At 41.2% G+C, this 288,358-nt stretch overlaps 6 protein-coding genes and 1 long non-coding RNA gene across 24 annotated transcripts; 3 read left to right on the plus strand and 4 right to left on the minus strand.

Moving 5' to 3' along the window:
• The first annotated feature begins 13,533 nt into the window (after positions 1-13,533).
• Positions 13,534-75,173, plus strand: KIAA0319 (KIAA0319 ortholog). 10 transcript variants are annotated; one of them, XM_075083878.1, is made up of 21 exons: positions 13,534-13,728; positions 28,271-28,433; positions 37,761-38,533; positions 46,912-47,095; positions 49,325-49,423; positions 50,076-50,173; positions 50,555-50,642; positions 51,225-51,317; positions 51,926-52,058; positions 53,935-54,163; positions 56,008-56,131; positions 57,520-57,652; positions 58,538-58,686; positions 60,242-60,393; positions 61,583-61,721; positions 62,993-63,152; positions 64,462-64,604; positions 65,950-66,072; positions 67,491-67,581; positions 69,643-69,734; positions 70,540-75,173. In XM_075083878.1, exons 2-21 carry the CDS (start codon positions 28,385-28,387, stop codon positions 70,716-70,718), a joined length of 3,231 nt encoding a protein of 1,076 aa, XP_074939979.1. In that variant the 5' UTR covers positions 13,534-13,728; positions 28,271-28,384; the 3' UTR covers positions 70,719-75,173. The 10 variants fall into 10 exon arrangements, with proteins under 10 accessions (XP_074939979.1, XP_074939978.1, XP_074939980.1 ...); XM_075083877.1 differs by having other exon boundaries at positions 13,534-13,714; XM_075083879.1 differs by having other exon boundaries at positions 13,534-13,714; positions 69,646-69,734.
• Positions 75,174-77,284: 2,111 nt separating this feature from the next.
• Positions 77,285-88,399, minus strand: ALDH5A1 (aldehyde dehydrogenase 5 family member A1). Its single transcript, XM_075083895.1, has 10 exons — positions 88,026-88,399; positions 87,713-87,796; positions 86,499-86,669; positions 86,095-86,211; positions 85,606-85,749; positions 84,253-84,396; positions 82,590-82,748; positions 81,121-81,290; positions 80,314-80,372; positions 77,285-80,153 (listed from the first exon to the last, which is right to left on the minus strand). The coding sequence occupies exons 1-10, from the start codon at positions 88,329-88,331 to the stop codon at positions 79,948-79,950; spliced, it is 1,560 nt and encodes a 519-aa protein (XP_074939996.1). The 5' UTR covers positions 88,332-88,399; the 3' UTR covers positions 77,285-79,947.
• A 74-nt stretch (positions 88,400-88,473) lies between these two features.
• Positions 88,474-126,020, plus strand: GPLD1 (glycosylphosphatidylinositol specific phospholipase D1). Of its 7 annotated transcripts, none has more exons than XM_075083888.1 (25): positions 89,968-90,123; positions 92,913-92,968; positions 93,917-93,995; positions 97,437-97,534; positions 98,686-98,796; positions 99,047-99,095; positions 99,598-99,652; positions 100,628-100,735; positions 101,505-101,547; positions 101,631-101,770; positions 102,726-102,791; positions 103,341-103,464; positions 103,992-104,131; positions 105,323-105,509; positions 106,542-106,652; positions 107,587-107,661; positions 108,046-108,202; positions 110,147-110,288; positions 110,868-110,967; positions 111,062-111,155; positions 111,758-111,934; positions 112,243-112,403; positions 112,660-112,686; positions 112,779-112,829; positions 114,037-126,020. In XM_075083888.1, the coding sequence occupies exons 1-25, from the start codon at positions 90,027-90,029 to the stop codon at positions 114,112-114,114; spliced, it is 2,526 nt and encodes an 841-aa protein (XP_074939989.1). In that variant the 5' UTR covers positions 89,968-90,026; the 3' UTR covers positions 114,115-126,020. The 7 variants fall into 7 exon arrangements, with proteins under 7 accessions (XP_074939993.1, XP_074939989.1, XP_074939990.1 ...); XM_075083889.1 differs by having other exon boundaries at positions 103,344-103,464; XM_075083891.1 differs by having other exon boundaries at positions 101,520-101,547; positions 103,344-103,464.
• Positions 115,996-128,852, minus strand: MRS2 (magnesium transporter MRS2). 2 transcript variants are annotated; one of them, XM_075083898.1, is made up of 11 exons: positions 128,556-128,851; positions 128,141-128,214; positions 126,620-126,656; positions 125,907-126,019; positions 125,270-125,443; positions 124,461-124,591; positions 123,648-123,764; positions 120,784-120,936; positions 119,554-119,671; positions 118,634-118,747; positions 115,996-117,522 (listed from the first exon to the last, which is right to left on the minus strand). In XM_075083898.1, exons 1-11 carry the CDS (start codon positions 128,785-128,787, stop codon positions 117,412-117,414), a joined length of 1,374 nt encoding a protein of 457 aa, XP_074939999.1. In that variant the 5' UTR covers positions 128,788-128,851; the 3' UTR covers positions 115,996-117,411. The 2 variants fall into 2 exon arrangements, with proteins under 2 accessions (XP_074939999.1, XP_074940000.1); XM_075083899.1 differs by lacking the exon at positions 123,648-123,764 and having other exon boundaries at positions 128,556-128,852.
• Positions 128,853-131,340: 2,488 nt separating this feature from the next.
• Positions 131,341-136,460, minus strand: LOC142052965 (uncharacterized). Of its 2 annotated transcripts, none has more exons than XR_012659040.1 (3): positions 136,067-136,460; positions 135,402-135,513; positions 131,341-131,597 (listed from the first exon to the last, which is right to left on the minus strand). It is a non-coding gene; the product is annotated as an uncharacterized LOC142052965 (long non-coding RNA). The 2 variants fall into 2 exon arrangements; XR_012659041.1 differs by lacking the exon at positions 131,341-131,597 and adding an exon at positions 133,695-134,479.
• A 63-nt stretch (positions 136,461-136,523) lies between these two features.
• DCDC2 (doublecortin domain containing 2) lies at positions 136,524-210,236 on the plus strand. The gene is made up of 11 exons (XM_075083897.1): positions 136,524-137,645; positions 142,347-142,398; positions 162,222-162,298; positions 162,418-162,549; positions 166,643-166,789; positions 167,929-167,983; positions 170,436-170,637; positions 193,125-193,225; positions 205,503-205,838; positions 206,798-206,830; positions 207,110-210,236. The coding sequence occupies exons 1-11, from the start codon at positions 137,353-137,355 to the stop codon at positions 207,215-207,217; spliced, it is 1,536 nt and encodes a 511-aa protein (XP_074939998.1). The 5' UTR covers positions 136,524-137,352; the 3' UTR covers positions 207,218-210,236.
• An 11,057-nt stretch (positions 210,237-221,293) lies between these two features.
• Positions 221,294-229,303, minus strand: NRSN1 (neurensin 1). The gene is made up of 3 exons (XM_075083900.1): positions 229,219-229,303; positions 223,885-224,082; positions 221,294-222,848 (listed from the first exon to the last, which is right to left on the minus strand). The coding sequence occupies exons 2-3, from the start codon at positions 224,071-224,073 to the stop codon at positions 222,450-222,452; spliced, it is 588 nt and encodes a 195-aa protein (XP_074940001.1). The 5' UTR covers positions 224,074-224,082; positions 229,219-229,303; the 3' UTR covers positions 221,294-222,449.
• Positions 229,304-288,358: the final 59,055 nt, after the last annotated feature.

The raw sequence follows: 288,358 nt of genomic DNA on the forward strand, positions 1-288,358 counted from the left end.
GCTTTGAAATATAACTGTTTCTCCTCTACTATAGTTTTCAGGACATTCCCAAAAAGTTTATTACTGAGCTTGTTACTAAAAGCTGGGAAGTTGCAGGAAAGGAATGCTTCCCACTCTTTTTTTTCCCCCAAAGCTGATGACTGATGAATACAGGTTACTGATTCAAACTATGCTATTTTCCTCACATACTGTGTCTGAATCTCTGTATCTTTGGATCCTTAAGGAATACTTGAGTAAATCACACAAAAATTAGAGACATTGATTAGGATGAGATAACTAATTTTCAATGTTCGTTTAGTTAATAACTAGTGTTTTGATCCTGATTTTCAAATAAATTACTAGGTTGCACATAGCGCTCAAATCATTTGGACAAGTTAATGTATTCTATGCACTGTGCAAATTATTTGTTTGAATTATCTCTTTATAGCCAATTAAGGGAGGAAGGGAGGATCTTTGTCAAATATACAGAAAGGCAGAATAATGAATAACTTTGAAGGAATAGTGAAGAACATTCTTCTAACCCCATTAGCATCAATGTTAAATCCCTTGGGTTTAGTCATGCAGATATTTTCACCAGTGCTTCAGAGTGTTCTGCTTGACAGTCACAACTGTGACCACACAAACACAGCAAACCACAGGAATTTTATGCATATACACCTTTCTAACGGATTCACTGGCTTTACCTGCTCACTGTGCCACAGCTGGATCGCTCAGTAGTAGCTGGTGCTACTTCAGCTACTTTTAATTTTTTTTGTTACACTGTGTTAGCATTTTTACAGTCTCATTACATACACAGACAGGTTCAGACCGAGCATGAAGCCCTTTACATAGGCACCGCAGGCAGGCACACGAATGGCCAATACTTATGTGCAGTATTCATTTATCCCAGGTTTCCTAGTCATTCATGGCCTCTTGTTTCTCTGTCTTGAATTGGTCAGTGTCCTTAATCCAGAATAAGTCCACTGGACACTGGACACAAATAAATCAAACTCTTTGTTCTCAAATAAGGTATTTGATATGGTCCAGCCTCCTGCAGTTCAGAGATGCCACTGGAAAGACAGTGAAAAAGTCCATGAAAGTACAGAAAATTAACTCACCAGAAAAAGTGGCTGCTAAACACCATGTCACTGAAATTTTTTTCCAAAGATTTACAGCTAGCTGCATTTGGGGGCAGGGTAATTGGAGCAGGTGAAGGCAGAGGGTAGTCAGGTTCATCTACAAAATTTCATTCAGAAGTATGGAAGACCAGAGTCTTAGGAATGCTTGACCCATTTTTAAATATTCTTAAACAGTAAATTAGCTCTGAACGAGCTCAAGAAAGAACAGCTCAAATGTTCAAAGTTTGCCAATATCAAAGTCTTACCGTGGAGAGTGATTGCCAGCTTTAAAAATAAGTGTTTCCGCCTACCTGTACTGATACAAAAGCTACAGAAGAGAAAAAAAGTCAGTAAATCCATAGCTGCTTCTCCAATGTATTCAAAAACTCTTTTCAGATTTTTTTGAAACTATAAGTAAAATCTAGCAGTTGTTTTAGATTTTTTGCTTTTCTAGAAGATAATATTTAGGTTTTATTGTATTTTTATATAATTTAAGTTGTATTTAATGCCGTGGAGTACTAAATTAGAAAATCTTTCAAACCATTTCTAAAGTAATATTAGTGTTGGATGTTTCATAAAATAACCATTGGTGCAATTTATTATCATATACCTAAATTAAAGACGGCTCCAAGAAAGGACAGGTGAAGTAGCTTATATTTTCCACAAGTTACAAGGTCACATACAAACCATTACTGCAGAGCAGCTCTTTATAGTCGCACTTTTCTATGAGTAGTTTGGTTATGTACTATACTCTGACTCACATCAGCCTCAGTAAATATCTCCTAAATAGCTTAGCAGCTCAGATTTCAATCTTTCATGATGTGGTAATTCTATTAGACATCCGTCCTGGCATTATTTCTTCTGTTCCCTTCAGTACTGACATATTTTGTTTCTCTAGCCAGTCAATCCCATTTTCAGGAGCCATCTTTTTGTATGGCTAAGCTTTTGGAGTTTTCAAATTTCACTGTAAGTTCCTAGTACGAAACAGTAGCCTAAAAAAGCTCACCTTCATCCTAACAATAATTAAACTGTTATTTGTCTGCTGTGTTAGACAAACTAGCCATATTTCTCTATTTCACTTTTCACAGTTCTTTCACCTTGCTAGTGACCTTCACTGCTGCTTTCCAAAATGTCTCCCATTTCATTAAACCTCTTTTTAGCAGTTAATTTGACTTTACATCGCTCAGTATCCGACTTCTTGTTGTTAAAGCCTCTGTCTGTAATTACCTTTCTATCCATTGACTTAAAGCAGCTTTGTCTGTACCCCAAATCAGTGCTGGTGACTTTTCCTGCAGCAAGCTTAATGACATGATGTATAATTGTCATCAATTCCAACACGTTCTCCTCTCCCTGCAATTACTTTCCAGGGTTCTCTCAGTGAATAGCTGCCATCAGCATTCTTTCCATTTTCCTGATTTAAAAAGAAATAAATAAATTTGTCAGATACCCTCTCTGGGCTGCTTCCCAACACTCCGGGGTGAGCCTGGGGCAGTGGGCTAGCATGAATACACCTGTTGCCCTTACACTTCCCATTTGGATGCAATAGCTGGCCACCATGAGGCAAAGGCAGTTTTATGTATATTAACCTTCAGCTGCAAGTTTAATTATCTCACTGCAGTAACCTTAGTTCCCTCTGCTTTGTCCCTGCCACGTTCCCCCACCAGGCTCCGCAGTAAGGACTCCAGACCCATACAAAAGATGCAGAATGAGAATTAAAAGTGAAGAAAGAAAGGATCAAGCCTCCTGCACTGCATCTTAGTTTCTTCTCAAAGGAAGCTGTGTTGTTCCTAGATAAAAGTATCCTGTAAAAACTAAGTTAAATGTCTTTTCTTAACGGGACTTCACTGACTTGCTTCCCGTAGCAGTTCCCCGAGTACGGCTGGAGCCAGCTGCAGTTTTCCACTGCAGCTGTAGAGAGCAGTCGAGACCAGACGGATCAGAGGATTTTCAGCTTTCTTCTTTCAGACTGTCTTCCTCCATTTCTCAGGCAAAAGTCTTGATCTGAGAATAAAACTCAAAACAGCAACAGATACCATTTTCAGTATGAAAGTACTTTATATGATTTGACTACTCTTAGTCCTTCAGAAGCTTGTTTCTTGCATGGCACGGGAGAATAAAACCAAATCCAGGCCAGATTAGAATTCAGTAATTCCCTGAATGGCATCTAAACCAAATACTGACTACAGAATATCCTCACGGTGCAAGGATGCTTTATTCCTTCAGAGATATGCTTCTGGAGAACGTTTGCTACAGCATTTGTATGATGCTGATCTATGTGGGGAGGTACAGGAATGTACACACAGTGAAGTGGCAATATAAGCCTTTGCGCAGGAATGCACAAACGCTCTGCTCTAAGTGGATACACATGCAGAACAACAGAATTCAGTTATTTGAGCTAAGTGTGATCAGAAAAGAAAAGGCTACAGAGAAGAGGGATCTCACTTTTCTTTATCGCGTTTTGTATGTAGCTTTTTGCTTCATGTTTTGTAATGATACGCCATAACTCATTCCAAAAGACTGATTTCAAGCTAGTGTTTCCCGTGTCACGTAGGTAGGTTAGATTATCCAATTACCCATGAACATTGTTTTGGTCTCCATGGTTACTCAGGTGATTCTGGCATTTTTCTTCCACGCCATTGGTTGCCAAGGATACAAGTTGTTATAAAACACAGCAGCTACAAGTCAAGATTGCAGGCGTATAGTCCTTCTGCCTCCAGCAGTTATACATAATAAATCCTGCTTGACACAGCATTCGAATCTGGAAGGCACTCTCAGTGTTGTTTGACTTAACCAAGCTAATAAGTCTGTTATAGAAGGAGAGGGTGCTCACCAAAGCTATCAAACATAAAATGTATATGGCATAACTACATCGCCTGAAATAAAGCACTTGAGTACCTTCTGGCAAAGATAGGAATATCCTGATCCTAACTATATTATCTCAAATATAATTCCAACCCAGACCAATGGAAACTGAATCAGAACAGAATGTTTTCTACATTTAAGGCCAATATTACCTTACCAACAGAGATAATCTCCTGCACTGTTTTTAGTCACTTCTTCATATTATTAACAACATATTATCAACATTAACATTTTCATGCATAAAATGTATGCAATAATTGGAAAAAATAGAAATGGCTTTCATTTCTGAAACATACACTACCCTTCTGAAGTTGGATAAAGTTAATGGACAGTCTTACCATCTGCTTAGGAACTTAATATAAGAATAATTTCCCGAGACCCAGAGTTTGCCTTTTAAAATATTATACTGCAATTTTAAATGGTTGACCATTCTTACACTAAGACATTACAGAATCTGCAAGGGGAGTCTGATTATCTGCCAAACAAGAAAGGTTGTTTGGGTTTCTTTTTCATACGATTAGGTATTTATTTATCTTCTGTCAAATTGCCTACTTTCCTTCTTTTAAACAGATTTTACTGACTTACCTTAAAATCTGCAGTTTTGGTTTGTTAGCTGATTAAGAATGCCTCATGAAGAGATCTGCAAATTTATAATCATCATACTTTATTTAGGACCAAATTCAATTCAATTAACTGTAGTTGGGGAATGACTTCTTAAACTACCGGTGTTATAAACCTAAGGCATTAAAATTATGTCTGGAATTAATTAGGAAGTTGCAAGTGTGAAAGTTTATGTGAAAGTTTGTCCCCAAAACACCCTGAACCTAGCAGAAAATATTGTAGTAACACTGTCAAAAGTGTTGATATAAAGTATAGAGCTAAATCTTTGCTAAGCCTAAAAGGCTTCTCCTGAACATAAAAATAAAATCTGGATGTTCAGCTCCAATATTAGGGAGCTTTTGAGTCCAGGATTTTGATGTGATCGTTATTCAAGAGCTGGCTGAAACCACCTTTCTAGAAGCGTTGCACTCTAATCCATGAAATATGCTTCTGTGCATCAGGAAATAACTGCATAGACAATACTGCCGATCTAGTAACGGAGAGAATGTACTGCAAAATTTCAGAAACACTGACGAAAATTGTATAAAGCAAGAATATGCTGCACAGTGCATGGTGTGGGTGTTTAGGAAATCAGACTTTTCTGATGCCTCTTCTGAGCCACTTCTTTGAAAATTCAACCTCCCTATGCTTTCTAGTAGCTACCAAGCTGTGGGAGTTTGAAGCTTTAGAGCTTTGTATCTTCTTGCTAACAGATGGTATGGAAACTAAGAGCTAACACAGGTTCAAAAGGAACTTGGATACTCATGGGCTAGAAATACACAGACACAGAAATACCACAATCAGCTTGCAAACACCGAGACAAATATGGCTAGATGCTGGGCAGATGTTAAAGCTATCATGTATATTTTTTTCCTAGTCTACTTTTGGCAATGATGTGGGACAGGGTACCGCACTGGATGAACCTTTGGTTTGACTGTGCTTCTGCGAGAAGTATTTGACACGTACTTTTAACAAGCAGCTCTGCAACATAAAAGAGAGTAAGAATGAGTGTTACATAAAAGATTCTGCTCAAGATAAAATTACACTGTGAGATATAAAAACACTTGAAGCTCGGCCTGGATAATTGCAAATAGCCTGGATTTTCTGTTCCGGGCCCTCCATCACTCCCTATAACTATAAACAATACAGTGGTATGGTTATAAAAATGGACTGTGATAACACCATTTCTTTTTTTCAGAAACCTCTATCTGCTTTAATACACCTATTCCAGTCAGCTATTCCTTTTTGGAAGGGTGGCCTCACAGGGCCATTTCTGGTTGAGTACCTTCCCCAGCATGGACCGGAGGTCACGGAGCCAGGTGAAAAAACAGAAAGGCAGCAGGGCCAGCCATTTTATTCTAATTAAATGTGTGTAAACTATGCCAATGTGTTTAACTCCTGTTTCCACAGCGGACTTGTTTTTAAAGACCAATTAATACTATGGGAATCAACTATTACAGGCAACAGCGACAAATTTTCAAAACATAAGGAAAAGACTGCTGCAGGGACCAGGAGGGAAAGAGTCCCCGTCCCAGCTCCTGCAGTCACTGCACACCCCTTCAGCTGCCTTGGGGCCTGAACGCCTGCCCCGGGGGGTGCTAGCCTGGCCTTGCTGAGCAATGCATTGGGGCAGTCAGTTGGGGCAGGGGGGCTCATCGTGCTCATGCAATAGACTGCCCATGCCCGTCGGCTATGGGGCTGCATGCCTCTCTGCTGCAGTAGGTGATGGCGTGAGTACAAACATGAGATTGTCAAGAACATCCGGATTGAGGAGAGGGTTAGTCAGTGTGAAGGAATCCTTCCTCTTACACCAGGAGCCCTACTTACCTCCTGGCCTCAACAAGCTGCCCAAGCGTAAAGAAAAGCCACATCTAAACACAGCTCTTCATTATTTTTGGCTTCTTGAAGGGCAACCATGAAATGACAATTGCAATAATATTGCCATAATATTTCAAAGGAACTGTTCTCAACATGCCCAAAAAGCTTCTCAGCAGTAACACTCACTTTAGAAACATCAGTGTGAAGTCTCATGAAAGCTAAGCCAGAAAACTCAGCACTAGAATTATTCAGTTATGTTCCCAAATAACTAAAAGCTGATAAAAACCAAAGATACATACTGCTTTTTACGAAACAGCTCTGAAACATACCAGCAGGAGAAAGAGTACTTGGGGTGGGTTTTTTCTTTTCATTTCGAGAAGTTTTTTTTGTTTGCTTAGACTCTCAGCGAAATTATGATGATAGAGAAAAGTGGAGTTTAACCTCCCTCACGGTTTCCCACGTTGTCTTTTATATGTGTCTCTTATACTCCTTTGGCCTATGTGCATTTTTATAAGGAATGTATCTGATGTTAAATTAAATTATTCCCCCCAGTTTAAGTGACTGGGAACATTTCGGTGCTAAGTGAATTAAACTGAACCTGGTGGAAAGAACATTTTCTTGTACTAATATACAAGTCTAATACTAACCCTAGCTTGTGCAGATATGAGAACTGAGACTGTGATTTAAATGGTAACAGTGGTATGAAATTTGGGAGTCTAATATCAAGTCATTAGCGCCGTCTGATGCAAAAAGACAGTCCAGTTACGAGTCATAATGTCAGTTCATATTTACTGGCATTTTTAAGGAGTTACTTCTGTACCGGTTGACTTCAGACTGCAAGAGAGGTTATCTCTCTGTATCAGTAACTTTGCTGAGCAAGTCTTCCCTGTCCTTCTGCAGCTGGCTGTGAGCAACCATGCTGGCACAAGCCACTCAGCCAGCACAAGCAAATACTGTGCTCACACTTTTTGATTTGCTGCATGCTCTTCTCTTCCTCGCTAAGAGGAAAGAAATGTCATGAGGTTTGCTTTTACCACTTACATTGCCTTCCCTTCCCCAGTAGTTGCAGCCAAAGGATGCATGGGGAAGGTGAAGACAGACGGAAATTTAACATTCCCAAGGATCCTGGAGAAAGGGAAAGAATAATAAACTTGTGCTTTGTCAAAGAAACACCAGTTTATGTGGCCTCCTGCATCATGGCTACTTCTGTTTATGTGGCACCTTCTGAACTATTTTGAAAGATATGAAAAAGGCTAATGGCTGATGTTGTAGGATAGGTTTTTAATTTGGGTAAGAAAGAAAAGAAAAAATAGGGTTCATACCTGTGTGTGACTTATCACAATGCCTAAACTGCAGATCCATCTCTAGCATTGTCTAAGTGATTCCTCTTCTGATCAGCAATGTTTTTAACCTTTGAAATAGTGAGTGGGGACATAATACTTTTATTAGGAACAAGCAAAGTCATAACAATTTGTAAGGGCCAGTTCATTTTTATAATTATAAAACAGGCAAGGAAAAGACTATATTCAGTGTAATTAGTGGTTAATCATTCGTCCAGAATTAGGAAATCATGCGTACAGCTTTTAAAATTCTTCTTGAAATCCAGTAAAAGAAACAGTATTTTAAAAAAATTAAGAGGGCATAAATGCTAAATGTTTTACTGTTGAGTGCTAAGCAAGCACAAATCTTTAATTAAATACACTTTAAACCACTTAGTAAGTATCCAAATTGCTGACTGTCAAAAGTCAGAGCCCTTATATCAATTTGCCTCTTGCACTGATGTAAAAGGTAAAATAGCTGCTGAATATGGCAACTAAAGCTTGTAAGAAAACATCATAAATATTCAAAGGGATAGAAACAGCAAAGTAAAACCAAGCAAAACACTTCTGGGGCTACAACTTACAATTTGTTTTCTTTTCCTGATTCAGTGATATGATAATATGGCATCTATACATCCCAAGGAAAAACATGGGAATGTAAGAAAATGCAGCAATTCTTTCCTATTGATAATCAATTACAACAATGGACCTTGAGGAAATCCTGTACTGTCAGAAGCATTATTTTATTACTACCTTGATTTCAGATATCAAGAGAAGCAATTTCTTCTGAGGACCCAGGCAAAGCTTTAAACACTTCTATATCAAAATAGCTTTAAATTACTAAAAGAGAAGAGATATACATAGAACAAAATAAGGAAATGTTAAACGTCTGTAGAGGTAAATAATAAATACATGGATTAAAAAAAAAAGAGGCAAAATCACAGTAACAGCAGAAAATCATGTTATCATGATTAACAGTATACACCTAAAGAGCATTTATGCTCTTAACTATAGGGAGTAATCTGAAACCGTGACTAATAAAAATTTGTTTTACAAAGAGAAGGTACATGTAAGATTAAAGCTATAAATATCACATAACATATAAAGGTTTGGAAGTCAATTTGATACAAAGAGGACATATCCAAAACTACTAGATCACAATACAAACATGATTACCAGTATTATGGCAACACCTGCAAAAACATAACTATTGTTATGGTTGGTGTACAAAGTAAAAGTCCTTGCCCTGTAGATCTTAACTGAGAAGTTAAAACACTACGGAGTGGAAACAGTCAACAACGAGAGAATAAGGATGATCATAATTACACAGAAACAGCTGCGAGTTTTGATGAGTAAGTGGCATGATTTTCAGCTCTATCAGGTCCATGGGATTTGAAAATCTCCATAAAGGTCATGTTATCACTTCTTTGTATTTTGGTGTGTTTTTACCCAGTGGCAGGCAATCCAATACAAAATCCTACAGAAGACACAGTGCATGCAGGTGCTGTCTTGAAACACCTACTGCAGGTAAACCCCAAGCAGGGGTTACAGAGTGACTCCACTTAACTTCATTAGGGCAAAGGTTTCCAGGTTTTGTGTTCACTAAGAGTACAAAAAAGACTAATTAATAAAGATTCATAAACAGCATCTTTTTATTTCTTGGATACGAGGCATATTGTGGAAAAACAGCTCAGAGAAAACCGTACCCCAGCGACAGAGAAGCCATCAGTGCAATGCTGCCATTTCAATAACAGCTGAGAAAACAGGAGGATTAAATGGGAGATGCAGTAGGCAGAAACGTTGCTAAATTACAAGTGAAATTAAAGTAATAGTGTATCTGCAACAACCCACACTAAAATCACTAGTGTATCATTATTTATGGATTCATGCATACATGACAAGAAATGGACCTACTACCATAAAGAAATATTGTAAAACTACAGTTTTGATTAAGGGTAAAAGTATACATCTGCCTCAATTAAAGATATCATACTTCAATGAAAGAAAGAAGGAAAGGATTATACCACGTCGCTCTAACCTTTTGCACTCTTACTAGATTTCCTGATACTGTCACTGGTGGGACAGAGAAGCTAATAAAAACCTACTTAGACATCATTTGTCGAGGCAGAAGCTTTACCTGGACTGGCAGTAGAAATAACATATAAGGACAACTGACAATATGGCCAAGAAGGGTAACTCACCCAATTGTGGCTTTCAAAAATTCTCACAATTATTGAAGAATCAGAAAAAAATCTCAGATTCCTTGAAGGTGAATATGACATCTTTTTTAGCGTTGGTAGACACTCCCTTGAACTGAAACAGATCAAGTTTTTTTACCTATTTAAGATGGGAGGTGGGGAAAGGCTATTTTTGGAACAGCACAATACAATCTAACAAAGGTGAAGTATTGGTAACCTAAGCAGCATATCTACTACCTCTTTCTTTTGGAATAGATGTCACATGGAAAACTTCAAAGCAGCTGGTTTAGCAAACAAGGCGAAAGGGGAAGGAGTGACTGGGAGGGCTTTGCCAGCCCCTTTCACATGCTGCAGTAATGTTATGCCTCAGGCCAGGGTTTCCCTGCCACTGCCATGGCACCAAGCTGCTCAGAAGGCCATTTGGTGGTGATGGGCAGTGCGTGTCAGAGGCAGGCTCCAAAATGCCCCTGGATATCTGGCAGTGAGTTAGTTGTCCAGAGTGATGACAGCTTCACAAGGCTTTTGTCTGATCAAATGAATGCACTTACTGTGGGAAGACAGCTGGAGGTAACCAGATCAACATTTACCTAGAAGGCTGCATTTTATATTTTTCATGATTTTCAGATAGCATTACAGCACGCTGAGCCTATTATTTCATGAGGGTTAAGCCTATTAGTTCATCAGTGATATGAAAGGCAAGAATTGGCTCAGCAAGAAAATGCCATCTTCACCTCAGTCACCTGCAGGAAACCTGCTTTCTCAGTCTGTTCCGCCATTTCAGAGCGTTCCTGGTGTTTGCAGACTGTGGATAGGCACCAGGTGCTCCTGCTGGGTTTCTTGAATGGGAGTGGTTTGCTCTGATGCCCTTGCATTTGCACAGGACTTAGCTGTGTCTTGTTCATTCAATGGAGGAGACAATCGGTGTGCACAAAAGTCAAGGGCACTGGATCAGCTACTGCGCAGAGAAAGCAAACAGAGGGCCAGCTACTGCTCTCATCCTTTTCCCCCTGCTTTCACCAAGATGGCGGGAGGTACCTCCTGACAGGACATGCAGAGGACTTGTCTCCCTAAGCCTGTGCTGTGCAAAGGAGCCTTTTGCACAGATCATTGAAAAAGCGCTAGCATTGAGTATACAAGTGAATAATCTTTCCTGCAGAAGAAATTAAAAAAAATGTGCCACTGTATCTGGTGCTTTTATGGTCACTAAAATTAGGATCACACAGCCATGCGAAGCATTGGAGGACAATCCTCTTCCCCCAGTGGGTCGGTAAATCAGCCTTCAGTGCTGGCAGGAAGGCTGCAAGGCATGAGAAATGGGGCTGCCTCACAAAGGAAAGACAGCCAGGCTTCCTTTCTCTGCACACACTTTCTCTTCCAAGTCAAGTAGCCTTGGTCAACATTGGAAAAAATCCAGCAGTTTTCTCCTTGATCCTTTTGTGTTGCTATTAGAATAATTCTTAGGAAATTGCACGATCCTTTTCACTTCAAATAAGCAGATTTCAGTCTCCAAAAGCTGGCTGAAATGGCCAACACATGGGAATAACAGAAAGTGAGGAATCAAAATTGAAAAAAGAAAGAATTAAAAAATGTCAACAGACAATTCCTTTAGGCTCCTTCATATATACTCACAAGCAATCTACTATTACAGTTCAGAAATTTAATTCTGTGCTTTAGAGAGCAAGCGCATGAGTTATGAGCTCCTCATACCAAGGAAGATTAGAGTAGCTTCAGGAAATGTCATAGAGACTATTGTTAAAAACAGTTGGTAAGGTGGGAAATGGAAGAGGAGGTAAACACAGTTGTATGCTCAAGAGATTACATTTTTACACCTTTAGAGTACTTTTGTTTCGATCACCTTGTAGCACCTGCAAAATATCATTTACCCCAACTCAAGCGTTAGCAATTCATTAAAGACTAAACAGAACTTGGCAATACACTAGCATCACTAGCAGGTGGAACAGAGAATTTGGGACCTTGACAGGCTGGTGCAAATCAGCATGAAACCTTTGAAATTAAAGTTTGAAATTTGCAGCCCTTTGTGTTCTATTTCACTTAAAAATGAAATTGCTTGCTTAAAATGTTGCTGAGATGGACAAACTTAAAACCACTTCTCTATGGCACATGGACTTTGGTGTCAAGTAGAAAAATGCCTCTTTCGAAATGGAAATAGGCCAATTATTTTGCAGTGCAATTGTAAAAATCAAAGAAACCAAAAAAACATTTCTGCATGCTCTGACTGCAAACATGCCAGAGTCTCTCAGCAGAAAATGTGAATGAGGCAAGAAATAGGATAGAGCAAAATGAAAGACACAGAAACAGAATACTTTATTGAAAAGCTGTGTTGAATAAGCTGTAGGTACTCTTACAGAGGCTTCAGAGATACTTGTCATTAGGATGAGGGGCTTTGCCAGCTCAGCAGCACCAGGTCCCTGGCCCAATGTTTTTCAGAAAATTGGAAAGGTAATAATCAGAAGTAAGGCAGAAAAAGGACACGTAGACCGGGAGGCTTGCCCCAGCACAGCTCGTGCCAGACAGGTGCTGGCCTCCTGCTGTAGTCCCTGTGCAGCCAGTCACTCCAGAAAGTCCCTGCCGGGAGCGAGTGCCCCCAGAACGTTACACGTGGACACAGAGCAGTCAAAAGCCATGCAGGTGGCAAAGGTCTGGAGACCTTCATGCAGCATGATGATACAAAGGTGGTGGGATCCCACCTTCAAGGATATTTCACAGGCCAAGAGGAATACTGCAGTTGCCTTTTGAGCACAGCTGTGCAAAGCTGCATGGCACTGAGGGTTTGTCCACCTTCTCAGGAAAAGCTTGTTGGTTCAACACCTTAAGAACTCTGCTGAAGATCTTAGAATCGTAGAATCATTGAGGTTGGAAAAGACCTCTAAAATCATCAAGTCCAACTGTCAACCCAACACCACCATGCCTCTTAAACCATGTCTATATGGTTTTTGAATGCCTCCACCACTGCTCTGGGCAGCCTGTTCCGGGGCCTGACAACTCTTTCAGTACAGCATTTTTTCCTAATATCCAACCTAAACCTCCCCTGACGCAGCTTGAGGCCATTTCCTCTCATCCTATCACTAGTAACTTGTGAGAAGAGACCAACGCCCACATCTGTAAGACCTGGGAGCCTTTTGCTACTTTATCTCCACAAGCAGCACCGAGGTAGAGTCAACGGAAAGGTAAACCCCTGCGGAAGGTAACCCGGCTCCTCTGCAGCTGGACCCCGCTGCCTAGGGCGGCAGTGGCCGGCGGGGCGGACGGCAACGGGAGCGTGACCGATGCACCAGGGTCGCCACTTCGTGCTCGCAGCCCTGCCGGGGGGCGGCGACATTTGCTGCCCCCCGCGCCCGGCCTCTCTCCCGCGCCCCCTCCTCAAGATGGAGGCGCGGCGCCTCCTCGCCTCGCGTGCCGCTGGGAAGCGCCCCGCGCTCCCTCTTGGGATGGAGTCGGACGAACCCCGGCGTCCCCGCCTGGGGGCCGCTTCCCACCCCTCTTCTCCCTTCCCAGAGGGTCGCTAGCAGTGCCCGCAGGTGCGGCTCCGTTTCGCCGCGGGGCGGTGCGTCTTGGGGAGGGGGTGTCTCCGGGCAGTGATGCTGCGCGGACGGCGGCGGCCGCCTCCGGGCGGTGGGCGGAGGGACGGTGCCTGCTACTGAGTCAGCAGTGGTGAGGAAGCGGGCGGCACCCCGCCGCCCGGCCCGGCCCCGCCGAGCGGCCCCGGCTCCCCAGCAGCGCCCCGGCTCCCGGCGCCGAGCGCCGGCGGGAGAAAGGGGCCGTGGGGGCCTCGCCGGCTCCTGCCCTCTGCCACCGCCAGGTAGGCTTGCCGAGGTGCGGCCGCAGGTGCCGGCGCGGGTGGGGAAGGGGTGGAAAAGGGAGCCGGCGCTGCCCAGCTCCCCGCTTGGGGGCCGGTGACTGACTGCCCCAGCCGAGCGCCAGGCAGCTGTCCCCGGCGAGGCGCCGGGGTCCGCGGGGAGGCGCCGCCCGGAGCCGCCCCGCAGGCGGGAGCGCTCCCGGCGTGAGGGGCTCCCGGGGAAGGAGCGCTCCGGCGCGGCTGGGAGCGTCGTGCTGAAACGCTAACGGGACAGCGGTGGCGGTGAGCCTGCCTTCGGGGGGTTCTTCCCTCCATCCCCCCCTCCCTCCATCCCCCGTCTGTGTGGGGCAAAACGGGTGTTGTCTGCGTGTGCAACCTGTTAGGCCGGGAGCGTGGGGAGAAACAGCACTGGGCTGCCTTGGGGGAATGTGTATATGTTTTGGTATTTAATTTGCAGATAAATTTATTTTTATATATTTATTATAAATATTTATATATTTATATATAAAATGTATACATTTATGCGTGAAGAATCAAACAGTTTTGATGGGATGTTTCCTAAGTGTGCATGTGTATTTAACTATACCTGATCTGAACTCAGAAATCAGGCAGCTCTGTGCTGTCCTCTTGGCATGCCCTCTTGGATATTTATATATCCGAAGAATGTAATAATATTACTTTTGCCAGGTTGTCAGAAGACTGGAGAGCAAAGTGTATGTTTGTTACAGCCTAAATATGTATTTAGCACCATACTCACCAGTCACATATAATATGTAGTGTGTGAAATGCTTTGTCAGATTGCATTCTGAGCAGTAGAGCAGAGCTTAGCAGAAAATACAATGTGTGACTTTCATATCGCAGCAGTTTTGGGCGCTATACAAAAACAGAAGACAGTTCTACCTTTCCCCTGATCCCCTTCAGGAGCATATCACAGATAACCTATGAATAGTCAGATAGTTGAGGGAACAAAATGAAGCACAAACTGTTTTGTCCTCTGCTCCTCCCTATCTGTTTTTGCTGTAGCGATACTCTCGTGTTCCTCCTGCTGAGTGCATGACAAGATAGTGGAGTTGATATAGGACATACTGGCATTTAAATTCTTTGGGGTAGGCTTTGTATCTGCCTTTGCCTTTACAATATTTTTTTAGTAGGAGACTGAACCTCAGCCATGCAACTCTAATAGATGTTTGTTTTGTTTAATTATCCACTCCTCGTGTTTGGCAAGGTTGACTGTTGCAGTTGATATTTCACAATTAGGTATTGTCTTGAGCCAAATCTGAATGGTTAAAAACCTGGTGCAATACAAAGTTAAGAGGTGATACTGTCCATACTCATTTTGGTAGCTGATATGGTGCGGGTTGAGCTGCTCAGCATGTTACACATCAAATTGTGCGTGTGAACGGTGCAGGTAAGGTGAGAGTGTATGTGCGCAAGCTTCGTGGACCGATGCTTTTTCCTGAAGCCACAAGGCAATGGACAATGTAGCGTAGCCTGGATTTTTACATTATTGAAGGTAACTGGAGTTATGGTTGTGGTCTGTGGAGGAGGCTGTGTTCTGGGGATGCTTGCCCAGTTTAGTCTTTCCCCACGTTTTCTTTCAGGGGAGTACTGTGATGGAGGGATAGAGGTGCACTTCTGTAACACTTCTGAGATCTTCAAGTTCCACAGAAAACACATGGAAGTATGAATCTGTTACATCATCACGAGTTGCCCATCAGTGAGCTGCAATTCTATCAATTCTAATGAGCTGCATGGAGCGAAGAAGCTTTTGTGACCTGGAGATGCTGTAGTTTAGTTCAGCTTTGCGTACAGCTGACCTCTCACCGTGTTGGTTTTGGATGCTGTCTGAGCAGGCTGCTGATTTCAATGGTGTGAAGATGGGGGAGTTTTCATGGGCAGGTTCTGAACCTGCTAGTAAAATATCCATCAGGAATGCTTTAAAACAGTTGATTCCCTCCCCTCCCCATGTGCACAGACATGGTGTCTTTTCAGGTAGACCCCTTCAGACCCTTTCCAGCTGTACCTTCTGTGATGTTGAATAAAGTAGGCTTGCTGTGGGCTTCTTCACATATTGGTTGTATGGATTTGCTTCTAGATCTTTCATTTAAGAAAGCATATGGTGATGCTTTATGTTTGCTAGTTTTGATAGTGGCCTAAATGTATATCCTTAATAGGAAATTGGCAGTTAAAGGAGGAATTGTTATTCAGTACTGTATATCCAAGCATTCTCCAGTTTCAGTGCTGTAGAGGAAACAGAACCACTGTAATGGCTATTGTACCCATGGGGAGAAATTCTTCCTACTTGCAGGCAGTTAGCTTTCAATTTCTGTCACAAAGTGTCTTTGTGTACAAATTTATAATCTAATTTAACTGCAGATATAGTTGCTTTTCCATTTAAGTACCTAATCTCTTTCTGAATGGTGCCAGGGTATTTTTCAGGGTGGTGGGACTTTGTACTGAGCAGATAGGAATTCAGTCAGTCCAGTTGGAGGCAATATGAATGTGGTTAGCCTGACGCCAGTTTTCAGCTAGTTAACCTTGATGAAGGAAGGGGCAGTTTAGTGGTTGTTTCCTGTCCTTGATATATCTGTCCTCTGTACAGTTTAACTCTTGCATGTTACAAGGAGTTCCGCTGGTTAAATATAGATGGATTTTAAATAAAATGTGCTCAGTCATCCAAGGGGGGCTCCAGAGGTTTGTATTTTAGGGGAGTGTGTGTGTACACGTGTGCTTTATCTGCTTATAATAAGCAAATAGTTTTCTGAACAGCAGAGTTAATGAAGATTTCTGTGAATTTGTGTCTTGAGGTCAAACAAAGATTTTTCCATTGTCTTTGCATGTGTGTCTACATTTTTTTCCACGTAGTCCCCATTTTCCACAGACTGCACTAATGGTGTGATGTGTGGGCTACCATTTTCAGTTACGGAAATTGGATTCTGTATTTTTTGGGGGTGGGCGTGTAGAAGTTCGAATTGCAGTTTTGCCTTTGCTGTCTTGGCTGTTTTTACAGAAGCGATAGGAACTTAATTAACTGCTGGTAATCTGTTCTTCCCTGATTGAAATCAGTAAGTGACTTAAAGGGTGTTGTAAGTAAAGAAAGGGATCTATTTACATAGTGGTCAGGTAAGCTTTTTTTCTGCAGGAGACCAGGCTAATAATGGAAGCAAAACTTGGCATGGTGATGTGGGTGAAAAGACTTCCCCCCTGCTGCCCCCACCCCCTTCTTAGCCAAGAAAATCTACTCATTTCTCTGCTTTTATATCAGCACACAAGACTTCAAGTTGAGAAATGGATGTATAGCATCCAACTGCATTAAGAGTCTCTTCTTGAAGGTGATAAATAGCAAGACAGAAATGGAGAGAGTCTTTACGTACTTTGCTTGCAAGATTTTGGCTTTTCTGGCTACCTACTGTCGTACCCACACCATCTTATGCAAGCTTTTTTCCTGCAGTGCCTGTGACTGTATCTCAGGCAGTGCCTGGGTGTTCAATACTCTAATCTCAAAATGGTCAATTAGCTTTGTTGACATTAGTACTTACATTGCTTGAGCTAGTCTCTGACAATCAATCTGTGAACAGCCCTTGAAGGCTACAATAAATTAGTTGCACTTATGTAATTTCTAAGTCTGGTTTTATAACACCATAGTCTTTTAATACAAAAATATTACCTAAAATCTTAGCACATCTATTTGACTTCAAGTGGCAGACTGTTGTTTCTTCTACTCTATGGTCTGCCATTAATTAATAACGGTAATATCAATCACCTGAAGACCATAAAACAGAAAGCTTGCTTTTCAGTCAAGTGTGTTCCAGAGAACTTTTGCAGTAAAACTTAAATTTTAATGTTGTAGTTTTGCATCATCTTCCTCCACAATGTATGCATTGTGGGTACTGTTACTGCTATAATGTCAAAGTAAAATCTAGTAGTTGATTTAATTGCAAGAATTCAAATTGCACTGGACAATAAATAACATAAAAGCCTTTGCTGCCCTTTCTGTAGCAGGTATTGCTTTGCCTAAAGTTGTAAACTTCTGTTGTTTCAAGACAACCTCACATTTTATGTGGCAGCTGGCCTCAACGTTTTGGAGATAGCGAGTGTCTGCAGTTTCTTTTGAACTGTGAACATGTCTATTTTCAGCACTCCTGAGATCAGTGTCCAGGCTTCCTGCATATTTACAAACTTGGGACCTCTGGATGTTCAAATATTAGCTTTGATGCTTAGGTAGAGATCAAGTTACAAGAAGAGTTTATTTTTTTTTAAGTATTATTTATTAAATAGCAGTATTAACAATTGCAAGGGTTCAAGTATCATAAAGATGGTCTCCCAAATCCTGACACTGACTTGAGTGGGGTCATTACTTTGTCCCATTAAGAAAAAGAAGAAAAAACCACAAAACGAGTACTTAAGTCTTGACAGTCTGTGAAAGACTGGATCTTACGGGTTCAAATTGTAGGGCTTTCTCTGTACCAACGAGAGAATGTTTTTTCCTACTGATGGTTGAGACTTTTTCAAGAATTACTATAGTTCAGGAAATGGTACTTAAGGAAAAATTGTCAAAATACTAAGAACTGCAGTACAACAATGATGATTTGAATCCATTAATAGTTCCTTTTTATTTTTGAGGGCTTGTAGTTTAAGTGGAGAAAAAAATACTCTTTCAACCCAGTGTTACAGCAAAGCTTTTGTTGTAGTGTTAGTATAGTCATCTTTGACCTTGAACAAGTGCACAATAAACAAGTGCACAGAACACAAGAATTTGTGATCCAGCTTTAGCTATGTATCTTTCTTCTAACTCTCCTTAGAACTTACTCAAGTTTCTCCAGAAGTATCAGCCCTCACCTGCAAGTTATACTTCTGCTGCAAAAGGATGTCTTTGTATCTAGTCGGAGCCTGCTGTTCGGTGCAGCCTGCTGTGTTTATTGCTTTCTGTCATGACACTCGAACTAGGGAGTGGATTGAGACCACACAACTTTGTCACACAGGCCTTCAGTCAGCTGTCAGACAGTAACAACTTAGCTCTGCAAGCTTGAAACAGATTCGTACCACCTTTTCTGCGTGTGTATGTCTCCTTTTTCCAGGCATTCTGCTAAATCTCTCTTTTCCATCCAAAGGTCAAAACTGGTATTATGTACACCCATTGGATAGTTCATTTCTGTGGTCTGTTTTCCTGTTGTAAAAATAGTTAAATACTGGAAGAGGGTAGGTAGAGAAATTCTGAAATACCCTTCATGGGATGCTTAGGACAGGTTAGATAAAAATGCAGAGGAGGATGTACGGATGATTTGTCTTGCCTCTAGGCCGTGGAAAGGACAAGATACCTTCAAGCTCTCCCTTTCCAGGTCTCACATCATTTTCACTGCAGGCTACATATTTTGTGATAGCAGAGAGAATTGTAAGTGAGGCCATGTTCTTGTGAAAATGGAAAACATACGGAAACCAGAGTATGTTGTCCAATAGGTTGCCTCTCTTCTGAGGGGAGATATTTTAATATCTCTGGCCTGTCAGCGGCACATGCAGGGCTCTCGGATGTCTAACGATCTCACTCTATGGAACTAACTCTTACTGAGGTTAGTGTTTGATTAGCGGGTACCCCCTCCCTGCTGGTTGGACTGACCTGAGGGCTATACAAATGTCTGTATTGCAAACTAAGTGGTAACAAACCTGAGTTATTCTGACCTTTTTCCACTTACTGTTGTATGCCGTAATATGATGTAAATCCTGACACTAATAATAATTTTTTAATTTCTCAGCAGAGCAGTTCCACCATTCATTGGTTTTCTTTAAATTTATTTTTTCTTCCCTGCAAATAATTCTTGACACCATATACCTCTGTTAAGTGTCCTTTAGGATTTCCACTGTTTGCTCTCACCACAGCAGTTGTAATAAAGGCTACTTAAATCTGGTAGAATAAAATTACTCCTTCCATGAAGCACTGGTGTTTTGTTTTTATTTATCCAGTTGGTGTCACTTAGCTGTTGAGAGAGCTGTGGTTGCCAGTGGATCCAGTGGAGCATGTAGTCCATCCAGTATAACACACTTTGTTTTATCACCATTAACTTGCTGTTCGTGCCCTGAATTTGACTGAGGAAATTGATTTAGAGTTGAGACTTAATGCCAATATAATGTCAGCCTTCAACAAGACCTGTGGGAGCCCCTCTGAATAAAGTAGAGATGTTAGCAATTATAGCTATATCCTGTAGCTGCAATAACTTTCCATCAGTAGTCATGGTTTTGTTTTCAAGTATAAGTACCTATTGTTAGAAAATTGTGTGAGAGGGGAAGGTGACTTTGCACAGGTCATAAGCATTGATGACTGTGATATCTTCCACATCAGCCAAAGGGCTTGAAAATCATCCCCTTTATTTAGATGCATAACCCGTGGCTGTTTCGGTGTGTGTTCATACAGTACCTGTTAACATTAGGACATGTGCAGGTACTAGGAATTCTGAGTTTTGCCCTGTGTTATTAGGAACAAATGCTGCTGTTGTGAAGTTCTAATTTTCTTTCTTCTGCAGTATTAATACAATGTTAATACTCAGCTATTAACTAACTGGCTCAGGTATTAATGCAGGTACAATAGCTGATGAAATAACTAATTTGAATTCTTCATGAGTGGTAGATTTCCTGAAGGATTGTCTTGTATTATGTTTAATAGAAATGATGTGGGGGGGGGGGGGGGGGGGATATATGTATATAGACGCTTTCATTAAGCGTAGAACCACCAAATCAGTAATGTGTTAATTTACTTAGCCATCCTGCTTTTTATAAGAGATGTTATCCATTCAAAAATAGGGGTTTTGCTTTATCTGTGGCTTGAGTTTCAGGTGCTGTTTCAGTATTTGTTTTGGCATGTTGCCTAGCTGTGCTAATGACCAGAAGGGCAACGAGGTGAGAAACCCCTACTTGCCTTTACTATCAACACTAGTGTGGCTGGGCCTGGCAATCAGGGCCCTTGCTCTGCTGGAGGTTTCAGGGGGCTGGCGTTGCTCTCTGGACGCTTTCGCGACACTACTTTTTCCTGTCTCTGATTTTGTTTGCATGGAGGGATTCTGCTACACCTTTTGTAGGGCACCAGTGTACTCCCTTATGCTGTATTTGCTGTTCTGCAGCTCTAGGATTTGAGCGTATTCCCAGATACAGGTGATTCAGTCTGTACATATTCTTACTGTTATAGCCCTGGCCTAATTATGCGTAGGAGGTGGCAATACAGTTCTGCTTGGCTGACTCCTTTCTCTCTCTAAGGGAGAAAATTACTTGAATCTGCATTAAAGTCCAGGTGAACCAAAATGCAGAGTGAGATTTGGGGTGGAGGAGAGAGGGACAATACAGGCAATTCTTTTTCCTTACAAAGCTGTTATACCTCATGTATTACCTACCAAAAGATGTTGTAGTCCTGATCAGCAAGTGCATATATTTCAAAGATCATAAAGTTGAAATGCTTGTATTGAGGGATCAGTTCAGTATTCCGCCTTTTCCTGTTGGCTAGGGCACTGCCAAAAGCTGCCAGCTGGAACATCGCTTTCAGAGGAAGGCAATGTATGTATAATGCATATATTTTTTTTACCATACCTGCCTATACACTTCTCAAGGCTGTCGTACCTTGTCTAGCTAAGGGTGCAAGTCAGACTTGAACTAAGAGCTAAGAAATTCCAAAGTCATTACCAGCAGTACTGTCTGCTTGCATTGTTACAAAAATAACAGCTTTGCGATATCAGTGAAGGAGAGGTTCAGCTAGAAAATTAGTCTTGTGGCCTTAGTTGTTTTTAACTTCTGGAATCTCATGGCTGGCTGCCGCCTTAAATTTTAATGTGTCTTGTGTTTCTGTGATGAAACTTGCACGTGTGGGGATCAGTACAATATCATGGGGGAGATAAGAGGAGCATTGCATGCATACACTGCAGCAGTGTTTACTGTCTTAACTGTTTAAGAAAGCATTCAGTTTCTGGTAGTTATGTTCTCATCTGTGAATCAAGCGGTGCGCTGGATTGTGATCACGTCTGCTTTGTGTCTGAGCTTGATCCTAATATTAGGAAATGCAAGCTAGTTTTGCGGTGAATGCAAGATCTTTTATTATGTGGAAATGCAACATCAGTAGATGTCTAGCCACAAAGAAGCACAGGAGGACAGTGCTGCTTCTGTGCATCTACTGTATCCTCACATGCTAAGTCCCTTAAGGATTCAATGAAGATTGTGCATGTAGTCCAAAGTCTGGCATTTTATATCCTTGGTAACTCGTATTTTCTTAATATAAATTAAAAAAACAACCCTCAACTGTTTGCTACAGGTACTTTTGTTTCTGAACTCAGGACAAGTAATGCTGCAAAAATCTGGATCGTTTGCGTGGTCTCTCAGTGTTTTTCTTAGTGTTGCTAGAATTAATCATGTGGACTCCTCGGTCAACTCTTCTGTAGGATATGGAAGCTGCTACTTGTCTCCTTTTAGTGGCAGAGAGATAGTAAAGTTGTCCTTGCAGAAGAAAAAGGCTTATATAATAAACAAAATTATTTTTCTGCCTTCTGATTGGAGTTAATTCTGACCTCGTGATGTTCTGATACAGAGCCTCATGCATTTTTCCTTAGGCTAAAGTACTGAAAGTCTCTTTTTAGGCATCTGGTCCATTTGGCTGCTTCTGGGAATGAGTGAAGGTTACAGCAAATGCACAATATCTCAGAAACCTTGAGTTTCAGTAATAAGCTATTCTGCAAATCACAATTTTTGGTGGCTAACAACTTTTCCAAATCTAGACAGATTTCCATAGGAACAGGAGAGGCTCTGTGTGAAATTATTGTCTTACCATAGTATCCCCTCCCCCTCAGTCTGCTGAGGTTTTTGGAGTATATGTATTAATAAGTTAGTATGGACAACCTAATAAATATTTCCATGTTCCTCTGTTCTCATTCTCAGAAGCAACAGAAACATTCCAAAAACTGTTGAAAGGTGAAGATTATACAAAACTGCATGTTCTGTACGGCTCTCTGGTTTAGTTTGAGTGTTCTGAAATAAAATACTAAATAAAAATAGTAACTTTGAGTAATGTGTTAGAATAAATGTGCAGATGATCGGCATGGGCAGTGTATGCCAGTGGGTTCAGCCGGAAAGGCTTAAGAAATCATCTCTTTTCAACTGGAGATCACTGCCTGAATAGCTCAGAGCCAGGGTAGATTCACCAAGGGAAGGTCATGCCTGACCAACCTCTTAGTTATGTTATTATAGAATTCTGGCTTGGTAGATGAGGGGAAGACAGTGGATACTGCCTACCTTGACTTCAGTAAGGTTTTTGACACTGTCTCCCATAATGTCCGTGTAGAGAAACTGTTGAAGTACGGGTGGGATAAGCAGACAGTGAGGTGGACTGAAAACTGGCTGAATGGCTGTGCCCAGAGTGAGATGGTCAGTGGCACAGTCTAGTTGGAGGCCAGTAGCTAGAGGTGTACCCCAGGGGTCAGTACTGGGTCCAGTCCTGTTTAATATCTTCATTAATAATCTGGATGATGGGGCAGAGTGTACCCTCAGCAAGTTAGCTGGTGACAAAACTGGGAGGAGTGGTAGATAGGCCAGAGGGTCGTGCTGCCATCCAGAAGGACCTTGACAGGCTGGAGAAAAGTGCTGACAGGAACCTTATGAAATTCAGCAAGTGGAAGTGTCTGTGGGGAAGAACAGCTTCAGGAAGACCACCCAGTTGTAAAGCAGACTGGCACAAAAGGACCTTGGGGTCCTGGTAAAGACCAAGTTGACCAAGAGCCAGCACTGTGCCCTTGCTGGAAGGAAGGCGAATGGTATCCTGAGCTGCATTAGGAGGAGCATTGCTTACCTGGTCAAGGGAGGTGATCCTTCCCCTCTACTCAGCACTGGTGAGGCTGCACCTTGGGTACTGTGCCCAGTTCTGGGCTCCTCAGTACAGGATAGATACAGAGCTATGAGAGAGTCTGCTGGGGATGGTAAGGCATTGGAGCATCTCTCCTATGAGGAAAAGTGGCTTGGAGTGGACTCTTCAGTGTTTACAAATACCTGGAGGGAAGGTGTAAAGAAGGTCGAGCCACATGGTGCCCAGTGACAGGCCAGCGGGCAACAGGCACAAACTGAAACACAGGAGGTTGCCTCTGAACATCAGGAAATGCCTTCCCACTGTGAGGGTGACCAAGTACTAGCACAGGTTGCCCAGAGATGTTGTAGAGTTTCCATCCTTGGAGATGCTTGGATCTGTCTGGACATGGTCCTTGGCAGCCTGCTCCAGGTCTACCCCACCTGCTGAAGCAGGGCAACGAGGTGACCTCCCGAAGTCCTTTCCAACCTCATTCTGTGGATTGACTGTGTGAGTCTGCATAGTTTGTTTCAGTGCAAACTGAATCAATTTCATTTGTATCACCTCTACAGTGAAATAAAGAGACAATGCTCTGGGTTGTGGGGCCTTCAGGACTGACTCAAACACTTTTTCCCTCCTATGCTGAAGTGCTCAGTTCTAGTCAGTTGCTGACAATACTGTACCCTGACACTGCCTAGGGCTCAGCCATTTCAGTGGCTGTATTCAAAGCAGGACATTTGGAATGACTTGGCTTTAAAAAAAAGCACTTTGGTGCTTGGTGTCATCAGCAAACTTGCTGAGGGTGCTTGATCCCACTGTCCATGTCATCAACAAAGATATTAAACAGCAAGTGTCCCAATATCAGTCCCTTAGGAACACCACACATCACTGATCTCCCCTTGGAGATTGAGCAATGGACTGCAAGTCTTTGAATGTGACCATCCAGGCAATTCATTATATACCAAGTGGTCCATCTGTCAAATCTGTGCCTTTCCAATTTAGAGACAAGGATGTCATGCGGGACAGTGTCAAATGCTTTGCACAGGTCCAGGTAGATGATGTCAGTTGCTCTTCCCTTATCCACCAACGCTGTAGTGCTGTTGTAGAAGGCCACCAGATTTATCAGGCACAATTTGCCCTTAGTGAAGCCATGTTGGCTGTCACCCATGGCCTACTTATTTTCCATGTGCCTTGACATAGTTTCCAGGAGGATCTGCTCCACGATCTTGCCAGGCACAGAGGTGAGACTGACTGCCCTGTAGTTCTGTCTTCTTTTTTTCCCTTTTTAAAAATGGGGGTTATGTTTCCCCTTTTCTGGTCAGTGGGAACTTGACCGGACTGCCACGACTTACCAAATATGGTGGATAGTGGCTTAGCAACTTCATCTGCCAGTTCCCTCGGGACCTGCAGATGCATCTCATCAGGTCCCATGGACTCATGCACATTCAGGTTGCTCAGATGGTCTTGAACCTGATCTTCACCTACTGTGGGCAGTTCTTCATTCTCACAGTCCCTGCCTTTGCCTTCTGCAACTTGGGCAGTGGGGCTTGAGCACTTGCTCATGAAGACTGAGGCAAAAAAGTCATTGAATACTTTAGCCTTCTCCGTATCCCAGGTAACCAGATCTGTTTCCTTCCAGAGAGGGCCCACATTTTCCCTAGTCTTGCTTTTACCACCAACATACCTACAGAAGCTTTTCTTGTTGCCCTTAACATCCCTGGCCAGATTTAATTCCATTTGGGCTTTAGCTTTCCTAACCTGACCCCTGGCTGCTCAGATGATTTCTCTGTATTCCTCCCAGACTACCTGTGCTTGCTTCCACTCTGTAGGCTTCTTTTCTGTGTCTGAGCTTGTCCAGGAGCTCCTTGTTCATCCATTCAGGCCTCCTGGAATTTTTGCCTGACTTTCTCTTTGTTGGCATGCATTGTTCCTGAGCTTGGAGGAGGAGATCCTTGAATATTAACCAGCTTTCTGGGGCACCTCTTCCCTCCAGGGCTTTGTCCCACGGTATTCTACCAAGCAAATCCCTGAAGAGTCCAAAGTCTGCTTTCCTGAAGTCCAGGGTGGTGAGCTTGCTGTGTGCCCTCCTTGGTGCCCTAAGGATCTTGAACTCCACCATTTCATGGTCACTGCAGCCAAGGTTGCCCTTGAGTTTCATGTTCCCCACCAGCCCCTCCTTGTTTGTGAGTACAAGGTCCAGCACGGTATCCCTCCTCGTTGGCTCCTTTATCACTTGGAGAAGGAAGTTATTGTCAATGCATACAAGGAACCTCTTGAATTGCTTATGCCCTGCTGTGTTGTCCCTCCAACAGATATCGGGGTGGTTGAAGTCCCCATGAGGAGCAGGGCTTGTGAACGTGAGGCTGCTCTTATCTGTCTATAGAGGGCTTCATCCACTGAGCCTTCCTGCTTGGGTGTCCTGTAGTAGACCCCTACTATAACGTCACCTGCCCCTGCCCTCCCTTTAATCCTGACACATAAGCTCTTGGTCGGCTCCTCATCCAACCCCAGGCAGAGCTCCTTGCACTCCAGCTGGTCATTGGCATACAGGGTGACACCCCCGCCTTGTCTCCCCTCCCCATCCTTCCTAAAGAGCCTGTATCCTTCCATTCCAACACTCCAGTCATAGGAGCCATCCCACCACATCTCCATGATGCCAATAAGATTGTAGCCCTGCAGGCATGTGCATGTGTCTAACTCCTCTTGTTTATTCCCCATACTGTGGGTGTTTGCATAGAGGCATTTAAGCTACCTCCACCCTATGCCTGACCAGATGAAGCTGATTTACTGGCCAGAGTAGCTGGAATTCCTTTGTGCTGCTCTTCAGGTGCTTTTGTTGATATTGGATAGAACAAAGGTCACAAAAGTCAAGTTGTATTTTAAATCAAGTATCAGACTTTTGGAAAGTTAATAATAGTCTTTCCTGCATTTGCTTGTACTTGGAACTTGTTTTGAAATCTAATTTATTATTTTCTTTCTTTTTTTTTCTTGCTTTAGTGATGTTCTGTGGTCATTTTGCTTATGTCTTGAGCAGAGTTGGCATTTGTACCATAGACTTGAGGAGAGGTTGTGAGAGTCCAGTACTCTCTGACCAGGTTCTTGTAGATATTCTGTGTGCGGAGGGTATAATGTTTAATATCAGATGTATTTACTTGGAGATATTTGATGTGATACGGGATTTCTGATTTAGTGGACCAATGCAAAATACACTGAAATCACAATGCAAATGTACGTTACACTTGGCAAAACATAACAATGGCAGCATACAGTTCAATCGCAATACCAGTGTGATTCCTGTTACTGGTCTCTGTAATAAACTCACCATTGTAATCCTGGGCATCCTCTGTCGCTGGGTAGAAACATGTGGGTTGAAGTCTGGTTGCCCTCTTCAAAATTTTGTTAGTTGTTCAGTTCTTAACACTCTGTGTTGGGCTGAACTACATATTCGCTTCCCCCATGCTGGTCTGGCTAGCTCAGGGAGACATTCTTTAATGAACTAAATGGGAGAAACATTTACACCCTCAGTTGATCCACTCAGCTGTTGTTAGGTGTTAACACCTTTGACCTAAAACAAAGGCTAGCCTCTGGTCCCCTTTGTGTTGAGATAAAATGAATGCACGGCTTGCTTTGCAAAAGCTGTGGTTAGTCACACCCGACCTGAGCTCCCTAGGCACATTGCCCATGCCCATCTCCTCCCAGCCTTCTTCCATTGGAGGGGTTTATTGGTCAGTCACAGAAGCGTAAGTTGTAGACGGTGATCCTGTGCTTTACAGCCATGCCGACTATAAAAGACCCTTTCTCAGAGAGCAGAAGTACAGCTGCTGAGCTGCTAGGGTTTCTACTCTAGCTCAGTCAGCCATAGCAAGTGTGGCATGTCTAAGTAATTTCCTTCTTCCCTTTGCAGGGGAAAAAAGCAAGATGTTCTTTCATAATATAAAATTATGTGTGGTAAGGAACCTGCCAAGAGCAGCCAGTTAACAGCATTTCTATCATATGTAGATATAGGCAGATGAGATGTGAAAGTCATTACGTTAACCAAGTCACGTAATGAACGTCAAAGGGAATTGACTGGGATACTCTGCCTTGAGAAGAGCTATTCTCAAAAAAAAAGCACTGCCTGTGTTTTCATTTACAGAACTGGTTTTTGGTCAAGCATCAATTTAGGATCTTTTATGTAGGGGGGAGTTGTGAGTTTGGCTAAATTAACTCTTTTCCTTGCATGAGTAATGTTGCTTTCAACTATCTGTTCCTTAGTAGACCTATTTGTTGCTTAGGATGCCTTATTTGGAGAATTTGGTGTCCTGGCAAGGAATGTCACCCTAGAAGTTCTGGAGGAGTGTCTGCTTGCATTACCTTTATAGTTGGGAGAGAATAGCTTGAGGGCTGCCTCAAGAGCTGACTTAACACCACATGGATTTTTGCACAGGCAATACTGTCTGTGATTCCTCAGTTAAGGATACCTGCTAGTTTCTGTTTAAAGTCAGAGCAAAAACAGGGTCTGGATAACCGCAGAGAGGATATTTGTGTGTTTTGAGATACAGCAATCCAAGCAAGCACATATTTTGGGACACTTCTGCATCTCCAGAGAATGAGATTTCCAGGTAGGTAAACAGTTCTATATCTGATCTACTGTGTCATCTCTCAAGAAGTCAGGAGGCAATAATAAAGCCTGCATTTAACCTGTGTATTGGTTTTTGCTGTGACATTTTAAGTAATGCTCACATCTGACCTATTTTTTCCTGTGCTCTCTGTTGCAGTGCTTCATGGCCACAGCAGGGTTACTAAAGAATATTGGAGGAAACCAACGTTAAGACATATAATTTCCACACAGTTTCTTGGAAAAGCAGTTGTTGCTGCCTTCCTGGTGCAGCATGGCATTTGGACTTGGTGTTCTCTGCCTGTTACTATGGGCAATAACAGGTAGGAGTTTACTTCTTGTGTGTCTGAGTCACACGGAACGAGTGAAACAAATGCTCCTGGAGTGTGTGTGCAGGTGTGAATGAAATGTATAAGGCAAGAGTGGGGGAAACTTGTGACTCCTCAGTGCAAAAAGTTCTTGTAAGGTACAGCTTCATAACCGGCAGTTGATTGCAATGGAGGAAGGCAGTTGTGAGTAGCTGTTCGGAGCCAATTTCAATAGGGCTGTTTCAGGGGAGATGCATGGGGCAGGAGAGGGTAGTGGGAGAGCACAGAGAGTTGTTCTCTTTCTCTGCAGGACAGCATTTAAGAATGACACATTGCTTGTGTTCTAAGCTACCTTTTTTTCTTCTGAAGTATCATAGGTTGGTCGATTTACGAGAAGCATAAATGCTTTTGTGAATAAATGCACCTCATCTGCTCTACAGACATACGTTTCCTTTCAAAGACTGCAGGAAAGTCCTCTAAGTTTCTGCTTCAGCCACAGAGATAGGTAAATTATTTCCATAATCAGACAGATGAAGAATGATAGTAATTCTTAATACTGCCTCTGTGTCATAGGGAGACTTAATCTGGTGCAGGCAGTTTGACATGGCAACTACAATATAGGCAGACATGGGGTTTATTTCTTTAAAAGCCAGTGTTTGAATTCTGTGTGTGGGGATAGTGGCAGTATCTATATTAGCAGGAATTGAGAAAATAATACTCAGTTATCTGGCTTTCATCTCCTGTAGTGTATACAGGATTGGATGTTTGATGAGGGAGAGCCTTGCTCATGTGCTAAGGCTTAAACTGACTACTGAATTTGGAAATGTTGGGTGAGGGAGACAGGCGTTAACTACAGCTGTGCTCATAGCTGGTTTGAAGAAGTCCTCAAGATCACTCTGAGGATCTCAGTGCCAAGCTTTTTGAGGAGAACATGGAGCTGAGGTTTTCGTTGCTGTTATAAACAATAAGTATGCCTTTTGTAAATAAACAAAATGCTCTCCTGTGAGATGCTGAGTACCTGCTGCAGGAGCCATGCCAGTATCTTCAGAAAAAAGCCACAGCAACTTCAATAGAGGGCAATAATGTGTGGTAAATACTGAATGTTGGCTGTAGAGAATGACAGTTTGACGCTTTTGATGATGCTGTTAACTGTTAGCTGGCTAGAATATCCTCCATGTGCATATAGAAAGTCTTGTTTTCATTCTGGAGTTGGAATTTTGCTGCATTCTCTTGATTTATCTGAGAACAAGACCATTGCACTTGGAGTGCTGGCAATATTCCAAGCCTCTCCCTGTATCTCTGGTACCAGCATGCAGTGTTTAGGGGCTAGTATCACATATTATTTTAGTAAAAATTTTAGTATTTATTTCCATCTTGATAATTTGCAGTATTTTCCATCCAATTAATATTAACTCTAACTAAACTGGAAGGTACTTGCTGATTTCCAGGATGTATTTGCTGCAGGACATCAGTGAATGCACACCTTTGTTAAGTCAAAAGGACTTCTTTTTTGTGCAAGCTTTAAGGTGAATTGACTCAGGGTCGGGAAGTTTAGATTAGATGTTCATTCTGCAGTTTTTCTCTGCTCATGAGCTTGTGCTTCTAAAGGCTAGTTTTTCTCTTAAAAAAAAAAATTTTGTTACCACTTGTTTTAACTTATGATAATGAGAAGGCTGACTTAATACAAGTAAGGCTTGACATTGCATCATTGCGGAAGTAGAGAAATGGACTCATTAGTGAATATCTTCAGAAGAATATTGAAGAATATGCTCTGGTTTGCAAAAGAAATTGAAGTGGGATACTCTTTCCTCTTTAGTTCACATTTGGTTTTTTTTATTTTGTGCTTGGTGCCTTTTGGCTAATAATGTTTGACTGCTTTTCATGAATGTGGTGGGTTGACCTTGGCTGGCCACTAGGTGCCCAGTAAGTTGCTCTGTCACTTCCCCTTCTCAGCCAGCTAGGAGAGGAAAATATGATTAAAAGCTCGTGGGTCGAGATCAGGGCAGGGAGATCGCATACCAGTTACAGTCAAGAGCAAACCAGACTTGACATAGGGAAGTTAATTTATTGCCAATTAATCAGAGTAATTAATGAGAAGTCAGACCAAATCTAAAGCACCTTCCCCCCACCTCTCCCTTCTTCCCAGGCTCAGCTTCACTCCCAATTCTTCTAACTCCTTCCCCTAAGTGGCTCACGGGAATGGGGAATGAGGGCTGCAATCTGTTCATAATGCTTCGTCTCTGCTGCTCCTTCCTCTTCACACTCTTCCCCTGCTCCAGCGTGGGGTCACTCCTGCAGGATACAGTCCTTCACAAACTTCTCCAGTGTCATCCTTCCCATGGGCTGCAGTTCTTCAAGAACTGCTCCAGTATGGGTCCTTTCCGTGGGGTGCAGTCCTTTAGGAACAGAACGCTCCAGCATGGATCTCCTGTGGGGTCACAAGTCCTGCAAGAAAACATGCTTCTGCATGGTCTCCTCTCTATAGGTCCACAGGAGCATCCGCCAGTGTGGGCTCTCCATGGGCTGCAACTTCTTTCAGGGCTCATCTGCCTGCTCTGATGTGGGATCCTCCAGGCTGCAGGTGGATATCTGCTGCACCTTTAACTTCCATGGACTGCAGGGGCATGGCCTGCCTCACCATGGTCTTCACCACAGGCTGTGGGGGAATCTCTGCTCTGGTGCCTGGAGCACCTCCTCCCCCTCCTTCTTCACTGACCTTGGTGTCTGCAGAGTTGTTTCTTTCAAATGTTCTCACTCCTCTCCTGGCTGCTGCTGTTGCGCAGTGATTTTTACTGTTTCTTAAATATGTTATCATAGAGATGCTACCAGTGTCACTGATTGGCTTAGCCTTGGCCAGCAGCAGGTTCCTCTTGGAACTGGCTCTGTCTGACATGGGGGCTGCTTCTGGTATCTTCTCACAGAAGCCACACCTGCAGTCCATTTCTCCCCATGCCACAACTACCAAAACCTTGCCACCTAAACCCAATACAATGAAAAACAAAGCTGGGAGAGTAGGCAGATCACCTAATGGATACAGACACCTACCACTGGCTAATGTTTGTGCCTCTCAGGAGGCTTGAGCTGGATGTGGCAATAGGTAGTGTGTACCATGTATACCATGTACCATGCCTCTCTCACTCAGCATCTCATGCAATTTGGATGATTCAGTTCCCAAACCTGTGGATGCAGCTCCTAATTTCTCCACATAGGCATTCCTTATAGTGCGAGTCTCATTTCCCTGGCTTTTATCCATTCATTGATGAAGTCAGCTTATATTAAAATAGATTTAAATTATTTGGCCATTAATAAAAATCAGTAGTTTTAATGCTAATGCATCCAAAAATGATTTTTTTTTCCTACGAGAGAGAGAAGGCATTGCTTTCCACGACAGAAATAACAGTTCACTTTGCAACTGGGAATCCAACACATTGGAATCAATTCAGTCTAGCTCTTATCTTGAGCAGGCATATTCTAATCTGGCACTTGAGGCAGACCTTGCAAATACTGCTATTGAAATGCATTTCTGCAAGTCTAACAGCATTCTCATGGCTGACTCTCAGTTTTCACATACTGTGTGTTCATATGGGGTGCTTTGTTCTGAGATCAGCCACTCCAAGAAAAATGCAAAGACGGATTGGCAGGTAGCTGCAGTCACAGGTGTTGTGCAGTCTAGTCTCCTGTTTTTAACTCCATGCAGCCCGGCCATAGATTACATGACCTCCCAGAGTCTTTGCTACACATCACCAGTATTCCTGTCTACTCTAGGGGCGAGTGTTTCTAAATACATTACAAGCCATCAATTTTCAACACATTTCATAAAGCTCCTCTTGGACTTTGAAGAATAAGATGAATACCCTTTTCTTCCCATGTATCTAACACATGAAACACAGGCCAGGAGCGTCAAAGGACACTTTAAACCTTTGAAATTACAGGGGGACCACTAGCTTGGGGTTGCAGTGCATTCTTTCTTGTACTGCCGTGGCTAGATGTTCTAGTAATGTGTTCTGGTTCACACAGATCTTTCCAGAGAGACAAGACGGTGTAGTGCCTGATTCTGATCTCTGAGATTATAGTGAGTTATGCAGTATGCTGGGTTAGTTCACACTCTTCATGTCTCTGTTGGAAATGGTCTGGTGTTTCCTTGTGGAGGGATGTAATGGCTGCACCCATGCATCTACCTTTCTGGTCTCCAACTGCAAATATCCAGTATCATTCATGGGACAGACGAGCCATCTGTTGAGTATATAGTGTGCTTAGATGCTCATGTGTAAATTAAGGGGAGAATGGGCTGTGGGTTGGATGAATCGTTTTGACAGGTTAGATCTGGTCTGTGGTTTGGGCACATTTGGCTTGTGAACATAACCACAGCCTGGTTTAAAAAAAAAAGGGCTGGGGAGAAGTGTTCTTTAGGTGTGGAGGTTTTGTTGGGGTTTTTTTTGTTATGATTTGGGTTTTTTTCCCCTCTTTAAATAGCGATTAGTTGATTTATCGGTGACAAACAGGGATGGTAACAATTCATGAAATGAAAACAATACTTGGAGAGGACCATCAGGCTCATTGAACTGATGAGGGAGCTTTGACAGACCCTGGACCTGAGAAGTGAATGATAAACATCATGAAGGCTTCTGTAATGGCCACAAAAGCTTTGCAGCTCATTGTAGATGTAACTAGAATACTATTGGCTTTAGCTTTGTGTTGAGGATTTGCTTTTATGTAGCTGAGCATTTTTTGTCTTATTTGTTCTCCTCCTCCCTTTGCAGTGCTTAATCTGCAGTCAGCATCCTTACTGAGGCCCAAAAGAACTCTTTGGCATCCCAGATGTATTGCCATTGAAAGACCTGTGAGATTTCAGCAAAAGGGAGGGGAAACATCGGATAATCTTAAAGCAGCCTGTAGAAAAAGAATGAAAACACATTCATGGTGTACAGAGGTGTTAGCTGTCGCAAGAGGAACTGATGCAGTGACATTTCGGATGTCGATGAAGTTCTTGGTAATACGGCTTTTCTGGTTTCCAGGGCAGTACTTTCTATAGGCCCTTATTAAAGCTGCTGGAGTATAGGCATTTTTCAGTATTTATGGTCTAAAGCGTGCTTTTTAGGGGTTTATAACTCTGCTGTGGAAATTGGCTCTAGCTTGAAAATTGGAATTCAGGTTCTCCTCTTAGGTGTCTGCAATTGGGGGGGGGGGGGGGGGGAAGCTTTTTTTATTTTGTTTCCAGAACCTTATAAAAATTGTTTCAATGTGTTATTATGGTGGTAGGAAACACAAAACTTATTTCTTACTGATACAGCATCTTTCCTCTCAAAATTCACTGAAATGAGGTAAAAGTTACTTGGATAGATTAAAAAAAAAAAAATCATTAACCCTAGAAATAGAATGGAACTAGTTTGTTGCTTAGAGAGTGGAGGGAGCAGATGTCAAGCAGAGACAGCCCTACTCTTTCTGTAGGAAACTCCATGCTCATTTAGTTCAGAGGCTTTCAGGCTGTGAGAATAGTGTGCCACGTGAGCCCTCAGTGCTGTGCTCCCAGCAAGAAGGTTAACGGGAGGTGACTGGTCATATCTGATTTTTCTTGGTGCAAGGTCTGAATCTGAGCTCTTCTCATCTATTGCCTGTTCCCTCTTGCCCCTTCTTTCTGCTTCTTCTTGTGCTGCTTGCTGCTATGGAAAACAAATAGACCAGCCCACAAGTGGATGGTTGTGTCATTGCAGGGTTTCATATTTGGGTAATTAGCCATGAAGAACCCAGTGTTATGCTGTCACAATTTGCTGCTTACTTACTAAAGAATATTTGCCGCCCAGTCATTCATGTGCTCATGGCTGTGTGTAAGCCTGCCACAGAAGGGGCAGAGCATCTGTTAGGTTTTGGAGTTAGTCTCGCTGTCCAGTTGAGGAAAGGTCTGCAGAAAGGTCTATGATGGAAGAACGGCTGTGTTCCTCTGGGCTCTTGGCATTAGTGGACTCATGCACCAAGATGTGAAAGAGTGGTAGCGTGCAGCTCAAAGGGTGTGGATGTTTCCTCACTAAAGGAAGGAATCTCTTTAAAATGAAGCTATATTCCACAGTATGACTGCTTGTTAGGGTTTTGGGGAGGGGTGGGTATGGGGTTTTTTTTAGGGTAACCTGCTTGCCTGACTAGGTCTCTGGATATGTCAGTGTTGTCCTACTGTTGACGTAACAAGGTACAGCTAAAAGGAAGGGGAACACTTGGCTTGCAGAACTTTTAGGCTATTGGTGGCCCAGGTACCAGAGGGCTCGTAATAAAGGGAAGCAGTCTTTCTGTTGATAACCTGAATGAGTACTTCTGAAACAATAAACAGAATTGCATTATGCTATTTTTTTTTTGCCATTACTGGTCAGAATAGAACAGTACATTAATCTCTCGGTTCAGTTAACTAAAGGAAAACAGCTGTGCTATGACCTCAGACAGCAGGTAATGATGTAGCAGGCACAAATGTTACTATGTGACCTTTCATTTGGCATACTTTTAGAAAATTTTCCGTAAATAAAAGACCTCAATATCCCTTACTTGAGCCTGTTGCAGACTGGAGGGTGGATGGGATTAAGGGGAATATGAAATGAGAGATCAGTTTAAGTTCACTCTAAGTAGATCTTACATGTTTTCCATCTGAAGACTATGGGCACACACCTAGTGTCAGGCTGAAACAGCCTGCTAAATTAGTCCATTCTTGCCCACCTACTGCTAGAATTTAACTTGGCTGAAGCAAGAGATGAAACGGATTACTTTGATATTTGGATTACATTGTTAGATTTAATTTAGAGTTGGCAGGGAAATAATTTTCCCATTGTACAGAAATTCTAAGCGTAACATTTTTCCCATCCCCTATTGGGATGAAACCAAGGCCTTCTGACATTTGAAAGTGGGGGTAACTAAGGTCTGTGGCTAGGATCCTTGCTTGGGAGATTGAGGTTCAAAGTCGTGTTATTTTAGGAATATGCTGGACTTGATTCTCTCTATTGCTAATGAAACACCATTAATTTCATGGGGAGGTTGACTCTGGAGTGTGATAGTTGATGTATCAAACTGAAAGTGGCAGAGTGAGATTTGAAGCTTTGACATCAGGCTGAGTGAGGACTTGAAGTCTGGCCTCAGGTTACAGTTTTGGACTATCCAATTGTGTAAGTCTGTCTTCGAGACAAGAGTTATTGGTCATTCTTTTCTGAACAAACAAATAATGAAACTTTTTAATTTCTTCTAACAGGCTGGTCACGTTCTCCTTCAGGGATGAGGTAAAGAAGGGAAGGGATGAAAACTGCCCTCAAAGGAGTTTTTTGACCCACCTTAATAGTGCTGTTCCTGAAGTATTGTAATGAGTTGTTACTGACCTAATATTGCACATCCACACAGATTCATGTTTTCTGTTTCACCCTATTAAAGGCCAGTTTCTCATCTCCCTGCTGACTTACAGGACTAACTAAATTGATATGGATTGAAAAAGGACAGAATGGTTAAATTGGCTGACTCCTAAACTTCATTTTGACCCAGAGCTATGCTGGCTCCCCTGTCCTAATTTGTGCAGGCAACTTAAAGGAAAGACTTATAATGACTATTGAGAGACTCTCCCAGGGTCTTACGTTATTGTATGTAAAGGAAATATTTATATGCAATGTGAAAGAGAAAAATGCACAAATCCTGGGTATCTCCTGGGTACAGATAAAGATACTTAATATCTGGGCTATGTTAGAAGAGGATAGGTTGTTTTAAACTCATATGCCCCTGGATAGATTTTTTCACTGAAAGTGTAAAGTAGAAGAGTAAACAGTATCCCAGCTCTGTGTGAAGGAGGAGCTGGAGGCAGAAGAAAGGTACTTGAAGCTGTTAATCCTTTTTGCCAGCTTCCCATTCAGCTATACCTATTTGCAAGTCATTGATCTTTTTAAAAAATTGGTTTTGTTTCATGTTTTTCCTTACCGCAAATAGCCAGCTCTGCAAAACTGTCATAAAGTGTTGTATTCTCTATCCCTCAGTGTGTGGTGCAATTTTTTTGTTTGTTTTGGGAGTTCTACATTTTTTACATTCATCCCAGGCAGTATGATGCCCCACAGGTGTTTTAGTAGCTGTATTCAGATCATGTATTGTGAAGGAGTGTGCTGCAGTTCAGCCCAGAAGAAGTGGTAGGAACTGTAGTGCAGTGGCTGGACACACTGCATGCATAGGAGAATCTCTTTTGTCTCCAATGCTCTAGGTCATGGTCAGACCTAACCCCTATTGCCAGCCTATTCCTACTGGATTTAATTTTTCCTGCCTATGTGCTCAACAGATTTGATCTGGAATCCATTAGTCAAGCTGCCTTTTATTTTTTCTCCTGCCATATACTATTGTGAATAATGAGATAGCTGCTGCCAGAGCTCAACTGTTAATGATATGCAAAGGAGGCAGAGTCAACTTTGTCTTCCATTACTTTGTGAGCTCCCAGGGGTGACATCTTGTTTTCATTGGTTGAGTTAGCAAGTCTAGTTGAAAACCAATGTAAGAAAATTGTCCTGGTTTTACTCAACTGTTTTTTGAAGCATGATCAGATATTTTCAGGTTGCATTTTGGAGAGAGGAATTGTGAAGAGCAGTTACAACTAGAAAAAAAAACACCTGGAACATATGTTAAAAATTGACTGAGATATACTGTATGTTGATTCATGCTTGATTTGAACACTTCACGCTGTTTGTGATGTCCTGTGAAAATAATTCTGATGTCATACATCATTACATCTTCACTGCAAAGGAAGGAAAGATGCTCCCTGCTGGGGCAAGTTTTTGGGATTTCACATGAACTAGTGGCTAAAGCAGCAAAAGTTTGAGAATTTGTTCTGGCTTTTATATTAAGCCCAGCAATTATGTTGGTGTGAAGGTCAAGTGAGATGGCAAGTATTTCTCCTGTGTAGATTTTTGCTGCCTTCTCCCTCAAATGAAACAATAGCATGTTACAGCATCTTGTTTGAGTTCCGTTTCAAAACATGTTTTGCTCACTATGCTATGGGGGTGATGGAGGTACCCCATGATATTTTTTTTGTGTTCCGTGCTCTGTTCTTATTTTAAGTATTGACAACTCACTTTCATCTCTATATATTAATAGCAAGGGAGTAAGAGGTACTTCGCAAATAATATCGAGATCCTACACTGAAAAACCCTCCACAGGACAAATACTATTGCAAAGGGGCGTGCTGAAAAAAAGGTAGTGGTGATGTTAATGAAAGGAAATGAGCTTATTTAAGCAGGGTACCGCCTGTCTTTATCTTGTCTCCTGTGATAAGCCATTTTTGGTCACAGTAAACTATATTATGGATTGGTTGTAGTGTTGTGCCTTATGTTGGTGGTGTTGTTTCAGGTTCCATTTGTGAGCACTGCAGAGAAGGAGCCACGTACTCAGGTGCAGTAATATCTCCCAACTTAGAAACCACTAAAATTATGCGAGTTCCTCATGCTATGTCAGTGTCTGACTGCATCGCAGCATGTTGTGACCTCTCTGGTTGTGACTTGTCCTGGATGTTTGAACGACGCTGTTACATCGTGAACTGCCAACACAAAGAGAATTGTGAACCTAAAAAAATTGAAACTGTAAAGTCATATCTTACTTTTGTGCTCAGGCCTGCTCAGAGGCCAGCCTCGCTGCTAGGATTTGGGCAAGTGATCCCAAGCATGGTCCACTCTGTGGGACTCCAGAATGAGCCGTCTGAGGAAGTGAGTAGCCTGAAGGAGCTGTCTCTGCTTGGTAAAGATCCCAGCCTTGAGGAGATACCTGAGTACATTGATGATTATAAAGAGTTGGAGCAGGACCCCTTTCAGGTGAGCATCAAACATGAGCAGAAGGAGAGCACGGATTATGCTGACTGGGGTGTGATGGTGGCAGGTGAAAACGGCTTCAACTCTTCTGTGGGTGATGATGGAGGTAACCAGGAAGACTTTGCGGAAAAGAAAGGGGAGGCTAGGAAGGTGGAAAGCCTTCTGAATAAAAACAGCTCTGAACTGAACTCTGTCACTGAACACTCCACAGAGAGGTTGTCATCTCTCCTGGAGATTACACCATTCCCTGGAAAGACATTTGAAAGTGAAGCAGCTGTTCAACTTCTTGCGCAACCTGACGATGCTTTGCAAAAAGAGGTATGTTTGCCCCTCAGGAAGCAGGCAGAGTATGTTGAGGCCACTTAGACATTGTTTTGTTTTTCAAATCAAATCAGGTTATTGCTTTGTAATGTAACCCTAATGCGTGAATGACTTACAGTCCTGTTACAGTGTAGAAAAGGCTGAAGGGGAGAGGGTTATCTTAATAGGCAGATTAATTGCTAAAGGACTCTTTTTTTTTTATCAGATGATAAGGAGCAGAGCTCCTTTTGGGACACAGTGGGGTTTCCTTGGAAGTGTACAGATGAGCAGGCTTGGACCTGGTGTAATAGTGTTACAGTATTCTTCCCTTCTTGACCCTTGGTGACTCATTAAAAGAAGTTAGCTGAGCAATACTATTGGACCCTCTAGTATCCAAAGGCCGAGACCAGTAAATATAAGTTCCCCCTTCAATAAAATTAAGCCTGTTTTATGGGTTTCATGTTACTAATGCACAGTGGTGTTACAGATGTAATGGTGCTGAGTAAATACCTTTTATAGTGCTTTTAAAACAAAAAGAGAGGCAAGGTAGGTAAGGAGGAACAGTGGTGGTTTTGGACCACAATGTACAGCAGGATAAAGCAGATAAGGTGTTTTTGTTCTCAGAATCCTTTTCTTGAGTCTGGCAAATAAGTTGAATACTTAAAACCTACTTTAGATGTTTAAGATGCACCTGTTTTCTATTTATGGAAATCGGTTTGATCAGTTGGGACTAAAGAGGCTCTGGTTCCTTAAGAACAGGGTGGAATCAGCTGGAAGGTTGAAACAGGCTGTAAAGTTAACATTTACTGGGTTTGATACACACCCCTGCTAGAGGGAAGAGGAAACTAAGCAATGTTAGCTGGATTGCTCTAAGTTCCACCAGATTTTGTAACAAGCAACTGCCTGTCTCTTGATGTAAAAGTGATAATTTATTGCCATTACTGTAGGGAAGAAAAATGCATGTAAATAAGAAAGTTGCATGAAATCTGTGACAACTGAGATTCTTGGAGGGGATGACTGAAATGGCAACAGTATGTGTGGAGAACAGCAAGCCTTAAGATATAGTCTATCTTGGATATCATTGCAGCCTAGAGTTGTGGCAGTTTCTGGGCTCTGCTTTGAGATCTTCTAGATATTCTGAGAACTTCTGGGATTCTTGGTGGGCCTCTGGGTGTGCTGTGAGCAAAACGAGTGGTTGCTGCAGCTGGGAGAGGACAGCTAGCAGAAGCTGGGGCTTCTGGCAGCTTCTTATAAGCTCTGTCAGCTGATTCTTGATCAAAGGATGCTTTGGTCTTTTGCCCTAGCCAGCTCAAGATCATGGAGGGTGACACACCCTTTCAGCAGGTGCTAGGGAGCCTAGGAGCTCTGCCTAGAGATGCAACAAGCTACTCAAGAGTTTATATGGGTCAGGGCTGGCAGGACAGCTGTTGTGGGCAATATTAGGGTGCACGTCTACTCCAGACTGTCTGGTCAGGAAGAAGTAGATCAAGCCTTCGGGCAACTGGGATGAGCTTCATATTCACAGCCTCTGGTCCTCATGGGGTATTGAAGCCACCCCAATACCTACTGAGAGGGCAAGAGAGCAGGGCACGAGCAATGTGGGAGGTTTCTGGACTGTGTTGGTAACTAATGCGGAGATGTGATTGTGGAGCTGACAAGGAGAGAGACTCTGCTTGACCTCACCCTTGCAGGCAAAGAGAGATTGGTCAGGGATGTGGCCGTGCGGTGGTGTTCAGGCTCCTGAAACAAGCGGGAATAAGTCAAAAAGCAGGGTCACAACCATGGGCTTCAGGAGAGCAGCCTGTGTGGGATCTACTTGGAAGAATCCCAAGGAAGACTTGTCCTGGAGATAAGTGGGGACTATGAGAGCAGGTTGCCTTTCAAGTATCACCTCCTCCAGGCTCAGGATAGCCAGTGGCTTTTATGGTTGACCAAGTTGGTCTGGAGCGTATTGGCACAAGTAAGAAGAGATTAGAAGTTGTCTCCGTGCGTATGGAAGGACGTTTGATAACAGATAAAGTGCTGTTGCAAGTTGAAAATGGGGTACTGCTTCTGCAAGCAGAGTTGATGACAGAAGACTTGTTTTAAAAAGTATCTACCATGCAGACCTTGAAATGAGCATAAATTAACACAGGAGTTTAGGCGAGGTGGGTAGATACTATTTGTTTTTTTCTATTAGTATGCAAAAAGTATATATAAATGTACCTATGAAAAGTATGATACCAAAGCATACTGTCCCTGGTGATAAAATTTAGATTGACATTCTGCATTAGAGTTGTAGTTAGTTCTAACAAAGGGCAATAGCTGAGCTGCTCGTACAAAGCTAAAATTAAGGAAACTCAGCCACTGCTGTACTAAGCTCATCTCCCATTTTTCCTTTGTCTGCTAGGGGAAGCTAACAAGCATCTTTTAGTTACTGCCTGTGCTGTGTGCTGGAAATTAAGCCATGAAAAGAACCTGCAGTAGCTCCATGCACGACCTTGTTTTTGCACTTTGGGCGTGCAGTAAGACTTGAAGCTTGCCTTCACTGTGTTTTGCTGGCAAACGGAGACCATGTTAACACTGTGCTAAGCTTTAGCCAATTATCAGGATCTCTGCGGCTGAACTGCTTATGCTTTGTGTCTTAGAGAAGCCATACAACTTTGAGTTCACCTAAAGTGTGTGGCAGACGGAACTGGGCAAATTTGTTCCCAATCTCTAAGGGATCATGTGAATACAGCTTTCTGAAAGTTGAGATTTCTCATCTTGGCAGTGGTGAAGATATATATGGCCAAGCCTACTTTGTAAATCTCTAGTTTGATTTTTGCCACCCCAGCCAGAATAGAAAGATTTTGCTTTCTCTTAATTGCCTGCCTGTGTAGATGGGAGTTTATAGTAAAGTGAAATGGAGGGAAACCTCTTTCTCACAGGGACACAGAGGAGGCATCCCTGTGTGGTCTTTGTTATGCTAACATGTTAGCACAGCCACTGAAATGCCTGTGGAAAGGCTGAGGAGTGAGTTTGTTTCTTTCAGTGTGGAAGGGATAAAGCTCCAAAACTGGGTCAGTCTTTAGACCCAGCTGGTAGTGATGTTAAAGAGCTGATAAGTTAGAAGGTGATCTGGCAATGCTGCTAGCAGGGCTGTAGAGGGTTGATGGGCCAGCATTGAAAGCCGTTCATGAAATGTATTGTGAAATTACTGTAAAGGCTCTCCATTAATGTAGAGAAAGGTTAAGAATCTGAAGAAGCAGAAGGTTTTGAGAAACTGCCAAAGCCTATGTGGCCTTTGTTTCTCAAGTGGAAATCCTTTGAATTTAGACATTTGTAGAGAAATGAAGGTGATGAGCGGTTCTGGCAAACACCTTTCCCTGGCCTTCTCCAGGTTCAGCTTCAGTCCAGTCATGTCTCCTCTCCCCTTCCAAGTCTCCACTTCACCTCTTTTCACTGCACATTTTGCTCAGTCCCTTTGAGGTGACAGGCAGCACAGGAGGTTGGGGTCAGTGCATGGCTGTTTTCTTTTTGTCACTTGTTGCCTCTTACTCTCTTCTGCCTCTGTTCCTTCCTTCTTACTTGTTTCCTCTGCTCCAGTGTGGGCTTCTCTATGGGCCTCAGTCCCCTGGAAGGTGGCATGAAGTGCTTCCTTCCAAGAGGGTGTCTCCAGCCCTGTACCCAGTAATGACCCCTTCCACATATTCTCTCTCTTGTCTCCTGTTGTGCATCCCCCCCCACCTCTTCCTGTGTCTCCTGCCCCAGTGCCTATTGCCCTTTCTTAACCATGTTTAAGTGGTTGCAGTGCTGGCAAACAGTGGCTTGTTTCCATCCACTGCCAAAGTGTCTGGGACCACAGGGGTGACCCCTGCAGCCAGTCCCCTGCCACCCAAACCTGGCCAGTTATGCCTAATACAAAATTCCAGCTTGACTTCAAGTTTTTCTGGTTTGGGAATGGCACTCATGACTCTAGTGAAAAAGATGCTGCCTCTGATAAAATCTGGTGATAGAGACACATCAGAAGGAAATCCTTTCTCCAGCAAGCAGACATTTTAATCAAATCTCATATGGATTGTTCAGGCACATACTTGTGTTTCTTTCTGAAAAAAATATTTCTTTGGAAACCAAATTTTGTTATTAAGAAAATCCTAGGTTTTTATACCGGATTAAAAATGCTGAGATGTCTCCAAATAGTTTTCTCACTGGTATATGATCCAAACTGCCTTTCAAACTGTGCCATTTTGTATAGGTAATTAAGATGTGAAGGTCTTAAAACAATTTTTGCTAATAAATTTAATGAAATACCCTCTGCTTATTGCATGTTATACAATATTTTCCTGTCCTCTCCTTAATTCTGCCACAGCAATTCTATAGCTCTGTTCCTAGGTCTGCGCTGACGTACTCTCTTCTGCAGCTTCCAGACAAAGCTGTTTTGACGAGGAAAACAGAGCAGGGTGGCAAAAATGCAGTTCCCTCCCTTCACAGTAGTCACCAGGATGCAGTGTCCTCGGGTGCTGTGCTCTTTGTTCAAGGACCTGGAGAAAGATTTTAAACTGAGACCAACCAAACACAGGCCTCCAGAGTATGTGCCCCAGAAGCATCCGTGTTATGAATGCAGTCAGGTGTAAGGGGTTTCTGTATGTGACTTGGGATAGAGCATATGGGGTTTGTCAGTTGAGTAACCTGGCTTTTGGGTTTACATCAGAGTTCAGAGTGATCTTATGGTCTGTCACCTTCTAGCAGCTCAATAACATGAATACGTACAGAAATCTGTACAAAGTAAATGCTGTCAAGCTGCCAAAACAGAAATCTGCAGTGCTGCCCATCCTTGAAGTAAGATACCTGGGAAGTACTAATTGTCTCTTTAAAATTTCCAGTTAACATCTGAAAAACCTCATCTTGCTTAACAGGTATTAGTCAGATTCCAGTTACTGCAATACTGATGATGCAATGTTTCAAACATCTATTGAACAGGTTAGGCCTGACTTGATTCTTGAGTTTATTGCATTTACAGGAATAATGGTGCAGTCAAAATGCATAAAACTCTACCTGAGAAAGCTTAAGATGGCTGCCAGAATATATGTGATAAAAAGCCTTTTAATATCTGATTGGTACAGCTTCTGAATTGATACATAAGATTAAGAATGAAGTGGGATATCAGAGATGTTCATATCTCATTTTGGCTTGGTTTCAATTTTGAGGCCTGCAAATACTGAACAGTACTGTTTGGTTAAAAACGCATTGACTTGATCCCTAGGGGGTTGTATAAGATCCTGAAAGATGTTTTGATATTTAGATTTACTTACCAAAAATGTTTATTTCTTTCTTGAAGTCTGCACTTTGTGTCATACAGTATGATGGTTTGCTTTTGCAGCTCCCCTACTACACAATTAGTAGAGGTCATACTTCCTTGAAATAATTAGACAGATAACTGAATGCAGAGGAGGCGGGAGAAGCAGATCAGCGAAAGAGCAGAGTTGTACTGCTGATAGAGCCATAGCTTCCATAAGCTTTTCCAGACAAATAAGAAAGAGCAAATGGTACTGCAGTTCTGTAGTAAACTTATGTGCAGAGGGACATGGAGGAAACACTGCTGGGGAAGCAGTTGTATAAAACACAATGCTAGCAGCCCTTGACTCAGAGTCCTGATCAATTGTTTTCAGAAATACTTGGAGAAGATGATTCCTTGAGGGGGAAAAGGTGGGTTACCTGGAGGATCAGGATGGAACAAGGCAACATGGTTGGGCTTGTCCTTCCCATTAATAGGGAGAAAACAAAGCACCCAGTCTGTGGGGTCAGCCAGGGACCAAAAGTGGGGAAGGATCCCCCCCAACATGATGCTGTTGCCTCCACTGTAACTTTGAACTTCCCCATGGAACTGCACGACTAGTTTTTTTCCTTTGGATTATGGGGGTGCTCTTGTTCTGTGTTGGAATTCTCAAGACATTTGTGTTCAAGTGAAACCCCCAGAACTGAAGGACATGGGCCCTCACAGTTGGTGTATTTATTTTGTAACTAGGAGTAGCGGCTGTAGAGGTGGGTAAAAGCAACAAAAATCCCACATAGCCCATACCAACAGAACTGCCTACCCTACTCACTCCCAGAAAGAGTTGTCTTTTCTTTCCTTTTTCCTTTCAGCTTCCAAGCTGGAACTTTGGTTAATCTTGCCCTCCACATCTACTCCAGCATATCTCTCATTTTCTGCCTGAGAGCTCAATTTCTTATATTGCCCCTGCCCCAACTATCTGCTGCCTGCTAGCATTCTTAGTTTAAGCTATCTTTTTGGCTGTGACACCACTTCCAACATGACAGTGCCACAGGGCACCTTTTTTGACTGCAGAGTCTCGCCTAGGCACCATTGCAGAAGAGAGTGTCCTAGGAAAGGTATGTTTGAGGTGACTTTGTCCCCATGTCCTACAAAGCCAGGATGGCTGCTTCTCAGCTGATAGATTGGCAAAGGGCCAGGAGAGGAGGAAAGCCAGAGGAAGCTCAGAAAAGTAGATTTCCTTCAAATTTGGAAGGCAAAGAAACACTTTAGTTTGCCAAAGTGTGGTAAAGATGATCTTTTTGGAAGATGTGGGATGGAGTGAGTATGTAAAGAAGAGCTGTCTGGAAGAAAGGCCTTTCGATAGGGTATGAGGCAGGACAGGCGTGATGGTGTCCCTGTGTATGATAATGTTGTCAAGGGTAAGATTCCTGCCACCAGTCCAGTATTGGCATGCTGAAGGCACTACCTTAGGGGAGCTGCAGTCACTGATCCTGCTGTCAGGGTCCCTACTGCTCAGAAAGATTTTCTCTCTGTCTGCATATTGGGCAGAGTTGGAGGTGTGGCCACAAACAAGCTTGCATTGTCTGTGTTATGGACCCATCTGGAGGTGCAGCTTTTGCTGTGGTCCTCGGCATCCTCACAGAGTAGGCAGCCAGACCCAACATTGCTGTCAGTGTCCCAGCTGCACAGGGATCTTTTCTCTCTGCCCTGGTTGGAGGCAGAGATGGAGTTGCAGATGACTTGCATGCTCTCTGTTTCCTCGTAGGCTGGGAAGCAACAGTCCCTGGCATTACTTTCACATTCCCAGCTGCACAGGGAGCTTTTCCTCCTGTCCCCATCCAAGGCAGAGCTGCTCTGATTTCCTAGGGAGGCAGCAGACTGAAGAGTGAAAGTGGAGCACTTGAAATACAAAGAGAAGCTGTGAGCTGGGACTGTTCAGCCTTGAGCAGAGAGGGTTTGCAAGGGATCTTAACAATGTATAATGTATAATATAACTGTGGCAGAAGTGAAGAAGAAGGAGCCAGGCTCTTTTCAGTGCTGTCGAGTGACAGGACACGAGGCAATGGACACAATCTGAAACACAAGGAATTATATTTAAACACTAAAAACCATCTTCTTTCTTCCTATTAGGATGGTCAAGCACTGGAAAAAGTTTTCCAGAGAGGTTGTGGATTATCTGTCCTTAGAGATATTCAAAGCCTGACTGGACATGGTCCTGAGCAGCCTGCTGTAGCTGACCCTGCTCTGAGGATGGGGGTTGGACGAGGCTGTCTCGAGGTCCCTTCCTCCTTCAGCCATTCTGTGATATGAGTATGCATTTTACCAACCTCTATAATCCTATTCTTCAGTTAATAGTTTATGTACAAATAATAGCAGTATGTCATGCCTTCATGTGACCCACACGGTAGCCATAATTGGCAAAATGCTTTTCTCTAAATGTTAGGTCAGAAATAAGTCTTGAGAATGTAAGGAAAAACTATTGGCCTGTTGAGACTAATGTGTTGCTGAAAGGTGATGGGGCCTGAGAGAGAGAGGGGCAAGGTGATGGGGAAGGCTTACACAGTGCTGAGTTATTCCTGCAAAATGTCCTTTGCTGCAGTTCTGATTTATTAACAAGGTGGGGCAGCGAGAATAACACTACTGCTCGGTGACTGAAGTAGAGACCTCTAGGGCATTTTGTTAGCGGTGAGGAAAAAAGCCGTGAGCAAGCTCTGGTCTGAGCAGATGTGGTAAGAGGCAAGGATTCTGTTATGTTTATGTGTGTATGGCATGAAGACAATAATACTCACCACACAGACTTTCTGTCATTGGCTTTTAGAGGTTTAAGACTATATTTAGGCCTGTCCTACTGTTCTTTATGACTTCGAGAACTGATAGTCTTAGTTGTATTCCACGTTGCCTCATTTTGATGACCATAGCCTACACTGTTCTGCATCTGAAACTTGGAAAATGATTAGCATTTCTTACAAAGCCTGACAGGGAAAACCCAAACCAACCAGTCTTCCTTTGATAGATATTATGTGTATGAATAAAACCTCCTAGTAACGTAAATCAGTAGGCTCAACTTACATGCTAATAAGAAAACCAGCGTACCTCTAAATCTAGAAATGTGAAAAATGGCTCACTTACGACAACTCTTTCCCTATGATAAATTTTTCAGGCTGCTACACCTTCCCTTTCTTCAGACAAACTGGATTTCTCCCCAGGTGTGTCAGAGAAAACCCAGACTCCCACAGTGGCCCCAGTGAATGTCACTGAAGGTGGGATCATGCTACTTCCCACTAATACTGTGCCATCTGAGCCCATGCAGCAATTCACACCACCTGCTACTCCTGCTAAATCAGGTAATGTTTCATCATAGCTGGAGATCTGCAGGCTACCTGCAGGTTGGACAGTGGGCGGGTATGGCTTTCCTACTGGCGGGCTTCCAGCCTGTTGTTAGTTATGACGTTGCTCCTTATCTAAATGTAACATCATCCCACTTTAAGCCTGTAACACTGCAAACTCCAGACCCCTTAGCCAGTTACTTCTGAGGCAAAACTCTGACTGAGCCCGTCATTAATGGGGAACTATAACTCAAGGAATACAGCAAAGTAAAAAGCAGAGATTAAGAGCCTTTTTAAAATGGGTTAATTTTTATACTTGGTGAGAAATATCCGAGGCTTTCTGGAGTTTCAGAATAGTCTCTTCTAGCCATACTGTTTTTGTGTGACGCTTCATAACATTGCTCCCTCTCAGAAACTCTTCAGTAGGGTTCCTGCTAGATTTAGTTGTCAGATACGCAGCAACATAGGTGGGAACTGAGGAAGCTCAGCCCTTAACAGGGGAAAGGCCCAGCCCTTAGCAGGGGAGAACATGACCTCCTCATCCTGGAGAAAAAAAAACAGTTTTGCTCTAATTTCAAAGCTGTGAGCAAGCTTATCGGACTTCCAGATGCAGAGCAAAAGTTTTTATTTTGAAAAGAATATGTTTAACCGCTATGTGCTCTGTAGTTGTGTTAAATTCTGTGCGTATGTTAGAGCATCTGCTTTCTCTTGCTGGGTTTCCTGCCTCCCCGTGCACCCTGACAAAGGGTTAGAAGGGCCACAAGAAGCAGAGAAGCACAGATGTGTGTTCTTCTGCACTCCTGGTGTGTTGAGGGATATGGAGAGCTAAGCCCTTTGCTTCCTGGTAGAACAAGTCTGTTTTGGGACATTCTTGGCACCCTTTGCCAAACTGCAGCCTGCCAGCCAGGATAACGGTAGGAGGTAACAGGAAGAGATGAGCTACAAGAGATCCCTCTCCAAGGCAATGGATCATCATTACCATTGAGTGTTGACTAGGCAGCTCCTCCTCCTCCTTCACAGGAGGAGGTTGAAGAGGACTCAAAAAGGAGCTTGGAAGAAGAAGCTGAAGGGAAGGTTGTGATGAATCTCACTGTAAGTACTGCTTTGTGCAAGGATTGCCTCAAGTTTGTGTGTTCTCAGCCCTACTGTTTTGGAAGTCTTGAAGACAGTCCCTCCTTCACTCCTTTGGTCATCACCCTCACCTCTAGCCATTTTATTGTCATCTCATGTGGAGGTCAAAGTACAAACCTCCACTCCACTGGTGTCTAGGGCAACTCCCATGAGCAATTATGGAGCCTTGGATGCATTTAAGTAGCAGTGACAGAAAGTGTGTAGTCAGTGTGGCCTCTTCACTTCATTCATTTTTAACCTGTCAGCTGCCACTGCTAGGTAGCCTCTTCCTCATCTATTCAGAGTTTGTAAGTTGGACGTTTAGACACTAGTGAATGTTGCCTTTGGAGAGCCTTTGTTCCATGGGTTCCCAATATTGAAAGACAGGCATTTAAAACCTTTGAAATATAGATCTATTGGAACCTTTCTTGAGGTGGTGCTTTGGTATGTTTCTGTTGGGGACTGGATTTGTGAACTTGGGCGTTTTTGGAAGAAGAAAGAGTTTTCACAGATGAGAACTAGGAGGGTGTTTCTGGATGGCAAATAGATTGAATGTGCAGTTCAGCTATGAAATAACACCTTTGTCCTGCTATACTAGTGGAATTTTAAAAGGGTCACTGAGCTGCACATTGAGGCGTACTTCACAAGTGCCACACATACATAGCAGTGTTTCTTGGTGAAAGAAGGCGCGATATTAGAGTACTAGAATGGACCATGTTACTTTACTTAATGAGATTTGTTCTGGTGCAGACGGATTTTTTGTTTCTATAATTGTGTATTTTTTAATTCCTGCACTTCCATCCAATTACTAAGAAAAATGCATATGCAGAGCAGTGTTACCTGTGATATACAGGAATAATCAGAATGCTTTTGTCTAAAACAAAAGTAGGGGAAATGACACTTCATATTTGGGGAAGAAAAAAATTTTGGTTTGGTAAAAGGTGAAGGAGCCATAGTCATGATTGTAATAAATTATTATTTGTTTATGTATTGAGGAATTTTTTTTTACTTATCCTTGCCTATGCACTGTAGAATGTAAAATTTTACTTAAGCCATTACAAATAATACTTGAAGATACTAAATTTATACCCATCCCATCTGTTAAAATATAACGTACTCATTCTGTCTTAAATACAGTAAAAGAACTTATTGTGTCTGCTGGAGATAACATACAGGTGATGCTACCCAAAAATGAGGTTGAACTGAATGCCTTTGTTGTCCCGCCACCGCCTACAGGTGAGTTGAACGGTCTTGGCATACAAGGAGGTGCACACACTACCAAGCTGTAAATGCAGGCAAGTCCTGAGTTATGTGGACATCCACACCTCAGGATAAAACTGGCTTTCTCATGTCCTACTACTACTTTTTTGTGGCTCCAAATGCAGAGAGGATTTCCTCCTTTGGATTTTAGAGTTGTTGGTGGTTTTGGGTGTTTTTAAGTAGCTTTTATTTTCAGAACCTGGACTCATTAGCCAGATGGTTCAACAGAAAGCTGGTAGTTTCTACGAAAAGATTTAAAGTTAAGGAGGGGAAATGTAGGTTCTGAATGCAACATTTACCATAAAACTACCAGCTTCCAAACTTCAGCAGCAAAGAATACACATTTCATAGGTAGCTATGTAAAACATGTTCACTTCACGTGAAGCTGGTTTTTGTGAAGACGACATTTGTTTGTGAAGTCAATTACATCCTTGCTGCTTTGCCAAGTTACAACACACTGTGGAAGTTGAACGTGTATTTGTACTGCTTCATTATGCAGGCTTAAACAGTGGCAGTTGTGATTTCCTACTGTAGCATTTTATCTGACGGATGGTGACCTTGATTTCTTTATTTCTTGGGCTTAACTTGAAGGCAAAGCTGGTAACTTATGCTGTGTTATTGCTCTTAGAAACAACCTACACCTATGAGTGGAGCTTAATCAGTCACCCTCCTGACTATGGTGGTGAAATGGAGCGCAGGCACAGCCAGACCTTGAAGCTCTCTCATGTAAGTGAGCTGTAATCTCAGGCTCATCGTATAGTGTGGACCTTTCACGGAATCTAACCTGCGGGGAAGGGCACCTTGATTCAAGGAGTTTGAATGACTGCCGGAGTCTCTTCACTTGCATGTGTCACCGAGTCTTTGCCAGATTAGAAGTACCTTTTTAGAGTGCTCTAATAATTTTCTAAGAGTAAAAAATTCCTAAGTGTTTGCTTTGTATTTCCCACTTCTGGGAAGTGACTAGTGGCCTTTTGTGTGTGTATTTATAGAAGGAGCTCTAGGTTTCAGATATGCAGATTCTTCTCTGTTTACAATATGATCGGCAGATTTGTGCATGCTGCTTTTGTATAATTCAACATGTAACCTGATTTGTTCTGTTTGTCTCAGTTATCGGTGGGACTTTACGCCTTCAAAGTGACAGTTTCTGGTGAAAATGCTTTTGGTGAAGGTTTTGTAAATGTCACAGTTGAACCAGGTAAATCAGTTGGCTAAAATGTTGAAGAAATTTATGTCATTACAAGTAGTTGTACAACATGCTTATCTAATAGTCTGGCAGTTACTGTCCATCAAGGACATCTGGTAGTCCAGTCATGCAGAGATGTTTTATATTTTGGTGTCTATAAAGCATTTTAAAGGATGTAGAGTTAAGGATCTTGCTCACTGTGTTTAAGTGCTCTCTGGTCTTGAATCCTTCTGAGGCAAGGCCTGAGATAGCATTGTGCCACCTTTTATGGTGCCCTTCTCCAGTACAGCTGGGAGCAGCAATTAGGCGCTAAACTGGCTCTAGCTGTAAGTAACAGTGCGCAGGCCTGATCTAAATTATACCAGTTACAAGTGGCTGCAGCAGACAACTGCTGCGTCAGTGCACGGCTCTTAGTAAACTTTTCCCTCCCTTGTCTGAAAAGGACAGCAGGCGCTGCAAAGCTGTCAATCCTAGATTTAAATCACTTGGGACTGTTGATCTGTAGAGCTGACAGATTAGTTTTGCCTGGGCTTTCACTACTCTTTTTTTCTCCCCTCCCCTCCCACCCCACCCCCCTCCCAATCTTTCTCACAGCAGTCAGAGTTAACCAGCCGCCTGTCGCCATTGCTTCACCCAAAGTACAAGAAGTTTCTTTGCCTACAGCTTCTACCTTCATTGATGGCAGTCGTATGTACTGGACCATCCTGTGCTTATATCCTGTATTTTTAATTAATTTAAATTAATTAATTAAACAGTTACAACATTATTGCTTGTCAGTTACAAGTGACATTCCTTCTTCTACTCAGAAGTCCCCTGAATCATGATTTATTTTAGGGATTTGAGTCCAGTTATAAACTATTTTGATAGATTAAAAAAGTGATAATATGCAACCTTCCACTTGGGGCTTGAGATGCAGTGTGTTGGAGGCTTCTTCCTGTCCTGCCCAGAAAGCCCCTGTGCCAGTACAGCTGGGGTCATGGTAGAGAGCTGTCATGTTGGGTATGATGAGATGTTGTAACTATGTTGATAATTACTGAGATCAGACAAGTTGGAATGTGCAGAGTCTGAGATGGATTTTTATTTGTATGTGTGAAGAATTTTTTTTTTCTTAAGATAAACCATACCAAATGTAACTTGGAACCTTTGGTTTAGCCGCTATGGTACATAAACCGTGTTCAAATATGCTTGAAAGGATAATTGTAGAAAAACAGTTAGGGGTGAGTACATGAAAGACTTTAGTATTCATTCCAGCAATTGCTACAAGAAACTGATATGTTTTTCTTTAATGAATGTAGAAAGTATAGATGATATGAAGATAGTGAGTTACCACTGGGAGGAAGTTAAAGGTCCTTTGCGAGAGCAGAAGGCATCTGCTGACACACCTGTCTTGCACTTGTCTAACCTTGTTCCTGGAAACTACACTTTCAGGTACCTGCACAGATGCTTTCCTTTGGGGTTTTAACTATTTCTGTGATGTCAGCTAAATGGCTGTTTCTCTTTGTGCTCACATGTACCTCCTCAGACAAAAACCTTCATTTTTTCTTCTGCATGCTGTTACCCTTCATTTTGCACAGTGGAGAGACATAGGGAAAAATTCTAATAAAAAGTGCTTGCAGTGATTTATTAGACTGGTGTAGTGATACTTTACAGCACAAAGTTATGCAAAACAAGGTATCAGAAATGAAATATCTCCCACTCCCAGCAATAACAACTGTGAGAGAACACTTCCCCCCGCATCTTAGAAGTTGGCAAGTGTCCTGAGATGAAACTCTGCAGTCAGGCTATGAAAGTAATCCCCTGAAGGGTGGTGGCAGACAGTACAATGTTGGGAGACTATCGTCACAAGGCACTGTTGTGTGCTGATTTTAATGAGTCATTCTGTTCTTCATAAAAGCCTTTGCCTTGGTACTGTTTTCCTCCATTTATGCATTGCTGAAGCTGGATTTTGTCCAGACAGGGAAGCAATGTTTGTGGTTCTGGGTGCTTTAGTTAAAATCAGAGTTAATTTTCTGAACTTCTAAACTTAAAGCCTAGTCTGCACAGAGGCGGACTTCCCACTGACCCAGCCTGGGGTATTTGGCTGCCAGCGGGTAACAGCCTACCAGTCAATATATTATGTATTAGTGTAGCATCAGGAGAACGTTGATGCCAGCGTACGTATACAGTTAAACATGGTCCTTTGCATAAGCTTCACCAAAAATGCATAGCTTCAACTTTCATTCTGTGTTCTTTACTGGAACATGTTGTTCCAGATTGTACAGTAGCAGAATGAGCGTAGGACTTTTTCCTGTATTAAAAAGGGCAGAGCTTGCTTACAAGCAATGCTCTGTGTTCCAAACTCTGGGGAATTAAGAAATCGCTTGTATATCTGTGCACCTTTAGGGGTGGCTGAGGTACTTGAACAATAGAGCAGTGTGTTCAAGCTTACAGGAAATTAGCTTGTCAACAAAATGTAGTGCTGCTGATAGGCATGAATGTGCACCCACTGCAGAATTACGTGTTCCCTAATGGCAGAATTAATGAGCACTACTTTTGTTCCCACTCAGAGAAGGCTTGAAGGGTGGTTCCCTTCCATGTGGTCAGCTGAATGCAGTTTTCATTAGAGGTGAATTAGAGATGTAGTCGGTTACCACACTGTGGAAGGCAGTCTTTCATCACTTTCAAGTGTCTGCAGCAGTTTCAAGATGATTTGTCATTGTGTTTTGGAGAAGCAATAGAGTTTTTTTGTTGTTTATTTGGGTTTTTTTAAACCCTCTACTTTTTTTAGTTTTGTAGCTTGACATCTTAAAAAATCTGAGCTGATATTAAGCTCCATTAAAATTAGTAATAGTGTGCCACAAAGAAATAAGAAGTTAGGAACTGCTACTATGCAAAACACAGAGCTTCTGAACATTCAGAGTAGTTTTGGATATAGGTGTTAACAGGGACTGTTCTGCTGTGGCTGATGAATGAAATCCCTGTTTTTTTACTGAGTAAATGTTTTAAAGAATTTGCAGTGAGATCTGTTTGAAATTGATGAAATTGCTGTTGACTGCAGGGAAAGGGTTTTATCTGGGATCCAGAATAGCTAGGGGTTTTTTTTCCTTCTTAAAGGTTGAAAGCTGTATTTGAAAACAGTCTTCTGAATTTCTTTTCTACCGTAGTTGAGGGATACATGTTTCTAAAGCAGAAGTTCATATAATCTGACCAGTGGCTCCGTTTTAGGTGGTGTTTGGAAAAGTGCCAGAAAAAAGTTAACATTTGAACTTAGGACTTTGCAGAAGTCCATCTTAACAGATTTCCAATATTGTTTTTCCTGTTGTAGACTCACAGTGATTGATTCAGATGGAGCAGCCAACTCCACCATTGCATCTCTGACTGTCAACAAACCAGTGGATTACCCACCTATTGCCAATGCGGGACCTAATCAGGCAGTCACCTTGCCCCAGAACTTCATCACGCTGAATGGAAATCAGAGCAGCGATGACCATGAAATTGTCAACTATGAGTGGTCACTTAGCCCCAAAAGCAAAGGCAAGGTTGTAGCAATGCAGGTATGTCTATTTCTCCTTGCATAGGATTGGAAAGCTCTTTTATCTTTGTGTCTAACATGAGCAAGCACATACCTAAGTAACTGCTTAGAAGCACTGAAATATCTAGAGTACTGTTACTGTCTTTTTTGTTTGTTTTTCTTTCCTTCCTCTCTGATGTATTCAGCTCTTATTTTGGATATTACTTTTAATTCCTTCTCATAATTTTTTTTTGTTCCTTGTGGCCGTTTCTGATTCCTGCTGTTGTCTGTTCCCTGGTGGTTTGGAAAGGCTTCGAGTTCACAGTGTCTGTCCTTGGATGCTAGAGCCTGTTCCACAGGTTTCCATCTTCTGAGATGTTGGACATGCTGACAACTGTTTTTGGGAAAGCGGGGGGTAGTCAAGGTTTTCTTGTAACACTTTCTCCTGGTGAAAGTAGGACTCAAACAGAAACAATTATGCAGCTGCGCTCTGTGGTGGGTTTTTATGCTCACAAAAACATGGGTTTCCTATGAAGGTTAACTGAATTTATTCTCTTATTTTCATGGCCGTATATTTTTTTTCAAATCTGAGAAAAGTTAATAACTTTCCATGGATTTGTACTCAGTAAGTTGGAGATTCTTGTAGCAGTTGAGGTAATTGGTAAGTTTCAGCCAGCTGAAACTCAGAAGCCATTTTTTATGAGACATGATTTCTGCTATGTTGCAAATGCTTTAGACCTTCAGAACTGGAAATAAATCACTTTGTAGATCTGTTTAGAAAAGCAGTAATATTGATGCAAGCATATACTCTACCTTATACTGTAGAGGCAATTACAAAACTATGGAAGAGCTTATAGCATAATGGCTTATTTCTGTTCATTTACCAAGGCAAACGCTTTCCAAAAGCATCCATGCAACCTGCACTTGCAGATTTTAAAAGCCGTTCAGTCTTAAAGCAACCTTCCTGAAAGAAGAGAATGGCTGCTTGAGATACCTAATGGATTAATTGGGTATTTAATACAGAAATGCAAGAGCATTTTACAGTTTCTTTTCAAGAGTGTAGTAATCTTTTCCGGTCCCCAAAGCTGAGGATGCTGGTCTCAGCTGTGTTACATGGTATCCAAAGTTAGAGTGCAATGTAAGAAGTACCTCTGCTGGTTAGTTAATTGTTCAAGTCCCTTAGTTCTCATTATCATCTTTATAAAAAATAATAATAAAAAAAAAATTTTAAAAGCCCACCTTAATTACATTGTGATTTGTTATTCCTCATATGAGAGATGCTACAAATGTTCTCTTTTGTAGCTAAAGGACATATAGCTGCGCCCGGTCATTTTATGAGCTTATATAGATATCAACTCATACTGCTGCTAGAGTATACTCTGGACAGAGTTGTCTTGTTTAATATGGTTTTTTCCATAAGCCTGTCTGGCTGGGGTCAAGTCAAGCTTGGTTTTGCCTTTAACAATTCTTATAAATATTGAAGAATATCATGATGTTTGTTTTTAAAATATCTCTAAGGAGATGGAATAAGCTGTGGTGATTTCCATCAGTGTTTAACTTCCTAATTGAGAAAGTTAATGTCCCAGGTGTTTCGGCATTATTGTTCAGAAATAATGCGGCAATTATACCAACATAAGAAATCAAGGTTTATAGTCTATAGCTATTTCTCTGGGTTGGTAGGGACAGTTGTGATAGTGAATACGTTACATCTGTCTGTGCATCAAATGTTAAGTCTCCTCTTTGTCTACAAGGTGCTTAAACTGCTTGCGCAAACACAGTGTTTATGAATTAAAACAATTTTTTTTTCACATTTGCTCTGTAAGACCGTTCATAATCCATCAGCATTTGTTTTATCTTGCGCTCTCTGTCTTCATAAATGCTGTGTAGGGAGTGCGGACGCCGTACCTCCAGTTATCTGCAATGCAGGAAGGAGATTATACGTTTCAGCTGACTGTCACAGACTCTGCGAGGCAGCAGTCCACAGCTGAGGTCACTCTGATCGTACAGCCTGGTAAGTCAGCTGCAGGCATGCCTGGGTCCCTCAGGGGTGGGCCAGCCTGATGCCTTAGCACTGTTGTCGAACGCCTCATCTCCCCGCACTGCACCACTGAGGTGGCAGCCTGGATGTTTAGTAACCCTGCATCAAGGACACCTCCACCTCCATTTTGTGTCAAAGAAAACAGTTAAAACAAATGTAGAATCGTAGAAAGTCCAGGTGGTGATCCTGAGGGCTCACACTGGCTTGATCATGTAAGGTAACCTGCACAGAGATGTGCTTGCGTGTACTTCTAAGAGCTAAAATGTAGCTCTTGAGCTTAATATCCTACAAAGTCTGTTGTACAAAGCTGTTCAGAGTATCAGTCAATGCTTTGCTCAGTTTTATTACTGTTTTGCAGTTCTCCTTCAAGAATCCTGTGGGATTTGAATTCTCATTAGAACTGCATTGCACGTTCTAGGGCAAAGTGTCAAGCAAGGAATTTTCAAAACCTGCATCTTTCACAAGTTCGTTCAGTTTTGGGAGCAAAGTGACGAATGTGCCCAAATGATTCAGGCCTCATGAGACATCTTTTATGCACTTTTTTTTTTGTAATGTGTTTGCCTATTACATCCAAAGTGCCCTCTCCTGCTCACCTAAAGATCTCGCATTCCACCATGGGGCAACGTTTTATCTTCCTGGTGTTTCTTATTACACATCTTTTTGTAGATGAGCCCTTCTGGGAAAACTTTACAGGAGGCATTTACTGCAGAAATCAAGAACAAGTATTGGAAGTACAGCGTGTGGTGGTGCCTTTCAGACCCGCTATAGTGTGGAACTAGAAAGATGCTATTGATGAAGTCAGGTCTAAGGGTAAATAAATATCCATGAAAATGGTAGCATTGCCAGTTTTACCATGCCACAAAAGCACATGTTGAAAACAGAATAATGGGTTATATGTTTCTGCATTAAATTCTCGAAGGCGCTAAACTGGCATTAACTTAGTGGTGTTGTGCTGACCTTGAGCAGCAGAAAACCTGGGACAGTATCTTCTTCAATGGCAAAGAACCATATTCGTGTGGGTGGTTTTGAAAGGGATGCAGTAGTGGAACCAGGAGAATACCCAACCACTCTTATTATAAAACATTTCATACAATGCATTGAGCATGCTGCAAATTGTTGTGAGTATGACTGTGCCTTCAGATATGACTGTGACAAAGTGAAGTACTTGTGGCATTTGGCTTGTTGCAGAACTGGTGTCTCTGGTTTCTGCTGGGTTGTGCATGTTATGATTGTGATTTGTACCTTTAAGCCAATATATCAAATCTGTAACATCATAATTCTGTGTAAAATCTTCCCTCTGACGGGCAATCCTTGCCAGTGACTACCTAGAAAATGTCATACACTAAATATTATTTTTACAGAAAATAACAGTCCTCCAGTAGCAGTCACTGGCCCTGACAAGGAACTGACCTTCCCAGTAGAAAGTACTACACTGGATGGAAGCAAAAGCCAAGATGACCAAGGCATTGTCTTCTATCATTGGGAAAATATCAGGTACCTATAGATTTTACTAATCTCCAGTAAAATAGGCAACAAAGTGAAAGTGATAGGGTGCCAGAGCCTCTTATGAAATTGCGTTGGCTGATGCACTGTTTTGAGAACTGCTGTGAGGGTCTTCCCACTCAGGTAGTAACGGTAAGAGACAGGAGTTTTAAGTTCAACTTGGAAAGCTTAGGCAATCTCTGCCTGTGTTTTGCAATGTGTCATTTTGAGGCCTACTGTTATAAAGTTAAGAGAAAATGCTGGGAAATTCCATGTCTCCTGTTAAAAAGTGAGTAACAGGCTTTGGTACCCTCCTGTAATGTACAGTTTTCCCATCAGTGCTTAGAACTAGGATTTCTCAGTCACTTGTTTGTTGCCTAGTAAAGTGACAATCTGTTTAGCCTGAGCTTTCAATAGTAAGTGACTAAAGCACTCTTGAATGATGATTGAAAATGTTTTACAGAAGTTATAATTGTATGTTTATGTGCAAAACTAATTGATCCTTAATAGAAGGACAGGGTATTAGCTCGTCCAACTGTCATCTGTGGTACAGGCAGAGGTTTGCTGGCACCCTGTCCTGGTTGTGAGCGGCTCTTAGAGCAACAGCGTTTGTGTTCTCCCATGAAATCATACAGTGAGGAGGTTAAACTTCTCGAGTGCGTTTTCCTACTCTTCTAATAACTGGATATGTGGTGCTTGGGTGCTTTGACTGTCTTGAAAAACTGGATCAATGAATTCTCTGAACTAAACTCATGTCTTACATAGTTCTTTAACCATCACCGCTTATAGTGGTGGTAGAACTACAATATGCATGAAAGAAAATGGCATGGACAGCACTGCTGAAAGAGCAGTTTGTCTGGCTGTGCAGGATTATTTTTCTGAGATGTTTTGTTTCAGTGGACCAAGCTCTGTACGGATGGAAAATGGTGACAAAGCAGTAGCAACTGTGACTGGTCTTCAGGTTGGTACCTATCGCTTCAGGCTGACTGTGAAAGACCAACAGGGCTTAAGCAGTGCATCTGTGCTCTCTATTACTGTGAAGGAAGGTAAGCCTAGTTGCTGCTTCTTAGGGTTGTGGTAGGCAACTTGCCAGTTAATTCAATCACTGACGGAATGTAAAGGAAATCAGAACAGAAAGGGATAATGTACTTGTTATCATAGTTCAAGGGTATTCAAGAAGAGTTACTGCTATTTTGTGATAAAGTAGTATTGCGAGTGACTGGTAGAATTAACTTTGCAAGCTTCTTTAAATATATGCAGAATTGGGTGTAATACAAATGATCCAAAATACTATTTTTGACCATGATGTGTCTACTTCATTAAGAGGATATGTTTTTATTATATTCTCAAAGTTAAGCTTTGAGGAGAAAAGCAATTTTACTGTGGGTTTTAAGTAATATCCAAGAAGTGAGGTCTCAGAGTATACCAATTTCCACTTAAAAACTTAAGACCTGTATTTATTTTGTTGATACAGAGGAACAGTTGCTGTGGTAGTTTGTAATATTTTTTTTTCCCCAACACGCATGCTGCTGACTTGAAAAGAACGCAGCCTTGTTTCTTTTTCACTTGGTATTACTGCAGAATGAATTAATACTGGAGAAGCAGCTGGACTTAGTTTTACCTGTGTGTATCATGGGTTGAACTGTTTCAGAGTTTGTTATGTGTTTAATCAGAAACACATGGCAACAGCTCTACCCAAATGTGTCTCATGGTCTCATTCATGCTGTGAAGTATAGCCATAGTATGTGCCCACTACAGTCACAGGTTCAATATTCAAAATATTCTGTGCTCCGATAGCCAAGTTCAATCCACTGGTTTATTTGGAAGAGACAAGAAGATCACTTGTACCACAGAGAACTCTCTGCTGTTCTAAAGAATAGAGTTTCAGTCAATGACCTGGAGACCTGCCCAAAACTGAATTATTTATGTCCAACATAATATTCAGACCAGCAAGGTATGTCACTCGGTCTCACAGCTTCCTAGAGCTCTGTCTTATCAGTTGTGTTCTAAACAAAAGTCAATGATGTCTGGTTTCTGGGAAGAGAACGTGTTCATGTTTCTTTGGTGTTTTTGGCTGTACTCCCAACACATGTCTTAATTTCATTGCTAGCTGTATGCAAAAAGCATTCAGGAACTGGGTTTACTCTAAGTTTCCTGATTACACTTTGCCTAAATACGAGCTTCTGTTAGGTAATAAGTGATTCTCAAGATGAGAAGAGCCCACCGTGGTGATCTCATGCTGAGCTGTGTTTCTAAGTAGGCAGAAAGTCTTTTTGCTTGACTGAGAAGATCTGATGGTCAAGTTATTGTGAGACTGTAAATAGACTACCCCACAATGCTTTTTAAAAAAGATCTTTTTGGATGGAACCTCTTATTGGTATTCTTCTCATGGTCCAGCTCTGCTTTTGTCAGGCTGTAAGAATCCCGGAGCCAAATTCTGTATACCCACTCATCCTTTCCCTGTACCTTTGACACGAGATTCTGTTGTTACTGCTTGTAATCATCAGGTGAAGAATTGCAGTGTGGGTGTATTGGCAATGGCATGTCACATTTCACATGTTTTGAAAGGAAATCCTTCTCCTCCGCTATTTTTATGGCTAGAAAACAACAGTCCACCCCGGGCACATGCTGGTGGGAGGCATGTTCTAGTGCTTCCAAATAACTCTGTGACCTTGGACGGCTCAAGGTCTGCTGATGACCAGGGGATTGTGTCATATTTGTGGATTCGGGATGGTCAAAGCCCAGCAGCTGGGGTAAGTTTCTTGGAGGTTGTAACAAGTCAAATTCAGCTTTTGTTATGCATGTAACATCACTGCAGCAGGGCAAGCAAGTATGCCTCGTAAGGTGCTATGAGGCATGGTGTCAGTTTCTGGTTTATCTCCCCTGTTCTCTTTAATGCTTTGGTTCAAGGGGCTTGTGATTTTTGCAGTACAGCTGTAGAATATGGTAGCTAAATAAGAGGACTGCAGCAGCGTGGACTGAGTTGAGAAATCCTGAGACAGAAGAATAAAGTTTTGTCTCTTAAGGAGTAATTGGTGATTGTAGCAAGCTAATGTGTTTGAGAGAAAAATAATCTGAAATCCAGATATTCCAAAGGAGGAAGAGTCTGAGAGCGCAAGAAGTAGTGATAAAGACTAAGAAATCATGTCTGGTACCAGATGAGGCGAAACTTGCAGTTTAAGGTAAAAATGGTGTTTTGTGCTAGATGCACAGACACCTTGCCTGGCAGACCTTGGTGAATAGCCCAGGTTATTAGGGCAGTGGAGTCTGCCCTCCAAGTGGGGGCAGACAGCAGAAGTACCTCATGATAAACTGAATTTTATGTCAGCTATTAAAACTGTGATAACTTATTTTGATTATCCGCACAAAGTGTTGTGGACAGCTCTTCACACTCAGATGGTGGCAAATCAGCAAGAACTGGGAGAGTAGAAACAGCAAAATTATAACAAAGCTTTTGGAAGCAGTTCACACTGAGGGTATGAGAAAAATTGAAGAGGTTTAGTTTAAATATAGCTCGCAGAGTTGATATCTGGAAGTAAATGAACTCAAAGGAAAGGAAATAATTCGGGAGTTAAGAAGGCAGAACTAAGGATACTGGAGTAAAACTGAGAAATAATAATGTAACTGTATCAGATATTCAAGCAGATGAGCACTTGAGAATGTCAGCTGGTCTGTCTAGTTGGGTTTTTTGTTGTTGGTTTTTTTTTGTGTTGGGTTTTTTAATGTGGTGGGGTTTTTTGCAATAAACATACCCATACTGTGCAGACATCCTCATTAATTGCTACTTCCAAATTTGTATTACACTGCTATAAACTGTGGGTAGGCCACATTTGTCCCAAAAGCCAAAACAAGAACTCACACTGTGATAGCAGATACCTGACTTGCTAGTCACACCTGCAACTTTCTCTGAGGATATAATCATCCCAGTACCTTTGTTTGCAGGATGTCATCCATGGCTCAGACCACGAGGCAGTACTGCAGCTAACTAATCTGGTGGAAGGAACCTATACTTTTCACTTGAAAGTGACGGATGCTAAAGGAGACTCAGATATTGATTCAGCAACTGTTGAAGTGCGGCCTGGTATGACAATTAAAAGGTCATCGATACGTTGCGAATACCTCATCTTTGTTCTCCTTTTCACTTATTTATTTCAATGTTGACAAGATTCTCTCAAGTTAAAACACAAAGCAAACAGGTCTCTCTCTTCCGACCTTCTTACTGTTCTCTCAATAGGACTGAGTGTGTTAGAAGATGACATGTCATCTTCTAACTACCAGTTACACCATTGCCTTACTGGAAGCATAAATAAATAAAAATTATACTTCCTAGTTAACATTTCATTTGGGTTTTGTTTCTTTTCATTCATTGTAGGATTTGTTTCTTTTTTTTCTGGTTGTTAACCAGTTTGGCCAACGGAAAGAGGTAGGAGCTGAGCATTAGGTTTAGGTACAAATGCTGCAGTTACGTGTTTGATGGTTGAAAGTGTGTTTTTATGCTTGTTTTCCTTCTTTCATCCTGAAGGACAAAAACAAACCTCAAAGAATTTCAGGGTTTTTAAAATTGTCTTTTCATGGTTTCATATTGCTTGGATAGAGACTTATTTTCAAATGCAGGATAAATGGCTATGTGATGGAAGCACAAATTGAGGTTTCAGGAATTGAGTCTGAAGTCTTGGGTCTGTCAGAGATTTCTTTTTTGTCTGGTTCCTGGGTGATGATTTTATTTCTGTTTCTCACTTTATTGTTGAATGTAGTCGCAATAATTGGCTCAGGTTTCTTACTGGATATCTCTGAAGCTTGTTTTGTTTGCAAGGCATTCTACAAATTCAAGTATTATTTAACAGAACCCTCAGTTTGTGAAGGTAAACATATTTGGTGTTTCTCAAATTTGACCATCCTCATTTAGACTTGCTCATACAGTCGTGCATGCTACCATATGAGTCCGTCTTTGACTCCCTTTTCCTGGGCGGTAGCCAGTAGTACTAGCAGGCATCTTAAGAATTAGACTCACCTAGTTCTACCTCTGACCTTAAGATGGCAGCCTGTAGGAGAACAGAAGTTGCTGTTCTGCACAGAAATATGTTAACGCTGAACTGAAGTACACACTGAAACGCTTTCTTTCAACTGATAACCTGGGTTGCTATCTTAGGACCCACCAGGTTTGTTTTGGAGGGAATGTGAAAATGTAGGCTAAGTGTTTTTCTAAGAACACAAAAGGGTTGGGTTATAAGGGATTTGAATCTTATGCAGGAAAATACAGTATTAATAAATACTTTTGAGTACTGCATATTGTCTTCAGTTGGTACTGAAATATCTGCCAGGCTCTGAAAGCATAGCGTTTTCTTCTGTCAGATCCCAAAAAGAGTGGTCTGGTGGAGCTGATTCTGCAAGTTGGAGTGGGACAGCTGAGTGAACAGCAGAAGGACACCCTGGTGAGACAGCTGGCTGTATTGCTGAATGTTTTGGATTCAGATATCAAAGTTCAGAAGATACAAGCCTACTCGGATATAAGGTACAACGATATCCTGCTGTGCCAGGAAGATGGTGATTTTCATTGACTTTTTCACAGCTCATAATTAGTTGCAAAGTAATCTTTTCCAAAATGACAAAAATATGTTATAGCTCTCAAGAGTATGTACTTTAAAAGGTGAATTTCTTCTGCTGTGGTAAAAAATTGATGAAGTAAGCTCTCTGGAGGCTCAGAACTGAGCTGTTTTGTTTTAAAAAAATAATTATTATAAATTCTCTCTATATTTTTTTATTCTTTTAAAGAAGGCGTGTGAATATATTTCAGTCTTTATTCCACACAGTGCTATTGTTTTTCCCATGCTAGATGAAGTGAGACAGACAGACTTTCTCACAGTGAAGCAAGTATTGCATTTCAAAATAAGTTCCAGCTGTATCTGATCTTCTTTTCTTCTACTTCCTCTCTAAGGTTTTGATATTCTAAGTATTCTATAAACATTTTTCCCATGTAACTGGTGTCAAAAATCCACCTTTTGCAGAGAAAGCTACACAGTGGATACTCCTATGTGTGGTATCTTACTCTGAAGTAGAAATACCCCTTCTGCTTTGTACAAAAGGGCTAGAGATGGCTGTGTGTACCAAGAGAAACTTCTCAGCATGATTAGTGGAACCTGTTGACATAAGTTATTTTCAAATTACTTCTTGTTAACTACTTCATAATTTAAAACCCATTTTGGTCTCTATTTAGCTTTCGGGGAGCCTCTTAAAATTTTAAAACAAACAGTTTGGAAATTAGCATTTACAGCTATGATAATTTTAATCACAGCTGCCAGTAACTGCCTCTCTGATAAAGATGTTCACTGAAGCATCTGTTACAATATGAGTTCAATACCACCTAACTTAAAAAGGAGGAAGGAAAGGGGGAAGAGGGCTCCCACATGAAGTTCTCTGGCTCCCTGGCTTCTGAGCTTTACCTCCTATTAAATTTGGTTTCCTAAAGTTACTCAGACTGCTTCAGAGTGCTTTGTGACAGGTTCTGGATGAGAGCGAGGAGAGCAATTTTATACATAATCTCTTAAAACAACAGTCGGGAAGACCAAGGAGGGAATTATATTTGCTGCTGTCCTCGCCTTCCTTGTGTGAAACTGAGAAGCCAGAGGACTGCTGGTGCTCCCAGCTCAGAATGAAGTCCATGGCATTTCGATGGAGTTGACTGATCCATGGACAGAGTTCCCTAATCTTTATAAGTGGTGACGTTTGCTTTCCAGAAACAAACAAAACCAAAGGCTGTAAACTGAATCCCTGACAAAAGTGGTCTTTGACAGCAGTTGTGACCTTAGCTGTTCTTTCTGCAGCACTGCGGTTGTGTTCTACGTGCAGAACGGGCACCCTTCCAAGGTGATCAAGGCATCAGATGTCTCGCGAACTCTGCACGTGCAGCTTTTGAAAGAGAAGGCTGACTTTCTGCTTTTTAAAGTCCTACGGGTTGACACGGCTGGTATGTTTTTGGATCATGCTTGCTCATCTTGGAACTTTGCATGAATTTGGCTAACAGAGTATGTGGAAGCAGTGCATGAAGGCCCTCTGTCTGCCATGTGGTGTATGGGCTTGGATGTGGCTTTCCAAAAGATGATGTTGGAGGCAGTACTTACAGTGCGTATTTACTTTTGGTAGGCTGGTGCCAGTTACTTGTGTTCTTTTAAAAGGCGTCATCTGTAACAGCAGGCAAAAGCATATCTTAGTCTGGTCTGCATCAGGAGGGCCTGGGGAATGAGGATTTGTTGGAAGATGGGCAAACTTAATATAGCCATAGTATAGAATGTTTGATGTCTCTGGTTCCTTCAAGGCTGTTAGAATTCAGTAATAGGCTTGTAATATAACTTGGTTTTGTCTGTCTGTATCAGGCAAAATGGTCATGTGGTCTCCGTGTTATAACCTAGACTTCTAATTCTTGCAAGGTAGACAGGCTGCTGGGATTTCTTATAATTAACTTTTTTTTTCCCCAAAAAAGATACTTGAACTTCTAAGCCTATTTTAAGCTTCACTAGGAATGTGAACCTTTTATGATACTCAGATATTACAGATATGACTTCTCCATAATTTAAAATCAGTACATAATGATCCAAATGCAAACAAAGTGAGCAAACTCTGGCAATAAAGTAGTGATTGATTCTGTAGTTAATTCTGTCTTCATATTTCTGTTGAAAAAGGGCTGTTGTTCTGTTGTAAATGTACTTGGATTACTTAAATGAGTAGGTGTCACTTGAAAAATATTAATTATAATTTTTCTTAACACAGCAAATCTGCTACTCCATGTTTTAAGGGGAATAAGTTTTTATTTTAGTCTGATATGATGCATTGATCTAGCAGCAGCTACTACTGTAAGCATATGAGGTGTGTAAACGTTCTGGCCTCAGATGATGTAATTCAGTTTTGAAATACTGAAATACACTCTAGTTTATTGGTATGATCCTTTTCTTCAAGTACCTGAGAATGCTGAAATTCCTCATCTCTCAGGTACAAGTTCTTACAAATATGTCATAAAGAAGGGAGCAGGTCTGAATTCCACAACTTCAACTCATCTTTATTTCTGGTTAGAATAAGCTGTTCTTAACTTGCATACAATCTCAATATTGTATGCATAAGACATATTCTCTTCACAGCCAGCAGTATTCTGAACTGTAAATCTATTTATCACACATAACACCAAAGGAACGGAAGACTTAAAAAACATCAGAATGTTATGAACTAGATGCTTTACCACCGATCTAGTCTAGCAGTAAAAGGATGTGTGACAAGTTGTCCATTTACACAACTGACCCTTTGTTTGGTTTTGTTCTTAGCCTGTCTTTTAAAATGCTCTGGACATGGACACTGTGACCCCATAACAAAGCGCTGCATTTGCTACCAGCTGTGGATGGAAAACTTGATTCATCGTTACCTAAATGATGGAGAGAGTAACTGTGGTGAGTTTGGGTGTTGTGGGACGTCATTTCAAGAATAACTCCTCATCCTGTGAGACTGTTGATTATTTGCTGTCAGAATAGGGAGTACTTAGGAGGTAGATTCTGAGGGAAGACTAAAACGCTCTGTCTTGATTTCTAGTCCAGTGATATTTTTCTATAGAAAGATATTTGAATAATGTCTTGTAATGACAATGTCTTGACAGTAACAGCCTATATTTACAATATTTAAAAAGTTTAAATTTAAAAAAATTTTCACTATTTGAGGAAAAACCCATGAAAAATTGGGAGACAGATCTTGCAACAGTTTGGGGCCAGTTGGAAGGGTTGTTGAAGTAGTGTGGGCAAAGCTTTCGAGTAGTATTCATCTGATTGTTGCAAAGCAGAAAAAGAGGCAACAACTTAGATGCTCTGAGTGGGTGGTTGATGCTTCTGTGCCAGAAGTACGGTCTGACCTAAGGAAAAACATCAGGGTTCTGGACTAACCAATATAGTCACCTTTAAAACGTCGGCTTTTTAGCATTATTAATTTCACTGTTTCTTTCAGTTTGCCTGTTCCACCTGGGAAATGCAATTTAATTTCACTTGCTTAATCATGTCTATATTCTGTGGCATACCTAAACATATCAGCTAAGCCTCTCTATTTCAAATATTTAACAGTTTTAATTTAACTAAATTGGTCTTCTACTTAAGTTGAAATAAAGCTCAGCTCTTAATACTGTGCAGGCTTGGAGACATTTGCTGAGCAATGCACTAGCCTTCAAATAAATGTACAGAAGTTTATAAGGAGCTTGCTACGAGCCATTAAGTAACTATGGGCCATGTGTCTGTTAGCGAGCGAAGACTAACTGACCAACCGAAATGTGACAGTAGGTTTTAAGCCCGAGGCTGGGACCTCCTGCAGCCCTGCCCTCATGCTGTGTCATTCCATAGTGTAATAATAACACTGAAGTAGTGAGTATGCACATGTTCGAGTGCACATTACTGCACATCTCTCTGTATCCTTCTCATCTTTTCCTGGATTTACAAATGTAACCGTGCAGGTAGAACGATCTGTCTCTAATCAGTGCTCCTTTGAAGCACTACTAAAACGCCAGGCACAGAGTACACTTATTTTTATTTCAGTTAGAGAATGACAGCTGAGGTGGTAATCATGACCTCTTGACTTTTAGTTCCCACGTAGACTTCAGGTATCTCGGATGGTAAAAGGTATTGGAGTGGAAAAAAATTTTCAAAGGTGCACTTTCGATCAGAAAGCTTAAGAATTTTTAGAGGTTCTTCTGAGAATATGAAGGTGCTAGGTTTTCCTGAGTTCCTGTTGCCGTTCCCCATTTTTGAGGATTGGTTATTTTAATAGAGTTGTATTAGGAACTGTCCTATTCATAGTATCTTACAAAGCACTGTTGTGTTTCTTTTTTCAGAGTGGAGTATACTCTATGTGACTGTATCTGTTTTTATTTTGATTGTGGTCATGGTAGGGCTTGCCTGGTTCTGCATCTGCTGCTGCAAAAGGTACATGATTTGTGTTTATTTTGGGGGTATATGCAAAAACTGCACACAACTGCCAGGTTTTATTCCGGTCCTTAGCACTAAACCACTGAACTCTTTTCAGACCTGTGAGGAGCTTCCTGTAGCTATTTCTGTACACACTTTTGTTGAGAAAAGGAATATGCATTTGTGGCTCTATGCTTTTCTGCATTTTGAAAAACAAAAAGCCAATATTGGAGTGTCCTTCATATTAAGAGATAATTTATTTTAAAATGTTGAGAATAGACTGCAGATCTTCATGGTCTCCCTCTGAGTCCTCCAGGTACTCCACGCTAAGAAAAAAGAGGCATGTCCTGAAGGTCACTGACGTAGGAGTGTTTTAGACCATGGGAAGGGAGCTTTTACCAACCTGGTATCTCCCTTGGACGTGAAGGGTGGACATTTGGGCTGCATCTGGCTGATGGGCAAGGAATACTCAGTGATCTCAGTCATGCAAACTTCTTGCTTCCTCTTTCCTTAAACAATTTTGCCTACTACTGTATGTCATTTCCCTCTCTGCCCCCACCTCCAGTCTTTCCTAATGAGCCGATAAGAAATTCTCTTTCAAGTGACAAGCCCTTGCTAGTGCTGTCACTAGAGCAAGTATTTTTGCTGCTGCTCGAAAAACGTAACAAATAGCTAGCTTGCTCAAGTGTTAGCAAAAATGAAATGCCATCAAAATCTTCCTGGATTTTAAACTTTTTCTAGGGTGTCTTTGCAGTATGTAAAGGATGCTGTTTGACATGTGCAGGAGTTGATACTGATTTCCTTTTTATGGTTGAAGGAAGAGTGCTGTTAGTAGAAAGGTTTAAATAGAAGCGTGTTCCACTTCATCCCCACAGTGTGGGCTGGAGCCTCACAGGCTTGTTTGGATTTGATGAGAAAGGAATTGTTGATGGAGTTCAGCTCCTTATGTCCTTTGTCCTCATGTGGCTTGTGCCAGAGAGCAAGAGCTGGTTGATACAGATACATGGCAAGAGATGCCCTTTGCCTTGTGGAAACTACAGAAAAAAGGTACACTGTAGCCCAGATTTGGATGGAATTTTGGAGGCTTTAAAGGCTTTGTTGAGTTGTCAAATGAACTCCATTTTTTAGAAGACTGTAGAGGGGAGAGGCTGAGTGGCTGGCTGCTGCTGTAATATCAGCTGAGTGGTAGGTGGCTGCTTCACTGTGAACTGTGCAATCTGGGTGGGAGTGCTTCTCCAGACCTTGCCTTGACAAAGGGCATGTCTTACCCATCCACTCCCCTCCAAAGTTATGAGAAAGAGGGCCAGAAAAATGCCTGAGGTGTGACGGCATCTTCTAGGAGGTGCCCCCTTGGTTTCATGCACAAATTCCCTTATTTCTACCCTGAAATCCTTTCGTTGTTCCCTCTTGATCCAATGCAACAAACAGTTATGTGTCTGTTCCTCTAGCTCCAGGACTTTTCCTTCTGTATTAATGAGCAGGTGAGCGACTCCTGTAAATAGCTGAAACTTAACATAGAGGTAATGTTGTATGCAGCATTGTGGAAGCAGATGCTGGGGAAGGATTTAAATGAAGAAAGAACAGGTGGGAATTTGCCTAGAGACCAGCAGGGCTTTGTCCTTGCATATATATGAGAGAGCCTATCTCGGTTTTTGTCTGGTCTTCTCTGTAAGCATAACCAGCCAAGCACCACTTAAATTCTCTCAGTTAAAAAAAACAAGGGGGAGGACTAACCAATTCTTACAGAATTTTTATTTGGAAACGAATATGTGTCTACCTGGTGTCTAGTTACTATGTTGAATTTGAACAAACTGAACTCCTGTGGCCTAGGAAAGCAAGTCAGTCTTCCTTGCTTTCTTCATCTTTGTATATCAGAGACAACATAAATTATACCCTCTGATCCAGATTGTACAGCTGCTTTATACAGGTATAAACTGGAACAACTCATTTTAAGTGGAGGCGAGAAAGTACAGTGAGGTTCTATATATTGGGGTATGTAGCTATGTGTATGAAAAGGAAGAGGGAGTGGGTTTATGTGTGTATGTGAGAACTAAATGTCTTTGTGGTAACTCCTTCTAGCAGAAAGAGGACAAAGATAAGGAAGAAAACAAAATACACCATCCTAGATAACATAGATGAACAGGAGAGAATGGAGCTACGACCCAAATATGGTAAGTGCTATCTGTTTTGGTTGGGAACTCATCCACCAAACTTAGAGTCAATGTATTTGAATTGATACCTGCAGTCAGGAGGAGCCCAGAAGCTGGCCTACAAGTTTGGGGATGGCAGAAGCAAGCATAGAAATGAAATGGTTGGGGGAGAATCATTTCATTTCTTTCATGAGGCATTGGCCTCAGACACTGCTCTGAGCTTCTTCATTAATCTTAATTTAGAACATCTAATGGCCCCACAGACTTTCTCCATGTAACCCCTCCTGCTCTCCTGGCCTGTAAGTGTCGTGTTAAACATGAGTAGACTTCAGCTGCTACCCTCTGTTCACATATATTTTGATTTACCTGTGTTTCAGTTTTTAGCAAGGGAAGTATTGGAATGCAAAGAAATAAAACCATCCTGAGAAGCTGCTGTCCTAGAAAGACAGACATAACATTTCTTTAGAAACCGTGACCTTTCATTGCCACTCGTGTTAATCAGAGTGGACAGACTAATTTGCAGGTTCAAGCTATTAAAAATACATTAGCTATGTACTAAGATCATCTAACTGTTTCAAATGCATATATTCACATTTTGGAGCCATAACCTGATGGGCCTGCAGTGAAGTCAGAAGGGTATCTGCCCCAACTGTATATGATACCTCCTAGGCCAGTTTTTACATTGGTGGCGGTGGTGCATGTTGTTATGCTGGATTGCAGAGAATGTTTTCACTTATCTTTCATATCGCGGCAGAGGAGAGGCTGGTTAGTTGTTACTAGCAAGTTAAACCTTTCTAATGAGCTTGTTTTGCTTTTTTATTGTCAGGTATAAAACACAGAAGTACAGAACACAACTCCAGTCTGATGGTCTCTGAGTCAGAGTTTGACAGTGATCAGGACACTATCTTCAGCAGAGAAAAGATTGAAAGAGAGAATCCTAAACCCCTCATAAATGGATCCATCAGAAATGGAGTTTCCTTCAACTACAGCTCCAAAGACCGATAACTGAATGAGGGTAAAAGAGCAGAACACGCTGGTCTGACACATCTGAAACACGTTGGCCCACCTCTGTTTTTCCACAACCGAAAGCTTACTAAAATATCAACTATTTGCAGATGAAAGGGTACATTTCTAGCACAGTTAGGGGAAGGAAGGTGGAAGGATTAGATGGTCGCCTAACTCCTGTTGTCACCATTATAGGAACGAGGAAAAGCACATCTTATTTCTTGCATGTTCCATGCTGAATATTTGTCTGAACTTCAGGAGCCCTTTTATCCTGTATCACTGCTACAAAACCAGCCAGGGCTGTTACACTACTAACAATGGTAACTGAGATGCATACAGATTCGTGTCCTGTGCTCCTGTCTCTCTCTCAGAGAAGCAGTGTGATTATGATGCTGGCCTAAAGCAGCAAAAGCCAATATGGATAAATTCCCTTACAGCTGTAAAGAGCAATATGTGACCACAGGCTCCATCTTCGTTTTGAGTTTAGGTTAGGAACACAAAGAGAGAGCCTTTTTAGTGCATTGTATTTATCTCTGACTGTGGTTTGTGACTTCCTTTTCTGGGGTAGTGCTCATCAGATGGAAATGTCTTTGTTTTCAGAGGAAGTTTAAAATTAGCATTTGTACTTAATCAGCCGTAAAGTAACGTGATACATATGTGTCCTGTGGGATGCAATGTTCCCTGTTTTTACATAAAGTATGGTGCCTGCAGGGAAGTCCAGCCTTAGGTTGCTTCTGTAATGATGAAGGTGCTTTGGCTCTTTGGAGTCTGCCACATCCAGCCAGGGAACAGTAGCAGAAAGGCAGGAGGGACTCAGTGCAATGTGTCTTCAGAAGTGTTTGGACAATCCCAAACAACTTTTTCCTTAGAGAGCACTATTAAGGAGCTCTGGGCCTTCTAAGACTGAACCCTCAGCTGAGATGAGTTTTCATCTGCTCAATTAAAGAAAGGGCCAGGCATTTGTGTAGTGAAATGCTTGTGGCAAAACACCCTATGTGGAGCAGGAGTTTCAAACCCCACCTTCAATGTCATGGCAATTGATACCAAGGAAGGTTTTAGCTTGAACACTTAGTTTGGTTTACTTTTTCCTCTGTGGCTATTCAGTGACTGGATGTGTTGGTCTAAAAAGATCCCTTTAGATGTTTGGAAGGCGTAGGTTTGTTGGAGTTCTGATGTTCTTGTTTGGAATCTGGATATTTTCTTTACAGCGTGCTTGTTAGGCTTCAAAGCCACGCCCCCAATACTGTTCTTGAAATCCCCAGCTGAATATGTGGCTTTTGTACGTAAGCCTCACTTGTGGAGTCATCTGTGTCAGTGGTACCATCTGGCCACGATGTCAACCTTTCTTGGGGGTCCTGTACTGACATGCTGGAATCTTGGGCTGAGCTGGAGGAATAGTGTGTTCTGACAGAGAAAACATTCCTCTGGGAGCTTCTGTGCTTCTCTTGTTAATGGAGTTGGGCAAAAGTAGGAAGAACTGTCTAGGCTGGAAGGAATCAGCAGTCAAAAGTAGCAGCGACGTGGCATGGTTTCATACCTTTGATTCTCAAATGCAGCCAGCAACAGTCCCTAAGGCTACTAACGCTGCACTGAGGAGCATTTATCCTGGGACCAGCCCTGCATTTCTCTGGAGAGCTGAGTGTGGCCACAGGAGTCATAGTGGTAGGAGAGACTGTGAAGAGCTGAAAAGGGCTAATGCCAAGTGTTTTCCATGTTTTCCCCATACCCACCAACAAGACGCAGGGCAAATGGTTTGATTTGCTTTGTTCAGAAGCCAAGTTTTAATTCTATGTGTATAGGGGTTTTAGGCTATTTATTGAAACAAATCTACTTTATCTCACCCTCCCCCTTCTTGCGCGTCTGTGTGTATGTATATATTTTTAAATAACTTGGTCAATAAAAGCAAGGTCAGCTTTTGATGTCTTTCAATTTCTGCTCCAGATGTGTGAACATCATAACACAATGCTCACTTTAAAGCATACCTGAAGAAAGTTAAGGCCAACTCAAAATTTTTTTTTTAAACTTTTTAAATCAAAATGTTGGGCATTCTGCACAAATTCCCAAAATGGTGTAGCAGGACTTATGCTCTTTGAAACATGCATTTAAAAAAAAAAAAAGCCAAAACACGTTGCGTAAGCAACCACAACTTTGTGGCCAGGCTGCCATTAATGCTTCTGCTAAATACTGTATCCAGTGTGCCTTTATCTATAAATGTGTCTTTCAGGACGTGTCAGTGCAGTCAGCAGCATCCTTCAGTTTTGTGAAGTCAGTCACTTGTGTGTTTTGGGTTTATTTTACCTTTTTAAAGCTGGTGCTGAAGCCTAGGAGGTTGTTCTGTCAAGAAATTAAAATGCAGACATCTTGTTTTTCAAAACAAGTGAAGACTGATTCTCTAGTAAAACAACTACAGGAATGATGAACCTCATTTCCTCAATGCTGCAGAATTCCCAGGGCTACTCCCCCTCCCACACACGCTGTGGGCTCAGATATTTGATCAATGGTAAGTTCATCTGCCATGAGAATGTATGCATGATTTGGCTAAGTATTTCTCACTTCGTCAAGTAAGAACCATTGGACCAATCTCTTATTGCATAAGGCCCCAGCAAGTCGAAATTGCTTACTAAATTTTGTTCTCTAGAGATGCTTTGACATCTTTGTTGCTAACAGTATTTTAGTTATGTTTTGAATGTAGTTTAAATTTTTGAGCTGCTTCTAATACTACTAGTTTGATTCTTCCACCTCATTGGAAAGAGAAGTCAGCCCTCTTACATAAGATCAGGCTTGCTCTTATTATGAAACTTGCACAGAAGTTGAAAGTAGTAGTTTCTGGCTCTGTGAATTTGTGACATCACATGCGTGTGTCACTTGGCCAAGCATGATTTTGTCAGGAATTCAGGAGAGACTTAGAGCAAGCCTTGTATCTTGATTCAGTATAACTTTTTTTTGTAGAACTGTTGCTTTCCTGCAGAATGTCAGGTCATACCTGGAATGAAAGGGTCAGAAGATACTGATAAGATACTACCTCTCTTTGAAGACAGACAGTGTGCTGATAGTTACAGTGCCTCATAGCCTTCATGTAAGCAGCGGATTTTCATTTGCATTTTGGTTTTACATTTATAAATGCTGATGCATGCACAAGCAGAGATTGTCCAGCTATGTAAAAGGACTGCTGCCTTTTGCATTTTAAGTGAGGAGTATATTTTTTGAAAAAAACCCACTTCTTTACCATTACTGCCTGAGCCATTAAATAGGTTCAATACTCAACTTCAGTACTCAGTGCAGTGTATATGCAGCACAAAACTGCCGTGTTGCAAACAGGTCGTCGGCTTGTGTTTTTAGTTTTCTTAACCAAAACACTACTGCAGTACAAGACAAAATTTGCCTTGGCAAATCTGCTGAGATGCACATCCAGATTCTCTGTCCTGTGGTTCAACCTTTCATATTAGCTGAGTAGATTGCTGAGAAATTCAAGCAAAATGTGAACGGTCTAATTGCAGAGGATTTTTTTATTTGGGGAGGGGGAGAAGGTTATTCTTGTTTCATGTGCAAGAATACATGTTCAACTGCATCCTTTTAGGTAAACAGTCTTAGCAGTCTCCCTCTGTCAGATGCATCAGATACAGGTACTGTTCAGGCGTCTGTTTTGTGCTGTCAGCTGTGTTTGCTTATGATGCTGATTTTCCTTTTCTGTCTTGGTCTCTTGTGGGCAAACAGAAGCATGAACACATGCAAGGAACTTAACGGTGTGTGAACTTAACAGAGGGAATGAGGGCATGCGTGTGTTTTCTATGCTGAATTTAAACTTTCCTTAGACGGTCCTGGTGTTCTTGAAATGATTGAGTTCATAGGCAAATTCCTGTTTTAAGCCTCAAGTGAAATTAGTTTTGTCCCTCAATATACTGATAATGGGCTGTAGTCAGCTGGAGCTTTGGGGTGGTGGTAAGAAAATGACACATACTTTAGTCTTCTGAGCCATTTATGTGAGGTTTTAGAGAGAGGTAAACATTCCTCCAGGCGACGGGAAATGGGATAGAGGTGAATTGGATTTTCTTAACATCAGCTATTGCTTATCATTAATCCCTAATGAGAATACTAATCCCATATTTCTGCAGCAAAGGAGAACCCATTTCACATACCTTTTAGGTCCTGAACTCCCCAAGGCAAGGGAGGGAGCCTTAAAGCTTAGAAATAGAGTTTTAAAAAGGAGGGAGAAAAACCAAATCATTGCACAGGCTACAAATCAAGTACAGATGAGCCACACATCAGTACTTTGTCTCTGCATGGAACCGCTTCTCCCTGTGGGTGGATGGGTGAGCTGTTACAGAATTTGTATTAGGAATCTGTTTCTAGAAAATGATATTTATTGGAAATTATAATGTATTGTAACTGGAACCATTTCTGATCTGAAATTACTACATTTATGTAACTACTAATAAAGTTTTGTCTTTCCTTCTAGGAACTTGTCAGGTGCTGTTTTAGACATGGTATTCTGTATTGGACTCACCTCTGTTAGCCTGACCTGAGTGTTACGTTGCATACTATGGCTTATGTCTGTACTCAGACATAAAAGTAGTGCAATATCTGATCCTTCCCTTCCTACTGACAAAAACAAAACAGTATATTTTTTCACAGAAATAATGTAATTCAGTACGTCAGAGAGCAGAGAAAAAAATTACTGCAGTTCACAGTAAGGTTTTCATGTGGTGCTTGTCCTTACTTGGTTTAATTGGGTGTGTGTAAATACTCGCCAGCTGTCACGCCAAGTGTGGTGATTTCACAAGTCTTGTGGCTTATTCTAGCGCAAATCCAGTACTTGAGTCTCTGTAAGTGCAATGGTTGCTTTGCAGAAATCAGAGATGCTAGTGTGCAGTGTCACCTAGGGGTAGATTATGCTGCCTGTTTCTGAACTGGAAAAGAAAAATCCATGCATCAGTGTGTGTGAAGTTTTGTGCTAAATCATTATAAAAGGTACTATGAGATACAAGTGTCTTTCTGTAAGGAAAAAAACATACACCATAAAAGCAACTTTAAGTGTATTTGGATACATGGTGTACATGGTGCCACAGTCTACATGGTACCTCTTAGATTGGTACTTGACTCCGACAAGGGAATACTGGCTGCTGAATGAGCCCATGAGATGCATAGTGTCTTTATTGAAGAATGGAATCTGCCTGTTTGTTACAGTACTGTATGTTTTGGTAACGGCAGTAGCCTCCCGCCTCCCCTTTGAGTAGGCTGATGCAAGCCTCTAGACTTGTGCAACAGAAGGTAAATAGTAGTGATTCCTGAGCAGCTTAAGCCAGTTGTGCTGAGTAGCTTCAGCATTCACTGCTAAAGTGAATAAACCACCACCTTCTTGTGTCTTGGAAGGTCCTAGGCACAGAGTTTTGACACTGAGAACACTTCAAACACATGCTAAAATATAACTTAGTGCTTCTGAACGCCATACTTCAACCTTCTCCTTTAAGATACCTCAACTCTTCCATAAGCAATAGGGCTAGGACAAATGGCATGACAGCCAGTTACACTTATGAGACAGATACTCAATGCCAAGTCGAAGTATGGAACTTCTTTTACTTACAGACCAACATCTGTCTGATCAATTTAGAACAGTAACAACTATTTTACTCTGTGCAAACCATTTAAACTGCAGTTTGTGTTCTGTGACTTAATCAGGAAAGCATAATTAATCACAAAAGCCTAAAATGTGTCTAAAAACACCGGTCTCTGGGAAGCGGATAGGCTGCAGAACACTAGCCTGCTGAAATGTTTCCTTGATCTTGGTGACAAGAGGTAACAAAGTGCTGTCTTCCAGCTACGGTAAACACTACTAAATACTAGATATTGGTCAGGCTTGACATACTTCTCAGTAAGACTGATTGTCTGTCTTCACTGGTGTTGGATCAGTGTTAACAGCATCAAGAGCCTCCTTCACTTACTCTGAGCACCCAAGGTAACTGCCAGCCTAGCATACCAATGGGCAAGCGTTATGTAGAGTGACAGAGTGACTTGCCACAAAAAAACTTCACCAAAAGCTTGTGCACTGTGGTTGGAGATAATTTCTGCCTATTTAAGCTAAAAATGCTAATAGCTAGTAAAACAGGTAAACATAATTTCTTAAGTTTATTACACAAAGAGAACAGGCACCAGGGGTCAAACAACAGCTGTTCAAAGGGTAACATAAGAAAATAAAATGGAAGTTGGCCATGACTAAGTCAGGTTGGAAATTAGAGGACAGTTTCTGAGGCTTCAAAATGGTATTAACTAAATGGAAATTAAAAAGCTTCCAAAAATCTATTTTAGATCTCCTTAAATGGAGTAAGAAATTGCACACAAAATGACTGATGGTGTATTAGTATGTCAAAGGAGCCTCAACTGTTTTAGATTCAAGGGACTGTAATTGGGGTGACCAAAATCCTACACCTTGTGAACATGTGGATGTGAAGTGTCTTTTTTTTCTAGTGCTAAAGCTGGCAGAACACAAAATTTGTGCAAATCTGAGAGACTGAATGTGGCTGTTCTCTGTCAGTTCAACATTGAGTAAGGTAATAAACCACAACATCCAGTGCTTTCACAGAAGTTATTTATTTACTGAAAACATTTTTCCATCACAGTTTTAATATCCAGAAATTGCTAAACTATCACAAGTGTAATCAATATAACTGAGGTGTGAGGATTCAAGTATATTTTTTTGTTGAAGAATCACAGCTTTTGCTATGAAGACAACTTTAAGGTTATTCTGTGCTTAACTGATGTAGACCATACTGACACAAGGACACTATGCTGGAATCCAACCACAATCCAATCTAGACAAAGGTATTTTTAAAGTTTATTACATACCTTATCTTTAATTATGGTTTGTGCTTGTTATCAGGCATAGCAAAAGGTATTATTTGCTAGAAAAAAAGTAAACATTTACTCATGAATTTTAAGTGCTATTCTCAGGAAAGACAAAGATTTTTAATGCACCAATGTATCGGATTAATAACTTTGCAACGAATGGAGCAGTGGATTAAAGAATTTATGCTCCAGCTGCACGGTCCCAGGCAGTACACCCACATTCAAGACTGCACTGTTATACAGCAGTAAATGAGAACTGCAATTCTGACTTCATACTGCAGTACTCAGGCAGGTACATTTGAAGTCTGTGCAATTTCAGTGGCAGGTACTCTACCCGTGTACAATACCTGTAAGTGTGCCTGCATCACTGTGTTGTGGTACCCAAGCACCAAGTTACAACCTTCTCCTGCCTAGTTACTCTTTCCAATAAGAAATAAGCACGTATCAGCAGCCAAGGCTGGCAAACAGCTTCCTCTTCCACAGCACTGTATTCCCCCAACTGAGGCACCCTGTGCGCTCAATAGCGCAAGCTGACACGTTGGCGACAAGAAAGTTTCTTGCAACTACTGTAGAAATAGGCCATCCTTTTTTTGTTCTTGACAACAAGCACACATGTTGCAACTGATAGCAGTGTTAAGTCCTCACTATCTTAAATGTGCGTTTCTGGTGCAATGGAAATTACTGGCAGGGCAGTTACGCAGACTTTAACTGCCCTTTGGTTGGCCTGATGTGCACACGCTCTGCTGCCAGAATAACGTGCTCCAGACCCAACTGGTCTCAAGTGTTACACAAATACAACCATTAAAAAATACTTAGAAATAATAAGTAGCAGTCAATGCTACCTTATGTGCTCTTCAAAAAAACACAAAACTGTGAAACTCAGTTCTGACTTGCCCTGTGTCCCCCTGTGCCCCCTCCCAAGTCTTGTGTTGCCTGGTACCTCTTCGCGTGGTTGGATAAAATATCCCATTTCAAAGAGTACATTCATTAGTGTATAGGAAGAAGAGCTCTGTTGCCTTCTTTTATTTAATAGTTAATGAGTAAAGCCCCACCAAATAAAGTTAACCAACAAAGGAAACAAAACTTATTCCCCTTAGCCTCTGTGGTGCTAATTTATTTGCCAAATTAACATTGCACATTTTTTAAAGTGCTTTTTTTGACTGCCATTAAAATAACGTTTAAACAGCATTGTTTATTTGTATTAAGGAAGTTTTACATCATCTTTTGAAGATGACAAAATAGTGAGGTGATGTGTTGACGTCTCACCTCTAATCACTTCTATTTACATCTTTATTAGGTCACAGGTTAGTCAAGTGCAAAGGTTTGTAAACCTTCCTCCCTAATGGATATTCACCTGTGTAACCACAAGTCCAATTCAAGGCACAAAGCCCACGGGAATGGAACCATCTATCTACTCATGTTCTTTGGCGGTGGTGAGTAATGTTCCTTTAGACACTGAGCAACTTTTGCATCAGCGACTGTACTTCTACCCAAGGATAGTCATGTTCTTTAATGGAAGGGAGTTTATCTATATTGTGCTGCTTTCACTCGGCTCTTACAATGTCCCCTTACAATTCTGCAAGTTACTCCTGCAGGTAAGCATCCCATCTTCCTCCTGCTGCTCACTAAGCCAGCAGCTCCTTGTCGTGGGCTGTGCTGTTCCCAGGACTGCTAGGGCTCACGGACATCAAACAAGGGCCATATTTGATCCCAGGCATATAAGCTGTTAGGCACAAATTACAGCTCTTTGCTCAGAGGCTCAAAGCTGAACAGGTGGCAGCTGTGCAGCCAACATTAACATGCATTGAAAAAGCTGTCCGTTTGCCTGCATGGACGCCGAGCTGTAGTTAGAAGCAACTCCTCACCTTTCATAAGCATCAGATTTTCCCACAATTACAAAAAAAAGAAGACACGCCTGCTTCTAAAAGAAGGTCACATAACCACATTAGAAAATGTGGGTATTTACACAAAATTCTAAAAGGAGACTGCTGTCCCCAAAGCCTCCCACATCCACACTGAAACATTAGAGGCAGCAGAAAATGGTGGTCTAGTTTCCCCTTGCTGTAGGTTATGGTCTCTCTTCATTATGCACGAGACTCCAAGTCCTCCCAGTTACACAGGGGTAATCCAAGAATAATAAATGTGCATTCTTCCCTACTTGTTACAAAAAATGATGGACATGGTATCACATTACTGAAAAACTGAATGTATAAAGAACCTGTAAAAACATATGGCAGCACAGAATACTGTAAATTCTACACATACAGAACAGGGTTGCTTAGTTTTAAAGACGGTAGAAGTTGCATTCATACTTATTTCTGGTTCAAGAAGTTTATTAAAACTACAGCACTCTTCTCCAAGCTGTGGGGATTGTGCTTTCTGAAGATTTTTATAAGCCTCCAAAGCAGACATATTTTATTTCTAAGTATTCATCAATGCCGTATTTTGAACCTTCTCGCCCTAAGCCAGACTGTTTCACCCCACCAAAAGGACTCTCCACTGAGGAGACTATGCCTTCATTAACACCAACCATGCCAACTTCCAGCTGTTCTGCAACTCTCCAGATCTGAGCCGGATCTTGGGAATAGAAATATCCTGCCGTGCAGACACAGAGACACAGGAATGAAAATTAAAATCAGGAAGAACAATGGCAGAAGACTGTGAAAAAGGGACTTACCGACATAAAAAATCATCACCCCATAGCGGTAAAGCTCATAATACCACAGAAATAAATTTATCTGACAGAGAGGCATACCTGCTAAACCCACATCAGCTGCGTTTGCTATAGCAATAGCTTCTGCTTCAGTCTCAAATCTGCCAATATAAAAAGAAAAAATACAGATGAGGTCTGCAGTTCATCTACCGTCTTGCTGACTCAGTGACAAGAAGCAGCCTTATCAGAAATAAAAAAGTCAAGATGTGTTTTTTCAACATCTAATTTAATTTTCACTTTGAATCAATGGAGGAGTTTCTACCACTTCTCTTAATTTAAACTGCAGTTAAGTAGGTAAGATTGCTTTTATCCTCCCTAGATACTGGCAGTTAAAACATTTACTTCACATGGGTTAGCCCACCATTTCCTAAACTGCACAAGCACTCTTGACTATGGGAGATAACAGTATGCTCTTCCGTCACATCCAGTTGCTCTGGACAGAGGCAGGGAAGGTTTTAAGGAGAAAAAAGAGCTAAGTCCTCTATTGTCAGAAAAACTTAGGACTAACAAATTACATGACAAAATGCAAAGTCTTGCCTCCTACTTCATACCTCAAATGATGAAGATGATGGTTTTGCTGCTATCTACCCTTGCTTAACTACTGATACAATTTAAAGGAAAAAAAATTCTTTAAAAAGTTGCAGAAATGCTAAAACGGATTGACAGAGAGACAAATGGACCACATATCCAAAGCAAGTTTTCAAATGTGTACCCCAGACTTATTACAAGACTTTTGTGATCATACAAAAGTACCTTTTGGCAAACTGTCATTCTCATCTTATTTATTCAAAATAATCTTTCATTGTTGTTTTAACTGCTGTTTTTAATCTGGAAAATGAATAATCTTACTTGATAACAGGTGCTAAAGGGCCAAAAGTCTCCTCTTGGGTGCAAAGCATTTTTGTTGTAACATTACTAAGTAATGTTGGCTCAAAGAAATTCTTCCCCAAGCTGTGTCGTCTCCCTCCAGTCACAATAGATGCTCCTTGAGAAACTGCATCGTTAATGTGTCTCTCTACCTGAGGTATGCAAAACAAAATCTCAAAGTCAGCATTTAGGAATGAACAATAGTATATTTTCCACTGAAGAAATAATACTCTCCACTACTAAACAGAAGATTTTGAAGAGAGGTTTATACTTTGCAGAAGACCATTTGCAATATTATTTAAAATGTCTCTTATTTCAGAGGGATAGATTATGAGTACGGCCCCACTCTCACCGATACTGACGATGCAGCTCTTCTGTTGAAATGAAAAGATTACATCTAACATGAGAAAAAGTCTTTGCAGGACTGAGAAGTACACCTGATATCGGTGATCGAGCACTAAGAAATCAGAAGTACATGACTGTCATTTAAAGAGAAACAGACAACTTTCAAGATGGTACTGGCAAAAACATTTCCCCCACCGCACATCTACAATTCATCCAAAGACAAGAAGAAAGTAACGAGAAAACTAAAGTAGCAGTCTCCACCTAGAATACTGTCCTTTGATATTTCAGGAAGGCAGTAAAGTGACTATATACAGTGCTTGCTTATTGTATATGATACACACACACCCTTTCTGTGATGCACAAAGGGAAGGCACGAAGGAAAGAAATCCTTTGTCTCCCAAATAACTCTGAATATCTTCATATTCTATTACTTTATAAACAGAAAGAAACTGGCAGCATTCAAGTATTAAGGGATTCAAACCAAGCCTGCATATAACTGAGCCATAGTATCTTTGAAAGTATGAACCACATAATTTGATAATCTTTAACCTTAGGAAAGGTGAAATATTATAGAAAATGTGACTTACTGCAATTTAAAAAAAAAAAATTTCTTGGAGTCACGAGTCACTCAAAACAGAAGACCCAAACCATGAAACCTTTTTAAAGTGATTACAACATCCAGGCCTCTGGTATTTTTAACCTCAGTGTATTATTCTGCTTAGCTTTTGCCAAACAGAGGCACTATTCTTCAAATCAGTTGTCATTCACAGTGCTTCAGAATCGCAGGATCACCACACAACTCTCACAGCATATCCAATTTCAGTAAATGTTCTCAAAAACAGCTAGGAAGTAATCAGGAGGAATCAGTTTCTCCTAAAGGAGGAATCTTGTTTTCCCTTAATGGAAAGGAGGGAATGATACATTAACTGGCCACATCTGTTCGTCTGTACGTTTACATGCACGTGCAGGATAGACCACACTTCCAGCCACGCTGCAAATACATTATAACAAAACAAGCATGAAAAAAGCGAAATACAAATCTAAAGTTACTTTATGGATCATAAAAAGGAAATTAGGATTTCAAAAGTTAGATCTTTTCTTTATACCTTCTCCACTGCTTTCTCATTAATTAGCGGCCCTTGGGTAGTTTTTGCATCAAATCCACTTCCGACATGTAGTTCTCTCTCTATAGCTTTAGCAAACTTTTCCACAAATCTGTCATGGATTCCCTTTTGCACGAGGAAACGGTTTGTGCAAACACAGGTCTGAAAACAAATATGAAAAGGAAAAAAACAAACAAAACGGTAGTTTATACTGTATTTAATCTATCCATTAATTCATTCTGGCCGTCGTCCCGCAGTCTCATGTTACTCCAGTGATCTGTCCTCTGCCTCTTCTCCATCATCCGAAACTGCTACCTAGCTTTGCCATTTCTTTCATCACCCCTCTCACTTTAGAAATACAACTTCCACAAGCTGCCGGTATGTGTGTGAAATATGTCACACTGCTAAATTTAAGTCACTTACGCTGGGAAAAGGTTTTGTGAGTTCTGTGGGCTCTGATATATGGATCAACCAAGGTCCAGAACCTGCAAGAAGTACCTTCTAATTAGACCGCGGCATGCTGGACTGAGCAGCAGAACCTCAGATCACACCTGGACGTGTGGGGTCTTTTCTTCTAACTCCATCCAATTAATAATTGAATTTGAGTTCGCTTTCTTGCTGGAATTTGCTTTTAAGTGCTTTCAGTGGCCGAGTTATTTGTGCTACTGAAGGCACTTTTTTTACAGGAGCAATGTGTCCTATTTCAGTTGTTACAGTCTCTCCAAAGGAACAGCTATTTTATCCTTTTATGCAGCAGCAGACGTGTCTTCTATGTTAGATCTTGTCCCAACTCTGCCTGACCACTCAGTGGTCCTTGTCCATGTTCCATTCTATTTTGTTTCCTTTCCTTCTTCCCAAGATTAGTCTTACGTTTTTTTGTTGTGTTACTCAGTCAACATTTTCCCAACCAAATGACCTCCCAATCCCACCGAAAACTTTCTGCTTCTCCAAAGTTCATCCACTTCATGTTCACACGTAGAGGCAATACTCCTAAGGCCGTAACAGTCTCCACACAGCCCTGCTCAGGTGACTGTGCTGGAAAGTGATGCTCTTAAAAATGTTTTGACTCTTAAGTAAAAGACATTCGAAGCAATGTATGCTTCAATCCTGTCTATCACTTTCTTTCTAAGCTCCTCCTTGTGGAAATATCTAGCCATGATCTAACTCCTGCTGGATGCTTTCAGAACACAAAAAAAAAAAAAGACCTGAATTGAACACACAATCTTACAGACAGAAACATTTATCATGAGACTTGAAGCCATTATTTTAAGAACTGACTAGGCACGTTATAAAATACAGTCCTGAGAACTGAGGCAGGATGGTGTCTTCACAGCTCTAGTTCTCCAATAAATTTAAATGCTAACAAAGCACATGACAAAATCCCTTATCGCTTCTCACACTCTTGCGAGGGGTCCTAGTGAACATCTTTCTTCTCAGTGTTATTATTGACTGCCATGAATGTTGTGAAAGTATATGGGATTTGACAGTGTTGTTATTCAGACATGCTGCTAACGGGCTTGGGTACCCACAGCCACGTGTGACTCCAGCATCTTTCTCTTCACAATTAAGTGTTCTGTACTTTCCTTTTACATAAAATAGCTTATTTACAGTTTAAACTACACAGCTCTTCACTTTCCAGAAACAAGGACAAAAGGGTTGCTCTTACCTGCCCTGAGTTTCTATACTTGGAAGCAAGGGCACCTGCAACAGCACGGTCCACATTGGCGCTGTCAAAAACTATAAAAGGAGCGTGTCCTCCAAGCTCCATGGAAACTCGCTTCACAGTGCCAGCTGCATGTTTCAGCAATATCTGTAGGCAACAGAGGAGACACAGAAATTTGTACCTCTACCAGATGTGAACTATGGAACCACAGATGGAACGCAGTGAAAAACTAACTCTGGCAGGGAACTAATTGCATCTTCTCTTTGATGCTAGACCATCTGTTTTCTCCTATGACAAAAACAAGGACTAATTTCCTTAATCTTTAAAACCTTTAAAGATGAAATTATGGCTAATAATGAAGAGAAGCATTTTCATCCACTTCAGTTCAGGTCAGGCTGTTATATACTAATATTGTCACTCTTGTTTGCTTGTTCTTTTTTGGTAATAAAAATCTTGACTATTATAAATTTTTTCGAAGATCTGACAGAATTTGGGATTAAGGTTTGCCTTGATATCAGACTTTTTCTTCAATTCTGCATATGGCCATCCCATAGAATTCTGCCATCTTCCAGCCATGCTCTGCAGTTTTATTGATTTCATTAGAGAAGGTGACAAGTAAGATTGCTTGTTGACTAAGGTTGATAGGAGAGGTGCAAGGGCCTCACTTCTCTAACACTTTCTCTCAACTGCAGAAGCCATTCCTGAACAGTCCTTTGAAACTGAATTTCAGTGTCCTTATTAATATATCATCACAGAATCCCAGGTTGGAAGGGACCTCAGGGATCATCTAGTCCAACCTTTCTAGGAAGAGCACAGTCTAGACAAGATGGCCCAGCACCCTGTCCAGACAACTCTTGAAAGTGTCCAACGTGGTCGAGTCAACCACTTCCCTGGGGAGATTATTCCAATGGGTGACTGTCCTCAGTGTGAAAAATCTCCCTCTCATGTCCAATCGGAATCTCCCCAAGAGCAACTTGTGTCCGTTCCCCCTTGTCCTCTCCATGGGACTCCTTGTAAAAAGGGAGTCTCCATCTTCTTTGTAGCTACCCCTTAAGTACCGGTACACGGTGATGAGACCCCCTCTAAGCCTCCTTTTCTCAAGGCTATCATATCACCCTATGATATGAAAAAAGAACATCCTGTACAGAACTGTTCACATTATAATGTAATAAAGGGCAATTATCCATAAAGTACTGATATTAAAGTAAACAGTATCTCAAGACGTAAACAGTTATTTGGACAATCTGTGTACAGCAGCCAGAAATGAAGGTTCTGTATAAAGGCACACACTTTCCCCCCACCTTTCCAGTATAACCACAGTAATAATTTTCAAGGATATTCTGTGCACTTACGTACCTTTCCTGTTGCTGTGGAGCCAGTAAAAGATATTTTGGCTACCAATGGATCAGTGCACAGAACTTCCCCAACAGCTGGTGTCTGTTGTCTGGAACAAGGAACAACATTATACACTCCTGCTGGAATTCCAGCCTGGTTTGCAAGCTGCAACAGAAGAATTTGCATTATCAGTGCATTTTGTATGAGGAATAGTCACTTAATGTTTATTGTTTTGAAGAAACCAGTTTGTAAGTCAATGGAAGCTGAAGCTGTACAGTGCAACTAGTAGCAGATGCCACTGTGTCAAGATGGCCAGGTCTTCTTTGAGGCTCTAGACCATATTAGAGACGTCTTTCAAAGATTCTTATGAAACTACAACCTCTGGATCAATTCAGCCAACTTATCTTTCCTTCATGTATGAACTTGGCCAAAGTTATCTTCGAAGCCCTCGTGACTCCCCATTTACAGCTTCAGTCCACTGCTAAGGTAAAGCTTGGCATGAAAGCTCACCTCCCCAAGAGCTAGTGCTGATAACGGTGTGTCCTCTGCAGGTTTCACTACCACCGTACAGCCAGCTGCCAGAGCTGCACCAACCTTCCGGGTAATCATAGCACTGGGGAAATTCCACTAGGATAAGAGAGAAAAACACAATCAAACTTGTGAAAATTTTGCCTCCTGTTTTTGCAGAAATAGCTGACATTTTCTGTAGTTATGCGATAACCTAAACAGACCTGCATGATGTGGTTTGTCCTAAGTGAACATTACAAAGAAGCACTGCCAATCCAGGAAGAAGTGAGTACGAGGTAGGAACTAAACTTTACTGTGTATCTCCTGGGCAGGAAGAGCCATAAGGCCCCGTGCTGTGGGCTGGGCTGAAAACTTTTGTATGATTTGAAAAATTCAGCTATGCTTACTGGGGTTATAATGGCTGCCACTCCTACTGGCTGCTTCAGCACTAGGATTCTTCTGTCTTTTGCAGACGCTGGAATGACATCACCATAAACCCGACGAGCTTCCTCCGCAAACCACTCCAGAAATGAGGCAGAATATAGGATTTCACCCTGTGCTTCTTTCAGAGGCTTCCCCTTTGATTAAATCAGATTGAAGATACACTGTAAGCCGCAGACTGGAGTGATAAAAACAAATTCAAGTTATTTTGGAGTTTCTGTTCTTTTCAGAGTACTTTATAATCCCCTATGATGTACACTGCAGTCTCCAAAAATGATTATATGATTACAGCAGCAATAGTTTTGTGGCCTCCATATACCATCATTGTATAGTCAACATTTTGTATGTTGTGCCTGGATTCAGACCTGCCCACGACAAGGAGCTGGAATAGGAAATATAGCATGTGTTTATTTACAAACTCTGCAGTTTGCTGCTATTATTCTGAAGAAGATGCAAATCATGGTGAAACAGTTAGTTACAGGTTTATGCTAGGGACTTTTGTTTTGGGGAGTATTACTTTGGATTACCTCCAGGTCTGATCCTGTGGACTGGATGACCATTGGGGCACCACAGAGGAGCTGCCAGAGTATCTTCTAGCATGGTTTTATCCAAAAGGGTCCCAGACTGTGAGCTCCCAGACTGCTCTGTGATGCAAACCAATGTACACTGAGTGAATCCAACTTGGGAGACTTGCTTAAGAGTACTGCAATTTTTTCTGAGTCAACGCAACTGGTAAGACACAAACATTTTTGCTGTGAAGACCAGGGTTTAGGTTGATGTGTGCTTTTGCACACCATGAAGCACAATGCAGGTCCGATTTCCGCTGGATTGTTAGGTACTATTGACATCAAGATGATGCATTGTATATATGCCAGAAAAAGCAAAGTTTGAAACATTACCCATTGACCTAATAGGGTGATGTAAATGCATCCGCTAAGCATTGTTTTGTAAGTAATGGGAAAAAAGATATGGTGGCAAAGTGGTGGAATGCATACAGGGTGTTTTGAGGGCTGTCAGTGTTAGTTTATTTCAATGTTACACTTCTAAAAAGGCTGAATTTTTATTATTCACTCTTTCATTGATGAACATGGTCACGGTGACGATGACGGACAGAGTTCACCCCGTTCCGGCCGGGGCCAGACCCCGCGCTGAGGGGCGGCCTCCCCCACGCCGTACTCACGTTCTCGGCCGTGATGATCCTGGCCAGCTCGTCCTTGTTCTCCACCATCAGCTCGTACCACCTGCGGAGGCCCGCGCTCCTCTCCTGGGGAGAGAGAAGGCAGCCGTGGCCGCCGCTCGGGACCACCTTCTCCGCGGGGGAAGCCAAACCACGACCCCGGAGACCCCCGGGGCGGACCCGCAGCCCGCCGGGGGACGGACGGACTGACAGCCCCGGCCGGCCCTCCCCGCCCCGGCCGCCTCCCGCCCCCGGCGGCGCCGGGAGCTGCGCTCCGCCCGGGGCTCCCCCGCCGCCATCTTCCGCGGCCCCTCACCTTGGCGGGGAGGCGGCCCCAGGAGGCGCCGGCCTCGTGGGCAGCCCGCACGGCCGCCCGCGCCTCGGCCGCCCCGCAGTCCGCCACCCGGCCCAGCTCCTCGCCGCTGGCCGGGTCCCACACGGGGAAAGCGGCGGGCGTCTCCACCCAGCGGCCGCCCACCAGGCCGGCCCGGCGCACCAGGGCGGCGGGGAGCACCCTGTTGCCGCGCCGCGCCGCCGCCGCGCCCGGGGGTGGCGGGGGGAGGAGGAGGAGACGGCGGGCAGCGGCGGTGGCGGGGGCCCGCCGAGGCAGGAGGCTCGCCATGGCTGCGCACCGGAGACAGGCTACGGGGCCCGGGCTCGGGCCGAGCCCGTCCGCGCCGCCCCGGAGGAGGAGCTGCGGAGGGGCCGGCCCAGAAGCGGCCTCTAGCCGGGGCGCGGCGGCGGGAGGACGGGCGGGGAGGGGCGCTGGGTCTGCGCTAACGGGTCCGGGCAGCTCGGCCGGGGGCTGCTGGATCCCGGAGCCCCGTTTCGCCAACCCCATTGAGACCCCCGTCCAGAGGGAGAGGGGGTGATATTCCAAAGAAAATTGAATTTTCCGCTAAGCAATAACAGTGAACCGTGTGAGCTGGGCAAAAGAGAATTTGGTGGCCAGAGAAGGGAGCCGAAAAATAGGGAAGCATTTGTTTTGAGACTATATCCTTGAAGAAGAACTGAGAGACTGATGAAAAGGAACATCCCGCCTCAGAAGATGCCAGAAGCTGGGTGGTAGTCAAGTATATAGTCAAGGAGGACAACTAATTGGGATGTTGGTAAGAACTAAAACCAAGTGTCCTTTAGGTGAACTACCCTTACTATAATACTAAAAATCATGGCCATAGGCCAGGAAACCCTCTATTTAAATAAGGCCCTCGCTCTCTGAGCATGTGTGGTAAATTTAAAGGGAGCTGTACCTTTACGGTGAAATGAGAAAGAAACTAACTGGTTATTAGTTGGGGGATGTGAATATTAGCTGTTACTGATGCACTGAACTGTATAAATGCTGTGTAGTTCCTTGGTGCAGTGTGCGAGCTTTGTGGGGGTACTGCCTAGCACCCATCTTTGTGCAAAAATGTAATGAATAAAATACCTCCGCTCTGTGTGTACTTTGGGAAACAAACCTCCTTTTCGGGAAAATGGGGACCTGAGCTTGATGGCCTGGCTCCAAGGAGCACCGGCCCGCGGTCATACTCCAGGGCCCGTGGCAGCTGCCATCGGTCTCTGGCTTGAGGGCTGTGCCAAGGCTCTGCCCAGTGCCACCGTCTCACCGGGGACCGGCGTGGCTGTGCTGCACGTGCCAGCCCTGCCCGCAGGCTGAGCAGCAGCGGCCTGGCATGGCGGCTGGGCCAGGCTGGCACGGAGGATGGCTGGGAGCTGCGGCACACCTGGCTTCCGCGGTCAGAAGTTGGTAGCCATGTGTATGGCAGGACTACTGTGATTTCCCCCAGTATATCAACTGGGCTTTCAGTCTGGATCATAAGACCCAAATATATGTGTGCAATGTCCTATCAGCTCACCAAAGCTTGTGAATTTGTATTGCCTACGACGCGGGAGCTGCTACGCTTCTACTAATACTGCTTTGGCAGTTGGCATTAATTTTTTTTGTGAAACCTGACAAGGCTGTTGTAAGGCAAGAGCACCATGAGCTGGACGAACTGTGGGAGGATGCTCTTATGTGCAGTGCTTTTGTATGTTAACAGACCTGGCTGCTGCTGTGCAGCAGTGGCAGTTACACTGCCCAAACCCCAGAGATATTACAAAATTAAAGTGGGGGAACACTAGGTTATTTCGTCTTATTTATAAATTACTGTATTTGAGGCAAAGAAAAGCATTGGTATAAAATAGCCTTTCAAATACAGCAGTTGTTTACTGGCTGAGTCAGCAATATGCCTGAAAGAAAAGGCATGCTCCGTAACCTACATTTCAAAGGTCACAGTGCTACTGCTCCAGGCTTCTGAAAGTCACAGTTCAAGCCAGCATCATGGCAGGTTTGAAGATTTGCTCTGTTTTGCTGGTTATACTATGCCATTTCTGCCAAAGATGTGTCCCATGTGGGATTTCAACACATGTTGAAATAGGTAAGACATGTTCAGAATGAATTTTCATGTCTTTTGAGTTGCTTGGGAAAAGAAGTAAACTGAGATTCAGCTGGAAAGCAAAGAGGGGGAATAAAGTAATGAGCATTCTACATAATTAAAAAAAAATGAATAACAAATATGATGGATGAGTAGTTTGGTTCTGGAGTTTGAAACTTTACTGGCTTTTTTATAAGCAAAATGCTTGAATCGATTTGATGGCGTATTTTTCCGTGCCTAAAACACAGGCATTATGTAACTGGAATGTTTGTGTCTGTGTCTCTTACGCAGACAGGGTTTGCTTTGGAGAAAGAAGAGGAATACTTTACACAGTTACAGGATTGTTATATTTAAGCTAGAGAATAACACAGGTCATTTGTGGTAGCTCTGTTTTCAGATCACCATGTATTAATTTTGCCATATCTACATAAAATAGATAAAATGCTGTAATGTGTTTGTATCTGTGACAAACATCATGAAAATTTTGTTCTGTGTCTTTCTGGTAGGTAGCCTGAACAGCCTAGATTTGTAGAGAATGAAGGAGAGAGCGGAGTGAATTTCAAAGTGGGGAAATATTTCTGGTTTTTGTTGCTTGTTTGCTTGCGTTATTTTTAAAATCTAGTTTCTGCTGCCGTTCTTGCAAGAACACTCATGAGCAGTGCGAGGTTATTCTGAAACATTTACTCATAATAAATTGACAGTTTTAATTTTTTAGTCTTCTGTTTCTGATTATAAATCCATTGCTCAAAGAGATAGTAAAATGGATGATGCCTCTATACAGGTAATAGTCTTAGTCTTTAAGTACTGAATATATGCAGCTTTGAACAAGTTAGAAGCTGGGATTATTCATGGCATTCGAGACTGAGAGTATATTCCCTTAATGGGTGTTGTACCCTTGGTCAGGATCCTGCAACCGTTTGCTTTTCCTAACGATACGTCAAGAAACCCACAGTAATCAGTACAGGTTCTGAAAACCTGAAATAACAGATTTGGCAGAACAGTGTTTTTGCAAGAAATTTATGAAGAGAAACAGGAGCTTACGGATCTGTCCTGAAACAGCCATTTTATGCTAATCAAGGAAGCATATTGCAGAAAACATCTATTTAAAGTTCTTGGTTGTCTGAGGAGTAGTGTGTGTGCTGAACTCTTGGGTCATAGTTTACAAAAAAATTTGTCCATTTGTCTGAAAATTACATTAAGTTGGGTTCAGCTCCAATATTGCTAAAATCAGTGCTTTTGTTAATGTGCAAATAATAAGATACTGAAATCCAAACACTGAGTATTCCAGGAAAAAAAAAAAACCCAAGTGAACTGTAGAAAGGAGCTTCTCCAACTCAAAACCAGCACCAAAGTCTATCCTGGACAGACTTCTGAAAGTACTTTTAAAACAGTGAAAAGCTCTGCCTGTTCAAAATGTTGATCATGTTCGGTGTGCTTGGCGGAGCTGTGCTGTGTCCTACTTGCCATGGCCTCGTAGCTGGAGGCAGGTCTGCATGAGGAAGCTCTTCCCCACCAGGGGCTCCCATCAGACCCATAGGACTCTGTGGAGCTGTGGGGATCCATCACGAAATTCATTGTAAAGGTGAACTTCTAGGGCCTGGGCCCGCAGGAGTAATGAGGGGAGTCAGGGGGAACAGGAGACAGGAAAAGTGACCTGCCAAACTGAGAGTCTCCCACACTGGAAATGGGGGGGGGGGTGGGGGGGTGGGGTGTGTTGGAATGGCTGAGCCTTAAAATGATAGACTTTTAATTATTATTATTTTAAAGTTTTTCCTGTTCTGGTGCAAGATTGGTCCTTAAGGTACCTTAGCATATAAGGATGGTTTAGATAAGTGGGTAAAATTTAGCATGAAAGATCATTGAAACCCACGTAGTTTTGCCCAGATCTTATTTCAGAGTGAGAGTGGGGTTTTTTGTGATGTGATTTATTTGGTAAGTGTCAAATTAAATTCAGCATATTCTGGGTTATCTTGATCAGTCTTAGTTTGTAAATAGCTTTAAGTAAGGAGTAAAACTTCGTGTGGGCAAGATGATAACCCATGCATGCAGTTTCAAATGAATAATTTTAGAGGCAATGTTGGGTATTTTTAGAATAGTGTTAACAGATTAGCTCTGGGATCTAACATCACTTAAAAGGAGACTTCATTAAAGAAAAGTGATGTCAGTTTGTTTCATTCTCTTGTTGCGCTTGCTCAAAAAATATTTTGGCAGCAAGAATGTCTCCCTATTCAGTGAATAAATAGTATTATTTACATTGCTGACTTGAGATTTTTGTTGGTTTCCATACATGTTAAAAATTAATCAAACTGTGAAACATCCACGTTGATTCCTGAGGTACCTTTTCCAATGTTAAGGGCAACAGTGAAACTGAAATACAGTGCACGTGGGTCCTTTATAGCTAGAATTTTATGATCTGTACTCTATACGTGCTGGGTGCGATCCATGTCAGTTCACTGCTGTAGCTCAATTCTGGACGCGGGGAGTGCCTTTTCCCTGCGATTAAGCACTTTCACCTTTGTCAGTCAGCTTGGGAGCGGGGGACTGGAGAGAGACTGATGAGACCTCAGTGTGCAGGTTTGCCGCAGAAACAGCACTTCCTTATTAGTTCCCTAGGTGAGAAAACACAGCCTCTCGCACATGCAGCATTTTCTGAGAAATCATGTTTCATGCACCTGCGCCACATGGCTTAGGTAAGATGATGCGATGTATTCTGGTTTTAATAATGCTTCAACCAAAACGTGGGCCTTGCCACAGTATCTATAAATTCAATACTTCAATATGTTGTTTTTCAGCACATAGAGCTCTGGAGTTTTTCATTAAGCGTGAAGGGAACGTTAATTATAGACAGGTAGGAAGCATATTATTGCTTAATTGTGTATGCCTTTCTTCTGAGTGTTTTTCTGTCTTCTTGCCTTTTATTATTTTTCTCAGTAATATGTGTGTAACTGTGTGCCTAGACTGTATTTTTACCTTGTTTTGTTGAAAATAATTTGACTCCTTCTGAATACTACTTCAAATATGTAGTAGCTATAATAATGCGTATATACTGTGTGTGGTTTCTTGCATTTTGTCCCCTCATCTTAAGTCATACCCTCCATAGGTCATTGTATTAGAAGAATCAGTAGAGGACTTTTAGAAGGAGGATTTAGTAAACATAAGGATAGCAAAATGTCAGCAAGGTTTTGAACTTAGTCCACCACATATATCATTTAACCTATTTCTAATTGGTGCAAATAGCTTTTCCTTTCATGGACTGTACCCAGCAGAGCACTGTAAGCATGTGGACAGTTTTCATAAACACATGAACAAATATGTGTTTTGTTTTTTTAAAAAATTTAATATCCTTTAGCACAAGGTAAAGAAGACCGTTTCATATAGCTTGATCTTTTGTCAAAGTAGGAAATCACTCAAGGGAGGTATTCACATTGTCCGCTGTAGGCAGCTATGCTGTGATTCAGAGGATGGAAGATAGCAGACGAGGCTTTTTGTCTAGCCCAAGGGCACCCTCAGAAGGTGACTTCACCAGTATCTAAGTTAGATCACAGGAATACTTTCCTCAATGTCCTTTCAAAGGAGTGTATACTGCTTAGTTTAGTTTCGCTTACAAGTATTTTGGCAAAGTGGGGAGCGGGACAGGATAATGGGGGATGGTGACGACACTGAACTAACATATTTTACCAAGGTAATGGTGGTATCTTGATGGAGATTTAAATTTTATCTTCGGTATTGGCAGTGAACTATGGTTTTGTGCTGTGCAATAGCATTCTGATTCCTTTTTTCCCCATCCTTTTCCCAGTTATTACTAAACCACCAAGATGCATTTCAGGCTGGAAGCATTTATCCTGACGCATTTTATCCTTCAATCTGCAAAAGTGGTAAGAAAAGCTTTATGAGTCCAATATTGTAACAGCTGTACTTTTAGGTGAAAACCCTACAGAATTTAGGAGGGTTGAAAATAGTTATGTGACAAGAAATGAAGTATGGCCAAAAATACCTTCCCACAAAAACGTCGACCTTTTTTGTTAGTATTTTGAGCCTTTTTGTAGAACTATGTAAGAAAATAATACATTTTAAAATGTTTTAAGAAAGTAACTTAATGTGTAGGGCAAGTTGATAGAAGGATGCTGCTTGGCTAAATTAGGTCAGATGACCAAGTACTGTCTTGGGGAGAAACTGAGAGGGCAAAATGGTCTTTCTTCTAAGTCTTAGGGAAAGTCTAGAGCTAATTTCTATATTAAGTATTAGTTTCTCACAGATCAGTCATAAAGATGATAGGAGAATATTAAAAGCTCACAAAACTAAAATATTTTAGGACTTGCTGGGAGTCAGGGCATGGGGGAAGAAGTGTAACATCGCAGGTTAAAGCCTTTCTTTCTTTGCCAGACTGCTGTCTTTTGCCTTTTTCTGTTTGAAATTAATGTCAGTCTTAGTTTTGGTGCTTGCAGATCTAAAGGCTGTACAACAAAATTAACACCCTGTTGCAGTGGCTGTAAAAAGTATGTCTTGACTTGCAGCTGGTCCCTGATTTTTCAGCTTTGGTAGGTCAGCTCTTAGAATCATAGAATCATTTAGGTTGGAAAAGACCCTTCAGATCATTGTGTCCAACTGTACACCTAGCATTGCCAGGTCCACCCCTAAACCATGTCCCTGAGTGCCATGTCTACTTGTCTTCTAAATACCTCCGGGGATGGTGGCTCAACCACTTCCCTGGGCATCGTGTTCCAGTCAGCTTCCCCAACACCACCGGTGCTGTAAAACAGCCAGCTAGAGCTTGGTCCAGGATATTTGCTATTGAAGTGGTAAATCTAGATAGTGAGCAGTTAGCAGATGGGACAAAGACACTCTGTCCTCCAACAAACAAGCTATTAGGATATTCAGGCAGATGCCAGAGACAAGGCAGTGATATGCAGTTTGTGTGAGGATATTTGGCCATTTGATGTTTGAGATCTTACTGAAAATCTAAAGTATGGGAGGTGGCTTATTTTAGTGGATCATGCAAATTCAGATCTATTAAATTAAAAGTGTTCTTAGGATCTTTGTTTGGCTTGCCTCATCTTTTACAAGTTTTTCAGCTGAGTGCCAGTGCCTTCACTTAGCTCAGGATTTGTTTTTCCTGCCTCAAACTGCAAAGTCCTTGTTTGTCTTTCCAAGGATGCTTTCCCCATCTTTTCTCATTGCCTGCTCTACTTAAAGTCTTAAATCACACAGTGGCAGCTAGGCTTCTCATTGTTTCTTAGTCATAGGCTGTTGATGCTGACTGTTGTTTGTGCCAAATACAGGCTGCTTGGTTTATATCCTGATAGGCAGGTTGCCCCATCCAGGTTGCCTAACGGAGGGTGTTCTCTGTTGTTACATTGTGGTGCTCAGTTCACATCCAGATTGCTCCTCTGCTCTGCCATTTAATACTGGTTTTGGCTCCTGTCACTGTTCCTGGTCTTCTGTCCAGCTTTGCCAATGTCTTGTCCCAAACTTCAGTCTCGCTTGTCTTTGTTTCAGGACTGATGTTCTGGGATTTCTTCAGTTGCTGCCTTAATTTGGTTATTTCTATCTACCTCGTTTTTCCCTTCTAACAGTTTTGACTTCTCCCTTATACCAGGCAAGTGATCGGAGGCTCTCTATCTGCAGCCTCCAGCCCACATCCCTTCACTAAAGTTGGGGTCCATCTTGCCTTGCTTTATACTTAGGCCACTTGTCAGCAGTCAATGTGGAAGAAATAGGTACCTCTACAGATCTGAGCTGTTTTAACTGTGTGCCTCTAGATCAAGAACAAGACCATCCAGACTGCCTTTCCAGGCAGGAGACAAACTTGGATGTAAAAGTCTACTCTGTGAATGTCTAATTTAGGTCTAACAAATCCCATCATTATGTTATCTAGTTCATCTGCACTGTAAAATGTCAAAAGGCCAGGAGGTGACTGAATCACCCACAAGGTCTGCTCTCTCAGTTTCAGCATTTAGCATTCCTTAATCTTTTGCTGTTTCGCAGTTCTGTCTGAACAAACACATACTCTTCCCCCAAGTGCATTGATGATCTCAACAATCTATCTCCTGCCTACCAGGTTCTTCCTTAGAGGATTTAATATTGTGCTGCTTAGTCTCGTCACGTCAGCATCACTTTGCCCTTGGCTTTATGTAGGTACAGAGAAATTTTTAGGCAAGGTCCCAGTTAGATCCTGCATAATCTCTTCTGCATAAATCCAAGTGAGAGCACAAATTGATGCTTCAAAGGAAAACCTGATTTTTCCTGCTTTCCTCTGCCCTTCTGCTCCTGCACTGACTGTATCTTGGCAAGTTTGCCATTCTGTTGAAAATGATGATGACAACATAGCCCTCCTCCGCTCTGTAGAAACTGATACCTGTCCCAAAGCATGATATTTTGAGTTGGCTGCTATGCCCATCAGCTTTTCTGCCATACAATTTGATGCTTTGATTTAGCGAACAGCTTCCCTGTCATCTGTCTTTATCCTCTCCACTTGGGAGGCAGTTTTTCATTGTATTGTTCCTACTCACAGGCACAAAAAAAGGGAGCAGGCACAAAATTTTCAGATGCTTCAAACCAAAATTGTGGAAGGTGAATCTAGTATCTTTTAACAGTATAAATCATATAAAAATACATCTCATTTGGCTCTTCTTATATAAGTGGATTGCAAAATGTATCACCTGTATGATATGAAATTGAACAAAAGTCTATCATTTTTTCATGGAGACAACATTTTTTCTTTTCCTCTTTTCTTTTCCTCTTTTCTTTTCCTCTTTTCTTTTCCTCTTTTCTTTTCCTCTTTTCTTTTCCTCTTTTCTTTTCCTTTTTTCTTTTCCTTTTTTCTTTTCCTTTTTTCTTTTCCTTTTTTCTTTTCCTTTTTTCTTTTCCTTTTTTCTTTTCCTTTTTTCTTTTCCTTTTTTCTTTTCCTTTTTTCTTTTCCTTTTTTCTTTTCCTTTTTTCTTTTCCTTTTTTCTTTTCCTTTTTTCTTTTCCTTTTTTCTTTTCCTTTTTTCTTTTCCTTTTTTCTTTTCCTTTTTTCTTTTCCTTTTTTCTTTTCCTTTTTTCTTTTCCTTTTTTCTTTTCCTTTTTTCTTTTCCTTTTTTCTTTTCCTTTTTTCTTTTCCTTTTTTCTTTTCCTTTTTTCTTTTCCTTTTTTCTTTTCCTTTTTTCTTTTCCTTTTTTCTTTTCCTTTTTTCTTTTCCTTTTTTCTTTTCCTTTTTTTTTTTCCTTTTTTCCTTCTTTTCTTTTCCCCAGTTTCCTTTCTATTTTTCTTTTTTTAATCTTACTTTTTCTTTCCCCAAAGCAAAAAACAAATACTGACATAATTTTACTGCAATAGGAATATTCCATGATGTGTCTGAAGACACTCACTGGTCACCATTTCTCAGTACAAGTATTCGTTATATCAGAAGGAATTATCCTCAGCCTTGGGAAGAGGTAAGAAAATTTCTTTAACTTTTGACTTTGCTCTCTACTGTTTTTTACACCTTCACTTGTTGCAATTTCATCCTTTGGGAAGTGTAGAAAAATACACATTTTTAAATTAAAGTCTCCACTGATATAGGAAAATTTGAAATCCTATTTTCATCTTTACCAGACAAAAAGGTTATGGTTTCCATATCGATTATCTCCAATGTGGTCTGATGCTTATGATACATTTCACTTTCAAATGTGATTGGTGGTCTTGCATTATTGTCAGATCTGGTTCAGTGTTTAATGCTTGAAACCCAGGTGTCTTTTAGAATTCTGACTTATGAAATGTTGGCCTTAGGCCTGATATGCTTTTGTGTATGGTATATCAGCTACCCAGGAGGAGAGGAAAAACAAACTGTCAAATTGAGAATGATTTAAAATGTGATATTGTTTTCTTTTCCTTAGTGGAGAATTTGCCATTCTTTTTCTGCTCAGGAGAGTCATAGAGGTGGAGCAGCATTTGAGAGCGCATGAGCTCTTTAAGACCTAAACAAGTCTGCCAGCCTTTTGGCTGGCCATTGGTGATACTGATCTTGTGACCTATTAACCCTTGGGAAGTATAGATTAGTCAAAAACTGTGATTCAATTACAGATTTTTAAAAGAAAGATTCAATGCAGATAAGTCTTTTCTGGAGAAATTAAATTTCTGTTGCTAAAACAATTATTCCAAATAACTTTTCTGTTTGTCAGAATGAGTATTTTCATACCTGGGCTGTTATCAGGTACTTTTACAGTGAACAGCACTTGCACAGGAATGTTTTCTCTCCTCTGTATGTCTGCACAACACCCATGGTGGCAGAGGGGGGTCACTCCTTTGAAGTGGAAGTGTTTGTCCTCAGGCCAGAAAAACACTTTAGTACACATCTAACTTGAAGTACACAAGTTGTCCTGACATTAACCATATAATTCTGTGGCCCTTGGTTGTATGAAGTGCTTAAAGCTTCTCAAGTCACAAAACTCCAGCATCAAGGGATGAGTGGTCAACACTTCACCATGCTGAGTTCCTGGGTTGTAAGAGTTTTCACCTTGTCTAATGAACCAATGTAAAATGCTCACCTCTTCTTAAAGGCAGGAGTAAAATTACTGACTACAACAAGTGGATTGTTGTTGTATAGGCTACAGAGAAGCTGGTGGCTTTCCTGTTTGGAATTGCCTCACATATGGTGGCAGATGTTAGCTGGCATAGCCTGGGCATCAACCAAGGATTTCTGAAGACCATGGGAGAAGTAAGCCTGCATTTTTATATTTATTGATATAATTGGATTTGTTGGAATTGATAGCTTGCTTTGGACTCCAGTGGGGAGGGAAGAGAAAAACTAGCCCTGTTTCAGGAAGATTTTCATGGAGACATAATATCACAAACTCCACAAGAACGAAGTTGGTCAGGTTTGGGACCTGTGAAGTTCAGGGCTGCTTGGACAATTGTTTGTATGGAAGGATGAGAGTACAGACAGTTCTCTTTTTCTCTTTCTCCAGATTGATTTTCATGGTTCATACTCAGACGCTCACAATGTTGGCGATTTTGGTAATGTTGCTGTTTGCTGATATAGATCCTTCTACTAGAATAACTATTCCCCTTCAAAATCACGGTGGGTGATTCTGGCTCCGACCCTGTGCAATGCAGGAGCCAAGAATGAATCATGTGGACAACACTCTATTCTCACTCTTCCCCCTTAGCTTGCAAAGCCCTGCTATCCCTGTCCTCATGTTCCATGTTTCAGCAGATGTGATAGAGTTTATGGATACTTGTAATAAAGCCAAAACACAGGCTGAAGGATGCTAAAGTTTAAATGGAGTCACTACCGTGATTTTAATTTTAGATGATTCTTATTCTCTCGAAGTATAAAATAGGCAGCATACTTTCAGGTGAACCATTTATGTATTCTAAATATACAGCTGGAGGATCTACTGTATAAATGTAGCTAGCATAGCCATACATAGCTTCATCCTTGCTGTTACCCATGGTAAATATTTAATGAGTTTGGTATGTTGGGCTTTGTGGGTTTTTTTCATTCTTCCATCTGCAGGAGGAGATGTGCTGAGTCAGTTTGAGCTGGACTTCAGTTATCTGGCATCAAATTGGTAAGATAATGAGGTTACCTTCTTTAATAATTATTTCTGCCTACTCTTTATACTCACTGTGTTTTAACAAAATGCTGTCCTCCTTTATCTTTCTCTCAGAAGAAACCGTGCGGCTATTGGAATTTTTCTGAGTTTGGTATTCCTTATATATATATATTTACTGTTCCCCATTCCCTGCCTTGAAAAACTGGAAGGACAGAAGAAAAAAGGTTTACATATAGGAATACAGCAAGAAAGACTAAATTATTTATCTCTGAAAGGAGTTAATTATATATCAAATAATCAGTGAAAAAGGTTTGCTAGAATATCCTAGCAATTAGTAAAATAACTCAGTTAAGTAAATCTCACTTAGATTTCCATTTAAAATTTTGGTAGTTGAGGATGTTTATGGTTATAGATGCTGTGGAATTCAGACAGCTTTTAAAAGAATAAAAAGAAGCAGCAGTTTTAGATATACAGAGTTTTTTTCTCACAGTTTTTAACTGAAAAAACTCACATGCCTTTTTTCTCTGCTGATAAAGTAGGGCATTTGAGTTGTTTTGTTGAAGTAGGATGTAGTTTATCTAGGTGTAGAAGGCACAGTTCATTAATAAAACTCTGGCACAGCGGTGGGAAACGTCTGTGTGGCTAGGAGTAGATTTGGCACAGTGGAGAGTTTGAGGACATCCTCCTCCAAGATTATGTGACCACCAAGCCAGGGAACCAGCGTAGGGAGTGTGGAAACTCCACGAGCAGTAGCCGTAGGGGAATGGTTCTGCAGGTTACTGAGTTTGAACCTGAACAGGAGGGGTGCTGTGCAGAGAGTAACTGCACCTGCAATCCTGGTCTTTCTGGCATTTGTAAATCTTCCTGACCTTCTGTAGTCTTTTGAAATTTAGAATATTTTAAAGCAGGATGTTGTTATTACAGAAACTGTAATCTTTCATCAGGTGATGTGGAAAAACTCTTGTTATAATACTTTTCTCTCGCTTTTAGGTATGTACCCGTCAAAGACCTAGCAGCTATCTATAGGGAGTTTTATGGAAGAGAGATCATAACTGAAAGCACAATTACTGACTGTACTTACCTGCTGTTTCTCGAACTGTAAGTTGAATAGCTTTGCCTGGGTTTTCGTAAGTGAAAATTTACGAAATTTTACTAAATTCTTTATGATATTACGAAATTCCTACATATGTAGGAAAACTATGATAATCCTATTTGAAATGCTGGCTCAGAAATGTATGAATTGAGGCCAGCAATACAGACTCCCTACTAGACCCCAAAACCAGGTGTTTTAACACCTGAATTTTTTAAATGGCTAGAATACAAATTTGGACTGTTTCATAACTGCTAAATTCATTATTACACCACAGATGCAGCATCTTAGCTACATAATACATTTATGCATTTAATGTGTTTATGCATATTTATGTGAGAACAGCTGTCTCTTCTAGCACCATCGCACTGCGGCATGCTAGCAGTGCAAGTTTAATGTACTGAAGGGGTAGGGTACATACCTAAGCAGATGGCTTACCTACACTTTGTGTAGAACCTTTGAAGTCCAAGAATAATTCAAAAGAGGCTTTTGATATCTGGCAATGTCTGCTTTTGAATGTCCTGAACAACCTAGCTGTATCCTTTATTTCAGTTAATTACTAATAGTCATGCAGCATTTACAAACACTGTGAATCCCTCCAAATTAAGGGCAGCTTTAAGTTAAGATCATTACTCCTCACATTACAGCTTCTAAAAATATAGATTAACAGCCAACAAGGAAATGTAATGACTTACATAGTATTTACCATACAGAAGCCTTGAAAAGAGCTGTTTAAATAATTAAATGTTATTAAATGAAGCAAATTTGTTTCTGAAGATTTTTTTTTTCCAGGCATGGAGAAAGGCTTGCAATTGCCAAGGTTAGTTTTCTGTTTTCTTTATAAAAATTAATATATAGTTTGAAAACAATGTAATCCCCCTAAGTACGTTGCTTGTCTCTTAGCTTTTTCCAACATATGCTAGCAAATCTCCATTCCTGGTGGAGAAGTTCCATGAGTATTTCCTCGGAGGAGTGGATGACATGGCTTTCTGGACAAACAATATTTTTGATGCGACGAGCCACATGCTAGAGAATGGAACCAGGTATAGCTACGTTACCTGCGATATGAAATGCTGTAGTCAAGGTCTGACACCCATTTAATTGTTCTTCTGAAGACAGGTGCTTTCCTGGAAGAGGTGCTAGGCTTTAAATCCTCACTTGGAGAAGGGGATTTCTGTGGCTGTCTTTTACCCAGGTGCACAGGATTACACAGGCCTTGAGTTTGTATTTGTTACATGTTCACACTCCTTTCCCCAGGCAAGGCTGGGAAAATTTTGGACATTCTTAAAGACATACCCAAGGGCATGCTTAAATGTTGTGTAGCCATGCCCTGAGGTTCTGCCTGGCCTGGCAGTCTGAGCTGTGGTGTCACCTTCTGGCTGCTGTCATCAGCCAGCAAAGATGTCCCTTCCTAGAGGAGGGCAGATATTGCCTTCAGACACTGAAGACAGATAGGATTAGAAAGAGTAAAAGTATAAATTCTGGTGTTGGAAGTTCAGGCTTGTGCTCAGAATATTGTATTTTTTATGGAAGTTCTGGCCCTGTACTGCTCTGTTACAAGTGTAACCTTACGGTAAATAACTTTATAAGACTAACAGTGGCAATTAATCCATCCATTTATATGGAAAATATCACTGCAACTATTTTGGGAAATGATGTCTGAAATACAATATGGCATAATCTGTTGTGTTCTTTGTTCCAGAATGGCACTTTCATTAAAAGATTAGATTATTAAAATTAGCAGGACATGTTACAATAATTTTCCTTTAAGAGTTATGTAAGGACATGTGAGATTCATTTAGAACCTAATCAAGGTCATTGAAATAAATATCAAAGGGGTTTCTCAGGATTATAATGATGTTTCTGTTTTGAATAAGGAGGGTTTCTAGAGAAGACTGATGACTTCTAACAGACAAATCAGTAAGGATGAGAGTTGTATTTTTAGTTTCAATTCCATTGTGGGAAAATGTTTGAAATGCATTCTGCATATTTCTTTAGTGGCTGCTTCCTGCCTGAGAACCCTCTGTTTATAAACTGCACAAGGGAGCACAAGGACAGCTATGTGTAAGTATAGCTCTGAAGGTTCAAAGATTTACTGATGAGAGTCCTCCAATAATGTGGACAGTGAGCTGTTGAAAACTAGAGATCATCTGGTTTATCTTTTTGTGTGTGAATTTGAGATTCTCTTAACGTCAGTAAAGAAGCTTTGCACAGGGGCACTGTGCACAAGAGAGGCTTTTACCTTCCAGCCCAAGGACAAGAATACTTACCTAGCTCTTGAAGTGTTAAGTGTTCACGCATTATTTGGTTGTCGCTTTTTGTTCCACTAATCATGAAACTACTGATTCGTGTTTATCCTTACCATAGCTAAATTCTCTCCTGGTTTATGTACAGAAATATGGAACTCAGCTGTTCAGAGCACAAGTCTGTGTATTCCTCTAGCAAACATCTCAAGAGAAAACAGCTTAATTGGTATTCTTGAGAACTCCCTTTATATAGGAGAAGTAGCCACCCGATTGCATGCAATATGATTGCTTCTCCTAGCTTTGTCGTAAAATACTCAAGCCATTAATTCAGTTATATTAATTGTTATTACTGCCTTCTTTATTTTAGCAGAAATAAACAATCAAAAAATGAACGTCACAAGAACACGACTTCTTTGCTTTCAAAAGCTCTTGAAAAGAATATAAATTATACAGAGAGGGGAGTTCACTTCAACATACAACCTTGGGCAACAGTAAGTGAGAAGTGACAGACATGTCAGGTAAAATTCAGCTCTGTATAAAATTGTTTTCATTTCTGTCTGAGATGCTGCACAGTGGAGCAGGATCTCTGGATGTTAACAATATCCTGTGACTTCACAGAGATTCCAGCAGCCACTGTTAATCTACATATTCATATGTACATAGTAAATATTCAATTTTTACACTTTGCTCATTGTATAGCGAAGTTAGAACACATCTTGCAGTGCCAAAAATTACAAAATACGTCTTTAATACTTACACTTTACAGAATCATATGATCGCTTTTTGGGGTTAAGAAGTCCCAACAGAGCATAGCAGCGAAAAATTAGCAGTGCTCCGTTTAGAGCATACAGATTTTTGTCTCTTTCTAGAATGGTGCTTATGACATGAGTCAGAGTCCACTTAGATCAACGTGGTGATTGCCACTGTTGGTGACTTGGTTTTGAGGTGCTCCATACTGTTCTAGAGTTTCAGCCTGTGTTTTAACCGTTCTTTTGTCTCTGTATTATTTTTATTTCAGAATTCCCTTGACCTGATAAACCGTGCTTTTGCAACTAATGTCTGGAGACCATTAGCAGCTACACATCAAAAGTCTTCTAAGTACATCTCCAAGCCAGCAGCTTCATATTTTCTGACTTCACCCTATGCTAGACTTGGATGGTTGGTAATATTTTTCTTCCCACCTTCCTCTTAATTTCTGAAAATTTTGAGTAGCCACCAAAATATTTGTGTTTATTCTTTGGGTGCTCTTAAAAGGTGACAGTCCAAATCAATTACTGATGCAAATCTGGCTGAATGGCTCATATTGACTGGCCAGAACAACAAGTTAATCCGTAAGACCTTTCTTTCAGATGTTGGCATAAGCTTCTTTGTGTCAGTACTGAATAAAATGGTATCAAGAGCAAAATTTCCATTCAGATGTGAATTCTACTCAGACAACCTCTTTCTTCGGAAGGGTTGTCTTGTCATTTTTTTACATTCTGTCCTTAGTGAAAGAGCTCAATGCTCTGTGTGTGATCAAGCTCAGAATGGAAGGAACCAAAAGTAGGATCAACATCGGCTCTAGTTCTGAACAGTATAGGAACGTTGTTACCCTTTTTTTGTTATTGGTTGGTGTTTGTGCAGAATTAATTGTCTGTCTTGAATTGATCACTGATGTCTTGAGCGTTCCTGGAAACACTACAACACTAGTAGGGAGTTCAAAGATATATTCAGGACAGAAAAAGAGGCATATTCTCTCTCCTTGCTAGAGAGATCCTAGCTTTACCTGTGGCAGGGAAGAGTCATGAAATAAATTTGCGTTGCTGTTCATCTTGCTTTATTGCTTCTGACTCAAAATTTGAAGATTCAGTTCTTGGAGTTTACTTCACACCAGCCAAATGAACAGTAGTTAGTTCTTTTCTCTCCACATTCCCTCTCTAAACTCCAACATGTTACTGAGACCTGTGATCCCTTTGCTTATCTACTGTTAAGTCCATTGATTAAATCAGAGGTTCGGTTAGAAAGATATTTAATTTCATCATTTGTATTCTGTGTCATGTGCAAGCAGCCCTTTTTCATGCTCCTTGCTCTGATTGCTCTCAGGTGCCTCGTGTCAGTAAGTAAAAAGCAGTTCTTACAGATTTCAGCTGCATTCATGGAAGGTGAATCTTCAAGGCTCTGTTTTTATTTAACTCAAGAAAATGAAAATCAATTATATAGTGTGAAAAATGCTGTGTAGATTTTCAGAAAAATAGGTAGGGAAAGGCAGGTCTTGGTTTACCTGAAAGAAGTAAAAGTATTCATTTTCTGCTGTTGCTGTGGTAGTCTGGAAGCTAATGCTACTATTTTGTTGACCCCCTTGCTGTACAGGGCAATGGTCTCAGCTGACCTAAACCAGGATGGATATGAAGATCTGGTGGTCGGAGCACCAGGGTACAGCACACTGGGCCACGTTCAGATAGGACGGGTGTACGTGGTCTATGGCAAACAGTCAGGTTTGCCGCCAGAGGACATGGATCTAGATGGGAAAGCTGACCAAGTACTACAGGGTCATCAGGTGAGGGGTCAAGTCGGATGTTTGTCACTTATATTTTTTTGCCTGAAAACGTGGTAAATTTTGACTGAGCAACAGTATCATTAATACATACGAGGATTATTCCTGAAATGCCCCTTCTGGTAAAAGGATGTCATATGCTTTTCAAGAAAAATAACTGTTACTTAAGTCACGAGAACAATTACAGCAATGATGATCTGTAGGTTCACTTTTATTACTGTGCCAGATAAGTGGGTATTAGAACATAAGTTGCCCTTGAATAAAACTGAGGTAATGTCTCTGTAAGTCACAGTATAGCTCATTCAGGTCCCTGCATTTAGGAAAATATTCTGATTTTTTCTTCCTTTTTCATCTAAAATTATTAATTCAACGTAAGTTTCAATTCTCTTGAAGCTATGTTTTTTCGCTAATTGATAACTTCTCAGAAAAACATTGTTTGTCTTTACTAAGAGTACACATTATTTTTTAAAAAAAAAGAGAAAACTATGATTTGGCATGATGGTGACTGTCTTGTAACTGAGAAGCAGGATCAGATAATCTTTTTGGGTAATAAAGACGATCCTCTGTAGAAAATGCCTTTATTCACAAAGAAGAGAATAGAGAGATGAGATAAATTTCCTTTTAATCTGTTCCTGTGGTTATAAACTGTGGAGTAACAGCTGCTGTCTCCTTACAGAGTGTTTTAGTGCTTCACAGCTGTAATGCTGTTAACGGGAAATAAGCTTAACAGCAACGGTGCACTAGGCTCAGAAGGGGAAACAGCAAAGCAGCACCATATTGCGTTCAGTTGTCGTACACTTTAGCACCTCCACATCCTCAAGCAGAACGGTTGGCTCTGGGTTAGTGTATTAGTGTAATAGTTATTACTTGGGAGAACAGTGACGCTAAGAAAATCTTAAGATTTGTTGGGATAGATTTTTGTCATCTCTGTGTCCGTTTCTTCCCTGTGCTGTGATTGCAAACGTGCATTAGGTTTTGATGGTTTTGTCTTGAAAATGTCTGTTATTTTCATGAGAGCAATCCCTCTTCTTTTAGCCTTCAGGAAGATTTGGTTCTGCCTTGGCAGTCCTGGACTTCAATGAGGACGGGGTACCAGATCTGGCAATTGGAGCACCTTCTGTGGGATCTCAGTTTCTAACTTACAAAGTAAGTGACACACATGGGTTTGTTGGCTTTTTTTTTCTCTCCAAACAGAACATTTTTGTCGATACATGTTTTTTGAACAGTGAAGTGAGAGAATTTCTGTTGTTGCTCAAAGTGACATTGTAATTTAAACACAAAGGTTTGTGAGTACTTTGACCAGAACAGTGACAGCTAGCTGCATTTCTCTCAGGGGCCTTTTTGTACATTAGAAATCCAAATCGGATTGCAGCTTTGCAGCACTGATGTGCTGGAAATGTAAGGAGGAGCCATTCATGAAATACAGGTGTACCCTTTTTATTTAGGAACAGAGAGTCTGGAACAGACCTCATGGGTCAGTGAGCCTTGTCACCTGCTGTCACAGGCCAACAGATGATATCTAAAATGTGATATGAACATGGACACACTTGCTAAAATAATCAATTTACAGAGGCTTAATGACTTGCAGCCTACCAGATAAGTCCATGTAATGGTCCCTGAGTATTTTCAGCCCACGCAAATTGAGAGGCAAAATGTCTTGGTTTAAACAACATCCATTAAGCTTAAAACTCTTCAGAATTTCAGATACTAACTTAGATGCCTAAATAGGAATTTAAATGCTTTTATGCAGACCCACTAGCTTGGAAAATTGCATGCATCTGTTGTGCCTGGCACTGTGTGCCACTGCATTAAATAATAATTAACAAAATATGAGCCACCTGAATGTGTTCTCTGTACTTCTCTAGTTTGTTCCCTGGTTATAGCAGTACACGTTACAGCATGGGTACTCTTAGGTTTGGGGTGGAAAAGACAATATTATGAGAAGGCTCTGATAGGAAAAATGCAGCTGTATTAATAGCCCTTGCAGAACTGTTTCACTCCCTGTGCTTTGTCTTGAATTTCATACCTGGTGCTGACATGCAGACGCTCTCATCCTGTATTTGCTTTTCCTGCTGTTTAGGGTGCTGTGTATGTCTATTTTGGCGCTGAGGGAAGAGGCTTGGCATCTCAACCAAATGTGACCATAACTTGTCAGGTATATTGATCAGGGTATGCGGGGCTACACAAGCCGGAGGTGAGGTAAAGGGGAAAGGGGCCTGTGGGCTTAAAAAAAGAACGTTAAAATCAAACATCTAATTGCAAGGGAATTTAGACTGATGGGGACAGTACAAGCAGGTGCTTGCCTGGGTTGGTTGTATGTGGGAAACACATTTGTACTCTAGTGCAGGGGAGGCAGCAGGGTGAACAGAAAGATGCATAGCCCTCCAAAAAAACCCCAAGAAAACAAAACTGAAGTCAGGGAGTGGGAGGGTAATTTGGTCAGAAGCAGACAAAGGTAGCTCTTCAGAAGTAAATTGCTCTATTTTGTTACAGAACTGGTGGTTTCAGTTCCATTTCAGGCTTAAACTGTTTATTGCAGTATTCCTACTGTAATCTTGGCTGGTCCATCCTGGCAGCTGATGTGGATGAGGATGGAAAAGCTGATCTGGTTGTGGGCTCTCCATATGCTCCTGGTGGTGGGCAGCAGAGAGGATTTGTTGTTGCATTTTACTCTTATTTCAACAGGAGTGATGAAGGTAATATTTATTAATCCTCCCATATTTTATGTGACTGTTCATTTGTTCCTAATTAATCATGGGATAATTCAGGTTCAAAGGCGTCTCAGGAGGTGTATAGTCCAGCCTCCTCCTCAATAAGGGGACAGCTATGAAGTCAGACCAGACTGCTCAGGGCTTTATCCAGTTGAGTCTTAAAAAATTCCAACGACAGAGATTGCTCAGCCACTCTGGGCAGCTGTTCTACTTCTTGGCCGTCCTCATAGCGATAAAAATCTCGTGTTACAGCCAGTATGACCCTCTCTTGTTTCAGCTTACGGTCATTGTCTGTTGTCCTCCCACTTCCATGCGTAGTGAAGCCAGAGGCACAGAAGGGATTAAGTACATAGGGAAGAGCCTGGCTCTATCTCCTCGTTAACCTCCTCATAGGTACTGGAAGGCAGCTGTTAGGTCCACTCAAAACCACCTCTTCTCCAGGCTGAATAAGTCCCAGTCCCTGCTCAAAGTACAAGTGCACCAGCCCCCAACTATCTTGGAGGCCCTCTACCAAATTTGTTCCAGTTTATCAATATCTTTCCTGTTTTGTGGGGTCCAAAACAGAACAATGTATTATGGGAGTGGTCTAGGGAGGAGTAAAGGGGGAATAATCACTTCTCTCAGTCTCTCTGCCGTGCTTCTGCTTACATAGCCTGGGATGCTGTTGACCACCTCTGCTGTCAGAGCCTCACCTTCAGCTCTCTCTGCCCACCAGGATGCCCAGGACCTTTTCCACATGGCTGCTCCCCAGCCAGTCTGTCCCCAGCCTGTATTGCTGCAAGGGTATCTTCTTCCCTAGGGGCAGGGCTTTGCTTTTGTCCTCACTGAATTTTGTGAGGTTCCTGTCAGCCTGTTCCTCCAGCCTGTCTGGGTCCCTCTGAATGGTAGCACCGCCCTCAAGTGATAGCCGCCCCCCAGGCTCCTGTCTTCTGCCAGCTTCGCGAAAGGGCACGTTGTTGCCTTCTGCAGATCATTTGTAAAGGTGTTTAACAGGATGAGTCCAAAGATAGACCCCTGAAGGCACTCCACTTGTCACAGGCATTCAGAGTGTGACCCACCAACCGCTGCCCTGTGAGGGTGGTCATCTCAACCAGGTTTTTCCTATCATCTGGTTGTCCACCCAGACTGCAGTGTCCAAGCTTGGATACAAGAATGTTGTGGGAGACAGCATTGAAACCTTGCTAAACCAATGGATCCACGTGTGTATTAGTGATACCAGGGCAGACTCACTGGTCTGCCTTGGAAATTTGCAAATGTACCTCAAAAGGGGAATTTTTATCATTCTGTATGCTCCTTCGTGTGGCTAAAGAGGAATGCTGCAAGTGAATACAGCTGATGAGTACAGGTGATGAGGATTGTTGTGAATGAGGGAGGAAAGGCCACGTATGGAGCTAAAGAAAGTTAATAGGGGTTGGGCAGGATACACAAGTATTCAGAGTTTTGTCAGAATCATGTAATTGAGATTTTCAATAACACTTAATTTTTGTAGCTTATTCTACTTCATGTAAAATTAGAAACCACAAGGAAAACGGGTTTTCAAAACACTGCTGATTGACATTTTTTCAAAATCAAAACACAGAATGAATTATTTGAATTAAAACCAGAATTATTTGAAGGCCCCATGCTCACAATCCTTGAAAACAGTTTCACTGTTGTACTATCCCTGCGAAGGAGTCGCTGGTTTAGGGCAGGCTTGACTGATAGCTTTCACGTACTTTGTGTAGGCTGTTGCAAGGATTTAGAAGGAGGCTGTGTCAAATAAAGGCTTTCACCGGCCAGTACAGTTGCAGTCTGAGCAAGTGAAGTTAGCAATAACTGGTACCATAGCCATGGACCATGTAAACTTGCTTATAGACACTTGCTGTTGTAGGACGGATTTTCTATGCCAGGGTACACCAAAATTTCATTCCTATTTTTCTGGTCTGTCAGGACTTCTGTCAGTAGAGGATGCCAACTGGATGGTGAAGGGGGAAGAAAACTATGCTTGGTTTGGATTTTCACTTGACAGCTGCCAGCTGGAGAACGTAACGTTGCTGCTGATTGGTAGCCCGATGTGGAAGAGTTATGCTGGGTGTGTTGCATGTGACAGCTTGCTCTCTCCTCCATTTTTCCCTACTTCTACAACAGTTAAGATTTGTAATAGATTAGACTTTCAGCTTTTCTGGAAGTTTCCTCTTTGTCCTGCTTAGAATATTTCTATTAAATTCATATTTTTACGCCTTCATCCTTCCTCATGAAGGGGAGGGGGGGAGTGTCTTTAGAACCTTTATAGAGAGGGTCTTTGTTATTTAGAGACACTTAAGAATTTGTTGGGTTTTCTTTGGGGGAGAAGGGGGCATAAAAATGCTAACAGGTACACATGCCTAAAATAATCCTGTAGAAAGTGCTTACTTTAAGATAGCATTTTAAAGGCAATCCGAACACCAGAATATATTGGGTGATAAAGATGTTGATAGACAGATCAAGTCTGTGCCCTAAATGTCTTGTAACTGGTTAGAACAAGCATGGGAATTACAAAAATAGATTTCTAGAATTTGGCAGCCAAAGTTATTCCCAACAAAAAGGGGGAAATAATTTAAGAGGACCAATCCTAGCTGAATGTACAAAAATATGTTTTTACGTACAAATATATTTTGCATTGTAATTCAAGCGGCAATCCCTTCTCATCGGATGTCAGACAAAGTGTTGGGAAGGTGTATGGGTATAACCCACCGAGCACAAAACACTGGTTTGCAGTAACTGGAGACAAGGTAGGGCTTCTTCTATAGTATGGGGCCTTATGAATAATTTGAAATAAAAGTGGCATGCTGTAGAGATGACATAGGTCTTCTAAAAATCTGACAGGCGATGGGCAGAATGGGTTTGTCTCTGGCCAGTGGTGTGATGTCTGTGGCTGGGATCACAAGGACAGTTTTGGTGGTAGGCGCACCTACTGCAGGTATGTCCTTCTGAAATCTGGAAACCATTTCTGTTTTGGGACGGTTGTTTATACAAGGCCAGAGGATGGATACAAAATTAAAAGTTAGAATTCTAAGGGACCTCTTAATTTCCACATAATTAAAAAAAAAAAAATAGAATCACTGTAATCACCTACAAGTGCCTTACTTGTAGAGTCTTCTGTACTATGCCTCAACTTCAGTGGGGTTTTTCCTTCCTTAAAATTAGTTTAGCAGCATTATTACCTTGCATTATTTATGTGGCAGTGATTTGCTGGTATATTTGCTAGTATATTTCTTGGAATTAAAACACCACAGTATTTTGTCCTTACGCTGGCAGTAGGTAGGTAGTAAGGAATTAGGAAAGTCAAAACGTAGAACTCTTGTCTTTAACTTGAATGCATTTTCCCCTGATGCTATTGCTAAGAGATTGTTTCTATGCTAATTAGCATGAATGCTATATAAAGTTTCATCTTATTCATAAATTATATTAATTTTGTCCGTGTTATGTAATGCCGGTATTGTCTGCTGTCGGTGTATTGCAAGTACTAAACCCACGTTCCTGTGCCTCATGCTCAACTTCTCTTACTTCTTCTTTTTCCAGATAGCCTGTCTAGGATTTCATTTATATCCTCAGTGCTGCACCAAGCTGGACTGGCTCTGGTATACGACCTGACAGACAGCACCAAGCCTACTTTGCTCAGCACATTCAGCGGGGACAGGAGGTTTTCTCGCTTCGGAGGAGATGTATATTTAAGTGACCTGGATAATGATGGACTAGGTAAAGCTTGACGGATCTAGATCAGAGGTGAAATGTTTTACTTTTGCCAGTGGGAAGACTGGTCACCTCCATATTCATACAAGTGCTAAACACAGTGTGCTCCCTCAACTGGCTTGTACACGTATTCCATCGTGCCTTGTGGGGAGGGAGCTCTAAAACCCCAAGCAACTTAGTCATTGAAACATTTTGTCTGTCACCATTAACAGGAATTGTGGCACCCAGAGGAATGTAAATGCCAACTCTTCTCGTGTTTTGGTTTAGCATCGTTTCACTTCTGATGTGTTATGTCATCCTTGTAATATTTGCAGATGAAATGATTGTGACATCCCCACTGCGAACTAACAGTATCACCACAATACTGGTTGGTGGGGCAGCTGGCCGTGTTTACATTTACAGTGGAAAGCAGGCATCCTCAGGGAATGTGACAGGCCACTGCAAATCATGGATATCTCCCTGTCCTGAGGACTGGGTAAGAAAACATACAAGTGAAATCAGGACATGAGGTCATAATGACAGCTAATTAATTACCTCCAGTACAAGTAACTGGTGCATTCTGACTTGGTTTCAGAAAACAGGTTACTTATGTTTCTGAATCTGTGTGATTTGGCTCCTCCTGTTCTTGAATTACTTTGCTGTTGAGGAGCCAGGGTTATTGCACTAGTCTTCTACTCTCCTAGTGTGGTTCTCGCCTCTGACTTCTTCTTGTGTTTTTTTCTTTTCTTCAGGCACAGTATGTCCTGATTTCTTCTGAGGTAAGTAACTAGAAAATCAACTACTGAGAGAAACTAAGAAGTCCCACTTCAAAACAAAAACCAGCATTTTAACAAGTGATGCTATTTTACAGGAACTATCAAGATTTGGGAGTTCTGTTATTACTGTGAAATCTGAAAGAAAGGTGAGAAAAATTCCTGTGGTTGGTTGCTTCGTAACATCTTTTTACCTCACTTGCATATAATAACCAACACCTCACATACAAATCTTACTCATTTGCAGAAGTCTTAAGTGCTTTACTTAGTTAACTAAGTTTTCATTTAAGTCACTCTCTGAACTGATAATTAAAACCATACCATTTTATAGGTGGATGAACTATGGAGTTGTCAAAATTTTGGCACCTGGCACCTGACACCTGAATTGAAAGAGATCACTCTAATACAGCCCAAAAATGAGGTGTAGGTGCCAGCTGGCTTTACCGTTCCTGCTGACCTGTATGCAAAGTGGGTGCTCAGCTATGGGGTGAATCAGGCACTGAGCCACCCCTCTCATTTAATATTTACAGACTCGCTGTCCTCACTGTCACTGGCAGGGAAGGCTGTTTGTATGTCAAGTATTTCCAAGCATAGAGAGGCCCAGCTCTTACCTGAATGATTTTGGCTGTTTTTGTGTACCTCTTTTTCTTTGTTTCCCTCAGATGCTTGTTACTTCTACCAAAAGTCAATCCCTATGTTTGTATGATGTGCTGAGGGACCCTTTTGTCAGCTTGAAAGTTACTTAGTGCTTGTTTGGCTGCAGGGAATCCAGTGCTCTGCTTACTCTGACATAACCTGTATGACAACTGAGGTTCTCTGTGCAAGCACCAAGAAAGCCTCAGTACTGGGCTGAGGAGGCGCGCAACTGGTCTTCAACAAACGGCGGCTGACTTCTTGCTGTTAAAACATGCAGTGCAGAAACACCTGAAAATGTGAATGCTTCTAAACTAGGTTAGGGTGCAAAATCCAACACCTGAGACAAAGGCATCGCTGACGGTTTCTGCACGGGCGCAAGCGAGGCTGTTCCCCAAGCAGTTGCATTCCTTCGCTATGGCACCAATCCAGTCCACACTCCAGCTTCCTGTATTGATCTTACCCCTGAGAAATAGCTTATATTGGCAAGAGATTTGACTGATTGCAGCTTCATCCAGTTCCCCAAATGAAATAAAGTCTGTTTGCCAAATCGTTTCGTTAACCACTATTCTGATGAAGTGGGTTGCGCTCTCTCGTTTTCTCCTCATCACATTTCTGTGTGACACTAATGGCATGGACGAAACCTGGTTTCCATTAGGGAAGCTTAAGGCAATCGTACGCCTGCAGCTGCATTTTGCTAACCTTTGTTCTGTGTCTCTGCAGAAAGAAGTTGTAGTGGCAGCAGAGAGAAGTTCGGCAAAAGCTCGCCTTGGTGGAAGGATTTTCGTCTACTCGCTCTAAAAGGTCATGGTAGCCTTTACGCCCAGGGCACAGCTGGTCTTTTAGTGAAGAATCTCCATACTGTCTGTGATACTTTCCTCAAGCCACACAAATCACCAGACCACACGACAGCAAACTTTTGCTATAAAGATGTCCCAGATAGCTAGATGGGGTCCTAGGCAGTGCTGAGGGAGGGAGGATGGGCACTGTTTTTTAATTGAAGGGGATTATGAGCATTCATGGTGGTTTGGCTTACAAACCAACCAAAACTCTGTCAGTCGTGTAAAAGCACAAATTAATTCTGTTGTGAGCAGTAGCATCACTTAATCTAGAACAAGCAAGCTGGTCAGAAAACCTTTTAGAAGCTGAAATGAGCAGGCAGCTAGATTTTGGTAGTCCTATTTGGCTACGCAAGTTCAGTGTTCAGTGGTCGCCTTCTTTACTGGTCAGATTTGAGTATTTTCTTGACAAAACCAGGAAAGAATAGCACCTCGTTCACAATTCTTTGCATACTGTGATACAGACGGGGGTTCTAAGATATCAAAAGTTGCTGTCAAAATAATAAGCATGGAGGAGGGGCAGCTCTAAGCCAGACAGAAAAGTGGGTGCCAATCAAAAAGACTGCCTCTGTCTCTGAGCAAGTCTTGAAGCCTCCATTCTGGGTGTAGAACAGCTGGGGCTCCCAGGGAGAAGAGCGCAAGCAGGCTGATTAAGTTTTAGGAAATGCTTTTGCTTTCGCACTCGTGGCTGAGACTACTCTGACACCCTTTCTTTGTATCTTCATGTAAAATTCCATGACCATGGTAATGTAGAATCGTTAACAGCTTTTATTGTTAACAGTATTGTCTTCAACTAATTAACACTAATTTTGTATGACGCAGGTTTAAGAGTGTGCATCAGTTACCTATTAAACAACTTGAGCAGCAAGATGTGCTCTCTTCCCAACACTAGTCCGTAGACACATACGTATACATACGTATTTCCTCTCTCTTGCCCCCTTCACAAATGTAAAGCATTATTTTTATTTTACATAACACAAGTCAGTAGAATACCACAGAGTTCTAAAGGTCATACTCCAAGATGACAGACCTCAACTTACCTTCTTAGGAATTCTCTCATGCTGTTTTTAAAAAAAAAAAAAAAAAAAAAGCAAAGAGAACATTAGCTTGATGTGTAAATCCATTCTGACCTCTATTCTGGGGACTTTACCTGCCCAAATAGCAGAAGACTTAAAAAAAAAATTTTGAACTTTATGAAGGAAGCAACTGGACAAACTGGGTGCACAGTACTTGCCTTACAAATCTGTGCACTGTGGCGCGAGGCAAAATGAGCTGTGTATTTAAGGGCAGAAGAAAAAGTTGTCCTTTTTACATGAAAGTTGATGAAACCAGTATGCTGCGTAGCAATTCCATTCTGCACATACAGCCTCCACTGGCTTTGGTTTTTTTCTGTGTATGAGCTCAGAGTAATTTCATTGCACATGAATGCATTTTGATTACTTGAATTTTAAGAAAACTGTTAAACATTTGCATATGTCTGTAGAGAGAAAGGCAGTCTTGTAAAAGATGTGTCTTCCTCTCAGTGCTTTTATTGTGCTTTAAGTCAGTTACGTACAGGAAAAGGAGCCAATACGGTTCACAGAAGCCTCTCTGCGCAGAAAACAGAGCTTGGAAAGCTTATACAAAAGCTTCCCGAACAGCCGCACCAACACATTTCAGTCCTGGCCTAATGCAACTACAACTCCGTTGAAAACATCAGCATCCATATCCCTTCACACACTGGGGTTTATCAGCCAAAATAAGCGAGCCATTTTTTTCCACTGAAATGCTCAGTTTAGAAGTTTTTTACAGCTCTACCTCCTAAGCAAAAAAGCTGCAAAAAATTCAGCTAAAAACCTCAAAGAACATCACAAACCCCATTTATTTTCTCAAATTCTCATGCCTTTTATATCTGCAGTTGAAGTCACATACAGAACAACCATTTGAAAATAATTATGTACAGCTGATTTTTACCAAACTAGGATCACAGGCCTGCGTATAACTGTAATTTATGTACCCTTTTATTTCCATTTTTGACTTGTTAGTCCTGAGTAAAAAACGTTCACAGCTACAGTCACTGTCCTTTCATCCCTGCCAGTACAGCGAGTAACCTGGTGGCACCTAAGGAGCTGCTCACTGTATGTTACAGAGAGGTTAAAAAACTCCTGATGAGAAACAGACAGTTTGTGACCTGATGTAGGAGGATTCCATGCTCCCTCCTCTACAGACTGAGACAGACCAGTGGAGAACTACGCCCTCAGAGATAAATTCTAAGAAAAAACAGAGATACTGGGCATAATAATTTTACTCCTTCCTTCAGTCCATCACAGGACACCAGGCTTCCACACCCTTTACTAACCCTTACTGTGGCGCAGGCTAGTCCATGCTTCATCTTGTCTTCTTGGAGAGGAAAGAGGGAACGCGGAGCCCAGCTTAAGAGAAACTTAACAACCGGTCTGTTGATCTTTACCAGCCTTTGAGTCAGTCCTTACGACAACATGAGGAGTAGTTAACCCGCAGCTGTATCAGTGCATGTTGAACTAGTGGCAGATGGCAAGCACAAGTGTGCATGATCAACAGGGCCGCTTTTCCTGTTACTAAAACTGTGTATGTTTTGGGCCTAAATTAATCGTTAAGGAATACCCAAGATAAGTAGCTACATTATAAAACCTGTTATTGCTCACTTAAAATAAGGGAAACTATTATTTCTGGTTACTGCCAATTTAGAGGTGATGCTTTACAAGAGATGCAGGTATGATTTTTGCTGCGGAAAATCTATTCTTGAAATTACAACAGGGACTTAAAAAAAAAAAAATCCATTAAAAAGGCCACTTTTGGGGTGGATTTTAGTTTTACATTTGAAGTCAGATTCCTAAATCTGGAGCTTAGAACCAGAGTTATTGATGAATGCTGACTCCTGACATCCTTTAAGCTGAAAATACTGTTCTCTTTAAGAAAGGCCATTACACGAAGAGGCATTTGACAGAAACACCTGAAATGAGAATGCCCAAAAATAAGTACATGTACATGATACAGAAAACTAATAAAACATTTTTGGGGTGGAGGTGAGACTACTGTGGAAAGCATGTTGCTGCTTTCTCTTGTGTTTCTTTCCTTTTGTGTGCGAGTGTTAAAATCTCACCACAGGGTTTTGGCACAAAGTATATATTAAATTAGCAAGCTTAGAAATTCTTGCCGTTTTCAGTAGGGAAGAACAAATGCAAAGAAAGCGTCCAAAGTCCACCCTGTAACAATAAAAGTCTCTTCATTCCTGCTGCTCCTATTGGTTTGTTAATGTGCTTCTGCTCAGCCCAAATGTTTCTGCTTTGAGGTTGTTCTTTATCTCCACTCTTCCAAACGCTGGCTGTGATTTTTTCAAAACTGCAGGAACCTAGGCAAGATACAAAATAGCCTGTGATTACATGAGAAGCTGCTGTATATGCAGCAGAAGGAAATACATCTTCAGAGAGGCCCAAATCCTGATTATTCTCCTCTTATTTTCAGAACACTGTCTCTGTCTTCTCCCTCCCTAATCCCTTTCAGTACACTTCTCCGAGCCAGGTCAGTATGTGCTGGCATCAGTTTTGAGCAACACTTGAGGATAGTCCAGTTAGTTTTAGCCACGGTAAACAAACCACTTCCATCTGCCTCTTAGAGGCGAGGGAGGGAGGGAAGAAGGGGAGTTGATTGGGTGGCCTTTCATTTCTTTCTTTACTTGTAGCAACTTACTTTTGAATCCACTGATGCTTCCCTGTTATGAATATTACAGCACAGAACAGAGGTAGATAACACAGTCCCACAAGCTTTGGCAGGTAAGTGCCAAAAAACAGTGAAAATGACCCACATGAAATCTTGCTAACCTGAAGGCGGTCTCCTTGGAAATCTTCATGCAGCTTGGTACAACAGGGCTCTACGATGCCATCAGCACCAACAGCAAAGATAGCTGCTGTGCACGTGAGGAGCTATTACAAACCTCAGATTGGGAGTCAGGACATCACAACCATGGCACCATTCCCCAGAGAGATGCTTCCGCTAGTACCTGTCCTCACTGTCCTTTTATCTTTACCTTCTCCTTTACAAGACAGGAACTACAGATCCAGAGTTAGTGTGTGGGTGGGAGGAGGAGGGCAGCCTCTGTTACATCCCTCATGATGAACAGAGTGCTGCAGCAGCTGAGAACGCAAATGAGGGCTGCTTCTACCACCAGCCTCAGCTTCCCTTGGGCTGCCCCGTGAAAGTAAATACAGTGAGGAACAGACTGCAGCCTCACTTCTGGCAACAGTGAGCAGTATCTTACTGCTCAAGCGTCTCATTGCCAGTGCTGGGGCTTCCCACCTCATTCAATCCAGCTAGGGAGAACCTTTGCCTTTGTCAAGGAGCAGAAATGGAGCTGAATTCCCCTGTGCTCGGTGGCCCACTCCTCTACAATGGCTTATTTCCTGCTTTAGAAATGGACTGTACATGCAGGGTCGGACGCAGAAACCCTAGCCAACCATACATACGTGAGGAGGTAGTGGAGGTTCTAGGTGCCGCCCAAGGAAGGAAAGCAAGCGTCGCCATATCAGACCACTTCCCAGAAACATAATCCCCGTCACCAACCAAAATATTCTGGGGTCCTACCAAGAGAACGTTCCCATTAGTCATGCAGCTGTTGCTTCAGGAAAGGGATTATCCAAAGATAATCTCTCACTCCCCACCAGTGTTCCCCTCCTTTATGGGAGGAAGTAGTAAACTCTCCACCATCAACAGCCAAGCCCCACCTTGGGAAAAGGGCTGTTTCACAGCAAAGCATTTAATTTAGGAATCATCCCAGTGTACTGTTACCGTCCCATGCAGTTTTCCTTCCTTCATTGGGAAGTCTCGAAATTAAACCCTCCTATATTCAATGGATTTGGCAAGGAAGAAGCCTTTGCTTAGTTTTGGGGTGTTTCTTGTTTTAAAGATAGCATGTACAATTGTAAATTTGTACCCCCTGGTCTAACCCCACCCAGTCAAGGTATAAACACATAACTGACAGTGGAGGATTTCCTCTGGTGTGCTGGCAATGCCCTGGCTGCCTGCCAGATACCCTTGCCATCTGGAAGACAAAGCTAGTCTTTTCAGTAGACTAGACAATCATCAAAGAAACCTTCATACTGCTTTATATTCAGTCCTTATACAACCATAAATTTGTCTTCCCATTTCTTTTCCATGGACACTACACAGAAAAAAGGCTGCAACACTGTGCTGTTAGCCATACATCATTTGCTTACAAAAAAGTGACCACATGAACACATGAATCACTGGACTAAATTATGTTCACATATTACTTCAAATCTGGACCTTGACCTATGGAAAGAATGAAGCTGTACTCAATATAAAATGCAATATAAGAGTAGGGCCCATGTTTTATGTCACTGATAAAGCAGCACTGATTCCTTACCTCTTCAAGAGATGACTCCAAGTTCATACCAAATGCAACTCCTATGAGTCCAAACAGAGAGAGCGAGAAAGTCCCCATAGTCAGCTGCAAGTTCAGTCTCATCATGACATTACGGTGGCTAGAGAAGGGAGAAACATCTGTAAGGGGAACCCAAAAGTTGATTTGCTGCCTGAATTCTCAAATTCCACACAGCATGCACTAAAACTAAATAGTGAGAGGAAATCATGCTGGAGTTAGGCAGCCCAGTGACAAAGCTCAGGAAACAATAGAATAGAGCGGCTATCGTTTTGAAATTGCTGCATCACGATACCTCTAAGGCAGCAGGTTCTGCTTAATCATCAGCAGACTTTCTAGCCTCGCTCACTTTTAGAGGTGTATATACACAGGGTAACAGTAAATTTCCACAGAAATTTGTGTTCTCTCACTACTAACAGGCTGGAGTTTATATGTCTGTATCCACAGGAAGCAAAACTTTACTGTTACCTTGCAAATGAATATACTTACAAAGAAGCAGAGTCGGTAAATGCTGCAGACTATAAACCTGAGCCTGTTTTGGAGAATTCCATATTCAAGTCTTCCCAAAAGGATTTTTGTGGTTTCCTGATGCAGCACCCACCAATTGCTTCTACAGGTAACTCCCCAGTAAAGAGGAGAACGAATATTAAACACCGACCTCAAAGACAGAGTGGCACGTGCCTGCAAATGCAAGCTACAATTATTTTTCACTAAGAAAGCTGACTCGTAGTGAGAACTGTAGCATACAGAGAGAAAATATTCCCTCCAAAGTTATTCTCTCGTGTAGCACTCGCTCTATGGAGTGTGCACCTGAACACCCAAGCAGCCTAGCCAGGCTCTTAAATAATTCACTTTTGCTGATTTAAGAGTAAACTTTCCTGAGTAGAATTCTATTTTGCCCCCAAATTTGCAGACATTTCCCTTTAGTGAGTAGCTCCCCAGAAGGATCTAGAAGCTCAGTTTCTCCTGCTAGGGAGAACTGATGCCTAGCTAGAAAGGTTTTTACACATACCAATTAGGGTGTCTTGTTGCTTTGCTTTATCCAGTTCACTAATAAGAAAAGTGCAACGTAGCTTCTTGTGCTGTGACTGCAAGTCCATTCAAACCCTCTTGAAGACGGAATTCCCCAATTTCCCTTGCAGGCAGATTTGGGAAAGACTAGGCAGCATTAAATGCTGCTCAGCTTTGGGCAGTACTACAGGTAGGGTAGCTAACCTGTCCAGGTTGATAAAGATTATGCTTTCTGAGTCGTCAATCAGTACTCTGAGTTCACGAGCTTCATTTGCAAGATCTTCTGCTTGTCTGTAGTAGTTCTCCAGCAGCAGCTCCATTTCCTCTGCATGGTCAATCCCAGACGTACTCTCCTCACTGTGAGCAAAAATGTGTATTTTTCTGGTTAGCTCCATGTTGTACAGAAGCGTGTTAGTGATGTGTTAAGACAAGCACACAAGAGTTGTGGGGAACAGCAAACAAGAGTGCTGTTAGACACTAGATATCAAAATACAGTCTTTTCAGTGAGGAACTTCCAACCATACCAACAGCTTAAAATAAAAGGCATATTTTTATATCTATCGGCTGATCAGCAAAGGCAGTCAATTATTCTGAGTAGAGCAGTTAGCATTTGATGTGCTCGAGGCATGCACAGCACCACAAATCTTACTTTTTCAGATATTAAAAAGTTATAAAGTTATATAAATTCTATATTATTTATAAAGTTTATATTACTATAGACGTTTTTATTATTTTTAAGTTATTATAAGGTGCTGACAATTTTGAAAGGAGATGTTTAACTTCTTGGTGCCCTCAAGTGGTGGAAGCTGGTAACGGTGCAGTCAAAAACTCCAAGAATGAAACATAACCAAAAGTCAACACACAAACAATTATACCGCAAGGGAGATGTTTTACATGTATATTCAAATAGTTTAGTTGTAGGGTGTTTCAGCTGTACACGGTAATTACTGCAAAACGTTTTTGGGAGCATGAAGCAGCTGAAGAGTGAGCATCAAATGGAAGATGCTGCTCTCTAAGTGGCGCAGCAGCTTTCTCTGGAACAGGTATGTATGTTTCTGGCAGTGTCCTGGATTGTTCATCATGTAGATGAAAGCCCAGGCACCTGAGATCCACAAGAGCTTGGAAATAGCAAAGCCAGGAATATTCTTCGTCATGTTTTCTTTTGTAATATGACCTCATTTCTCCAGAGAGACTAAACTTTTTAAAGGATCTCCTCCTGGCATTGCTGACTGTTAAAGGAAGCTCTCTGAAATGGTTTTCCAAGAAAATAAGTGATATGTTTTCAGAATCAACCCATGTAAGCTCCCTGAGAACCTTTAAGAGAGCCCCTAGTTTCTCTCTGATGGGGCAGAAACTGAATGGGCTGATTTTAAAGCCCTTCAGAACTTGAGGTTTTTATTGCATGCAGATGAGAGGAGTTGCAGACTTGAAAGCCTTAGAGCACTATCTGCTGTGTTATGGATTCAGCTCAAGGTCTTATTCGATGAGTTATCTTTACACTGGCTCCTCTGTGGATACACAAAGGGAAACAACAGGCATATGGCCTTCAAAATAACTGACACCTGGTTTGCTTTCATTAACTAGCCTCCATTTGTCTCATGAGTCTTTGACAGTCTGCCACCCCTTCACACAGATACAAAGTCTGCCTCATCTTTCCGGGCTCAGCTCACCATTCCTGCTGCAAACGATCTCTGATGGCACCTATGTGCCTAGCTGGGTTCGACCACACCTCCTCAGGCTTTCTGAGTTCATAAAATACCACACATCACCCGCACCAATCCTGGAGCCAAAAGAGCTGCCCACACACTGCCAGCCTGCCTGCAAATGTGCTGTCGTGGCTACTGTTTCCTGGAGTGCCTCATCGACGGACTGCCTCACCGCGCCCTGCAGCACGGCTCCTGCATTCTTCACACAGCCTCCCCCCACCGTGCAATGGTGCCTGAAAGAAGTCACGACTTCAGGTTTCTCCAGATGTGAGAGTGTAAGGTGACCTTGGTATCTTTCCTAGATGTTCCCTACGCATTGTCTATGACGAGGCGAGAGAAGATTTGCCAGCAGCTTGTGTTAAGCCCAAAGGAAGGCTGTAAGCAAAACCAGGATGAAGACCAGCTGATGGCTCAGGAGCTGCCTGGAATTCAGAGCCCTCCCAATACTGCTCCAGCAGATGCATTAGAAATGCCAACTGCAAACCACTTCCGGAATACTGAGTTTCTGCTGCACGTTTAGACTATGCTTTGCAGGGCAAGAAACTTATCTCCTGATTTCAAACCCATGCTGCTGGGTGAACAGTATTAATATCCACATGCAACATGGTTAGGCGAAAATATTATTCAGCAACTTCACACAGGACCCTGAAAGGTAGCTTCTGTTATCTGCTTAAACACAGAACATGTCTGTATGCCCAAGATTTAAATACAGTTCAGCCCAAAACATCCTGGGATCTGATACACATCATCTTTTTGCTCTTTAGTTTTCACAGCGACTAGTGGTGGTGCTGCTGTGTGTTGTCTTTCACCATGATTTGAGAAAGTGCAACAGGACTATTTCTGCATGTACATTTTCCCTGAAATGCTGCTCTTCAAGGTGCACAAGATTGTTCCAGGGCCTCTTTCCTTCAGGTTCTCCTGGTGAGCAAAAAGCTAGAAGCAAGGTGCTCAGAACACTTCTAACAAAGGAAGTGTGGTATCTGACCTATTCAAGACAAGCTTTAAAACCTGCCTGTTTTTTTAGTGAAACTGAAGAAAATTCTCCCAGAAAGTGTTAATTTGTATTGAAAGATAATACTTGCTTCTTCTCCTCCTGCCATCCTGCTCCCATCCCATTACGTACTAGATGAGCTGGCCTATTATGCCAAGAACTATTTGAAACTGCATAATGACTAGTGCTAATGGAGTCTCTCTCCAAAATGGTGAATACAACCATTTCTGAAGCGGCAAGCGTTAGGGCTTTAAAAAATTAGAAAGTCTTTTTCTTTCTGCTTTTTGTCAGGGAGCACCCAGCTTAGTGTTCAAGTTCTCCTCAAACAAAACACACTGTTAAAAAAGTATGTGGTTTCAAAATATACATACAATACTTGTGGATCAGTCCATTTAGATAGACAGAGCTCTTCTATTAATTCTTCTTCATCTAAGATCTCCAGAATTGTTTCTTTGAAAACTTTAAGATCTGTTTCCAGTTCTGACAAGCTGAAGAAAGAACAGGCAAAAGGTCAAGTAATCCCCACTGGCACCAGTGCACAAAGGTAATCTCTAAATGGGGTTGCCAGCCAGCACCCTCGCCAGACGGAGCAGCCAGGAAAGACTTCCTTGCAGGGTTCTAAGAGCTCCTTCAAAAAATTCTCTACAGACCACATACTTAGCAGTGGTGGTGATCTGCCTGGGGACCAGCGAGCTGCAGACCCACACCAAAAGGGATTCACGTGTGTTTTCTGGATATATTCGTAAGTCAGAAAAAAACCAGCGCTCCGTGAGTATGTAGCGAGTGCATATTTGCGCTGTTGTACCAGAGAGGCTAATGCATGAAGGTACCAGTGCATTAGTACTAATAACCTTAAAGCACAGATCCAAAGGCTAATCTTGTTTTACATTATGGGGAACATTTTCATGATGTTGTTTTGTTCTCTTACGTATTATTTTGTTCTGTCAGATGCTATTTAAGAAGCTCGACTGTATTTCTGACAACTCGGAATAGATTTCCCTTTTTCCGGTTCTCCCCGCATCACTAGGAACTTCATCTACCAATTTTTACATTTACAAATAAGATGCACGACCCAGCATTACAGTAATCTAGGAAATTAAATTAGATACCATTTTTCTAACATTTCATTGCATATAATTTTCTATGGTCATCTTCTAGTCTCTTCACAGCTTACTCTTATTTACCTCTTGCCATTTTGCAGGAGAATGTGTAGTTTACTCCTATCCACAGACAAAAGCTTGGGGTCCACTAGAGCTTCCAGTGTCTCAAGGATCTGAGGCTGCAAAGTGTTAAGTCTTCCCTGCAGTTTGCTGATCTAGATAACAACACGATCCTTCATAAGAATTAAAGCAATCCCTTTAGAATGACTTGGGCAACTGACTCCTGTCTCTGAACACAAAATTCACAGTAACACGCAGTTAAGACAATCTGCTTTCTAATGCCCCAGAAATACTTGCTATAGGGATACCCCTTACAAGGTAAAGCCAGTGCAAAATACAGTATTTTATAGAAGTGATTTGCACTGAACTGAAACCCAGTGACAAGCACACCAACAAGGCTGATAAAGCTAAAACACTGTTTGCCAAGGAATATCATATTAGCATTAGCAAGCATAGGCTTTTAAGGATAGCTAGAAATCATTATCTGACTCCTGCCCAAGAGGCCAAAAACCTCAGCACTTTTGTGTGACTTCCATTTCAGCTATGGCATGTCTCCAGAAAGGTACTCTGATTGCTTTTTTAATTGTTCAAATGATAGTGAAGCCATTGCATCCAACTAGTGCTTTCTTGGGAACGGAATGGAAACACACATACATAGAAAACCATAAAAACTAAAGCAACAAAAGCTGAAACCAAAACAGAACTCCTAGAGTAAGTGCGTAATACATAGACAAATGCATATGTATAAATATTAACACAAGAATAAATTAATACTGTCCTTTCTATGAAGAAACAACCTCCAAAACAATTTAAGTAAACATGAGATAGCTCACCCGGTACTGCAGGATTGCTTCTATGGCTCGGAATTCAAAGGGCAGGGAATATGTAACTAGTTGACCTTCCCCAGCCAGCTGAGATGCTAGTTCATTGAAGAGCCAGTGTTCCAGATTTAAATTACGATAATCTAGTATCAGAAGAAACTCTGGTGTTATGACAGCCTTCAAGAACTGAAAAAGACAGTACATGTAGGAGTCTGAAAAAAACCTCTCTGAAGATTTGTCATAACTCTGTAGTATATTTGATGATTTAGGCTTTGATAAAGCCACTCTTCAAATGTATTTTCAGGCAGGAAAATAACAGAATCTCGTGCTAACTGCTAACTAGTGGATTCCCCATGGTTCAGACACAACACTGTCCCAGCGGTGGTGTGACTGAGAAGAGGCTCCTCGTAAGCCTTTACTTCTACGACTATGTTAGTAATGTTTCTCCTGTGGTCAACTAGGAAAATGGTCATTAACACATACTACTGGTAAACCCATACCTCTGATTGCTACGTACAGCTCCAAAGACACATTTACTGCTGGACTGCACATCACAGAGAACTGGTATTAGAAGAACTGCGCAAGAAAACGCAAGTGCAAGGATAAGACATGGTTCACGTTTACACTCAGCTATAGGGAAACCCGTTACCTCCATTCTCAGGATGATCCTGTTGTTCCTAGTAGCAATGCTCATTAGGTGTTGAAATCTTAGATCTCGAGCTTGAAGACCCAGTTCCTGGTACAATTCTGTTTTCTTCTTTTCTATCATAAAAATAGTTTTAGATTAAGACATTTAGGGGACAAGCGTACATTTTAGTGTGTTATTAAGTCCTGCAAAATAAAAAAAAGCTCTGCTATCTTTAAAATAGTTTTCCTCCCGTTGATTCCTCAGTGTAATTTACTTTTTCTGAAGTTTAGACGACTGTATCTTGAGAGGAAAGAGAAAAATTCTAGATATAAGTGAAAAAGTTGGCTGTGACAATCCATTTAATATCAGAAACCAAGCGACTCATTTGAGAAAGCACATGCAATGCTACAGGAAGGGAAATACAAGACAAGGAGAGTAGCATGCTGGTCAAAAAGGAAAAAGACAAAGTAAAAATGACCTTCCTGTGAGAGACTGTATACATTATTTTCAAAATATTACTTAAAAATATACAAAAATTGTAACAATAAAGGTGCTATGAAGGCCAACAGAAGGCAGCAAAACAGAGGAAACATTGCAACATCCCAGATAAACACAGTGAAGTATCCCGAACATAATTTTCTACCCCACGTAGATTCCCAGTTGAGCTTTTCTGCATTGGACAAGGAAACAAGGCAAACAAAAACCAACCAAACAAAAGTACAATGAAGACTCACCAAAATAGGTAGTATTACCCTCTTTGTCAAGCTTCATCTAAAGGAGTAGAAAAAAAATATTTTTTTCACAGAACTACTATAAAACACGAAATCAATTTCTCAAATTGTTTGCCCTTGCCTAGAAATCAAATGGTAAATGTTATGAAGAAAAAGCAACTTTTTATGCCCTCTCATCCAATTAAGAAAAATATTGCACAGAATTGCTTTCACTGTGTTTCTATATTTCACTGTGTTTGTATACACACCAAACAAAACCAGTGTCCTCTGCCCGCCCATGTTCCTACGTAAACCTCAAGAAGGAGGTGATTTACAGAGGATCAGACTTAGAACAGAGTAGAATGGAATTAACTAGACTAGTCTATTTCAGTTGGCAGGGACCTACAATGGTCACCAAATCCAACTGCCTGACCACTTCAGAGCTGACCAAAAGTTAAAGCATGTTGTTAAGGACATTCTCCAAACGCTTCTTCAACATTGACCAGCCATGGGGCATCAACCACCTCTCTAGGAAGCCTGGTCCAGGGTTTGAGCACCCACTCAGTAATGCACCACCTCCTCATGTCAAGTCTAAACCTCCCCTGGCACAGCTTTTAGCCCTTCCATGCATCCTGGCACTGGATACCAGGGATCAGCAGGGAATCTTACATTTTGGATTACAAATGATGGTATTTCCTCTGTAGCAATCTAAAAAGTTTAAAAATAAAATTTAAAAAGTAAAGAGTACCACAAATTGGTTAGTTAGGCCTTGTGTCTGTGTCAAGTACTGCATTAATATGCTCTTCAGCTAGTAACCTGCATCTAAATCCTTCTTGGTTTAGCACTTGTCATTCAGATTATTCATTTAACACTCGTATCACCTAGCAAAAGAATTTTATTGGAAAAACAGCAATGTCTGGGTCTGGTTTAATCAGAAAGTTTGCTGTTTTGCTCATAAACCGTGTAGCTGGATTACATATTACTGGCTTTAAAACTAACTTTCTGTGAATTAAACATACCTAAGCATACATTCCAGTAGAGCTGCAACAGGGGTTGCACTGCCACAAGGACCTAGCTGCATGCACCTTGTTGCAGAATGGCTGCTTTTTGTTCTCCGCAAGGAGGCCTTACCTTCCCTCACATGCACTAACAATGTCAATTAAGCAGTTTCCAAATGGCTTTCAGACTCATATTAAAAAAGGATATATAGGGAGCTACCAAGACACAGGAATATTATTTCCAAAAGGCATGACAAGTTTAACAAGAAACCTTCTGACTGAAGTATGTCTAAAAGTTGACCTGCCTTCACAGTTAAAGCAAGAGTACTTTCAGCAGTTGCTGGATCTTAGAAAAACATCGTGATGAACACTGTATACCGTAACTGTTCCTCAAATCAGAATTCCTTAAACCAACAATTTAGAACTAGGGGTGTTCTCTGAGAGACTAATCAATCTCCTCTTATGATGCTTTATGAAAAAAAAAAGAGCAAGCACCATCATCTTGCAGAAGCTTCCCTTGTTGGTGGGAACGCCTGCACGTACTTACCACTGCAAAAACAGGAGACACGCTGGCTAAAGTGGCTTGGGAGGCCTCTGTTGTTGCACGTTGATAAAATTTACCTGAAGAAAGACAAGACAAGACGTTTGTACTTCCAGCACACTGCGCTTTTCCTTTAATTACGCGGTGCCCCGCTGTAAGCCGTCTACATAAGGCACTGGCACACAGACGAAGCAGCATTGATGGTGAGAAGGCCCCTGCAAGCCCATCCCCCGCCCCGCGGATGGCGGGCAGGTACCGCACCAAGCGCGGCTACCGCCGGCTCGGCTTTCCCCTCCCCTGCCGAGGGGTCACCTCCCGCCCGCGGCCGCACAGCGAGGCCTGTACAGGGGGCCACTCCAGCCTCCCCCGCCCGGCACCGGGGCCCGGCCCGCGCCATCCCATCGCCATCGCCGCCGCTTACCCGCCCAGCGCAGCCCCCATGCGCACAACGGCGGCGGCACCGCCAGCCCCGCGGCCCGGCCGCGGCCCGGCGGCAGCCCCAGGGCGGCCCGCAGGCGGCCGCCGCCGCCGCCCGCCCAGCCGCGGGGCGCCCAGCAGGAGCAGCAGCAGCAGCAGTAACCGGAGGCGCCGCGGCCCGGCGGGGCCCCGCGGGGGCGGCCCAGGCCGCGGGGAAGCAGCCCAGCACGCAGCATCGGCGCGCAGGCCCCGCGCAGCGGCCCGGCCCGGCCCGGCTCCCGGCGCGCAGCCGCGGCGGGGGAGGAGCCCTGAGGGCGGCTGGGGGCCGGGCCGGGCTAGGCCAGGTTACCGGGCGCGGCTACAGCCCGCCTCTGGCAGCCGGGCGGGAAATGCTCAGGCCTTGCCGCCGGTAAGGGGCCCCGAGGGGCCTCCGTAAGGCCCGGGCAGCCCCGGCCCTGCGCCGGCCGGCGGGAGTGCACTGTAACGCGCGTAACGTGCTGGTGGCTGGGATTTTATTTCTAAAGATGTGGGGTTTTTCTAAGTGTAGAACAAATCTGCCCCCACTAAAGGTCTTGCAATGGCAGTTCTTTGCCTTACTTGTGTACCTAAAGCTGCTTGGTTGAGACTTCCAAGTTTAATTAGAATCGTAGAATCACAGAACCAGTAAGGTTGGGAAAGACCTCTAGGATCATCAAGTCCAACCATTAACCCAACAACACTACCATGCCTCCTAAACTGCGTCCTGAAGTGACATGTCTACGTGTTTCTTGAATGCTTCCAGGGATGGTGATTCCACCACCTCTCTGTACAGCCTGTTCCAATGTCTGACCACTCTTTCAGTAAAGAAATTCTTTCAGTAAAGAAATTCTTCCTAATATCCAGTCTAAACCTCCCCTGACGCAGCTTGAAGCTGTTTCCTCCTGTCCTGTCACTGGTAACTTGGGAGAAGAGACCACCACCCACCTCACTACAGCCTCTGTTCAGGTAGTTGTAGAGAGCAATAGGGCCTCCCCTCAGCCTCCTCCAGACTGAACAACCCCAGCTCCCTCAACCTCTCGTCATAAGACCTGCTCTCCAGACCCTTCACCAGCTTCGTTGCCCTTCTCTGGCCACGCTCCAGCACCTCAATGTCCTTCTTGTACTGAGGGGCCCAAAACTGAACACAGTATTCGAGGTGCGGCCTCACCAGTGCTGAGTACAGGGGCACGATTGCTTCCCTACTCCCACTGGCCACACTATTCCTGCTACAAGCCAGGATGCTGTTGGCCTTCTCGGCCACCTGGGCACACTGCTGGCTCATGTTCAGCGGTCAATTAGTAACATACCATTAATTAATAAAATACCAGCTTCTATATTATCTTTACTCTGCAGTTTTCCTGTGAAAAAGGCTCATGCAGATAGCGGGGACATCTTTTGGTTGGTTGGTTCTGCTGAAGAGTATAAATCAGCGTGAAGGCAAAGCCCGTGTCCAAAGCCCTGCAGCAGGACGTGTTATCAAAATGTACTTTCAGTGCTTTTTGCTACTTAGTGAGGAAAGAAAAGACGAAGTGGCTACCCCAACAGGAGCACAGAAATCTAAGCGCTGTCCTGAACACGGGTCTGAGTTTTGAAGACAAGGGGGTCGGGGCCAAATTCTGCTCTCGGCTGGGCTGCAAGTTAAAGGGGAGTCACCTGCAGGCAGACACTGTCCTCTCCTTTCCTACGCCACATCACCCGTGCATTTGTGTGGGTGTCTGTACGTACGTACACTGATGTACATAGATGAGCATTTGTTCAAAGCAGATTCACATGTACAGAATCAGAACGATGGTTTACACACATTCTGCACAAAAATAAATGACTTCACAAGGAAGTAATTAAAAAAGTTCCTTAGTAGCTATATACAGCATGTATGTCTAGACTGAAGCCATCAAAGGTTTTCAGTTTTAGGGTAAGTGTGCCTGAATGCAAATGTTGCCCCCCTTTATCTTTGATAAAAAGCTGAAATCTACTTAAAGGGAGTACTGTATCTCTAGTTTTGGTTAATCACAGCAGGTGGCAGTATGTACAAGACTAATTTAATACTCTTGGCTGTCAGAGATACTTAAAGAAAATTTGGAAATACCAGACAGACAGCACAAAAAGTACCACAGGAGAGCAGGAAACAAACACGCACCGTTGCTGGCAACTAACAGCAGCTTATGTTGACTCTGCATGTTTGGAATGCAAAAGCGAGGGAAGCGTCTGAAAAATATCTGCCAGAAATTTACATTTAATGAATTTACAGTAAGTCTCACACAGCTGACATTTCACACCCTTCAATAAAAAAGGGAAAAGACTGGATTGATCTATTTGTTTTCCTTTGTCCGTCTGTTACTTTGGCAGCTCACGCAACAGAAGTGTTGGAAATAAGACGACATAACTTCACACCGAATATATATTGATACGAACTTTGATATGTACAATATAATAGACCAGTATACCACTAAGTATTGGTGTTGTATCTCATGATAGCTGCATCATCAGTCATCATCGTACGTGTCTGGAAGGGAAGGCAGTAACCAAATATCACCTCTGTCTTCGGAGGTGAAGGCAACACATTAGTGTGAACTGGCAGCCATGGATAAGTCATGAGGCACAGACAGAATGTATTTTATACTGCTGCTGACAAAAGATAACTGGAGATCTAGAACTGCCATCTATTCACTGCAGCTCTAAACACCAATGAGCTGCTTGTTGCTTCTGCTGCACGCGTGTGGCAGGTATCCTGTCTGTCCTGCAGTGCCAACCTTTGGGGGCAGTTTGCTCTATTTCATAAAACAAAAAAAAAGGGTCACACTCATCTGCTGTGTGTTGGAGACGACACGAACGGGCATGAGGGCTGTTCTGCATTCAGCCAAAATGAGAGGTTAGCTCCTGCACAGGCTTGCTTAGCCATGAAATTGCCATCCAAATCAGAAGCCATTTGTGAGGTTGAATTATGTGAGCAACTAGTTCCACTGTCGGCTGAAAGTCAGACACGAGGGACTGGTCTGATTGCAGTTGGGGTGGAGATCGAGCAGAAACACTGAACAAAAACACAAAGAAAATCATAGGTATCATCAGAGGAGTCCTTATAAACCTCAACTAAAGAAAAGCTCTGAGAAATTTTTGGTAAAATTATAGTAGAAGGGCAAGCCGATGTCTGTCTACAGAGAAATTACTTTCTAGTGTATGATTTGTACATTTAATCAATCCCATTTATATACAAATATGTGCTTGAACCTATTACCTGTTTCTTCTAAACCAAATGCTTGCAGGAGCCCCATTTTATTCATGTTGAGGGGGAAAAAAAAGAACAAAAGAAACCCCCAATCAAAACCCAAACAACAGATTAACCAAAAAACATGTTTGCTTCCAGACAGCAGGTGAGTGTCTAGTGGATGCTGAGTGCAGCTGAATAAGAAGAGAGAGTGAGAAAAGGAAAGACTCCATGGAAAACTTAAAATACATAATATTAACCTTTAGAATAATTCCTCTTATGTGAATGAATCAGGAATACTCAGCTGATGATCTCAGGTGCCTTGATGAAAGGTAGCTACAGTAACACGCTGAGAAATCTTTGCCTAGAAAGGATGGCTGCGCTTTCGTTACAAGACCGCATGAAAGATATATTTCAACTTTTTCCCTACTGGAGCTAACCACCTGGAATTTGTTTCTCCATGGAGAGCATTTCCTCATGTGCCTCTAAGGGTTTGCCAAAGCCTTTTCCACATGTAACCCTTTATCATCTCAGCTGTCCCAAGAATACTGTCAGAAAACACCTGTGTCATCAAAAGCTGTTGCTTAAACTGTGATTGTCTAATGCTTTTTCTTAAGCAAAAATTATGGATCCTGATATTCTAAGGAGTTTTTGATCTGGCAATTGTATAAGTAGGTGAAGTTGCTATGACATAGGGTTTAAAATTTACAACTGCATCAGTACATCAGTATTTTGTTTCTTCCAGTTAGTGTATATGCATGGGAGTTGAACCATAATTTATATACCTTAAACTGTCAGTGCAACAGTCTGATTACCCCAGAAATACAAATGGGAATAAAGTGTCTGCTATTTTTTAGTCTGATTTTAGATAAGCTGCACAGAGGTGTAGTTAAGTGTGATTCTCAGCACTGTGTGCAATACAAGCAGCTGAATTTTGTTCTCTGTGTTTAGAAATGTTAGCCTTAACCTTTCTGTATATTCTATCAGTCTTTCTTCAGCACTGGGACATGTTCCTGTCCTCATGTTTTGCGATCACTGAGCCTTGTCAGGGACCTGCAACAAGCTGCAATCTTTCCTGGTCCAGAAATGGCAGAGACCTAACAGCATTTTACTGCAGAAAAAGTGACCCTGTTTGATGCTGTGTCGGTATGCCATGGCTCTGTTCTCATCACGTCCTCCAATGTGTGCCTGTTACCTGACCTCAGCTCCATCATGATCATGACACACGACCTGACTTGTGGTCTTGTCCATCAGCCTCAAGTAAGACGAGAGGTCTGACATCACTCTCTCATAAAAAGATTATGTGTCTCTACATTTATCTTACGTGTGTCAGTGGGTTCAGCAGCTTGTCTCGTTACTGTTGAGAATGTGATAGGAGATAGCTTAGAGACTGAAACAATAGTGGGGATGAGAGGTCAGGCCCTGGGAAGGCTAGAAGGAGCAGATTCTCGTGGATGAAGGCTCTGCTACCACAGGCTGCAGTGTTTGAGCTTTTCTTAGCTTTCGAGCAGTGGTCGTACTTAGGCAAGACGGAAACATGCTGACTTTATACTGCATTGGAAACACTCTGGTTTTGTTTTGCTTTGTTGCTATTACTGAAGAAAATAAAAGGTATTGTTCTGAAAAGGTTGGTGTGAAATGGTGAGCTCCGTAGTACGTGTTGGGCTGGATGGTTGAGTGCTTTTCAGTGGCTGAATTTGGAAGTGTTGACTTAAGAGTAAGAAAACGGTGAGATTCCACTGCAGCACAAGTAAAGGGATAGAGGGCAGAAAGGGAAGCAGCTGATTTTGAAAGATGAAGTCTTCAGATGCATAGCTATTAGCTACGTAAAGGTTAAACTATGGGTAAAATTCCACACAGCAATTCTTCAAAGCATTCAGAACATACTTCCAGTTTTGGACAAAGATTTTGCCCACCAGTTCTAGGCAGCTGTAAGGGGTATTTTATTGCAGTCCACAAAAGTGACTGTAACTAGCATGGCCATAGGTAAAGCCCAACAGTATTCTGGAATAGCACAAGTGTCAAAATGGGTGCACGAGGCAAATATTCAGTGGCTTATTCCTAAGCCACAGATGTTGTGCGATTGCAAACTAGGCCTAAGGTCACCGGAAGTGGTAGAATCTAGCACAAAATTGCATATAGTTGATGTATCACTACTTGACTGCAGAACAGCGTGAAGGTCACCAGCATTTTTGGTTTTTACACATATGCATATTTTTATCACAAATTTTCTTTTCAGTTTGCAATAGATCAATGTTAAACACTATTAATTCGAGGACAGTAAATGCTTGGATCTCCCCTTTATTAGAAGAAAACCAGCAGCAAGCAGAGAAATTTAACTGTTAACCAATAACAGTAGCGTATTTGACTTCCCTCACCCTGAAATTGCTCTTTTTGTAATGGTTAACTGCCCTGTTGTAACTCACAGCAGGGGGGTAGTTTTCACATCAAAGGAGGTAAGATAAAAGGAAAGAAAAATTCCTTCCATCACATGTGCTGAAATCCATTTGGAAGAACAATCACTACCGTACACTAAACAATTCCAGGTAGGGAGGTCTAGAACAGTTTTTGTCTTGTGCCAATCAGTGGGGAAAAGGGACTGCTAAAGGAATTCAGTTTGAACTTAAGGCATTTTCTGTTTATTTTCTCTCCAAGGTGTAGCAAAAATCCAGTGGAATCAAAGTTTCTGTATGTTATTATGCAGCTTCCTGGAAAAGCAAAGCAGATAGCATCAAAAAGCATAGCCAAAAGTCATGTCCCAAGCATGTCTGAACTGTTTTCAAGAAAAGAAAACTTATCTGTAGTCAGAATTTGTTTGGACACATCAGACTCTACTCTGATCATTGAATAAGCCCATAAAATGCATGTGTGATTGATTTTTTACAATTTTTAATAATCTGAGGAGATTAAAAAAAAATAATCTACGAGTGTGATAATGCAAAATCCAAAGTTACTTCCCAAACATTGGACAGTCTGGAGGTGTTTGGATCAGAATTATCAAGGAAAATGCAGCTTCAAGTGGATTGTTTACGAAGTTTTTTGAATAGTTTAAATTAAAAATGGTGTCAGGATGATTTCATGATCTGATATATTCATCTGTGAAATCTAAGGGAGTCTTTTGATGATGGTATAGGTTGGATCCATTCTTAATATGTATATTAATACATTTTTTATATATCCTGTATTTTATCTTCTATGTAGAGTTATATAAATTGACTTAGGAAAGAGTGCAACATTAACCCAATTTGACCTTACGTTATGGTCTTTGAACCACAAATGTGTTATTTTACATTTTTGTCTACTGTTTTTCTGTTTCCTTCTGTTGATGTATTTTTGTTAAAAATAAATTGTGCCCGAGAATATTCTCCTGATTTGTTAGGCTACTGTTCATGGTGTATTTTGAATCTGAGCTTGGTTTAGTGGGGCAAGCCACCCCTGAGATTGATTAACTGAAATTATTCAGACAGAATTGCAGGTTTGTGCCAGCTCAGCAGAATTGATATTAGCTCTTGTGATAGATCCCAGATCCTTAAGAGAACAAATTATAACAGACTCACTCAACCCCAGAATGACAGGAGTACTGAAAAGCTTTTAAATATTTCAGGAATGCAAATAACTAAATAAACTTACCCAAATACTGGGGGAGTGCAGGTTAGTTTTGTGTTACTAGCGAATTGTGCCCATTCAGATGGTAGGATGGGGGAAAAGCACCCGAACAGCATCTATAACATTTACATATCATCTGAAAAAGACATTCAGAGGGCATCATTTTAGTAAGCGCATTAAAAAAAATCACTTGCCCATACATATACGCTGTTAATTTGTGTAGTCCAAGAGCCTAATTTCAACCCCACTGGTAAGTTGTTTTCCCTGCAACATCACAGCCCAGCTTTATTTCTGAATTGTGGCAAACGTAAACAGCAAATGGCAACAGGTGACCTGGAGCAAAGGTACAGTTTTCAGGTGGGATTTTTAATAACCGGCAAGAAAAAAAATAAGAATGGAATGAATAACGGTAGGAATGATTTTTTAGTGGTTCCTATGCTTTGTCCATGGACCATCCTACACACAAGTGGTAGTTGTTGATGTTAATAATGAATCAAAGGCAAAATCAGGCACCAAATTACTAAATCTCCAGTGGAGAAAGCATTTATCGTAATCAGCAAAAGAATACAGAGAAGAAGCCAGGGCAGAGAGCCTGGGGCAGACACTCATGCTGTAGAAACTGCCTTTTGGTGGCAGCTGTGGCTTGTCCTTGCCTCCACGCCAGGCCAGCTGCCTAGCGTTTTCGTGACCTTGATCTGGGAGGTCTAGTGAAAGTCTGTTTTATTCTTGAGAGTGGGAAAAGCTGACCCCTTTAGTAAGAAATCCCAAGAAGAACTGGCCACATGTGAACGAAATACCTGTTTTCAGCCACCCTTCTCCGCACCGGCGGGGCCAAACGCAGCACAGCGACGGGGCAGGCGCCAGGCCGCCGCCGCCGCCAACTCCCGCCCTTCACGCCGGGACCGGAGCCCGCCAGGAGACGGTCTTGGGGGCGGTTAATGCCTGTCACACCCCTGTGAAGGGCGGCCTCTGTGCGAGGCACCATTACCGGCGGGTAACGGCCTCTGGCCAGCACTCCGCCTCGCGCGGAACCGCCATGTCGCGGCAGCTCCGCCTCGCCCTGCCCGCCCTCGTCTTCTCCCCGCCCCGCCGCCCCTGCTCGCCCTGGGAGCGCGGAGCCGGCTCAGTGCTTTCCCCGCTGACGCTTCCCTTGTGGCAGGGAACCCCGGCGCAGGCAGCGCCCCGGCCGCCGGGGTGGAGGGGCAGGAGGAGGCAGAGCGGGAACTTCTCTCTCTCCCTCCCTCTGGTGCGGGGCACCTTGGGCCGCTTCCCTCTGCCCCCGTGTCCCTCTCCCTGCCTCTGGGCACGACGCCGCCGCCTCCTCCTTCTCCTCCTCCTCCTTCCCCCCCAACGTCGCCTGGTGAATAATTCAGCCGTGATTTGTGCTGGCCCCCGCGCTGTCTTGCACCTGCCGTGGCCGGGGGTTCCGCAGGGGTCTGGCAGCCTCTCGCCTGGCTGGGCAGGGGGGAGGACGAGCACACGCGGGATGAAGTTTCCCAAGGAAACAAGGGTGGCAGGGGCAAGCCGCTTTCCGTGATGGCAAAGCCGGAGGATAAAGACCCCAGGAGGCCGTGGTCCCCTGCAGTCCGTTCTCCTGCTGTGTCGGACCTACTCCTGTGCAAGGGGCTTGTTCGCCTGGGTTAGTGCACTCGGCGCTAACCTCCCCGGGCGCCACGGAGCCGCGAGAGCCGGCTGCCTGGGAGGAGCCGCTCTTGGCAGCCCGAGCAGAGCTGTGCCGCAAGCCCCGGGGAGGCTGTAGTCCCTCCCCGCGGCGCTGGGCTCCCTCCTCTGCCTCCCTGGAGGTGGGCCCTGGTGCCCAGGCCGCGGCGTGGGTGTGGGCGCTTCACCCCTGGCAGGGAGTTATCAGGGTGGAGGTGAGAGGGCTGGTCACGCAGGCACCCGCTCCCTGGGTTAGCAGGTGCAGGCGGCGTGTCCGGGTGGCTTGGGCTGCACAGGAGGGCTGAAGGCACCCAGCATGACTAGTCCTGGCACGAAGGGGTCGTGGCTCTCGCAGCCGATGGTGAAGAACGTGCTGGTGTATCGCAACGGGGACCCTTTCTTCCCGGGGCGCCGTATTGTCATCAATGAGAAGAAAGTGTCCAACTTCGAGGTATTCCTGAAAGAGGTTACAGGCAGGGTGAAGGCACCCTTCGGAGCTGTGCGTAACATCTATACCCCCCGGGGTGGGCATCGTGTCCGGCAGCTGGAGGAGCTTCAGAGTGGAGAGCAATATGTGGCTGGTGGCAGGGAAGCCTTCAAAAAACTCAAGTGAGTGGCTGAAAAGTAACGTAAGATTTATATGGAACTTGAATATCGGCATTTGAGGTTGGGCACTGCGGCAATACTTCAGAGGACACCCCACCCCACCCCTTTTATTAGGCATTGCACAAAGAGGACATAAAGGCTATGACCCAAAGCAAAAAGAAAGGTGCTTTTAACAGATAAAACTGCAAAAGAGCTTTAGAGGCTGAGCCACAGAAATGCTGCTGTTACCATCAGTTATACAGTGCCATCTTCTTGACATGACCGTAGAAAAGGAGAAACAGCCTTTTAACCCAAAGGACGTGCAGGAGTGGCATGTTGTGATGTGTGTGCTTAACTGAGGGGCGAGTGTCAGTATTCGTGTTCAGTGGTTGCAGGGAGAAAGCTGTAGAAAGGTGGAGTGTTGACAGTCCTGCTGTGAAGTCGATGAGCCTGGGCATTTAATTCCTGTGCTTTCTTTCTTGCTTATTTTTAAAGAGTCTAAAATATTCTACCCAGCTATCCACCTCTTCATCACTTCTGTTAATTTTGGGTAGGTATATAGCCTTTTAGGACTAGAATAGCTGAGTCCTCCTTTTATTTAAAATATGACTGTTTACTTTCTTTTCCCTGCCTAGACACCAAGAATTAAGCTGACAGTTTCTTTCCTAGTGAGACTCGGAAAATATTGTAGAGGAGGTCTGGGATTTTAGGTGTGTTTCCCAAGTGCCTCTGCATTTGATCAATAATGGTTCTTAATTCTGGTAGTGAATTTCATGGTCTCAATTTCCTAATTATATTTTTGTTCAGTCTTTGTAGGCATTTTTTCTACAGTTTAATTAAAAAAAATTAAACTGTTGGGAATTTGTATGCTAAACTGCCACCTTTACAGGACCTCACTCATCTTGGCTGTGTAGAGTTGAGGACACTACATTTTTTGAGAGAGCTCATTATGTTTCAGGATGAAACTCTCAGTGTAATGAACAGAATCTCTATCAGCACTCTTACAGTTTGTGTCACTGCTTCTGAAGATTTATTGAAGCTTCTTGTGCTTCAGCAGCAAAGTTAAAGATGTATGACAGGCTAAATATAAGCACCTTTCCCTCTGTACTGTCTTCCATGTTAAATGCAGTGCTCAGCTCTCAAGAAAGATCTACTGTATCTTTTTGGTTTTAAATCCTGTGATTCTCTGCATGACTTAAAGTTGTCAGCACATCATGTTTCACTTCCCTAGATATGTTTACGTTCAATAGACAGGCTAAAAGTAAGTGTTGGGCATTAGCATGCACTGTATACAGAAGGTGGGCACTCTGGATTTATTTTGGGTGGGGAAAAAAAGTGTTTCTTTTTGTCATTTCATGTTTTATGGTCAGAGTTTTATGGTGAGAGCTTTTCAGACTTTTATGGTGGCAACAGACAACAAGATACCTAAGTATTTAAGGTCAATGAAGAGAACACTTAAAGAAAAGCTAGCCTAGAGGACTCAGTAAAAGCAGGATGGTTTTTATATATCCCTTCATAGTATGCCAGTCCTCTGCTGACAGGATGACTTGAGATCTTTTCCATTTCTGCATTCCGAGTTGGAGTTCTTTGCTATTAGTATTTATTTATATAGTGCTGTAAATGTTGGCATTATTTAAGGCAGGCTGAAGGGCTTAATGTTGATCTTGTTCTTAACTGGATTGTAGATAGAATGATAATTAGGGAGGCATCTTAGCCAGAGAGGTCAGAGAGGAGGGGTTAATTGAAAGGGACAGTTTTCTGGAAGGAATTGAAGGGATTAAAGAAAAGAGCATATATTTGCGTATTTGTCACAGGCAAAGATAAAGCAGTTGCAGCTGTGGGAGACCAAAGCATCTGCCCTAAAAGATCTGAGTCTGGTCTGATAGCAGCAAGAAACTTGTACTTTTTATTACAATTTTTTTTTGCAGTGATGCCTGTTGGACACGTTCATTGCTATGATAGACTATGCAGGGCTGAATTTTGAAATGGAAGCTTGGGGCATTGGTGTGTGGGAGCATGATGTAAAGGAGTGTATCCAAGGAGAAGCAGCAAGTGTCATCACTCCACTTCAAGCAGTGCATTAGTTTCTTCTCAGATGCCTTATACTGAGAACTGAATCTTTTTCTTCCCTGTCTGCAGGGAGTTCTAGACTAAACTGTCCTCACCTTTGGCATGTGAACCTCTGTCACTCCAAGCCCTGAATCTTAACATCTTCAGATAGATACTTCTGAGGGTATATCGTCAATATAAACTGCTGATATGTTTCATTTTTTAAAACAAAAATAAAGTAACCAGCATTTAAAAATTATGTTTTTAGAAAAATATGTAGAAATTTTTTTTAAAGGAAGAATTATCAGCCAATGTTGGGAATTTCCATAAAATATATCAAGTTTCCCAGTTTGTTTTGTCTTTTACGGGTGTGCTAAGTGAGTACAAGCTTTTTTTGGTGTATATGCTGTGAAGGTGTCTTGGTATATTGTAGTTGTTGCAGTTGTGAGTGAGAATGCGCTTTCAGGCCTGCACCCCTGTGGACTTCTTCCCTGACTCTCAGCTTCCTGAAAGAAAACTCTCTACATTGGAGCTGGTTCCAATTTTTTGCAGAGTGCTATTCTACCCTCCTCCTTCCTTTGCCCATTTACTTGTACCTGTGCTTATTAATTAATGGCAGATTGTCCTCTTTCCAGCAGTGTCTCTTTAAACAACAATGTAGTTTCATCACTGGCTTGGGTAGTCATTGGGTGCAAGTATTTCTGCTTTCTTAGCAGTGGAAATACTTTTGTAAAGTTTTTGGTCTGGGATTTTTTTGGGTGCCCTTATCCCAAGAAAAGCCTTTGGCCCTATTTAGACCTTTTCTGACTTTTAGATCCCTGAAATTTGATAACTGAATGCCCTGACCTCTCCATAGTGAATTTAAGTCTTTGACTCTGTATTTGCTTTTCTTTGTCACTTCTTTTAGTTCTCCTCAAAGTAATTTACAGATGCCTAGAAAACAAGAACTGCAGTCCAGCAACTGTGGTTGTAAGCTATTGGAACTGTTCTGTCTGAGGCATTTATTTCTTTTCAGTGATGTAGGCTTTAAGACTTCTTTTTTTTTTTTGGTCTCAGGAGAACTTGTTCCTTTGTACATGGAGAAGCTTGCAACAGTTGTTTTTGTTTGTTTTTACACGTGAGGTGTGGACACTTTTGTTTTTAATCATTGTCCTACATTGCTACATTTACCTTTTCCAAAGCATTGGCATGCACTTTCAAGTATTGCCTGGAAGCCTTGCTGTGTCTTACTGAAGCCTTGAAACTCTTGTGACCATTCTGTGGTACCTTGATAAACGATTGGCATTCCTTTGAAGAATGAATGATGCTTTTTCTTTTTTTTTTCTTTTTTTTTTCCTTCTCTTTCTTGCTTCTACACCTTCATTCAGGTCTCATGAATTCTCAACTTTGGCCAGGCAGAAAAATTTCCTCTGGCAAAACAAATCTTATCCCAGTCATTAACTACAAAGCATGGTGTTACTGGAGGGCTGCAAATGTGTTGTGGGCTTAGCTCTTTTGGTGAGCTTGCACTGATGCTTGCCATCAGGTGTAACTGATATTCTCAGATAGGGTCTTCTAGTCTTAAAAGCCTGCTACAGCACTTGTGGTTTCCCACTGAAAGTAGGAATAGGGAGAATCTGGAACAAATGCTGAATACCTAATGTTGGATTAGATGCTTCCAGTGTAGAACAGATGCCCCAGCCCATTTTGTTCTCATGTTTAGCTCTTGGCAGCAGGTGCCAAAAGGTGCTGCTGTACTAAGTTATAACTGCCCACAAAGGTGTCTCTTCTTACAGCACTGAGACCTAGAAACATCTTGCAGTGCCAGCAGCTACTGAGAGCTGCATTCATGAGAAGAACCACTCTTCTGGCTCTCAGAGCGCTGACAAGGGAAAGGAGTTAGAGTAGTCCAGGTACCCGGACAGTTGCCTGTTTGCCAGTCTGTGGGTTACTCATGCTTGAAGGCTTATTGAATTCCCTTTCTTTGGGAAGGCAACATACAGCTAATCCCTCACTGTGTGTTTTAACTAACAGTTTTGTGTTAATGCAATGTTCTTTTGGGAATATGTACTCTGATGAAGAGCAGTGTTGTTCAAATAGATGTATTTTGTTTTCTTGTCCAGCTGAGGCTTGTGTTTTGTCTCTTCACAAGATAACTGTGAAGATACTATTGGTCCATCACAACCACAAGAAACCAGGATATACAGTGTTCAGATGTGTCCACATCCTGTTGAAACACAAGTGGTGTAGATCCTTTTAAACTTTATCTGATGCCCTGGATTAAACTTGGGAGTGGAGGAGAGCTTTAAATCTATCAGGGGCTTACCGTGAGAAGCTAAGAGGCACGGTGGTGACTTTGAAAACTCTGTCAAGTTGGTATTGTGCTGAGATTTATTGATCCACCTCAGAGTAATATGTGAGCTTCTTTCTGACAAGGGGGATATTGATGGTCTGTTCTAATGACCAGTGACTTGAAGGTGGATGGTTGGTTCTCCCCTGTGCTTTGTACCAGCCTGAAGGGCTAGCTTGGAGATTTATATTAACACTGCTTCATTAAAATATTGAATTAGTTCTTTTTTATGTTATTTTGAGGTATGATAAATTTTAAAAGCTTTACTTATGAGAAAAATGTAGTAATATATGTATTGTGTAAGTTAGATGCTTCTGTAAATAATCAACAATGTTTTCTTCCCACAGCTATTTGGACATCGGAGAAACAAAGAAAAAACCTGCCGAAGTCAATAACGAGGTAGGATGCCTGAAATATTTAGGAACTAAACCTGCAGCTTATGTTAGTGATATGCCTCCATTTACACCTGATTCTTAAATATGTATTTATTATATTTAATAATAACAAAATTATCCAGAATTCTGAACATATTATTTCCATGATTATTACTCTGATTTTTCTGAGCATGATGTACTGATTGTCTTCGACTCAGCTTGCTGAATTGCCCCATCCAGTTAAAAACTTTCAGTAAAGAAAATCTCATGTTGTCATCATTGGATCTGGTCATAAACCTAAGGGAACTTTTTTTTATGCAGAAAAAGATGGTGGGAATGAGACTTTTGGGAGTTTCTTTAAAATTTGGTATTTTCTCTGGAGAAGGGACATTTTTGCTTGAACAAATCACACTTAGTTGAAATGTTTGCCCAGTCACTGCTGGTGTCAGCTGTAAACTTCTAACTAGATCTTGACTGTAATTCTCCAAAGTTACCTGTTTCTCTTGAACAGCGCCTCACCATCGCCTGAGGAGATAACTGCAGGCTTCAAAAGACATTGTGTGTGTAGTTTTGTGAGACACATGACTTTCCATTATTTATACTGTTTTATTCTGAATGGAGATAGCAGTGATTTCCAACAAACATTTAAATTACAGCTTCTGCCTGACAATAAGCATCAGCTCACTGTTGTTTCAATTTCTTTTGCATTGTCCCCTTACGCCAGGTTTCCAGCAATTTAATGTTTTGTGTAGCAGGTGTTTCCAGATAGTAGGACACCTTGTACTAAAAGACCCCCAAAAGTGAGGCCTTAGTGTGCTAATGACATTTGCTGGGATACTTGGACACCTCTTCTTCAGAGGCTATGAAATACAACACCTGCATTTCATAAATGATCATGACTTTGTAATCCTTTTTCATTCAAATGGGCACAATCAACAGGAAAATCAAATTCAGGTCAGAGATTTGATTTACTACTACAAGTGCCATATAAATTTACTCTAAACTGGATTTTTTTCTGTTTTTTTTATGCAATGGAGCAGAACATTCTAGAGATAGTTTTGTGTTTTTGTGTAGCCTTTGATGCCTCCCTGTGTTTGGGTCTTTTTTACAAAGGAAAGAACGATTTTAAAAAATAGGAAAAATTAATTAAACACTGATGCAGCATCAGGGTTATACTGTGTTGCAGACATGTATATAAAACTGAGAAATACCTTCATGTATCCACTAGCTAAGCTTTCCTATGACTCCTATTTATAAATACCATTTTTGACCTCCAGCATTTTCTTATCCCAGTTTTGAGTTTCCTCTGATCAAACTTTGTGAATCTTGCCAAAACAAGTTACTTGTGGTGTTGCAAGATGCATGGGCAGAGAATCGAGTAATTAATCTCACTTCTAATTGTGATTTAGCTAAGAGATTATAATTTTGGGAGAGGTAAAATGTTTGTACAATAGCAGTATTGCACTTACCTGAATCTTCAACACATAAAACATAGTTCTGAACCAAAATAAACCACCTTTGGATGTACAATCATTCTTTACTCTTTTTTTCTGACCACCTGAATGTGTGGATGGCATCGTATTTTATGCTAAAAAAGTGTCTGGGTGAAAAAGAGAAGGATTCTTACATATCCAGGATGCAAAAAAGAGAACTTAAGGAAATTGCTTCTAATTGTCTCTGAAAAGGCAGTGGTTTGCATTCACTGTTATGTGTGACTCCCATTAATAGTGTGCAGTGTGACTAATTTGATGTGCCCTTTGCTGAGAAGGTGGTTGTCTTCATGGAAGACTCTTAACCAAATCTCCCAATACTGCCAGTTACCAGAACAACCATAGGCTTGCTACTTTAAGGCTAGTTTTAAGGCTCGTGATTTTGCTGTAAATCCTTAGAAGATTCTCAATATGATAGAAATTCTGTGCAGTTGGAGAAGTAGTTGTAGAAGTTGTGGGTTTTTCACTTACAGTTGCATGTTTGGTAAGAGAAGCTTCTGTTATTTCTTCTGGCATCAGTGCTTATTGTATATTAACACTTTCAGCCATCTCTCAGTGTTTTGAAGTAAACCAATATAAACCATCCATTATCTCAGCTTGCTTTCTTCCTATTTGACTTATGTTTGCAGTCTCCATGACTTCTGTGGAGAGTTTAACTCCTAATGCTGAGTTTAACTTTATGTGATTGTTTTATTTGAGGAGTCATAAAAATGAGATGAAACCTAGTAATAGTCTACGGATTTTTGTCTGGGCTTATGAATAACACAATTGTTTTCATGCCCTAATCGTTCAGTCCTAGGAATGAACTTTCAAGGGGCTAGTAACAGAAATTTCGATGCATAAATATATTTGTTAAAACGATTTGAGGAAGCAAGTTCTGGTTTTACTTTTTTTCAAGTATTCACTTAGAAATCAAAAACCTAGATGTATTTTAGTATCAGGAGGGCGGCAGTATTGCTATGTTTTTATTCTCTTTGATTCTGCTGGATTTGCATCAGCAAACAAAATAAATCATGTTTTTCCATGGAGCCTTCTAGCAGTCTTTGATGCTAGCCCACAAAGATGTTTTGCTTTCATAAGGCATTATTTTAAATTGAATTTCAGAAATAAAATCCTCCCTGTTTGTTTCATTAGAAGAAGAAAAAGAAATCGGTGCATGTGTGAATGACAACATTGCTAAAGAAAGAAATTTATGGCTCAGTCCTGCAAGCACAGCAAGTGTAGGTTGTGAATTGTTTCAAAGACTTCAGTAGGAAGAATACCATGGAGTTATGCATGTACAGAGAAATTTGTGGATCAGGTCTGAGTTTCTAGTGTGCTGATGGGCTGGGGTGGGGGCAGAAGGAAATAAATTAATAAAATTATTTGGTTTTTTTTTTTATTTGGCTCACTGCAGCTTTGTGGGCTCCTCACAGATCAAGGACCAGTGTGCTAGGTATTGAATAAAAAGCTGACTGATGACCTCACGGACAATTCCAGGCTAACTTCAGGGTGCGTTTACAAACTGATCTTTGCCAGGATAATTCTTGCTCTCTTTGCACTGGTGCTGAAGTATTAACCTCCATTAGCTCCACCTCTCTTTTCTTTCTTTTCTTCCCTTTCTTTCCTTCTTCTCCCCCCCAGCCCCCAAATGTTTTTAGAACACGATATAATTTGTCAGGGCTCCCACATCAGCGCTCTGGACGCCAGCCCATTCTCTTGACCTCAGTAGTGCTGCTGTTAGTCGGAGCCTGGAGACAGCAAAGACTGTTCTTCACGCATGCTCCTGGGGGATTGCCTTCCACCTTTCTCACCTGGCTGCTGGCCTTGCTCTGGCTGTGGCCTCGAGGGTGAGCTGTTACAGCAAAAAATGGCCTTGGGCCACAGTACTCCTGAGTGCTGGATGTGCACCCAGAATTAATGCAGGACTTTTTCTTGCCTACAGGAGGAGATGGTCTTGGAGCTATTAGATCTGGCTTACCCTAGACCAAGTTTTGGAAGCACATTGATGCTAGCCCGGCGGTGATGACAGTTTTACTGTACCTGCATAATGCCATTTATCAAGGATCTGAAAACTTGAACAAGGTAGCACAGAAACAGTATTTGAGAAATTAAATTTCAGTGCTTAAGGGTATAATCATGCTTATGTACAAGGGTATCAATTCTGGTTGTATGAAGCACACTTAATTTGGCATTTCCTACCTGATGAGTGTTTCTCGGTGCAGGTTTTTCTCCAGTAAAACAATTACAAGTATCTACTTCTGGTTCTGGTTAGTGAGGAGGGAGGCAAAAGGAAGAAAATCTTATGCAGCAGCTGTACATTTGGTATTTGTATGCAGCTGTAGGTTTTCCTTTGTGTAAGTTAAGATACCAAGTGTTTGACATCTGCTTTTGGGAGTACTTTAATGTTATGCTTTGAAGGCAGCGTCTCAATTACTTTAAATTTGCATAAAACTAGAAAAAGTGTGTCAAACTAGAATTAAACCAGAAAAAAATCATGCTCAAGATACAGTGTAAATATGGTGACCTACGTTCAGAAACAAGAATAGATGGAAAGTATAAAGCATTAATATCTTAGTAAACTCTATTCTTACTTTTTTCATGGAGTGACAAGACATAATAAGTAGTCCATCAGAAACAGGTTTCTCTGCTTCACTGAAATCTGTGAATCCGGTTTTGTAAGGAAGGTGATCCAGGCTGCAGAAGTGGAGGGGGAGGGGGTTGGAAATTAAGGAAAATTCTCCATCTCATGTGTTCTGGGAACTCAACTAATGAAATCCTTTACTGTCCATTCTTGTAAGTTGCTGAGATTTAACATTTGGGAACAGGTTCTGTCCCTGACAAGAGCAATATTATTTCTCTCTGTTATGCCCTTTTTCAATTTTATCTGGAGCTTCTCAAATACCACGATCCTGTTGGCCTTCTAAGGTGCACCTTGCCTTGCCTGACATGTTTGGATCTAACAAGGGTTTACAGCTAGTAAACACCTGTGTTCTCTGTGCATCCTCTACAACTGACAACAGGAGCTCTGGAGAAAGATTCATCAAAAAGGTCTTAATGTAGATGTGCTGTTACAACACAGCAATGAACCAATTATGTAATGCTGTGTAATTCATTAAACACTATCCATCTATTTAATGTGAGAAATGGAACATGCCAATAGATGTGCTTGTCTGTAACATGGGTTGGGATAGTTCAGGAGGACACAGTTTTTCTTCTGTCTAAATAGCTGGGTTTATAGATGAGGGTCTATACCACCAAATACCTTATTATAGTATCAGTAGCCGATTTCACCACAGGCAGTCTTTGCTGAAAGATGGATGAGGTAGAAAGCGTGTATTGCATGTACCCTGTCAGTAGTGTCAGCATCCAGAAGCACATAAGCAGAGCAATGCAAGAAAGCTTGTAATTCTTTTTTTTTTTTTTCTAGTGTATCAACTGCATATAGCAATTTAATTTCTAGGGCTTTTCTTTTAAAAATAAGCATTGTTTTAAAAATAGTTGAAGTATGACGGTGATAACAATGCTCTTAAAAGCATGCAAAATAATTGTATTCTTGGTCTGTGAGTCCCAACGATCAGAGTTGGGTCTTTTAAAAAAATATTATTTTAAAAGCCCTTAGTCATTCTACTACTGATATAAAACAGGTTTCAAGGTGGTCTTCAATGAAATCTTCTCGTTATCACAGAATGATAGAGGTTGGAAGGGACCTCGGGAGATCCTCATCCAACCCCCTGCTTGAGCAGGCACACCTAGAGCAGGGGGCACAGGAATGTGTCCAGGCAGGTTTTGAATGCCTCCAGGGAAGGAGACTTCACAGCCTCCATGGGCAGCCTGAGCCACTGCTCTGTCACCCTCACAGGAAAGAAGTTTCTTCTCATTTTTAGGTGGAACTTCCTGTGTTCCAACTTGTGCCCATTGCCCCTTGTCCTGTTGTTGGGCACCGCTGAAAAGAGTCCAGTCCCATCCTCCTGACACCCGCCCTTCAGATATTTATAAGCACTGATAAGATCCCTCCTCAGTCTTCTCCAGGCTGAACAAACCCAGACCTCTCAGCCTTTCCTCATAAGGGAGATGCTCCAGTCCCCTGATCATCTTCATAGCTCTCTGCTGAACTCTCTCCAGTAGTTCCCTGTCTTTCTTGAACTGGGGAGCCCAGAACTGGACGCAGTTCTCCAGGTGTGGCCTCACTAGGGTGGAGTAGAGGGGGAGGATAACCTCCCTCGACTTGCTGACCACACTCCTTTTAATGCTCCCAGGATACTGTTGGCCTTCTTGGCCAGAAGGGCCCATTGGTGGCTCATGATCAGCCTGCTGTCCACCAGCACTCCCAGGTCCTTCTCAGCAGAGCTGCTCTCCAGCAGGTCAGACCCCAACATGTGCTGGTGCATGGGGTTGTTCCTCCCCAGGTGCAGAACCTTACGCTGCTCATTTCATGAATTCATTGAATTTCATGAGGTTCCCCTCAGCCCAGCCCTCCAGCCTGTCCAGGTCTCGTTGGATGGCAGCACAGACTTCTGGTGTATCAGCCACTCCTCCCACCTTGGTATCATCAGCAAACTTGCTGAGAGTACAGTCTGTCCAGGTCATTGATGAATATGTTGAACAGGGCTGGACCCAGCACAGACCCCTGGGGAACGCCAGTAGTTACAGGCCTCCAACCAGACTCTGCGCTGTTGATCATGACCCTCTGAGCTCTGCCCTTCAGACAGTTCTCTATACACCTCACTGTCCTCTCATCTAACCCACACTTCCTAAGCTTACCTGTGAGGATGCTATGGGAGACAGTGTCAAAAGCCTTGCTAAAGTCAAAGTAAACAACATCCACTGCTGTCCCTTCATCTACCCAGCCAGTCACGCCATCATAGAAGGCTATCAGGTGGTCAAGCTTGATCTTCCTTATTAGTTATTAATTATTAGTTCATTATCAGTTAGTATTTCTGATATCAATGATAGACTTCTTTAATCCAGTGTCTAGTTTCTTAAAATCTAGTCTAATGCCTCCAAACAACTGAAATAAATGGGACAAATGCTCAGCTGATAGAAAATAGGTATTTTTATTGATCAATCTACCCCAGATATGGACTTGAATTTCAAGCTCTGTTCTTCTGGGTGAAGTTTTGTGTAAAGACCAGTGTCAGTATAGGATGGTGAATGAGGGAGAGCCACTCTGGTATCTTATTGCAAGATGATATAATTTATGGTAGAAGCAAAGTGCATGAAAATTATACTGAACGTGTATTAAATGTTTTAAGCAGGAGTTCCAGTAGTGTCACTTGAAGTGATGTCTGTAGTTCAATGGTCATTGACTTCAGTAAACTTTAAGCCATGCCCAGAGCCAGGAAGCAGATGGGTTGCTGTTGGTTTTGCAGAAATACCAATGGTAGTTGTGATACTTTAACAGTCACCGGATTTCAAAGGTAGTTAGAGGCCTTGATACCGTTTTTGCTTTTGCAAATCTTCCTTATGCTGTTGGACATATGCATGTGATGAAGGGAATAGTTCAAGAGAAAACTGATAACTGTGCAGAAGAAAGGAAGGAGTTTAGAATGGGAAAGGCCTGCAAGATCCTTTTCACGTCAGAACATCAGTTTGCAATTTGTTTACTTTCTTATTAACACCTGACTTCAGTTCCCTGGTTTCTGAGACAGTCTTGATGCAGTGATGTTTGAGCAATTATCAAGTACATCCTCATAAGTTATCTTCTGCTGCATGCTGCTAGAGCAGGTGGGATTTGAAAGCCTACCAGCTTCTGTCTTTTCTCACTTCATCCGCTGCTATGTGTATTGGGCACTTCCTTGCCTGTTTGTCCTTTGCTATCCTCAGCAATAGGGGCAGCGCAGCAGTTCAGGAAAAGCCCCTTAGTTCATGGTGCTGTAACACCAGGTCAGTGCCCCAAGTTCATTTGACTAGGAGTTTGCATGATGGTCAGAAGGCAAGCTGTGGGTTACGAAGAGGGAGAAAGAAAGGATCAAATCAGAGCTAAGGGCAGTGAGCAGCAGTGGTGGAGAGAGAGACGCTGCCTGTATTAGCAAATTTGTATCTGGCTCAAGTGTTTTACTGACACCTTTCTTTCCCTTCTGTTTTGCTGTTTATCTTAGGAGGTAAGTGATGACATGCCTCTTGCACTGTAGCATTGTGGTAGTTGTTCTGCATGGAAGGCTGGAGCAAGTTTCCTAGGAAAAGTCTGACTTTTCAATTCCCGTTTGATGTCCTCTGCAACAAGCTAATCCACCAGAATTGTCACATCCCATCTTAGCTTAGGCTTTTTGGGGAGAGAGCGAGAGCAGAGACTAAGTTCAGATTTCTGCCTTCTCTCTCTTTTGGCCAAGGACAGCAGTAGGGGTGAAAGAGGACATTTGTCCCAGAAATGTGGGAAAATTTTGTCCCAGTCTCAGCAAATGGCAGCCAGGTTCTTGGCTGTTTTAAGTTCTCTGGCAGAGCGCTCATGCTGTAATATGCCTCAAAACTTTTTACAGTTATGTTACTGGTAGGGAAAGCAGTAATAAGATTTCATCCTCACCCAAGCTAAAGCATTGATACAAACTATTCCTCAGGTACGTTTCCATCCATCACTTCTTTTGGCAACTGAGCTTCTTGGTTTGCGAGAGAGATCCTTTTTGTACTGAAGGTGATCTGCAAGTACAAATACATTTTAAATGATGTGCTTGAGGAATTTAACAATTAATCTCTTGAGGAAGTATGGACCAACAGTTACCATTTGTTTATTATACGCTTAATTGTTTGTAAAAGGTACTGAACATTATTTTCCAATTATAATGTGTAAAGTATGGACACTTATATTTCTCTAGACACTATCTCTGATCTAGATGGTCTCTCCCTGTGTGCTCAAAACCATTAATTTTATTTGCCATTGCGGCTGGGTAAGCTGCTGAAGAATTAACTGAGCTTTTGTATGTGCAAATCCTGTGGGCAACTGTTTGTTTTAAATTCTCTTTGTTTCACAAAAACATGGTCAGCTGAAACCTCCTTTCTTTTTTGACTTCTTATGACCAACAGTTTTTTAAACACACTGAGGTAAACGGACTTTGCAATGTGTTATTGTAAAAGCAAAGAATTACAGGCACCTAAGAAAAACAGATGTATTTTAACATCTTTGATTGAAGAATCAGTATCTTGCAACTGAAAGAAAAAAGGAAGGTTTTAATGTCTGTATGAAACAGCATCTGTTGTCAAAAGTTCATAGTAGGCCTGCACTAAACTGCTTTACTGACCATATGGGTAGATTTGCCCTTGGTTGTTAGCAGACAGATTTTCTTAGGTAGTAAAAACACTGAGGGGTTTTTTTTGTCTCCCCTTCTCTTTTTCTCCTGGGCTTTTAGGACAAACTGATTGTGTGGTGAGTTCTGACACAAGTATTTTTTGTGCTGCTCAAGATTCATTGTCATATGTGTTCCACTTGGATTTTTTTTACAGACTTATATTCCAGAAAAGCATTTATAAAGTTATTTAAGAAAACTCTACTTATCTGTCTTACTCTACATAAGGCACATCAAGAGTTAGCTCTATACTATAGAGAGATAAGGATGATGTAGACTCCTTTCCTTAGGTTCACCACTGTTTTCTGTAATGTTTAAGCAATGAAAACATCCTGGTCCACATTTTATGACATTTGCCTGCTTATGGTGTGTTATAACATATTACCCATCAATTGGGATCTGCTGTAGGGCAGTAAGTATGAAAATAGATGTTGTAAGAGCTGGTTGGAGCAAGTGTGTGGTTGGTTGAGGAAGGGTCACTTTACCCAATGTCTTTGAGTGGTAGGTTCATTCTGGAGTGCTGTCATTCAGCATTACTAGTGGCTGCATATGTATGGCTCTTGGACTGTTGGATTCAGTGGTGTGTGTCAGGGGCCCTGGTGTGAGGGATGCACTAGGAATGCTCTGCCCACCACCCACCAGGTCTTGCCCTACCTTTCCAGCTCCACGATCCTCCCATGTTCAGCCTGGGTACCCCTCTGCAGTTCTGTTGCCTCACATAGTAGTTGTGTCCCTGTCACCCTTTTCCAGTGATTCATCACTTTTTCTTCACTGTTTTACATAAACTTATTTTATTGTTCCATAGCTCTATTTCAATTACAGCTTCTTCTTTTATCAGGGGGTTTAGGTGTGGTCATATTTGAAGGAGTATTTGTAGACCGGAATAATCAATATTTTTACTAATGATTCTTCAGAGGATTAGTAAAGATTCCTCAAAGCTTTCATACATGTCTAACCTGAATGTTTGTATCTGCATGCAACCCCAAAACACCTCTCTAGTGAAAACGCTTGATAATTACAAGGATTTGAATGAGTGCTTGAATATTTTGAAACTTTTAACTTCTTTTTCTGATCCAGTGCCTGTCAGTCCTTACATTGATCACACACTGGATTACACAGACATGTCCTAGGACATGGGGTAGAGTGCATTTGCTTGCTAGGGAACTTCTCAGAGTGTGTCCATTCCTGTAATGAAGTGTGTGCTGAATGAAATTGTGACTGGCAGAGCATGCCTTCTACTGGTGATCTCCAGCTGCAACACACCAGCTTAATACCACTCCTGCTGTGAGGTTTTGTGGGCCAGAAATAGTTAATCGCAGATCACAGCCTAGGTCAGTTGGCCACAGTGTTCTTGGTGAGATCCTGGGCCAGGAAAGGTTCCCTAGTTGTCCAGTGCTCACAGAAGTGGCAGGCACCAAGACGGGGATGTGAGGTGGAAAATACAATGTTTGAGACTTGGGAGATCTGAACTCAGAATTTATCAAAAAAGCATCTGAGATGTTGCTATAACAGTATTTTGAGGACCTACCATTTCTCTGTTTCCCTCTGTTCCTCCATATTTTAAAATTCAGTTCATTTAGTATCATTTATGGCAATTATTTCTTCTGCATCTTTTAAGTGCATCTCTGTTGTCAGACAGTGGAGTCACCGCTCATCTGTCAGCAGTAATAAGATTGGATTAATTTGTAAAAATTGAATTTTGGAAGTTTATAATATTGTCTTGATTTCACAAATTATTTTGGTATGTTTATGCTGGATATACCTTGTCCCTAACATACCTGCATATTTTTACCAAGTACATCCTAATAAAAAATCCCAGTATTTATAATTATTGTTTATTTCAAACCTAGCATTTATCATATCTGACAAATAATGTTCATGTCTAGTCATAAGAAAAAACTTGTTTATCAGTGAGTGGGCTGTTGATTCACTTTAACTTTTAACTGTCAATTAGAAATGGTTCATTGATATTTTCTCTGTACAGGCGATAATTTTCTGAGGGTAAAATGGTGCCTGAATAGGTATTAGAAATTATGCCAGCATATGCAAATTACAGCTATTTGATGTCAAAACAATCTATTTTCAGAAGATATTCTTTCCTAAGTCTTTCTTAAGAATTAGAAAGAAACATGGTTTTGTGCTCTTGTAAAATTACTGTATAGAAAATATTTTTGTGTCTGGAAACAAATTGTGTATGAAGGTCCACTTGGTATTCCTGTGCCAGTATGCAAAGCTAAACCCTTTTGCTACTCCATATCTAACCAGTTCGATTTCTTCTGCTGCTGGTGTCACAGACTAAGGAATTTCTCATTTTCTGATGCTAAATTAATTAGGAATTCTACTGTAGGTGTAGTTTAGAGAATAAAACTACAAAATGCAAAGACTAATAAAATGTGATATACATCTTCAATCTCCTGAGCAACATCTTTAATAGTTAAATTTTATATGTTATTGTTTGGTATTTAGTATCCAGGTAACATAATTAGCACAACAAGACATACAAAACAGATACTCTTCCTGAGTGTTTGTAATCTGACACCAGGAGGAATCAGAGAACAACTGTTCAGACATCCAGTTAAAACATAAACTGTGTCCTTTTTTCTAGCTGGGTCTGTGAATTAATAATATTTCTCTTTATGTAGTTCTGTATACGTTAATTGTGTAATTCTGAGTATTTTAATTAACAGCTTGCTTACAGATGGATTTACTGGATTTTGGAGCAACAGAAAGACTTGTAGAGGCTTTGGTTCATGCCACTGGAGATTTCATGGTCTGTACTGAGTCTGATATGAAACTTGAAAGTTGGTCTCTTCCTTGATTAACATGCCTGCCTTGTTCTGTATGGTAACTGCTCTTCTGGTCTGTGGGGAGGCTGGGAGAAAGGGAAGAGATGCCAGTACTGAAACTTTTAATGAGGCATGTTAGTCTTATTAAAAACTTGTTGCTGCACACTGAATTGACTTACTGGAAACATCAACAACTTTTGACTAAAAATGATGAAGGAAAAAAAAAAAAAAGATTATTTGGGGGTTGCTTTTTGTTCTTCAGCTGTCACTCTTCAGGCCCTTCTGATCAGCCACAAAGGCCAGAGATTTTCTTTTGGTTTGAATGAGTGTATGGAATTTGGGGAAAATACACAAATTATGAGAGGCAAAAATATTCAGGATTGGCAGTATTATGTCAGTGATAGAAAGAAGCATCAGGATCTATTTTGCTTAAATAAAACCTACATTATTGATCCCATCATTGTGTGTGTTGTAAGCAGTGTAGGGTATAGCATCATACAGCTTGGAGAAGAAATGGGAGCTGTTCTTGGGATCCAGAAGCAACACAGGTGTGGTATATTTTGGAGCACTGCACAGGTTAAGTGCCTGGGCAGATAAGGCCATGCCACTGTCTGATTTATCCCCAGCTGAAGATCTAGTCCCTAATCCAATGCCCCAAAACTATGACAGACCCCAGGTAAAACATTTTTCTTTCTAGGGTTGAGCTAGATGGGGTGAGACTTACCCCCAGACACACAGAGGATATGAACTCCATGTCACTTCTCGTAGCTGAAAAGGAGGATGTCTTACCTTGGAGGCAGAGTGGCTTTAAATACTTTGGGAGCTCTGTAGGAGCTTTGCAGTCTAGAAGGCTCCCATAATCGGTATATGACCATTTGTTCTGGCATAGTTCATTTCTGGCTCCTCTGTGCTTTATGTGGGCTGAGAAGCTTGCGTACTGCCATGGTGTTGTGACCTATTTATGTAAGCTTGGAAATCCGGTCAGTTAATAGCAGTTTGAGTGGTGCTTTGTATCCACACCAGTAGAAAGGCTAGTAGTCTCTTGCTCAAGGCTGTTTTGTACTATCCAGTGTACCATCTAGCAATGCAAAGTAGCCAGGGAAATGTAGATTATCAAAGTTAATTACTGTATAGGATAACTGAAATGGTTTTGTACTGACTGAACACCTGAGTGAGTTGATTCTGTGCCTTTTGCCAAAGTGTATGAAAATGCCTATTTAAAAAAAGTCGTGCTTCTATGAAATAGGTAAGATAAGATGTTTCCTATGCTGTTATAGCTTTAGAAAACTTATTGTTCTAATTTGCTTTTGATCACTGAACCTTGAACATTCCTTTCTTTCACATCACAGGGTGCTGATGGTGTGTATAAATGGGGTTTTGGTTCTTTTGACCCCAGTTTCACCCTAGGGGAATGCAAATATTTGTTCTCAATTTTCCTGGGCACATTGATTAACAAACAAGCCATTGTAACAAACTGGCAAAGCCATGGCTCATTGCATGAGCTGATAAATTTGGAATGTGGCATTGTGTTGAAATATTTAAAACTTCAAAAGGTTAGTTATAAAGTGACATGAGTAATGAGTGAGATGTTCATAGCACCCAAGACTATATTAATACAGCAGCAAGACAGGAAGCTCTTAAACATCTATAAATCAAACCAGCACAGAGCATCTGGTTCAGGGAGGTTACTCTTTTTTGACTGTTGTTTTGCTGCCATCCAGTGTGGCTTTAAAAATACGTGTAAACCTGTAAATCTTGCAGTTCAGTTGCTTCCTTTTGATGGGGGGCACTTCTGGTAGGAAAACGAAATAAATCAGATAATCATACCGTTTCTTAGCTATGGATAACTAGCCTGTGTCTTCATGGCAGCCTGTGAAAGTGCTGCGAGACCTCTGTATTTAGCTTGTCTCCAATTATTTTATATACACTGGAAGGAAAAGAAAAGCTAAGAATGGCACATTTCTGTTTGAAACTATTCTCAACTGCATAAAAATCTCCTCTTTAGAAACTAAATATGCAGCATGGTAAGTTCAGAAGGCAATTAAAATGCTATTTAATGAATGGTATCCTTTTCTGATATACAAGGATTGATCCTCTGAAGTGTCACATGCCTCTTGCTAGTCCTGAGTAGCCAATGGGAGGTTGGGTAATTTGCTGGGTCTGTCCCACCTTCCAGTCTATATTTGAATAATAAGTATGAAAAGTATAATGTAGCATTTGTAGAAGCAAAAACTTTGTGCATAGGGATCAGCAAATAGGTTCCCACCAACGAAAACAAATACGCATCGTTTTGCTGCATCTCCGTTTTAGGAATTTTATTTTTTACCTTCTAGTCATTAACGCATTTCTGAAGAAAGAAATGAAAACTGTTCTTTTTTATCTGTGTATTTCAAACCAATGTGTGGGTTGCTCAGAGTCCTTACATGAATAGCTATTCTCAATGACGATTTCCCTGTAATGCCGTATATGTAACACTCCCTTGAGTTAGAAGCATTGCATGAGCAAGCCCATCCATGGTGTTCTAAAAAAGCAGTAACATGTTTTTAATTGATCTTCAGTCTTTCATGTGGTCAGCTGAACATAAACATAATAGAATTTTTTGTATGAAAATTTTATTAAATTGGTGTATATATGTATGCATACACATGTATTATATACATGTACACACGTGGACTGTGGATATGGACACACTAATTCAAAATGGGTTTCTTACAAAAGCTATTTTTCATGTGTGTACATATGATAGTATACCTGAGGTAATGGTTTGACTGCTGATCATTTTGGTTTTGGTTTTTTTTTTTTGCCAACAGCCGACAGTGGAAGATGTAAGTACCTAAACTAGATTGTGCAATATGTTGTATGTGTTTGCTAAGTGTTTTGTCTGTGTTTGTTAAATTTTGTTAATATTTAACATATTTTCTAGTATAAGGGAAAAATGTATAGAGTGTTGTTATAAAGCAGCTGTGAGGGTATGGTTTTTTTACTGTTTCAGTCAGATGCTGGTTTGCGTCTTGGCCTTGTATTTTCAAAGGGATGTTAGGAGGCACTCAGCTGCAGCTAACGTTCAGCAGCACAAATTCAACCGCAGTGGATTACGACTGAAGATTAAAGCTGGGCTCTAAGAGACTCTCTGTAGAATGTGTTCTGAATTTGAGTGTTTACAGAGATCTCAAACACTGCCGATCCATCCCCACTCCCAGAACCTAGCCTGCGTTGAGTTTAGCTGCTTTGTTTTTCCCAGACTCTGCAAGGTGCTTTCCAAAGTTGTGTCACGGGTGGTAACTCCTCTCTGAAACAAGAAAGATCCATACTGCTGTTGGTATAAGGAGCACTGTGGGAAATAACAAATTCTTTGTAGAATACAAAGGTTAAAATTATGGTGGTTTTGAGTGTCTGTGATCCCATGGTGTATTTCCAGCTGTGTTTAGCTCTTGTTGCCTTGCAAATTTCATTTGATTGATTGCCTCCAGCTTACTTAAAGTTCCCTCTGAGTTTCAACTGACATAATGCTTTCTCCTTCCTCCCCTAAATGCTTTGTGTTGCTGGTGTATGTTGTCGTGTAATACGTCAGATGGGTATCTCATCGCAAATTATGAAATTTTGGCAATGTTTGTCAGTAGGATATGGAAGCTGCCCTTGAATGGGTCTTTTTAAACAAACTGAAAATGTATGAAATTTAAAGATAAAATCATAATGGGGCCAGACCATTGATTAATGTAAATCTGCTTACAATAGCTGACGTAAATGGGAAAGTGCTGATTTATATCAGCTGAGAATGGGACTGGTAAAATGAAAAGAAAATAAAGGGTTTAGGGGGCTCATGATGCGGGTCTCTTAATATAAGCACAAACTTTCACCCAAGACTACATCGTTGTTAATATGTAACTTTGCAGTGCCAGAGGGGTCAGGCTATTCCAGACACTGCAACACTATGGTACCTCCTACAAACCAAATAAGAGCAGAACCATGTATTCTTTAATTAGATCCTGGGCCAGGTCTTCCACTGGGGTGGTTCGGCATAACTCCATGTACTTCAAAGGATCTAAATTGATTTTCAGTGGCTGAGCACTTGGTCTTTTATTAATCCATGCTTCTGTATATTGAACTTATGTGGCTTGCTTTTCATAACTGTTAGTAGTTCAACATTGTTCAGACAGAAGTTGTTCTAAATTCTGTGAGGTAGTAAACTGAAGACTGTGCCAAAAAAATAAATGAACAGGAAAGTCAAGTTAATTAGAAGAATGGTGCATAGAGTGTTTTGTTCGTTTGTTTGCTTGACTTTTTTTTTTTTAAATCACTGCAGTATAAATCTAGCCAAACTTTTTTAAAATAATCGCTTCAGTGGAGCAGGCTAGGGTAGCTTGTGCTGAGTTTTTGCACTGCTGTACTTGGAGAGCTTGATATAATGCTGTAGTCAGAACATACACTGGGCATCTGTAACAGTTATCTTGTGTGTGTTGTGGAATATTATAATATTATGTTATACTGTATTGTAGTTGCTTGCATGTCTGCATGCTTGCCAGCTTCAAAATTAAAGGTCTTGTACACAGCTCATTTGTAGCACCCTTGTGCAGGCACTTCCCCCTGTTTGCTTTTTTTTTAATTTTTCTTATAATTTATATATTTATTTTCTCCTTTCCTCTCTCTCATTTGCAGCATCAGAGAGACCCTGTGTCCTGGATTAATATAGAGTTTATCTTTCTTTTGGCCCCTGAAGCAGATCAGGTGTAAAACATGCCTGCAGGAGGCAGGGAGTCCCAAAGGTGTTAGTCATCCTTCCTCTTCCAGACAACAATGATAGCCTAAACATCTGCCTAAGAGCATGTGGGACCCCAAGAGAAGATGCAGTACACTTGCCCCTGCTGTTCATGTCAGGTGTGGCAAAAGACTCTTCAGAGAGTTCTGTGCCACTGTGGTCCAGCATCTGCTTAATCTAGTCTGGGCTACTCAGTTCCAATCTCCCAGAAACTGAGGTCTTGTCCAGGCAGTGTGCTAAGTACCTGTGGGTGTTTTAATAGTGTCACAGTCATCTTAGTGTTTCCATGCACTGATTTTTGTGGTGTTACATTAACAAATGTAATATTGCACTAACATGTTCTTTTAATATAGGAGGTACATTTGATTTAAACATGCTTAGCAAAACAGCGCAATATTGTATTTTCTTCTGGTTTAAGCTATGTTTAGGTAGAAAAGACAAATACTAAGTCTCTGCCCATGCTGGTCCCATCCTACAGTCCCCTGCAGTTTTCTTGTTTAAGAACAGGGCTGGCTGCCAGAAATATTTATGACTCTTTGAGAGGGTAACCCAAAAGACAGGCTTGCAAGCTGATGCCACGGTATCTATTATTGGCAGAAATACAATCCTTCAACTAATAAATGAGCTCTTAACATTTGTCAGGTTGCTTGTTTTCTCAGGGGCCCAGTGGTTGGGCTGTATGCAATAACATGATGGCCTTCTGAGGAGCCTACATCGAAATTAATGGTTTCATCTGCTTGCAGGAACAACCAAGTAATTGGGTACACCTGGGACTATCCTAAAGGGCTCCCTTTATGCTTAGCGAACACTTTCTAACTAGTTCCAGTAAAGTGTGGATCATTGAAACTTGAGTGTTGCAGACTGGATCAAAGAACTTAGTTTGATGGACTGTTTGGAGTGTGTGAGAGCTTGAATATAGGTATCAACAATATAAGTGAGTATCAGGAATGGATAAGGCATTGACTTTTAGAAAAAGTGTTATAAAGCGTTACTAGTTATATATTGAATACTTTACAGGGATTAGCCTGGCAACCTAACAGCCAGGCAGAAAGGTCTATGGGAAGCCTAAGTTAAGTTTTTCCTGTTTTGGATGCAACCTGTGTTTGGAACCTAAATATTAGGACCTGATGCTATTGAAATACATCAGTATTGCCTCAGCCTTCAGTAGCATACTCTTTAGAAAGTTACCTTATTTTTTCTGTATTCCGAAGTTCTCTATTAGATTGCCTATATTGTGCAAATAACCCTTAATGACTAACAGCGGAAATAGAAAAGTTTTCAGATGTTGCAGTTTAAGGTGTGTTTTCTTTTCTTCCTAAAGACTCAATAAATTTTGATCTCAAATTTTGGTGACATAAATGACCAGTTATGCTCTGAAAAATGTGCTTTAATGTTTCTGCAAGAGCGGCTGAGGTCCTAAATTATTTGGCACTCTCTAAAAATATCTTTGCCTCCCCTAACGAGCTGTATGAAAACAATATCTTACTCTCTTTCCAAGCCTGTAGTAGTATTTGTGAATCTTCCACGTGATTCAGAGCACACTGGAATTAACAGCAAGTCTGTGAATTGCAGTTACCTTAGGCATTAAGACATAGTTTATATATAATCTAGTACAAAATTTCTTATTTTATGGGGCCAAGACAAACATGTGTCTACAAAATAGATCTTACGGAGTAAATACACTGCCTAGTAAATTGCTTGCGTAAAAGGAAGGTCAGCAGCCATTCCAGGAGCCTGTTTCCTTGCCTGGTCCACAAATACTGCTGGCACAATGCAGCAGTAGCATCTTTCTTGCTGTCTCTCCTCTTGCAGAAGTCTCTGGCCAAAATATTCCTTTGCACTGAGCTTCAGATAATTGTGCCCCTACTGCTGCTGATTGCTTCTGTTCAGTCACTCTGCTGGGCAAAGGCTAATTCTGCCTTCATCCATCCACGACCAGTGGAGGCTCACAGAAAATGAAAGATTGGGAAGGTTACACTGCTCATAAGGGCCTTTGAGAAAGGCGAGAAGTTGAAGTGAGTTGAATTCAGAATAGACATGCTTCTTTTTTAGCAGACATTGAGAACGGATTTTGTTAAAATGATTTACCCATTGCTGTCTTTCACTTGGACTGATTGTACATCAAGGAATGCCAGTTTGGCTTTTGTTTTGTTGGTTGCTTTTTTTTCCAAGAGGGCTATTTTAGCTCTAAAATTTATGTGCTTGGTGCAGAATTTGCTGTGTGAGGTTCTTTGGGTTATGTGGGAAGTCAGATTTGGTTATTTTAATAATAATTCTTGTTTAGTTTCAAACATCTAGTAGGTTGAGTGCCTCTGTTGCTTTTTTCATTATGTACAAGAGAAAGATCTGGGAGCAGTCCTGTCAGTACTAAATGAATTTGTGTGAAAATCCATGCAAAGACTTAAAGCACTGTAGCCCAGATCATTTTCCATAAATTAAATGAGAAGTATTGGTAACGTTAGCAGAGAGTGTGATAATACTGCAACGCATCACGTCATTAGACTTCTTTACATAGTGACTGGAACATTGCCAGTTTAAATAAACTTTGTGCATCTATTTGAAAGCATTTGTCTGTCCATGCCGACTATTTAATCCTTTTATAGTGTTTTTCAGAAGTTTAGCCAACCTGTTAATGCATATACTGTGCTTTTCAAATGTTTGTTTGGGTTTGACACCTTATTTTGATTTTCTAATTATGGAGAATTAAAAAAAATATCTTCCTAATGATTTTGGAGTTTGGTTTTATTCCTTTTTTTTTTTTTTAGTTTGAAAGTGTGTTTATAAATGCAATAGGGCATCCTAGCTAGGCAGTATTGCATAACTTGCATTCAGTATAATGGCACTAATGTTGAGCCACCTGATTTGTCTCAATGCAGTGTCTGTTCAAAAGAGTACAGGGTATCATCATAGGATCACAGAATCATTAAGGTTGGGAAAGACCTCTAAGATCATCGTAATGCTGGGAATTAAGTAGTCTATGATTTATTCTGAGAGTTAAAAATCTGTGGTTCACTTCACTTGTGAATCATTGCCCTAAAATGAGGAAAATATTCAGCAACCTTTATAAATCACTGATGGATTTGATTGTAAAGATGTGTACAAGGCAAAAGTACTTATTACATAATAGCAGAGAGACCTAGAGATGGTATTTATTGTTAAAGAGAGAAGATGGTTTAATTGCCTGGGCCATGGATATGAGCTGTAAGGACTAGAAAAGCAAGAACAGCATTTGGAAGCATTGCTTTATGTCTCTAGGAACGACAGCTAAGAAGTCACCAAATATGTTGATACAGTTCTGATGTCTCAGTGGAAAATGTACGTTGTGCCATGCTGCACTGTGGTTCACTATGCTGTGGTTGTTATTCAACCTGTATATGAACCTGCAAGAGTAATTATGTATGCTCTGTAGAAGATGATGCTGGTATGGTATAAAATGCATGTTTTAAAAACAGAAACTTCTTTCTGCAGATATGCTGCCCCCCTTACTGGTGGTGGTCAGGGCAAACCCTTTCCATATGTGAAGATGGAGTAATTTCTAAGTCTTTTTGTCCTTGCAGGTCAAGCCGGTCACTCACAGTAGAATCACTGTGTCAGCACGGTTTCGAAAACCACTCCAGGAGCCCTATACTATTTTGTAAGTAGAATTTTCAGTTAGTGAACTGCCGTTTTGGGGGGGCGGGGTGTGGTGTCTTAACTTCAGATGAGTTTTGCTTAAAATACTCCTCCAAATTATTTTACTTTGCTTTATTTCAGCCTGATTGCTAACGGAGACCTTATTAGCCCTGTAGTGCGCCTCCTCATTCCCAGGAAAACACTGAATCACTGGGATCATATTCTTGAAATGGTTACAGGAAAAGTAACCCTCAGAAGTGGAGCTGTTCACAGGTATTAGGAAGCTGAATATTTGCAAGATACATTTGATATGCCTAGATATGTTTTTATAACTCTATAGGTAGATAAAATGGTTCATTCCTGCTTCATGGGAAATTCCACTATAGGAAAACTGAAAGACATTAAAAAGCCACAAAATGGAAATACATTGACTCCAAGTAACCTTCAGGTTTCATTTCAGCTGCTATTTAAATAAAAGAAAACCATCAGTTTGTTTCAGCTCTTATTTCTTGATTAAATATTTAGTTAGCAGGCATGTAACAATACAATAATAATGCAGTCTATTTAGTATTAATAATTAAGTTACATGTCAGAATAAGATAAATGAGCAGGGTAAAGTTGGTGAAAAAGTTAGGAATGTGCAATAATAGATGTGCTCCATGTTCCTTTTATTTTGACAGTTCTTTAAATTCATTGGGGCAAACAATTTCAAGTAAAATATTATAGATTCTTTGGTTTTTGAAGACCCGTGCTGTGACTAGGATGTGCTTTATACTCAGCCAGCTCAGCCTCCTAATAAGAGCCAAGGCCAAAGTTGTAGTTGGGGGTTTGCCAGTTCCAGTATCTCAGCTGGTCTGAGTTGTGGTATCCCAGGAATAGGATGTGACCTCTTTGATAAGTAAGTTTCAGTCCCTTAAGGCCTTTACAATGTAAAATAAGCTCTCTCAAATAGGATTTAGTAGTTGTTGCAATTTTTAGAGCAAAATGATATATGCAGTTTCTATGAGAAACATTGCATTGTAAGCAGCCTGCCAAGGTGTGTACTGGCAAATTACTGACATTCCAGTGTTGCCCCATGCAGAGGACATTACAGAAATCCATTCCTCAAATGGGAGAGGGCCTTTTCTGGAAAATCATTCTTCACAGCTTACGCAACGTCTAAGGCTAAGCTTGCAAAATATTTCTCAAATTACTGAAGGTAAAATAGTCTTTCAGTTCTTCTGATTTCTTTCCCAAAGCTGATACAGACAATAAAAGATTAAGGTAATGCTATATGTTGACTATTAGCACTCATCAAATTTTTCCTCTCATCCTTGCATTTCTCTTTTCCTATTTTCTGGCTACTTAGCACTTTTCCTTGTGGTAAAGTAAACCTACACACGTTGAAGCTTTCTGGATCTGATTCTCAGCTAGTGCAACTCAGAAGTGAGCAAAGTAACAGCTGTTTACAACATACCAGTTCTTTCTGCTCTCAGGTTGTTTAGCAATTTAAAAAACCTTTCAAGTTTTATTCTTATTACTTGGTGTCACTCCTTGGTGAAACTGAATGATGTACATGAAAGCATAGATCATTCTGTTCATAGCTAGGATTGCTTTTGAGACATTCCCTTCAGTGCTGAGTTTTAATCCTTTAAAAAATAAGATAATGTACCTGACATTTTGAATTATTTAATGTTTTCCTTTTTCTGGTTTTCTATTAACCCAGTTTTCATTTTCTTTTCCTTAAAATGCTAGGAGTACATATTAAATACGTTAGTAAAGTGATCGTTGTTCTTTAATAAGTTACACATTAATTGCTGGGGTTTACTGAAACTGTGTTAGCATTAGGTCCTGTAAGACCACTGATGCTGGGAAGATTAATTTCTCATTAAAGAAGGATAAGTGGAATTACGAGAACCTGCATTATGTATATGGCAGTTTTTCTTTTCTGTGTTATTAAAAGACATACAAAGCTGCCAAGTCTTACGCAGTTTCACATGTGGCTTTAAAAATAAATATTGAACATCTCTGTCAGGACAGGGATGTAAGTAAGAAATATGACAGAGGAGACAATGAGCAAGTAGCTTCTCTGGCACAATGAGCAAGTAGCTTTTCTGCTTGCCAGATAGTGCATGGGGATGGGGTACAGCAACCTGATGGGCAGGTGCCTGGTCCATGGGCAACTGGGAGTTTGGGAATACTGGTCCTGCAAGTTGTGTCTTTGCTGTCTCCTTTGTCAGCCTGTATGCTTGCTGTGTTTTGGCTGCCGCTTTTTGGCTTGGCTTCAGGAGGGACAATGGAAGTCCACTGACATCCCTCAGGACAAGCCCTAGGTCATCCCCAGAAGTGGTGACCACAAGAACATCTTTGTTGCATAATACTAGCCAGAGAGGACCCAGCTGGTGTTTGAATGGTTGTGGCCAGGTGGGTGGGTAGAAGGCTTCAGAAGTAAGTGTCACAAAATCTGTGTGATACTTAAGTCAATAGTAATTTATTTGTTTGAAGTTATGTGTTTTTTTAAATACGTTTTTAATTTCACTTTCATCTTCAGTGACTGAATATGTTTGGTTCAGTTACTATGGTTACTATTTTCAGGGTGTAACTATTTTCAGGGTGAAAAATACAACTAGAGATTACCAGATATTTGTCCATAACATTTTTGGGAGTTCTATTAAGCCAACAACTTTTAAGAATTAAAGATAATATTACACCACAAGCGAAGTGAAAGATCAGGAACAAAAACCCACAGCCGTGTTTGTATGTACCCCTATATACCTGAAGCACCATAAAATATGTAAGACAGTTCTTAAACTGTGGTACACTGATTTGCTGTTTTTTCCCCTGAGTTCCCCAAAGCAAAACATAAGCTAGCAAAACACAGTGAGATTAATTCAGGAATAGGCTTATTTCTGATTTTTAGATTGCTTGTTTTATTTTCATTGCTGTGATGTCGTCTGCGTGATAGTGAAACATAAATTGCTCTTCGAATCGCTGGCATGCCTGTGAAATGTTTGCACAAACACCAGATCAGGCTACCGGGAGAGGTTGTAGAGTCTGGACACAGCCCCAAGCAACCTGCTGTAGTTGTTCTTGCTCTGCATGGAGCAGTTGGAATAGGGAGTCTCCAGAGATCATGCCTAGCCTCAGCTATTCTGTGATTCCTGGTTCTATAAGCTTCATCTTTTTTCCCTGTGTTTCTTCAAGGTTGTGCCACCCTGTGTATGAACTTAAGAAGCAAGTTTTTGTCTATTTTTCTCTATTAAACTGAAAATTTTTGCACTTTATAAGTCAGGGGTGTTCTGAAGGCAGGCTTTTTATATTCTTCCTAAAAGGTTCATTGTATAGGTGTATGGATCATTTTATATCTCCTTGCATTGTGTTAAAATTTATGAATAACATATGTAGTAGCTCCTGTAGGAGGCTTCTGGAAAGGTAATTAAGATGGCCTTTCGGCATCCCTGCATTTAACACTTAAAGGCAAAACTGTTAATGTTGACTTTTTAATGAAATATAAATATTATTGAGTTTTGGAATAAGCTTCATAGGAAAGAGCTTATTTATTATTGAATGTTTCCTCCTTCCTCATTGTTTTGACCATACTTAAATATAATCACAGACTCGACAATGGAGTAATTAAGATAGCATAGAAAGAATGTGTTGACCGCCATCACCTCCCCCCAGCCCCTAATGCATTTCTTCTTGGTAAAGTGTACAAACAGAAATTACTGTGGTAAAAATCTACCTGGTATAATAGACATTAACTAGTGGTGTTGTAGGTGCCTGTGTATTGTAGATACACAGTTTCTTGCTATAATGTATTACTGTATTTCCTGCTCCTTCCAGCCTTACCCTACCAGGTACAGCCATGTTCCAACCCTCTGTTCTATACAATATAACCCTCTGTTCTATGCAATACAAGTACAATATTATAGCTTGGTCTGTGTTAGGTGGACAGGTCCTGGGTTTTCAGTCACAGGGCCATGAATGCCCTGTTCTTCCCAGATTACTGCATAGTGCCCAGAGCACAGATGGGAGGTGGAACTTGGTGTGCAAGGGGTCAGGAACCCATGGAATAGATCCCTTCCAAGGTATCAGGGGAAGGCATTAAAGACCACCTAAGTACGAAGTAGTTTATTTCATTTTAGAAATTATAAGAGTATTTAATCTGTTTTATATTTTATATAAACTGTGATTTAGGTAATTGTTTTGCTCTGTCTTTTTTTATGTAGTGACTGATCATTGTATGACACCCACTGTACTTTATTGGGTTTCATATCTGGAAATTCAACATGATTTAGTGAGTTTAGATTAATGTAGCTTACAATGCTCTTAATACACCTAACTGAATGTTAAGATTTATTATATCAAGCATTTTCATATTTTTCAGACTTTACACTTTAGATGGAAAACTTGTTCAGAATGGGTCAGACTTGGAGAATGGGCAAATTTATGTTGCAGTGGGTAGAGAAAAGTTTAAGAAGTTGCCGTATGGTGATCTGCTGTTTAGCAAATCTACAATAAGAAGGCCACAGGGGTAAGTTCTATAGGTGTGCGATATATTTCTCATGTGCTTGTGTGTGTCATTTTGTTTACAAAGTACCAGCAGTAAACTCTACAAAATCATCATTCCAAGAGTGAGGGAGGGAAGGATGGATGGATGGGTTAGTATGGGTGCAAAACTTTATTGACAACTTCTGAGAAAGTTGAGATAACAAAAACAAAAGAGAAAACGGAAATTCAGAAGACTGTTTCACCTCATAAGCATGCTATTGATAATGTATCCAAAATTAATGTCAGAGAAAGGATTATTTTTTACTTGGCTTAATTTATTTTTTTTCCTGGGATACAAGTGTGTACAGCTGGATGAGATTAAGTGCAGCTACACCATCCTAGATCTATTCTTGCTTGGTAATGTTTTGTGGAATATGTACTCCCTTATGAATACTTTGTTTGAGTCTATTCTTTGTAGGCTGGAATTATCACATAACAGAGTCCTAAACCAGGTTTCTGTAAGGAGAAACTTGGGCTTTTAGTATCTTTGGAAAATATGAAAACTTGGAGCCATTTCACTGAAATAAATAGAAAGAAATGGAAATTTGTCCCACAAATTGGTGTAATCTAGAGAATTTGTCCCATGTTCTGCATATAAACTGGAGCGTAATTCATTTTGGGTCTGTTTTTGTTTTTTTATTTGTTTGGTTGGTTTTGTTTTGTGTTTTGTTTTTTTTTTTTAAGTGAGCAACTGTAGACAATGTGAGTAACTTGAAAGTATTTTAGGAAACAGCATTTTCAACAAATTAATTTAAGGACAATGAAAAGCTATGTTGATCGATTGGTGTAAACAGAGTTTTACTGAAATTGCTGGAACTTTTCTGTTAGAGTAGTTGTAAGGATCTTTCACATAGTAATTCATTGAATACTACTCTGTAGATTTTCAATATATATAAAGCATGTATTGTGGGGAAATGTATTAAATTTGTTTGAATAAGTTAATGATTATGTGTTTACATATAGTCTAGTGAACAGAAATGAGTGATTCTTAGTAAAAATGTGCAATGAATAAAACAATTAATGCTGTTGCCATAGCTTACTTCGTGTTATCTGACTTGGCTATAGATAGTGACTATGATAGTGACAGTGTACACAGTTCTAAGATATGGCTTATTTCTGCAGTTCCAAAGCCTTTGTACTACCTCCGATTGCGGGATCTCGAAAGTCTAAAGGCAGTGTAAGTATGAAGTGCCATAATAAAGCTTGTTTCTGATTTCACTTAATTCTGGCAGGTGGAAAGTCCCTGTCCTTTGGGTTTTAATTAAATCTGAAGAGAAAAAATCCGCAGCCACCTGGTGGTATGCTTATTAAAGCTTGATGAATCCGTAGATATCTGCAGTGTCAATTAGACAAAAGAAATCTGAGAAAATATTATTGCAATAATGGCTGCTTTATTTTTTATAAAACCTTCCATAACAAAGATCAACTGCTGCTTTGAGGTCTTTCCCATAAACCTTGTCAGCTATCTTTGTTTATTTGTTAAATTATTTATTCAAATTATGCACCTAAAGGAAAAACACAGAACCTTTTACAAAACGTCTTGCAGTAAATGGCGTTTCTGCATGCTGAGTCTCAGTAAGGCCCTAAACCAGTTTCCTCTCTGATGTGTTTTGCCCTAGCTTAACCATTAAATACAGAGCTTGAGCCTCTACTGCTTTGTATCCCATATAGCTATTTATATGTGTACAAAATGAGTCCGCTGTGGATTTAAAACAATGGCAAAACAGAATGTAAGTATCTGTTTGCATGGATTCTGTACAAGTGCAGTTTGCTGTACAAGTACAAGACAGTGGAGAGTCAGACTCAGTCTGTCATTATAACTGTGGTAGTTGATCATGTCCATTCACTGTTTACAAAACAAAAAAGCCTGGAGCCACTAAACTAAATAAGCAATAAAATACCTGTCTGTGTTCCAGTCTGTTGAAATGCAGAAGGTAAAACCTCAGTAAAGAACATACTTTCAAGTGGTGTTTGTTTTTAGAAATGTGAGTTTTGCAATTCTAGCATTTGTAAATATAACTCATTAATAGGTTCTTTTTTTTAACTTCTTGCCTGTTCTACCATTACTTAACAGCAAATTATTCGTTTTTTATTCCATTGGGATTGCAATACATACTAATAACAAGTGTCAAAACTTAAGGAGGCAGGAATATGTGCTACTGCTGTTAAATATTTAATGCAACACTTCAACTGATATAAATCATGCAATTGTTTGCTTCAATTTGGTATCTACATTTTTTACTATTATTGCTTGGGAGTAGCAGTCTCCAGTTTGAATTGGAAGAGGCTGAAATATTGTCATGCCCTCACTTCTCTTTATAGAGAAAGAATAAGTGGTAGATTGGTAGATAAATGGTAGATTAGATGGCAAAAGCTAGATGGTATTTAAGTAAGATATTTTAACCAAAACTGTTTTATACTGATTATGTGAAAACTAGAAGACTCATATAAGAATATGAAAACGTATGCAGGATTTTTTAAAGAAATGCAGGATTTTGCTCAGGACTTGTTCTTCTGAAAGATTTTAATTTTATATAGTATTACCTTTTAACTTTAGCAGTGAGGTGAAAAGAATTGTCTATGATTGTTGCAGAATGAAAGGCCTTTCTGGTGGGCAAGTTCTAAACTGGCATGAATTGTTCATGTAGGCACACTAAGTGAAACAATGAAGTCTTCTGTGATTTAGCCAAGTCTGTGATAAGGTGAACAGTTCCAGATACTAATAAGGTTTTCTGCCCTATCTGCTTGAGTGTTTTGTTGTTATATGGAGTGTTTTGACAGAACTGGATTAGGAAGGAACTACGTGTTCTGTTAGACTGGCAAAAGTAGGAGGCTGACAGCCCCTAATTAGAGGCAACAATGAGGGTGTTGAGTTGGTAAGTCTTTACACAGCCTAGAACGATATAAACAGCACCCTAAAAGGCTGCTATGTACAGTTCAGGATTTTACGATGTTGACTGTGAACAGATTTAGACTGAAGAAATTCTCTGCTAGTACACCCAGGATCATACATACATCAAAGCTGTAAAAATAAGAACCAGGTTTCTGGTTCTGTTTCTAAATACACCACAAAGCAAGCAGAGGAGCTGGCTGATGTCCTTGGAGGTGATTCAGAGGTGATGTGTTGGCAGACCCCTTTCTTAGTGTCCACTTGGCAGTCAGTGTTACTGCCACATGAAGACTGTCATCTTCCAGCTGCTTTTGACACTTAGCAGATGACTGTCCATGTCTCATTTACACAGGCAATGCATTATTCACAAGTTATGTGTGTTACATCTTGTGACTTTCCGCACATATGCATGGATGAGATATAGCTGTGTATCATATGCATGCGTGTATAGATTTACCTAGCCATTCTTTTCATCAAATGAAGCACTATTTCCTTATAATAAATGTGTTATTTTCCTCTAGGAGTTGTTGAGGAGCATGTAATTGGTTGGATCATATAGTAAGTTGATAGAGTTTTCTGGATAATTTAAAATATTGCTTAACTGTACTGATTGTAAATTAATATGCTGCTTTAACACCTGATACCAATCCTTAGTATTAAAAGGTTGAAATAATATTGAAAATAAAAAAATAGACTTTGTCATTTTTCACCAGTGATAATTATGTACACTTCTTTTCAGGGCAATGATCGGCAATCTAAATCTACCATTGGATCCAGTGACCTGGGAGAAAACAGTTCCTCACCTCAGCCTCCCAAAGGGAAGGACAAAAAAAGCCAGAATCCAGAGGATTCTGGGTCCAGACGACACTTCTCTATCAACTCTACGAAAGTAAAACAGACAGTAAGAGCAACAGCTTCCACAGGAGTCCTTCAAGACAATGGTCAGTACTGAGATAAACACTATTGTAGCAGAGTAGCTTTTGATCTTCACTTGAAATAGTGGAATAATATGCTTCTATAGTTCTTGAATTGTCCGTTTACTCTGGCTAACTGAATTTACAAAAGTTCTTTCTGCTAGGGGAATGTACCTGTGCATAACTGCTACATTCCTGGCTTCATTTACATACCACAGGAGACTGTATATGATATTTGGTATATCTTGCAAGTTAAACTAATATCATCTTATCTTTATGCTTTTGATAAAAGTATAATAAAAATATTTTGACCATTTTCCCCACTGTTCTGCCCTGCAAAAAAGTGAAGAAAAGGAGTTGGTCTGCTCAAAGGACACCTCACTCTCCATGAGGATCCCTGGTTAGCTGCCTGATTCTCTGTAACAAAATGACTAGACCCTGGGGGAATAACACAAACATGACTCCAGTTAGCCGATAGCTGCTGAGACTAATGGTACAGCAGAGCTGCTGGAGGCACTTTCAGATTTTCTCCCCCACTGTGCTGTGGCAGCACTTTAAAAATTTAGTCATAAACATCCTCTTCAAGAAACTGCTTATCTTATGGTGTGATATTCCCCCCTCATTTTTTTTAAATGGTTAGAAGACTGTCCCCTCACTACAGATATTGCTGACATGCTGGGATGGCTATTTTCCCTCATTAGTAGTAGTTCCAAAAGTCATTAATACTGGCCAATTTATATCTATTAGGAGAAATAAATTATACTTCTCATAGCACTGGACATTTCTTTTCACAGCTGTTTAAGTGTTAATAGTTAAGTGTGCAATAAGAAATCATGATCTAAAACTTCAATGTATGTCATACAACAGCGCAGTTTTGTACCTCTGTCTAGAATCATGAGCTGTAAATTTACTTTGAGTCAGGAGCAGGTTTGTGAATTTGAGTTTTAAAAGGTCAATGAAATATAGTCTTCCGTAATATAATTGTCTTTTCAAGAGTAAGCTTGTTGAATTTCAGGTTTGTTTTAGTCTTGATTCAAATACCATTCTCTCCTTTTGCTGGTAACTGGACATAATTTTAGTCAACTCTTTTTTGGTCAAGTTTTTTTTTCTTACTGTAGAATAATGATTATATTAGAGTGAAAGTGACTGGAATAATTTGTTGTTCATAACTCATGAAATGACTGATTATATTCTCCTTGAAATCTTCACGGTGCATCCATGCTTTTTACAGATTGAGTAGTGCATGCTAAAAACACATGAGGGAGGCACTACCAGACCTGACCTCTCAGAGGGGGCCTTTATGCTTGGCTTGCCATTTTTAAAGGCTCAGAATCATTATGTAAGTCACAAAGAATGCAGGGAAAGGCTTTTACATTTAGGCAGTTGTCTACACTGGATATCTTCAGTCATTGACGTATTTTTTTTCTTTTTTCTTTTTCTTTGTTTTTTTTGAAACAGATTCATTGACTTCTGTTGGGAAATGCTGGTACAGAATTCTTTATACAAAGCTCAAAATCCACATGTTCTGATCTAGTCTTCTGTTCAGAGTACTGAACTGCTCTGAACCTCTACTTATGACTAGGCAGATCTCAGTCAGACCTCTTACATTAAGAACAGCCACGCCACATAACTTTTTCGGATAGGTATAGTGCCATTATTGTGATTTTCTGTATGCTGTTTTTTCTGGCCTGAGGATTTTTTTAAGTTTCTACAGATGTTTCCTGGACCCCTCTTGCCAAGGTGAGAGATATTTGTTCTTTGCCTTTGTCTGTCTTGCATTAGGTTATCAGAGGTTTCTGTTAGCTTTCTTTCATTTCCCAGTGGAGGGAAGAGTACTAGAAGCACCAATAGCTTCTCTGTGCTTTCAGCAGGCAGTGACTAAGATAAATCTTACTTTGGTAGATAGCAGACAAATATAGAGAGAGATTTTCCTCTCTATATTTAGCACTATTGCTGCTCCACCTGCTGACAGAAATGGTTGGAAATCCACTATGTTCATTGAGGAACTGACTGCTTCTCACTTCATCGTTTCCATGCTTTGTGGGTCTTGTGTAACTAAGAGAAGCTATTCAAGGCAGCTGATTCTCTGTTTTGATCTAAAACATATGTTGGGATAAGCTCTCGCTTCCTTCTGTGCTCCTCTATCCTCTGTGTGTGAAGACCTGCTAGCAGAAGTGGGAACAGGTGATTTGATGTGTGTGCTGTTCTGCAAGTCCCAATAGACCTAGCTGGTCATGCACACAGTTGCTGAGGGAGATGAAATCTATAGGTTGAATTCAAACAGTATGGGATGAGAAATCCAGGGCCATGTAATGGATTTCTGTTGGGGTGCGATCCCTGCTCTCAGTGGATCTCTGTCAATAAGGAGATGTATACTGAGCCAGCGAAAACTGTTTTCTTTTGCCAAGCACAAAAAACAAACCATCTCATACTCCTTTAAGTCTTTAGGCCAATCACAGTGACAACTGCAGGCTTGCAAACATCTACAGACTTATCTTTCCCCAGTTAAATTCCCCAATATTTGTTCAGACAGATCAAGTGGAAAATATTCCAGGGAGCAGTTTCCTTAAGCTTCTCATCACAAAGCTACTATTCAAAGTGATTTTCAGCCCTGCTTGTAGTTTAACAAGAGATGCATCCTTATTATTACATTATTCTAGTTCTGCTTAAATGTATTTCTTTGCCACATGATTCAAAGTAAATGTTGTATTTATTTATTGTCTTTTTCCCTTCCTGGTTCCATTTTTCTTTCTGGTATTTTGCAATAACTATGACAAAATTTTTTCTGTTATCAAGAGCAAAAGTGCGATGTCCCATTTTGTGCATTTTGCCTGACAAGCCTTCAATAGCTAGGACAGTATAGCCACTATCCTATATTCACCATTTCAGATGGGAAGCCCTGTGCAGTTGTTCTGAGCCTGTTCTTAGCGGAACTCTTTTTTGCTGTGGCATTTTTTATTTTTAAATAAATGGCTTATCATTGCTTGGAAAACATGTGGAGACATGTATCATTCATACATCATACATGTATCATGTATCATGATATGAGACATACCATTTTCATGACACAACACTGGCGAGAGATCTCACTTGTCCCTGTTTTTTCCCTTTCGTCATTTTGGCTGCAAATCTGTAAGGGAGTGCTCCATGTCCCTTAAAATCCACAGAGGTTTTTTGTTTGTGTTGGATTTTTCCCCTCTCCGCAAAAGGTACAGCTGTGCTTGCTGCAATAGTTTTTGTCATAGTAGCCAAGCAATATATCTGCACCACATTCTGAAATAGGTCTGTCTCATCATAAGAGAGGGTAATTCAGCCTCTGTACCCGGTTTATTTTCTGAATTGTCTCAGGTCTAAGAGACTGGTAGAGGTACCCAACCTTTTGACAAGAGCTGATGCTGTTGCCAAAACATCTGAGGTTTCTTTTGACACACTGAGGCAAGCCGTGTGTGTCACCATTTAAAGAGAAACAGAAATGTCTTTCTGGAAGTCGATGGCATTTGAGATGCAGTGTTGCAGAGGAGGCTGAGACTGGACTAAGGAAGAGCGCCAGTAGAGATTGCTGCTTCTGCTACAGGAAGCAGGCAAGGCATTTGTATCGAATGATATGTTATTTCATAATTACCGTGTAAACCCAGCCAAAATGAACACTCTACACTGAGTGCAGTTTCTTTTTGTTTTGTTCTGAAGCATGGTGAATTGGGTAACTTAGCCATATAGTGGTAAAATCTAAAAATTCACAATGTTTAATCCAGTGATAACTGTACACAAGAACGTTTTAATGTGACGTTGTTGTGAATGTGGCTCAAAAATATAGGAAACTATTTCATACTGAAATAATTAATATGACCCCAAAAATTAATGTATTTCATGATTAACATTAAGCACTAAAATGTACCTATAACATTGTTAGTGGTACCTAACAGCACACAGTTGCTTTGAAATTGAGTGCTTCAATGTACTTAGTATACATACTTCCCTAGGATGCAATAATGCCTTTCAGAGAGATAGGAAATGTCTAGGTTTATAGCTAAAATTGTTTAAATTTAGCCTTATCTTTGAGAATCTCTGGAGGCAGCATTTCTTTTATATTTTTTTTTAATTATTAGTGAGATGGTAGTTTTATAGCTTTATATTCTTGACCCATATACTAATAGGAGATTGTGTGTTACTCAGATAACAACTTTTCTAGGTTTTATGCATGCAGACAGATATAAATATCTTTTTTCTATTGAATCTTAGGAATGTAAGAGGAGTTAACACATTATGCCATGTTTGGTAACCAAAGTCTATAGCTGTATGTTTGTTTCCATTGTTCTTTCCTGTGTAAATAAACAGCAGGCTTCTCTCTGGAGAGTCAAAAGCACTAGGAAATAAACATGTCCATGTGGGATGTGAAGGATTCTTAAATTGCTCTTGTATTTTTTTGCCCATATTTGCTTGTGAGAGACTGCAGCACCTGCAGGCAAAATCTGGGGGAAGAGGGCAACTCTTGAAAAATCAAAGCAAAGGCCTTTTCACTTAGGTCTGGCTCTTAGGTGCTCTGCTATAGTCAGAACATTCATAGCTTGTAGTGAAAGTAGTTCAATGAGAATGTACTATACTGACCCCAAAGGGTCATCTTCTATGCAGTTGTTGTCTCCCTAGTGTTTTTTCTGGTTGCACCTCAAGGTGGAGTGACCTGAAGCACCAGCAGGCAGGCTGTAGGAGCTGTGAGCTGTTGGTGTGGAGTGCTGCAGCTTCAGTATCCTCCTGCCCAGCTAACCATCTGGGTCAGAGACTGCCCTTGACAGAAACCCAGCTGGACCATAAAAATATAGGGTTGCAGAGGTCAGCATTACACCGTATTTCTGTCCTTTATTATTTGAAGGGACTGAATGGCTGTGTGATTTGTGATGATGTTAAACTTACTGCTAAAGGCATATTATTTTGACTGATAGCCTGTTTTGCTATCAAGTTTGTTTCTTTATTTCTCATTAACTGAATATTTTTTTGCATGTGGGACTGTCTATTGAGTTAAATATAGCACAGGAGCTTGATTAAGTGTTTCCACCAAATTACCTACCTGCAGATGGGAAGTGGAAGTTCTTAGTTCATTGGCATACATTTTTGAACAGGGGTAGGCAGCGGAGTAGTCCCCATGAAAAGCTTTCCCTAGAGAGCCTTATCAGTCAAATCAGCTTTATGAGCCCACCGACTACAGCTCTGTCAGTGGGGGGTCTGAGAAACAAAAGCAAAGCCTGAAACATTCTGCCCGTATCAGCATTGGCATTGTTTTTATGGCACATCATAGGATAGTCACCTGGCTCAGTTTTGACCTCTGCAGTCCTTTCTCTACCAGGAAAAAAAGCTCACTGTGGGGAAGTTGCACTACCATGTTTCATTACTAACCACAGAAACAAACCAGTTTGCCTCTTTCAAGCAGACGAGGTTGTGGCTGGCTTCTCCACCTGCTTCTTTTGACATACTAAAGTGACCTTTAGCATACCAATAAGGCAGGAAAGAAATGTTAGAAATATGGAAACACTGAAAATATTCTCATACCCAGATGACCTAACATGTCTCTATCCTACAGCTTGTTGTTCATGGCTCAGTAGGCTGCTTGGGTTTAACCTGCCTGCCCATCTCTTGTTCCCATGGAGTACATCTGAATGTACTTACCTCCTTCTTGAGATAAGAACAGAAAGTGTAAGGATCATCATTTGCAGTGTTCTTTGGAAAACGTGTTCTGGTACATCATCCGAAGTACCAGATTCACCAGGCAGCCCGTCTGGTGCTATTTCCAACTTTCTGTATGTCAAGCAACAGTGTTGTCAGTGTTCTTGTCTAAGTGTTCCCAAGCATAGCTGTTACTGAACTTGGATTTCAGTCTGCTGTTATAAACTTAATTTCTGCACTTTGCAGAAATCAGTATCTTGAATGGGTGGGTCTTCGAGCAAAGCCATAAGCTAAGCCCACTTCTTGTACCTGTGTCCTGCAGTGGTCATGCTCCTGCTGCAAGGAAAGCTTTCTCACCCAAGCCAGACTGTCTTTGACAACCTTTGTTCTGATTAACCCAATGGAAAGCTCCTAGAGGAGATGATGATCTTCAGAAGTTCCCAACTCCACTTCTACTTGTCTTTATCTGTAGCGGACATCTTGTAGGGAGGCACTGCTGTCTGCTATGCTTTCCATACTGTTGAGGTGGTGCATTAGGGAGAGGCTTCTTGCTGATGACTGAACCAGTCATCCTTCAGCAGCTTTTTAGTTTATATTGTAGGGTGCTGTGACACTTCCATATATGTGGCATTGCCAATTGCTCATTTGTGAAGCAGAAGCTGTTAATAGTGTATGGGTACATTTTTTTATCTCTTTTTTTTTTTTTAAAAGGAATTTCCTAGTGAATAATCATTTTTGGAGCCTTTCAGATTCTCTTATTATTGTAGGTTTAATTAAGACTGAGGGGGTTAATAGGTGAAAGCATCTAACTTCTTTCTAAGGAAATAAGCCTATTTCTAAGGAAATGATTATTTTTTTTTCCTCATGGCTACAATTGTTTGTATCAATATAGCAAAGATAAATAATAACAAAGTGCTAAATAAAAGGGTGCTCGGTGGGGTTGCAAAATTTACTCATGAAGAATTAATTGTATATTCATAGTTTCTAGAAAAAAGTTGAAGTTTCTATGCAGAAAGCTAAGTAACCATCTAGATGACGCAATACCAAGTTAACGTTGGTAAAGCGAAAGCAATGCAGAAGAGTAGGTAAATGGTGAAATGAAATACTTTACAGGGTGCTACTTTAGTGATAAAGGTTTAGAAAAACATTGAAGAAGACAGTTTTGTGCAAATCTCTTCTGACACTACAGCAGAGGTCATTAAAAAGTCAGTAAGATGTGATATGTAGAGATGATGAATAGTGGATATCACATGGTATATAAAACCAATGGTTTGAGCTCATCTGTGATTCTTTGAAATCACATCTCAGGAAGGGGCACTGTAGATTTAGGAAAGCCTCACGGAAAGAAAAAAAAAAAGGTTAGGGATCTGAAAAAATACACATGAAGCAAAAGAACCTGGGATTTTTTATTGCATCAGAAGGGAAGTCTTTTTATTTAAAAATACTATGTGGATAAGAGTAATACCCAGCATTATGATAGATATTCCTAACAAACTGTGGATGTGATGTAAAAATTCACATATCAAGTTCTTAACCAGTTGCTGATTAGGAGTATTTCAAATCAAAGCATAGATTAGCCATTGTCTGGCTACTGTTAGATATTTGTTTTCTGTAATTCCCCCAACCCTGATCCCCGCAAGCATCCTCTGTTGGCGTTGTCGGATGTAGGGTACTGGTGTGGATGAACCACAGATCTGATCTGGTACAACAGTTTCTACAGTGCTACATTCTGTTTCTCAGAAAAATCGGACCTTTCTTTTAAATAGTCATCAGTGGAGGCATAAAACTGGCTAGAAACACATAGTGGTTAGAGCATTCAGTGACAGTTTGCAGAAATGCACAGATGGGAATGAATTGTCTTTTCTTCCTGTCCCCTCCATCCTTCTAGCTCTCTGAAATTAGGCTTTTAGTGTCTACCATAAAACAACTTTCAGTTTCCATATGAATGCAGTGGTACTTTGGTTTCCCACAGAAAGATTTTCTTAATGCCCTTTCAGATCTCTGATGTTGTTTTATCCTTACAGCAGCTTATAAGTGTTCTTATGATGGGTAAAATCCTAGGAAATTAATTTAAGGTATTTTGGCAATAAATTAGGAAGACTGACATTAAGTGTACCGTGCATTTAGTAATGAAGAATATTGGTAAATCAATAGGCTTTCTAAGGCAGAGTAGAGATATGAAGTAGAAGATATTCTTTTTTTTTTTTTTCTTACCCCCTTGATTTCTTTCAGGTCAATTATTTTAATAGTGCTAGTCTCTATAATTTTTGCTGCCAGGTTCTAAATATGCTGCTGTCTGAATATATTAATGAATATAAGTTTTATAATTTTTGGTTAATCTGGGCACAAATGTGAATATATTTATTTACCTCATAAGACACTTAGCTCTCTAAATTTCCAAATAAGTTGAGTCAATTTCTTCTGCAAGTGTATCTAAAGAGGTGGATGATACTGTGATGTGAGTCAGTGCATCAAGACCTCAGTTCCTCTGTCTCACATTTTTGGCTTGTGTTTTGAATTAATCCCTGAGTCCCACAGCATGGCTTTCTTCTGTTAACTCATGGCCTAGATAAAGGATTTGTAACCATCATCAGGTTTGAATTTTGAGATCTCAGTGGTGAAGGGTGCTCCATATGAAAGGCTGTTGCAAGAAGAGATGTGGGGTTCTGCAGGAGATGGCATGGAGTCTGAAGTCAAGATGAACCACTATCAAAATAGCCAAATTTCAGAATGTGTTTAAGCATTTATTTATATATTTTTTTCACCAAGTTGCTCTAACATGCATGCTTAACCTTTTTAAGCATACAGTCTAGGTTTCATTTCTTTTACTGAGACTCTGGCACCTGTTTGCTTAAAAGTAAGAGAGTGTTCATGAAGGGACCAAGTCTGTCAGTCACATATGCACTTAACTGTGTCTTTGTTAGACTCACTCATGTGCTTAAATTCAAGCATGGGCATGTGAATTTGGAAGCTTAAGGCTTTACACATATTTACTCTTTGAAGAAGGGGCTATTATCCTAAACCTAAAATATATAAATCACCACACAAATCACTGGGAAAACATAGGAATTTGTTCAGTGCTATTATTTAATATTTAATAACAGTTTTCACACACATGGTGTTCTCAGCAGCATCATTAAACAATGTGGGTAAACTAGTTCATATTTCATGACACAATTTATAGTCTCTGTGGCAGGAGTAGAACTAAAAGCTAATGATAAAATCTCAAAGAAGTATATAATTCCTAACTGTATGAATTATTAGTCCATTCTGGACAAAAAATACTATTCAGCATATATGTGATCATATGAGTGTATCTGCAGTACTATATTAAGTGAAATAATCTATTAATGTCAGTGATATTGATAAAAGGGATTTTAAAAATAATATGTAAACCAAGCCTTATAAAAGCCTGTCATCTCTACAGTGGTCGAGTGTAAACATATACCCATTACACCTTTGTAAACCACCTTTGTGGTTTATCTTCTTCATTTATGAAGTAACAATGTTGTTAAGGATGATGCTGTCCATTGTAAACTGCACAGTTTAAAATATAAAATGTACACACAGCTTGGATGAAACAGCTGCAGAAAAATATGAATATCCTGTCCTTACAATGAAGTGAAGTGAGTGTTCCGTTAGTTCACTAGGAGGCTTACTGCATTTTTTTTTCTTTTTATAGGAGTATTTTTAAAGGACGTATGCTTAAAACCCTGGCATTTAAAGAGTTCCTAGCTAACATTTGAAGACTCTCAAGCTGAATCAGACTTAATAGAGAGGATCAGATTAGTGCAGAGCCAGGATCCTGCTTTTTGTGGAACAAAAAAAAACATATAATGTGCACTAGTAATTAGCAGTGCTTGTAGCATACTTCTATAATCAAAGTGAGGAATGCAGCCAAGCAGGTAGAGGTCGATTTACTCCTTAACGGGACTATCAGTTTTGCTGCACTTGGAAAATACTATCAGGTGACCTCAAGCTTTGACAGATGCATTTCATACCTGCAATTTTCTCCTGTTCCTAGTACTATTATGGAAGAAGGCTTTATGTGTCTGTGAAACTTTGTTTCTGTTTGTTTTAATTCATCCTGTGACACCCATAGCACCTGGGGTGAGCTTGCCCTAACAACTTTCACTGCTTATCAGTCTGGCCTCCCTGCACACTCTCCACCTCCTTTGCTCCCTTCTTCTCCCCCTCCCACCCTTCCCCACCTTTGACTGTTCTTCCCTCTGCTCTTTGCACTACTCTCTTTTCCAGTTATACTCTGATGCTTTTACTTGGGTCCACGCAGCACTGCATTCATTTTATCTGACTTTGTCTGTTTTCTTTCCATGCCCTTTGTTGGTCTTTCTTCAAGTAATCCTTTCTGTCTGGCACTGATTCACTAGGGTCTGGAGGTCTGTGTTCAAGTCCCATTTCTGTCTTAGCCTTCCTGTTCAACTTTGGGCAATTGCTTGGATACATTCTGCAGCCAGTGAAGCACCTACATGAAGAGAAACGTGTGTAATGGGTGGCAGTTCAGCCCTCCTAAGCAGTTCCCACCACTTTTCTGAAACTTCCTCCATGTGGCTAAAGGGTATCTCAGAGAGCAGCTGTGGAAATGCTTGGTTTGCCAAGGCTCTTGTGCAGTCGCTGCATAAGGTCAGAGGTGGTGAATGGGAAGACACAAGCTCTTCTAGTTTCCCTCTCCATTGGTTATCACAAGCCTTTTCCTTCAGTCAGCTTTGGAGCGGAGAGGATGTGCCATTCTCAGCTGACGGTTTTTCTCCTCCTTTTGTACTCAGCGTTGTGTAGCTTTGCAACAGGTGGTGACACGTGCTGTGGTTTTGAAGAGTAGACTTGTCAAGAGGCTGCATCAGCTGTGTAACGGCCATCTCTATAAAGTAACTTCATAGCTTGAGAAGTTTTCTTTAGACTTTATTCAAGTAGTAATTCATAACTTTGTAGCTCTCTTTTGGAGTGATTTATAGCTCCAAGTCATTATGTAAGTGTAAAACATAACTTGTTTCTGACTAATACAAAGATATTATTTTGAATGTATCCATTAAATATACATCCTGATGATCTTTAAGAAGTTCTTGTGTGTATTTCTGATGGTTGATTTATGGGCTATGACTTTTTAAAGTGAAAGTATTTTTCTGAGCAATTGCAGTGTACTTTGTATTAAGATAATGGAAGTGTGATGAGAACTCAGCAGAGCAAAGAATATTAATTTTTTTTGCATTTTAAGTATTCATTACAAGTTAATGTGAATGTGCTACAACTGTAGAACAAGAATCTTAATTCAATTAAAAGAAAAGAAAACCAACAGGCAAACCCTGCACAAATTTTGTTTAGAAACTAAAGAATCATTGTTCAGTTTTAAAAAAAAGCTTCACAGAATCACAGAATGGTAGGGGTTGGAAGGGAGCTCTCCAGAGGGATCATCTTGTCCAACCCTGTGCTTGAGCAGGCACACCCAGAGCAGGGGGCACAGGAATGTGTCTAGGCGGGGTTTGAACATCTCCAGGGAAGGAGACTTCACAGCCTCTCTGGGCAGCCTGTGCCACTGCTCTGTCACCCTCACAGGGAAGAAGTTTTTTCTGATGTTTAGGTGGAACTCCTTGTGTTCCAACATGCGCCCATTGCCCCTTCTCCTGTTGTTGTGCACCACTGAAGAGTCCAGTCCCATCCTCCTGACACCCACCCTTTAGATATTTGTAAGTATTGATGAGATCCCCCCCTCAGTCTTCTCTTCTCCCGGCTGAACAAACCGAGGTCTTTCAGCCTGTCCTCATTTGTTGAAGTTAATGTTTAAAATACTAAGCCTCTGGGTTTCAGAATACAAATAAGTGACCATGGCTTACACTGACACTCAGATGTGCTATGTGCATATTTGTACTTATCCTGTGCTTATTTGCTTTATTTCCATGCATGCTGAGGACCCATCGTGCTCCCCTTTGGGCATGAAAGGAGCTTATGCTGTTGGGACAGTATGTTTCTAATGGTGCTGCTGTTCTTCACCTGTTGTTTTCAGTACTTCTTCATATACGGAAGACCTGCATTAACATCCAGTCCAACTTCAAAGGGTGGAGTATAGGCTGTTGTTCTGTGTATTAGTGCAAGCTCTTCCCCTTCTCCTAATGTGTACGTTTTTAGTACTCTGAAATGTCTCCCTGTCTCTAGGATCTTTCCCTCACCCTGTCCTGGTTTGTCCCCTTGTCCCTGGGTGAGATGGACTCCTGCAGCAGTTGTATGACTAGTGGTACTGAAGTGGATGATAAAAGGGCTTTCAAAGCTGGTAATGGGGCTGGTTTATTCTATATTAAGGCCCTTCTGTTTCGCCTGGAGATGACTGTGTGAGATGCAGCTTCCCTCTTAGGCAGCAGCTAGTACCATATAGTCGATTACCTGTAGTATTTCAGGTAGATTTGAGTAATGGAAAGGCACATTGCAGCTTTCTTCCCAGTTTCCTGTGCCTTTTGAAGATGCCTCAAATATATGTTTGAGGAACAGAAATTGAGAGAGAAGTGTGCAAGTGGTGCTTTTGTTCTCTACCCGCCCTTGCCCACAAATGTAAGCTGTAAGTTCTGCCCTCGTGGGGTGAAGAGCAAAAGTAAGAGCAGGCATGAGCACACCAGACTTCTCAGCACATCCATTGTCCTTCTGCGTTACTGGCTGTTAGCCAAAGTGCTGCTCAGGCTAATAGCATTCAAACTCTGCATAGCAAGAACTAAAAGAGGATGGCTTGCAAAGACTCCAGCTGTAGTCTAGTTGGCCTCACCTTTGCCTTGTCCATTCAGAAGGCATGAACAGAAGTTCAGAAAAGGCTGTTTATTTGGAGAGACCGTTTCAGTCTGTTTCCCCATGACAACAAGAAAGATGCAGTAAATCCTAAAGGTTTCTTGGTAGTGGTGCGCTTTCAGATCCCAGCTCCGCTTGGAAACTTTCTCATGGCAAGATGCATCTTGCCTACCTCCCACTGTACGAGTGTTAGAGGACTGATTCAAGCTGGGCTTCTAGGCTCCATCCATCAAGGAGAGACAAGTGTGTCTGGAGATGCCCATTCTCTCAGTTGACAGTGAAATTAGAAATCTAGTTTAGACCAGCTGCTGAAGTATTGGATGTATCATGTATGTAATTCCTGTCTTGAATTATGACATTTTGAGTTTCATTTTAGAATGAGTTGTCTTATTCTGAAATGGAGATGCAGTTTTGATGGAGAGCTAGAAGCCAACACTAGGAACATGGTGATAATGATTGTTCCCAAGTACTGTTTTGATCAGTATAGCTCTGCTGTCTACTCAGAAGGCTCATTGCAGTTCCTCAGTTGGCTTTGCAGGTGTATTCAAAAAACTTCCTTCAAATTTGAAGGCTTTGGATTGGGTAAAGGAAGCACTTAAAACTGTTTTACAATTTTTATTTTATTTTTTCCTGATGGACAGTGAAAAAGACTCTTGGCGTCTTAGTTGGCTGTATTTGGCTGTCACTGATGTGTGATTAATTTATTTAAATCTGAAACCAATAAACTACACAGTGAGTTTACACATGCACATTTTGGAGTGTACTGAAATAGCCAAAAAGAAAATATTCATAGTAGAAAATGTATCCCATATTCTTTGCTGTCCTTATTGTAGCCAATTTAGCAGTTACATGGAATCTTCTGTTTTTTGAGTGCCAGACTGTTTGAAAGTGAGTATTTCCTGGGACTTAACATGTGAAGAATTATGCTCATAGCGTATTTAAAGCTTAACCTAATCCTCCAACAGAGTTTAGTTGGGCTAGCCATGTATTTACTTTGAATGTTTTCTTTTAATACACTGAGAATTTCACCAGCATGCCATTCATATTACAACTGATCCATGTCATAATCCTCTCAAATCAAGGTGATTAAAGAATTTCTTAGTGTTGAAAGCTCTTTGTGCAAGATTTATATTCACCACTTCTTAGAGCAAATCCAGTAGACTGTGAACTGGTGCTTTGGTTTTTGTAACCTATAAGGCATGCTATTAAAGTTGTGATTGGGCTCTCATTGCACTGGTAGAAACCTAAATAATTCTGAAGGTATTATATGTAACAGTAATTGCAACTGGAAATGTGAGGTTTGGAGCTTAGACTAGCGTAGCTGGTTCAGCAGAATTTGAGCTTATGAAAGTGACACCAAAGGAACATTTAATTATCAGTATCTTGGTTTAAGATTTAAAAAAAACCAAACAAACCCCAAAAACCAACAAACAAAAAGCCAAAACCAAACCTACTTATTTTTTGGTTTGCACAACGTTCTGTAAATAGTATACTCTAGGAAGTTGAACAGGAAAGTAGCAAATTCAGAACCATAGTAGAAAATTCATGTAAGGGAGCACCCCCACTTTAAAGCCTATTTCATTCAAATATGGGAGTTTAATTGTGGTCACACGGCTTCCATAGTAACCCACCCCACCCCAAACTATAAAACAAGTTCTAGATGTAATAGAATGTGAAGTTTGAGTTCTTGCTATTGTTTGGAAAAGTACTATACTGGAGATGAACTGAGCAACTCCACGGTTTTTCAGATCTAGTTTTGAGTATTATGAGGTCTTAGAAGTTAGCAATCATTTAAATTTCCTGGTTTTGCAGTTGGCTAAAAAAAGGGAGAAAAAGGCTGACCCTTAATTAAAGGGAAAGCTGCAGAGAACATCAGGTATGGCAACTGCTCCTGCAATCATGCTCTGAATTACTTTCAATAAAATTATGAACTTGACAAAGAGCGTAAACCTGGACTGCTGAATATCAGCTGTGCTCTGTAAGCTAAAACTGTTTTCCATGTTTTCCTGCTGGCAACTTTTGGGATTAAAAGACTTTATTTATTCAAAACATAGACACAGACCATGTCACTGCTGTATTGTCAAAGCAGGTAAAGACTGTGTTGAAGAGAGATCATCTTGTTTCTTATTTGCAAAGATTTTACAGGACCTGTAGGTTTATTCCTTGCATGATAGGAGATGAAATCATGATCTCTAGTAAGAAATGAGAATCTCTGTTGCTGTTAGTGTGTATTGTTACAGCGCTGAATCACAATAGCCAGAATATACTAATGCCAGTGGGGAGCTAAGATGATAGTAAACCTTGTGTCCTCTTTCTTTGAGCATATGGTGAGTTTCTTTGGGTTTGCTTTTAGTAAAATGAATACGTTGCAACACATAAAGCGGGCAAATGTACTTGGCAGCAGGAAAGCCATGTTGCTTAACTCACTGCAGGATGGAGTGTAGGTGTACTGATGCTTAGTTTGGAATGACTGGATCTGGACAGACGTTTCAGGGCTTTTGCATTTGCTTTGTGACAGTTTAGCCCTTAGGACCCAGCTGTACACAAGAGAAGGGTGAGTTTTGGAACAGGCATGGAATTAAAAAAGATGTGACTGAACGGGAGCTGCTTTATTAATTTTCAACATGCAAATTGTCTTAATGATCTGTCATTTAAATAAATGAATAAATTAGATGCTTAGAAACAGAGAATAAATGAAGTGAACAACCAAAGTAGGGAGAAGGAAAAAAGTGCCTCGTATTATGACATGCAGCCTTTATTTTTGTAGCTGTTTATGTAGTAGTCAGCTATTGCAGCTGACTAAGGCAGCTTTTCCTTTGCTCTACCATTACCACATTTCTCATCAGTAAAGGAGACAGCTGCATACAAAGTCAACCTCTAGAAGCATCTTTTGCAGTTTCTGTTGAGGCAGTCAGATGTCAGTAATCTATAATCATGTGAAATCTTATTAGAAATTCAATATTTTCTGAAGAGAGGAACCAATTGCTTAGAAGCTTGAGGCAGCAATAGTATCAGGTGAAGAAAAATACATATTTTAATATTCCAAATAGTATCATATGTATATTGCTACCATTTTCTCTTTAATTCCATTACTTTTTGATGACAGAAGTCATGGGCACGTACACACATGCAAACCTATCACCAAGGCAGTGGCTTTTTGTTGGAAATGGACCTTGTGCGACATTGGTACTTTGCAATTAAAAAAAAAGAAAAAACAACCACAACAAAAAAAAAACAGAAAAGAGAATTATGTTCTAGAAAGGCATAAATGCCCTTGTCCTCCCTATTCCTCATAGCAATCTATTCAATTTAATGAGCCACAGATTTTTTATGTTTTGCTTTTAATTTGACTTTACATTTTTATGAGGCAGCCTCTGTGGTAAGTCATATTAATTTTTTTTTCTTCATAGTCACATTAGCTTCCTTGCTTACATACAGACTTGTAGTTAGTAAATGCCTTTGCTTTCCATAAAATATTCAGGGCAGGCTATTATTACAATGACTTTTTTTTTTTACCCCAACTTCAATGAGTTTAAAATTTGAAATGCATTAATGACTTTATATATAATGTATAAAGTTGTCATTTGTGTTACAATAAATGTTTTACAGTTAATGCTGGTTAGGAAAGGAGCTTACACAAAAGTCATTAATTGCTATGCTTAACTATTTAAAATATATAGATTTCTTATGAGATAGTTCAATGTATAACTTAATTACTATTTAATAAAGTCATATACCTTTCTTGTTTATCAAAGTGTACAAAAGGATTCTGGCTGAAATACTGAATGGCATCAGACAGAAGATCATCTTTGTACTTTAGCCAAAGTTTGCTCAGTTATACATGCACCAATTCATTGCTTCATTCTGTGCATACTGAACTGAGTGACTGCACAATACACTGAACGTCTGTGTATTGAGACAACTGGTAGCATGTTTCAGGTGAAATGTTGTTAGTGAAAATATTTTAGACGTTTATAAACTTTCTTTTGCTGATAATTAATCTGCTCTGTACCTATCAGGAGATTAGCCAGAAGTATAAAATCCCTAGAAAATTCCTCTGAATGGTCAGTGGACTCCCTCTCACACAAATGAATTCTCAGGGGCTGCAAAGCCAGCATTGCTGGCATGGGTAAGGGGACAGGACGGAGTAGGTAACTCTGGTGATGAAGATGCTTGGCTATTAAGATCCATTACGCAAGAAGCAAAATTTACAGCAGTCTTAACATTGTCTTAAGTTGTATTGGTTTTATTTGTCCATCTCCAACAAAGTTACAGAGGTAAAATAGTACTGTAGGAATGCAGTACCACCTTTTCTTATCTTTGGTGAAACCAGCTGAGGACCAATCTGCTCACTTAATGAGATAGACATTGGCCAAGTACAAAATCAGAAACCCCACATCCTATCTATCGGTCATCATTCTCTCTAACATTCTGATCCAAGCCTGACCACTCTGCCTTCCTTCTACCCATAGCCTCTCGACCTGATTTCCAAAGAGCTAAGCCTTCTAAGAACATCCTCCCTCATGTAATTTCACCACCTTTTTCTGCTGAAAATGTTCTCTTGTTCTTACTGTTTGTGTGGCTCCACTGCTGCTAGCTGTAGAGTTAACCATAAAGTAGGTGCCAGTGTTTCAACATGCGTATCATTTGACTTTGCTTAGGGGAGGTTGAGCTGGTTCACTGCTTTTTTGAGACACTAGCTACCTCCCTTCAGCAGGGCTGTTACCAGGCTCCAGGTGTTCCCTTTCCTGGTAACCCTCACAAGGCTTTGGAGAACTCAAAACTTGAAGCAGTCTGGATCCTTTTGAGATTTCATCAGTCTTTCTTTCTGTGGGATTACGGAGCTGGAGAAGAGGTGAGATAGAGCATAACTCTCGAAGAAGCTCCATAGGAAAGCACTTGCAGTTACAGTTTTCATTCATCCCTTCAGCCTGAAGCAAAAAAAATGCTGTAAGAATTCTTTCCCCAGGTTGTAGAACCACACTCCAGAGTCTCGCTAATTAGTTTGTTGTAGGAATAAATAAGAATAAATAAATAAAGAAAGAAAAATCAAGAAATAAGAATAAATAAATCAAGAAAAATACTTGCCTGATAACAATGAACATTTTTTCATTGTTGGTTTTTGCTGCACCTCTGTCACAAACAAATATGTGTGGGAGCATCTGAACATAGAAATTCGATTGCAGATAGATACTAGTAAAACCATGTTCCTCTTTTCAGGCTTTCCTGAAGGAAGATTCCTTTAAGAAGCTTAAATTGGCATGGGTATCTGCTGGCTTGTTCCTTCTTCCCCTCTTGTTCCTTCAAGCTTCTACTCTTCTGCTGCACGTGACCCATATTTTTGCTTTCCTGCCAGGGAGCTGGACCCCATTTCTGCCCTTATTTCCAGCAGTGTTTCCTCATCTTCCTATTTGCTATTGTACAGTTCCTCATTCCACACTTTCCTTCCAACATTACTGTGCCTTCATCAGCTCCCTCTGTCCATATCCTCCAGCATCTGCATATCCTCTCTCTCCAGTTGGCTGCTCCTCTTGAATGCCTGTTCCCTCTTGTGATCTGTCCTTTGCCCTTCTACAGATTCTTCCTTCTCCATCTTGCCAAAATTACTGAACATGCCCCTGCTTTAAAATAATCAGAAATAATGGGAGATGTTTGCTTAGGTTACCTCACTTCCCTCTGTATAGGGTATAAAAGTAGTGGTGATTTTTAGCTCAAGACAGTCTGTTTTCACACAGTGACTGGTGAAATCTGAAAAATTATTGTCTCTTCTGGTTGTCTGGATACCATGGAAAAATATTCTCATGGAAGATCAGGAGACTGTCAATAATACTTTGCTTGGCCTGTTGACCAAAGTAGCACTCACTGTGGCATGGAGAACTGAGAACTTGGATGAAATAAATCCTCTGATTTATACTTGTCAGCAAAGCTGTAGGGAGACATTTTGGAGCTCAAAGTGCCCTTGAATGCTTTGCTGCCATCATCATCTACTCAACTTGGAGCAAATGGGTAGAGAATGCCACAGCTTGACTGTAAGATTTGGACCTACCTTCCTTTCTTACCCCCTTTTAGAGCTCCTCTGCCCCAGCATTACCATGACTCTGACTGTGGCCAATTCTCAATCAGTTTGAGGCACAGAAAGTCAGAACTAGCATGTTTAATCTACAGTGTTTTATGAACCATTTGGGGTAGGCATAAATGTTCCATCTAATGGAAGTGCTGGGAATTCTCTTTACATTAAGATACACTACTTATTTCTAACTTCAGTAGAGACTGCAATATAAACTCATAACAATACAGAATGAAAACTTATAAAAATGTTTTTTTCATTTAATTTATAGCGTTTTCTAAAATGCCTTCTTGTTTTTTCCTCCCTTAGAGATGTGTGTAGAAACTGACTAATCATTCAGAGACAGAGATGTGAAATACTGCGTCAAAAAGCATTTCTGAAACATTACCTATAAAATATGAGACAATATTACCCACACTAACGCATTTGCTTGGGAGGTGCTGAGTAATTCACAGCACTGATAATAGTGATTAATGTGGTCTGCAAACTCCTGCTGACAAGATCTTGACACAGAGTCACATAAATAAGGAATATATTGGCATTCTACTCAGCTGCCTTCCTCCAGATATTTGTAAATTCACATGCAAAAAGTGTAAATACTTCCGACTGAAGTAGAGTAGCAACACAAATAATGTTTATGTGTTAAGCTATTTTTTTTAATTCTCTATTTAATCAAGTTAATGTTTTAAAAATTATTTTACAATTTTTGTATTTCTTTGCACTTTTGGTACCAAAAGACAGGAAGGATATGTGTCCTAATATAAGACTAATTTCATTCCTTGCCATTTTCTTTGGAATTTTTTATTTGTTCAAGTGTTACAACTTTCCCATTTTTCAGTTAGTGTCATTTTTTTCCTCACCTGTTTTGGCACATTTCAGACTTAAGTGTTTTATTTCCTTCCCTGACTGTTAATGGTACATGTGTTTTGGACATTTGTCTTCTGTACTCTCAGGTTTGCACAGAGGTAAATAATTAATTTCCCTTTTGATGTCAATTTTCTTATTTCCTTGAATAACTTTTTTCTTTTCCTTTTTTGACAAATCTTTTCTGCCATCCTTTCAGAAACCAACTAACGATCTTTTGTGTTGTATGCATTTGCAATATGCTGTTCTTTAACTATTTGTTTTCTTCAAAGACTGCAGCTGTTCTGAAAATAGGATAATTTCACATTTTGTCTGAAAACACTGTCCTTGAAGTTTTTTTTGTAACTTCTGTGATTGCTATTCTTTCCCATTGCAGCCTGCCATGTAGTTTTGGCACCTTCTACTCTGTGGAAGAACAGGAATGCTATTTCACTTCAGAGTGCTTTCCACGCAAGACAATGAACAGTGTTATCCTTGAGAGATGCTGAAATGTTGTGTAGAGCTCTTTTCAACCACTCTCTTAATTTATGACCAACTTTCTGAGCAATCGTCTGTTAGAAAGTGCTTGGAGGAAATCCCATGGGGATTTCAGTTTTTCCTTATTGAAATCCCTGTTACTAGCTTTTTGGATACATTCTTTTGAATAGGACAGTTGGTTGCATGACCCAGGCAGAAATTTATTGTTGTCTTCCCTCTCCCTCACTCCCTTCTGGTTTCACAATTAAGGTTTTTGAAAATACTGCATCTCTGTCTCCTTGTGTGGAGTTTAGTTCCTGGGTTATTCAGCATAGCCCTGAGGCTGATCTATTCTTCTAAGGAGAGGTGCTTTAAAATTGAAAATCCTCAACTCTTGAGATGAATTTTGTGGATTTGACCTCTAGGGCCAACACATGTCCCTCTCCCTTGTACCTCCTTTTTTGCCCTGCCGGAAAAAAACCTGATGAAAATTACCTCTGCAAGAGTCCTTTTATCTCTAAAGGCCGGACAATCCCCATTTTGGTTGAAAGACTTGCAGATCTTGAAGGCAAGGATGTTATTACACAGTGTAAATGGAATGGTAGTGATATTAAATGTAGTTGTCTCGGGCACTGATTTGACTTTTTATAGTTCAGTGAGCCAAGGAATCTAGGACAAGGTTATTTTCTTAAGGTGTTTAAGGGATGGCCTTGACTTAGGAGAGTCATCACAATGGCTTTTAAGGAACACATTACATTTTCCTTTCAGAATATGGTGGTGATCTATATCTCAATCAAATGTCTATGATGAGAGGCAACAATGGTAATATTAGGTAAGAGAAACAGAACCTTCTGTCCCTTAGAGAGCTCAGAAAAATGGGAAACGTTAAGTGCATTGATTATTTTAAAAACTGCATGCATTCAGATGCATTTTGTTGCTACTCTTAACCACTCCATGTTCTTACTGCTGAATTTGTCAAAAAAAACCTTGGTAAAGTAGGTAATGAGATATGTACACATAGATTGTCCAAGATTTACCATACTGCCAACAAACATTGGGTGTCCTTAATTGGTTTCAATGGAACATACTACAACAGATGCATTATATTTAATAATCCACAAAAAAGGAGAACTAAGAAAATTATTTCCATGCTAAGTATGATGATGGGACCTTTTGCAAGATATGTGAGATGTTTAGGATAGGAATCCAACCAATGATAAGAACCCTGTGGTATTTCCAGCACTGGTAGTTTCAGAGGACAAGTAATATAGATCTTGTGGTGGGGTGGGGAGGTTCCAGCAGGACTGATGCTCAGGTACATAAGTCACTATGTCCATCAGAAAATCTCTCTCCTAAGATGCAGCCAGCAGTACCACCCTGGAATATCATTGTGATGTTCCATAGACTTCCCCATTTCTGTCTTCTCATTTCAAACTGTGAGTGGCCTGCAGCAGATATCTAAGGCCATCTGAACGAGCTGGCACCTCCCCTCTACTTAGCCATTTGCAGTGGTATGGTATGCCTCAGAATTTTGTTCCCAGGGTAAACTCTTTCCTTGGCTCTCATAGTGAAGAGAAAGTAGTCAGTGCAGGTGGACTCCAGATTTCTCTAAGTCTTGGGCTTTTATCTATTCTTTTTCCTGTTTCTCAATGGCTCAGTGCTCCGCTAGGGCTATGTCCAGGTATGTAAATCAATTTGCATGGTAAGTTGATATTATCAAGTTCACATCCTTTTATGAAGAATTAAGAGGCAATCCAAGACAGCACAAGTATTCTTTCCTCCTTCTTATTGTAGTTACTTATTATGTTGGATATGAACATGTCAACATAAAACCATCTGTTTTGCCTAGATGGAGAGAGAGGGAGATGATTGGGAGTAACCTATGCTTTTAATTTCTGGGCTGTTTTCAGTTTGGGGGGAAGGGAGAGAGGAATGTGTGTCACTTGAAAATTGTTTGTTTTCTGTATGTACCTGTCTTCACGTTTCTAGTTAGCTGGTACTGAAAAACCCATGTTAGAAACCTCAAAGACCCCGAGTTATTACTTCCCTTGGGGGTAAAAAAAAATTACTCAAACTAAATGGTGTAAAATCTTTGCAAAATTGAACATCATTGTAAACATTAACCTTGTTAACTAGGAGTATGTGCTTTTTTTAATGTGGATGTGAAGTTTCTATACCATAGCTATAATTCCACTTGCATGTGCCCAAAGGTGGGGAGCAGCATTAATCCCACTGTTTCTGTTAATCTTTTACTTCTTTCCTGGTTCACCATGTTTGTTGTTGATTCAGAGCCTGAGACTTTTGCTAGATGTGTGTTACAATGCTACTTACTAGAGGGTACTGTAGAAATAGAAGTAATATGTTGTTGTAATGTATTAAGTTCAGATTGACTCCTGACCTTTGGCAGAAGTGAAGAAACTTCAGATCCAGGGCTTTGTTCAGTCTCTGTTTGCTTTCGTTTCCTTTCCCCAAATGGTGTAGCTTGTAAGTATTTGTTATTAAAAAGGAAAGGAAAACAAATTGACAATAATGGGAGACTGAAAACTTCATTAGAAGAACTGTAGAGGGAATGGTTGGTCAGCTCAGAAACCTGCTCTCGGAAACAAAATTAAATGCAGTTCAGTAGTTATGCCACACAGTGTCACGATTGGGCTTCATTTCCTTCCACTCTGTATCTTTCCCATTGTAGGTGAAGATATTTACAAAGCTAGTGAAGAGCAGTCTGAAATGTGGGGGGCAGCTGAAGTGCAGGAAGATGAAGATACTCGTGTAGAAGTTCCACTGGACCAGGTATTGATCAAGCTGTAAATAAATGGCTTTTTTTTTAGGACCACAGGTTGTGTGTTGTTTTTCTTTCCCCAGTTTCTTTCAGGTGTACAGCATAATTCTGTGGGGATGATTGTAACAGCTCAACAATACAGCTTTTTTTATGGGAGCTTTAGCAAATATTCCTTTCTCCGTTAATGTGTCAAGTATCAGTTACCTTTTCAACATACACCACCTTGAGAACTGCTCTGAGAGCCCTTATAGGGCCTCAGAGAATCAGGGCTCCCTGCCTACCAAATAGATCCACCTGGATCACAGTCCCTTTATACTGGTGCAGTAACATAAAGGGACTATGGCACAGAATCAAGGTCAGAATTCCGGCAGTTCTGAACCACAGACAGGTGTGGATTTATCTGATTTTTATTAAAGCTGCCAGCACTTTCTTCTGTTGGAACAACAGGGTACTTATTTGGCCAATTTTTTCATCATAAGACTTATGTGCAATAAATGGGTCTTGATAACTAAACATAGGAGTATATCCTCTTTGTTTGATTTGTTTTTAAAAGAAACTCCTGTGAACTGAGATAATACAGGAGATAGGTAAGTTGAAGTTTATTCCAATGAAGTGAAGAGTAGAACCGCTTAAATTATTTGCTGAAAACTTACCTTTTTGGTTTTTTTTTTTCCTCAGACAGCTCTCTCTTTCATCTTACATGTTTGTAGGAATTTGCCAATTGTTCAACTTTGTCTCCGGTTCACAAAATGTTGCACTGTCCTTTTGGTGTCTGTTGATAATGGCTTGGGGCCAGCCACATAGGCCTCAAGATAATATTTCCGATCCATGCTGCAGCGTAAGGAATCACAGTTTACCCAATAGATTTCTCAGGCTAAAAGTCATCCCAACAACATAAGGGATTCTTGAGCATTCTTCTGACTTCCTGGTGTTCAGCTCAGTGCTGATGAACAATTGTTAATGTGAGATTGTAAACAAATGGGAGGGGGGGTGTTAAAAATAATTGTTTGCAGACACGCTTTAACTACCCGGGCACAAACAATCCGGGAGATTTCTGGACTGCATTGGAGACAATTTTTTTGATGTAGGCAGTGGGATACATGATTAGGAGAGGAATTCTGATGGATTTGCTACTTATGAATAAGGAGAAATTGGTTGGGGATGTGGTACTCAGTGGCAGCATTAGTTGCAGTGGCTGTGAGATGGTAGGGTTTAAGACCCTGAAGGAAGTGGGGATGGCAAATAACAAAATAAAAATCCTGGAATTCAGAAGAGTGGACTTTGGCTTGTTTGGGAAACTGGCAGGCAGGATCCGGTGCGAGGTTGCCCTGAAGTGCACAAGAACACAGGAGATGTGGTTGATCTCCGAGGGCATCATGGTCAAAGCATAAAAACTATCCCCATATGCAAGAAAACAAGCAGGCAGTTTCAACAAGACTCCAGACCTCATAGTAAAAGAGGTAGAGAGTAGTAGGTAGAAGAGGGGATGGACTGCTAAGGAGCAGTAGAGAGACATTGCCTGGGCATGCAGGAATGAAATTTGGAAAGCCAAAGCTTGCTGAGAAATGGATACTGATGCTTGTAATTGGGAATAGCCAACGTGGATTTCCTATGGGCAAATCATATTTAACTAACCTCTTTGCCTCAGTGATAAAATAACTGGCTCTGTGGATAAAGGGGGACCAGTTATTGTCATTTATCTTGCTTTCAGTGTAGACTTCCATATTTGTAGGAGAAAGAAGTGTGGTAGGTATAGGGAAGAAGATATCATTAAGGAAGGTAGGGACTGGATTTGTGGGCTACAAGGTGGATGAAAAACGGGCTGGTCTGATGGGGCTTAAAAGGTCAGTTGGTCAAAATTTAACTGGCACCTATTTATGCATAGTGGGTTTGATACTGGGTCTGATACTTTTTAACATGTTCATCAGTAACATGGATGATGGCACAGGATGCAGCCTCATCCAGACTCAGGAGTAAAGTCAAACTGTCGTTATTGGGTGATATGCAGGGCTGCCTTTCAGAGCTATCTCAACAGATTGAAGGAATGAGTTGACTCGAGCCTCGTGAAGTTCAACAAACTGAAACATGAAGTGAGGTGCCTGGGACAGGGTAGCTGTGCATTGGTACAGTCGGCGTGGGTAGGCTAAGGAGCAGCTTTGCAGGAGGGGCCATGCAGCTCTTGTGGCTGGCAAGTTGGCAATGAGTCAGCAGTGCTCCCTTTTGGTGATGGAGGTTGACTGCAGGCTGGGCTACATTTCAAGAGCACAGCCAGCACATCAAGAGAATGGATTGTGTCCCTTCACTTGGCACATCTGAGGTTGCGTCTAGAATATTTTGTCCAGTTTCAAGTCCTTCCTAGTACAAGAGAGGTATTTACAAACAGAGGAGAGTCCAGCAAGCAACACACTAAAACATTTAGGGGGCTAGAGCCTATGATGTAAGGAGAAGCTTAGGGAACTGGGTTTGATTCCCCTTAAAGGCTAAGCCAGAGAAGGCAGACAAATTTCTCTCTTCAGCTATAGGTGGAGTTAGAGAGAAGACGGAGCCAGACTTTTCACTGTGTCGCACATGAAAGGATGAGGCAATGGTCAGAATTTGCAGCAAGGAAAATGCTAATTGGGCATAAGAAAAACGTTTTCATCAGTGAGAACTGTAAGCACTTTCCTGTCCAGAGAGAGTGGGGAATCTTTGTCTTCAGTGATTTTTAAAACTAAACTGGACAGGGCCTCAAACAACCTATTTTCACTTGAAGTTGGTCCAGCAGGGCACTGGCCTTGATGATCTCTAGAGCAGTTGTCTCCAAAGTAGAGTGTGCATAGCCCAGGGGCTATGAAAAACAGTCCATTGGGGTGTAGGAAGAAAATGTTAGGATTTCAGTGGTACATGTGTATAATATATAAATAAGTAAATACACATATATTTGGGGTATGTGCTCAAAAAATTTTTTACTTCTAGGGGTGTGCAATCAAAAGAGTTTGGAGACCACAGCTCTAGAGGTCTCTTCCATCCTAAGTGTTCTGTGACTCTGTATTTGTTCATCCTTGATTATTTCAGTCCTATAATCAACTTTTTTTAAAGCAAGCTTTGGTTTTTTGTGCTTAATATTTAGCTGGCTGATTTTTTTTTTTCCAATTTATTTGAATTGGGTAAAAGAATAGTAGACCTATACATTTTTCTTGTCTTCTTCCTTTAAAAAATGCCTGAGGAGAAAACAGAAGTTTATGAGCTTACACTTTCTTTTAATTATTGCCTGTGATACCATCCTTTACCTTAACAAAAGCCACATATGAAGTTGCTGCTGTGGCAGTTTTGAAGAATGGCACAATACCCATCTGAAAAAAAAAATCTGGATCTCTCTATTTTAGGCTGCTGGAAGGATCATTCTCAGTGATTTATTCACTTTAATGGGAAGGAGTGTTGTTCAGCTATTTCGTAGGCATTGTTCTTGAAGACGCATGAATCAGGTTGATTGGAAGGGGCAAGAACATGACTTTCCTGGTCCCTGATGTACTGAATACTGCAGCTGTGCCTTTTCACAGCAAAAACCTGCCCCGGTCTCAGAGACCTATGTGCTGAACACCACTGGGATCATCAGCCCTGTTAATTGCGGTAGTCCTTGTGAGGTTTTGTGATAATTAGGATGTGTTGGGTTGTACTGATGGTACTGACATTGGGGAAGAACATGCTGCCTGTCATCTTAATCTTTGTTTCTTATGATATCCTGAAGTATATCCTGCCCTGGTCTTGACAGCATAATAATCAAATTGAGAAATGATTAGCCTGTTTATTGGTCTCTGAAGGTGCATAAAGAATTCCTCTGGGTAGCGTAAAGCATTTGACAGTGTAAATTGGGTTGTCAGGTCTTAGTTTTTTAGGTTGACTGCAATTCATATGGAACCCAAGAGCCCTGGAGATGGCAGCCTTACTCCTCCATGGGGATGCTACAGGCAACAGCTCTGCCAGTGGGTCTCACCAGTTGGCCTCAGCCAGAAGAGGGTGACCTTCACTAGGGAGGGGGCAATAGCCATCTCTCCACTGCCACTTCTGTACTTGACAGTGGTCACTGTGGTTGTTGATACAGTTGCCAGTGAGCATCGGCTGGCAAGCTTGCAACACTAGGAGCTTGCTTGATTCCTCTAAGCACATGTACTAAGGCCCATGCACCATCCTCAGATGGAAATATTTTTCAGTTGCTACCAGCCGATTTTGCTACCTGGACAAGGAACCAAAAGCATGTGTGTTTGGGGGGAGGCGGGAATCAGTAATGCACACTGTTAATTACCTGATTTTCATATTTTCAGAAAAGCCAAACAAAGCACCAAAATTTATTGCAACTCAAGCCATGGTTTATTTCTTATTTTAAAACTTCATGTATATTTTCCTAGGTAATCTGGCAAGAAGCCAGGTCTTTCTGAGTAGCACTGAATACTTTTTATTCCCAGATAACTGAGGTTACCCAGACCTTGGAAGCATTTAGCATTTTACATGTTCAGGTTCTTATTAATGACCATTTAAAATTATTTTAAATTCTGTGTTGTAAAGCTTTATAGCTTTTTCTTATCTGAACTGCACTTTCTGTTATTGCTAGAAATATGGAAAAGGACAGCCAGCCAGGGTTTGAATATCTTGCATAATGCATAAATATTTACATGCCAGCTTTCACTAGAATGCTGACACTTCTGATATGCTATCATTTCCATCAGCCACATGAATGAGGTGTTGAAGATAGAGATTAGTCTCTTTTCTTTTTATGCACCTTCTCTGTCTTACTATTTGAAGTACGTGGTTGAACAAATGCCAGATTAGCCATTAACTAAACTTAGTGTAATACTGGCTAGACACCCGCTTATGCCCTTTTCTGTAAAATGCTGTCTGCCAGCTGAGAACACATTAAAAGAACAGCATTTGCTTTACTCCAGACTAGCTGACAGTTGTAACTGAACATCAAGGAGGGAAAAATCAGTGTTTTGCCTAAAACCAAAGCAGACCCTTCTGTTCTATATTCTGTACCGAGACTTCAGCTTCCAAATACAAAATGGATAGTTTCTTTTGACATGCAGACCTACTCCAGGTTGGTTGTTTACATCACTGTGATAACAACCATGGGAACTGATGGCAGACTATGAGATCAGTTGTGCAAATAACAAGGGAACAAGGTGGTTTTATTGCAGTTCATCATAGAAAGGCAGCAAAACCATACAAGTTTGTTATTTGAAATGGAAATTAAATGTGTTACTTTGAGTTTGCTGATAATATAAATACATTCAAAGTCATTCTAAGATAGAAAATTTTCTAACCTGTGAAGCTTTCAGAAAAAACTACAGCTTTTTCTTTAATTTCATATAAGTTGTGAAATACAAAAGCAGCAGCTGGTAGTAATAGTACTGAAATAACACTGCAAGTATGCATTGGTTTATCCATTTCTGTAAGCACAGTTGTTCTCCCACACTGAGCCCTTGGGAGGTCGGGTAGGCATGAGAGTTACGAGATACCAAGTTGTCCAGTACATGGTCCCTACAAGGAATTCAGACATGTTGTTGTGCCAGCCTACTTTACTGTGGGGTATATGATACTGGCTATTAAGATGTAAGCGATGTAGAATGAATCTGTTGGGTTTCTTTTTTCCTTCCAGATACATCATCCCTATTTCCCTCTCTCCTTATGTGTTTAGTTGTAAAAATCACTGGATGATAAATTTGTCTAATGGGCGCTGATTTGGGTTTTTTTGTAGATGCTCGCAATCTTGGTTCTTTCACTTGCCATTTGCTTTTCATTATTACAGACATGCCCACTGATTAATGCAGTCCTGATGCCACTCATTATTCCCTATTTCCTGGGCTGTGATGTGAGATTGTGTAGATCCCCTAGGTGCTCCCTCTGCAGCTGGAGTGTATCATAAGTAGCAGAGAATTTGCCATCAGTAGCAGAAAAATTGCACCTTTCATTTGCAGTTTTCATTATTGTTTATACATTTTGCTTTAGAGACCCAAGATTCACCTCAGTGAACAGAACAAAATGTTTATCTTTCCTATTGCTGAAGGCAAAATGTTAAAGTTTGCATTGATTCAACATTAAAACAGACTGACTGCTCAGAGATATATTTGTTGATTAAAAAGTCTAGAACTTTTCATGAGAAAACATTTTTCACTACATCAGTAAGGATTTCAAAATGGCATTTGGAAAGAATACGTGCAAAACTTTTTATGCTCAAATTTCGCTACAAATGATGCAGCTGTAATTTAAGCCTTCTGGATTTTGAGTGCTGACAAGCAGATAAGATTTTTCCCTGGCATGTTCTTCTTTCAGCTCCACTGATTTACACTTAATTTTTTTATTGTTTGTCTTTGTGAGATAGGAAGACTTACTCTGGTTGGTTCCTTGCAGCTCAGCATGAGAACAGAGATCTTCCCTCAGTTTCTGCATTGGATGACTGTGATTTCTGAAGCTATAGCAGCAAGGTCTGATCTTTTATTTAAAGGCCTGTGTGGCTTTCACTTCTTCTGGGTGAAGTCTGCAAACGCAGTTCTGTTGTAAAACTAGTGTTGATACCACTTTGAAAAAAGTTACTTTTCTCTGTGTCCACCTGCCTTAGAAAAAAATCTAACAATCCTAGAGCAGAGAGTCACTCAAATTGCTTAACTTTCAGGGCATTTTTCATTCACTGTAGAAGACACTGTTTCTGGAAAAAAAAAAACCCAGCATTCCTGTATTTTTGCAACTTCAGTAGGGCTTCTTTTTACATGCTTATTAATTTTCTCATTGGCTACAGGGATTCTGAACAGATCATACTGTATGTATTTGAATATACAGATTTACAAACACACTAAATATGGTCTAAATTTTAGGTAAATTTTAATGTACAAATGGAAAATGTTATGGAGAAACTAGACATGATTGTCAGTGAAATAGACGGAGAAAAACATCGTTGGCTTTGGTACATCTTAAAAAAGTAAGGATCTGATTAGATGTTTTCTCCTCTGCCATATCTGTCTTGTGATTAAGGAATTATGCACGCTTCCAGTTACCACGTGATGAAACTGAGGAATAGAGTTTGAAGAGCTGTTTTATCAATACTTCAGGTTACAGTTTCCCTTCATTCCAGTTAGATTTCTGGGTGCTCTGATCTTATGAAAAATCAGACTCTGGTCTCAGGTGCTGCATTTGTTGTAAAAATAGATAAATAAATAATGCATCCAATGCATAAAAAGGTTGGAGTTTAAATGTTGTGGAGATGAAGACTTTTTTTGCCTTCAGGAACAGCAGTGCATTTATTATGTGGGATGTGTAAGACTGATGAACTCTTAACTATTCATTTGCTTGTTTTAAGAGCCTGGGTTTTGTAAATGATGTGGAAGAGAAGAGGGCTGCTGTCACTTAGCAACCCTATCTGGTTCGGGAACAAAATGTTTTGCTGTTGGAATCTGTGCAGTGCGGCTACAAAGCATTCCTGACTGGGTTGGAGAAGGGGCATCTCTGTTCTGGAGAGGTTTGGTGCAATCCAAGTTGAGTGTTCCTGATGCTGCATTTGTGAGATGTATTCATGCCAGTATTTGTGAGCATTAAGATTTTTGTTGTCTACCTCATTGTTTGTCTGTTGTGACCATTAGCCAAGTAAACATTTCCAAATGCCTTCAATAAAGCAAAATTATGTTTTACATTAATGGTACAAAATAATTTCTGCCTGAAATTATTTGTGATACTGCACTTTTCAGTATTCTAGTATCACTCATGTACAAACCTGAGAGGTTACATTAGCATCCCTAGAGGAAAGGAAGCCAAATGCTTCAATGTCTGAAGATTTCCTGACATATTGCTTTTGAATGATGATGGCATTTGGTAATGTAGCTCTTAATGTATGATAGCATGATGAGTGTAATTAGAATACATCTTTCTTTTTTAAACACTCTGTTTTTGCTGAGATTAAAAATACCATCAAGCAATCGTACTTCTTGAATGCAAAATGAAATTCACTCCGTTCCTTATCAACCTGCTGATAAGTCAGGAGGTTTCCAGAAGGCAAGCAGGGTCTGTGTTTCCAGCACGAAGTTGAGAATGACTTCAGTTGTTCTACGTGCCTTTGGTGGATATGCCTCTCAATATACACGTACAAATCTTTTGTCAGTGAGTCTTTTTATTGCTAGTCCATGACAAGCAAAGAATTGTGCTCACAGGGAACAGTTTGAAGACTAGTTATTCTAACTACTGTACTTTCAAGTGGGAAAAAGCAAAAGCATCATCTTCACTTAAAAAATGCGGCAAGCAATACCAGAAAGAAGGTTACTTCCTATTTTCTTGCAACCATACAAAAGGTAAAACTACAAACCTTACTATGAGTAGTTCTGACTATAGGAGGAATGAGGGTAATCCATTACAGCCACAAGAAAAGTCCCCTGTCCTAGAAGTCGCCTACTTCTCCATGAAAATTACCTCAGAGAATAGGAATGTAATCACTCATGCTTCTCCAGTCCTAGGTTTATTGCTGTCAGGCTCAAGCTGTGCTGCTGGTTTTTGTGATGTGGACACAGGACTAAAGTAGCACAGCAACGCTTATTCTGTAATTTGTTACAGCATACATGTTTAATTACCCTGGGCTACAACTGGCTGGGTGCTTCCAACATGAATTTTTGAAGTGTTATGATCCTAGAATCTCTTGTGTCAACATGTTGATATTAATATTTGATGCTCATGTTTAGTTTAGTTGTGTTAAAGTGGTGAGAGGCCTCAGTCACTCAGGACTGGAGATATAGTTGGATCTCTGGATTCGAGATGCCCTGAGCTTTTACCGGAATCCCAGATGTAATGTATGGCTTCCTGTGAGCCAACACACTACCTGAAAGCCAAACTCTTGACTTCTTAGATGCAATGAGGAGCAGCAGAGTCCCACGTCTGTCTTGGCTATCTGGCCAATGCATTCCATATAGGAAGCTCTTACTGGGAATATTCTGGTTATTTAAAAGAAGACGGAGGAAGGAAAAGCTAAAAACTAAGATGTGAAATGTTGCTGCTTTTCCTTAAGTATGTGAGATCATTGCTGACTTCTAGAAATGAGTCTGATAATTTCTGCAAGGACATGTAGGTCTGAAGCAGCATACCTGTTTTGCTTTCAATACAGCCATCCTGATTTATTCTGACTGAGCGAACAGAGTTTGCCATAACTTTGATGTATATATAATAGGCATTTTGTACAGTTGTAGGTGGAGGGATAGCTGGAATGTATTGAATTCAATGGAAAGGTTCCCATTGACTCCAGGGGACTTTGAATTATACCTTGACCCAGCAATCACTTTAATGTAGGCTTTAGCTCACTATTTCAGGTTCACTGAAATCACTGGAACTGTTCAAGAAGGTGAAGTAAAGCATGTACAGCATTTTCAGGCTTTGGACCATAAAAACCTCTGGTTTTCTCCATTTTTCTGTTTTCCTCCCGGCATGAATATATGCACATAAACATTCTTCTTCCCTAAATATGAAAAATATAACTTTTTCTAAGTATATCTTTCTCAGTGAAGAAGGTGTACTTAAAATAGAGGATGCTAATTTATGCATAGCTAGTAGATCAATAAGATCTTAGTAGAAAATATCACGCTTTTTATGTAAAGAGCAATATATGATTTGCAGGTGATTTGTGGCCTTCAGTTCCCTCCCTACAGTCCTGTCTTAGGTCTGCTGTGCATTCTGAAATGCATTGTCTGTGGTCATATTCACATTTAAAAGCCTACCTGTGACTCTGCATGCAGTGGGAACCATACTGCATTTTAGATTACCTTGCAGAAGGTCTTTTCCTCTGGATCAATGATGACTTTAAGTTGTTTGAAATGTCCATTCTAATGTAGTGCAGCTTGAAAGGAGATTAAATGAAGAATGCATTTTGTTTTCCAATTATTAGCTGTAAACATGACTTTTCATTTTTGTCTGTAGTAGTAGTAATTGTTGTAGTAATATGCTCAGCTATCTTGACATTTTCAGTTTCTATCAAAACATACTTGCACTAATGGGATTTGTTTTACTGATCTTGTTTAGTACTATTATTTTTCAAGCAATTAGTTCAATTCAAATTAGTTGAAATTTGAATGCTATTTCATGCCAGTTCCCTGTGAACTTCCAGTGAGTTTCTGGGTATGGTTCAATAAGGATGTGTTTATCTTCTATGTTATTCAGTTTTAACTCTTAAAAAATTTGCATCCACACCTATTTTGGACAGATAAGGTCCAATGAGTCTAGCTAGTGTAGCACCTTAGGAAGTTACTGCCCCTCAAATGTCCATTGTGCTTCTATGCTTTCATAGCAATAAAAACATATGTATTAGGATATGTATGTTTACACCATGGCGTAAAGTCTGCACACCTTCTTCTGAATTCCAAAATGAGCCACTGTACTAGAGCAGTTTAGGCAAGGGCAGATATTATCTTCTGATTGTACCTATTATCAGGCAGTAAAAAAAAGCTGCAAATAATAGTATCTTGGATGACTACAATGGTTAACTGAGAAAGCCTGGTTTTACTTTTCTTGTTTTCTTTCATTTGGTGTTTGTAATGTAACAGCCATCAGGTGTCATCAAGCAAAACCAAAACCTCTGACTCTTAACTAGTGGTGTCTAGTGCATTTAATTTGTCCCATCCTCCTCTGTTTCTGGTCAGAATCCAGAGCTGCTAGTTTCCTTAGCAGACTGAAAACAAATTAGTAGGTCGCATACATAAGACTATCTGGTAACTTCTGAGAACTTACGGATCTACAGATTCTTTGCTATCTTTATGTGCTGGAGGTTACCAAAGTTGGCTCAAGGTTGCTTTGGATGGTGCCTTCTTTGAAGGTGTCTGTAAAGACTTGGCTTGTTTAATTTTTATTGTAGTGGTAATAAGGCCAGTTTGATGTTACCAGATGAAAGCGGGTCAGGAAGGCTTGAATAAAAAACACACAGAGACTACTGTACTTCAAAGAATACTTATGGAGCCATTATTTACCTGGTCAGGTAACTATGCAATATTTCTAGTTATTTGTCATTCTATGGATTATTACAACACAATGACTTGTCCTTTTTGAAGCTGTGTCAACGTGGTGTTGTGCGCTGGAGTAATAAAGTTGTCTTATGTGGCTACTTAGATGTCAAAGCAAAAGCATGGTGTTTCATCAAGAGGCTTCAATCAGTTGTTGGCATTGCTGAACTGGCATATGATGAAGGTGATGAGAGAGTTCTTTTGAAATGTTAGTTTTAGTGAGGGAAAGAGATTTTTAGAAGACATAACTTAGAGGTCTGTAACGGATAGCTGCCTGCATAAAGGAGCTGCTAATGACAGTAAAATTCCAAACACTTTTGATTAAGAAGTAATCTGTTTCTCTCAGCTTGTTTGCTTAGATTTAGAGTCTGATGAGGCTGTGTGGGAGGTAAACACCCTGTCACTCCTGTGGGATTTTTTTTTCTCTTTATTTTCCTGCAAACCTTAGCACAAGTACATAAGTCATCTTGGCAGCAGAGGCATTGGTTCACTGAATAGTAAGGTGAATCTTCAAGACTGAAACTGGAAGACATGACAAAAACTAGATAGTAGGTGCATCGGTCTTCCAGGTTGTCATGAAATGATGCTGCTCTCAGCTTTACCTATAGAGAGTTTCTGCTTACTGTTCTTCAATATGGGACAAGATCATGAGATCCTGTTCCTCTTTTCTGCTGGCCCTGTGTGGGAAAAATTGATTGCTAAATGTCAAATCCAAACCGTTTCAGCCTACATAAGGTTCTTTGGGAAGGGGAATGATGTTATGGAAGTGACCAGTAGGTCTGCCTCATCTCTATTGCTACTTTTCTGTGGATGCAAAGATGACAGGCTGCACAACAGGACAGATTGGCATGGCGTGGCCTGGTCTGTAGGTAAAATGCTTCCTAGGGAACAGTTTGTGGGCTAGTGATGTATGATATTTTATTGTGAAGGGATTTTATAAAAAAGTACGTACTAAATGCTAGAATGTCGGAGAACCTGGACTAGCTGGAACAAAGTAGCTGTTGCTATATTAATTAAATCTAGTGCATTCCAGGGTTTTTTCTGAGTATGGTCAAATGGATTAACACAGTATAACATATTTAAGTCTCACACGTTTTTTTGTATAGAGTAGGAGTTTATTATGGGGTGTTAGTAGAGGAGCATAATCTCCTGTCCATGTAGACACACCTCAAATTAGCATACTTCCTCCCCAGTAATGATGTAATTGTGATTTTTATGTCTGTCACATTTCAGAATTGTGTGGAACATTCTGATTTAAAATGCGTCATAATGCTGCTGCTTTTCCTTTCACCAGAGACCAGCAGAAACTGTTGATGAAGAAGAAAATGCAGAAGAGGAAGATGACAGGGGAGAGGAGGCATTTACAGGAGAGGAAGAATATCCAGGGGTGACTGGAAAGGAAATTGGGGAGAGAAGTGAAGTGGAAGGAAACAAGAAGAAATTAAATGAGAATTACAAATATGAAGCAGAAGAAACAGAGAACATTGACCAAGCAAAGGAAGAGGAACTTATCCATTTAAATGGCAAGAAAAATGACAGAAATGGTGAGGGAATGGAGCACTTGAACTACCAAGGTGATCCTCAGCCTGAAGAAGAGATAAAAGAGGAGGAGTCTGACAGTCAGAACCAGGTGAGTGTTTATTCTTTCAGTTTGTTGTTCGTAAGTTCTCCTCATTCATCTCAGCCTTAGAATTCTCAGCTACTCTGTAAGTAACTCACTCCTGAGAAGGTCTAGAGAGCATTTACAAGAACTTCATTTTGTGGGAAAAGCTGTTTTCTGTCTGTATAGATCAGTTACATCAGTAATTACATTATATACCAGCCAACTGAGAAAGAAGATGTTTCTTGCTATTTGATGAATCTGCATCTCCTGCTTTCCCGAGTATGCTGAATTTTTAAAAAGTAATAAAAAAATTCTTGCAATTTCCAAAAATGCATAATCATTGTATATTTCCACACTATATTGTCCTTTAGGGTAGAGCAGAAGGGTGTGTTCGTGAAACCACAGTGCCTCATTATTTTGATGAGTTGACTTTCACAGAAGTTGCATTTCACAGAGGGCTCTTGCCATTGCTTTGTGGAATTTTCTTATCCTTTTCTTAGAAATTGGAAAAGACAGTGAAGATAAACAAGTTTCTCAAAGCAAGGGGCCTTAGTTGGTTTAAAAGCAAATATCCCATTAATTTAGGAGATGCGGTAACATGCTGTTGGCTCGCATGGAGGTATGCAGCCCAGAAAAATAAAGTGGACTACACAGATGGTCAGATGAACTAAGCAGCAAACAGAATGTGGGAAATGAAGCGTTTTGTTTGATGGGGAGAATCCAGATCTGGGAAGAGCGGGATTCTTGAGCATCAGAAGCAGAACAACTTGTTGCGTATTCCCTGCCTATAGGCTGCTGAAAACCAGACTCTTCCTCTGCTTCTTGTGACACTGGGAATGGTTTCGTGCACCTTGCAACTAGGCTTTCTTCTGTTTCTGCATGACACACAAGAACATTTTTCAATTAAGAGAGCTGAGTAACGTGACATTTTCTTGGGCCCTGAATTTATTCTGTGCTTGATGTATTGATTTTTTGTTTGTTTTTAGAAACGCTTGAAGTTATTTATGGAATTGGAGAAGGTGAGTGAGCATTCACTTTAAATAGATATGTGGGTAACTGGGTGTTTGATGAAAGAACTTGGCGGGGGGGGGGGGAACCTGTAATTTGAGTACTTTCTCCTTTGAAAGTATATAAGTATAAGGTAAATAAAAATGTTAATGTGATCACTCTTGTAAAACATTTTTTCATGTTAAGAATACCTTGTGGAAATTTTAGTATGAAGTGCTAACGCTATATTGAAATGAACTGAAGCTATTGTTACCCAATGAAGTTAACACTGCCTGTCCTTTTTCCTCTAGGTTGATTCCCATCTTGAAAAAACATCCACAAATCCAAGGGTGACAATCACGAGCCCACAGGAAAGTGAAAAAAATGACCAGAGCAATGACTATGCTGCAGTTGCATAGATAGAAAAAAATGTAATGAGCAGAAAATGAAAGATTATAATACTTTAAATATAAAGCGTGGGGTTTTTTTGTGATTGATAACTTATAATGGGAAAATAGGTTGAGTACCCACATATTGAGTTCTGAGATGATAATGCCATATGGATTGATACAGAAAACAAACATTAATAGCTACTAGAAGAACACTGAATTATTTTTACAAGGTGAGATTTTCTGATAGAATTTGATGGGGGAAATACAAGAGCACTGTACAGTAGTGTCTGAAATAAATCAACTGTTCTGTGGTGTAAGTTGGTTAGCAGTAATAGAATAACCACAAAAATGACACTGTTCCAGAAAAAGGAGAAAAAAAACCACACCTCGCCCAAATTCAATGTCAGAACTTCTTTGCTGAGTTGTTCAGAAAAGAAAAACTATTTTTCCTTTTAATGAGGACATAAGTAATTTTTCCGTTAAAATTCCACATGATATATATGGTTTCCAGGCATACTATTAAGATACAATTAGAATATGTTCCTCACTTAATGGACTTATGCCCACAAAAAATAGTGTACTATAATGAGGTGTCAGTCCTAATGTTACTAAATAGTGGATTTTCAATATATTAATTAGAATTGTTAGTTTGTACATTCATAAATAACACTTATTTAGCACTATGAATGTATGTAGACAGCCTACAATACTGCAGCTTGTTCCTGTTTACAGCAAGAAGTTTTGTTGATTATCCTGCACCGATTCACTAAACAGTGAGTTGTTATCATAGTGAAAAAAAGTAAAGGAAGAGTATATAGCAGGTTAGCTTCAAAAGCTGAGTTTGGATGGATTTGTAATTCAGTCTATGTGAAATTTAATTTATTAATGAAAAAAAAATCAATAGACCTGGATTCAGACCAAAATTGCCATGAAACCAGTGGTGTCAATGGAGCCATTTTAATATGAAACACGTTAGGATGAGGCTGTCGGTTTTCTGTAGAAGTTGGCAACAATTGCTGCATTTATGAATCCTTTACATAGCCTTTACAGTTGGAAGTGTGTCATCATCTTTTTGAGCAAGCTGGCTCCTGGTAGGCTGTGGCTTAATTTGCATTAGTAAATAAGGCATTGATCCACAGTATTAGTTCTTTTAATGACACCAATTCTATTGCTCTTATCGTTTCTCTGTTAGTAATGGGCATAATTTTGTAGTTCATAGAAATACAGCCCTGCGCATAACTTCATTAATTACACAAAAGAAATAGTGGGTTTCCTTATTGTTAATGATGGTAAATTATTACTATGAGAAACTAAATGTAATTTTTGTTGATTTCATGCCATTAAGACCAAAATTACATTTATGAACAAATTGAACTTGAAGTACTTTGAGGACTGTGAAGAACCACTTGTCATGGCTGAAACTCATACAAACATCTTCACTTTTTCTACTAACTATTAAATATGTTTTTCCAGTGGAGTAGAAATATGTAGAGATTCTTCAGCACGTTTCTGAGTATTGGCAATGTTAGTATAAAAACCAGAATGTTAAAACCCATAGGAACGGGGTTAGAACAGTATGCCATGTAGCATCTCTAAGTTGTCTATAATTTGTGTGTCCTTTGTTGAACTGTCTGACAAAGATCTGAGGGAATATTACATTTGTAATCAGTTCAAAATAAGCTCCTAACTTAGCCAAGCTCTTAAGCAAGTATGTATGCTTCTTTTATTTGATACAGCAATTAAGCCTATGCCCAAATATCTTTGATTTCACTGGGATTTAAGAAGACATTTAAAGTTACGCAGAAGTAAAAAGCAACCAACCCTCCCCCCCAAAAAAAAGAATGAATAAAATAACTGTACATGCTAGTGAGGAAAAATGACACACAGAAATCCTCTAGGTACCTTTATAGTTAATCCTGTGCTGGAATAATATATGCAGTAGCATTAAAAGCCCTCAAACAATACTTAGCCAGCAGAGAGGGCAGCTCTGTCTCCTTGGGGAGCTTAGGGGAATTTACTCACTGAACCTTCTGTGCAAAGCCAACCAGGGAAAAAGACTAGTGCTGCGTCTTTGCTTTCTTAGAGCTGAATAGCTCATATGCTTACCAGTAAGCACGGGCTTAAATGCGTTGCTGGATCAAGACAAATGACAGTGATCTTGTATTGACATTGCTATGAATGGGCCCTTTGCTAGAAGTTAATGGTGTACCAAATACAGGACTCTACTTGCTGTCATCTTATTGCAGATTATGACTAGAATAACCTCTGAGATGTTCTTCATCCTCAAAAGTTTGAATTTAAATCGACACCCAAAGATATCTGATGGAGATACTTAACTTGGAGAATGTTTGCCTCAAAATGTTGTACCTAGAAACAATATTTAGAAGAAACTGAGGGATTTTTGTGGTCATACTTTTTCTCCCTTTGGTTTCTATTTATAGCTCTGTCTGCAGTTTCTGCCATTTTTTCCCTCCTCCCCAAATGTTTGGTGTCCTCCATGCTTAAAAGACTTACAGATCTCAATAAAAGTCATTTAAAAGCTTAAACTAAATTCTAGGGAAGTGTAATATGATAATTTTCTTTCATGGGAACATTAAATCCCTATGAGTGTTATTCAGCCTTTAAAATGTTTTCCCCTCTGCTTTCCTGTAAGAAAGACAGCATATATTTCTTCAGAATAGCCAATCGGACTTTTTGGAAATAGAGGCATAACCATTTTATCATTCACCTTACACCACTGACAACATGAATTTTGTATCAGGTTCTTTTATATAGAGAAATTAGTTTATGCATAACAAATAATTCTGATGTTAAAGTAGAAATTAAGCCAGAAGCATTCAGGTGGTCTTGCTTTTGTGTCTGGATTTGCTGTGTGTGACGGCCTAACTCAGTTTTACATGAGAAATACATTGTTTTGTTAAGCTTATATCATGTTATTTTATTAAGCTTATATGCAACAGTTCTGAGGTGTTTTTTTTAAAGACTTGTTTTCTTATTTTGGTTTTATTTTTAAATGTAATTTGCTATTAAAGAGAACTGGCATACAGGTGTTACTGTGTTTTGTCTTGTATCAAGGCCCGTTGGTTGTTAAGTCTATCTTTGGGTGACTGATTTTTATAAATCTGTTGATTTTGCAGCTGATGGGATTCTTCCATATCTAGATCTTAAAGAAAAAAAAAAGAGATTTGATAGTTTTGGTATTGCAACTGTGAAAGAAAATATGCCGTCAATTTAGCTGCTATGTAGTTATAAATCTAAGTTATAAATCTAAGAATAACAGCACAGTTAAACCGGCCACTAGTTTTTAATGTCATCATTCAGGTTAGGACAGGATTATCGGTATGTATATACTGTTCAGCTGGTACTCGGCAAATAACATACGAGTTTTATCTGTTCACTGGCAATGCTTGAGAAAACTACCAAAAATTCTAGATCTCTCCCTGCTGAAATTCCTAATTTCAGGAAAGCATTAAAACATATGCTTAAATCCCATAGGGCTGCAGTTTTCATTAAATTTTATCTAATGCTTCGGTGCTTTGACATATCAGAGCCAAAATAAAGTTAGTTTCCAGAGAGAAATGGGTGAAAATAGGGAAAATATAATCCCTGCTCAGCCTCGTCTAAAGTAAAGCGAAATAAACCTGCATGCAGAAGGAAAAAAGAGTAAGTGTGTGTACTCTGATTACTTGAAAATATGGGGAAAGGATTGTTGCTTGGATATTTTGATGGACTGTCCCAAAGGCACATTAAAATAGCCATTAGATAATAAATGTAAGTACAAAATGAAGTATCTCGAGGAAGGGTATAATTATTAAGTAGTATCAATCAGAATGATTTAATGGGGTGCAGCTCAAAAATGTGTTGCTTTGGGTGGCTGATAGTCTTCAATCTAAATTTTAATCAAAAGAAGTGCCTTAGACATGGCAATAGACAGTATAGCCATCTGCTATCCTTAGTTTATTGTGCATGTGCAAATTTGTATGCCTTAACTTACAGGCATGTGTGTGAACACTGTAACTGCATGCATTTTCTGTGTGTTCACACATACTGCACACGTAAATAATGGGCATATATAATAATCTAATCTCATTGTATTGTGTTAGTGATAGGAAAAAATACTATTGATTGTAGCTGAAATTTACTATAATTATACAAGAAAATATAGCTAAATCTAGTAATAACTAACCTCATAAAAACACATCTTTTTAAGTTATGTGTGTACTTTTGTGCTTTGCTGAGCCAAGCTCAGAATGCTTGAAGCCCTGAAGTAAAACGGAAATAGCAGCCTAAAGCAGACTGAGGGCTACGTGGGTCATATGGAAGTGGACAGGATTTGGAAAATTCAAGAAAGTTAAGTACAAGTCTTGACTACAACATGTGATACCTGAACTTTCAAAGGTCTTTAGTACTAGCTACAGTGCAGGAAACATCTGATTTAAGCAAAACGGTATTTTGAAACAGTAGGCGGACTTCCAACAACCTATGTGGTTACTAGGAATGCCTTTAAATGTTCATATTTTTCTTGCAGTCACCTACCGCTGTGATGATACTTGGCTCTAATATTTGCAATTTTATAAATGAGTCCCTATTTCAGTTATACTTTTCCCTTGTCCTCAGTGGGACTGAAATTTAATGCAAAATACAGGTTTTATTAGTTGAGAGCTTCTACTCTCTAATCCTAAAAGGTTTCGAAAATCTCATCTGATATAAACTAGAAGGAATCTAATTCTCTGTAAAATGATTCACAGTTCTGTATATTGAGAACACGTAGATCCGTGATTGTAATTAACAGACTTTCAAAGGCAGAGGATTTATGCATACTATTTATACTGTGAACAGTCTGATTAGCGTCCATGCATTTCAGTGTAAAAACCAGTGTCAGGTCCTGGCCTGTTCCAAGCTTCCAGGTATGCAAAAAAGCACCAGCCAGGTCTTCAAACACCGCACTTAGCACATTTGGCCTCGGTGGTTATACTGGCTTCAGTCCTCTAGGCTCTCCAGTTTGTGACCGGAGGAAAATTGCCCTCCAGAGGACGATATAAAATATCTGAGTTCCGGGCTCAGTCACCCTTAATGAAAGAGGCAGTTTAAGAAGGAGCCTAAAATTGGGTATGTGGAAGGATAATGTCCACTTGGGATCCACTTCAAAATCCTTCCCCTTCCTCACCTACTTTGAAGAAGCTGACCTTCACAGGAAGGAGAAACTTTGGCTGGCACTTGCAAAAGGCAATAATGGCATGCAATAAAGCATAAATAACGTAATACCAAAGCACTGTTGACCCTGTAACAGCTTCCAGTGGTGTTGGATGAACGGTGGGCTGTGTCCAAAATGTCCTTCTCTCCTTCCCTCTTCAGTACGGTCTGGTTTCCTCCTGTCTGTTCAGAGAGGAAGAAAAGGAACACGAAGAGCTACTCTGTAGCTGCCCTTGCTACAAAATTAGGCATTTTTTTTTTAAAACAAACGTGAAAAAAAGTATAGCTGCAGAGGTGGTACGTATATCAAAACCTTTACTGTGAAGTGGCAGGATGGCTTTGTTAACAAAAAGCACATATCTATAGAGAGAGTTGTGTGGTCTTTTTACTGTGCTACTTGTGCTTTAGGGTTTTCTTCTCCTTCAGCCTGTTTCCTGAGGAACGTTGGACTTGTGAGGCCCCCTGAGGGGTGTGGGGAGAAGTTAGAAAGGGACTGGGAGGTAATTGGATTGGGTCAGCTCAAATAAAGGGGAAGGAGCCAAAACACAGAGGAGATCCCTAGCACCACCAACCCAAGCTTTTCTACATTCAGTGGATTGGCCTTTGGGTGTCAGGGCTGCAGAGGTACGAGGAGCACCCTCTGGCAGGCTGCATGCAGGAAGGGAGGCAGAGTCGACGTGGGTGTTACAGATCAAATCGGTGCTTGCGCTGTAAACTGACAATGAGAGTGGCTTTTGCCCAAGCCTAAACCATTTGGAGCAAAATCACATTTTCCCCATAGTGGGAGACTGTGCTGAGACATTGAACAGAAGGTTTTATAAGAGGAGTCAAAGGGAAACTACATTTCTTGAGACTCACTGCATTGCTTTCAAGTCTTTTTAGGGCCTTTCATTCTTTCTTCTTTCTCATACTATCTATATCAGAAACAACGACAACAAAAAAAATATTTGTCAGCTTTCAAATATGAAAACATTTGAGTTTCTTCCACAGAATGAAACAGCACTGCTAGAAGCTCATACTCCAAATCCAATGCGTTATCTGGTAGGATAGATCCTGTGAAGATGCTGAAAAACATTAAGATTACATCATTTATTTTTAAGCAAGACTTTTTAAAAAAAGGTAACCTTACTGAAATTAGTCATTAAGAAAACTGCTCCCAGCCCCCCCTTTTCTCCTGTAGCTGAACAAGACTTGCCAACACTGTGAGTGTGCTTGTTGCATGCCAGTGGCTGATCCAGCTGCTTCCCAGGTGAAACTTGCAACATGGTGACTCTGGCTCTTGTGGTCAGGATTGGCTCTGGCAGCGTGGCCAGTACCGCTGGCTGTAGTCTGCCCTGCTTGTCCCCTCTCCCCTCCTGGGAAGAAGCAGCCTCCACCCTGCAGGCTTCAACATAGCCATAGCCTTGGGTGTACCTCTTGGGGAGCTGTGCTGGCTGGCTGTGTCCCTTTCGCCTGGCCTTGGCTCGCTTTCCCAGCACAGGTGAATTGTGTGAGCAAGGCTCAGACCCCCTGTTTCTCACAGCTGCAGCCTGCGAACCACGGCTGCTTGGGAGGAGATAAACTGGTTGGGAGTCTCTGGGACTCCTGCTTGAGAGGCTGGGAACAGTCAGCCCTGGCAGGGGAGGGATAAGTACCCCAGCCTTCAGCTGAAGCAGTTTTGTGGAAGAACCAGTTGAGTGTCACAGAATCAGGGAGCTGGGAATTAGACCACAAAGTCAATGCTTGAGGTAGGAGGGAATAGCAATTTTATTTGTGAGTACTTAGGGAATGGGTACCACCCCTTTGTCTTTGTGCTCACATAGGTGAGTGGAATTTTTCTTGCTCTTGAGGGAAGACAATATCTTCAGATCTCAGTGATCTGCTTGTTTTAGTTGGGAAGTAATTTTGATTTGACTAGAGATTTGACTGATTTAAACTCCTCTGCTTCAGTGATGAAGTGGTGGTGTCAGAGATCATATCATACAGAGATCAGTGTCATGCTGCTGCTGCACTTTGGATACCCAGCTCGGTATCCTCATGTAGAAGTTGCCCTTGTTTCCTCTACTGCCACAGGCCGTGGTTTCATTACTGCACACTGTCTCTGCATCCTTCTGTTTCTTTGCTGCAATTTGCTTCTCCCAGCTTGGTTGTGAGAAATTATGTTTCTAAAAATAACGCCTGTGCTCCATGTTATTTCTTGGTCAGAGTTTGTTGATGCAAAGCTGGCGTCCTCAGAGAAGCCTCAGCTTTACACCTTCCCCTGCCATTCTCTTAATGCTGTCACTGCTCCATAGTTAGGAGCCAAACAGGAATTAACTTGGTAAGCCAAGAGCTAGAATTTGCATCCACTGTCAAAACTAGTCAAAAGTAGTCTCTTGCTGCAGAGAAAGATAAGTGGATAAAGGCTATTTCTCTTTTTTTGGGCAACACAAGGCCTAGCTCAAGATGACCAAAGAGGTCATTCAAAACATCCTGACCATGTCGTTGTAGGTGGCTTATCCCAGGACAAGGAAAGTAGGGTAGCTAAACCTCTTGGGTGCTTCCAACTGGGGACCTTGCCCTCAAGCACATCTGATGCTTGCGAAGAGAGACAGCTGTCTGCTGTGGTAGCATCACGCCCACTCATGGGGATTAGAGCCTTTCCCTGGCAGAGCCTTCTCAGCTGAGAGTTTTTGTGGGCAAACTGAAGCAGAGGGGCTTTTGCATAAAAGGTGTGGGTTTTTTTGGGGGGAGGGGTGGATAATCTCAAAGGTCTGAAGCTTAGTGCTTTTGTCCAAAAAGCAGATTCCTCGCCTGGTGTGCAATGAACCAATAATCACACACTCAGGAGAGACGTGCTAATTTATTTCAGGGTTGCACAAGCCTGGGTGCTCTGTGGTTTTCCACGAATCAAGCACAGCGAAGCCAGCTACCTCATTATATTTATACAATAAGCCTATACTCTGCCTATCTAATACATAATGGCATTAAGTCATTCTTCTTGGCTCCGCTTCAGATTCTTCCACACGTGCCTTCCTCTCTTTGGGGGTCTTTGGTGCTCTTTACAGATGAACAACCCTAATCCTTGTTAACCATATATGGTTACATGTTAAGCAGGGACAACTTAAAGCTATTTTCTCTTGCCAGCTCCCCTTAATTTTTCTTCTAAAAGGAATGTTTGTACTTGATTAAATGAGCAAGCTGATGGACAAGCCATCCTGCCCCTAAGCTTAGGTTAAATATTAAAACATGAAACAATGCTTGATCAAAAAGAAAGGAGTCTAGATTCACGCTAACTAAACTTCTTTCCATGTTGGAGGTGGTGGTGGGGTTGTTCTCTTACAGTGTTAGGCTTCTTTACTCACTAACACCTATCGACACTCAGACACAGTGCTGCAGCTGCGCAGCAGGGAGAGCCACCGTGCTGCGAAGGGCCCCTGACCTTGCCTGCGGCGGGGATGGGTAGGCAGGCGCCCAGCTGGTGGGCAAGGGAAGAAGATTGTGGCGAGCTGACTGACCTAGTAACATTTGCCACTACTTTCAGGCAAATGCCTACTTCTCTGGAATTCTGTTGCTTCCATAAGGAAATGCTTTGGGGCTTTTCTAAACCAACATCTGTGTGATCCACAGCTGAGTGTTTTGAAGGTGAAGGCTCAGTGGCCTGGTCTACACTGCTCTTGGAGAGTGGTTTAGGAACTGCCTTCTGTGTGCCTGCCTGCTGGGTTGCCTGCAGACAGCCTGTATGAATAGACTTGGCAGCACACCAGACAGGGACCAGAGCTCTCTCAACATGGATGCACGTGTGCACCTGCAGAGAGAAAATGGTTTGGCTATCGGATCTGGAGCTACTTTTGAGCTGAGGTTTATGCCATTGGTTCAGGCAGGTGAACTTCTGTGTGATCTGGAGGATGCTTTCCTGTCACACCTTAGGCTGAGCATGTGTGGTGTCTGAAGAAAGAGCAGTTTGGTTCAGAGGGCAATGCTGGGGCATTCCTCAGAGGGAATTCCCCACTGCTGGATGGACAGTGGTAGGGCAGAGGACCCAGAGAATGCTCCATGTCAGGGCAGAGATTTGATGGCAGCTAATGTAGCTGTATGGTTAAACACAAGACACATTTAAATCAACTAACTTAACTTATCGCTTTCCAAAGTTACATGATCACCTGAAGGTCAGCACAAGCTACTTGCAGTCCATTCTTTTGTGATTTTGAGCTACACAGGGCTGGTTACATGTAGTGCTATCATCTCAGTTTAATGGCTGTTCCCTCTACCAGCTCCTACCACAGCCCATGTCATAAGGACACCAAAACATGGTGATGTCTTACCCTGGGGAAATCTGAGACCTTGGCTCTCACGGCATGTGGAAGTTCATGTGGCTCCTGTGGTGGTTTTGGAAAAATGCTGGAGCTGCACCTACCCCCAGAGCTGCAAGGAGCTGGCACTGGCCTGTGTGACTGTACAGGGTCTCAGCAACTGCCTCTGCTCTGCTTTGCATTGATGGAGCACCTTGCTCTGGGCCAGCTCAGTCACCTCTGCTTTGCAAGGAGAGGTGCAGGTGGAGATGCAGATGAGCACACTTGGTTGTGGCCTTACGAAGCAGTGAGCCAGGGAGCCAACGAGCGTCTGTGTGATGGATACTGGGGAACTCTGACAACCTGTGTTTCTCAGATGTAGTGACAAAGTGTTCAGCAGTCTTTGAATTAAGTGTTTATTTCTTAGCACAAACTTGCTCCAGTTTCAAGAAAAATCCCTTTGCAAGGGGTCAGGTGAGAGCTGAACCCAGTCTGAGAAAGATCTATCAGAAGAGATTTCTTTATTGTAGTACATTAAAGGGAAAAATGTGTTCTCACACTTGTCCAAGAATAAGGCCCTATTGCTCATCTAGCCATCTGTGGTGAACAGAATATTGATGTTCAAAGTTTTTATTAAATGTCTACTTGCATGAAGATTTTAGTCACTATGTTTATGTTGTTCTGGTCACAGGTTTTAGACCTGCAGCAAGTTTTTCTGTGCTTTCAGTAATCACTGATTATTTTCTCTGATCTTCAATGACAGATGACCAATACTGATGCTTGAAATACTGCATTTTGCCAGATCTCCCCCAGGGACTCCTTCCCGCTCACCTCTCTCCCCCTTATCTCCCTCCTGCCTGTGCTGCAGACCTGCCTCCCCCATGCTGCTGTTTCAGGCAGGCTTGTTTTGCAGCCCCTACAAGACATGCGTGGGGCAAGGGGTCCCTCTTGCCTCACCCCTGCTGCTGTGTTGAAAATAGATGCGGAGGCTGAGGAAGGAAATATCAGGGCGTGAGGCTCGTGAAGGCAGCAGGGAGAGAAAGGGCAGCAGATGCTGAAGTCATTAGGTGAGTAGATGCAGGGAAATAATGACATTCCAGAAAGGCCTCTTGTGAGCCACACAAGCATCCTCCCAGCCTCAGACTGGGGGGTGCCTTTAGCTAGGCAACGGCTTGAAGCTGTGAGCTTGAGACTGAAATTGCTGGAGCAGCATATCTTGTATGTTGTCAAATTGACTAGCTTATTAGCAGTGTTTAAAAACGATCTCCCATCTTTACTCACAAAAACCCATGAATGGTAAATTACGGAAAAAGTGAGCCTGTAAAAAACAGCTGCAAATGATTAATCAAAACAGTGAAACCAGTTACTTGCATGCTGTCTCTTCTGTTTGTGGGGCTGTTAGAAGTACTGGCCTGACTTACTGTTAATACGCAGAGGTTATTTTCGTAACAGCCCCTCTATAAACTGTCTGATAGCAAAACTGAGCTTTGCCCTCTTTAATGTATATCCAGTGAACTAATGCAGGAAACGCACTGTGTGGTCTGTCATGCATCCAGATAAGAGGTGAAGAAAATCAGGGTGTGGGTGGATTTTTTGCCCAGAGATCAGAAGGCTCCAGAAGGAGCATGTGTGGTCTCTAAATACCAGAAATAGGAGGAGGCTATGTGGGTCTCCCATTTACAATTATGTTCCTTGGGGACAAACTGTGCCATGGGGAATACCTGGCAAAACCAAACATTGCCTGTGTAAGTGGTGCGTGGGCATTAACCCCAAACAGCCAGCGCAGGGTAATGCTCCGTAGAGATGATGCTTCTCTCGGCAGCGTAAGTGGTGAGATGAGGAGGGGGCGAGGCTGTGCCTCCAGAGCCTGCTCAGGGGGCATCATACTGTCTCACTACCCGATGTGCAGTGAGCTGACAGGGCAGCCTGCTGTGTAATGGCGGGATGACCAGTCAGTGCTGAAGGAGCTCAAGTGCTAATTCCTTTATTTTATCAAATTGTTGCTCTGCTATTAGCCCTTTGATAGAAAGCTGCTGGCAAAGTGCATCCAACTTGCAGTCTTTTGCTGTCGCACTTGGATTTCACATTCTTGGGGGCTGAACAGCTTCCCTGTTGTGCAGGTTCTGCTGCTGCCCTCCCCCTGCCAAACCGCTCTACTGGCCGCTGGTCAGGATGCTGCAGCCTCCCAGCTCTGCTGCTGCTGGTTTCGTGAAGAGCTGTTTGCTTGCATTTCCATGCGATTAAAAATCGCATACTTGGACATGGCAGGCTGAAGCTGTAGCAGAAACCGTGAATTAAATTTGCTTACAGTCAGCTTGGGAGGAGGGGACGTTTCTGTGTGTCTGCCTTTGCCTGTGATTCACTGTGCACTCTGAACAAATGGAAGATGTCAAGACAGCCTGGAGGGGGGAGGATAAAACAGATGCTAAAGAGAAGCCTTTCCTGCACAACGTGGTAGGGGAAGCAGACCTAACCTTCAGGAAAGCATGTATTAACAAAAAGGAAGTCAGTGATTACCGCACAAACTGAAAAAAAAATCTTATTTCTTTCACCACAATCGCAGAGAAAATGGCATCGGGCTATGGTTGCATTGTAATTTTTAAGCCAAATGAGGCTAGGAGAAAGGCAAGAAATCAGGTGAGCATGGAGAAACTGAAAGAAACCACTTGAGTGGGGAGGTCAGAGGGTTGGAAAAAAGAGCTTAGCTGCTCAAGCCATATTTTATTTGCACCAGGGAGTCCATTAATGTGCCCTTTGGAAAGGTGATGGCAGCCAGTGCTGGGAGGGGAAGCCCCTGGCAGTCCTGGAGCAGAGCATGTGCTGCAATTTGGTGGCGGTGGGAAAAGGGAAAAAGCTGTATGGTAGGGAAATGATAGGTGCAGGGACAGATTGCCCTCAGCCTCACTGGCAAGTTCCCAGAGGGCTGGGCTGCCCCTCACTGCTCCCCAGCTGGAGGCCGTATTGTAGGCATTTTCTATGAGAACAGCAAAAATCACATCTCCACTGTTCCTTTGCTGATGCTTCAGTTCCTGCACCAAAGGATGAAGGCGTTAAAACACTACAAGGAAATGGATCTTGAAAATGTTTCTCACATGTCTTAAACTTTCCAGTATGTAGCTTCTTAATAGTAGCAGAGTAATTTTCTGCTCAGTATTTCTACAAAAGCCCTATGTGGCACTGAATCTCTGCTGTGAAGGATTGCAGCTTCCAGGCGTCTCAATTCTGGAAAAGCTCTAAGCAGCTGAAGTAAGGGTTTAATGAGGTGAAATGTGTGTGGCAACATTAGCCATGACAGCGTTACTGCTGCTGATAAATCCCAAATGCATTTCCTACCCCAGCAAGCTTCAGTAAGATCCTCAGGAGTTTTTTTTTTTTTCCCCTAACACCTGGGTAACGCCATGCATGACTCATCCTCTCATACTGTCAAAGCATGTTCAGTTTTGCAGCAGCGATGCGCAATGTGACCGAACGCCTGGTGCTTGTATCGGCTCTGTTCATTACCTGGCAGGTCAGCTGTCCTCTGGACAAAAATTTAGCAACCCTTGCACACGTGGGCTGTGTTTTAAAGAGAACTGTATGCCCATATAGACACTTTGGGTAAACAAGCCTAACCTGTGCTTTCATTTCCAGCTGGATTTTCAGCCAAACTTGCAGTATAGCATTAAGAAAAGGTAGGTCAGGAGAAGAGACTCAGTAATAGCTACAGGAGCCCTCACTTTCATCTCCTTCAGTGAACTTCACTGTAAAACTGAAAATGTCACATTTCCTCTGTGCACAATTTTTAATTAAAAACTCTCCACTGAAAAGGTCAGGACAGCTTGACTCTCTGCTGTCCATGCACCAACAGCCTGACAGCGGTGAAAGCTATTAGCAGTAAACAAAATTCCTTCCAACCTGCGAAGAAAATGCTGAGGACCCCCTCCACCTGGAATAACTAACAAACGGCAGCAGTGACGGCCTGTCCCCATGTCCCAGTCCTACCACATGCCTTGTGAGGAATTGCTAGCCATCGCCCCTCTTCTTGCTGGCTTTCTTTATAAATAATACACAGCTCCTCACCTCACCAGTCTTCCCATCTTTTCCTCTTTAGCACTGCTTCATCTGCTTCTCCCCCAAGATTACAATCTTATTTTTAAGCACTGGGTGCAATGTGCTTTTGCACATATGGCTGCCAGTGAGTTGTCACGTGCACCAAAACCGACTTTGTTACATTCTCTGTAACTGCATGTGACGACCTCTTGATCGTCCATCTTTCCAGGGCTAGTGTTCGGACACTGCAATTGCATTGCTAAAACAGGCACTTTCTTTCCAGAAAAAAAAGTTTTCCTTCCAGCGCTGTTGTCAGCCACGATAATTATCGCAGATTCAGCTGAAACTTCTGAACACGTATGTTCTGGTTATTTAAGTTGTGGAAGTACAAATGGTCACAGACCACAAAATGTTTTATCAGCAAGGACAAGAGCACAGCTGTCACCACGTACCTGTTAGTGTGCTGGGATCTTTTTTTATTCAGCACCAAAGTGACTTCCTCACCTGTGAAAGCTGAAAACCCAGACTGCATTAAGAGCCTGGTGAATTTCAACTGCTGATTTCTCCTTTCAAAATGAAATACTAGATCTATAGAGAAACATGTTGGACTAGAAGGAGACTTTTCATTAAATCCATGGTTGGCTCACGCCTAGAATTTTATTCAAACCATTCAAAAAATAGACAGAACTATAAGGTGGCACATATTGTCAGAGAGTACAAATGTCACATCTTTCTTTATATCGTTTAATTTAAATCCATAGATTAAGACAGTGAAATAATTGCCCTGGGTGGGAAAATAATTAGGGGTCTTCCATGAAAGGACAAGTCTTCAGGTAAGCATTGACACAAATGTATCTGGTTAAGCATAACTTTTTCTATCCTCTATAAAAATATAAACAGCATTTCAAAATGTCTTTAAATAGATCAAGGTCATCTAACGTGGCGTTAATGTACTGACAGACCATGGGGCCCGGGCACATCAAACCACCTTTAGTAATCCATACCCAGCCAAACTGAAACATTTTGTATAAGCTTCAAACATAATACAATATAATGAAAAACCGTATCAAACCAAAAATCACAAGTATGATGTTCCTCCTCCCATATGAATTCTTTATTTTGTATTTTTTGTTAACATGGCAACAGCTAAGACAAAAGTGGCAGTTTTGCACAGGTTAGTTGTAAGTCGGGGTCAAGAATAACTTGCCTTTCCCAGGAAGTTAACATTGCTGGGAAGCAGCGTGTGCCAGGATGAAATTAAAGGCACTCACTGTCCTGTACATTTTACCTGTGCAATATTACTTTGACGCAGACTGTAGCATGGGACAGGAGGACAAGTGCAAATTACAAGGGCAGAATCTTGGCTTCCCAGACAGTAGAACCAGGTGTTAAGACTAAACAATATTTCAAAGGCAAGAAGAAAATGGAACAAAAAGCCAACTCATCTGAACAGTGGGATGTAGGGTGTTCCTGGTACAGCTGTCACAAACGCACCCTACGTTTTCCAGGGATGCAATCTGATAAGCTAAACACCTAATCGTTGTCGCAAGGACTTATTGGTTCAACACAGATCAAAATGTTCAAATACACTGAATATATTGGTCACAGGTCTAATCACGTAATTTCCCTTTTCCCGATCCTAAATTTGTATTGGAGCAGCTTCCCCATCAGCTGTGTGTTTGTATAGCAGAGCACTCGATGTAATTGACTAGCACATATGCCAACAACAGCTGATATTTTCCAGTTAAAGTGATCTACAAGTGAGAAACAAAAACCTAAGGAAAGGGTCAGGTTTCAGATAAAGGTTGGACATTTTGAACTTTGGACAAAGTGACAGGTATCTTTGATTCTCCTGGTGCTGGCGCTTTTGTGACTGGGTTTGCATGGGCTTTTGTATCAGCTATTCTCTCTTTAAATCTTTGCTGGAGGTACTTTTCTTCTTTGGAGTAACTTTTAGCAAAAGCAGACATCAGCAGACATGCTGCCACAGCAGACCCTCCAACGCAAAACAAGATTGCTCCTGCCAGCTTGCATATATCAAGGGACCCATTAAACTGAATGGCACGAGTATCCACCACAACAAAATCATCCTTCCCAAGAGCTTCGATTTTCGGTGGTACAAGAAAACCTACTACAAGAACCGTTAAACCTATCAGCATAAAAGCCGTCCCAGAGATGAGTCCGACCTGGAAAACAAACAAAGAAACAAGAAACTCAATTAATATACCTTTCCAGTTTTCACTTGGTAAGTGGTCCTAGGAGGCATTTAGCTTTCATGGTGTCCTGCAAATACAGTTGTCTCTTCCAGGAGATGGCTGATATTTTTCTTTTAGGTCATATGTGGCCCTACTAGAACTAGAATATATAGAGAAACTGTCTTTTTACAACTCCTATTTATATAATTGAGTATTATTTCTGGGAACAATGGAATATGCACCTATACATCTAAATGGCATTTCACGTCCAAAGGCCCCATCACAGAGAGGATCACGGTTTAACCCCAGTGCTGTGTGACTGATTATTTCATTAGCTTTAGGTGGTGGTTAGCACCAACAGTTCAGTCCCTGTTGATAGTCTGCATCACATCCACCACTTGCTTTTACTCTATGAAATGTCATTCCTTTGCAGGGATTAGAAGGAAGTTGCTATTGCCATGAACAGATCACAGAATGTTTCTAGCACATTTCAAGTGTAAATGCAAAATTTGGTTCACACAGAATGGCCCTACCACCAAAGCAGAGGGGTTGGATTCAATGGCCTCGCAGGCCCCTTCAACCCCTGGCATTCTCCATTTCTGTCAAGTTCCCTGACCTTAATGGAGGGGATCTTACAGTTTTCTTGATCCTAAGGTCACACGGTCCCAGAGTTACTGCTTTTAACCTACCAGTCCTTTTCCCAACAATCTGGCAGGGCTACTGTGGGTGCAGAGCAGAAGTAAACTATGCTTTCAAGCTACGGGTGGGGTTTCCCAAGCTAGACTGATGTTTCAGTGACATGGCTCCTTGTGACAGAGAAACTAGAGGATCCAAAGACCCTAGAATTCCCTTGGAAGCTGACGTATCTTGGTAAAAGCACCCTGCTTTCAGACAGATGGTTATTCAGCCTTGTCAGGGAAAACTGAGCAACAGAAGACCTTTCTGGATGAATACCTAAAACCACTAGTTACATGGGAAAGTCCTGAAATGGGAGTTTCTCTCTCCAGTAAACACCAACGGGCAGTACCTTCCAGAACGTAGAGCTCCACCTGCTAGGCGATCTCTGGATCTGAAAATCATCCTCATACTCCCAAATTGATGCTGTGCAGTCCTCATAAAACTGATGCAGGTAGGACCGAACTCCGTACCGTTGGTACCCTCCCTCAGTGCTGCCCTGCGCATGCTTGGACCCGCAGATGTCAGCATAGGAGCTCATCCTTCCTACCTGCAATGAGAGGTTTCATGCAAAGCAGATCGTTATCAATGTGGCAGGAGAGGAAAGTTGGATACAAACTCTCCAGATGACACGAACAAAAGCAGCCCAGGAGAGACCTTTCCTTCACTTTTTTCCAGACCAAAAAATGAGCCTGGTAGAGCTGCATGCAGTGACTCAGCTCAAGCAAACCCAAGGCACTCAGCGTCTTGGTGCAGCACAGCCTAAAGGCTCTGCAGGAAACATTCCCTGCGATATGCAGGGTGCCCGCTCCCTATCTTTCGGACTAGCATGCTACTGCATTTCTGTGGAGATTGAAAAAAGCAGAATATGTCAGGTAACAAAAGCCAGCATCCCTCAAGGACTCATGTTCCCTCTCATCCAGACTGCTTCTATACATCAACTAGAGTTTGCAACCTTAGGAACTTTCCAAACTGCTGGTTAAGCTTTTTTTAAATGCTTTTGCCTGGGCTTTGGAAGTACAGGACTACGCATTGATATAACATTCATAACCATGAGAAACAGAGGTAAAATAAGTCCTAGACAGATTGAAACTGTATTTATCCTGCCCTTAAATATGGATAACTAAAAATGAAAAAGATAGAATGCCATAACAGCACCAATCTGGTCACTTAAGAGAGTGAAATAAAAATACTAAACTTGTGGCAAACCACTCCTGCTGACTTCAGTAAAAATCAGAATTTTGCCTGCTATGAAAACTACCAACAATGTTCCCTACTCTTTCCATTTCATGGAAGTTCTCCTACACACAAAATTTGTACTTAACTATGCAGGTCCCAGGCCTGAACTTTCTTGCATCGGGGCAACACTAGTGAATTCATTGAAGTAATAATAGCCCCTAAAAAACTCGAACAACAGGTCGACGTTACTTAAGCTGACTGATTTCTTTTTTAAAAAATTCAGAAAGTCTTAGTCCAAAGGGAACTGTTAATCAGTACTTGCATCTGCATGTCACAGCTGAATTTATATCAGCTTCAAGCAGTTTAGCCGATTGCCATAGCAGTTTTACTTAGAGGTAAGGAAGGAAGGTTTGACATGCTCGTAGCAGCTCGGACCTCCAATTTTGCAGCCCTACAACCCATTGCCCTTCAGGAATGGGAGATCTTGCTGGGTATGAAATACCCTAGCGTGCAAGAAAAACAAACACTGCTGCATTTAATTAAGTAGAAGCCAGAAAGTATCGATGGGGAATGGCAACAGCCTGAATGAAGCTCTTGGCTGGCTCCGAAATCACTGCTGATCTTCCAGCCTTTTGGAATCTGGTTGCGTTCTTGGCTCATGGATAAAGAGGGGTTTACTTTTTCCTCTTTGTAAAAACAGTAATCTTGGGGTTTTTTTACTTATTTTGTATATCTAATATGTATTTAGTTTGGGATTTTATTAGTTCAACACCTTATAATTGCAAATATCTCTCTTGCAACTCATGATGAGGTTTCAAGGCTCTCACAGAAGTCATGACTGAGTGGAGGAGGCTGCTGGGGGCCCTAGCAAGGGCCAGAGCTCCCTCCAGGAGAGGGGGGGATAGTGCTGGTGGCTGAGCTTTGCAGAGCAGCAGGGGTAGCGCCAGGCACAGCTTCTGGCAGGAGTACCTTCTCTGAACCCAGAGCTACCTTTGCATCTCCTGCAGGTTTCCCTTTTCCACTTCAGCCACCATACAGTGTTAGGAAATCAAAGAAGTGCTCTCTGACTCCTGCTCTCTGCTGGTGGTACAGCAGTGCCCTCCAGAGTGTTCTCAAGGTGCTTGAGGCCTTGGCCTTCCCAGGCAAGGTAGAGAAAGAGGCAGGGTGGACAGAGACCTTGAGACAGCAGGAAACTCCTGGGCAGAACCAGCTGCTCACCACGTGAGCAGGGAGAGCCTGGCACCTCAGCCAACCCGTGCCAAGTTGTATGTCACCAATACTGATGTTTCCCACTGCAGTTAATATGTTGAAAAAAATTAGTCTGTGGTGCTCTTTTACAATGCTATGAGCTTTTCAGCCTTATTACTGTTTGAGGTACAAAAATAAAAATAGTGGCATGGATACAAGTATATAATCTGAACTCTTGTGGGGAAATGCCGAAAGTTATTCTACTTTTGGAGCCTGTTTGTTCTTTTGCAGAAGAGCTCTTTTTGTTTCCCTTGGGAATCCCTCCTTCTGTTGCTTATTCCCTACCCGAAGAGAGAGGAAAAGAAGTCCTCTTTCTCACTGCCACCGTTTCTTCAACAGTTAGCTGCCATCTTCCAGAGGGCAAACACTGAAGATTTCTCATAAAACCAGAGTTCTGCCCACCTCAAAAATACCTTAGGGTGAAAGCGGAGGGTAAAACAATGGTGTAGTTTACCACAGCTGCCCCAGCTCTCACACACAGGGTCACACAGCCTATACCTCAAAGATAAGAACTGTTTATGTCCATATCCATCAACATCTCTTTTGGTTACGAGTAAGCAAGCACTCCATCTCCCATGTCAGGAAGAGAAGAAAATAAAGAGGCTGACCAAAGCTCTGCAGACTCATTCTCTTGGGTCCTTACTTAGATCTTTATTCTCACATCAACCCTACCTCCTTAAATCCATCATGCTTAACTCCTTTTCAACTTAAGTCATTCAGGTAAGCATACTGAGCATCAGGTAATGAGCAGAAAGGGAGGTATTTTCCCCCCAGGTGTAAGTGACTCCATAAGGGCAACACAGGGAAGGACCAGACCTAACATGAGCAGAAAATGTAGCCTGCCAAAGCTCACTTGCATTACTCTGGCTGCCACCAGGAGACAATTCTAGAGCGTTGTTGGTTTCTCCGGAATTCAGAAAGCAGGTGAAGTACATTGCTGAGTCTGAACCAGCAGCTGTAGTTACTGCAATTAATTAAAATAAAAAAAACCTCAATGCAATGTGACAGAAAGCTGTATGAACACTGTCTTGCACTTGCTGCACTGTCTGTAGGTTTAGTCAAGAGAGAGCAAGGAGGGTGTAGCGTTTCTAACAGCTTGATGAAGAATTACCTACAAGAACCACACAGCCTGGTATCACTTATATTACACATAGATTCTTTTCCTTTGGCAATCTAAAATGCCAATAGGTGGGTTTGGTCAGGCATATGAACAAAATGATAAATAAGCTGGGAGGTGGAATAGAAAACAAAAGCATGATCTTCTGCTAGAAAGAGTTGTGATATCATCAAATAGTATGACCTTTTAAAATGGAAGAAAAAAAAAAAAGACTGCCAGCATCATTAATTCTTTTCAAGCACTGCATAATATTAGTCCTACTGAACATTTTCTTTATGCTCAGACTCTTCCACTTATAAGTAATCTCCTATCTTTTGCAAAATATCTTGTCTTTTAGAGAGAGAAGAGAAGGCTTCCTGGCCCTATATGACTCATTGAAGCAGCCTGGTAATTTGTCCTAAGACGGTCTCTTTTCTCAGCTGCAATGTAAACATATCGTTGTTGCTCTTGCTACTTACAGATGGGGCAGAGGAACTAAAACAGTCAGAGTATGGTGGGCGAAAACAGTTCTCCATAAATAAGTAGGAAACGCGTGTCACAGCATCAATTTACATTGGATTAATAAATACCGCAGTAGCTATAATCTCTGGAGTGTTGATGTGCATTTGCATGTCTCATTTGCATGTCTCACCTTCATGGCTGAGAAACGAAATGCTGAAGCGTTGGGAAACTTTTTCGTAAAAGGAGAGTCACTGTTACCCAAATCTGTGTTATGTACAAGCTTAGAACATGCATCCAGGCCGCAAGAAATGGTTTAATCATTAAAAGTTTTTCAGTGCCTAAACCCGAGGTGCTTAGGAACACACGGGATGTATGCTCACAGCTTCAGAGCACACCACTGCGTGGTGGTAATCCATCCCCTAGCAACTTTTGTTTCCATGGCAAAAGCTGTCCTGTTTACTTTGAGCTTTACTATTCTCCACTAATCTGGGGAGATGTGACTGGACTGGTGAAAAGGCAGGTGAAAAAGGTGAGCAATCTCCAAGAAAAAATCACCCAACAAGATTTCCAACTACTTCGCTTTTTTATTGAAGGGTTTGACCCATTGAAAAAAAAATATGTAAGGAATTGGCTTTGGAAAGGCAGGACAAAGCAAAAAAGGATGCGCCATGGCTCCGTGACACCACACAGCCACCAAATATAAGCCACAAACGCTGATGGGCTCGCATGGGTGAGGTCCCCTCTTCCTTCCCCAGATTTACACACTTTGACCCTTCTGTTCAGAGGGCCGTGTCTACCTACGCAAAGCAAGACGCCTTATGAAGAGCAAGCACTGGAATAAACAACCCGTCCTGGACGGCAGCCTCCGAGCCGGCCCTTCTGACGCCTCGGCTCCTCCTCATGCCGGTGCCCAGCGCCTTCCCGGGCCAGAGGCCGGACCAAGCCGCGCTCGGCTGACCCCGGCCGCCGCAGCCGAGGGGAGCCCTCGGGGAGCCCCCACGGAGCCGCGGCTCCGCCCGGCGGGGCCGGGGGAGCGGGACGGGCAGCTGCTGCCCCCCCCACCCCGGGGATGCCTGGGGTACCCTGGGCTGCTTCCCGGGGCGACCCCCGCGCCCCCGCCGAGCACGGGGGATCGAGCAGGGCTGTCTCCGGTGCTGGGGGTGGAGGGGGGCACAGACCGTTACCCCCCCCCGCTTCCCAGCCGCCGGGTCGCTGCCCCCCACCAAGGGCCCCGCAGGGGATGCCCCGCCGGCCGGGCAGGACGCGCTCCCCATCGCCCGTTTCCCAGGCGAAGCGGAAGAACTCGGCAGCTCCCGCACCCCGGCGGCGACCTCGGCCCCTGCGACCGACTGGCGGCCCTCATCCCTCCCGGCCCGGTCGCCCCCGCGTACCGGGTCACCAGGGGAGCGGGGAGCCCAGCCCGGCCCGCCTCCCCCCCCCCAGGGCGCGGCGCCCCGCGGCAGGACAGCGCGACCCCCGCCTCCCCCGGGAGGGCCGCCCTCTCCCCGGGCCGGGAGGCGAAGCCCCGCCGTATCCCCCTCCCCGCCCCGGGCAGCTGGTGGCCCACCGCCGCCTCCCCGCGGAAAGCCCTGCACCACCCCCCCCACCCCCCCCCGTGAGGGCACCGACGGCCACAGGAACCCCCCCAAACTGCAGAGCCCAAGTTTGCCGGGGCCCCGGGAGCGGCGGCCGCGGGGTTACCTGTCCCTCCCGCCGCTCCCCTCGGCCGGCGGAGCGAGCGCGGCGGCGCTAGCTGCGGCCCTCCCGCCCCGGTCCCATCTCCGCTCTGCGCCGCGCCGGCCCCAGGCACCACGTATTATGTACGGCCCGGAGCGCCGCTCGCTCCCGCTCCGTGCCTGCGCACTGAGCCGCCGCCGCCGCCGGGCGCGGAGGGGCGCCGGGCCGCACTGAGCCCGCCCGGACCGTGGGTCCCCGGGGCGGTGGCGGGGACGGGACACACACACACACACACGCCGGGCCGGGGTGTCCCCCGCAGCCTGCTGCGGGGAGGAGGGTCCCTCCGGCGGGGCTCTCCCCCGGCCAGGTGCCCCCCAAGGTCAGCGGGGTGTGTCCCGTCGTCGTCCCCCCCCCCGGGCGGCGGGAGCTGGAGGGCCCTTGGGGCCGGGTCTCCTATAGCCACCCCCGCCCTCCCCCCGCATAGCCAGCGTCGAAAAATGCGGAGTCCCAGTGCAATTTGTCCCGCCGAGCAGATAAACATCACAAAAAGTGGTATATGAGCTACAAAGATCTGCTGAGATCTGGGGGTTGGGGAAATCAGTCGGTCGGCAGGAGACCCAGATGGACTCCTGAGGGAAACTGAGCGAGGCTGAGGGCCAAACATAGTTCCTTGGGCCTGCCTGGTAACAACAGGTTGGTTGTTCAGTGGGACAAGATTTCAAGTAAGCAAGTTTGCGGAATTTGGGAAGCTAGTGAGGGAAGAGTTGGAGAGCGTGGCGAGGCATTAAGAGCTGGAGATGCTCAAGTGTGTCCCACAAAGAGGCAATACGTAATTCCTCTGAAAAAGTAATGAGAACGCAAAGGGCAAGAATGCTGAAGAGTCATTTCAATGCTCTGTACTGAAATGCACACAAAAGGAGAGTATCGTTGCATGCAGAAAAACCAAGTGTGTTAGAGCACAATGGGGTAGTACTAGCCAAACGAAAACCAAGTTTTTTTAAAAGTGCTTAAGTAAATCACTGTAGTGCATGAAGAAGAACGTGAGATTGATGGTTGTTTCTTCAACAGCAATGCCCAAGCTCTTTGAAAAAACCCTGCATTTGATGACAACAGTAAGTTTGGGCAATTGCAAACTCAGAATCATAAAAACAGCTATTAAGAAAGAGCAAGTAAAGGACTGATGCCGTGAAAAGCCGAAATCAGGACTCAATAGTCTGAATGACTATTAAGCAGGTATTCTTTATTACAGCACTGGACGCACAGAGGATCAGTCTTCCTAATATACATGCCTGGACAGGTTTAGTTGCATAATTTATGCAAGCTTTACATACATATTCATTTGTTTTCCAATAAAATATATGCATATTCATTATTTTCCAAGAACTTATCATACGCAAATGTCCTTTGCGCATGCCTGTTGGTGTCTCTGGGTGGTCGTCAGGGGTCTCTGCATGAAGGATATACTCTTCCTCACTGCGTCCGCCCGTTAACTTTTGCTTTCGCGTAAACTCAGTTCTGAGATCATGTATATACTGTCCTTGAGGGACAGTCTGTTCTGGTTTAGTGTTTGCTCTGCAGTTCCTTACCTTCATGGTTCTATACATCTGCTTCTTCTAAGGTCAAATGTCATCACTTGTAAATTCGTTTAGGCGCTTCTTGTCTAGAAGCCTTCCTGACTCCCCCAAAGCAACAAGTTTTAGTCATAACAGTTCTAGCTCTATCAGAACTAATCTGGAGGAAGAAATGCTGGTTTCTGGATTTCATCCTGTCCTTCCAAATCTGTTATGCCTTTCTTGTTTCAAGTAATGAGTAACGCCAAAAGTGGTTCCCCCTGACCCTAGCAGAGCTACTTCCACAGCTGTATGCTATTCAGGGAGTAGCCTTGGCATACCCCAGCCCAAGGCAATTAACATGGCAATAAACAGACAATTATTTGTGAAAAAACAGGAAAATATAGTGAAGTGTTAAATGTGTGAAAAGCAGGTTGGGGTATCAGTTTTAAAAGAGATATCCTGACTGATTGTCCTGTAAGACTAACACCAGATTTACATGTAGTATCATAGGACTGAATGCTGCTTTATCCCAGATCAAGAAAATGTCTTCTGTAGAAAAACCAATTAATCCACATGAACTGTCCTCTCTCTGTTCACAGAGCTGGTTTCTTTTGATTACTTACCTACTGACAAAGGGAATAAATACAGGGAATATGAAATACCTGTGTTGGCCCAGTACAATTTTTTTTCCTGACACAGACGTGATACGCTCAGTGAACAAAGGCAAATTAGTCCTGTAGCGATGGGGATGTTTGCGGTAATGGTAAAAATTATCTGTGAACTGCAAATTTACAGCCTTGAAGGTTAACCATTGATAATCTTGGAAGTTGCTTTTAGTGCACCTCTACTGCATTAGGAGAACTGCAGACTCAGACTGAGATCAGAGCTGTTCTTGGAAGTTTAGCTGAGCTTGGTTATGAGAGGCGTCTAGCTCGAGAAGAGTGTAAATGTCCTGTTAACCTTGACATCTGTAACATCAATGCAAAGGTGTTTTAGAATACCAGGTCATGGTGTGACTCAGGATGATGTGAGCTGCTGTTACATGAAGGAATTTCCAAATTTGAGTTTTTCCTCAGTTCTCAGCTTTTACAAAATTTAGACTGTGTTTGTCCTGAAGGCTTCTGCTCAGAGTGGCATGGAGAGCAAGTTTTAATATCCTACCTCAAGCCGTAGATGTTGTTAACTTGATTTTTTTTTTCCCCTTGTGGTGAGGGAACCCAAGCCTAGTGCTTGCCTTATCTTCCACCTGCTGTGCTAAAGGTTTGTGATGGACAGGAGTGAGCATGCCAAGTGAAAAAATCCTGTATTGTCAGGAACTTTTGTAGATGGTGGTGTTGGTTGCCATAGAGTTTACAGGCTTCTCTCCTACTGAGAGGTGAAGTGATTCTATCAGTCAGCTTAGTTAGCTTCTGGGAGCCTGTGCTGAATAGAAGAAATTACAGCTTCTGGGGAACACGGTTCTCTTGTAGCAAAATGTGGCAATTGGTATGAGACTTGTGTCCACTGAACTGCAGACGTCTGTCCCTATTTTCTTATCGGCAATGGCAAGCCTCCAGAGGCTCTTCTCCTGTTTCACGTGTTGCAGAAAACCACAGCCTGAATACTTATGCTGTAGTGTCATTATTGACACCGTTGCCTGTCCTTCCCTTCCTAGTGCCTGGTTCACCTTCACCTGGAGAGCAAGGCCCATAATGCTCCCACCTCCTGGAAAAACCGTCAATTGGCACAGAACCACAAGGAGCAGCTCGGACATCTAAAGGTGATCCCACCCATCTTTCACACTTTATACTGCAGCAGAAGAGAGCTGGGAGAGCTCCTTCCACTGCAGAAGCAGCTGAAGGGGGCCATAATGAGCAGGAGCTAATAGTTGTCATCTGGCCTGCTTCTGGCTTCGAGTCTCCTCCGGGAAGTGTTGCTGCCGTTCAGGTGGTGCCTCTAAGTGGGCGGAAATACCGGGGAGGAATGGGGCAAAAAGGCAGAGGTCAGTTCAGGTCTGCAGTGCTTTTCTGGTGCTCTTTCTGCTGCCACTGTGGCAGTTCAAAATGACTAGAGGAGGCTGTGAGGGGAAAGGTGGCAGTTTCTCATCCCCTCCCATGTGACATTCAGAGCAGCTGCTCCTCTTAGGATGGCAGGTATCCACGCTGTTTTCTGACAGCAGAACCTGGAGGACAATCCATAGCTGTCACAAGTGCGGATTCAACATGCCAGCTTAAAAGCCATTAATACATCTGCAAACATGTTGGGTTCTTGCCTGCCTTTCTCCTGCCTGAAATGAGATTGGTGTCCGCTCCCAGCTGCTTTTGGGGAGGTATCTGGTGAGACAGTCTGGTTCTGGGGGAGGCAGCCATTGCCATTCGCTCTGCATACTAATGTGAGTCAAGTAGCCAGAGAGGATATGTTATAAAGAATATTTTATTTTTCAAAACTTCCTATGCAGATGAGGTTTATGAATGGAAGGGTGTTTTTTTCAGACTCTAGACAGATACTGCCAGCTGTTCCATTCCTGTTTTATCTGAGGTGATTTGCCTGTTGATATTGTCTAGGAATCTGTGCTTGGCTACTTGTTTTTCAAATATTGCTGTGTTTCCCAATGCTTTCTTCAGAATGTTCTAGCTGGCAAAAATGATTAATTCAGATAATTTGTCATATTCTGCCATCACCATCTTTATATAGATTTGTCCTTGTCCCCTGAGCCAGAAATACAAAAGATGCTTTCTTGACAGTTGAAATAATAAATCTAGGTGCTTTTTTCTATCTTACCCTGAAAATATATGGGTTAGGAATTGTTAATTCTTTTTTATTCTTGTTTGTGCTGGTGAATTTGAATATTACGATACCAAGGAATATTTAGGAGCTGTCTAATCCAAAACACAGAGATAAGTGATTGAAGACGTGGCAACAACAGGGAGGTCATATGAGGGAGCGAACATTTGCCTGTGTGGGGATACTGGGCAAAAAGGGATAGCCAGGAGGAGTTAGAAGTACTCCAGTGACCCGTCTTTACTCAGAGACTGCCTCCATTCATCATGTTTGCGTTTCCAGAGTTCAGTAAGAAACTTGCTGGCTCTTACGCCTGGTTGTTTCCAAATAAGCTTTGCAGATGCAGTGTGTCTGCAGGGTGTAGAGGCAAAAAGCCTTCATTTAGATCCGAATGAAATGGCAAAATGTCAAAACCACCATCTCCTAGAAGTGTCAAGTGTTGGACAGCAAATGTATGCAATAGTGAGTATTTTATTTGCAGCAGCTACTGCTACCGCTAGACGGCTGTGTTGTTTTAAAATACACTGCCTATGAAGATCAGTGCCTAGGAGCTTGGGTTAATTTATAAAATTTGGTTTCTCAAGGGAAGCATAATTCGAAGTCAAGGGCAGGTGGGGAGAAACTCTTCAGAATCAGTCTAAGAAATTCAGTTGTCTCGAGAGGAGACGTGGTGTAAGGTACATTTGAGTGCTGAGCACCCCTGTCAAAAGCAGACTTTCAAGAGTGCTCAGCTCCCAGTGGGACAGACAGCCATGGGCCGAGTTTCCAGGTGTGCTGAGCTCTGGCTGCCATGTGCATGAGTTACTGTCCTTGAGTGTCCTTGAGTTACGTGTCCTTGAGGCCACGTCAGATGAGTTTCTCTCTCTGCTGTATTCCTGCCTCCTGCGCCTGTGAGGAAAAATGTGTGAACCAAAGCATCTTTTGGTAACCCTTGCCTGCCTATGCTTTCTGTTCCCATAGGTGAGGTTGCTAAAGATGCTCAACATGCCATCTGCCAAGTTCGTCTGTGTTTTGGTGCCCACATGAAAATGGGAGCATCTGAAAACTTGACCTCTACTGTGAATCATAGAATCATTAAGGTTGGAAAAGACCACTAGGATCATCAGATCCAACTGTCAACCCAACACCACCATGCCCTGAAGTGCCATGTCTACATGTCTTTTTAAGTACCTCCAGGGATGGCGACTCCACCACCTCTCTGGGCAGCCTGTTCTAATGCCTGACCAATGCTGAGGGTAGTGAGGGTAACATTAATAACTGCTCTCAAAATGCCCTGGAGTCTTTTGTTTGGCTGATCACTATCCCAAAAGTCATTGTACTGCTTCCTATCAGCTTATGATAAACTGTATGGCTTTTATAAAGCAGCCATTGTAAGTTCATAATGCAACTACTCTGTGGTTGGTCTCTCATATACCTTTATGTATAATCAGAATGTTAACGACATGGCAGAGGGAAGGTAGTACACAAATACAGTGTAATTAACGTTAACAGAGTTTTAAAAGGCATATTTTGATTATAAGGCCAAAGATGGGAAAGATAACACTGTGATGATGTTATGGCCAATGTATACGGGCAGTGTCTGCAAGTGGCTGTTACCAGGCAGGAACTGCATTGTCTGGACGATGCTGTGCAAAGGCATTTTCTGGTTCAAGGAGTTCTTTGTTTTTGTTGTCTAAAACAGTGTAATCACTCTGTATTTGTAATGTAATTAGCCACTATATCAAGTGCCAATTGCCAGGGTGTCACTGATTGTCTGTTAATCTATATTTCTTGTTCACAAAACACTGCTGGATTTTAGCAATGAAAATCTCTCTCCAAACAATTATTTCTCTGAGAGTGGTGAGAAGGATTAGGTGAACACCATCTCAGCTTTTGCAACCAACCCTATATTTACTTTCAAGAGAACCTGTATTCAGCTGCAACCGAGAGACAGTGCCTGCGTTGCTATGAGGCCCTCTGGAACTTTTAACGTCTATTTAGAAGGTAAAACTCCGAACTGAGGAGAGTATGCACTGATCGCTCACATGATTTATAGATGTTATAACAAAATAAATGTGTCAAGGCTGTCCAAGGTGATTGAATAGAGTCATGAGGGAAATATTATCTTCTTTTTAGCCAGTAAATTTCTGTTCCGCCTTTGACCCTGGTGCACTTTTGGAGGGCATGGAACTGGTGGGATTACAGACAGGTACCTTCGAGAGAGCAGAACACAATCTATTATTTCTGAATTAAAAAATAATTGAAATTCTGTGGTGACATTGTCCACCTTAATTAATTAATGAAGTTCAAATGTAAATAGGCAGCAATCATAGGCAGCCCAATTCCACTCTCCTGGACACCTGAGAGTGAGAAGAGTAACGGCGTGCTCTTTGATGTGTAAACCAGCAAGGTTCCCGTGCAAATATTGTACTTTTGATGTTATCTTCAGACTTGCATATGGGACATTTAAAACATTGCTGCCTTTGTGAAGATGTGAGAAGGACAGATTTGTTGATGTAAATCTTTTGCTTGTGCCTATAGAGTTTTGAAACCCTTTTAGTTTCTATAACCATATTTCACTAGGAGTGTGCTGCTCTGCACTTGGTAGAGAATTCACCAGAGGACCTTTTCTAAAGTTGTCATTTGCATCGCCACCAAAAGAATTTCACTGGTTTTTCTTGCTCCCCAAGGATGAATTACCTGCACTTATCTTGACTAATATTGTTTCGCTTACAAAGTGAGTGTAATAATCAGTCCTTTATTTGAACAGAGTAAAATAACAGTTGCGTGCAGACTTCATGAGGAAACAGCACATGTGTTCCCTAACCAAATCTATTTCACTGTCTCCTTCCTGCTGTGTGCTTGCTTGGTGTTATATGCTATTGTATGCTAGCTGCCTAAGTGTTGAAAGAGGAGTAATTCCTTTGAAGTCAGGGATCAGTTAAGAGTACTGGGCAGTCTTGTGTCCCTCTAGCCAGGTGGTGGCCAGTTGCAGTTGCATGTGGAAAGATTATAAAAACAAAGCAATAACATCAGGTTCTGTAAGCTCTCAGCACGCAGTCCAGCGACTTATGGACTAGAGGAAATCGTAGCTACCTCTTTGTGTTTAATAGCCGTTAATCAACCTTCCCTTGTAAACTTAGGAGTCTCACTACTTTTTTGAATCCACTTTTGCTTTTGGCAACTGCTGCAGTGGGTTGTGGTCTTAATTCATTGTGAAAGGGAACCACGTTCTAGAGGTCTCTGCAGACTGAATTTTTGACTGAGAAGTAAGTCACTTTTTTATTCTATGTCCTTGTTTAATAGCATGCTCAGGACAGCTACTCGCTCCAGGTGTTTTGTGCAGAAAAGATTGAAGACTAAGGCCCAGATCTTCAAAGGTGCTTTGGGATCTGCTTATTCAGGCAATCATACCTCATTGAAGAGAACTAAGCCCTTTGAAACCAATGAGATGTAGTTGCCTAAATAATACATTTGAGTGCCCTTTTTTTTTTTCTTATCTGAGGAAATTAATACGTGTATTTTTTTAAAGGTGTATTTTAATACGTGTAATGCACACTTTACAGTGCATTAATGTCTCAATCATTTTTTGCTTGGTGATAAGGTGATCATGATGTCACTGTACATGGTTTGGTGGGTTCTGACATAGCTTGGAATTTTCACTGGGTCACCTTTTTAGTTCGCTAGCTTCGGGGGTTTTGAATGCAATCCAAATGCTCTACAGCTAGAAGTGGAAAAACTAGCATCTTCCATTCATGACTGGTATACCTGGCATTCAAAGAAAAATCTCTATTTCTTTTTGTTATGTTATCAGTTTCAAGGCTGAAAGATACCATTATACACCATTATACTTTTCTATTCAACATCTCTTATAACCAAGGGCAATAACTCTGTTCTCCAACTTTTGGAATTATTTTTACCTATTACATAAATGTGCGCATAATTTTGTTTTGACAGATTGTAAATTCACTGGAAAAAAAAGAGTTTCAGGAGGGTTGGGAAAAGGAAACATTTTTTGTTTGGTTCAGTGGAGAAAACAAAAACTGGAGGAAGAAAGGAAAGATTTTGAAAAAAACATTTTGATAAAGCACTATTCAAAAGGAAATATTTCAAGTGACGTCTGGAATGTCAAAATATTTCTAGTTTGAAACTTAATCTTTTGACACTTCAATTTAAAATAGTGGTTTGGCTTTGTTTAATAAATGGTCCGAGACAGAGAGAGAAAAGGTAAAACAAAGAAATGGAGGAGTCCCAAAAGGAAATAAAACCTCTCATTTTGTGTCAGTCCAAAATAAATGTGTTTTGCAGCCAAACAAACCAGCCCTTTGTTTCTTCAGCTATAGTGGGGATAATGACTTTCTTGGTTACTTGTTCCAGTGGTGGTCTTGCTGTTGTAAAGGTGCATCTTGGTCATAATCTGTTTAATGACATTGAACTAGACTATGGCTTTTATAGGGAAGGCTTTTTAGTTGATTTATAGCATTTTCATTGCTGTAATCAACACTGTGGCTATTGTAGTAGAGACAATTTCTGGTAGTTAATGACTGTAATCTAAGAGAAAATAAGGTATTGTGATAAAGGCATTCTTAACTAATACAGTGCTAATGCAGGCTAGAAATGAGGAACATTATTCTAACTGTAAGGCTAACTAATTGTTTTAACAATTTGACTAGGAGTTTGCTGGATTCTTCTCCATTCTATTTTTCTGTCAAGATTGGCAGTCTTTTTGGAAGATGAATTAGTCCACAGGAAATAACAGGCTTCATTCAGAAGTTGTCTGAAATTGTATAGACGGAATTACGGAGAAGATGACAAGACACTTTTGTGCTTTTCAGTATTATCTTAAAAGAAATTAGCACCTCTTATTATCTACTGGGCAATAGGGTAGCTCCATTGAAGTCAACGGCAAAAATTCCCCATAATGTCAATAGAGTTCACATTTCACCACTAACTCAGCAGTAAGTGCTTCCTCAGTTTAGGTGGCTCTGTGGAATAAAACCTGAGGCTCCCTTTGTCTGAACCTTAATAGTATGGGTGGGGGTGATAGAAGTGTTTTGCCAAGGTGTTTGACTTCCTGCCTGCCTGACTGTTGTAGCAATGGCATCCATATGCAATTTCAATGCAGTTATGTGGAAGAATAGCCTTGTAGCACTCCTCAGTCTCAGATCCCTTCAAGCCTTAGGCCAGGGACAATTTCAAATGCCTCTAGCACCTAGTGTGCCAAGGCAGGTTACCATAAAGCATTTAGAATTGCTACAAAGAGATAAAGTGGTGTGAGGAGGTCTTCCAGACTTTCTTTGCCAGAGGTTAGGTAGTTTCTTCAGACCTTTTGTCTTACCCAGGGTAGGGTTTTGGTGGTTGTGCTGGGCTTTTTTTTTTTTTTTTTTAATTAACCTTATGCTAGATAATGAATTAGCATTTCAGAATAACACTATTTTGTTTCTTCATGATAAATCACAAAGGAGGAATTGCCTCAACAGAAAACCCAATTAAAACCTGCTGCTACAATGGCTCGAGGGCCTTCTAAATGCATGATTAACACTCTTGTACCCTTTGACTTCCAGTTAATAGGTATTTAACCTATTACCCTGTTTAAACCCATCTTCAGGAGTGCATTATAATGAGGTTCACTCACTCATGTTGCCTGGGCTATAAGGGGGTGGGAACCTCACCTTCTCTGGTAAAGTCAATAGGAGGGCTGTAGACCTGCAAAGTGGTGAGTCTGAAACAGTTGATACCATCTTTTTCTGTTCTTTGGTGTGTGTAATGGCTACTAATTAGTTTTTCAAGCCTTGGTTTAAATTGCATGTTGCAAAAGCAATGTAAAGTTACTTTCAAGCACAAGCTTTGCCCATGAGAGTGCTGGATGGAAGGAAGCTCATCCACTAGTTGTATGAGTTGGCTATAATTTCAGGTACTTCTACACCAAGTTTGTGCACTTGACAATGGTACCCCTCAAGAGACAATGCTTGCGTTGTAAGTTGACCATTATGTATGTATGCTTAACTCTGAATAAATATTTTCTCAGAAATGCTAGGAGAGACAACTGGGTCTTGCTAGCATCTTTGCAACAACAAGCAAGTTGGGTGGGGGACGATGATTGCTGCTTGGAGACAGGCTGGGCATTGGCTAGTGGGTGGTGGGCAAATGCATTGTGCATCACTTGTTTTGTATATTATTAGTATATTATTAATTATTTTATCTTCTGGTGTTGTCCTATTAAACTGTCTTTATCTTTATCCATGGATCTTACATTTTTTTCCCTGATTCTCTCCCCTGTCCCACCATGGGGTGGGTGAACGAGCAGCTCTGTGGTGCTTAGTTGCCAACTGGGATTAAACAATGGCAGTGTGTTTCGCTGTGATCCTGATCTTGGAAACTGTGAGGTAAATTAGGAAAAAACTGTAATGAAATCCACTAGTACCAAGACAAGTTGGATTTTGCCATCAGTTATTGTTTAATTGGACTAGATATTTTATAGACTTCTGGTGTCTTCTGTCTCTAGAACATGTTACCTGCTGGTTTTTATCTTTTACTTAATAATTCTTAGATACATTTTGTGAGAGATATTGGGTGCTGTGCTCTGTAGCTGTGGGAGAAAAAAGAGCCTTTCGTTGTTGTGTTTTTGGTCTGATGACTGTTTTGATCACTTCATTAAAGGGCGTGTTTCTGAGGTAGCATGTTCTTATACCCACTATTTTTTCACTTGAGAACATCCTGAACACTGGGAGGCATTGAGGTAATTAATGTACTTCCTAGGAAGGAAGATGTCCTGCCAACAATGCATTCATACCTCACAGTAGACAATTAGCTCAACAAATAGCTACAGATAATGTTCACAGTGACTTGGGAGTGCAAACTGGAAAAAGATGCAGCTCTGAGGCTTTTTGGGCGTCTTAGCACACATCTCTCAAAAACCAATTCCATCCTTGTGCAGCACAATCATTGGGCATATAAATATGCTCAGTGTCTGGTATATTTTAGTGAGATAAGACTGGAAGTGAACAGAGAGGCAGTGATAGGCATAGGGCTAAATGGTTTGATACCCATGGATATGGAGGCCTGAATCAACCTATAATTTGCTAAATTATCTGGTTGTTTGCCTTTGTATACTATAGTGATTTATCATTACATAATAGCAAGTGTACAGCTTCACGGAAAGGTATAAACTTTATCCTGAAAGTATAAGAAACAATTGCCAATATTGAAGGCTCAAATCCTTTTGAAATTAATGGAAACATTTCAAGAATTTTATGTTCTTAGACCAGGCAATGAGTTAGGGAGTGGAATATGGCTGACAGCTTCCTCAAGGTTATCTGAGGTGGTGGTTATTGTAGCTGGCATGATTTATGTTCAGTGTTATGTAGGCTTATTAAATTCTATTCCTAAAATCTAGTTCTTTACTGCTTCATAGCAACACTAAATGTTACAGCAAATTTTGGTAACCACATTCCTATTCAAACTTGTGGCTGCGTTCCAGTGAGACACAGCAGTTTACAAAGTATTTGGGGTGCACTTAGAAATGTGGTTCACTTTACACCATGACTTACACAATTTATCCAGTATTTATGTTCAAAAAGCAGTTCTAAATATGTGTTTTAGGTGGTGGCTGAATTTTCATATTCATAAGAATATTCCCATTCCTGGTCTTGCAGACACCTTGCAAAAGCAAACTGCCTACGTTGTATAACTCCTTACACAAAAATTGCTCTCAAATATTAGTGAACGTAATTTGATCTTTGTGTTTTTCATGAGTAATATATAAGAATACCAAACAAGTTACAGAGCTTTTGAGACATCATTATCTTTATAAGATGTGATTTCTGGGCAAATGAAAGAAAAAAATATTATTCCAGAATCTTTGTAGCTAACTCTTACAAAGATCTTTTTTTTCATGGACTTTCATCAGGGAGGACTCCAAAAGTACTAGTTTGAATCATATTCCTCTGTGGAGTTAATTGATATAGCTCTGCTTGAAGTTGGTAAAATTGTGATGTATTTTGTTTTTCTGGGACCTGTGGCCATAAATCCAGAAATGCTCTGAAATTTGAATCAGATAGCAGTATTCCTCATCTTGCAGAGAGGCTCACATTCCTAGGTGACTGGATTTTCTGAATATTGTTTCAGAGAAAGGTGGTAAGCCAGGGACTGGCTGTTGGGCTGCTATGGGATTATGTCTCACAACGCTGAAATACAGCCAACAGTTAGAACAGACCTGTAGTTTAACAAAGTTTTCAGCACATGGTGATGCTTAGCAGTGTATATAATAAGTATCTTGTCTGGAATCATAGAATTGTTAAGGTTGGAAACGACCCTTAAGATCATAGAGTCCAACCACTAATCTATCACTGCCAAGTCCACCACTAAACCATATCCTCAAGCACCACATCTACCCTTCTTTTAAATACCTCCAGGGATGGAGACTCAACCACCGCCCTGGGCAGCCCGTTCCAATGCCTGACAACCCTTTCGGTGAAGAATTTTTTCCCAATATCCAATCCAAACTTCCCGTGGTGCAGCTTGAGGCCATTTCTTCTCGTCCTATTGCTTGTTACTAGGGAGAAGAGACCAACCCCTGCCTCGCTACAACCTCTTTTCAGGTAGTTGTAGAGAGTGATAAGGTCTCCCCTCAGCCTCCTCTTCTCCAGACTAAACAACCCCAGCTCCCTCAGCCACTCCTCATAAGACTTGTTCTCTAGACCCTTCACCAACATCGTTGCCCTTCTTTGGACAGGCTCCAGCACCTCAATGTCCTCATGGTAGTGAGGGGCCCAAAACTGAACACAGGACTCGAGGTGCGGCCTCACCATTGCCAAGTACAGGGCACAATCATCTCCCTGCTCCTGCTGGCCACACTATTCCTGATACAAGCCAGGGTGCCGTTGGCCTTCTTGGCCACCTCGGCACACTGCCAGCTCATGTTCAGCTGGCTGTCAACCAGCACCCCCTGGTCCTTTTCCTCCAGACAGCTCTCCAGCCACTCCTCCCCAAGCCTGTAGCATTGCATGGGGTTGTTGTGACACAAGTGCAGGACCCGGCACTTGGCCTTGTTGAATCTCATACTGTTGGCTCCGGCCCAATGATCCAGCCTGTCCAGATCCCTCTGTAGGGCCTTCCTGCCCTCCAGCAGATCGACACCTCCACCCAGGTTGGTGTCATCTTCAAACTTACTGAGGGTGCACTCAGTCCCTTCATCCAGATCATCAGTGAAGATATTGAACAGGACCGGCCCCAACACTAAGCCCTGGGGAACACCACTCGTGACTGGCCGCCAAGCGGATTTGACTCCATTCATTCCATTTGACTCCATTCACCACCACTCTCTGGGCTTGGCCATCCGGCCAGTTTTTAACCCAGCGCAGAGTGCACTTGCCCAAGCCTTGAGCAGCCAGCTTCTCCAGGAGAATGCTGTGGGAGAGAGTGTCTTGGAGTGCTTGTCCAAGAAGCCTTTGCCAGGGAAAGATAAAAATGATCTTTTAGTAAGATGCTTTTAGAAGATGCTTTTAGTAAGAGGCCTACCTAAAATCAGGTAGAGTGTGACAATACATATAGCTACCTATTTGGTCGCTGTTTGTTCTTGTTCCAAATGGGTATCCCAAGTAGTCTTAAGAGTGTCAGAAAGTTTCCCAACTGCCTGTTATGGAAGTTGTCATCTCATCTCATATCAAGCAAAATACTGTTTTCTTTTGCTCACTGTTGGAATACTTCAGGGACCTTTTAAGGAAGGGCTGGCGTGGGCAATGCTGTTTGGCCAATGGGGCTCATCACAAGCAGTGTAGTGCTGTGATCTGTGCGAGGGAGGAGGCCTGATGAAATTTTCTTCTTGCTGTGTCCTCTGGCGTAAGGTGCTATATTTGGGAGATGCCTTTCCTATCTGCTGACTCATCCGTGTCAAAAATAAAAAGAATGTTAGGCTTTTTTTAGACCAAGGAAGCGGGTATAATTTTTATAGTACTTGGCGACTCTTAGATACAAGAACAGTTGTTTCTGCAATTCCCAGTACTTCTATAAGGTACACGTCTATCGGTAACTAAACCAGGCTGTGTTCTTTACTGTGGTCTTGAGGGCAACTTGGCCTGGCATGGCTTCTGTCTGTAGGTCTACATGCATGTGTGTCCCCACATTTCCCCACCATCCATGCTTTGTATCAGAAGCACGCTCTGTGACCGTGTCCTTGCATTGTCTGGGTGACATGGGCCAAAATGGGGTGAGGCAGTGTGACAACAAGCAGTGTCATGAGACAGTGCTCATACCTGCACCCTGGCTGGTTCACTAGTATAGATGTGGCCATGGGGGACAGTAAAGAAATTCCAGGTTCGTGCTCTAGAGTAATTGTTCAGTGATGTTCCTCTTCTGCTGGTCCCATGTTAACATCCAGATCTTCTGTCTGAATTGGAAGGAACTCGACTTTCTCACAGCTCTGAGCCTAGAACAACTTATCAATCAGCTGTGGGTAGAGAAAATAGCCCTTGTGGTCAGGGTGTATTGGAAGAAGCCTTGAAGGGCTCCAACCCCATTTTGTGTTTGATGTAATGTTGGCTATATATAGCCAGAGGTTGATTTGTCACTTGAGGCTGTTGCATGTTCGACTTCTTTACCAGCTGTACAGAGGGGGTCACCTTTCCCTCCTTAAGATACTTGCAAGGGTTCCTGGTCTGACTCAGTAGAGTTGAGCAAACTCACTACAGAAATTAATAAAATAATTAACTCCTTAATTGACTCACTTGTCAAAAGCCTATGCTTTCATATTTTCTCCCATGTCACCTGTGGTTGTTGAATTCATTGCTAACTGAGAATTAAATTGCTTAATTGCACCAAGATTCTGCCTGAATCCTGGAAGTATCGAGGTTGTAAATTATCTGGTCCAGGCTGCTGCGAAGTCATAATTGCATTTTAAGAGCTAACTGGATTACCACAGTGATGTCTTCCATTAGACTTAACACCTTCCTCAGGTGATAGGGTTACAACACAGCGTTTCTCATTGCTTTCCTCTGTCTTTGGTCTCTGTCCTTAGATTCTGCATGACTGAATTTTCAGTGATCTGGGCAAATATATTTACAGGCATAACCATTTATAAATCTTATAATGACATGCGATAAACGTGGGGTTCTTTTGAAAACACACATACTGTGTTGTGTTAACTTTTTTCTCCCCTAGGCATGTGAAGGAAGAATATATAAACACTGTGGACTAGCGCCCCTCCTATTCATGCTTTGTGGTGTTCAGACATTACTACAGATCTCACCTGGGCTAACATGGAAGATCCAGTTTCCAGTGGCTCAGGAGATACCTGCTGGACAATCTGGGAGCTAGATATAGTAGTGTTTGTACAACAGGAAGAATGTGTAGCCATGGTCACTTAGGACTCAGTTTCAGAGCCATGGAGTAGGTGCCAATGAACCTTGGTAACAACATGGTGGCTTGGTAAGAACATAGTAACTGAGCCAGATAACCAGGGTTAAGTCTGGCTTGAGCACATCTGTATGAGCTGCAGTCACATCTTGGGATTGTAGTGGGGTATCTACCGTTGAATAACTCTCTTCTAAGCAGTGATTTTTATAAGGGTGTTTTTCAAAAGGCTAAGTCTAGTTCCTTCAAACTGTTATTTGTTAATTCTGGGGGTGGTCAAAGACTGAGCCAAAGCAGGTCTGGTACCATTAGCAACTACGTCATAAGGACTATTAGAGGATGGGTGTTATCTTGAAGAATGGGGAAAGGGTAAGTGTGAGGCCTAATTATAAAATGGTTGAAAAAAGCTGAAGGGGAAACAGAAGTAGAGGACCTGGAAAAGAACTAACAGAGACTATAAAGATACTAATCATCAATATGGTGCTCTTGTGTGGAGGAGATACCATTCCAAAGCTTCTAAACAGGACAGTTATGTACAAGGAAACATTCCTCTTGGCAATGTTGAGGCATTGCTAAATTCTTGTGTTTAGTCCTGAAATGTCCAGAAAGAATGTGTTGGAGATTCAGAAGTAGTAATACTAAAGCTTTCAGAAATATGCTTTTCAAAGGAAATATGCAGGATTTCTTTTCTGTTTAAAAAAGTAACAGAAGTTGGGTCAAAAGATTTCAAGATGCTTCAAAAATGGGGATAATCAGCTCCCACTAACACTGCAGAGAGTAAGACATACTGCACCGCAAAAATTTGTCTTGAATAATAGGGACTATTTTTTTAACTCTGAATTCAGCTATACAGCTAAATATAGTCTTAAAATTGTTATTCCAAAGAAATTCCTCAAGATAGACCACCTCTGTCAGATTTTATTCTATCATTAGTCCTGTCCTACTTTTTTTTTATGACTAACTGCCACAGGAGCCAATGGGAGAAAGGCATGCTTGAAAATCCCCTGAATTACATGCTAAGGTGCTGATCTGTGAAAGCCCCTACATGATAATGGGGTTTAAATACTTTAAAATACCACGGAGTCTGAGTATGAGGCCTTCCAAGGTTTTAGAACAATGACTGAAGAGCCCTGAATTTGAGCATAAATAGTTCCTATGTTTTCTGAAAATCGAGTTCATAAAGTACTGAATATCTCCACACGCTGCTCTAGCACTTGAGATCCACCTCTGCCTCCTCCAGCACTGCCCTTCTTGTGCTACAGGTGCCTAAATATGTCCGATCTGAGGTTCTCAGTCCCATGTGCTAGCATAAACTGACATATGAACCATTGCATGTATAAAAGTTAACATGCATTGATTCTTACACCTCATAGGTGCCTTATGAAAATATTTTCTCATGTACTTCTCACAGTGGATGTTAAAAGATCTGTCAAGGACACTGCTGCTCCTGTTCAAACTGGGCTGGTTTTGAAAATATCCCATTTGCTATAAGATGATCATCCTGCTCTGCTGGTTAGTCAGCTTTTAGAAACATCTCTCTTGCAATGAGATCTGATCACTGCAAAGATTTTCTTGAGCTGACTGCTATTCAAGCATGTTAATATTTAAAGCTTGTGATCTTTGCTTCTCTTGTTTTCCCATTGCCTCATTGACAGCTAAAACCAACATCACCAATGCCTTCCTAATACCACATACCCTCTGCATTTCAGTACACGCATACAACCTGCTCAGCACTTTTATGTAAAGCTTGCCAATCCTCCCAGCCCCTCTGCATCAGAAGATTACTTATTTCCAGTAGAGTGAATGGTTTCCAGTTCTGCAAACTGCTTGCTGTGGGGAAAGAGCTTGAAGCTAACTAGGAAGGTTTCTGTGGTTTTTTTGGTTTTGGTTTTTTTTTTTTTTCCCCTCAGATCTTCACATGTGAGAGAGGTTGAACTAGATTCCTTCCTTGCTCTGATTTCTTACAAGTGCATATTCTATTTGGGGGAAGGGTTTCTTCCAAACGTCTCTGCTCCCCGTTCCCCGCAATGTCTTTCTTTGTTCATGACCTTCCAGTGAGGTTGGGTAGGCTTTGTGATGCAGGAAGGAAACTTAAAAATCTGCAGGATTCTGATTTTCAGCTGAGAAACCTCTAATGTAAGAAATAAAGTTGCACACGCATTCACTGTATAATGTATGAGGCTTTTGGTGCTCACTGGACCTGAAGAAGTATGGGTGATGTCCTGAGAGCACTCCATGACTTCTTCCACACTAAGCCTCTGAAGCAGGGATCTGTAGTTCACTTCAGTCCTTATCTGCAAGATGTCTAGAACAACATAAATTAAATTTGGAAGCAGGCCTTGAACAAATCCACTGACAGAATGCTGTATTCCACCAGTCGCCTTAAAAGCCATGCTTGCTTGCCTGCTTTATATGCTATAAGCAACTAGCTTCCCACTCCTCAAACAGATGATAGAGGTAGGACAGGAATTTTAGTAAGTGCAAGTGGATACAGAACAACACCCTTATTAAAATTTAAGATTGGCACCACAATCTGGCAATGCACTGCCTTGATCACGGTGAAGACAACTTTAAGAGACAAGCTTTAAAAGTGAAGTGAGAATATTGTTTTCCTCAGCAAAGGAAATGTATTACACCGCATTTGTGGGCGTGCAGGTGCGCTACAGCTAGGATGTCTTTGGGATAAAAGATACCAAAAATCAAGTGATAGGTGTCGCAGTGACAGTAGATGATATGGGTACTTCAGGTTAGAATGCTGTTCCAAAGGCCATGGAAATAGTAACCACAGCTTAATCTAAACTGCTTTCGGACTGGCTTAAGCTTTCTCTCTCATACAACAATACTCTCACTTCCTGTAGCGTAAACCATGCTGTCTCCATCCACAGCAGTTTGCAGCGCACCCTCCATTGAAGTAATTTGTCCTGGTAGCCTCTGTGTTCTTGGTGATTAATCAGGCTTATGCCTCAACCCCTGGCTCTTTCTATCAAAGATGCTTTAAATGGAAAAGATGTTAACAGGAAAGGGCAGAAACAGGAAAGGTATTAACTTGGAATTTTGTATTTTGAAAGTCAAAGGGGCATGTGCTCCTGCTGTATTCACTGGAGAGGAAATTCAGAAAGTAACCAAAATCAATTATCCATGTGATAGCTGCTCCTTGGGTTGAAGGTTGAGTGGACGACTTTCTAAAATTAAAACAAACACATTCATGTAGCCTAAACCCAATGAAAGAGCAGGTTGCAGGCCACACACATATATCAAGACCTTGTAATTTATTTGGTTTACATAAACTAATACATAAAATCCAAGTCCAGATGGTCAGAAAGTGCTATCAAGGTTATGTGTTTGCCATTATATATGTATGTACGCACATACTTATTATTTTAGGAGTTTTATTGAATTCCTAACTGCTTTTGAGAAGAAATATCAAGGAGGAATCTTCCATAACCACTGAGCCTCATTCCAAAGATGCTGTTTTCACAGAAACCCAGAGAGAACAGTGCTTTTTCCTGTATCTTTTTGAGATATTTAAATCTTTAGGATAGTTTTAAAAAATATAATGATAAGGCCTTCTCCCTCAACCTGGCTAGGTTTTGCTCTTCAAAATCCAAAGAGACTAGTTTCTTAGAAAAGCATGAAAGTGAGATTTTAATTATATCCTTTAAATTGTACTTGGATATTAATCCTCCTTTAACTCCTAAAGAAATATCACGTTCTTTGAATCTTTAGGCTACATCAGGGAAATTGCTCCAGTAACATCAAGCTGCGTGAAAAGGTTCAGCTCCATTACCCAGACAGTAATTAGTGAAGTGCTAGAAATTACAGACATACCACTTTTTGCAGTTCACTTGGTATTACTGATTCTGCAACTATTTCTAGGATGGTGGTGCCGGTCTCATTGGGCATTTAGAGGAAGCCAGTGTGGCCTCGGGATTTCAGAATGGAACTTGGAAAGAAGTTAATATTTATTTGTGATGTTGGAGGTGAAGGACAAAATCCCCCTCTAAAAGAAGTGCTGCTGTTTGTCGCATGGACATATTTATACAGATGTAGGAAGATCCATACAACCTTACGTGAGGATGCTCTCAGGGGAAAGTGTTGTCTTTGGTGTGTGTGCACATGTGCAGCTGTTAAACTGCTATAGTACAACAACAGTTTAAATTCATACCTTGGATTATACAGAACACATTAGATCTTGCACATTTGGGGGAGCTGAAGATAAAGCCCCATAATTATCAGTGGTATTGTCAATGATGGTAATCATCTCCTTGTTCTGGTAAGCAGTCCTGTGTACAGAAATGCTAAAATACAGCCATTAGCAAGTGTCCATGTTAGAAAATTTTGTGCAAGGCTTGGTGCATCCACAGGCTTATAGCCTGTAAACTGATGGGGATTTGGAAGGGAGAAGCATTTTTACAGTGACTAAGCATTCCAAGTAATAGTGGAAAGCATTCAGATGAAAATATGTAACCTGAAGGCAAGGGGTGTTAAACAGCAGCTGAGGATCTGAACTTGATTGTTAAATAAAGGATGTGAACCTCAGTCCTCTGGGGCATAAACTATCTTAAATTGATTGAAGGAGAGGAACAAGCTGAGCTGTTGAGCATCACATGACAGCGAGGCATGGACTTTCTTGTGCCTTTCTCTGAAGTGCATATAGATCTGGACTTGATTCCCTCAGGTTGAGAAGGACCACTTCTCTGCTGCAGGCTGAAAGTTTCTCTGTCCCTTTGTGGAACCTCCTAACACCATGTATATCTGTGGCTTGTTGCATTCAACCTCTTCCAGTCTAAATACCATTTGACTGCTTTCCAAATAAGCTTGGGTCTGCTAATCATTCTGATTCACCATTGTTAACTTAATAATTTGATGTTCTGAGTAAACAGACACTGTGCGAGGCAATTGGTGATTATTTTAAAAGAAATCACTGCAGGGTTCCAGGCTATTACCATTAATTCTTTGGGATACGATCATGTCACTCCCCACTCCATCACAATCTCAAAACAAACGTTACTTAAAAAGAAATCCAATCAACTCCCTATACCCAAAAGCCATATCCAGAAATGCTGAGAACTTAAAATATTCACTGTGTGTCTTCAAAAATTTCCAATGAGAAATAGTTTCATTGTTTCTTTCAGTATGCGGCAGACCGTGTGTTGTACATCTTTATCACAGCAGCATCTTTGACAGCATGGTGACTCAAGCATTGTTTCAAAGATTCTAGGACTATAAATTCAACTAAATAGATACCCTCACATTAGCCATCAAACATGGCATTAAGGTGCATCCATATGCTTATAAATGTAAAAAGGCCAGAGAGGCAGTCCAGTGTTCACAAATTGCTCTGGCTACCACAATGTGTCAAGAATGTGCAAGAGAATATAAGAAGTGCTGTTATGCTTTTTGCTTCAGTGGCACATCTTATTATATTTGTGATAAATGTTGGCAGGTTTCCATGGTTAGGGAGCTGTTCATGGCCACTGTCTAGCCTGCTGCTATTTCTATGGATGTTACCATGGGCACTGATGGAAGCAAGTTCATATAAAACAGAAAATCATGAAAAAAAAGGCAGGAGGCAGAAAAGGAGGGACAGTGATAATTGTGTTAGGGGTCAGGATAGTCTCTTAACTGTGGAAGAGCTGTGAAGCTGTAATGGCGTCACATGGTGTAGAAATATTCAGTGTATATAGGCTGCAACTATGGATGGTGGGAGGAAAAAATGCTCCCAGCCCAAAAGCAAACCTATGGCTGTCATCCTAATTATATAGGAGCCATGACTCTTAAGATTACAGTGCTAGAATGAAAAAAAAATACATAATTCTCCGTAGACATTACGGAGTGAGTGTGTGTCCCTAATTCACTCCTTTAGGAGCGTACTGCCTATATATAATCACATTCGTGTGCAGCATGGAGCATGTAATCTTGGAAGTACAACAGCACCCAAGCAGCTTCACTGTTGTGAGCAGCTGTCTTGACTGAGATGAGAAAAGTACATCTGAGGAAGAAGATTTAAATAAAGAAACCAAACCCAAACAAACTAAACCAAAACAAACCCCCCAAACAACAGCCCCCACCCCATCAACAAACCCCCAGAAAAACCCCACACCAAAAGACCATCAAGCTTCTTGCATGTTCCTTTGATCCTGGTGCTGCTGCACAGTGTTGATTTCCTAATATAATTTAAATCCCACATAGTTCTGCTAATGTTTGGGACACAAGATGTAGGAACCTTATGGCTGTGGACCTTGGTGGTGTATTGAAAGGATCAAGGCAACTGACTAGGATCTTTGATATGCTCATTTTAAAGGGTAGGAATTAATGTTGCAAAGTTTCAGTTCCAAACTGCCCTTCTTTCATAGTCAGCATCTCTTCTAACTTCAGCTTTTCTGCTGCTGTCATCCTTGTTTCCTGACTCAGAAGCAGACTGTTCTTTCATGATGTGTCAAGAATGAGGGCTACTGTTAACATTTCCTTCTTGAACACTGTTGTATTGAGTTGCTGTGAAGAACATGAGCTATCCAGCAGAGAATGCTGGAAGCACCTGCTGGCATGGGAGGTGTACATGAGGAAAAGCTGGGATGAGATTTAAAGGCTATATATTGGGAGGATTTTGAAAAGTATGTAGTGTATGTGAGAGGAGGCAGATGACATTCCTTCATCCTTCTTAAGCATTTTCATTCTTTAACCACCTTCCTTTTGCTCACAATGAAGAAACCTGAGTGGTGTCCTGACTCCTGTTTCCCTTCTGAACAGCTTATAAACCTTACTGTGTGAGCAAATTGGGTCGTTTGTTGTGACTCCTTGGGCACTTAACTTTTCATGAGTAGCAGTTGACCTACTGCCAAAGGCCTGATGAAAGATTGTGGGGAAGCATGATTAAATGATTCATAGTGGTCTAAAAAGTAATCTTTTAAGACTCAGAGTTGTAGTTTTCTAAGCTCTTTCTGGATATGTCAAAAATATTTCCCTAGGTGATGAGTACTTCCCCTTCCCTAGAAAGGGAAGAACAGAAATGTGAAAGTAAGAAAACAAATTACATGTCCCTTTGAATATCAAGAAAAAGTGTGTGTATACAGAGAAAAGACCCTCTCTTTTACTTCATATTCAGTATTCGTGTCCTTAAACTAAGTCTTAAGCATACCATACACATGAGATTCCTTTCTTCCCCTGCTCTCCTTCCTATTTCTTTTGTCCATGGTAGGGAATCCCAAACCTCTTTGTCATGTCACTTATGCCCTACCTGATTCCTTGTGGTGATTTGGTTTCTATGCAAATCCATGTAAGATTTTATAGTGATGTTTTACATCCATCTTGTACTTCTGTAACTTCATAAACAAGCCCCAGGGCAATAGTGAATTGATTTCAGAAGCTTTAATATTGATACAGCACTTCTGCTTTAAGAAATACTGTTTTAATCTGAAAGTTTTAATGTGAAATCTCAGAACAACTTTTGCACCTCTCAGAGTAGCATCTTTTGTTTATCTTTTTCCTCTCTACACAAGAAGTATTTGTGATATACTGCCCTTATTAAAATTTCCAATAGCAGGAGCTAGTCATTGTGGACAAGTGCAATGCTTTCTTGATGAAATCAAGTCCATACTTCCTTTCACAGCTTTTTCTCTAATTTATTTTGAGGAAGGAAGAAAGGAAGGGGGGAGAGAAGATTGCTCTTCTAGGTGAAAACTTTATAGTGGCTTTTTAATAGGTCAAAGGAGATAAAATCTCTTTCATGTTTACTTTCCTTGTCTGGGTTTTTGCAAGAAATAATAAGATTCAGTGTTCCTTTCTGTTAAACATGTAAGTATAGTTCTGCCTGCACATTGGGACAAAGAAAGCATTTTTTTTTTTTTTGGCAACATTTCAGTCTAAAGGAAATTGGGGAAAGTGAACAACTTTGCCTTGAGATGTATAAAGTGCCATTGTAGCAAGCTTCATACTTGCTGGTGTAAGATGGGGTAGTTACTCTCAAGATTATTTTCAAGATAACTAAAACCTTCTGATGTGAACTGTTTCTTTTTGGTTTGCTGCTTTTACTTCACCTTGTCTTGCTTTATTGCTTCTTGGTTTTCCTGTTATATATGCTCATCAGCCCTTGTATGAAAATGAATCTTGAGATCAAGTTGCAGTCCTCAATGGTCATAAAAATGTGTGGAAAGTGAAAAGAGCCCAGATGTGTCTGAGTGCACGTGCGAAGAGTAAGTGACGTTTTTAAGATTGCTTTTCAGACCAAGACACTCTTATATCTGCAGCTCAGGAAGAACTGGGGCATTAAATCTTTCCCTTCATGCTGGGAAACCAGCAGATGGAGGATGGAGTCCCAGTGCTCCATGCAGGCAAAGGCACTGGGAGTTTGTGACCCCGCATCCCCTGTGACACTTGCTCAAAATAGCCTTTGCCACAGTAGAAGCAATGCTATGGAAGGGGTGTGTGATGGGGCAAGAAAATAAAAGAGAAGCCAGAGGGAGATAAAACACTGTAGCTGAGAGCAAATGAATGTGGAGTTTGCATTGGACTTATGACCATAGCAAAGGAGAAAACTCCCCCAGGGACAGCAGCATGAGAAAAGGCAGGCTAGCTGATACTCTTTCTTTGTTGGCTGGGTCTCTCTGAATACCTCTTCAGTTTTTAAGGCGTTCAGCAGCACCTCCAAAACATACTCCCAGAAAGGGAAGACTCACTTCAATGCATGGGATGAAGGGACATTTCTCATAGCTGGAGGGAAGCTGGTGGCAACTGATGGTCAGATACAAGCCACCTATCTGTGGGGAACCTGGGGTGGTTCCTATGGTGGCTGCCAGATCAGGAAAGAGGGGAGATAACAGCAGGTGCCAGTGATGTCCCTTGTCCCGAAGGGTGGGTATGGTAGAGAGTATGTTCACTGCAGATGAGTCCTTTAGTGCTGGCACCCGTAGAACTCTTCAGTCTTCTGTATGTTTTACACTATTTGAACTAGCTGTGCCACCCCTTTCACTCTTTATTTTGGTTGCTTCCATGGGCTAGATTGCTATCAGTTGATCTGTCATGTGTGGAGCAATGCCAACCTCTTGGGCCCTAGGCCATGGACATCTGGGAACCCTCTGTGATACTTCTGCTCTGCCCTATCACTTTTAGCAGTTCACCTTGTTTCCACATCAAGACTGGAGATCAGTCCTGGACATTTGCAACTTATTATGGGAAGCAATAATGGTAAACATATAATATACTCTAAACTATACATATTTTCAAAAATAGGCTGCCTGGGGAGGGGCTGCTCTGTCTTTCTTCCAGCTCCCACAAAGGCCCTTTCTCTGCTGGGTGAGGCTTTGCAATTTGCCATGAATGGAAGGACTTGCTGGGAATTACTTTGGGGGTGGGAAGTTTTATTGTATAAGCATATTTCTTCCTATGCAGCTTTCAGAACCCCCGTTTAATAGTAAGGGCCTCTGACAAGGGGGAAATGGAAGAAACTTGTCAAAAGATCGGGTTTTAAGCTAATTTAGCTTCCACTTGGTTTGGCTTTGAGAAGGTGTGCCATGCCCCTGGTGTGTCTCTCACCTGTTAGGCAGGTCCAAAGAACCTCTGCAAGGTACAGTGGCTCCCTACGTGTCACATGGACGGGTAGTTGGAAGCTGTAATTCACTCTGACCCCCAGATGTTGGGCAACATCAACAAAGCAATTTTCTAGAGTTGTACAGGGTTTCTGGTTCTTCAATTCCCTATCCAGGCAAAATTGTAAAGTTTTGAAAACTACCCTTCCAAAACTTAACCCAGACCACAGCTGCTTTGAAAGTGCTTTTTTGTCTTCATGGCTTAAACTTTAACAAGAGGTAGGACTCACTGACCCACGAAGTAGTTTCCAGATTTGTCTTGCTAGAAGTCTCTGATTTGTTTTTTCTTGGTTTGTTGTTATGAAGGACAAATGTGCTGGAATGTTACTGAATCTTTGCATTGTGTTTGGTTAATGAAACAACCCTTGGTGTTGTAAACACTGTAGTGATTAACTAGAAACCCAGATTCCAAATTACTCTTTTTGTATATTTGAATTTATAATGGCCATAGTTGTTTTAACTAGCAATGAATCACACATGTGGTCTGCTTCTGTGTCTGATATTTCATCGTGTTCAACATCAGTGGACTGTACCTTTTAAAAATGCTGTTTGTGCCTCTAGGAGAGGTGGTAAATGCTTAGCAAATGCATAGAGGTGTTCTCTTAGTAGTGGAAAACAAGCAAACATGTTTGTGGCTTTTTTTTTTTCTTTAACTGATTCTGTAAGAGTAGAGCCATATGTTATCCATTTTCTGCCTCTTCTGAATTAATTAGAGCATGAATGTGTTTCCTGACTAATGAGGCAAACACTCTCATTTAGGTTCGTATGTGGAAAGGTTTCTATCACTGTACAGATTTTTGCACAGCAGCAATAGCAGTTGCTGCAGTGTGATCAATAGAAGAAGCTGCATTAAGATCAACAATTATACAGGGTGATAAACAGACCTAATTGAGCATTAGAGGTTTTGTAAACACAGACCCACTTAGCTGGTGGTGCATTTCTGTTGTTACTAGAATGAGATTTTTTTTTTTAATGAGAGATCTTAATGTGTGTCTCTACTCCTTTTTGTCCAGGATCTTCTAAATAGAGGTGCTCCTCAGAGCAACCCTGATGTGCAGACAGACTTAAGACCTGCTGGATTCAGAATGTGGGTTAAAGGGTTTGCAGAAGTACTTGCTTCCTTTACTACTAAGCAATCTTGAGCTGCTTAGGAAGGAATGCTTTCTTGTCACCTCATAGTCTGAGGTCAGCTGCAGTGGCCCTAAAGCTGGCAGCCCAAGACTGTTCTTAATTGTGATAGACTAGTGCTATTTGGTTTGCAAAGGCCACACTGCAGAAATTCTGCTTCGTGTTATGCTTAAGGGAGGCAGTGACGTGCTGCATTTTCACTGGGAGGACCTGTGGTGCATTTTAGGTGTTTTTAATTTCTTCCATCCCAGTTCTGCCCAGGAAAATAGTCTTGGGAAAGTAATTTTAGTTCTTTTTCTTTTAAATCAGCAAAATTTTATTTTTAAAATGTCTCTGTGAAATATTTTGTTTGTATCTGGGGGGCAATATCCTAGTGCTTTCTGTGTTGTGGGCCAGGAGAGGTGCTAACAGCTTCCAGCCCCAAAGCATACTGTTGCATGAGTATCAGTCAGTATCAGTGTTGATAATCCTTACCTATCAGGATGTGTTTCCTTAACTTCTTGGCCCTCCTGGTTCAAAATGTGACTACAGCTGTGAAGACTTGCAATCTGAAGAACAAAATATGAATACTAAAGGATTTATTTTCTGGGACAGTTTTTGAAGTTAAAATTATTTATTCTAATGAATTTACATTTTTATATACTCCTGGTTGCATGCATTTGTGCTGCTCCTGGCAGAGTTTGTACCCAAAGAAAGCCTAGAAGAATTTTCCTTTGTAGCAAAGGGTCTGGAGTGCTCATAGAAGGGCCAGAGATGGGTGGAAAAGAGAAATGTAGAAGTGACTGCAGAGTTGACAAGCATTGGCAAAATGGGGTGCTCGCTCTGTGAGCTCTGTTTGTGGTACCATGGCCCTGGACTGAAAATGACCACAGAGACGGCAAACCCCTTGGTGAACAGATGTGGTGACCGTGGGGTCACTGGGGCTGTGCCTGCACAGCACTGTGAGGTACAGTCACCTCTGCATGACATGTACTGGGGTGGCACTACTGTGCTTGGTGCGCTGTTGTGGCTGTGCTGCTCTGACCATGGGGAATCTGTGCGAGTGATAGTGGGTATTGGTGTTGGGAAGTGGATGTCTGTACTGTGTTGGAATATACAGAGTGTGTATATATATGCTGTCATCTTGATTTCATCGTGACAGTGTTGGCAGGCACTGTCACTTGTGTTTGCTTTTGCTTCTGTGTGTCTTGCTGCATGTTTGTATGCTGTTGCTCTAAATACTTGATGTTTCTTCTCTCTTCGTTTTTCTGCCGCAGTGATTAATCCCTCACCCTGGATGGCTGTTGCTGGCATGTGCGTGTGTGGTGGGGTGGCACAGAGCTGTTGGCTGCCTCAGTGCATAGCTCAGATTGAATAGGTAAGAAAGTGGGTTACAGCCGCAGACAGTGGGACTGTACAAGTACATGTGTTTGTGCGCAATGAAGAGTCTCTCTAAGGTTGTCTCATAGCTGAGGAGCAAGTCCTATGCATGAGTTGTCTAAATGTTAGTTGATAGCTTAAGCTTTGGTAGTGGAAGAAGAACATTAGCTCTTTGCCTTTGTACGGTAGAAGAAATCCAGACACAAAACAGAAAGTGGAGCCCACAGAGTCAGACAAAATAGTAGGGCACAGGCTCGTGGCTTGCCAGGAGATGCTGTGACTTGCAGCTGAATGGATGAGTATACAGGAGAGTGCCTGCAACATCCCTGGGTGTAGGGCAAAGGGTGCCAGCATGACTTCCTCTTGACTGCCTTTGGAGGCATAGATTTGAACCTCGTACAGATCTTCCCTAACAGTAGCTTATTGAATTGTTTTATTTTGGAATTCTAAAAAAACCCCGCAAAAACCTAAACAAAACAAAGAAAAGGTGTTGGTGGGGAACATCACTCCCCATTCCTTCCAAAGAAGTGTAACAAGCCATGCTGTGGCAGAGGACCATTCTGCCATTTCTGTGCTAACCACCTTCCCAGAGAGCTGTCAGACTTCTTGTTTTTTACTTGACATCATACATCAGGACGCGTTGCTGTACTCTACTGTAATGACTGCATCTTACACTCTCTGACTTATCACACTCATTTAGTCAAAGTGGTGTTTCAGCTGGCTGTGTTTTTATGGTGTGTCAGGCAGTACCCCTGCTTGCCCCATCCAACTCAGAATGATAGCTTTTGACATCTGTCTTTCAAAAAAGGCAGGGATCTCATCATATATTCTGTTCTCTTTTTACCCCCCTCGTCTTGGCTTGTGTTCACTGTTTATCACTATTTCAGATGTCTCTTTTCTGTCTCCTATTTAGCTGTTTTCTTCAGCTACCATCTTAACATGTTGAAAGAGAATAAACCTGTCCATATTACAGAAAGAAATTTAAATTTAATACTGCTGACAGATGTGCTTGTGCTGGCTTTCTCCTCCAGCCTACCCCACCAGGCACCACCAAGCACCATTGCATGACACTGCTTTCTAGGACAGTCCCTGACTGTGCTCCCTGAAAACTTTTGTTAGAGAAAGAAGTGTGTGAAGTGCTCCTGTGGGATAGTCACTTGGCACTGTGTTTCTAGAGGTGCTGACGCAGAGCTTCTTTATGAAGAGTGAGAAATGTGTCATGGGGGCTATTAGCTGACTAAAAACCTTTTCTCCTGACAGCAATGAAAAGTACCTGGGCTTTGAGGTGCCATTTGGCTCAGATGTGTCAAATAAAAATATGGTCAGTGAGGGTGTCTGTATCCCCTTCCACTGCAAGAAATGGAAAGCAACTTCCACAGAGGTCTTGTCCTTCCCTGCACCCCTTGGGAGATTAGGATTGTCAAATTGAACAGAAGACTCATAAACTAGTGGAGAATACAGTTAATTGGGAAGATTTATAGGCTTGTTAGCAGGAATGTTTCTTAATTTAAAATGTCAGTGTATTCCCTGAAGGGAGACATTACTTCTTGTTGAAGCCTTAATTGGAGAGGGCTAATTTTCAGTGCTGGGACTAATAATAATAATAACAATAATTTAAAAAAATCCTTCAGTCTCAACCAGGAAGAGAGCTATTTAAATTTCACAAGCTGTAAAAGTGTCAGGAACATTGTGTCTTAGCTTTCTCTCCTGAGGCCACAGAGGAGACTGGAAGGTGAACAGCAGCACTGGCTAGTAGTGGGAAGGTGTTTTGTTTAAGTGTTTTGCCTAAAGCGACTTGGAAATGTCATAACTTTTTTTTTCTTCGCTTAAACTGTGATGCTAATGGTCTCATGCTGAAATTGCTTCAAATATGTATATCTTGATAGGTTGCAGTTTTAATGCTCACAGGGTCGGTAAAATTGATATATCTTTCTGGAAATGAAATTTGTGTGCTTGTATGGAGAATAATCACTAGGATTAATAAATTTTTTTTAATGTGTTGAAATATCACCAAGGGTCAATGTCTGCAACCATATCATGCCAATGAAAGTGCTCTATATGTGATTTTAATATCCTGTATCCATTATATTGTCCAAATAGACCTTTGACCCATATTTCTTCCAATAAGCTTGTTGAATCCTATGTTTTCTAACTGTTGTTTTAGGCCCTTGTTCCTATCTGCTATATTAGGAAAGAGAAACTTTTTTTCATGCATAAATAGACATATGGTTCTGGAGCAGAGAGTCTAAAGTAGAGGTCATGGGTGCAACAGGAAAAAAATGGAATAATTATTCTCCATCATGCTGAGATTTGCAACTGCAGAAATTATGCAAAAACTATCTAAAGTCCTTCTGATGCTTTAGACTGGGATAATGCATAGGAAGTACTTAACCAGACAGCAATGATGGTGTATAGAATAATCCTCCTGATAGAAAGCAGTATCAGGCTGCTCGGTGCTACTTGATCTTGAGGGGTGGGACTGTTGCTGGTGCAGAGCTTCCTGGTGAGCATGTTTAGGGTCTGTAGGCTACGACCACCAGTGAAGGTTGAAACAGCTCTCCAAGGTTCCCAATATCAGCAAAACGGGAATCTGGAAACCATCCCTCCTGTTGGGTTCACGTGGGCCCACTAGAGAGCTGGGCCCATGTGAATCTCATGAGGTTCAACAAGACCAAATGCAGGATCCTGCGGCTAGGTTGGGGCACTCCCCAGTATCAAAGCAGGCTGGGTATGAAGGGATTGAGAGCAGCCCTGAGGAGAGAAGGACTTGGGGATACTGGTGGGTGAAAAGCTGGACATGAGCCGGCAATGTGCACTTGCAGCCCAGAAAGCCAACCGTACCCTGGGCTGCATCAAAAGCAGCATGGCCAGCAGGTTGGGGGAGGTGATTCTGCCCCTCTGCTCTGTTCTGGTGAGACCCCACCTGGAGTGCTGCGACCAGCTCTGGAGCCCTCAGCACAAGAAGGACATGAACCTGTAGGAGCGGGTCCAGAGGAGGGCCACAAAGATGCTCCGAGGTCTGGAGCACCTCTCCTATGAGGACAGGCTGAGAGAGTTGCAGTTGTTCAGCCTGGAGCAGAGAAGGCTGTGGGGAGACCTTATTGCAGACTTTCAGTACTTAAAGATGGCTTATAAGAAAGCTGGGGCAGACTTTTTAGCAGGACCTATAGTGATAGGACAAGGTGTAATGGTTTTAAACTAAAAGAGGATAGTTTCAGACTAGATATAAGGAAGAAAACTTTTTTTACACTGAGGGTGGTGAAACAGTGGAACAGGTTGCCCACAGAAGTGGTCATTGCACAAAGCCTGTCAGAGTTCAAGTAGTGTCTGGACAGTGCTATTAGTCACATGGTTTAGTTTTAGGTAGTCCTGGCAAGGAGCAACGAGTTGGACTCTGATCCTTATGGGTCCCTTCCACTTGAGAGATTCTATGAGTCTATGTGCTTCCCTCTCTCTTTCAAATGTATTTGTTTTTTGTTGGTGTGGTTTTCATTTTTTGTTTTGGGTTTTTTGTTGCTTTTGTTTTTGGATGCACCTTGAGAGCTTTGTCACTGGATTGCCTCTAAGAATGGCTCTCCCATGAGGACAAGCAGCCATAGGATAGTGTTTCTCTTTCCTTCCCCTGGGAGCAAATTCTTGGTAATTGGCTAGGATTTCCTACTGTCTCACCAGCCCCCATATCTGGCATAGAAAGGCGCTAGTTTCTGTAATTACTTCTGTGTGTCTTATTGCTTAATTCATGTTACAACTTCAGGGACCTCTGTGTGCATGAGAATGTCAGGTGGCAGAAGACTTTTAGTCAAGTGTCGTACGCCTAAAGATTCACTTTCTGGACCTTCCTGTAGCTGGAAGTGCCAGGCACAGTTAAATGTGCTCTAGTCCTGCCAGCAGCTGCTGCCTGACCAGGACAGGGGCCCATGGGAACTGTGGCACGCAGGAATCACAAGGGATGCAAGGGAGGATCTAGGAATTGAGCAAGGCAGAGGGTGGGGGTGTGAGATTTCCATGGCAACAAGGTGTCTGACTATGGGTCATCTGTGACTCCAGTGCAGGAATAACTCCTCAAGCCTTCTGTAAATAAATACGTGCCTGGAGCTTGATCCTTCACTGGTATAAGTTCAGACTTGTGTGGTTGCTTTTGATATATGACTCATGCTATGAACATATAGCTTGTGAAAAAGGGAAAAAATAATTTAGAGTTCCCTGATACGTTCTTACATTTTTAGGAAATCTGCCTGTTTTTTAAAGGAGAAGATGGATTTTGTTTTTAATACAAACATAGATTCCTGAAAATATAATTTATAACATGAAGGTTTGGTTTATGAGGTCTGATGCATCTGTTATGAAAATCTTCCATAACTTAGAGTTCATGAGAGCAAACGCAGAAGCATCTTAAATCAAATGTCTTTGGCTTAAAAATTCTAACTTCTGGAGAGCATTCCCAAAGTCAAATCCTATTTTGCATCGTGTGTGATGCTTTTAAAAAAGCCTAGGCTCCACTGCTTAGAATTAGCTCAAACACAGAGTCATTCTAACTTCTGTGTTTGGAAATAAAGCTAGAAAAATTACTACAAAGTGATGCTGACAGTCAAACCAGTTGTAGTGCATAAAGCTATACATATCTGAGGGGAAAAAAGTCAGAGGGAAGAAAAGGAAAAAATCCTATCTAGTTCTCCTTTTCTGTGCTAAGACTCAAGGTAGCTTTTAACTAACTTGTGACACCATGCTTTACATGTCAAACAATTTTATTTTTTAAGCTTTTCAGTGTCCTAAATAGTATCCATTAGCATCATTCCTTTGGTTTCCTTGGCAACTGAGGCAATCAATTCAATGACAGTTTCAATGGCACAGAAAAGCACCAGCTTCCAGAGTTATGGACAAAAGTACAAAAAGCAGGTAGGCTGGAACCTATTTGTCTGCAGACCAGCTTTATTTCTCTTGGTCCTTTCTATTTTGAGTTCCAAGGCATGTGATTAAGCACAAATCTCTTCAAACCATGCTGTGCTTGTGCATTGGTGATGCTTGATACTGACTCTAAAGGATCCTGAGATCCACTCAGCCCAGCTGTGAGGAGCTTCATATTTTATCTTTACAACCTGGAAACCTTCTTCATTTCATATTTTGGATTGGGTGTGTATATATAACTTTCTTTTTTTTTAAGTATTAACTAGAGCTTATAACATCAGCAGCATCAAGGTCATGCCTTGGCTTGTTCCAGTGGGCAGAGGAAAGGGGCCTGGTTGCTGCTGCTGCTTCCTACATTCCCTTCCAATACAAAAGGACAATGTGCAGTTTGGGTTTTCTGTCACTCTTGGCCTGTCTGAAGAAGAAATTCAGAAAGCCAACAGCAGTGGCACATGGCTAATGTCCATAAGTTGTCCTGCAGTCTCCACTTGTGAAGGAAGATGATCTGTCTCGGAGATGTATTCCTTTCCAATGCCTATTATACATATATATATATATATATATTTATTTTCTAGAGGGCCTTCTTTAGAGTCCCGCTGAAACTTCAGTCCAACTCTGCAAGTACACTTGTGTCTGCAGAAAGGCTTACTTTTCTTAATTTGCCCTGTATTGTCAGTACCAAAATACCAGTAAGAATGGCAGTAGTGTTATGGTGGTGAATTATGATGAAAGCTCTTTACTCTTCACAGGAAAAGGCTTTTTTTCTTCATATAGTTTTTCTTCATTTCTTCAAAGCCTGACAACTCGATGTACTCTGAAGAAATACAGCATATAAGATAAAAATATGACTGTATCAACTGCTACTCCTGAAGCATAGAGAGAACTATTGTTTTGATGCTTATGTTCATTTAGATCCTTAAAAAAAAAAAAAAAATTAAGGGCCTTATATCAAGCCTTTTGAAGTGGGTGCAGAAGGTCCCTTTCGTTCCTGTGGGGACTGACACAAGCTAACCAGAGAACATGAAAATTCATTAAACAATAAATGCATCGCACGCTTCACTGAGCTCTGATTACCACTACTGCAAAACTCCATTGGACCAATCTTTAAGCCCACAAGCATTGCAACCATGAGTAAGATTTCTTGCAGGTTTCCGAGTTCAGAGTTGGAAAAAATCGAGTTGACGAGTCAGGCTTGCTCACTGTCATGAGTGCTGCTAATAGTACTCATCTCCCTGAAGTAACAGGATGCTGTAGAATGAATCACAGGCTTTTTTGGGGACTCTGCTTTCCTCTGGGTGCTTCATGATTCAGTTCCTGTAGTTGCCATGAAGTAGCTGTGACAGAAGCTCAGACTGATGGCCACGGAGAACTCTAATATTCCAACATAATTGAGGCCATGAACTTTTTAAAAAAATGTAATAGTGTCTTCATTGTTTTGCTCATCTAAGTGTTGGAAGCTGTTCAACAGTCTTCCAGCACCATTACATTAGTTCTAGTGGGACTCCAATGTGGCACTTGCCTGCCAGGATTCATGTAAGCACGTAACCTCATTTGATCTGAGATGGAGGAGGAGAAAGGTATTGTCTTTTAGGCCTTTTAGAGTTGTTTCTCAATATCTTAGGTGAGTGCTGACATTTTTCATCAGTTTTAGTTTGACCCTGGCATAAGGTAGAAGTATTCAGTGTGCATACAGGTTTTTCTTCTCCCTCTCTGAGTGTAACAGATGAACTAACTTGCATCTAATTGGATACATATAGATCACCTGTCATGACCAAGTCTCCCTCTTGACTGTATAAGCATTTTCCCCACCCCCCATTTTTTTACCCACCTTAAAGTGTTTGACAGAACTCAGCACAACAGATCTGAGTGCAGCCTCTTTGGTTTTCTCGCTCCTTTCTACTGGTCATCATGGAGATGAACAGCAGTTACAGGGAGTTGCATGTTATTGATTCAATGTTTGTATTCTCAACAAGCATGCTGGTAAATGCACTTGCAACCAGACTATAGAGAGCGTTAGCGCTTGGCTGACAAATACAGGTGTCCCTTTACTAATTACCATGCCTAGAATTGGATTTTTGCATGTGCAAAAATCTAAGGAGGCATTCGCAAATTTGGCACTTCAAAACATTGTTCCCCACTCACCTGTACTGTTCACTGTGGGTAGGGAAATGCAATTTTGACACTAAACTAGGGCTGTGAACACAGCCTTTTCAGATGTCTTCATGAGCAAACTTCCATATACTTGAAGGGGCCCAAACAATGTTTGGCTGAGACAATTTGTGAAAGTTCTCTCAAAATGCAGGGAGACTACCAAAACCTAATAATTATTTTGAGGTGAGATGTTCTTATCTCTGTGTGCTTGGAACAAAGCCTAGTAGCCACCATTGACACTTCAGGCTTCTGCACTGCCCCTTTTCCGTGGTGACAGGGAAATGCTATTTATAGGCAGTTGGTGTAATAAGGTGGTTTTGACAAAAGCAATCTTAATGTACGTTTTCACTTGACATAGCGATACTATAGTGATGGTACATTTCAATGGTTGCTGCTAACAAATAGCTAGCTATGAGTTAAAATGGGTCTTGACCTTCAGTGCAATCCATATGCTCAATTAATACTTTTTAATTGCTAATGCAAGTAGAGGGTGAAAGTGTGAGCAGCATAACAGAAAGTGACTCGTTCTCTATTGACCAAGTGACATGGGATTGCGTGTATATATATCTTTGTTAAAAAAAAGGCTGCAGGAAGAACTTGCAACCAAATTAATTGGGCTAATGTTTTTCATGCTGTTAAAGATGTGGTTCATGAATCAACCATCACAATACTCAGGACTTCTGGTAATTAGGACAAACCACGCATTATGGGTGTTCTGTTACATTTCGATATCTAGTGACCTGGAAAAGAATTCAAAGGATCCAAGCAGCAATGAAGTTAAAGGACCCTTATGGCAGGAGAGAGAGAGGAGACTTTCAGAAATGGTTGTGGAAACAGCCAGGGTGAGTTCAAAGGTGATGCCCCAAGTCAGAAGAATTGTGTTTGAGAATTGTTTGAACTCTCTCTTCCATTTTCATCATTAATGCTTAAAAATGTCTTCACTGTAGTAGCTTTGTATAATTGTTAATTTCCTTACATTAGAAATATTTATTACATAAACAATTACATATCACATAAAATCAGGACATGTGCATTGAACTGGTGATATATTGTGATTTATTTTCCCCTTTTCAGGTGGTTTCTCTGCAAGGATATAGAGTGGAATAATCTTATACCACATAAATAACACTGGGAATACAGTAGGCATGCAGGGACCAGAAGTATTGGAAGAATACTAGCTAATTTCACATGTGAAATCTTTACCCAGCAAATTAATCTGCAAACATAGTTATATTTGCTGTAAATAAAATGCTCTGTGAAAACATTGTATTTGAGAAATAACCACATCAAGAAACGTAACTGGACTTTCAGAAACATAGAAATGTTGATATAAGCTTTCATGTCTTGTTCCACTCCACTCACCTTTGTAAGCCTTTTTTCTTTTTTCTTAGGAACTATGTTAAATCTCAGGTGTTGTATGGCACAACTAAAGTCAACCACCTTAATATAGATTTGGTGTTAAAACAACATAATTCTAAGTGCTTTGAGCAGTCATCTTTATCATGAGAGGCTCTGTTAACTATCCTGTGAAATGAGCTTGTTGGAAGCAAACAGTCTGGAATAGGGAATGAGTTAGTGGTAATGTCATCAGCCCTCCTTTGACAGCGTACTCAGATTGAATTCTGGTCTGGCAAAGTGTGGTAGGAATATACAGCTTGCTTGTCTAAAAGTGTTAACAGCCACTGCTTTTAGCAAACAGCTCTGCTGGGGAAGAGGTGCTATTAGCAGAGTAATGATCCTGCAAACAGCTCTCTTCTCGTAAGGCATCTCCTATGTTGATCTCTGAAACATTTTTATTAAAAAAAAAAAGTGGGGCAAATTTAAAAATAATAAGAAAGAAAAATCTTTTTTCCTTTTAGGAAGTCATTACCTGTCAAAAATGGGAGTTATTGCATTCCTACTGTTAAAAGCCCTAAATATGTTCTGCTGCTGGGTGAATGAGCTGTGCCCAGGTACCAGCAGACTCATCTTGTTGTTCCTGTGCTCTCTGGGAGTGGCTCTCTTGCAGTCTGAGTGTCATTTGTTCGGGTGTTTCTGCTTTGGCTTTCATGGCTTCCTTTCTCTTCATCCCATGCCTGGGTGAAGATTGCCATATACCACCTTGATGTGGCTGGGGAAGGAGCATCCTGTCAGCTCTGCTGCCTCCCTCCTTGCTGTGCAGCAGTGTCTGGCATTTTTGTGAGCACAGAGGAAACAGAACCAGGACAGCCCCTTGTTTCAACTTGTATTGCTGTCAGGCTCTCAAAGGGGAATACAAAACATCCTGTCAATTAATCTCATTGAAACTACTGGTGAAGATTCAACTAACTGTGTCCTTGCAACTCTGTTAGTTAATTCATTTCTGATCTAGAGGTAGGTTAGTAGAAGTGGCAGTAGTGAATTGCCTTCCTATCACTGCAACAGAAAAGGTAAAATTGGGTGGTGGCTCGTATACTGCAAGCTTAGGTAGTCTTCAGCTAAAGAAAAACCATGATACTTGAAATTAATATTTTGACCCTTAAAATCTGTGTGTCATATTCATAGGGTGATTTCATTGCTATCCATCTGCAACCTGCTTTGTATGGAGTTGATTATTCAGCACCTATTTGACAGGCAGGAACTGAGCATGAAGACTTTCCTTATATAATACTGGTAAAAAAGATTAAATTGATGGAGCATTCAGGCTGCTGATCCAATACTTAGCCATTGCAGAATTCCTCAGTTTTGGTTTCTGAGGCCCTGGTTCCTATGGATAGTGCTAAATTTAGCATTCAGCTTAATTCCTTTTTCATTCACCTTCAGCCCGCAGTGAAATATCATTGCCCTCCTAGAGGTTCATTTGACAGCATGAAACAGCAACATGATCCACTTTCAGAATAAGTATTTTAATTTTGGATTGCTAATAACTGTAGTAGATTCATGACATAGTGATGTGAAAGTTCCTGGGGTCTCAGCAAGCCACAGAAACCATCAGTGTTTTATGAGTTTACCAGAGTACTAACCTGTAATTTCCACAGAAGTTTTCTTCTCCCTTTTTAGAATAGGATTTCAAAGATGACAGGTACTCATTTTTAGAAACAAGCTTGGCAGTGATTAAAGGGAATTTTTTTGTTCAGGAGGGTGGGCAGGGGAGGCTATCTCACTCTCAGCCCTAGACTGAGGAGGAGTGCTGCAGGCCTTTTGTTGCTACTTACAGCCAGCCTGAGAACACAGTGCTCTTGCTCAGACTACGTTAGGGTTCATTCATGCTTGAGAACATCAGGGATGTGGTTTGTAGAGTTAACTTGGATGAAATGAGGCATTTTCCACTGAGGTTCCTAACAGTCCTCTCTGAAATAAACAGAATGGCTGATGGCTCTCAGAGCTGCAGTTGGTGAGGTACAGTGCATTTTAGATAACATAATGATGGTTTTTGCTTTTATTTTCTACTACAAGATATTATCAGCATGTCAAGTATTTCTTGAAAAGTATCATGGGCACTGAATCATCTCCCTGCACTCCCAAAGAAGTTTGCATTTGTGGCTGTAAGGACTGGCTATTGAACTGGCTGACGTACACAAATACTTATACGTTAACAGGAGAAAGTTGCTCATCGACCATTCTTCAGTAGCATATCTTCCCCCACAGAAGCCAAGATGTTTCTGCCTGGAAACATTTTGTAAGGGTAATACACATTTATACAAGAAAGAATTGTTAGATTCTCCTCAACAATTGCCTTTTATAGTGTTTAATTTATTCTCTAACCTCAAGCCAATATCAAAGCATTTCTCAAGAGCATTAAACCTTGTAATGTTGCAAGCAATTGCATAAATACACCCTTTGAATGATGACATCTGTTGCCACTGTTTATATGTGCCTGTACATCTGTAACAACTGAGAGGCAAAGGTGTCTCCTGGGGGCTATCTGACAATGCGCTGTCACAAGCATGTACAAATATGATGCACTGGCTGTATATTTCCTCTTGTCATTAGAACCGATGCCAGAGTGTGAAGAATGAAGACACTTCTGCCAAGACAAAATCAGATATATATATTTTTTTTTTTTTTTTGTAATAGATGTGGGAGATTATATGGACTCTTCCATTATCTATCAAGGCAATACTAGAAGCTAACTTTACTAGGTTTTACAGAAATGGTATAAACTTACTCCAAAAAGCTCCAATTCCAGTGTGTTCACAAGTTTGATTTACAGTTGACTTCCACATATGTCCTGTATGTAGTATCTCTATTTGTGCATTTTATATCAAGTTTATAGCCAGGAAAGCAAAACAAGAAAGAATGCAACGTGGTAATTGGTATAGGGACTGGCAGCCCCTTGAGGCTGGGACAGGTCAAACCATATCATGTTGGAAAAAAGTGTATTTCAATGAAAATATCTTTCTCTGCATGGGATTTGAGGTTAATAGGACTGATCTCTTTTGTGAAGTACTTCAATATCTACTGATAAAAGAAATAGGATAATGCATAAACTGCTCTAAAACTTTGGAGTGAAATTATGGCTCAATATGTTTCATTTGCTTTACTCTTCTGAGTGTATACGTTCTGCTGAGGCATAAGCATCTTTAAAGGAAGAGATGTGATAGATCATTAATTACAACATTAAATTTCAGTGTTCCAAACTTATTTTTCCATTAGCTCAAGCACCTAGTAAACACACAAAATGTATTCTTGAACAAATGAGTTCTTGGAAGTTTTCATGTTGCATACAAGAGACTTGTACTTTATTTCAGAAAGGAACAGCAAATTGCATCTCCCCAGGCTAAAAAGAGAAAAGAAACCTTTAATTGCTTTTTTTCGAGATGTAAAAAATGCCTTTAATCTTCTTAAAGGATATTTTAACTCAGTTTCAGCATAAATATGATCTTGATCTGTTAGTATGTTTGGGTTTTTTTTGTGGGGTATTTTGTTGTTGTGTTTTTTTTTTTTAAAACATACGAGGATTGAAGTAGAATCATTATGTCCCAATACACAGAAACTGGAATTTTAAGTAGTACATAGTCACAAATGAGTGATATGAAAGGGATGTCATCTTGTTTCCATCAGAAGTCCTGGCTGACCTAAACCATTATTTCTTTAGAGATGGTAGAAATGACGTCTGCTCTTAACAATCATCGTGTGAATTGTATCTGTAAAATCATGTGAGTTTGAATACTGTTTTAGCAAGTATAGCTGCAGAGGAATGTAGTTAGAGTAGTTGGGAGTCAAGAATGTTGTCTACCAGAGCTGGTTGGGGGAAAAAAATAAGATGGAACATTTTTATAATAAGCCTTTCATCAGGGCTTTTATAAAGCCATAGCAAACAAGCTAAGTGTGACACACAAGACCACAGCTAATTCAGATTGTTTATGTAGGAGGTCTGAACAAATGCAAGCCTGAAATTCCCGTGGATGCTTAAGAAACTAACAAATCCACTTGGAAGTGTTCTTCTATGTAATGTTTAAACCTGTTAGACTTAAACTAATAGTGTTGCACATAAAGACATTCAAGTAGATTTTCTACTTGCTCAGATAGGGTGTGCAGCATAGAGCATTCAGCTATTCAAAGGAAGACCAGAACTTGGGGGGAGTGACACTGCCTGTGGGAAAGGCAGCAAAATGGAGATCTACTGTGGATATATATTTCAGGGCTAATTAAAGGTTAATTCATGTTAAGGTAGATGGAAGGCTTTGTTTACTTTTGTCTGTTAAAGCTGCACAAATGCTGACTTAGGCCTCATTGCAATGTTTGTGTTTTGGGTAGTGTTGCTTATCCTTTTCTCCTAGTCTAGGTAATGATTATGCTAAGAATAAGTCTTAATCCATTTGCTAGGAAGGATTTGATCTACAAATTAGATTTTGAACATACGTAAATTCTGATCACCTTCATGAGACTTGTTTAGCTTAGTTCAGTCTTGCTCCATGCCACCAGGCTTTATTTCAATACAGTATTTTAATATGTAGTGGTTAAAACCATGTACCTCTGATAAATCAGGTCCAGAATATTGCCTCAGCTGACCAGAGGCTGAACTGAACTTTAATCACCCAATGCCTGATAAAACTTCACACTGTGTTGGAAAGTTTTTCTTTAAGTTTTCATGTTATTACTTAGTCAGTGAAGTGTTCAATTCTCTTTGCTTAGCACTGGTAATAGTACAAGACTCTAAGCTAAGGAACTTGTCCAATTATTTCTGGGAGCATTCTGAGTCCATTATAAATAGAAGATATAAGATTGTTAGATTCATTATACCATAATACTTTTTCCCATCAGAAGCACTGGAAAACAGGATAGTTCGGGGAGTGCACATTTGTGCTGAGAAACTGTCAGCACATAGGAAAAGATCATTTAGAAGATGGTACCTAATATAAAAAAAAGTAATATTTTTCCACTAGGCACTAGTAATAGTATCTTCATGATCCAGATTTTTTTTTCTTAACTATTTCAGTTCGCCTTTCCCTTCTCTACTTCCATGTTTTTTGAATGTGCTGCTTTAGACAGTTCTCAGTCATAAACAAGTTGCTGGTTTTTTTAAAGTATTTTTACTATTCAGGTTTCCAAAAGTGATTTTTTTTTTTTGTCTAGACCCCAACTCTTCTTCCTGTCTGAGGGCCCGCATGTTGGATTTTTTGTTTGGGTTTTCTTTTTGTGGGGGGTATGTGTGGGAATTTAATTAAGCACTCTGTTCAGAAGAGTCAGGGAAAGAGAGAATCTTAGTGTTGTTCAATAAAATAGGATCTGGATGTTCTACCTCAGTTTGAATCATTAATTAGCAATAATTTGATGAGGACTAGTTGCCATAAACAGACTTCAGGATTTTCTTATTTGCCTTTTCGGGTGGTATCTTTTTAAGCATATTAGCCAGCGCTGACTTCTATAAGATGTACCCAATTGTCCCCATTGTTTGGTCCCAGCCTAATCTACAAGCATCATTACATTAACGAAAGCTATTGTGGTTTAACCGCAGCCAGCATCTAAGCACAACACAGCTGCTTGCTTGCTCCCCCTGGGTGGGATGGAGGAGGGAATCAAAACAGTAAAAGTGAGAAAACTTATGGGCTGAGATAAAGACAGTTTAGCAATTGAAATAAAGTAAAATAGTAGGAGTAGTAATAATGTACAAAGGAAGGGGTGCACGATACAAGTGCTCACCACCTGCTGACCCATGCCCAGCTTGTCCCCAAGCAGCAATTGCTGCCCCCGGCCAACCCCCTCCGATTTATATGCTGAGCATGACATCATATGGTGTGGAATATCCCTTTGGTCAGTTGGGGTCAGCTGTCCCAGCCGTGCCCCCTCCCAGCTTCTTGTGCGCCCAGCAGAGCATGGGAAGCTGAAAAGTTCTGGACTAGTGTAAGCACTATTTAGCAGCAACTAAAGCATCAGTGTGTTATCAACATTATTCTCATATTAAATCCAAAACACAGCACTATACCAGTTACTAGCAGGAAAATTAAGTCCGTCCCAGCTGAAACCAGGACAGAGCGTAATCAATTTTGGTCGTGAGCTCTATAGGATAACTGATAAGATATTCTGATGCCCGTTCTGTAAATGGCAGCATAAAGATAGTGGTTTAGATAATTGTATTGTGTGGGAAACCTTGAATGTGTAGATGATACCATTGAAGAGGTATACCTTGGCTTAAACCACATCTCTACATGATTAGTTCAGAGTGTCATGACTCTTGTGTTAGTTGTCTGGATTTTGGATGTCTTATCACAGTTCTTTAGGTGGAACTGGTTAATCCTTTCCATTAAAATGTAAAATGTCAGGGAGGATGGGTGGGTTTAAAGACAATTTTTCCCTTGAGGGAATTTTCCAGAGTTTTTACCTTTCTTAGCTAGGAGGGTAAAAACCTCATGGGCTAGGGTGCTACTCTTTTTATAATTATTGTTAATTTTCTGTCATGGAAACCATTAATTGTGTAAACACAAGATTTCATTGAAGAGATTCAAATATAGTATTTTGTTTTCTGACTTTAATTTGTCTAGCTCTAATAATTAGATGTTTAAGTAGGAAATAAGGAAAATGGGAAACCAGAGTTTGAGAACCAACCGTGATAGTGTAAGATCATCTTTGGTACCTTATTTCTGTTCCATCGGGAATAATCAGTTCAACTGTCAGCATCAGATTATCTGTGACCACTCATGTAAGTAAAATTAGTACTGCTGTTAGAGCACCTTTGTGCCTCAGAGTAGAAGCTAGAACAGCTGGGTGCTGGGCAGCTATTGGTCTGCTTTTGTGACCTGAGATAGCAATTCTGCTCCTTGCCATGCTGTGTCATATAGACTTACCATCTTGCTCCCCAGGTACCCCGAAGATGGGGTTTTGTGATTTGGCAAAGCCAGTCCAGCACCTTAGCTGCAGTGAAAAAGGGTGGGGTTCTCTGGTTGTTTTACACCGAACCAGCTGCAGTGAGCCTGCTATACTAGTGAAAACTTAAATTTTTATGTGTAATGAGTATTTGCCATTTAGCTCCCAGCCTGCAGAAAGGAGACCATAAGAACCCATGGCCAGGGATGGAGCATGGGAGAGCAGGGCCCCTTTTGGTGGCACCTTGCTACTCTACTGTCTTCATAGAATGGTTTGTGTTGGAAGGGGCCTTTAGAAGTCATCTAGTCCAACCCCCCTGCAGTGAGCAGGGACACCATCAACTAGGTCAGGTTGCTCAGAGCCCCGTCCAACCTGATCTTGAATGTTACCAGGAATGGGGCATCTACCACCTCTCTGGGCAACCTGTTCCAGTGTTTCACCACCCTCATAGTAAAGAATTTTTTCTTTATATCCAGTCTAAATCTATCCTCCTTTAGTTTAAAACCATTACCCCTTCTTCTGTCACAGCAGGCCTTGCTAAAGAGGTTGCCCCCTTGTCTTAGGTAGAAGTAAAACTGCTCCTGAAAGGCTTAGTTCAGAGTGCGTCAGCAAGATGTGAAAGTTGCATTTGACAACTTGACTTCTTGTTCTGAACTTGGTGTTTTCCCCACCCTCTTTCTTAGCAGCTCTTACACATAGTGCTCTGAGAAGATCACAGCTGAAGAACTGGTCTTTGAGCCATTTTTTGACAATGTCAATTTTATCCTCATACAATTCCTGCAATGAGGACTGATTAGGGGTGTGCATACCCAGAACAGTATGATAAACTGCAGGCTATGGGACAACTAGGTTGTCTTGGTAGTAACTCTTGCCAGGGCAAGATACAATACATGGGTGGATAATATTTTTCTGTAAATAATCAAGCCCATAACCTTGACTGATCTAATAAATTGTCTGAAATTGTCCGATCTAGTGTCACTGAAAAGGTCTAAACAAGGAGAGGTTTGCTCGTAGGCTTCTGTTGTTACCTTCTCTTAAATCTTTCTTAAATCTTTCTGTATGCAAAACTCCTATTCTGCAAACAAAAGCATCTATTTGGGCCATTTGGCAGACTGTTGATAAATCCTTTCTACCTCTGTGTACTTTTCTTACCATAAAACCTTGTACTTGGACAAGGTCTGAAATGCCAGCTAGTTCAATTTCCTTCTGACAAAAGCTATGGTGTGCCCTTAAAGTCCTGTGCTGGGGGTCTGCTAGTTCTTCCTTCCCCCTCCAAAGATGTAAATGAGATTTTTGTTCGTTCTTAAGGTTATTTACAGTACGGGGAGCACAGTCATCCCCCCAAATGTAAATAGCAGAGCTATGGTATTTATGCTCACAGCGAAGGGAACTCTTGTTAGCTACAACGCTCTGATCTGTAACTGTAGCAAAACCCTTGGGAGCATCCCAGAAGCAATGTGATTGACTTTGTGGTCCCGAACTGGGAGCTTGCCTCTCTTGTTGGAGCACCTCTGTTTCCCTCACCTGCACAAGAACTGTAGGCGTGCAGCGAATTGTGACTTGAGCTGTGCAAACTACAGAAGGAACTTTTTCATGGAAAAGGGTGGGTGGGGGGAAGGCACAAAAAACCAGACAAACAACAAAAACCCCAACCCTCAGATTTTCCTTAAATTTTTTGTTTTCTAACTGTCTCGGCCTCAGTGGAATAAGGGCTGTTGTTGCAGGAAGCACTGGGGTTTTCTAGGCATTTTATACCAGCTGAGCTCATGATGCTGCTCTAATAGTCTATCAGAGATGACTCAGCCAGCTCAGACTGTATAAAATCATCAATTATTTATTTCTAAGTTTTGTGCATTACTGGTCTGTGGAGATCATTAAGTCTGGATGAAAAAACTACTGCGGAAAGGTGGTGCTTTGCCTCTCCAACATCATTAAAAATACTCAAGTAAAGGTTGTGAACAAGGATATTTTCTCTAGAGCAATTGTGATCTGAGCATTTAAGGGACTATTCCTAACTTAATATTCTGTGCTCATTCTTTCTAACACTTACTTAGCCAAACAGCAGTGCTTGCTATCACAGTTAAAAAGACTTAAATTCATCCACATGTTAATTTTTGCTTTGGGTGTTATGGTGGCTTGGTTTCCTTAACAATTCTTCCCTGCTGTTGCACAAAATCAGGTTACTCAGCTATGACTCACTGGATTTCTGTTCACGTATCATTTTGCAATTAGAAATGAAATGAGATCAAAGGGTGCATTCTCTCTTCTATCCTCTGGTCTAGGTACAATTACAATTTGCAGTTTTTAAGGGATGATAGGGGATATTTTTTTTCCTGTTTTGGTAGTGATTTTGCAGTTACAGCCGTGATGTGTTCAAGGAGAGTTTTGTAAAGGTGCAGTTAAGAAAAACAGTACTTTGTTTTCTGAGTGCAATGAGTCCTTCTACAGGGTCCACAAAAGCCAAGAAGTTGATATTAGTAGCTGCAGACATGGGTTGTTTTTTTTTTTGCCAAGAAAATTCATGCAAGCCTAGTTCCCCTGAAATGGATCCATATATGCAGGAAGTGTGTGTAATACCTTTCCCTGTGCTTTTTATCTGCAGCTCTTCTTCTATACGCTTTCACTTCTAACAGAGCATCTCTTGTGTAAAATAGGTGGAAGCTTAGCCCTAGTCTGAGCAAATGGGGAGCATTCTGATCATATATACAGATGATAGCCAGTCTGTGTCAGATCTTGGCATTACAGCTAGGTCTTCAGAAACAGTCTAATATCTGCCACAGGACTGTCTTAACATTATTTCTTTCATCTCTGTCTAATATTTTAGTCTATCACCTATCAATAAGACTTATTACAGCAAGCAAAAATACAACGGTACCTGAAAATGATTCTCTGTTTCAGGATAGCACACAGTCTAAGGCTAAGCTTCAGTAATGTTCTGTGGAACAGGAGGCAAATAAATAAAACAATTCCTAAATCATGGATCTAGCTTATTTTCTACTGCATCCACAATGACTAATAGGTATCTCAGCCATCAGGCAGTATTTTCTTAGTTTTGACACTGTATTTGGGACAAAATTCAGTTCCCATTATGTAGCATTAAAATGATACTTTGCATATGCTGCCTGTGGGTATTTGTAGAAAGAAACTGTCTAGATGATTTTATAGTACCCTGAGACTTAGAGATGTCTAAATAGTGGTGCGTGACTTATGGATTTGAAATATTAAGATATCTGAACTATAAATTGGTAACGATAATGCCTTTTAGCAATTTCACATGTACTTCACAGTCTGTTTCTAAAGGGAGAAGGCTCCACGCTCTCCAGCAAGTTCACAACTTCAGTTAGGCTTTGCCAGGGGTGCTCCTTAGTATTGTGCTAGGTCAGTGAGTGCTGTAAGGGATTTCAGTCTTACCTATGAGTCTTGACACTAGGAGCCTGACTTTCCAAATTTGATGTTGGATTAATGCTGGGAGGCTTTTTCACACAGAGTAAATCTCACTGTTTTTTTCCCCCACCCCCACTTAACTTATGCTAGTGAACCTAAAAGCAATTTCCATTTGGGAGAAGCTGAAAAAGTCATCAAAACTGATGTTTCCAAAATGGAGTGACTTGGGAAAGTTAGGATAATATAGTCAGAAAGCAAGAGGAGCTATTTACTTTCTATGTGTGCTTTTCTTTTTTCCCTCAAGCCTGCACAGTGACAAAAGCTCATCAAAATGTGCATAATCACATACTTCCAATGAATCATCAAATGCCATGAAATGTAGTAAAAATTGTTCCTGGGACGCTTGCTAAAAGCATTCTGCCTGCTGGTTTCCACTGCTAGGCATGTCTCGAGATAGAAACATGAAGTGGAGCTGTGGATAATGGACTCCCACCTTGTGGGACATTTGCTTTCCCTCTCTTAAATCTCCCAAAGCATTGCTGTATACCATGAAGAAAGTTGTGCTGTCAAAGGGGCTAGTTCTTTCATTCTGCATCACTGACCACGCAGGAAAGTAGAGAAAAATCACAGAATTCCTCTTAGACTGATTTAACTGTAGGGAGAAGTTGACTACTAATACATTTGCACTGATGTAAGCTTATTGTTTCATGCTCGTAGTACAGATGAATAAATTTTTGCTGAGAAACCGGACAAGTATCACTTATTAGCAAACAGTATAGTGAAGCATTAGTGCAGTGACTTACCCGTCATTGCTTGCCATAATGCTCCTAATGTTATATTTAAAATCAGACAGTGCTCTTTCTGCAAAACTTGCCGTGTGTGATTTCAAGGTCTCTCCATTTAAGTCACGTTTTGCTTGATTATAACTCAGTCTTACCTGATTGCACAATTCATGATTTGTTTTTCTTTTACAAGAAACACAAATCCTCAACCCTTTCTCTCTGCAGGCGATTTACTCTAATGCTGTTGGTTGTTCCCACTCCAGAGTCTTTCCAGTCTGCTGCTACTGAACACCTTTACAGAGGCAGCTGCTTTGTGCATATGTATACATATGCTCTTTTGCTTGCTGTCATCTCAGTAGCTCACTGTGTTACAGGACTGTTACAGGGCAGTTAATTGCTCCTTTAATTGCCTCTGTTTGCTAGTCAGGCCCAGGATTAGCATCCTAGCTGGAGAGGTCAGAGAGGCTGCGTCCTAGAGAGTGAGAAGACTGGCAGAGGTTATAGGGTCCCCTAGAGGCCCTCAGGGTGTTGGAGCCGAGCCAGTCTCCATCAGTACATTGATAGACGTAGCAGTAAGGGTATGGTGGCTTTGAAGGCTGACTGTTGCAGAGCTTGGGAGCCTTTTGCACTAGTGGTGTTTGAAAGTGTAAATGTAATCTAGCCAGAAGGCCAAGGATCAGGAGCACTGAGGAAGAAGCCAGAGGGGACAAAATATGGTGATGGCCTGTTGGTCCAGCATGTGCAAAAATGACAGATTTCACATGGCTTTGCTACTGGAATTTCTCATCCGGTTTTCTTTGGCCTTTTGTGCTCCTCAGAGACCCAGGTACTTGTGCAGCAGCATGTTTGCTATGATCTCCGTTGTTGTCAAGCTTTTCACAGTGCTATGTATTGAAAGGATGTAGTTTTCCATGAATACTGTAGTGTGGCATGAAAACAGGGCTGTGAAGGGATAGTGGAAAGAAGCGGAGTGACTTTTTTTTTTATTTTCATCTTTGACAGCTGCTTCATACTGAGAGCAAATGAGTACCAATGAGGGTATTTCTAGCTGAATCCAAATGTGGCAGCTGTTTTGGGGGGAATTCTCCATCACAGTTCCTTTTCTCTAAGTTTTTTTTGTCTCAGAGGATCAGTAGACAAGTGATACTCCATTCAGAGGGAGGATGAAGGTAACGTGTACCTTTCTACATCTGACACCCTTACAAACGTAAAGCAGCATGTATGTGTTCAAAGATACTAAAAACAACCCCCAAATCTTTTTGAAATCTGGGCCATATGTATAAATGCCCAGGTAAAATGGTTTTGCCTCCAAACAGCATCCAAATTTCCCTGTATCTGTGCCCTCTCTGATCATTAGCATGCCTGACACTTCCTGTCTGAATGTACGGCGGCGGCAGATGCCGTCAGAGGAGCTGGCTGGGCAGCCTCATGCCTGGTAGAGAGTGGTAGCATTTTATCTTCTGTGCATTGCCTCTTGATTCAGCTGCTGCAGCATTTCATAAAGGGCAGGCTTAATGAGCTGTAAGGGGGGGGGTGATATTCAGACAAGTCTTGAATATGTTTTGGCTCATTCAAGAGCTGAGGGTAGCTAAAAACCCCATTTTTTTATATGCCCCCCCAGTCCACAATACTACTATATTGCTTTACATTACTTTAATAGCATAGTGTATGTAAATACCTTTCAGTAGTGCACAAAGGAAAATGGTAAACAAGGATTACATCTTTCCACTGACTTGAAATGAGTATTAGGCTTTAAAGTAACATCCGGTTTTTCTTCCCTCAATCTGAGGGGATCAAAACAAACAAGCAAAAACTGAGGCACAAAACAGTCGATTTCCCATTATAACCAATTTTGGAATTAGGTACTTTCCTGAGGCTTACAAGCCCAAAGTGAATTCAATTACACTAAGTACTTTTTCCATGTAATGTTCAAAAGTACATTAACCACCCTCACCAAAACCAAGTAGGAAAATGGACTCTCACCTTTAATTTTCTCTTTTCTGCTCCATTCTCCATTATTACTTCTTGCTTATTTCTCTGAAGTGCTGAGGTGAGATTTTTTCTTCTCCTGTCAGTGGGCCAAATCCGTAGAGAAATGAGGAAAAATGAACCCAAGTTTCTCTGTGAAATTATTCTCATATTTTTTCCCCCCCGGGTTGACTTCTATTCAAACCCGTCAGACCCAGAAGTGCTTTAACTCCTTTTTTACTGTGTGAGTGGTCCCAGCTGTTCCTGGACCTGTGTGTCCAAGCCCTGTTCACAAGGCCAATGTTTTTGGTTTTGTGTGGTGTGGTGTTTTGTTTGGGGATGGGTGTTTAGGTTGTTTTGGTTTTTTGTTTGTTGTTTTTGTTGTTTGGTTGTTGGGGGTTTTTTGTATGTGTTCTTCCCCCCCCCCCTTGGGTGGTGGGTAGTACACCTTCACTTCTAGTAGTAATAGTCGAAGTAGAAGATGCCTCCTGCAATCTGAATGTCACAACAGTGACCTTCATTTGTTTTCCTCTTGCTCAGATTTTTCCTCACTTCTGTTTGGTGATTTGGTGAGGTATTTTTTGTTTGGTTTTGTTCTTTCTCCTACTGGTGTTTTTTTGGTGCTGCTTCCGTCAACAACTTTTGATAATCTGAGTGAGCCTTCCTTTTTTGCACTTTCATATACTTAATATTATGTAGATTAAACCGAAAGCTGCAAAATTCTGTCTTAATATACTTAAGCTTCAAAATGGGTGCAAACTGTTTAGAAACCTAAAAAATGAAGGTCCTAGAATATGGAGCCATGTGATGTATTGAAGTCGGCTTGCGCGTGCTGTCCAATTGGCAAGCTGCTGTTTTTTGTCTGTAAGCAGTAGTTGCTTTCTAAGTGATTATTACTAATGTAAATGCTGACACTTGCTGCTCTCGTTCTGCATGATTATGTATTATTCTACTTTTGCTTTGAGCTCTGCGAGAGAGACGCTGGGATGTGTGAACACAGAAATTGCATTAAAGATGCAGATTATGCTATTTCTGATAATGGTTGATGCTTTAGTGGAATTAAATGCATCCAATTCTGAGATAACAGAATTATTTTTTCCCTAGATTTTCTTTTTCAGAAGTTGACTTATCCTGAATAATATGAACATTTCTATCCTTGTTTTTTTTTTCTATTGAAATAGTTTTATGTATTCTTATAAGGATTAGAAGGTTATATAACTTCTCTGAAATCTAACTCTTGACCTCATTGATACATTTTATCACCAGTTTTCATAGACAAATTACACAACTTTCCACCTTGAAAAGATCGAGGATATACAATTGCTACGTTTCAGGAAGTTGTGCTTCATGCTTGCTTGAGTCCTGCAATGCAAGTTTTCTGGTATGTTATCATGTCTGTTTTCTCTCAATATTTATTAAACCATATTAATTTTTCTCTTTTATGTGTTTGTGGGGTGCATGGTTTTCAGGTGTTGAACTCTATACTCTGAAGTGAAATTGTATAGAAACAACTTGAATTGCAAGGGGTAAACAATGTGTTTCTAGGCGATTGCCAGGCTAGGCACAAGATGTTGCACTCACCTTTAGTCAGTAGCTTAATGTATGTCTTGGCAATGTCCCAATCTGTCTATACCCAAGTAACACAGGCATTTTTAATGCAGATTTATCTCAGTCGTTTGGGAGGAGAGCTTTAAGGCTAGTATGTTTGTTAACTAAGAAGCGTATGTGCTATATGGGCCCTATGGAGGTGTGATTTGAATCTCCAACTATGAAGGAAAAATTAATACACAAGAATAGGTCGGTCCCAAATTGACATCTCTGGGGTTGCATCCCAACAAATAATACTGAATGTATTAGTGTTTGCAAACTGACTCAGGCGGTCCAATTGCCAGCTGTTGGCAATCCTATATAGCAATATAAGCCCACCTTCAACCTGATGTAAGAATAAGGGGATAAAGATGCTCTGGAGAGTTTAGCTGAGCTATGCTGTTTTCAGACCGGATAATATCTCAAAGGGGGGAATAATTGAACTGAGTATCCATGACAGAGAGTGTATTAACATGCAGCTAAAAAAAGTAGGAGCTGGGGAGAGGGAAGAATACATCCCTCAGTTCTAACATCTCCTTGGATTTACAGTTTGTCCTGGTTTCAGCTGGGACAGAGTTAAACTTCTTCGTAGTAGCTAGTATGGGGCTGTGTTTTGGATTTTTGCTGGAAACAGTGGTGATAATGTGGAGATGTTTTAGTTGTTGCTAAGTAGCGCTTACACTGGTCAAGGACTTTTTCAGCTCCCCAGGCTCTGTCGGGTGCACAAGAAGCTGGGAGGGGACACAGCCAGCACAGCTGACCCAAACTGGCCAAAGGGATATCCCATACCATACGATGTCATGCTCAGTATATAAAGCTGGGGGAAGAAGGAAGGGGACACATTTGGAGTGATGGCATTTGTCTTCCCAAGTAACTGTGATGTGTGATGGAGCCCTGCTTTCCTGAGACGGCTGAACACCTGCCTGCCCATGGGAAGTAGTGAATGAATTCCTTGTTTTGCTTTGCTCCCGCGCGCAGCTTTTCCTTTACCTATTAAACTGTCTTTAGCTCAAACCATGAGTTGCCTCACTTTTACTCGTCTGATTCTCTCCCCTGTCCCACCAGGAGGGAGTGAGCAAGCGGCTGCGTGGTGCTTGGTTGCTGACTGGGGCTAAACCACGACACAGTTACCTCTACTATGGGGATGTACTTTGCTTCATAATAAAGTAGTATGCCAGAACTAAATGTAATGTTTCCTTATTGACCATAACAGGTCATAACTACTGTCTGCAGCTGGAGTACTTGCAGGTACAGTGAAAGACTCTGTATTCCCTCTTTTCTATAGTTAAAAGAAAAACAGCAAAATTCACAGTGGATATGTGTCAAGTTTTTCTGTATTTATTTAAAGGTCAGAAACCATTGCAACTTCCTCTACCAAGGATTTCAGAACATTAATTAACTTCAAGTTATGGTTTTAAAATAAATGTTTACAGATAAATCGTTGGATGGTTTTATCTTATGCCATTGGGGGTAACGTGGTTGTCCATGTCTCTCAGTTTCTGTGCTAGTGCCATCTGGTGACTAAATGTTATTATGGAGCCTGCCCTTCTGCAGCTGCAAGGATGCAGGATGGGTTTGGCTAATGACTCTGAATTCAAGGATCAGGAGACACCCCTTATGAGGGCACCTTGGATCTTTTCGGAGGAATCAAGTCTGGTAAAAACAGTCCCGAGACTGATGCTTTAGAGAGTTTATTCATCTACAGTGAATTAATTTTAATACTGAAATGATTAGCTGAACTAGACAGTTCGTAATCCATCAGAGCTGAATAAGGTGATTTGGGCTGATGCAGCAACATGGTTTTGGAATCAGTGGTCATCACCTTGAATTTCAGCTTGTCTTTGTCAGGCAGCAGGTTGAAAAGACAGACTCCTTGCTATACATTTTTTGGTATGTTTTTGCTATGGGAGACAAACCTCTAAACCCTTTCAGACTCCTCTTACTTGACTCATCAGTTAATAATGCACTGCCCTTTTAGATGGTACCATATACTTGTGTTTTGCTCACTAGCTCTTTGCTAAGGTCATTTTAGGGTGTCTAAGGACAACTAGATTTTAAAGAGGTCTTCCCAGATCATGGTCCAGAAATGGTTTGAAATTCTTTTTAAATAGGAGGCTAAATAAAAATCCTAGGTTTTCCAGCATCTAAAATGAAACATTGTGTTCTTATTGTTTTTCTAACTACTTCTTACATAAAACAGTCCTCTGTCATTGTGTTACAATGATGGCTTGGCTTGTAGCACTTCAGCATGCCCAGTAACTGTCATCAGCACCTGTATTTTCTCACTGTTCTTCCTCTTGTACTGTATTGCATTAATTACATAAAGGCTCATGGAGCAAGAGAACAAGGTACCTGGTAAAGGGTGAGTGTAGCAGAAGATGAAGAGAATTAGAAATAAAGTAAGAGTGGGAACAGTAACTTCTGCCTTCATCTGGGATTTCAAGGGTTTGTGTGAGCTGCCAAACTGTTTGCTATAACACTCGCAAAACAGTACTGGTGGTCAGTTGTTATGCTCTTGGCAGCTGAAATTTCACCTTCAAAGTTGCAAAGAGAAGTCAGCCTTGGGCTACATTTTATTTGCTTCAGGTCTGGAGTTGGAGCTGCATCCAAAACCAAACCAGCCTGTTCTCATGGTGTAACTGAAACCCTATGGGCTTTGACTGTGAGACTGGTATTTACTCTGACTGCTTTGTTAATCCCTTTTTTTGTCTTCAAGGGAAATAATGGACTTGACAGTTCCAGGAAAATCAGATATATACATGGAAGATAGATATATATGTGTGTGTGTATGATAAACTGCTGATAACAAGACCCTGCTATATTATTATGTAACTTGACAATACATTGTAAGAAGTGACATCTCTCTCTGTTAAAATGTTGAATAGCAATTTCTTCCTGGAAAAATACCTATGAGTTTATAGATGTATATTGCACAAATGCATATATGACTATGTAGGAGTATGCATGTACACACACTCTCCTAGGAAGGGCCTAGAATTTCTGAGAAGAAAGCCTGGCCTGAGTTGTCAAGGGCAGATGCTTAATGCTTTCTGAAAACTCTGCTTCTTTAAAACCCCTCAAGCTGAAAGGTCTTGGTCTCCAAGCACTCAAAATCTTTTTGCATCGCTGGAAATTCTTGGCCACAGATTCATAGGCTCCATTTCTGAACAGGAATTATGAAAATCATATATAGCATCTTGTATTATGTGTTATTTCAGCAGTGTGGAAATGAAATGGAGACCCACTGAAGCCTGGAAAAGGCATCAACCAGTGAAGATATTCCATTGACCAAAGCTGTGGGCTGTGTTCAAAATTAAAAATGTCCCCTTCCAAATCTAGCTTGAATGTAGCCCAGGATAATGCAATAGGTATGACTACACTAGGCTTCCTGAGTTTCCTATCATTTATGCTACAATTCAAGGGAGCTTTCCGTTAGTTTTATACAGTGTTCCTAAGAAATCTCAGCAGATCAATGAGGATAACACTTATCCAAGAGTAACATACTATATTTTTTACTTACACGGGTTCTCTTCAGAAGTTTATCGTCATTCCTTAAAATATAAACAGTGCTTACTAGGTTTAAATCAAAAAGAAAGATCTTAAAAATTTATCCAAGTGTGCTGCTTAACGCATTACAATGTGGCTTTTTATTGCATGCTCTATACTTCAGCTCAGTCTGATATTAATTTCTTTGTCCTTCTGGCTTATTTGGATTTTAGGGATATAGACAGAGTCTTCAGGGGACGAGTTCTGATTTTCTGATTTTTTTTTTAATTGTTGTATTATGGCTATACATAAGGTTTGTTTTTTCAGTTAGCCATTATAAGTAATATCTGGGGGAAAAACCCATCCTATTTGTTGAACAGATCTTGGAGTCTTTTGTATATATATTGAGAGGACTTTGTGAATGATAATGCAGTGATATTTAGTCACTTCTGACATACAGAGAATGTTAGAATTCTTTGCTTCAGATAAGATGGTCTGAATAAGCTCAATGAAGAGTCCTGAATAGCCATCCATTTCATTAAAATATACCGGCTTGATGTTCATCATCATCTTTGTGTGCAGACCTTTAGATTTGTTGGCCCTGTCCTGGTTTCACCAACCTGCACATATTTTGCATTGTGCTGAGTAATAAAAAGGGAATTAAACTCCTTTCCTGAATCAGCTTTGGAATCTATTGTTAACACAGCATTCATTAGCATTTGCACCAAGATGTGAATCCACAGTCATCTTCTCGGAGGCTTCTTTGCTTTGCCTTGGCCACCGAGGTTCTGAGCTGCACTCTTAAAGCTAAAACTATAGAGAGAAATCAGAGGTAGGTACTTTCTGACTGTGCTTTATTTGAAGTCAGCTCTATCAATCAAGTTTGTATTTTGAAACTCCTAGTATTTAAAAAAAAAATCTTGTGGCACCAATGTATGGAAACATGAGTCTACAATGCCAAGGAGTTTTCTTGCAATGTAACATTACAGAATTATTTACTGAAGGGACTGGGTTGTGAAAACCCTGGTCGTGATTGATAATTAATTAATTGACATTAACCGTTACTGAAAATAACCTTAAAGATAATTGGCTGATTTATTTATGTTGACAAATCAAGGACATCAAGATATTATCTTAAAGAATGCAGTTCCCTAAGACCTTGCTGGCCTGGCTTGGCAAAGACGTGGAACTAAAGATGCCTGTAGGTTATCCATGAAGTTCCTCTAATTTCATGAAGACCCTTCAGCAATGAAGAATACCAACCTGAAAAAAACAGTTGAAGTTCAGTAATTTAGAGGGCTGTCTTTTTACAAGAGCCGTAACAGGAGACAAGAGAGGAGACAAGGTGCACTAAGTAAGAAGAGAAATTGCTGAGACATGGGTTTAGGAGCAGCACAGCCCAGTGAAAGGCTGCGGTCCTGTTGACTATGGGACCTAAGGTCCCTATGTCTTTCGCTGGAGAACACATCCAATGCTGCTCAAGCAACTGATATCAGTATCTTTCCAGGTCATGTCCTTTTAAAGCATTAAAAGTGTGGGGGAGAAAAGCTGTTGGTCCTATAAGGGCAGCCACCCCTGACAGCAGTATTCGTCATACTCACCGTGTCCTGGTGGTGGCAAAAGCCATGGCTCCCAGCTCTCCACACCAGTCTTGATGGGCACAAACTGTCCTGGGACTTGTCTCTTCCCTACCTCTGCTTTTTCACTCAGGCAATGGCCCTGGGAGGAGAGTAGGCTATTTCCATAGTGGAGGAGGTGTTGTGGAGGCAAATATGAGCAGAAGCAAGGTCCTTAAGGTAAAGTCAGCTGTAGGTAAAAAAGGTTAATGAAGGGAAGAGAGAGACATGTATACCCTTACTGTGATGTCAGACCTCTCTCATGTTCCTATAACCTTAATGGTCTTCTCCACTCTGAGTGTTTGGACTGTGGAGACTCCAAATTCACAGGATTAAGTGCAAGGTGTTAGGCAGAGGCTGGGTTGTCTGGTTTTGGGCCTTTGTGCATCTCTCTGTTCCCTTAAAAAAATAAAAATTCTGATGGCCAGGATTTAAGACAAAAGATACTACTGTGTGAGATGCAACAGTTACTGCAAGTACCTGTGATATTTTTTTATGATTCAGCTGTGAGAGACTCACCTGCTAACCTTTGGATGGGGATCAGTGGAAATGCTACTGAAGTCCACAGCTACTGCATTTCTTAGCCTTTGTAGCAGCACCACGGCGTGCCTGTAAGTAACTACTTACACAGCGTGTAAGAAACTGTTTGTACTGTAACAGTAACAAATATCCAAGTTAGTGTGTGAACATGGTCATGGTCCTTCGGCACAGAGACTCCCTCCTTGTGTTTTGGGAGAGGAGTGGGCAAAATCTTTAACTTGCTTTTATCCAGGCTGTTTGGTCCCTACTAGCACAAAACAAACAAACAAAAAATAAAAAAATTAGCTTCCTAGACACAGTTAACTTTTTAAAATGTCTTCATTGTGCTAACAAATACCTACGAATACTTAGGTATGAACAAAAAGGAATGACTCATTAGAGACTAATGTCTTGTGGGTCAGAATAAATAAGCTGTATTTTCAAAACATCTTAGACTTTTTTTTTTCTAATACAGGCCTATCTAAGACTAGCAAACTCAGACATCATCTAGAAAAGTGTTGTATACACTAGAGGAAAGTGTGTTTATTTTTAGCTTATGGCTTGATGATATCATCTTTATTCATAACTGCTTGAACTTTATTCACATATTGTACATTGTGTGAATGGAGTTGCTGAGGATGAGACTCAGGAACAAGAGTGTGTGCTGCAGCTATGATCCTTTCTTAACTGGCAAATCTAATGAGGAGGGAAATCCTTTTCTCAGACTTTACCCAGCAGCTTGTAACTCATTTTCCATGACCCTTTCAGGATGTAGGGACTTAAGTTGTACAAAGGTTTGTGTGGATATTTCACTTGAATAGCCCATCTCTCTCCTGCTTGCAAAGATTCTTTGGGAGGAGAGGAAAGTGCTTAGAGATGCAATACATTTGTAGACTCCAGACCCATATTTTAATCCAGTACCGCAGCAAACTAGGAGGTAGGATGTAATTTCAAATCACACGTGCATAGGTTGTTTTATGTTGGAACAACCATTGTCCTGACAGTCATCTTACACATACGAAACACTCTTCCTCTTGCCCAAACTGACGAACATGGCTTGTGTTTCCTCTTGCTGTGCATCACCTTGTACCCATCTCCTACTGCCTAAAAATAGATAGAGCACAGAACAGTTTACATTGAAAATTAGTTGCTTTTGAAGGGAAATGGACTGAGGATATACAAAAAGCTGTATCTGATTAGTGGCCGAGGCTAATTATGCATAAGGTCCCTTCCTTTCTTTTCTCCCTCTCCCTTCTCCAACCCTTTCCCACTGCAGTTTACAGTCCTTCCAATATTATATGTCTTCTGACTGACCATGGATGAACATAGAGGATGCCTTCTAACTTGTGCATCTCTCGGTCACTACATTCAGCTGCCTGCTTCTATTAGGCTGCATTGGCTGTGGCAATGTGAGACAGAGTCTGTCAGATTAATTTCCCTCGTGGTCCTCCAAGGAATCATCAGGTCACAGCAAGCATCTGTAACAGACTGCTGTCCCTGCCACGCTGACTCACCCCCACTGGTTATCAATGGAGAACTTCAATGACAACCAGAGGGGCATGGGGAACTGTTGCTATTTTAAAAATATTTACAGTATAAGTTATACTCATGAATAAATCAGTATTTATACAAAGAAATAATGAGAGCAAGAGCTTAAGCCCAATTTTGAAGCTATGTCCCATTCTAGGTTTATTCCATAGCCAAATAATAACAGGGGGAGGAGCTCCAGCAGACAAGAATTAGACACACACTTTCCACCTGGCCCTGGGCAGCTGTGGGGAACAGGTTTCCATGGTGGAAATGTTCTGGTTCAATCCTGTTGTCTTTATCTTTCAGACCAAGGGGTTTGAACTCCTTTCTTTGGTAAATGCCTTTATCATCAAGGCTATAGGTGTTTCTTCTCTGCCTTATTAAGCACAGGGCTGCCTTTCATACCTGGTAGGACATTTTGACCCAAAACTCATTTAAACTCAAGAGACCTTTTTTTTTTCTCTGAAGTCTTAGGGGGATTTCAGCAAAATGTGTAACTGGATAAAATCCTCTAGCCTTATTGGCTGGATAACTAGATCTGTAAGTTAGGAAGTCCACAGGCAAATTCTGCCTTCTCATAAAATAGCAAGTTTCAGCTTAAATTCAGAAATGTGTTTCTTGAAAAGGCTGTACTTCATCAGTGTAAAAAGTACAGTTTTATGATAATTAACTCTTAGATCCACTTCAGAGCAATTTTAAAAGAGGCAGAATGTGGGCAGGTACCAATTACCTGTCACAATTAGCGTGCATCTTATTGTACATATTTAAGAAATTAATGACAGTGGGTGGTTAGAACTGTCTTATTGCTACTAATTAATATAAGCCTTTAGTAGGCCATTGGCAAAATAAGAATACCGATTAAATGTGATGTCAATAGAGTCATTAATTATAGGAGAACAGATATACTTGAAGTCCAGTAACAATGGTAGGAAACAATCTGTGCTTTTTTCAGACATTTCAGTGTCTGCTACTTGAAAAGCAAGTGTATATTTTATCTTATTTATTTAACGGAAATCATGCCTAAAGTGCATTCAGTTGTTCTTGAATACTGGAAAATGAAATTTTGTGTCTGCCTGATAACTTTCTAATCCTGCTTTCTGTATTTGCGTCTTTTTAATGTTTTCACCAATAGCATAGAATAGCATCTACAGAGAGTCTATACGCGTAAGGGTTTAGTTAATATAAACTCAAGATAATGTTTCTCAATGTATCTTGAGTTATGATCTCCTTTTTATACTATTCATCTCTTTCTCTACAGT

This window comes from Phalacrocorax aristotelis, chromosome 2 (assembly GCF_949628215.1).
Source record: "Phalacrocorax aristotelis chromosome 2, bGulAri2.1, whole genome shotgun sequence".
Lineage (NCBI taxonomy): Eukaryota > Metazoa > Chordata > Aves > Suliformes > Phalacrocoracidae > Phalacrocorax > Phalacrocorax aristotelis.

Bases quoted from the DNA above. Each gene is read 5' to 3' on its own strand.
- KIAA0319 (XM_075083878.1), top strand. From the start codon at position 28,385: ATGGCATTTGGACTTGGTGTTCTCTGCCTGTTACTATGGGCAATAACA. The intron at 49,424-50,075 runs GTGAGTTGAACG...TATTGCTCTTAG, and splicing joins TGTCCCGCCACCGCCTACAG to AAACAACCTACACCTATGAG. The intron at 56,132-57,519 runs GTAAGTCAGCTG...TTATTTTTACAG, and splicing joins CACTCTGATCGTACAGCCTG to AAAATAACAGTCCTCCAGTA.
- ALDH5A1 (XM_075083895.1), bottom strand. From the start codon at position 88,331: ATGGCGAGCCTCCTGCCTCGGCGGGCCCCCGCCACCGCCGCTGCCCGC. The intron at 86,670-87,712 runs GTGAGTACGGCG...ATTTAATCAAAG, and splicing joins GGATCATCACGGCCGAGAAC to GGGAAGCCTCTGAAAGAAGC. The intron at 80,154-80,313 runs GTATGCCTCTCT...TCTGCACGGCAG, and splicing joins AGCTGATGTGGGTTTAGCAG to GATATTTCTATTCCCAAGAT.
- GPLD1 (XM_075083888.1), top strand. From the start codon at position 90,027: ATGGCAGGTTTGAAGATTTGCTCTGTTTTGCTGGTTATACTATGCCAT. The intron at 110,968-111,061 runs GTAGGGCTTCTT...AAAATCTGACAG, and splicing joins TTGCAGTAACTGGAGACAAG to GCGATGGGCAGAATGGGTTT. The intron at 112,687-112,778 runs GTAAGTAACTAG...GCTATTTTACAG, and splicing joins ATGTCCTGATTTCTTCTGAG to GAACTATCAAGATTTGGGAG.
- MRS2 (XM_075083898.1), bottom strand. From the start codon at position 128,787: ATGCTGCGTGCTGGGCTGCTTCCCCGCGGCCTGGGCCGCCCCCGCGGG. The intron at 128,215-128,555 runs GTAAGCGGCGGC...GTCTTTCTTCAG, and splicing joins ATGGGGGCTGCGCTGGGCGG to GTAAATTTTATCAACGTGCA. The intron at 123,765-124,460 runs GTAAATAAGAGT...TTCTTTCTTCAG, and splicing joins CTCCTGCAAAATGGCAAGAG to CTTGTCAGAACTGGAAACAG.
- DCDC2 (XM_075083897.1), top strand. From the start codon at position 137,353: ATGACTAGTCCTGGCACGAAGGGGTCGTGGCTCTCGCAGCCGATGGTG. The intron at 137,646-142,346 runs GTGAGTGGCTGA...TTCTTCCCACAG, and splicing joins GAAGCCTTCAAAAAACTCAA to CTATTTGGACATCGGAGAAA. The intron at 162,299-162,417 runs GTAAGTAGAATT...GCTTTATTTCAG, and splicing joins CAGGAGCCCTATACTATTTT to CCTGATTGCTAACGGAGACC.
- NRSN1 (XM_075083900.1), bottom strand. From the start codon at position 224,073: ATGAGCTCCTATGCTGACATCTGCGGGTCCAAGCATGCGCAGGGCAGC. The intron at 222,849-223,884 runs GTACTGCCCGTT...TTTGTTTTCCAG, and splicing joins GGAGCTCTACGTTCTGGAAG to GTCGGACTCATCTCTGGGAC.